The 243793-nt window shown below is 45.1% G+C and overlaps 3 protein-coding genes across 17 annotated transcripts; 2 read left to right on the top strand and 1 right to left on the bottom strand.

Moving 5' to 3' along the window:
- Window positions 1-27989: 27989 nt before the first annotated feature.
- Window positions 27990-209928, top strand: ATP2B4 (ATPase plasma membrane Ca2+ transporting 4). 9 transcript variants are annotated; one of them, XM_060277058.1, is made up of 22 exons: window positions 27991-28152; window positions 119602-120204; window positions 141902-142099; window positions 154501-154758; window positions 155558-155683; window positions 156460-156585; window positions 160604-160639; window positions 162821-162985; window positions 165174-165388; window positions 166341-166583; window positions 168728-168969; window positions 171562-171796; window positions 174961-175140; window positions 175835-175922; window positions 177282-177388; window positions 178649-178840; window positions 179860-180073; window positions 182185-182396; window positions 185170-185277; window positions 186241-186423; window positions 191078-191167; window positions 200276-209928. In XM_060277058.1, the coding sequence occupies exons 2-22, from the start codon at window positions 120009-120011 to the stop codon at window positions 200579-200581; spliced, it is 3720 nt and encodes a 1239-aa protein (XP_060133041.1). In that variant the 5' UTR covers window positions 27991-28152; window positions 119602-120008; the 3' UTR covers window positions 200582-209928. The 9 variants fall into 9 exon arrangements, with proteins under 9 accessions (XP_060133046.1, XP_060133049.1, XP_060133041.1 ...); XM_060277065.1 differs by having other exon boundaries at window positions 191078-191276; window positions 200276-200433; XM_060277059.1 differs by lacking the exon at window positions 27991-28152 and adding an exon at window positions 28207-28623.
- ZC3H11A (zinc finger CCCH-type containing 11A) lies at window positions 209485-237499 on the bottom strand. Of its 7 annotated transcripts, none has more exons than XM_035121403.2 (18): window positions 237295-237499; window positions 233498-233551; window positions 232454-232658; window positions 232058-232177; window positions 229931-230054; window positions 228818-229018; window positions 227892-228008; window positions 227156-227236; window positions 226386-226487; window positions 225201-225257; window positions 224649-224744; window positions 223537-223602; window positions 220417-220920; window positions 219536-219609; window positions 218798-219110; window positions 217348-217520; window positions 216864-216928; window positions 209485-215738 (listed from the first exon to the last, which is right to left on the bottom strand). In XM_035121403.2, exons 3-18 carry the CDS (start codon window positions 232505-232507, stop codon window positions 215480-215482), a joined length of 2406 nt encoding a protein of 801 aa, XP_034977294.2. In that variant the 5' UTR covers window positions 232508-232658; window positions 233498-233551; window positions 237295-237499; the 3' UTR covers window positions 209485-215479. The 7 variants fall into 7 exon arrangements, with proteins under 7 accessions (XP_034977294.2, XP_034977291.2, XP_034977297.2 ...); XM_035121400.2 differs by having other exon boundaries at window positions 233498-233677; XM_035121406.2 differs by having other exon boundaries at window positions 237360-237498.
- Window positions 237500-237630: 131 nt separating this feature from the next.
- Window positions 237631-242221, top strand: SNRPE (small nuclear ribonucleoprotein polypeptide E). Its single transcript, XM_035124132.2, has 5 exons — window positions 237631-237857; window positions 238526-238552; window positions 240072-240134; window positions 240876-240954; window positions 241953-242221. Exons 1-5 carry the CDS (start codon window positions 237804-237806, stop codon window positions 242006-242008), a joined length of 279 nt encoding a protein of 92 aa, XP_034980023.1. The 5' UTR covers window positions 237631-237803; the 3' UTR covers window positions 242009-242221.
- Window positions 242222-243793: the final 1572 nt, after the last annotated feature.

The raw sequence follows: 243793 nt of genomic DNA on the forward strand, positions 1-243793 counted from the left end.
CCCACGAGCCACTTGAAGAACAGGATGCTGGGCCAGATGACCACTGGCCTGTTCCAGCAGGATCTTCTTAGGTGCTTATGAAAGTAAAGGCAGCTTTCCTTTGTTAAGGGGAAAGCATTTATGCTGCGGGAACCACAGACAGGAAGATCTTTCTTGGGGCTGCATTGAAGTCTATGCTTCTCATATGTAAGAACAGCAGAATGCAAAGGAAAACTAGAACTAACAGTGGGATCTGGAAAAGAAAGGAGACTTGTGGGGCCATACAGTGGCGAAGCTACCTGCTCTGGCACCGGGAGCGGTGTACATCAGGGGGTGTGGCTGGTGCACATCCCAGGAGGCATAGCACGCCGCCTGCGGGGAGCGCGGCGAGCGTTGGGGGGTGCGCGGCAAGCGGTGCATGTCCCGGGGTGTGCGTGGCGAGTGGCGAATGTCCCGGGGGTGTGCAGCAAGCGGCGAGCGTCCCAGGGGTGCGTGGCAAGCGCCAAGCTTCCCAGGGATGCGCACCGAGCATCCTGGGGGGCCGCGATATCACACACACAAACACAGATGGCACCTGGGGCAGACCACCCCACCCCATCTTTTTCTGACAGTGGGCCCATGACCAAAGCTCACTACAGAGATAGAGAACCTTTTCTAGCCCGTGAATCACCTTCTGGCTGTTACAGGCTCCAATGGATCGGGGTCCCCATTTCTACCAGTGCCTACTCACCCATATCTAGCCACCATGCCTCAGTGTCTCTGACAGCAACCTGGAGCCAGTCCATTCTGAAGGCAGCTCAGCACCCATCCCAGAAAATTGTGAGAAGCCATGTCCACAGCAAGCACATCCTTCACTAAGGAGCTTCGCTGTGCTTTGTCATGTTATCCTCCAGTTTCCATAGGCCTGCTGCCAGAACACAGCCAAAAGAAAAAGTAATAAAACCCCAGCCCTAATCAGCATCGTAGGCAAGACTATTTCTTTCTTCAGTGCTTTGCAGACTCCAGCAGGTTCATCACACTCTGTCATGACTCGCCTCTTTCTTACTCACGCTTTAATTTTTAAAGAAGCAGGACAAAAAAGGGGTTTTAATACCTGTAGTGACTTCCAAGCAGTGCAATTAAATAACAAGTGACAGAATACAGTAGCTCTTCTCACCATGGGCTAAGAAGACAAGCATTCCGTTACCCATCCAGTGAAAGTGATTCACCCTGATTTATTTCAGGTTTATGAAGCTTTTCTTAATTCAAGTTTTATTACTGTGTTTTTGTGTGTCTGTACTGACACAAACAGCCTTGATTGTGTGTTGCTTTTGCACTATCATACTGAATCTAGGCAGAAATCCTGTGCACATTTGCCTGTGCATCCCACTGAACACAATGAAACTCATTTCAAAGTATAAGATCAGGTACATGAGAGGTTTGGGACATTATGTAATCATGCAAAGGAACAGGAAGCATACCAAAGCTTACATATCCCATCCTCCATGCTTCTTCTTTCCAACTGCTAGGCCAAAAATTGGGTTGTATCCAGTATAAAGTCATTTAGTGGTATTCTTCTTCCACTGGCATAATGCTTTATACCAGCAAAATGTTGTTGTGCAAGAGGAGATGACCAATAACTTTGTCACACAATAGATTGCACACTGTTGCACTAGATGCTTCTGTTATTCAACATTCAAACTCTCTTCTCTGCTAGTGCAAGAGCCCTTGCCCTAGCAGACAGAGAACACTAAGAATACACAAATAGCCCAATGAAAGCTACACAGCATTGTCATAATCTGCTAATGTCAGAGAACCCCTCAATCAACAGGGTAGCTAGTACAGAGCACTTTCTGTGATGCATCACAATTCCCACTAATGGAGATGTTCTCGGAGCTTATATGCTCTCGGGATTGCATAAATTACAGCTGGTATTTAAGAAATACATACTAAAATGAAAGACTTTTTCATACTTGGCAGGCAGCCAACATAAATACTTTTTAAGACTAGTGGATGTTCCGTACAGCATGTGTCATGTGGGACCTCAGTAGAAGCTTATCTAGAAGGTCACAGTTCCCACAAGCTGCTGTCTCAGCATAAATAGTTGTGACTAAGTGCTATTCTATGGAAAAGTCAGACTCAACCACTTTAAGGCCCAGGATTTTCAGCCATTATCTGGCCACAAGAGGGGTAATTGCTGGCCACCACCATATTCTCCTCGAGATAGCAATAATCTTATGCAATATTGAGATTCCACGTACAGAGCCTGTAAAGCAATCTCACTTCATCTCACAAACTGCTGAACTCTACCCTCTTTCCAACCATATTATGCATACTCCATTTCTCAGTTGTTGTTATTATTATTTATATACTGCACTTCAACTAAAGATCACAAGGTGGTTCACAATATAAAAATAAAAAATGAGAACACAAAATACATAATAAAACAGAAAGCAAAGCAATAACCCCCCCCCCCCATAAACAGAGAGTGCCTATAACATAGTAGAGCTTCCACTGTCTTTGCAAGATTCACCTTCAGTTTACTGGCCCATATTCAACCCATCACCACATCCAAGCAACATTCTAACATCTCAGCTGCCTCTCCTGATTCCATACCCTCCAACATTTCTCCAATGAAAATAGGAATATCCCATTCCATAATGATCATTTTACTATTTATACCCCACACACTTCTTATCGGGTTGCCCCAGCACTCTGGGCAGCTTCCAACATATATAAAAACATAATAAAACATTAAGCATTTAAAAAATCCTTCCCTACACAGGATTGCCTTCAGACAGCTCGGGGGTTGGATAACTCCGTTCCCTCCAACATTTCTCCAATGAAAATAGGGACATAAGGAAAATAAGGAAAAGCAGGACATTCCAGGACCAAAACAGAAACACCTTCTCTAAATCAGGTACGTCCCTGAAAAATAGGGACACTTGGAGGGTCTGTGATTCAGATAGTACAGCGAGACAGAGCTTGTCCACATCCTCAGGCCACAATAATCAAAATTAAACCAGTACAGATGGAACAAGCTCTGGGTGCCTCCATTGGAATTGTTCTAACTGGGCATCCAACTCTGTCCAAATCAGAGCAATGTTGTCCCTAAAGTGCCTCACAAAGTTGTTAGAGCAGGACTCCATGGAGGTCAGGGCAATAGTCTCTTGGACAGGTGTCAAAAGTTCGTTCCTTCAGGAGAAAAAGAAGACAAGATATAATATTTATTTATCTAATCCAGGGGTAGGCAACTAAGGCCCGTGGGCGAGATGCGGCCCAATCGCCTTCTCAATCCGGCCCGTGGACGGTCCAGGAATCAGCGTGTTTTTACATAAGCAGAATGTGTCCTTTTATTTAAATGCATCTCTGGGTTATTTGTGGGGCCTGCCTGGTGTTTTTACATGAGTAGAATGTGTGCTTTTATTTAAAATGCATCTCTGGGTTATTTTGGGGGCATATGAATTCATTCATTTTTTTTCTTCAAAATATAGACCAGCCCCCCACATGGTCTGAGGGACAGTGGACCGGCCCATGGCTATCTATCTGTACACCAACATGTTTGCTAAGGCATGTTTTGGCAAATATCTACCCTCATTGGGGTTTGTAGCATTTTTCTGGGTGGAAGCAAGTGCCATGTGTTTGCTCCCTGCTTCTGCTGAGAAAGCCTGGGTGCTGACACACAGAGTTTCCTCATTCAGATTCTGCTGTTAGAGGTGCCTGAATTCCTCTCCTCGTGCAAAAAGAAGGGGGGAAAGCACATGACATTCTCCTGTTAGGCTCTGTCTGTCTGTACTGCAAGGCTGGTAGCTCTCCTTTCTGACAGCTCCTCTTTCTGAGTCCATCTGTGCATGCCAACAGGGAGAGGACACTATGACCAACAGGAGATGCTCTCCTCACATTCCAGGAACTGTCAGGCAAGTGTCATTGAAAACATTTGGGTACCCCCTCTCTCTCCCTCTCCATATCTGATCTGCATGCATGCAGCACGGGTGCAAAGTGGCTAAGAAACGGCCAGCCGTCTTCTGCTCTATTTTTCCTTCCATGCTGAGAGTATGTATGGCCCTGCACTACAACAGAACTAGATGCAAACCCTCCTCGCTCCTCATCCTCCAAACAGCAGCTGCGTGCACAAGCAAATGTTAGCTGGGCTGCAGCAAAACCAGCAGCCTGTGGCATGTCTCCCTCTCAGCAGGTGTGGCTGCAGCAATCTGCTAGCTAGTGAAGGTGGCTCCACCCACCCACCCACACTTTCCAAGAGGACAGCCAACAATGAAAACATTACCAGGCATGAGCAGTGCAGGGACAAGAGGGAGGGGCGAGAGAAGCTTGATTTGGAGTCCTTGTTCTATTTGCCGTTGCTTTAATAGCGGTGCTGTGTGTTTACGCTGTAATAGCAGGGGTTAGCAGCTGCTATTTGCTCTCTGTGCTTGGCTTTAATGCATACTGTGGCGCACAGTGTAAATAGCTGTGTTGTTCTTCTCCTGGAGTGTGATATAATAAACACTATTGCGTGTGCCAATACAGAATACGCAACCTCCACCAAATTTGCCGCTTTCTTTTCAGAGGACACAATGGATGGTTTGTCATTTGCCACCCTGAAATAAGAGTTAACTGGGTCAGAAGGCTGGGTCCAGTGTAGCATTTGCTGGCAGCGAGGAGGCAGAATACTTTCTGTGCCCAAAATGCTGTTCAAATGAAACTCAATCCTTGCCGTGCACTCTTGCCCCTCCCCCTCCAACCCAGCAGGTAGAGATCCGCTGTGAGCACAACTCTCCTTTCTTACATGAAGCATCTGTGTGTGGCTAATTTGTTCCCACAAGAATAAATGGTGGGCACCAATTTTTTGATGTATTATTATTATTATTATTATTATTATTATTATTATTATTATTATTATTATCCCATCCATCTGGCTGGGTTACCCTAGCCACCCTGGGCAGCTTCCAACAAAATATTAAAAATACGTTAAAACATCAGTCATTAAAAACTTCCCTAAAAAGGTCTGCCTTCAGATGTCTTCTAAATGTCAGATAGTTGTTTATTTCTTTGACATCTGATGGGAGGGTGTTCCACAGGGCGGGCGCCACTACAGAGAAGGCCCACTGCCTGGAACCCTGTAACTTTCCTTCTCACAGTGAGGGAACCGCCAGAAGGCCCTCGGCGCTGGACCTCAGTGTCCGGGCTGAACGATGGGGATGGAGACGTTCCTTCAGGTATACTGGGCCGAGGCCATTTAAGGCTTTAAAGGTCAACACCAGGGGTCCCCAAACTAAGGCCCGGGGGCCGGGTGTGGCCCAATTGCCTTCTAAATCCGGCCCGCGGGCGGTCTGGGAATCAGCATGTTTTTACATGAGTAGAATGAGTTCTTTTATTTAAAATGCATCTCTGGGTTATTTGTGGGGCCTGCCTGGTGTTTTTAGATGAGTAGAATGTGTCCTTTTATTTACAATGCATCTCTGGGTTATTTGTGGGGCATATGAATTCATTCATATTTTTTTTCAAAATATAGTCCGGCCCCCCACAAGGTCTGAGGGACAGTGGACCGGCCCCCTGCTGAAAAAGTTTGCTGACCCCTGGTCAACACCAACACCTTGAATTCTGCTCGGAAACGTACTGGGAGGATTTGCGGAGGAGGAGGCTGTGAAAGACTACCAGCCACAACAACTATGTCAGAGGCAGTATGTCTCTGAATGCCAGTTGTTGGGAATCAGAAGTGAGGAGAGTGTTGTTATGCTCAGGTCTTGCTTGTGGGCTTCCTGTAGGCATCTGGTTGGCCAACATGAGAATAAGATGTTGGAATAGATGGGCCATTGGTCTGATCCAGCAGGCTCTACTTACCAGAGTCATGCAGCCCTTGAAAGGAGCTGGCGCCATGCTGGCTCCAGAATTTAGCAGGGAGAAGAGTGGGCTGCCACTGGGACAAGGAGGATGTCATATGGATGCTGTTAAAAATGAGAGAAAGGAATAGAAAAACAAGCAGCTTCAAATCCAGATTAAACTCCAGTGTGTGGACAACCCCTACACTACCCAGGTGTTTCTTTAAAGAGTCGCCTATCTCCTTCTCGGTAGTAGCACCCACCCATAGCTGCCAAGTCTCCTGTTTTTCGCGGGAAACCCCCGTATTTTAATCTGTTTCCCGCTGTTCTCCCGAATGGAAAAAAAATCCCGGAACCTGCCAGAGGCTCCATTTCGGGTGTCGCTGTGCCCATGTCTGGGCACCGGAAATTGGGCAGAGCGGCACCGGAAGTTGCTTCTACGCATGTCCAGACACACGTAGATGCGACTTCCGATGCTGCTGATCCCGCATTTTTCAGCGGGAGCCTTGGCGGCTATGCACACACCCTGTGGAACACCCTCCCACCATAGCTGCCAAGTCTCCCGCTGAAAAATGCGGGATTTGCAGCGGCGTGGCACCGCCTGATTTCCAGTGCCCATACAGGGGCAGAGCGGCACCCGAAATGGAGTCTCTGGCAGGTAGGAAATCTGGGGGATTTCTGGGATTTTATTCCATTCAGGAGAACAGCAGGAAATGGATTAAAATCCAGGGGTTTCCCATGAAAAACGGGAGACTTGGCAGCTATGCCTCCCACCAGATGTCAAAGAAATAAACAACTACTGTATCTGACTTTTAGAAGACATCTGAAGGCAGCCCTGTTTCGGGAAGCTTTTAATATTTGATGAATTATTGTATTTTAATATTTTGCTGGAAGCCACCCAGATAATTTGTTGTTGTTGTTGTTTGTTGTTGTTGTTGTTGTTGTTGTTGTTCCAGGTAACTGGAACTGGCCAGAAGTTTATTCATTGCAAACCTGTCAAAACTGAAGCACCTGCCCAGAAAACATTATTCCCCTTGTTGCTTTTACTAGTGACTGTGAGCAGTCATAGTATAGTAAGGTGCATACATGTACGCTAATGGTTCCACTTGTAGACTCCTGTGCTTGTATTTGGCATGTGTTGTGAATGCAAATGAGTGTGTGCTGCACCACCACACAGAGATCTCTGGATTAAGGAAGGGCTCAGGGAAGGTGGCCAATGCTTCGAGAACACTGTCCAACCATCTTGTCCTCTGTCGTCCCCTTCTCCTAGTGCCCTCAATCTTTCCCAACATCAGGGTCTTTTCCAAGGATTCTTCTCTTCTCATGAGGTGGCCAAAGTATTGGAGCCTCAGCTTCACGATCTGTCTTTCCAGGGAGCACTCAGGGCTGATTTCCTTCAGAATGGATAGGTTTGATCTTCTTGCAGTCCATGGGACTCTCAAGAGCCTCTTTCAGCACCATAATTCAAAAGCATCAATTCTTTGGTGACCAGCCTTCTTTATGGTCCAGCTCTCACTTCCATACATCACTACTGGGAAAACCATAGCTTTAACTATGTGGACAAGTATGAAGGGTAAGAAGAGACCAAGGGTCTAATGGTTGAGCATCTTTCTTCCCCCAGGGGCCAATCAGATGCCTTCTGGGAGCTAACAAGCAAGGCTTGGACACAATAGCCCTTTCCCTGTTGTTTTGATGGCATGCTGCCATGTTAAATGGTTTTGTGAATATGCCCTAAAATATAGAGTGGTAATTTTAATCTGCGAGAACAGAAATGTGAGGAGGCATGTATTATTAGTTAATGAACCTGGGGTTTAAAGAGGTAGGTTTTGAGAATGTTCCCCACTACCACCACCTTGGCATGATCTGACTACTTAGGTCTTGTGTTATTAACCTGCTGGGTAATTTTAGGAAGTCATTTCCTCTTTTCCCTAATTCAGTTCTTGTGACTACAAAGGGACAAAATGCTAAGTGTGACTGAAATTAAGCCGCCCACACATGCACAAATATATTTCCCCTCTAATTGCTTATTCTCTGTGTGACCTGACCCTGTTGCTTTAGCAAGGAGCAAACCCCCTTGCCATTTTCTAAAGACACTCCACTCCAGCCTATAAAAGAAACCTCTCTCATAAATCACCTATAGGCTAAAGAACAGCTGATGAACAAAGCAGTAATTTCTGAAAAAAATGAGTCTGCTCTGCCCATTGCAGATCTAGCCGGGAGTGTTCTCCTTGTTTTCAGTGTGGGTGCTATTCTTGGCGGATCCCTGTTGTGGAGAACTGCAGAGGAAATTAATAATGAATCGGTCTTACTTGTGAGAGAGACTGAGAAGCCAAAAACTCTATGGCCGTTACCTCATTCACATCACAGGCCTTACCTGCACACAGTGATAGCATTAATTGATTTGTACAGGGTGAGGGTTTGCTCTGTAGGGCATAAATCACCCAATTGCAGCTCAAGGTGAGGGAGACAAAGTCTGTTCAAGCCTTTAGCCTATTGCAGGGATATTGGTCCCCCACGTCTATCAGCCCCAGCCAGCGTGGTCAGGGATGATGGGAGTTGTAGTCCAACAGCAGGTTCCCCATCCCAGGCCTCTTGGCTTGGTGTGCTCAAGAGATCTAGGAATCTATCACAGAATCTGGTGGAACCAGCGGGCTCTTTGGACACTCAGTTGAAGGGGGTGCCTGATTCTAATAGTTCAATCTTATATGTGTCTACTCAGAAGTAAGCCTCATTGAATTTAATGGTGCTTGCTCCTAGGCCCACAGAAGATTGTAGTCTACCGGTATATTTCCATATATCCTAAGGGTCGGAGAAAGACTAAAAACCCGCTCAATTTAGGATTAGTCTTTTCCTTGGTATTTTGCAAGACCCCACCATACAGGATGGGCAAGGCTGGTGTGTGAAGGGTCACTTTGGCCTGCTGTACATCTTTAAATCCCCCAAGGAGCTTCCTGCATTTCCATAATTATGTCGCCATCCTTCCTGCGCAGTCACATTCACAAACACAAGTCTCCCCGTCCCTTCTGTGACATCAAACATTCATGATTCCCTACATTAAGTCTCTCTCTCCCTCTCCCTGTGCTCAGCTGATGTGCACGCAAGAAGACGCACTCTGATAGAATGTGGTGAGCAGTGAGGCTGTGAGGAATAATTTAGATTTCGCTGGGGGAGCATAATGCTTTCTTAATTGCCGTCAAGTGCCACATTGCAGGCATGCATTATTGATAGTGATTACCCCTATAAAGCACAGACTTTGGGGGGTATGTAGCTCTAGTATTTGATGTCTCACAGTGTCCTTAGTCTACTGAGTTTCTGGGTCCCATTTCTGTCCCCTGGGTCCCCATCATCCATGCTTCCCTCCCCCATCTTCTCATTATTTCTTCTTTGGCTTTCCTCCCTAATTGCACCATTTTATGTTCCTTGCTCATCTCTCCATTACAGCCCCTTTTCTTCCCTTTGCATCTCTACAGTGTCATTTCTCCAGCATTCTTTTTTCTTGATTTCTTCCTGTTAGAATCCTCTTTTCAAGCCATTTCCCCAGATCTGCAAACGTCCTCATGTTCTTTACAGTCCATGCCTAGTACATGTTCCACTATAAGCATTTTTGGCTTTGTCACACAGAGAAGTGTCACTTTTTTTCATAATAAAGGTTGCCAACTTTTTTTTCTGAATATGAAAATATGCAGATCCCTGTTTGGGAAGGACCACTAGCAGTAGGGCAGAATCTGCCACCACACCTGAGGACGGCAGACCAGCTTAAGGAGTGCACGGCAGGCCATAAGTCACACACAGTTCTGCTCTACGAACCCTACCCCCACTGCCCACCTCCTAGTATCTGCCACCTGAAGGGACTGACTCATGCTGCCAAATGGTGGCACCGGCCCCGATTCTGGACCTTTAAGAGCTGCACATGTGTAGCTTTTCCTAATGTGTAATGCAGAATTGCAATAAGTTGCCATCTGTGAAATTTCCCCTCCTGTGCAACTATCAAAGCACATTGGAGCCCAGTTGTGCATCTGGCAACCCTTGTGTCTTACATCTGGCCTCATTGACTGGCTTTACAGTCTAATATAGGTCAAGCCTCATGCTGCAAGCCTAACCACCTTTCCTTGGAAATAAATTCAGATGCAATAAGTTGCATTTACTTCTGAACAAAGGATCAAAGCGACAAGCCTCTTTCTTTGAATTGCTGAAACCCGTCTAAAAAAGAAACGTGACTGGAAAGAGTTCAGTGCTGCCATACTGAAAAGATCTGACCTACCAGACAATTGATCAGAGCTTCCCTTTCAAACCACAAGCGTGTCTTGGAGAAGGTGATGGGATGGTGGCTGAAGAGGAAGGGAGAGGTGAAAATGGAGGCCAGGAAGAAAGGAATATTGCAGCTACTTGCCTTCCTAGGCTTCAGCATTGGGTGAAACTATGTTTCCTGTTGCCAGAAGGAACAGTCTGGTATTTATGAGTCCGTCCGGTCAAATTGGGGTATAACATTTAGGTCTATTCCTTACAGATAGGGCTTGAGCTACTAATATTACTGAAAAGCATCTCCCCTTGAAGGACACCAAATACAATTTCTGTATATTAGCACAATGCTAAGCACTTGCTTAAAGCCTTGCTCAGAGTGCCCCCACCAAATGAGGTGAGCCAGGGTAAGTCCCAGGGGCAGGTCCTTTTTGATAGTGGCACCCCACTTATGGAACCGTCTTCCCAGAGAGTTTTACTTGTCGCCAGGGTTGTGGTCTTTTTGGCCTTCTTGTTCACCCAGGCTTTTTCAATAGCCTGTGTGACTTAATCTTGAAATCCAAGTTTTAATTGTGTTTTAAATTTTAACAGTTTCTACATTATTGCCATACCTGCCAAGTTTCCCGTTTTTTGCGGGAAACCCCCGTTTTTAAAGCCGTTTCCCGCTATTGTCCTGAATGGCGAAATATCCTGTAATTCCCCCGGATTTTCAAAAATCGGGCAGAGCGGCACCGGAAGTCGCTTCTATACATGGTCTGGACATGCGTAGAAGCGACTTCCGGTGCCGCGCCGCTGCTGATCCCAGATTTTTCAGTCCGGGAGTTGGAGGGTATGAGTATTGCTCCGTAATTGTTGCATTTGTTTTATGAGTCTTTCAGAGAGCCTATGGGGCAGCTATAACAGTTTAGTATGTCAACAAAGCCTAACAATACTTTGAGTGTTGTTTTTGGAAGGTTATAGCTGGGGGAGTCAGGGATTGGGTCTTGCAGATTTCACAAATAGTCCTCATATATTTCGCCCTATAATTTGAGCACTGGTGCATCTGCCACAAAAGGCTAGATCTGGCTTCCAGCATACTATAAGCATACTGTGGACCACTTCATGTGTGAAATGAAAGTACACGTGTCAGCGAACTGGGATTGACTACAGCTACCTGCTGAGGACACACTAAGGCTGTAATCCTATGCATGTTGGCTTAGTTGTAAGTCCCATTGAATTCAGTGGGACCAGATTACAAATAAACATGCACAGGATTGTGCTGCAAACCTGAACCCTAAATGTGTGAAACAAATGTAGCTCAGCAGACACACCAGCACATCAAAAACCAGGGGTAGGGAACCTTTGGCCCTCCAGATATTGTTGAACTTGAATTACAACTCTTGTGATCAACTGAACCCAATGCAATGCATGGTTGTGGGTGCTTACAGAAGCATTTCAAAAAGTCTGCAGAGACTAGGCTTTGTTAAAGTTGCCATGGATCGAAGTGATCATGAGACGAGACCCTGAATCTTAGGAGCAAACAAGGAAATGATATTAGCCCTTCAAACTTAGCATGGCTGACATTTCACAGCTTTAACCCTGAAGCATTTTCTTAGTAGTATCTACCTCTAGAGACCCAGCTGTGACACTGATTCCCTCTGTGCTGTATACGAAGCACACAGAAAAAGAAAATTCTTCCCTGCTTCAAAGCGATAACAGTTTGAATGTAGGACAAGAACAACACATGATAGATGGCAGAGCCCCGGGAAACAATGGGATGGTACTGGACTTGTATGATAAGTGGTGGTTTTCAATCCCTTTAAGTCATATGCATTTTTCAGATGCTAGTTCAGCTCTGTCAATTCCCATTGGTTGGGAAGCAGGAATAAATAGCAAGCTACTGGGTCGTGATTTAATTATACCATTTGGTGGTCTAACGGCAGCCTGGAAGTTGAAGCTTGGGTGATCTCAGCACTTGGAGGAGCAGCAGAATTCTTAAGTCTGGGCTTCATGTGGAGAGAGGCAGAGAAAATGATCATCTGCACTTCTTAATGATGCCTTTGGGTGGTGTAATGCTAGGCCCGCACCATATAATGAATGCCATCACCAAGAGGAACCTCTCCTTTGCTGCCAGGCGCATTTCTTCAAGGGCAATGGGGAAGATGGGTAACACAGAGCAAATGCATTGTTGTTGTACTTTGCTTTAATTACTATTGTATATTTCCAAGAGTCTCAGGAGTCTCTGGGTTTGTTTCTGTGCTTTTTAAAAAACCAGCAGCTGAATAAACTGAAGAATGGTAGCCATCCTGTTGGAGACCCTGGTAGGATGAATGCCAAAATAGTTTGGATGAGGTGGTGATACATCAGTGATCAGATCACCCAACTTGTACCCAACACATTCCTGAGAGTATGCACCATTCTGAGAAACTGGCACTGTTACAGTTTCCATATAATACTCACTCTGCATTTGTAAGGAACTGGTATTTTAGAGGGGCAGCGCCCAGACTGTGGAACTCCCTGACTATTGACATCAGGCAGGCACCTGTGTAGTGCTTGTTTTGTCGCCTCTTAAAAACATATTTGTTTAGGAAAGCCTATCCAGATACATGGAATGTTGACATGTGTTTTAATCTGATTTTTGGCTTATTGTTGATTTTACCTTTTTTAAAGGCTTTACATTGTTCTTTTAAATATTTTTTACTGATAATTTCATTGTTTTATCATTTATTTTCGTAAACTGCTTTGAGGGGTTTTAAAAAATAAAAACCAAGCAATATATAGAATCATAGAACTGCAGAGTTGGAAGGGACCCTGAGGATCATCTAGTCCAACCCATTGCATTACAGGAATATGCAGGTGTCCTTTTTTGGGGGGGGGTAAGCATTCGTTCTCATGTTAGCCCCCACCTGCAGTGCAGATACACTACAGCTTTACCAATTCAATGAGAACTAGGCCTTATCAGTGTTTCACAAACTTCGATATCCAGCTGTTTTTTGGACTACAACTCCCATCATCCCTAGGTAGCAGGAGCAGTGGTCGAGGATGATGGGAAGTGTAGTCCAGAAACAGCTAGAGACCAAAGTTTGGGAAACAATTAAGGCTGAAACAATGTATTACATGGGCACTTTATGTACCTAGGGCTTGTTCACAGTCCTGCTTTTCCCATGCCTAGAAAGCATGGGTCTACTGCACATGGTTTTCTGCTTGCCCTGTGCTTTCTAGGTCCAAGCAGTTATGCATTTCCCCCGCTGCTTTCTCCCAGAAAACCCACTCTTTGCCACTACAGCAAAACAAACAGCAATCCAAGGGAAACCCAATTGCCATTTGTTCCAATTCAGCGCTAAACCATGGGTGTTTCCAGGGGAAAGCAGAGAGGGGAAACGGAGGTGTGGATAAGCTCTGAAACCAGACAGCTCCTTCTTCCATTTCAGCCATCTGCTCTGACACAGTTTCCTTGTGTGACCTTGAGCAAATGATTACACTTCTCCGAGTTTCATCTGTGTACTGGGGATGGTAAAAGCTATCTGCGATGAGAATAAAATGCACTGATGGCTTCCTGATGGTGGCCATCTAAGCATATTAAGCGGGAGACAGATAATAATTCTGAAGGGAGACGAAAACAGCGGAGAAAATGCTTTGCTTCTTCACTTGATATATGCACATGTTTCTTTGTCTGATGTAGACTCTAGCAAAACACACTTGGCAAGTTTTTAAAACAGTGCAAAAGCTGCTTATCAGAGTTGAAAGTAAATAGGCATTAACATCAAGAGCAGAAATCCTTCCTTTCAACTCACTGTCTGCAACTTTAAGTAAAGGGTGATGTTTCATTCTCATGAATACTCAGGAAGGTGCGCACTTAACTTCCTTCCATTACGGATCCTACCTGAATATGAGGATGTTCTGGGAACTTCTTAGCGCAGCTTTGTTGGAGATATGAAAGGCTAAACTATCCAACCCTCACAAGTCGCAGCCAGGGATGTAAGGAGGCAGCGATTTCCAGCCCATCCTATGGATGTTGCAATCACCACTCTTTTTGATCTGCTGCAATTTGGCTTCTGATCAAACCTACACGGTTTGTCTCGCTATTTACTTTGGCTGAGCAGTGGCGTAGCATGGGGACCACAGGGGCGGTTGCCCCGGGTGCCAAATTGTTAGGAGCGCAAAATTCAATGCCTTGCTATGACATCCCTGCATTTCAGGATGTTGAACTAGATGTCACTTGAGGTCCCTTCCAACTCTTCAGTTTTATGATTCTATGATTGTTCTATCTGCGCAAGCATTTCAACTTGCCAGACAGAATGTTTCTCCTTCTCCTTCCACCCGTGCACTGTTCTGAGGGTTCCCTTGACATTCTCCCCCCCAAAGTCAATTTCAGGGATAACAGTAGGAGGGCAGAGCCCTGTTGTGCAAGCGGAAGTCTTTGTGCAGGAACGCGGCTGACAGGGCTCATTAGGAGAATCCTGCCCAGAGTTTAAAATGAGAGGATGCTGCTAGATCACGTAGAAAAAACCTACCTTCCTTACTTCATAAATTGTCACAGAGAAAGAGCAAGCAAGATTCAGCACTCCAATGTCAGAGGCCTCTCTGGTAATGTTGCTGCATTAGGTGATGCAAGGCATGTTTAAGATGCTGCTAGAGGGGCTGGGAATGTACCAGACAGAGGGCCTTCTCGGTGGTGGCACCCGCCCTGTGGAACGCCCTCCCAGCAGATGTCAGGGCAATAAGCAACTATTTTACCTTTAGAAGACAACTGAAGGCAGCCTTTTTTAGGGAAGTTTTTAATGTTTGATGCCATATTGTTTTTAATATCCAGTTGGAAGCCGCCCAGAGTGGCTGGGGAAACCCAGCCAGATGAGTGGGGTATAAATAATAAATTATTATTATTATTATTATTATTACTACTACTACTACTACTACTACTACTTTATGGGTGGACATGGATAAAAGTTGGGTTTTTAACTTTACCTGCCAATGTTTAATTATTTTATTTCATAAAACGTATGCACCGCTCAATTGTAAACATCAAACAAAACTTCAATGCGGTTTGCAAAAAGATAAAGCAAGCAAATAAATAATAATAATAATGCAACAGTACTTTAAAACAAACAAAAGTTAAAATGCTAAAACACATTAAAATTACTTAGACTTCCTAAGCATCTGGGTAGGCTGGTATAATAATTTTAAAAAATTAGTAGGCACCAACAAGAATACAGGGAAGGCACCTGCTTGGGCGTTCTAAAGTGCAGAGCCCATGTTACATTCAGTTCCAATGTTTTGCATTAGGACATTTACAAATGTACAGTATCCCATTTACAACTGTAGGCAATGGGGTGTAAGCAGCCTAGCTATCCTGGCAGCGAATGTCTGAGAACTGAATTGTTTCTATATAACAAAAAAATTATCTAAACTCCATCATTTCCTTTCCCTATTACCAGCATCCCCATAATAATGCATCAGTAATTGAAAATTAACAATGCTCTTAAAGTAATTGATTGCTGTGACATCTAGCACATTTATTATCTTACAATGGAATGGTAGAATAGAAGACAGTTCTTCCTCTAGGCTGAGAAGTGAGTCCACTTGCCTTTCTCAAAAATTCTCAGCTGAGGGGCATATGGCATCAGCTAAGCCTAGTGACCCAAGGAAGCCAGTAGGTAGTCACATATGACATGTTTAGCACAGCAAAAAGGCAGAAGCGTCATCTACCAGCATCAGAATTTGAAATCAGACCCCCACCCCCGCTTCCTAAAATTGCATTATTTTATACTTACCACTAGCAGGACATAAGCAGCTCCAGTTTGATACAAGGGTTGTTGTTACTCACTTTGGAGTTAGCTTCATGCTCCATTTTTTAAACTCTAGATATCTAGATCTCTTCAAGCATTTGAAGAATTTTGATGCAAAGGTTTTCTGGGGGTTGACCAAATGCAAAGAAAGCTCTATTTTATAGTTATTTCATTCATGGACCATCATAATGCATTCATGGACCATCTTTCCTCCAAGGAGATTCAGATTGCTCAACACACTTCTTCCATCTCCCACCCTTTTATTTTTATCTCCACAACAACCCTACAAGGCTGGTTGGTGACTGATCCAGAGTCCCCCCCAGTAACTTTCGTAACCAAATGAGGAATTTGAACCCAGATCTCACCAGTCCTGTTCTGACGCAGTGCACAATGCCACACTAGCTTTCATTTCCAAAGTACAGGATGTTGCTCCTGTTCCCTGAAAGGTTCCGCAGAATAATTTCAGCAGGTGCAACTTACCATGCAAAGGTGAAAAGAAGTTGAAGATGCTCTGCGCCATTTTCTGGTTGCTTGGCAAGGCCTCTCCGTCTTTATTATCCAGCAGCTTGAAACAACATTTCATCAGCACCTTTGCACTCATAGGATGTAAAGGCTGCATGGCAATGGCAATATATTTGCTAAGGTATTTGCTCATAGAGTAGCTTCTCTTCTCCCCAATCTGTAATCTGATGCTCTGATGCTGCCCTGTGCCAGGGATCAGGGTAGTCAGGCCCTGTGTACTTAGCACACATGCTTAGATTCCTAATTCATTCTTGGCTGATCAAAAGAAACAAGTAAATATCCAGCTGCCTTCCAGTACTTTCCAAGAGGCCAACAGGGCAAAGAGAAAGCTATGGAGGAATCCCATAGTGACTAGCTAGCTGGACAGAGAGGCTCTAAATCTTACTGTCTCCATCAAAATCCTGCTGTTAGGAAGTTACCAAGAACCAAAACGTGAGAAGCAAACAAAGTCACTTAAGAGTTGCATGTATGTAGTCAAAACAAAATTTAAAAAATTCCTTCCAGCAGCACCTTAGAGACCAACTAAGTTTGTCATTGGTATGAGCTTTCGTGTGCGTGCACACTTCTTTGGGTATTTTGTTTCGACTATGTCAGACCAACATGGCTACCTATCTGTAACTAGCATGTACCCGGTATGTAGGTAAGAGAGAATTTTCTCCAGATCCAACTTTTCCTATCACAGAGCTTCATTGAGGGGGAAAAACACATGTGCTGATGGATTCTTCCCCAAGTTTTTTGAAATCCCCGGTCCTGGGCCTTTAAAATAGACTTGATCTGCCAACATTAGCAAGTTGTAATGCTTATCTGTGTGCTGTGAAAAATTTCATCTGCTGACTTCTGCCCAGCAAATTGCTGTTAAAGACCTAAGCAGGCCACAACAGGTTTTTCTTCTTCCAACCAGGCAGCTGAGGGTCCTGTTCACAGTGTTTGCTAGGATGGGTCCCTGGGGCAATTTTCACCTTTTATCTCAACCATTTTACTTCTAACAGCTTCATGGCAGGCAGAAATCCAGAAGGTGCAACCTGTTGCCATGGGATAGTGATGATGTTCTGGCAAAGGCATCATCTGTTGAATTTCCATCTTAAGTTTATCATAATGCCTCTGTGCTGGGTTGGGTTGGGGAAAGAACCCCTTATTGTTTGAATTCTTCTCCAGCTGTCCCGCGGCACCTCCTTGTCCCACCCACTTTGGGGAACAAGACTTCAAATTCTGCCTCACTGCAGAAGGTGGGGGATGTGGACCATGGCTATGAGTGGAGCAACAGGGAAAGGTATTCCATGCCTCTACTGCATGGGTAGGCAAACTAAGGCCCGGGGCCGAATCCGGCCCAATCGCCTTCTAAATCCGGCCCATGGATGGTCCGGGAATCAGCATGTTTTTACATGAGTAGAATGTGTCCTATTATTTAAAATGCATCTCTGGGTTATTTGTGGGGCATAGGAATTCATTCATATATATTTTTCAAAATATAGTCCGGCCCCTCACAAGGTCTGAGGGACAGTGGACCTGCCCCTTGCTGAAAAAGATTGCTGACCCTTGCTCTACTGCTTAGTGGGAGCTCCCTCCTTGGTTTGTGAAATGGGCTTGCCTTTCTGGCCTAAAAACAATACCCATAACAGCACTCAAAGGGAATAGGAAGGCTTAAGACCTTTTTTTTTTGTGTATTCTCTGCATAGTTACTTGAGAATAAGATCTACTGTGTCCCACAGGATGGCTGCCAGAACCTTAGGGCCCTTTTGGTACAATCTAGCCAGTGATACTCCTGGCCACCCAGCAGTTTGAAACCACGTCAAGTGCAAGTAGATAAATAGGTACCGCTCCGGCGGGAAGGTAAGCGCTGCTCTGGTTTCGCCAGAAGCGGCTTAGTCATGCTGGCCACATGACTCGGAAGTTGTCTGCAGACAAATGCCGCCTCCCTCGGCCTATAGAGTGAGATGAGCACTGCAACCCCAGAGTCGGACACGACTGGACCTAACGGTCAGGGGTGCCTTTACCTTTAGCCAGTGATAAGTCCCACTGATTTTGATGACAAAGTTAAGCATGTGCTTAAATTTCTCCCAATGAAACAAAGGGCTTATCCACACTTTCACTTGAACTGTATTTTGATCATACAGTGGTACCTTGAGTTACAAATGCCTCAGGTTACAAATGCTTCAGGTTACAAACTCCGCTAACCTGGAAGAGTTACCTCAAGTTGAGAACTTTGCCCCAGGATGAGAATGAAAATCGTGTGTCGGTGGTGCAGCGGCAGCAAGAGGCCTCATTAGCGAAAGCTTGCCTCTAGTTAAGAACAGTTTCAGGTTAAGAACGGACTTCCGGAACAAATTAAGTTCGTAACTAGAGGTACCACTGTATTGTGTACACCCGAGAACTTGTGGATATCCACTCTACTGTTCTGTGCTGAGTCAGATCTTATCAGATGTGTGAAAAATCCAAGGAGATTTTGCCTCACCAAGCTTCAATTCAATGGGCCAGAGCAGATTTTCCCAAGGCATAGTCATGAAAAAATGAGAAAAGCTCTCAGACCTGGAGGAAATAATTAGCACACAGTACAATCAAAATATGTCTCAAGCAAAAATGTGGATGAGTCTTAAAATGATATAAAAAGTGCTTAATAGTCAGATCACGCCATCTCTCTTTCTTATTTTATTTAAAAGGATTCAGCCAGCATCCTCACAGAAAATACTCTGTGTCAATGCAAAAGTTGCCCTTTGAATCAAGTTAATACCTGAAAGACTCATCCCAGAAAAAGACTCCATTGTGCTGACTGCTATACAAGCGGACAGTCATTATTAGTAATAACAATAATAGCAGGTCCTGGCTCCAGGAAATTTCGGGGGGGGGGGTATCAAAGTCACAAAGGGACTTTTGAAAAGAAATGGGCCTCATTGTTGGAGATGGATAAATTTCTCCCTTCTAACATTAAAGAAGAGTGTGGATGACCAAGAAAGGAATGCAAACCTGTCCCTCCAAATGACCTTATATTATTTGCAGGAGAGCCTTTGAGGCTTCTGGTGGTGCCATACTTTGAAGATTAGAGACGAAGTCAGGGAGGAGGCTATTTAAACACCTGCTTTATTTATACACACAGCAGGTTTTTGGCAGAGGTCTTTCCCAGCCAGACTGTGTTAAGCATCCTAATACAGAGATTCCCAAACTGTGCCCCACTGATCACCAGTGGTTGACAATCTTCATTCAGGAGGTCCGCGGCTTGTCTGTGAAGGAAAGTTACCATCTGAATTCTATAAAATTCTGCAATAAGAAATCAAAGAAGCAATAAAATGCAAATAAAAACCACATGCTATATAGAACAGCACTTCACTACAACAGGCAGAAGGAAAAAAATTGAATAGTCCACTAAGATCCTCAGCTCAGCAGTTTTCAAGTGGTCTGGTGTGGGGACGGGTTTGGGACCTAGCAGAGGGTGCTCAGAATAGTCACTCTGGATGCCTGCCTCAGAAGCATCATCTGTCAATCAAAGCTGCCTGTGAAGGGAAAAGCTGGCTCAAACTGTGCCTCTGATCACTCAGCCTTACGCAATAGGACACAAGGCCACCCACTCTTTGCTAACTTGTGATCCCTCGGAACGCAAACTTCACACACCCAAGGCCTGAATGGAAACGGACATCATATGATGCCATTCTCATTCTGTGTGACCTGAACTTAGTCATCAGGAGAAGAAAGGACAAAGGAGTGTCTAGAAAGGACAAAGGAGTGTCTATGGAATGTGTGGGTCAGGGTGGCATATTCTGATTGCCAGGAGCATACATGCAATAAACAAGGGGACTGCATGTCTCTGATAGACTGGGAAAGTTTGATCAGCGCAAACTTTTCAGATAGTTTACCAGCAAGTCAGTACAGGCTGATGGATCAGCAAGGCTCCCCTGAGGCAGTACTTTTCATAAGCCACTGTGACCATCTTGAACTTAAAGGCAAAGTACCTCCTTGCCATTAGATTCTACTTTCACTGTTAGGGGCTGTAATGCTTCTGAATAGGAAGGGAGAGTAATGCCTGAATAGGAAGGGGCTGTAATGCTTCTGAACAGGAAGGGAGAGTGGTATTGCACTCAGCTCTTGCTTGGGGGCTTCCTGTAGGCATTTGGTTGGCCACTGTGAGGAAAGGATGGTAGACTAGATGGGCCTTTGTCTCTTTATACAGCAGAGCTCGCCTTATGTTCTGAAGATATACATTTAAAAAACACAAAGCAGAGGCAAATTTTGGGCAGGGCGACCAGTTCCATGGCACTGGGCACCAAACCTAGGGGGCACTGTAGGGCACCGCAACTGTGATGTAGTGAACTGAGTAGGATGGAAGGTGAGAAGCAGGGGGCGCCAAATTTTGGCTCACACAGGACACCACTGGAATTTGAAAGACCAAAGTCCATCCCTGTACAAAGGACCAGTTCCATGTTTTGGGGGCCCTCTAGCAAATTGGGCAAGATGGCCCCTTATCTTTCTGGAAGTGTCGGGTAACTTGGAGTAACTTTCTTGTTTTCAATTTCTTTTTGCTTTTAACATTTTTTTTTTTTGCTGTCATTGTTTGGTTTCGTGTTTTAATATTGTCGTAAACCACTGTGATATTATTTTTATAATGCAACTATGAATAAATAAATATTTAAATAAATAAATAAATAAATAAAATGAATGAAGTCCTGGGCAGTGATGGACAGAAAATGGGTGGTGTGCAAAACTGATGCCCCATTTGCACCATGCATTTAAACACTTTAAACAGTTCTGGCTTCCCCCAAAGAATTCTGGGAGCTGTAGCTTGTTAAGGGGATTAGAGAGTAGTTAGAAGACTGCTCTTCTCCTCACAGAGCTACTATTTCCACAGTTCCCCATGAAGAAGGGTTGATTGTTAAAACCACCCTGAGAACTGTACGGCCTTCCTAACAGTTCTCAGGATGCTTAGCAAACTACAGCTCCCACGATTCTTTGGGGGAAGCCATGACTGCTTGAAGCGGTATCACAGTGATTGTGGCCTAATACATAGCTGCCAAGTTTTCCGTTTTCTCGCGAGGAAGCCTATTCAGCATAAGGGAAAATCCCTGTAAAAAAGGGATAACTTGGCAGCTATGGCCTAATATCCCTGACTTCTCAAAGGCCTGTGGTGGATATAAGCATGGCATAGCATTAAGCAGAGTGAGGCAGGTGGATGATGGTTAGGTCAGGGAGTGATGGTGAGGCATTGCAGGACATAGTTGGGTATCCTAAGCTAACCTCCTGCTGCCTGTGTGGTGGAAGATGCTGTCCTATCACCGTTTCAGAAGTATGATTCAGCTGCAAGTCCAGCAGCTTCCTTGCCTCAGGCAGCAAAATGTTTTGGGCTGCTCCCAGAGGATAAAGCTGCCAATAGCTACTGGTCATGATGGCTGCACTGTCTCCAGGAACAGAGGCAGGATGCCTCTAAATACCAGTCCCTGGGGAACAACAGCAGTAGGTGATTACTGGCATCATGTGCTTCTTGATGTCTTCTCGGAGGCATTTGATTGGCCACTGTAGGAAACAAGAGGCTGGACTAGATCTGGCAAGGCTCATCTAAGGCCCTTGGAACGAACACCAACATTTCTAGGTCACATCTGAATAGAGAACATGTTTTTTCTTGTGTCTTTCAGAACATCCTCAAGGAAGTTTACAACAGGCAGGGCTTTTTTCAGGCAGAACTCAGTCCCAGCACTTCTCAGATGGATTCCAGCACCTCTCAGGTGGGGGACATTCCCATTCTAAGAGAACAAGGGAGGTGTTCGTGGTGAGTTCTGGCACCTCTTTTTCTAGAAAAATGGTACTGACAACAGGGGATGTTTTTTCAGCCCAAGGGCCATGTGCCAGAGGTGGGAAGGTTGAGAGGGCAAAAGTGTATGGAGCAACAAATGTTTTTGATAAGGAAGTTTTGAGGCAATTGGGAAGGGACCAGGCAAAAAGTTGACTTGAGGTATTTTGGGGTAAGTGGCAGCAGCAAGAAAAACATGGAGAATGAAAAAAGATATGTACAGAATCTCAGGTACAGGCTACCAGTCTTCTAAGCAAAAGCTGGATTTCAGGTGTCTTTCATAATATGCCCCCCCCCCAGTTACCCAAGTGCCCCAGCAGATGACGCCATTTCCCCTGGCACTCTGGCAGATGAAATTAAGAAGTTCACTTCTCACCTGCCCTAACCCCCCCTTCCTGCTCTACTTTGCCACTTATTCTACCTTTCCACCAAATGGTGCTCAAAATGGAATCTACTGACGCATATATTACAAATGTGGCCCATGTGTTGTGGGCGGAGCCATCCTCCCAACACCAGCATCACTGGAGCTAGTGGGGATGTGCAGGGCAGTGATGAGGTCAGGGCTGAGCAGAAGTAATCTGGCCCTCTCACTGAGGTGACCATGCAGCCCCGACCTTGCTACCACCATGCCTCCCCCCTCCTCCAGGCAAGCTACAATGATACCGGTGCCTGGAGGGCCCTACCTCATGGACCACTACTCGGGAAAGTAATATTTCCCAACGTTTCCCACTATTTCCCATGGAAATCTTCATCTTCAACTTTCAGGAAACACCGTATCTCAACTGGAAGTTCTAGTATGTTAAATATAGTGAACTAGCAGGTGACTGATCTAATGGAAATATACTCAGCTAATCCGGCTCTACTGTTAGGCAGAGTGAGGCAACAGTCTTGGGCATCTGACTTTAGGTGTCACGAAAGGGCAAATCCTTAACTACTGCAAGCTGTAACCCTGGCCAGCAGTGGTGGGGCTTGAGGGAGGACTGTAGCCACTGCCACTTGCACAGCACCACCTTTTGAACCAATCAGGGGGGAAGGAGCAAAACAATGCCTCTGTCCAGCACCAACTCCCAGCAAAGCAAGAGGCCAGGATCATGCCTATTGCTGTTATATGATGGCAGAATCATAGAACTATAGAGTTAGATGGGATCACCAAGGTCCTTGGACTCCTTGCAATGCAGGAATATTATGTCCAATGTGAGGCTCGGACCCATGACCCTCAGATGAAAAGTCTCCTGCTCTACTAACTGAGCTATCTCCCTCAGGTCTCCCCTCACCATGCCCTCAAAAAGTGCCATGGGGGGAGGGGGTTCACTGGCTGCTGTGGAGGTAACCCCCCTGTGTGGTTTCCCTTTCCAGCCAGTGGGGCTCCCCCATTGCTAGTGGAGCTCCTCTGCCAGTAGAAGCTCTTTTCTTCTTCTTTGGCGAAACCTCTTTTCTTCTTCGGCGATCACTCGTAGCCGAATAAGATTGTCTTCCATAAACACGGTTTTAACAATGAGTCCATGAGTGACTGTGGAGGCCAATTCTGGATCTACACGTCCTTCCACAGTGGGGATATTGGTTTCTGGGTGGGAGTTGATCACGATGTGGATTTGCCAAGCGTGCCTTCCTCTTAGCACGTTTCTCCCTTGCGTCCTGAGTTCGAGTGTCTTCAAAGCCCACGACACCTTTGGTAAAGGCTGTTCTCCAACTGGAGCACTCCAGGATTGTGGACAAGGATTTTAAATTGCTCTGTTAATGTAGCAGAAGGGGAGTGGAACATGTGGGATTTCCTGCCTGTCTCCAATTCCTGCTGGTTCTCCAGCTAAGGTGCCTTTAGGAGAGAGATGACTTGGCTACTGTATTCCATGCTCTGGTAACTTCTAGATTTCAAACTCACACGGCCCATTTTAAAAATAGGCATGCATACAGAGCGTGCTGGGTGTGCCCAGGCACACCCTAATGTCTCAGGCAAAAGTGGCTTTGAGAGTCCCTGATCTTGCTCAGCACAAGCTCCACCTTGGCAACCAGACTGTTGCTCTGGGCTTTCCTATGAGCTCTGCCCCTGAGACAGTGGTCATGGTACCCACCACCATCTGAGTCATGAATGCGTATTAGGCTGAGGAGGAACTGGACAGTTGTTGCTACAAGGGTGGTAGTGCATTTTAGTTGACTTGTAGAAGGCCTACCACTCACCCCCTTTTGTGGAGAGATATCTGCATGTGTGTATGAGAGAGAAGACAGGGCAGCAATGATGAGTGATCTGTGGGGGTCTCAGGCCACACTAGTTAGGAGGATAAGCAGGCAATTACTGGTAGCAGTTGTGCATTGTTTTTTGCGGTTCGAGGACCCGCCGCCCATGAGAAATAAAGACACGGTGACACATGGATTTGAGTTAATGGGTAAAATAAGGCCACAACTTTATTGGTTAGAGCAAGTGAGAGGTATTGGCTTAGGCACCCTAGCAAGCATGACTCCACCCCACTCAGCGGAGGGTCATATAAGGTTAACACCCTGAGGGAGGAGCCTGTTGATGCAAATACAACTGAAAGCTCCCCCTGGTGCCACCGGGGGTCGTGCCATGGCCCTAGCCCCAGCAGGGCATCGGACGGGATCCACGACCGCCGGATCCCTTAAGGGGATACCCCTATAAGAGGAGGGTTGGATGATAGCCACACCCAGTCCTCAAACTCACCAGACAACTCCATATTCCAATGCCTAACCGCCAAATACCGAAAGAAGTTGTGACGAATTGCTATGAGGTAGGCGAAAAAACCAAGAGGCCAGGGCCAATTAGCCAAATGGATTAAAAAAAACTCCTACCAGGCCCCTTGGGCAACCAAGGCAACCAACTGAAGTCCATAGCAAGGTCAAAGCACACACACAAAGGGAAGACCTAAAGGGAGGGTGGGCAGGAGATCCGTCGGGATGCAGCAGCAGAAAGGAGGATTCAGCTGCTGCCGCTCCGGTTTAAATGCCTGCTAACCCCGCCCCTGGCCCGGCCCTATTGGCCAGCCAGAGGCTTGTCGCGGCAGCAGGGACAGGCTGAAGCAGGGGGCCGATACACGCCCCCTTGCTTGCCGCCCCTCCTGAATGAGGAGAGATCTTAAGTAAATCCCTATCCCTATCAGGAGGACTAGGATGGGATATTTCCTTTGCCCCACCTTAAACCTGATATGGATTCTCCCTAACCCCATGGTTACAATATACTTCAGGAGAAGAGTGGCCATCTAAAGGAAATTTTAGGGGGCTAGACAAGGGAGAGGATAATAAGAAACTTAACATTTGTACAGTGCTTTCAAGTGTTCAAAGTGCTTCACATGCATTATCCAGCTGTAATCCTTACAAGAGTTAGTGTTGTGGCCCCATTGGAATGGAAATCCCACCTACAAGACAGATTCCATCCCTACTGAGTTTCAGGTGCCTAGTCAAGAGGGCTTTGCACCCTGAATGCTTCTCTCCCTTTTTTACATATTAATTCCATGAGATTTTAAATTTAGGAGGTTTAAGCAATGTTTTAAATTTTGTATATTTTACTGCTATAAGATGCTTTAAGAACTACTGTACATGAAAAGTAAGATCTAAATTTGTAAATAAAATAATTATTGCTATTATTACTGTTATTATTATTATTTTTAATTTATACTCCACATTTTCCCCTAACATGACTCATTAAATTAAATTAAATTAATGAACAACTTAGTTTAGTCAAATACTCCCATATTGCAGATGGGGACACTGTGGCTGAGAGAGCATGGCTTGCCCAAGGTCACCTAATGTGTTAATGGCATAGGCAAGATTCACACTGTGGACTTCCTGATTCACAACTCTGTCTCTTAGCAAGTACTGGTACAATGCACCTGAAGAATCAATGGCAATTGGGACTACCGGTATATGTTATTTGTGCATTGGAATGGTAGGCAGAAGTGGCCAAAAGTAGAAGGGGTTATAGAGGTAGTTGAAGCAATCTGTTAGTTGTACCTCTTGATCACGCCCCCCCCCCCCCCAGCAGGTTTTATTTAACAGCTTATTTGAATTTGTAGCCACCCCATTCTGGAAGCTCAGGGTAACAAAATCTCCACCTCCTATAATTGCTGTACTGTTATCAGACTTTTATTAATGGAGGTCAATTGCTCCAGGCCTCACACATGGAGTGGGACACACCAACACTTACAAGCAGTACATTTCAACTGAGCAAAAATTGACATTGACACTGGGTGCAGCAGTGAGAAGAAAGCTTGGGAATAGGCAAGCAGGGAGCAGAGCGGGAGGAACTCAAATGAATATTCAGTACTTGAGCCTCTCACAATCTTAAAAAAAAAAAAAGCCTGGGTATTCTGTTTTGCAGATCCTGGTCTTGCTAAGGATGTGTGCCCTTCCTGTCTGAATGTGGCTTAATAATAATAAGGATGTGGCCTGAGAAAGAATCCAAAAAGCCACATAGATAGGCCAGGGGGGGGCTGCATTTGTTTCCCAACCCCAAGTTCCCCACCCCGCCATAGGATCTGCTGTGGTGATCTCTCTACAAGTGAGTTGGGTGGGGCTAGCTGCCCGACAAGTGAATTGACTGGATGGAGGGGCAAGGTGGAGGGGAGTTAGCGTGGTGCAAGTGCACCAGCAGCAGTACCAGATTGGCTCTGCTAGTGCAGTTTCACTGTGCCAGCCTCCCCACTGCCTTCCGCTCTTCCCCTCTCCCTCCCAGTAAGCAACAGCAACCCACTTGCCTGGCAGCTATTATAGAAGCTCCACCTTAACCAGAGACCCACTTCTGCTTTTTTCACAGTAGCAGTTCTAGGTATCAGCCTAGGCAGGCAAAAATAATTACAGTGGCACCTTGGTTCCCAAATGGCTTACTGGTAGTTGTTGAACAAATTGCCATAAACCCGGAAGTAAGTGTTCCAGTTTGCGAACATTTTTCGGAAGTGGAACGTCCAACGTGGCTTCCGCAGCTTTCGATTGAGTGCCTTGGTTTTTGAACGGTTTCGGGAATCGAACAGACTCCCAGAATGGATTAAGTTTGAGAACCAAGGTATCACTGTAATTGTATCACTTTAAGAGGGAAGAATGCAGGGACCTCCTTTGCTCCCCCCCCCATTAATAGAAAGGACAAAAGTTTCTGTAACTTTCAAAGCATATAATCATTATTTAGAAGTGCAACCCAACTCAAATCTATTTGATTAGGATATTACATTTTTATACTATTCAACGATTTACAAAATTGTCTACAAAATGGAAACAAAAAACACGTCTCTGCCTCCTACTCAGATTAGGGCCATTAAAATTAATGGATATGAGCCAGTAAATGTCTATTAATTTCAATGGGTCTCTTCTAAGTAGGATCCACGGATATCGGGCTGATAGGTGCTCTATGGCAATTGGGTCAAAGTCTAGACGTCGCAGGTGGCTGATCTACTTTACGATGCAAGAGTAGTTCTAAGAACCCCGTCACTGTTTCCAAAGCCTTGCATAAATAACAACGTAGCTATGCACTTTTGTGTTATGTTATTGCGATCATTATATAGATATTTTGTTTACTGGTTAAGTTAGATGGTCTGGGAGAAAGGAACATGGTGGGCGGAAAGAAAGCAGCCGCAATCGAGAGATACTTTGTTCTAAAAGCTGCCTTTTCTTCCAAAGCAGCGGTGTTTAATAATTGCCTGCAGCAGCGTGCAATTAAAAGAGAAAGAAAAAGCAAACCAGCCCGGCATCTCCGATTCTCCCTATTCCTCCCTAGCCCTCCATTGATCCTGTTCAGAGTTTTATCTGTCTCCCTACATGCCGGGAGGGGTGGGGGGAGTCGCACGCGCGAGCAAAACCCCTCCGGCGATCTTCTGGGAGCTGCATCTCCCTTCCTCCCCCTTAAAAAGCTCCGAGGCGTCAGGGCTTTGCCTGCTCCACCTTAAGAGAGTCCCTCCTCCTTTGGAGAAGGGCGGGCGGGGGGTGCGAGTCTGGCCGGGCTAGGCAGTGGCGTTGCCATGACGAGCATTTTCTTAAGCTCGCGCTGCTCGGAGCAGGAGGGACTCGGCTCACAAAACGCTGGATTTTAAAAAGGGACGAAGAGGCAACGCGGAGACCGCGCCGAGGAGCCGCCTTCCCGCAGGTTCGTGTCTGCTCACTAAGCGCGCCGAGTTGTCAAGATCCCCGCAGTCTGGACTGGGGCCGTTTCCCGCCACTCCGGGGTGGATCCCGACTCGCTCCAAACTTCGGGAAGAGCGAGAGACCAGCAGGATCCGGAATCGAGTTTCCCAGGGCTCTCCCCCACCCCACCCCTTTCAGATCTCCTCCTCCCTCCCTCCCTCCTTTAGAAATCCAGGGGGTTTTCCCAGTCTGGGAAAGACGGGTTGGCTGGGGGCGGAGGAAAGGCAGCTGCGAAGCCGCTTTGGTCTGCGGCGCCGCGCAAAGCCGCTGCTGCTCTGCCCGTCGCGGATCCGGGTGCGGACGCTGCGAGCAAGCCGAAGCCGCCACGCTTGGAGTGGCTGGGTGGGTTCTCGGGGGCCGGAGCCCGCCGCTCTCGGAAAGGAACCCGGCACGGCAATCTCGCCGCCTGCTTGCTTACAGAGGGGCGCCCAAAGTAAGCCACATCCTACGGGTCTCTCCTTCTCCCGCTTTTCGCGTTCACCCCAGGGCCTGGCGAGGGGGACGCGCCCCCCCCCCCCGCAGCCTGACTGGGGGAACAGGCAGAGGATGGAAAAGTGTTGCAAACATATTTTCCATGCCCGCTCGTGGTGCGCTCGGTCCGCAGGAAGCAAACTTGGGAGGAGGGAGGAGATGGAGCAGGAAGGCAGATTTGGGTGGGGCGGAGCGGAGGAGCCGCCGCTTTGCATGGGAATCGCGAGGCGCCGGGAAGCGATCAGGCCCGGGAAGATCCTCTGTCTGGCCGGTTTTTCGCGCAGCCCCCAGGAAGCGGGGTGGGAGAGTATTTCAGAGTTGATTTTCATTTATCTATTGAATTTGTACGCCGCCCTTCATACGGAAATCACAGGGAGGTTCGTAATACAAACGTGCATAATAAAAGCAACAGTTTGTCCGCCTATAATTTAGCGATGGAAAATCCGGGGCGCTCCTTGAGGTCAATTGGTTGGTTTTGCTTTTTCTTTTAAGAGTGTGTTTTTGTGCGGAGCAACGGGGCGTTTGCGGAAATCCATTAACGATTATAGTCGGCGTCTTGTCTGTAGCTGTAATAAAGCTGCATCACATGCCTGTTGATGGTGGGGTTTTTTGTTTTGCTTACAACTGTAATATGGTTGCTCTGTGGGTTTGTTCATAGACTGCCTTAAAAAAAGAAGAGTGCAGAATATCTTGTTTCCCAGCCTTTTATCTCTTTCTTCCCCCGCGATGTTGAAACTGAACTTAAAAAAAGAGAAATCCTTCCACTACTACTCTGTTGCATGCAGAAATGTTGTCAGGCGGTGTAACCGCGCCTGACAGGCTTATCTTCCTGAATCGTCGTTTCAGGATTACACCCCCAACATTACAACACTCCTCTGTTAGCAAAGGTGGTGGTTAGAGGCCGGGCTGGGGGTGGGAGGCGCGGGAAGGAGGGCTGAATTCCTGAAGCAATTTCTCCCGTGTGAGGGGAGTGTGAGAGAAAGACTCATTCAGCGGATCGCGGGGGCGCGGAAGGGGTGTAAAAGAAAACTAAAGTCTCGACCTCTTGGCCGATCCGTAGTAAAAGGCGCGCGGGGTTGAGCGGGCGCGCAGCCAGAGCGCGCGCTCTCCCTGCGGGCGTCGGCGCTTCCCGGGCAGCGCCTTCCTTGCACATGGGGTCCCGATCCCGCTCTCTTGGGTGGTGTTCAGTATTTCTTTAAAAATAAAAAGCAGGGGAAGATGGCAAGCAAGTTGGAAAGCGCGAGAGGTCTGTGCAGTTCAGTATGCCAGATACGAACCTGTAGCCTTGTTTGCGTGGTGTGTGTGTGTGTTTGTGCAGCCTCCTGGGCTTTTAGCACAGTAACCTGATTATTTACCGGGTCTGGAGCACAATACTGGGTCTGTGTGTCACCGACGACGACCGTTTAGGCGTTTAAATTTGAAAACAGCGGCGTGGGGGGTGTTGGCTGGGTCCCTCCTCGCTGCTTGGCGGGGCGGGGGCGCCTGTTTGGCGCTGACAAATGGACTGCTGGAAGCCAGACGGACGGATGCAGGAGGAGGAGGAGGGAGAGCGGGGGAGCTCGAAAAATGCCAGCTAATCGGTCGCCTCCGAGGGGCGCGGCAGGACGAGGAGAGCGTGCCCGGCCGCCCCCTCCTTCCCACCGCAGGTCCTCTTCACGGCCCGCCCAGCCGAGGAGGTCTTTCTAAGTGTTTGGCAATGTGTGTTGCAAAGTGGGGCGCCTGGAGGAATGTTCTGCTGCTTGCCACTGCGGAGATCGGCCGAGGAGGAGGGGGGTGGGCTTCGTGCGGGGGAGCGGCGGAAGGAGACTCCCCGCCCTCGCTGCGTGGGTGGGTCAAGGTTCTGCAGGACCAGAGGCCGGGTGGTTCTGGCGAGTCGGGGAGGGCTTGCGTTAGTGGGCATGCCAGAAGGAAGGGAGAGGGGACAAGTTGGGGGCCATGGCCGCATAGCGCGCCAGCAGGTGAGGTTCGGTGGTGGTGCGAGAAAGTAGGAGAAAGGGCACGCTTGTGTAACTTGTTCCGCTGCTTCGATGCACCCGTGCATACAGCGGAATGTGTGCCTTCCACACCCATCCCATGCCCCAAACCACGCTGGGCTGTCTCTCCGCTCCCGCTGCTTGGGTTGCTAGTGTGGCGGACGCACACGCACAGAGAGAGGAGTTAACACTCACCTCTCCCCGCCGCACATTATTCAGAGTCGCATCGATTAGAAAATCTACGCCTCCCTTTAGCATGCGTTGTGTGTGTCTTTTGAGGCAATAAACAACGGAGGAAATGGAAGCAATGCTTTTTATTTCCAAGTGGCGTTCTTTTTTCTGTGTCCCCCAGGAAGCATGATGGAGTCAATGTCCCCCCCCCATGTTTCTTTATTCAAAGATTTGGGGAGGGGGCTTAGAGGCAGTAGCCACATCCTTAAGTAACTAAGAGAATTCCACACCCACCCCAAAAGGTTTAAGACTGCAATCCTTTACACATTTACCTGGAAGCAAATCTAATTAAACTCATTGGGATTACTTTGTAGTACTCTTGCATAGGATCCTGGTGTGTGTGTGTCTTTGAATGGTGTTTTCCACACTCCCCAGAGACCTCCCCTTTCTCTTCCTCTTCCCTCCCCCCTCTGAGCAGCTGACACCAGGGACTCCTCCTATGGGTAGCTGTGCAGAACCCCTGCAGTCTGACACAGTTGGTAATCAGGGCTGCCAAATGGCTGTAGCAGATGGAAGCACACCCTGTTCTCCCCCTCCCCATTAGCGTCAAGGCAATCCTGTCTTGAGTTTTTGCCAGTCTCCTGACAGGTGGGGGGAAAGCACAACCTCATTTGGGGGGAAACTCCCATCTGCTAGTGAATTGTTGCTGGGGTAAAATGGTTTTTGTTCCTCCTGTTGCCTCCCTTCCCATTTCCTTTCTGAGTGTGCCTTGTTCTTGAGGAACCTCCACTAGGTGTTGCTGGCTTTCAGCATCCACCATCCCTGTCCATTGGTCACGCCAGCTTCAGCTGATGGGTGTTAGATCTGGAGAGCTGCAGGTTCCCCATCTCTGATCTCAGACCTGTGTGCCGCATTTACCATGCCTTAGGAGTGCCTGCCTTTAATAGAGCCCAGGGAAGAGAAGTGTTACAGCTTGACTTTGTTCAGCAGCTAAAACAAATAAAATAAATCTCCGCTCCCTCTAAAAGTGCAGGAAGATTACTTTTTAGCTGTTTCTGTTGCCTGGTGTGACTTCAGGCTAACGGGCAGCCATGGTACTTTGCATGGCGTAGCTCAGCCCTACCTAACACCACTCCCTGTGCAGGGAGGATAGGGGAGGGAAAGCAGTAATGTGTGCACAATACAAAAAGATAACATGGAGCTGCCTTTTGAGAGCCTCGGTCCTATTGTTGGTGTGTCCAGCCTCCAGAGATCTTCCCCGCCCAGGCTCTCCTGTGCTCTTTTAACTGGAGTTTTCAGGGATTGAAGGAGCCTCTTGCAGGTTGCATTTCGCATCATGAAACCACAGCCCTCTCCCAAAGTGGGGCATTAATTCTGGTAAAGTTGGAGTGCAGTGGGGCAAGGCTGGAATAATGAAGGCTGTTGCAAGCCAGAGAGAGTGCAGATCTAGCCTTAGAATTAAATGAAGGCTATTACAAGTCAGAAAATCAGAATGGAGGTGCAGTGACAGAGCTGGGAGGAGAGCCAAGAAAGGGTTGATTAGCTGAGGATGTTGAATACTCGAGTGTAGGATGCTGGTTGCCTTAAAGGCTTGGAGGAAACTTGGGGTGCTGAAGCTATTCTGCAATATGAAGATCTAGTTGTGAAGTATGACTCAGGGCTGAATTGCAGCTCTCTATAGGGTAATGCTGCTTGAATTTCTTTTCAATGGGATTTTGATGTGTTTCATTAATTTTACTTCCCTGTTTGCACCAGCCTGTCATATTAAGGAAGGGAGGGAGGGAGGGGGCAGAAACCCACAACATCAGGTTGAATCATACTCTAAGCCCCATCATCCACACACCTATGAATGTTTGTGTTTGGGGAGGGAATGATCTCTTACTATCTCTGAAAGCGTTGGTCTGAGCATTGTTGAATATCTGGATTGAATCCCCACCACCTGCACAATATCTCCTAAATGTCATCTTGTTGTTTTCATTCACTATGCAAAACAGCAAAGCAAACCCCTTCCATGCAATGTTATTTTTAGACATAAGTAAAGGTGTGAAATAGTGAGCAGAAAGGATTTGAGCAGTCTTCTGCAAAGCCACTTGTCAGCAAGCCAAGGGCAAGGAATCCTCCCACTCCCTGCAAGTTAGAATGCTCAGAGTACAGATGATTCTGGCTGCATTCAGATGACAGTTTATTCCATTTCCCCAAAGCTTCCCCAAGTGTTAAATTCTGCATTATATTTCAACTTTCACATGGCATAAAAGCCACTTCCTGAAATCTAATGGAACATAGCACATGTTTTATGTAACATTTCCATGTTACTTGATTCGGGGGGGGGGGGGTCTGTTTGCAGCCTCCATAATCCTCGTAATTGCAGGATTAAAATGATAAAACCTGGGGCTCTATGTGAACTGTTCTTTCCTACTGTTATCATGCGGGAACGGAAGCACGCATGTGCAAGAAGAGTGGGGGAATTGTGCAATGTTGTTGTCGCACCACACTGACTGGTGTGAATGAAATCTAGCATTGTGGGTAAAGGTAAAGGGACCCCTGACCATTAGGTCCAGTCGTGACCGACTCTGGGGTTGCGCGCTCATCTCGCATTATTGGCCGAGGGAGTCGGCGTATAGCTTCCAGGTCATATGGCCAGCATGACAAAGCCGCTTCTGGCAAACCAGAGCAGCACATGGAAACACCGTTTACCTTCCCGCTGTAGCGGTTCCTATTTATCTACTTGCATTTTGATGTGCTTTCGAACTGCTAGGTTGGCAGGAGCTGGGACCCAGCAACGGGAGCTCACCCCGTCACAGGGATTCGAACCGCCAACCTTCTGATCACAGCGCCACCTGGGTCCCTAGCATTGTGGTTGTTATTATTTAAATTTGTATGCCACCCTTCATTTGTAGAGCCCAGGGTGGTTCACAACACAAAAATGCAAGATAAGAGACACACACAAATAATAAAAACCAGAACAGACCAAACAAATAACCCCTCTTCCCACAGCACATTTAAAAGTGTATTGGAAGTTAATCAGCCAAAGGCCTGGGTGAAGAGGAACATTTTTGACTAGCGTCTAAAGGTGCATAATGAAGGCGCCTGCTGAACCTCCCTAGAGGGAGCATTCCACAAACGGAGCCACTGCAGAAAAGGCCCACTCTTATCTCTAGAGTGATTTTGATAGTCAAGTTTTGTCTGGCTATAATCCATCATTTTATAACATTCTCCATCAGCAAGCTGCCAGCAGAAGACAGCCAGTCTGTTATGTTCCTCAGAAGGGCCTTGGATTATGATCTCAGGGTTCAGGTAGGTTCATATGGAGAGAGGCAGTCCTTCCTGGTACATTGGTCAGAAAGAACATTAGAAAATGGGACAAGAGCTCTGGCATCATAGCCAGGGAAACTAATGCAATATTCCCCACATCTGAATGTACTGTACCCTGTATGTTGCAGCCTGATCCCATGGATATTCATAGCCTAGCACAGTAGCAAAACTAGCAGGAGCTGCAGTTCCTCAGTAGAAATGGAAAGGCATCTGTACAAGTATATATTCTGCATCTAGTGCCTGCATGGAATATAACTTGTGGTTCCCTTGGTTTAGGTTTTATAGGTTGGGTTTGAAATACACCAGCAGCGCTATGGGTAGTGGGTCATTCTCTGAAGTATAAGATGGCTTTGAAGTTAGAACTCCTTAGTCCTCTGAAGAAAATACCGGTACAATAGCAAGCTGTGTTTCCAGGACTGTGGAGTGTTGGTGAGCTGGGATTAACATTTTTACTTCCCTCCATTTTACACTTGAGCTTTGAAATTCACCCAGATAGCCTACAGGGCAACGCAGATGCCCACTTTTTCTCTCTTCCAGGAGAGTGTGACATCCCTCCACAAAAGGGATTCCACCTCTGTTTGAAGAACTGTGGAAACTGCTCAGATCTCAAGTCTCTCACTACATTGTGGGAAATCTGAGTTAAGCCATCAAGGGGAGCCAAGAACAAACGTAGTGGTGCACTCTTTGCCTTGATCTGTGGCACAACAATAAGCTTCACTGTATGTTGCAATTCTATCTGTGTGAGAGAGATACCAAGCACGGCAGTTTGGAAAACCTTTCTGTGAACCTTCTGTGTGCTATTGGTGCAGCATTGAGTGTTTAGCTGGCCTCCTATTTCAAATGCCATGCATACATTCACTTGACAAAGTTGGTTGTAGGGTGTCTGTCACTATGACATCAATTCACACATTTTTGGGGATAGTTAACTGGCTGGCTGTGCGAGGGTTGTAGAACAGCAACTGGTGTATTTGTCTTGTTTGTATACAGTCTGATATTAGCAGGGAGAAGGCACAGTCCCTAATATGCCACTTTTTTCTGTTGAAGCATCAATTTTCCCACAGAAAAGCATGTGCCTCAATGAGATGCAAAATGGCACAGGTACCGTTTTAGTGACTGACTTGGGTGGAAGCCTTGCTTTATTCCTTATCCCATTCTTTCTCTTTAATTAGTGAAACATTTATTTTTAAAAATTGTAGAGAAATAGCACCTGTTCAACCTCAGGTTGCGCAGAAAGTTACTGGGTCCCACCTGAAAATAATAATGGTCTGAAAATGCCCCAAATGTCTTGTGGATTTTATGTTTTTGTTTTTTTGAAGTAAAAAATTAATGTGCACTGCTGAAGTTTGATCCTTCCCATCTCTTTTGTGGGGCAAGGTGTTCAGAAGAGTGCCTCAAATGCACCACTTATTTTTTTTTCTAAGTACAGTATCCTATCCTTCCTTCAAGGACCTCAGACACGCACTCCTCACCACAACCTTAAGATGCAATTGAGAGGGAACTATCTGTCTGACTTGCCTGAGGAGCATCATAGCTAAGGGGCATTTGAATGAGCTTTCCACTTTGAAGCCTTGCTTCTGTATTTTACTGAGGATGTGCAGTCAATAAAAAAGCTACTATTTTAGAAAACTGCTTCCATGGAGAACATAGAAAATAAGTCTTCTGCCAAGCCAGACCATTGATTCATCTAGCACAAATATGTTGTGAGAGTGACCGCCCAGGATTTCAGGCTGGGGTCTTTTGCTACCTTGTCAAATAGTACCAGAAATTGAACCTGAACTTCTGCACAGGGGCAAACTTTAGTGAGGAAAAAATGTGGCACACCTCTACATATTTTTTATTATTTTCACAATAATTCCTTTTGGAACAAAGTTTGTCAAAGAGCCCTCCCTTTCATTGTGCACATGCTCTCAATTTTGCACCCCCTCAGCTTGGTGCCCTGCGCGGGGGAACTGCCCATACCACCCTAAACCCAGCACTGCTCTGCATGCAAAGGATGCACTTTATCATGTGTCATGGAAGTGCATGATGATAAACAATGGAACAACAGCAAAGGGGAAAGTGATGTGTCAACAAGTGCTGGCCTGTGCATGCATCTTAGAGTCCTTTGACATGGCTATGAAACCTTTGGGTCATCTTTGTTACACCAATGTTACAAGCTAGATTTTGTTTATTTTAATTATAAGTTTATTTATAAACTATATACTGTATTTAAAAATATCCATCAAAATATCATGGTGATACAATTAAACAAAACATTATAAGATCATAAAATACAAAACAAATAACTAGCATTGAGTCAAGTCAATTGTCTAAAATGCTTAGTGAAGCAAAACATTTTCAGCAAGTGATGTAGTTTTCTTTCTTCCTGTTTTTGTTTTTGCCAAACACTGTTTGGTATCTAAAGGACATCCATGGTATCTAAAGGACCATGGTATCTAAAGGACATCCATGGTATCTAAAGGACATAAACATCCATGGTATCTAAAGGACCGGGGCAGGTGGTCTAACCAAAGGTTGAAAGGCATGGCTTTACTCCTATTGATAATAGTAGCTGTGAACCCTCTTCAGAGGAGGGGCTCTCACTGTCCTGCTTGCTGTCTTGTCTCACTAAGTCTGTTGTTGGGGTTCAAGGATTTATCCTCTTTGTCACTGCACTTTCACTTGCCCCTGTAATAAATTTGGTGCCACTAAATATATCACATGGCACTGTAACAAATTGGTTTTCTACCCTTCTAGCTGTGCTGGGTCAGAAGCTTTCAGATATTTGTTGCAGTTTGTAGATGAAATTTTCAAACAGAATGTAAATCATGACCCTACCTCACTGTTTCAGTAATAATAGCATACAGTTCATTATATAGTTGTTCTTCAAAAGATATATCGGTACTGCTTTGAAATGCAGAGGTCCTGGTTCTTTTTATTATGATTCATACATATTTGGCTTCCTTCCTTCGGCAGGTAAGTGCATGTTTTGAGAATTACTGTTCCCCTGTTGACATTTTCACAGATCCTTTGGGATGCTAGTGTACCTCCTCCCTGTCCCTGGGTCCTGCTCCAGCTTTTATGCTGTCTATAATTGCTGTGAAGCAGCCTTTAGTGAACTGCCCTGGGGCACTATAGGATGACAATGAGGCCATACAAAGTTTATCACCAATGCTGCTGCTGCTGCTAGGGAGGGCACTCAGATCAATTGGTCCACCCTCCTCCCTGCAGTTTGTTCTCATTTGCACTGAAGCTTCAGAATTGTTGCATGACACCATTTGTGTGTGCAGTGCCCAGTGCTGGATTTACGTATAAACTAAGCAAGCTATAGCTTAGGGTCCCACTCCCTAACCCTAACCCTCCCAAAAAATTAAAGGAAAAGAAACCTGGATGCACATTTCCAAAATATATGATAAAAAAACAAATAAAATAACACCTACATACAGGAACAGTGTTTTGTTTTGTTTTGTGTTGTGTTGTGTAGGCTCCTATGATGTAAGTCATGGGCCCCGCTTATTCATAGAATCATAGAATCATAGAGTTGGAAGAGACCACAAGGGCCATCCAGTCCAACCCCCTGCCAAGCAGGAAACACCATCAAAGCATTCCTCCAAAGAAGGAGACTCCACCACACTCCTTGGCAGCAAATTCCACTGCCGAACAGCTCTTACTGTCAGGAAGTTCTTCCTAATGTTTAGGTGGAATTTTCTTTCTTGTAGTTTGAATCCGTTGCTCCGTGTCCGCTTCTCTGGAGCAGCAGAAAACAACCTTTCTCCCTCCTCTATATGACATCCTTTTATATATTTGAACATGGTTATCATATCACCCCTTAACCTTCTCTTAACCTTATTAGCCTGCTCCCTAAAATATCACTGGTTTGTTCATTTTTATATATAGAGTGCCTTACTTCTGCATGTGCAAATGGCTTTAGATACCTATTAGGACCATACAGAATATATTAAACACAAAAAACAGTGACAATTTGTTCTTGGCAAAAGACAGCTGGACATTACCTTCAGTAGCTTAGGGCCTCATCAAACTTAAATCCGGCCCTGGCAGTACCAAATTCTGATATGGCCACTTATATGCGGTAGGGATAATTATTGGGGAGAGGCCAGGAAAGTGTGTGTTCAACTCACAGAATGGTGTTGGTTCTGGATATTATAACTGGGCTCCTCAAAAGGAGCCTTTGACCAAAGTTAAACCAGCTTTCTGGTCTAAGCCTAGGCTGCTTCCAGAGGGATGCTAGTGATTTCAAATGCAATTGGCATTCCACACTATGCAGAATATAGAACTTTTACTGTATGTTGATCCCACGAGATCGCCCCTCCCCCACCTTGTTGCTGTGGGTGAAGAAGGGGAAGTTCCAATGCCCCTGAACAGCCCTTTGGGATTTCAAAATGAAATGAAAACCAATTGTTTATTTCACACTAAGTGCTTATTAATTTAAGCTTGATTGCACCTTACTACACTCACACACACACACAACCTAGAATCCCAGCATGTTTAATGTTTGTTTTGAATTAGCAGTGTAGATTGGAACTGTTTAATTTGGTGGGGGGGGGGAACATGTTGCTGGTGCTGACTGGAAAGGTTTCTGTCTTTTTAAAATATGCATTATAGTGTTACAGTGCTATAACACTTTATAATTTAAGCAGGGTTTTGCTAATATTTTTATTTTTTAAAAAAATAACTGGAAAGTAATTTTAGTGCTAATTCAAAGATAATTTTTTAAAATGTTGGCAGGGATATACATGGTGCCCACTATAGCAAAGGCTACAGTGAATATGTGACAGGTTTACCTGTCTTTGAAAAGATGGAGCAGTATAGGGCATGGCGTGTCTCAACATTCTTCTCAAAGAAGTCGGATTTTCTGTTGCGGAGGGAGAGAAAAAGGAAGAAGCACTGGGAAAATACATGAGCGTTGAAAGTAAAAGAGTAGAGTACAATATCATGTGGAACCCCACCTCCCCCCCCCAAAAAAATTGTATGTCTTATCTATATCTATCTATGAATGAATGAACAAATGAAAAATACAAGGTGATGCCACACTAAATACCCAGTATGGAAGCAGCCCTAAACTGCTAAATTCTATACCCTAAATTCTATACCCTGGGGAGGAATTTGCCTGCTAAGGTTAGAATGATAAAGGGAGAGAGATAAGGTTTAGGAAGGGAGAGGCTTTGTCCAGCCTTAAGCTTCTTTTGAATTATGGTGCTGGAGGAGACTCTTGAGAGTCCCATGGACTGCTAGAAGATCAAACCTATCCATTCTTAAGGGAATCAGCCCTGAGTGCTCCCTGGAAGGACAGATCGTGAAGCTGAGGCTCCAATACTTTGGCCACCTCATGAGAAGAGAAGAATCCTTGGAAAAGACCCTGATGTTGGGAAAGATTGAGGGCACTAGGAGAAGGGGACGACAGAGGACAAGATGGTTGGACAGTGTTCTCGAAACTACGAACATGAGTTTGACCAAACTGCGGGAGGCAGTGCAAGACAGGAGTGCCTGGCGTGCTATGGTCCATGGGGTCACGAAGAGTCGGACACGACTAAACGACTAAACAACAACAAGCTTCAGAGAGTGAGCACTTGTATATAGTATACCAACCCTCCGCTGTGCTCTTTCTCTGCCCTGAGTAAATCTTGTGGCCATGAGCGAAGCCCTTAAATACTACATGAGCAAAACCTTTCTGGGATGAAGCGAGATAGGCTTCTGGGCCTTGCTGGCGATACTAAGGCCATTTTGGGCACAGGATCAATAATTAAATATAGAGCTCTTTGGTAAACCCTCAGAAAATACTACGATAACTTACTACAATGAGACACATCATTTCTTTGCCCTGGGGATGCTGGTCTGGCATAAAATCTCTCCACAGTTCCCTTACCCTGTTTTGTTAATAGTGTTCCACAGTTAGCAATATATATATATATATATATATATATATATATATATATATCTGGTACTAAGAAAAGAAATCCCAATTCTGATGGGAGTACAATCCCTGCCACACCACCTGCATGTGCCTGCCATTTCTTAAAAATGAAAGAGACATGTGAATTAGACATCTTGTATTGTCTAATTTGACATAGTGTCTGTCCACCATATAGACACAACCACTCTTCAGTACAGATGTTTATGTGACATTCTAGCCTATCAGATGATACAAACTTCCTTCTTCAGGCAGTTTATCTACTCAAAGGTTGGCCAAGCTGTGGGCTCCCGTCCTCTCGATCCAGCATGGCCAGGACTGTTGTCAGTTACAGTCCAACAACATGTGTAGGGGCCACTGGTTAGCCTCCCTGGCCTACTCCACCCAAAACTGCAGCAATGTAGTGTAGATCAGGCATCGGCAAACTCGGCCCTCCGGATGTTTTGGGACCACAACTCCCATCATCCCTAGCTAACAGGACCAGTTGTCAGGGATGGTGGGAGTTGTAGTCCCAAAACATCTGGAGGGCCGAGTTTGCTTATGCCTGGGGTAGGTGCTCAGAAGCACAGCATTACTACAGTGAAAAGGAATTTAGTTTTTTTTAATTGCTTTCACTCTGGTGGGTGTGGTGGTGAGGTGATACTCAGAACCATCTGCTTTGGTAACAGTGGTGTTCTGTATTCACCAAGGGGGGGGGCAGATGTTCTGACAAACTACACTCCCATTTTAAAATCAATGGTTGTTGTTTAGTCATTTAGTCGTGTCCGACTCTTCGTGACCCCATGGACCATAGCACACCAGGCACTCCTGTTTTTCACTGCCTCCCGCAGTTTGGTCAAACTCATGTTTGTAGCTTCGAGAACACTGTCCAACCATCTCGTCCTCTGTCGTCCCCTTTTCCTAGTGCCCTCAATCTTTCCCAACATCAGGGTCTTTTCCAGGGAGTCTTTTCTTCTCATGAGGTGGCCAAAGTATTGGAGCCTCAGCTTCAGGATCTGTCCTTCCAGTGAGCACTCAGGGCTGATTTCCTTCAGAATGGATAGGTTTGATCTTCTAGCAGTCCATGGGACTCTCGAGAGTCTCCTCCAGCATCATAATTCAAAAGCATCAATTCTTCGGCAATCAGCCTTCTTTATGGTCCAGCTCTCACTTCCATACATCACTACTGGGAAAACCATAGCTTTAACTATACGGACCTTTGTCAATATTAGGTGCTTAAAGCTCAGTTGATATAGATTGCTCATTCCTTTAAGGTGTCTGTGACCCGGTGCTGCAGTCATCCTTCCCACAGTTCTGCTGTGCACATCTACCAGTGGAATTTATTAGTGGTGCAATAAGGTTAGATGCCTCTAGTTTTCCCTCTGTGGGGTTAACAGCAGCTTCAAGAGGGGGATATTGGTAGGGGAAGAAGCAGAGACAAGGGTTAAACATCCCCTTCTGTTGCGCCGCTGCTGTGATCAAATTTGTAGCCCCATATGACTCTGTCAAAGTAAACCCCAAACCAACAGGAGATCCATTATATCGGATCTGCCACATCATGTATAATTTGACTCTTAGTGCACAAGCCTTACATTCTGAGGTTTTTTCTTTCAGGGAGTCTTGGCAAAGTTGATAACACTGCTTGCTGAGATGTTCCAGCTTTCGTCTATCTCTTGGCTATGATGGATATTTAATGGATGTGTCCCTGGAGAGTTACAGTAATACCTTATTGTTGTGTTACTTCTTTCTTTTTGACAACAGTAGTCTATTACGCATTGCCACCTGATTGGGGTTGTTTCCTGGGCAGCATTTTTTTTCCTCCTCTGAAGAAATACCTGTGAAAAATGTTAGGTATGCATATGTAGATTTCCGCATTCTAACTCAAATATTATTTTTGAATGGTTGGTGTTCTCTGGAAAGAAGATAATGTCTGGACTAGCCCTTTGACCCAAGCCTTTCTAGGGGTTGATTATGGATTGTCACAGATGAATATAGTATTCAGGTTGCAACTGCATTGGCTTTCAGAGCAATGGAGACCTATGCAGCTCAATGAAAGCTTTTGGTATCTCTGCTTTCGTTAGAACAGAACAGAGGGGATGTACAGGTACAGCGACGGTGCTGTTCAGGTAGCCATCTTGAGATGAAATGTCAAGCTGTTTCAGGCTGCAGAGGTGAGCAGAAGGAGGTTTTTTAGTGGATAGGAAGAATTTACAGACTGCCTGAGACTTTTGATCTGTTAAGTAGCATATCTCTGATGGTGGCTAAGCATCAGTGTCCCATAGGGAGGCAGAGGGCATATGTGAGATAATCTGCACCCATAATAGTTTCATCCTTAATACTGCCTAATAATTAAACGCTTGTTCAGACCCTAAAGCAGGAGATTATATCTCCTCCATCTTCAACAAAATTTATCAGGATTAACCACAGTGAGGCTGGACTGCTGTTGATTATTATCCCTGCAAGACTGCTGCCCCCCCCTTTTGCTGCTTTCTGAACATCCACAGGTGATGTTCTGATCAGGTAGAGATGCCGTGTTCCAGCTGGTCATGGGAGCTGACTTTGCCGCTGTCCCTTGCCAAGATTTTCCAAGGCTGAGCTAATAAAACATCTGACTTTGATGGTGGTTTAATTAGTTGCTTTTGGCTTTAATGTCAACGGATAACAAAGTTTCCATAGGCCTACAACTCTTCCCTATATTTTCCTTTTTAAAATCTTCTTTCCTCTCTCTTGTTTCTGCTTGGAGGGGAAAAAAGAGAGGCACCGTCTGGCCTCTCGCTGTGTGAAAAGAAGGTTCTGTGTGATGGCGGATTAAATTTTAATAATGTTGATGCTGCCTGAGGATGTCACAGCCCGTTGCTTCCACGAACCACACATTGTGACGGTGGGCAGCTGCATTATGACCTCCAGTTTGCAAGGAGGCCCACAAAGGCAAGAAAGGCAGTGTTGTTTGGCCAAGCTCTTCTGACAGATCAGCGGGTGAGCCAGAGATGGAACACCGGCTGACCTTGGCATATCAGAGGGGCAGCCAAAATGACCTCATGTGAATATTTCAAGTCCCCAAATTCTAACCGGTTGTTATGATGTAGGGCAGGTCCTCCATGTTACAGAGGGCTGACTGATTCCATGCCGTAGGACACTCTTCCCACAGAGATTCTGCAGGCATCCTCACGGCTGACTTTCGGACATCTCTTGAAGACCTTTTTATACCAACAGGCTTATGCAGTGTGTCATGGTGGCTAGGGTGTAAGGCCCTGGTTTGGGGAACCATGAAGCTCGCTGGGTGACTTTGGGCCAGTCCCAGTCTCCCAGCCCAACCCACTTCACAGGGTTCTTGCAAGGATTAAGTGGAACAGGGAGAGCTATATATGCCACAAGATAAGCCTGCCATTTTTTATTATTGCATTTGTGGTATGTTATGTTTTATTGTACTGGATTTTGTACACTGCCTTGATATTTTAAATAGGTTGGTATTAATAAAATTAAATGAGTGTTTCCCCATTGTCTTTGTTTCCCCACTATTGCCTTGGGAATTGAACTGATTCCAGGGGAAGAAAGGAAGTGCATGCCTGGTACTATACTTGGTTGCTTCAAAGGTGCATAGCCACAAAGCATTGCTTGCCTCCAACAAACTTGAAATGAGTGTTGGTACCAACAATGCACTTGCGGCATTCCTCTGGAGCTCAAGAGACATTTCTGTTCTTTCAGGTTAGGCATGAAGGCAGGCTTGCCTGGTGACCTTCAGCAAGAATCCCCTCCAGGTCAACTAGGAAAACAAGCACCCAGTGAAACAAACCAAATAACTAGGAAAAAGAGTCATTAAAAGAAAATTATTATGGCCTCATGTACCAGAAATGAATCACATAACTAGGCACTGGGAGGTGGGCCAGTAAAAATAACTTTTGTGGACTTCACTGGAAAGCTGTTTCGGGGAGATGTGATCGTGCTATCAGTGCATTTCTATCCCACCTTTCCATTTCTAGTTGGAACACCCCAAATAGTTTCCAAACAATCAAGTTTAAAATGGATTGGAAAATGCAGATCATAGGATCATAGAGTTGGAAGAGACCACAAGGGCCATCCAGTCCAACACCCTGCCAAGCAGGAAGATTGGGGGGGGGGCTGCAGATAAAATCAAAGGGAAGTGATACACAATACCCTGAGCAAAATGGTGAGTGATGTAGCAGTCAGATTGGTTATTTCTAAGAGAAATAACTTGGGGAAGAGAAATAACATGGGATGTAGAAGGCCTCAGGTTCAATCCCCAGTATCTCCAGGTAGGGCTTCCCATATCTGGAACTTTGGAGGGCCACTGCCAGTCAGTGTAGATATTGTTAAGTTGGCTGGACCAATGACCTGACTTTGTATAAGGTACCTTCCCAAGTTTGCAACCCTGGGGGCAAGTCCAGCAGTGAAATTCTATAGCCCCGTGTACTTGGTGGAACCCCCTTTATGTGAGTAATACAGGAAGGTGCCTCTCTCTCCCCCCCCTTATTTAAAAGCAACTCCACACCCACACTTGGATTCAGGCAGCAGTACTAAGGGGGATGGGTTAACCCAAATCTCTTGTATATCATATCCTTTATTGGCATTGATTAGCCCCGCCCAAAGCTTCCGTTAGGGATACTGGATGGTGAAACAACAGATACAACAATATTTGCCTTCCTGGGCCAAATGAAAACTTCAGGGGCTGATTTTAATCAGAAAATTGGTGCAGCGGGAGAGGTTAACCCTCCAATCCAAATCAGTAGGGCCCTTGAGTATTAAGACTTTTTTAAAAAGCATGAGAGATCCTGTTTGACAGATCTCCTGCCTTGCATGTCTGTTTTGGCCCTTATATAGGAAGGATGGAGGGCACTGACTGAAGCTGTAAGGTCCTTATATAGTCTGAGTGTGTCTTAAAGAATGAAGGCATCGGCTGCCAAGATTTCTGTCACCGCATAAATGCAGTCATTGAAGATTGTTTGAAGATTGTGGATCAGCAGCCTGGATCTCCTTGAAGTCTTGATATCTCAGTGTTTTTCCCTAGCTTTGAAGCTGAATTACTGCACTACAGTGAGCAAGTCGCTTACCCCTCTGTGCCCTCAAAACCCAGACTCCCCGCCCCACCTCGACCTTTATCTGTGTGCACTGAATAAATTCTTCAGAGCAGGGACTGCTTTTCAGCTGATGTATGCACAGTGCCATAAAACAAGTCATTAATTAGAAATTATGTATTTTGCAGCTGTGTACACTACCACATTGGGTTTAACAAATTGCTGCACTTCAGAATGGAGGCAAAGCGCTGTTTGTTCTGAGAATTAATCCCTGCTATTGTGAGAAATAATAGGGCAGTGTTGAATAAGAGCATCTTCTCAGGCTCACAGTTGGCCCCACATGCCTGCCGGGAGCAAGGGGGGCTAGCGGCTTGCCAGACCACCTCCTGAACTGCTCTAACGCAGGAGTACTGTGGATGGGAAGGCTGGTAGAAATGGGTTGTGGGCCTTTGAGGACTTCCACGCAAGTCTTGATGAACAAGGCAGGGCCCATTTTGACATGTTGCTGTGTGGCTTGCAAGCATGATGTCCTGGTCTGGTCGGATGCCGGATCCCATGGAGAAGGTGGCAAGGCAGGGCAAGAGCAAAGGCCGTTTATGCTTTTGTCACCAGATGACCTCTAAGCTCCACCCTCTCAAGGAGAACTTCAGAGCCTTCAAAGCCCAACCACCGGTCTGAAGACGGCACTCCTCCCTAATTCCATAACCTCCCTCCTGGTACACTCCCTGCGTTTCCATGCGTTCTGGTTTCTGCCACAGTGTTCCATTGCACCAGAAGCAGTTTAGTCATTCTGGCCACATGACACGTAAAGCTGTATGTGGACAAACACCGGCTCCCTCAGCCTTGAAAGCAAGATGAGCGCCGCACTCCACAGTCACCTTTGACTGGCACCCATGAGGGTCTGGGCTCTGGTCCTGGAGGGTACCTCGGGGTCTTCTGTTAGCCAGTCTCAGTCATAGTGGTCCCCTGATCTCCAGCTATCTGCTTAGAGGGCTGAACTTCATCTAGCTCCTCAGCTGATGCCTCGACAGCCTCCAACTTTGTGTCTAAATTGCTTCTGGATTTTTGATACCTGCTTGCGCTCATGTAAGATGTGAAGTGAGAGAGTCTTGGATTTCACCTTCTAGCAGCATGATGCCCACTTCTCCCATGGTGCAATTCCCCATTGCTGGGAAATACTGGTATGTGTGAATCCTGGCTGTTCAAGACCAGTTGGGACATAGGAGAGAACCTTTTCTGTGGCTGCACCTGAAAAGTGGAATTCAGGTGGCCTGTATTGACCTCATGTCTACTAATCAATATTTTTGTAAAAAAAAAATTCTGGCCTACCAGCTTGATGGGCTTTTAGCAGCACGTCTCTTTGTTTTAGGCTGCTTGTTTGTGTTGCTCCCAGTAGCAGACAAGGTGATGAGATAGCGACACTCTCCTGTTTACTGGGAAGGAGATGGGGGGCAAGGTAGTGGGAAGGTTGGTGCAGTGCAAACACACTGAAAGAGCTAACCTGGAGTTCCTGTCGGTGGGTTTGCACCATGCCAACCGCCCAGCTGCATCACCAGCCACCCACTCCTTCACAGTAGCGACCCAGCTGTGAGGAGGTCAGGTGAATGGTACTGCCATACCATGCTGGCTGGTACTGGGAGCAGCATATACAAATAGCCTAATATGCTCTGCTAAAATGTCACCAACCCAGCAGGCCAAATGCTTGCCAGGCGGTATAGAAATTAAATAAATAAATTTATTTATTTTTAAATGCCTTGCCTACTGCCTGCTCCTGTTTTCTTGCTTTTGTTGTATTGTTATTGTATTCTGAACAGCTCCTGTGGTTGTTGCTACCCCTTTCTTCATATTGCAAATATGCCAGAAGGGCAGGATATACAGTGGAACCCGGGTTATGTACCGTCCTCCTTACAAGCGCTTTGGGTAACGAGCTCCACTAACCCGGAAGTAGGTGCTCCTGGTAGCGAACTTTGCCCCAGGATGCGAGCAGAAGTCGTGCGGTGGCGGCAGGAGGCCCCATTAGCGAAAGTGCACCTCAGGTTAAGAATGGTTTCGGGTTAAGAATGGACCTCCGGAACAAATTAAGTTTGTAACTGAAGGTACCACTGTAATTCTGCTTTAACAGTGGCTGCTTAAGGGGTGACCCAGCTGGATGGGTGGGGTATAAATAATAAAATTATTCTTATTAAATACATAAAATAATAATAATAAGCCACATCTTCTCTGAGCATTCCTGCTGGAGTGACGGGTGGGGGGAAATCCCATGTGATTGGCCACACCCATGTGACTTCTTCATTCTCTCTTGCTCCAGCAGCTGTGGAGAATGATTTCTTAGCGAAGCAGTCCCTTGCCGTGTTGTGGGCTGTGCATGTGGAGGGAACCTAAATTCTGTGACACCCAAAGGTGACATCCTGACCAGTCCTTCCTTGTGACTAAGAATACCTTTTCTTAGTCTGAATGTTTAGGAAACAGTGCTGTCCCCTGTTCGCCTGTCTTCCCATCATCCTTTTTTTTTTTGTTATGCTTTTTAAGCTGGAGAGAGCAAAGGTGCATTTGCCCTTCCAGGCAGAGGACGAACATCCCACTTCAGCCCCAACAGTCTTATCAAAACGATCTTTCTGTGTGGCTGTATCTCGCCCCCACCCCGCCATCGCCCACCCGCCATCGCCGTCTGCCAGTTAGGCTTGGTTGTGGAAACTGTGACGTTCACAGTATGCTTATTAAAAGGCAGAATGATAGCAGCTGTCAGGAATGGTAAGGAGCTTTTTGAATTCTTAATCTATGAGATGCTTTTATATCCCCCCCCCCCAATCTTCTCTTCTAGGCTTGTCATCCTTTTAAAGAGAGACTAGGACAGGTTTTTTTTTACTGGTGTAAAAAAAAGAAAAAAAGCACTTCCAGCCTCCACTGATGTGATCTTGGTGATGTGATGTGCACAGTGTGTGTTCTCCTTGAAGTGCTCTTTGTAACTCAACCCAGGCTTGCTTTGCTGTTGTTGGTTATTTGTATTTATTATATAGACCAGAGGGCCTTGGTGCTGTGCAAAGTCATAGGGGAGGGAGGGAATTCTTGTCTGTCAGCGCAGATCTAAGTAGATAACCGGTGAGAAGGAAGGTGGCTTCTTGTCCCTGTTTTACATATGGTACATTTGTGAGAGAGAATTGTGAGGCAGGCAGGCAAAATGACCTTTCCAAAGTCTGATGGAATTGCTGATAGGGCAGGTACTGAATCGTAAGTATTTCAGTCATCCTGACGGATCATCGATGGAAGGCATTTCTTTCTTGTTTGCCTTTGTGGGTAGAAGAGCAACAGGATTCCACGAAGGTAGGCACAGAGGTCACAAGGATAGCTTGAGCACAGCCTAGGGATCTGCCCACATCAACATCCACCCTGAGAGTAAAATTGCAGGTCCCAGGGCAGGTGTGTCTGTGTGTCAAAAAATCTAATGGTTGTTGCAGGTCCTCTTTTCACATGGCCCCTCTTGAGTGGGAGGGGAATCTGTATGGGACACTGAGCAATGGCATAATAATGGTATTATTTTCATTACACTACTGTTCATGCTATTATTAGGCTCCATTGAAAAATGACAAAGAAGGGAGCAAAGTTTCCAGCTTGTCACTCCCTTCTGCTGGATTTAAATGCTCGCTCAACCCTTTGTGACTTTGCAATTGGTCCTAACGAATATATTAATTACGCTACTGATTTATGACCTCAGTTTCTGCTTGGTTTCTACATGTTGAGAAGATCATTTGGAGTCTGAAGAGAGTTGAAATGGAGTTCAGCAGGCCCTAGTTTGAACTCCCTTCCTCTCATGGCTTTCCCCCACCCCACCCCGAAACTCTGGGCCTTTTAGCCTTGTGAAGGCGCTGAAAAATCCTGAAATTCCACAGCCCCCTTCATAAAACTGCCATCCCCAGGATTCTGTGTGTGGCAAGCATTAACAGTTGAACAGGTCTGAAATGGGTTTGAATTTGCAAACTTCCAAGGATGAGACCAGAATACATCGGGGCTCCTTCAGCTTGCCAGTTCAAATCTTTCCCTTGTCATTGCTCACTTAGAGCCAGTTATCTTTTGGCAGGAGGAAAACTGAAGTGAAATGAGCCTGGTGGTTGTTCACCACTTGTCGGGGGAAATTCTGGCTTGTTGCAGAGGGCAAAAAGCCTTTGAAGAAGACAGAATTAACCTCTCACCATGGTGGGAGTCATCATACACTCTGCTGAGTGGGTGGTTTATTTGTTGATTAGGAGAGGGGATTTCAACAGGTGTAGCTGTTTGTTTCTTTTCTCCTGGCCATCCAAACTGGTACGGAGTCTCCAAATGGGCTGCGTAACCAACAGCTACTCAAGTCCGAACTGTTTCGTGTGAGTTGTAGTCTGCAGTCGCAGCAGAGTTCAGTCCACAATGCCATTTCCTCCCCAGCCACACCCCACAACTCATGTCACATGAGCTCAATAGGTAAATGTGTACAGGACTGCAGCCTAAAAGGCTTTCTATGGCTGCCCTGGACTAGCAGTCATGTTTGTGAGATCTGACAGCTAAAGATTGAAAATGTGATGTCAGGACAAGGGTGCTTAATAGCAACTACTTAGTTACAGTAGCTCCAAAGGAAGGTGCCACAAGAAAGGAAGTGTGTACAGAATGACACTGTTCTCAAACCTCTTTCTGTTTACTTTGTCTCCTGCAATATTTGCGATAAAGCCTGGATGGATTTTGATGGTATGGCAGGAGCAGAAGGAGGTCCTAAATGTGTTTAGGACTGCAGCCATTGGCTTAAATTCTCTGCAGACTTACCTTCTGGTAACCTTCACTGAGCATAGAGGAATTTATTCTTGAGTAAGCATACATGGGACGCAGGTGGCGCTGTGGGTTAAACCACTGAGCCTAGGGCTTGCTGATCAGAAGGTTGTCGGTTCAAATCCCCACGACGGGGTGAGCTCCCATTGTTCAGTCCCAGCTCCTGCCAACCTAGCAGTTCAAAAGCACGTCAAAGTGCAAGTAGATAAATAGGTACCGGCGGGAAGGTAAACCGCGTTTCCGTGCACTGCTCTGGTTCGCCAGAAGCGGCTTTGTCATGACCTGGAAGCTGTACGCCGGCTCTCTCGGCCAATAATGCGAGATGAGCGCGCAACCCCAGAGTCGGTCATGACTGGACCTAATGGTCAGGGGTCCCTTTACCTTTAAGCATACATAGTGTTATTGCCTATGCATAAGAGTTCTGCACAGAGCTGTAGTAGAGTTCATCATACTCTTAAGTTCTAAAACTAAAATTGAATTTTTTGAAGCTGGACAGTGATTTAAAACATTCCCTAGTGACAACGTACAGCATAGCTTGGAGAGGTCGCAGGAATGTGCTGTGTTCCACATTAGTCAGCTCTCCAGGGCAGTGGATGTGCAAAGTGAATTTGAGTGCAGTTCTATGATATACTGTACAAGCTTTTTGTTTTGGTTTTTATCACTTGAACTTTCCCTTTTGGGTTAGAAAACTGTTGTGTTGTACTGTAAGGTCTGCAAGAAGACGGCGACAAATGTTAGTTGAACAAATTTGTTCATATGCTGAATACAGTGCCCGCCCTTCTCTGGTTTTGTGGTACACTTCTGTGCATCTGTAGGCGAGCCATTTCCTCCTCCTTCCTAGTTGCCAGGACTAACACCACATGGGATTATTTTTTGATCCATTCATTTGTACTTGCCCATGCGGTGTGGGAAACCATTGAAGGACCGAAACAGATTGTTTGATACATACTCACAGAGAACACGGTTGCTGGTGATTAAGATGGGTTATATATTCTCTTGGAAATGTTATACTGTTTGCTGGTACTTTGAACTCAACGATGAATGAGCTCACTGACAAATGGAAGTGAAACATTTTGTTGGAATGTTTTGCCAGTATTCTATGCCTGCGTATTTTCATTACTGTTAGCTGCTTCCAAAATAAGGTGACAAAAGTGTGAGTCAACATGAAAAGAAAAGGACCCTATTGCCTTCAAGGGAAGAAATTATGTTTGGTTGCAGATGCTTAATGTTTTCCAAACAAAAATTCCTCGTTATCTCTTTGCCAAATCTCTTGCCAAAAAGTGGTCTACAAGATATTGCCTGGGGCGTTGGCACCTGCATAAGTCATTTCCATGGCCAGCCCAAAGGTGTTGATGGCCAATGTCTCCCTCTGGCATCCCTAAATGTAAGAAGTGAAACCCTGTGGCCCACAGGGTTTGGGTTTAGATTAAGTTTCTGAAAATGGGAGGCTGCAGTGGGCATCAAGGAGAGCAATAGTTCCCAGCTTTTATTTTTACTTAGGAGATTCTGGACTTGCCACACCTGACCCTCAAGTATGACCCATCCAGTATGTCTTTGTGCTGCTCTTTCCCCAGCATCTGGTGCCTGCAGATCTGAACTCACCCTTTAGGAGTTACGGTTCACAAGGTCCTCTGCAACACAGGACACTTGAAGATAGAAGGAGGAGGCCTTTTGGCTCACTTGTTGAAGGTCAGGTTTTTAAAAGCCACGTGCTACTGGACCTCCTGGGAACCTGTAATTACTGGGACATCTGCTGGATGACAAAAGGAATTCAATTCAATTCATCAGGGAAAGATGATTATTTGTGTAGCTGCTTCATGGAAGCATCATAACAATGGATAGCCTTTTAAAAACATTCCTGGAACAGCAATGTTGTTGTTGTTGTTGTTGTTGTTGTTGTTGTTGTTGTTGTTGTTGTTGTTGTTGTTGTTGTTTGTTTGTTTGTTTGTTGTTAAGAGCTGGGTTCTTTCTCAAGCTGAAGGTTCAGTGTTCAGTACATAAGCCAGTAGAGATCTTCATATGCTGCTCTGTACATTTGGTCCTCCTCTTGCACAGGTGAAGGGTGTTCTTCTTGCAGAACCATTTCCCCCTTTCCTTCCCCGTTCTTTTCACCATTGCATCCTCCCATCTGGTCAGCTCTGATGTTGCTCTTGCTCCTCTGCTTGCCTGCAAAGCTCAGCCTGGGAGGGGTGTCTGCTTGCGGCTGGCACTGTATTCATGCCTGGAGGCATTGGCTGTTGGGGTGGTGTGTAGGAACTTCCAGGCAGGTGGACAGGATTGCGGAGGCTGTGCAAGCTGGGTCCATGGGAGCAGATGCCTGGGCTTGTGGCCATGCAAGTGTTTGCACAAACGGACTTCTTTGTGGAAGAAAAAAAAAACTCCCAGAGAATATTGTGGCTCTTGTCTTGGCTCCTACCCTCCAATACTCAGACTCTCAGCTCGGGAAATCCCAAAGGTTTTGTTAAAGAAGCTAGCACATGGTCTCAACATGAGCTCAGGTTCCAAGGATCTCAGTTTAAAGGTGCAGTGGTAGAGTCTAGGATACATGGCTAGGCAAAGCATAGACATAGATACAACACCTGTCACGTCCCTCCTGCAAGGCTATCATTGGATAGCTCTTAACCTAAACAAGAAGACTGGACTCACAAACAAGCGCATGTATGGACATAGGGAGCTGGGACTGTTCATCCCTGTGCCAACCCATCCTTGGTGATGGGGCTTGCATCCAGCCTTTTCCCTCTCCCCTGCTTCCGACTCAGCTGGCTCAGGCTCCCCTGATTTGGTCAGCTGGCTCCTCTGCTCCCTTGGGGCATTCTCACCAGAGTCCCCCTCCCTTGCTGCGACGGCCAGTGGCTTGGGGACCAGAGAACTACGGTATATACCAAGTTGATCTTTTACCTCCCTCCAAATTCTTAAATCTCTTGCAAAGCATGTTGCATTGATCAGGTTGAGGTTGATCCTATTTCCCGAGTACTAACTTCAGTGCTTGTTTTTCTGACTTGCTTTCTGTGGTGCTTTTAAGTCTAAAGGAAAAGTCTAAAGGTTTTTACAAAGACCATGAAATCTGAAGGTTTCTCTGCCATCCCTGGTGCCCTCCAGATGTTCTGCTCCCCTCATCCCTGCATGGCTGGGGCTGATGGGCGTCTTGGGCAATGTTTCTTCAATGCATAAATATAGACTTAAACTGTAAATAATAGATGTTTTACAAATTGCAGAGGAAATGCAGTAAGGCCTGAAGAAAGTGTAAAGTGAAGAGAAGCTAGTGGGAGCCATTCTGCTAATTCTAAGGAACATTTGCCCAGTTCTTCCTAAAGGAAGGGATTTATCCCATTTCCAGCTGCTGTAAGCCCAGTCAGTCCCACCCTAGGAAGTGGTTTGGTGGAATTACAGTTTCATAATCATTTGGCAGTGCTTAAAATGGGAGAGAGAGGCTTTCTCTTAAAGCTGCGAAGTAATGCTTTATAGTTATAACTGACTAGTCATAAAGGGCAGGTATCAATCCAAACGTATATTGTAGAATTAAAGGACTGCAGCCATTTTTTTTAAAAAAAATTATTTTGCAATTTGAGGTCAAAATTAACACACGTTTTCAATTCTCCTTTAGCAGCCCTTCCTCTACTTTTGGAGGCCGTTAGTTTAAAAGTTGCACTTCCACTAAATACTCATGTTCTGCAGAAGCACAAGATAATTTCGACATCATTGTCATTTTGATTTCTCATCCAGAGTAGCTTTTTGTAAAAGTCTACAGGTCTTGTTTACTGTGGTCTCAGTGGAGTTGCTAGAAATTACTTTTCCTCGTCTAAACTTCTGGAGAGAGAATGTGGGAGCAAGAGAAAGCAGCACAAGATACCCATAGTTTGGGATGCTGGTGGGTTATTCATGATTCAGCAAGAGGTGTCTGGAGGCTGATAGTCCATATCCTACACTTAGAAAGCCCTTGCAAATTCAATCTCCACCTACAGTCAAAGCAGCCCAAATCTTGTCATATATGGGTAGGGCTGATATTGTGCAAATGATGGTTGGAATATTCTCCATGGATGTTCATGTCATCTGTTTAATCTTCCCATCACAAAGACTTAAGGTGCTCCCATTTGAATACATGATATCTATGTTTGCCATTGCCTGCAAAAACTATTTTCAGCCTAAGAAAACAGTTGTGTTAGCTTGTTTTTCTTCTTTTCCATCAGGTGCCTCCCCCACAAAAAAGAGCTCAAATTGAATTCAACAATAAATATTTGAGGATCTTTAAACTTCTGTCCTCCCTTCCTCTCTTCCCTCTCTTTCTGCTGTGGTCTCCTCTTTCCCTGAGATTTCATCTCAACCAGTAAACTATGGTTTGCACTTGTGCTGCAAATTAGGATTGGAAGCTGGGATCAAGCCATTGTTCCCAATCCTGGTTTTCAGGACAAGTAAAAACCATAGATTGCTTCTTTAGATGAAATGGCAAACTACGGTGTGCTTCAAACAGCAGAGGCAACAGGAAGAGGAAGTGTACAAGCCAAGGCTTCTTCATGTAATACCAAGCCATGGTTTAATGTTATATCAGAGTCAGACCATTTTGTACATTTTTTCATTCTGCGGTGAGATAATTTATGTGCAGGAGAGAAGTCATATGAAGACTGCGGGCCTGTGGAGAAACATCTGTATTTTGTTTCCTTTTTTCTAATCTTTTAAAATTAGGGCTGCCCTTGAAAGGCGGTTGTCTTCAGGTCCCAGCCGCCTCTTTCCTAGCACCAGCCCAATTAGCTTCATATGATTGTCTGTGCTTTAATTGGACCAGGGCTTGAAATATGCCTCAGATTCATTGTGCAAGAATCGATAATGGCAGAAGGAAGCACATCTTCACAAAAGATGCGAACTTGACTTGCGGAATTTGCTGACCCGTAGCCAGGTGGGCCTTTCCAAAGGTGTGGCTGCAAAAATGAAGGACTGGTCTATTGACAGCTATTGGCCATTATGGCTCTATGGAATCTACGTGTTCAGAAGCAATATACATGGGAGTGCTCCATGCTGGTGCAAGTTTGTGTTGCAGCCACTGTCTTGTGGGAGCTGGTGCGTGCAGTGCACTATTTGACATTGGTAATTGGGATGCTTTTCACTATCACACACACACACACACACAGTGGTTTCTGGCATAGTAGTGAGGATTGGCCAATTTTTGTAGTCATAACATGCCAGCAGTTTGTCATGATGTGCAGCGAACATAATGTGCAAGCCAGCCCTTGCCTTCCCTCCCATTCCTGCTCCTTCCACTTTCTATTCACTTCCATTCTTCTGCTGCCTGTTTGTTTTTTAATCATGAGTTTCCATCCTTCATTCTGACCTGCCATCTGCAGATGATCAGACTTGTGCAGGGTTGTTTCTTTGTGTGCTAGCTTGTTTCCTGTGTGGCTACATTGTGCTAAAGGATCACGTTTAGCAACACTGAGAGGCGCCATAAAGAAAGGGCCAGGAGCAGGTCATGGGGGCCTTCTGTTTCCAGGAATCCTACCCCACCCCCTGCTGCTTCTGTGTGTCTGCTCTGTCAGGACAGCCAGCTATGCAGTCCTGACGTCACTGCAGTGTGCTGCAGCTGAACGTGCAATGCATCCAATTGCTGCAGAATGCATTGAAATTATGCAGCGCGCAGCTTCACAGTGTAGAGTGCGGTGGTCTGCTGCAGTGCATAAGTTCCTGGCATAGCTCTGATCTGTGATGCAGTAAAAAAAGGGGGAGAGGGAGAGTTGGTAATGACCCATGAAAGCACAGACTTGGGAGATGCCTTTAGCATGCGATTGGAGAGGGACTGTTCTCTGTAAAGATACCAGATTGCTACCACAGGCACCCATGATCCTGTTTCATGTTGTAGCTCTGAAGACAGCAGCCTGATTTGTGGGAAACCTATGACTCACATCTCTCATTTCTGTTTCAGGATTGTGGCTGCTGTGGGAATGGGGAGGTCTGAGATAGCTACAGTGCTTTGGTGGTTGTCTTGAGACCTCCCTGCGCTGCTTCGAAAGCGCATTTGAAAATACATATTAGAATTTGGAATGTGGATTCCGCCAAGTGCTTTAGCGAAGGGAAAACACGTTCCCATCCCAGGAAGGTTCTATTCTCCTATCAGCTTCTGATCATCCTAATACCTGTCTGTGAGGGACAGGGGATATCGCGAAGTCCCTCCCCTCCTGAGTTCAAGCCCGTCCCCGAGCAAAGGGGAAAGCAGGGAGAGTTCCGATTCCAGTGGGGAAGCAGGAAGTCGTGTCCGAGGCTCAGGCAAGGTAGAGGAGCCAGGGTCCCAGGTGGGACAGGAAGGGGCAAGCAAGGGGGGAAGACCCATCCCTCCAACTCCAGAATTACGCAGGAAGAGGAGGGGCAAGAGGATGGGTCTGCCAAAGCTTTTGTGTTGGAGAAAGACGCGCCAAAAGCCATTAGGAGGTTCTGAAACCGACTGACAACATCGCTCCGTGTAAATAGCAATGACTTGAGCACTGTAAATACGCAGCACCAATAAAAGAATAAAATGCAGAGCTGCGTAGCGTCGTTACTCTGAAGTAGTCCACTCCGGCCACTGTGACAGCAACCTCCTAATCATTTTTGGGCTACTTCGGAGTTGCCGGGATGAGCGTGTCCGAGGCGGAGAAGTGGCGGCAGATCGCTGAGCAAGCCCAGCTAGAACTGCAACAGCTGTCGCTGCAGGCGCAGGGAGAATTGAAGGCAGCTAAAGAGGAGACTAAGAAGGTCCAGGACGACCGGCTACAACTTGCGGAACAGGTGAGAGAGCTCCAGGAAAAAGAGCAGCATTTAAGGGCGGTGGCGGTAGACCTCCAAAACAAGCTGGATGCAGAGAAAAACAAGGCGGGAGGGGCTCCCCAAGTCCAAGTGCTGCCAGGAAGGAGAGCAGGGACCCTTGTAAGCAAGTTCAATGGAGACCCGAAGGAGTTTCAGGGCTTTGAGACTGAGATCGTGTATGCTCTTGAGCTGCACCAGAATGAGTTCCCCGATGATGAGCACAGAGTAGCGTTTATTGTGGAACATCTCACCGGAGCAGCCAGGGAGTGGCTAAGACCATTAATCGCAACCAAGAATCCTTGCATGAAAAATGTCCAACAATTTCTAGAAGGTTTGAGGACGATGTATTCGTCCGATAGTCATTTGGACCAGACTAAGGAGGAACTGCATAATTTACGCCAAGGAAATATGACAGTTCGCGCATATTGGGCGAAATTCACCATGCTGGTGCACAGACTGGGGTGGGTTTTGGATTCGCCTCCCATGCAAGCTGCGTTTTACTTGGGTTTGAGCGAGGAGGTGAAGGATGAACTCTCGAGAGGTCCAAAGCCCAGTACTATGGATCAGCTGAGCAAAGCAGCTCTGGCGGTGGGGGTGAGGCAGGAATCCCGGTGGAACGACAAGCAAGCGACGCGCGCAAAGCGGGCTTGGTTCCCACGGTCGCAGGAGAAGCCACTCCCTCAACAACCCTTTCAGGCCACGCCTGGAGCCAGCCAGGACCAGGAGCCCATGCAGATTGATAGCGCGCGCGCGCGGGCTTTTCAAACCCCAGCGGCGCCAAGACGCAAGGAGGGAAGGGGCGGGAATTGCTTTCTCTGCAACTCACCCCAGCATCTCGTCAGAGACTGCCCACATCGCAGGGAGTGGCAAGGAAAGGCGGGAACGGTGGTGCCCTCCCCCACTGACGCAGCACCACAGCAGGGAAACGGGAAAGCCTGGCTGCAGGAGACAAGGGGCAGCAGCCAGGCACAGTCAGCAGACAACAGCCCCAGCCCGCCCACCCGCACAGAGAGGTGCAGAGCCAGCCCACCCCTCCCAGAGCAGGAGTGGTTCTAGAAGTGACGCTAACGCTCCCAAATGGCTATCCCCTGACGGTCCTCGCCTTAATTGACAGTGGGGCGTCCGCCAACTTCTTCTCGAGAAGCTTTGCAGAAGAGCACCAAATCCAGCTTTTGCAGTTGGATTTTCCTCTGCACGTAGCAACCATTGACGGCAGGGAGCTGCTGGGCGGGGCCATCACACATCAAACCCCCCCCATGAGAATGACGGTGGGAAGGCACTCAGAGACACTGGCGTTCAACGTCACCACCATCTCAGACCCCCCCATCGTCTTGGGCATGAGCTGGCTGGCGCGCCACGACCCCTCCATCAGTTGGCACCAGAGGTGCATCACGTTTGGGTCAGACTTTTGTCTGGAACATTGCATGCAGCACCAACCAGGGGAGGGGCCTCCGATAGCCACGGTGGCCACCATGCATATCAAAGGGGGTGAGGCAATACCCAAGCAGTACTGGGACCTGCAGGAGGTCTTCAGCGAAGCGGAGTCCGACCACCTACCCCCGCACAGGCCTTTTGACTGCCAGATCAACCTGGTGCCAGGGGCGACGATACCCCCAGCCAAGCTGTACGCCATGTCAGACCAGGAGCTGGAGGATCTGCGCGCTTTCATCGACAAGAACCTCAAGCGGGGGTTCATAAGGGAAAGCAAGGCAGCAGGGGGCAGCCCGGTCTTCTGGGTGGACAAGAAAGACACGCAACAGCGCCGTCTTGTGGTGGACTTTAGACGGCTGAATTCGGTGACAGAGCCCGTGGCTTTCCCCATGCCCAGAGTGGATGATCTCCTGACAGCGGCACGCAGGGGCAAGATTTTCACCAAGCTGGACCTAAGGGGGGCGTACAACTTGATCAGGATCCGGGAAGGAGATGAATGGAAAACCACGATGTTCACGCCTCTGGGCTCTTTTGAATATCTGGTGATGCCCTTCGGTTTGCAAGGGGGCTCAGCATGCTTCCAGGCCTTCATGCACCACGTCCTGGGGTCCCTCCTCTTCAGGAAATGCTTGGTCTTCCTAGATGACATCCTTATCTACTCGAATGACCCAGTGCAGCATGTGAAAGATGTCAGAGAGGTGTTGCAACGCCTGAAGGAGAACCACCTGTATGTGAAGCTGGAGAAGTGCAAGTTTCACACCAAAGAGGTGGACTTCCTGGGCTACAAGCTGTCAGACAAGGGGCTGGCGATGGACAAGGACAAGGTGCAGGCCATCCTGGACTGGCACAGCCCCAGGACGCGCAAAGATGCCCAACGCCTACTAGGCTTCGCTAACTTCTACAGGAAGTTCATCAAGAACTTCTCTCGCGTTACGGCTCCCATCACGGACTGCCTGAGAGGCAAGCAGAAGTTCAAGTGGACACCAGAGGCGCAAGCAGCGTTCGAAAGCCTCAAGAGAGTGTTCGCCTCAGACCAAAACCTGTTCCATGTGGTGCAGGACGCGCCCCTACGCATTGAGACAGATGCTTCTGAAAAAGCTGTGGGCGCAATTTTGTTGCAACTGGACGCCAACAGGGAGTGGAGACCCTGTGCCTTCTTCTCCAGGAAGCTGACACAGCCTGAACGCAACTACACAGTGTTTGATAGGGAACTTCTGGCGATCTACGCTGCGTTCCAGCACTGGCGACACTTCCTGGTGGGCGCGAAGCACCCCATCCAGGTGTGCACAGACCACAAGAACCTGGAGTTCTGGAGAACTGCCAGGGTGCTCAACCAGCGGCAGATACGGTGGGCAGAGTTCTTCTCGAACTTCAACTTCTCCATCCACTACATCCCGGGGGAGCAGAATGTCAGGGCGGATGCCCTCTCCCGCAAGCCAGAGTACATGGAGGAGGAGGCGCCACCAGCCCCAAGGCACATTTTCCCCCCGTCGGCATGGTCCTGCGGAGCAGCTGTGGTGAGCGAGGCAGAACTCACAGCACTGACGGCAGCGGATGAATTTGCCAACCGCATCTTCAGAGAACTGAGAGGGGGGAGGGAGCAGGCAAAAGACTTTGCAGAACGCAGAGGGCTGCTTTTCTACAAGGGTGCGCTGTACCTACCCACCACCCAGCTTCGACGTACGGTCCTCAAGCAGATGCACGACAACCCTACAGCGGGGCATTTTGGAAGGGACAAAACCGCTCACCTAGTCCTGAGACACTTCTGGTGGCCAGGGGTGCGGGAAGATGTTCGAGACTATGTAAGGGGCTGTACCACCTGCCAGCGGGCGAAGGTGGTCAGAGCAGCGCCACCAGGGTTGCTGGAGCCCTTAGCCACACCACACCGGCCGTGGGAAGTGGTGTCCATGGACTTCATCACAGATCTGCCTTCGTCCAGGGGTAAGACTGCAGTGTTGGTGGTGGTGGACCTTATGTCCAAAATGTGTCACTTTATACCGTGTGCCAGGGCAGTCTCGGCAGAAGAGACAGCCAAACTGTTTGTTGATCACATTTTCAGACTGCATGGATTACCTTTAAGGGTTATTTCGGATCGTGGCCGCCAATTTGTTTCCAGGTTCTGGCGGCGGCTCATGAACCTCCTGCAGGTGGAGGTCAGCTTGTCGACGGCTAGACACCCGCAGACCAACGGACAAGCGGAGAGGGTCAACGCCATTCTGCAGCAGTACCTGAGATGCTACGTCAGCCAGCGGCAAACGGACTGGGTGGATCGCTTGCCACTAGCAGAATTTGCCTACAACAATGCAGTGCACGTCTCCACAGGGGTGTCGCCCTTTAAGGCCAATTACGGGCGCGACCTCAGATCTTTCCCAGAGAGGGAGAGGGAGGAGGAGGAGGAGGAGGGCCCACAGGCTGAGGATTGGGCAGAGGAACTGGAGACGGTGCACCAGCAGCTCAGAGAACACTTGGAGAGGGCCAAGGAAGCGTACAAAAAGGGGGCAGATCGCCACAGGCGACAAGGGGAGGTCATCAGGGTGGGGGACAAGGTGTGGTTGTCCTCGGAGGGCCTTCCCACCAGAGGGAGGTGCAAAAAGCTGGCACCCAAAAGGCTGGGCCCCTTCACGGTCACGCAACAGGTAAACCCGGTGGCATACAGGCTGGCACTGCCAGAGGACATGAGGGTGCATCCAGTGTTTCATAGATCGCTGCTGTCGCCGTACAGGGAAAGCAGCAGGCTCCGAGACAGCGAACAAACCCCCGAGGGAGGGGGGGAGAGGGAAGGCAGGGAGCAACTCAATGAGGCCACGGCCATCCTGGATTCAAGGTGGGGGGTGGGGGGACTGGAGTACCTCATGGCATGGGAGGATGCTCCACCGTCCCAGAATGAATGGGTCCCAGCCACTCAGATACAGGAGGAATTCTTGGTGGAAGAATTTCACGCCCTCTTTCCCCACAGACCCAAGCCCTGGCACATGGAAAGGGAGGGGGAGGAGGAGGAGGCACGGGAGAGCAGCTCACCATGGCGCTGGGAAGCGGAGTTTGAGGAACCAGAGGATGAGGTATGGGTGTCACCGAGATCCACCCAGTCAGAGGAAGGAGCAGATTGGCAGAACGTTTTTACCCCCACCAGCTCTGACGCCACGGACTTTTTGGGATTCCCGTCCGCCCAGGCGGAAGGGGGGGGCTCGCAGGACTGGGGGGAGGTATTCACACCGACGGGCTCGGAGAGCACTGAGTTCTTAGGCTTCCAGTCGTCACCGACACATGGGGGGGGCCTGGGGAGGGGTGAAGGAGAGCTTGGAAGGGGGGTGGATGTGAGGGACAGGGGATATCGCGAAGTCCCTCCCCTCCTGAGTTCAAGCCCGTCCCCGAGCAAAGGGGAAAGCAGGGAGAGTTCCGATTCCAGTGGGGAAGCAGGAAGTCGTGTCCGAGGCTCAGGCAAGGTAGAGGAGCCAGGGTCCCAGGTGGGACAGGAAGGGGCAAGCAAGGGGGGAAGACCCATCCCTCCAACTCCAGAATTACGCAGGAAGAGGAGGGGCAAGAGGATGGGTCTGCCAAAGCTTTTGTGTTGGAGAAAGACGCGCCAAAAGCCATTAGGAGGTTCTGAAACCGACTGACAACATCGCTCCGTGTAAATAGCAATGACTTGAGCACTGTAAATACGCAGCACCAATAAAAGAATAAAATGCAGAGCTGCGTAGCGTCGTTACTCTGAAGTAGTCCACTCCGGCCACTGTGACACTGTCACTTGAGCTCCTTTTCCAAATTACATTTATTTAGCTTCTTCCTGAGCCACCTATGGGGGCTGAACCCTCAGAGGCTCCAGAATAGCTCCACATCACAGTCCTTCATTGTGTACATTGAATATAGATCCTGATTTGCTTCCGTTCACCATATGCTGGGAAGATGGCAAGGATGGAATGCAAATATGTTTAGGGAAGATGGGAGGAAGATGGTGAAGTGTGTGCAAAGCAGAACGGCCTTTCATCATCCTCAGATGCAGACTGACATGCTGTGTGGTTGACTCAATGCAGCTTTTGAAGTTCTATGATACTTAAGAAGTTGACAGACTCATCCCTGGCTGCTCATCCCTGGCTGCTGCCTTTTTAGATGAATAGGGCATCTATGTAAAAGTCTTTTCGTTGTGTAGATGAACTCAGGCAGACACTAACACTTGAGCTTTGGCTCTAGATATGTGTGTGTCTTGTTCATAGCTGCCAAGTATCCCGTTTTCGCCAGGAAACCCCCTTTTTTATCCTACCGTTTCCCAGCGGTCTCCCGTATAGGTTTTTATCCTGTTATTCTCCCTTAAATCCGCTTCTGCCGGCGGCCATTTTTCTGGTGCCACTTTGCCCTTCTATGGGCACCAGAAAATGGCGGTGCCGGAAGTCGCTTCTACGCGTGTCCAGAAACGCGTAGGCGCAACTTCCAGTGGCGCTTTGCCCTTCTATGGGCACCAGAAAATGGCAGCGCCGGCATCGGAAGTCACTTTTACGCATTTCCGGTCATGCGTAGAAGCAGCTTCCGGCGCTGGCGCTGCCATTTTCTGGTGCCCATAGAAGGGCAAAGCGCCACCGGAAGTTGCGTCTACGCAACTTCCGGTGTTGTGGGCTGCCGATCCCAGATTTTTCCATCCAGGACTTGGCAGGTATGGTCTTGCTCCCAGAGCTGAGCAATTTTGCCTCCGAGGGCAGTTTCATACCTTTCATTTTTTAGACATATACAGAAAAAAAATCTTATGAGTACCCCTAAGTTTTTGCTGCTCTTTGTCAAGTGTATGCTTGGTGGAAAATCAGAATTTGTTGTCATGCAGTGTGTGAAGCTGTTACCTGTAGATTGTTTGGCTGATAAAATGGAATAAATTTGCTAATTCTGTGTTGCTTGTGGGACCTGCCTGGAGGTCTTTCCAGACAACCTTGCTCATACACAGAGAATGCTGAGAAAAGGAGGCAACACGTCGACCAGTACTTGGGCAAAAAATAACTGTTTTAATCTGTAGTTAACCATAAATCAGACAGTGATCCAGGGTAATCATCTGTTTCGGTTAATGCTTCTTCAGTTTTATAACTAGTACTTGCGTGTACTCTGCGGAACAGGGGTCATACTCATACGTAACCCCTGCTCTAAACCCCTGTTTTATCAGCACACACAGAGAATGGCACAGTGGTTACTAATTCAGTAAACAGGTGCCTGATGACATTGCCCTAGCAAGTGCTTCTGTTTGTGGGGAGATGCTTGGTTTCTTAGCACCAAGAGCAATGGAAGTGAACTGCTGAGATGTCGTGTTCCCACCTTGTAAGTACAAAAGCATCCACCTCAAAATATGCACTCCTCCGTTCATTCTATAGGGACAGCAAATCTTACTGTTTTAAGTTACATATGTTGGGATGGATGCTTTTCTGCTTGTGTGTGTTTTAGTTTGGACAGGCACTTTTCACCTATTGTCATTACCCAGAGGACGTGTCTTATGCAGGTGATTTTTTGCATAGGAAATATCACTTTCTTTTTCTAGTTCTGCTTCATCTGTTCCATGATTATGTGCATACCAATATTAATACACCGACTTTTGAATTTTAAGTGCAGTATATTTATTTTATTAATTCTTACAACAACCCTATATGATCATTCAATTGTATTATTACCATCATTGATGAATATGGGGGCATCGAGAGATAGTCACCTAGTAATTTCACAGTTGAGTAAAGATTTAAGCTGACATCTTCTTGGGTTACAGTTTAGCCACACAGATGTGATGATGGCAACGTTGGTGGGAAATTCGCATTCAGAGATATATTGTTGCTGGATGTAGGCAGTGGCAGGGTTGACTGCTGCTACACTCCAATCTAGTTTTGACAGTCAGCTCTAGCATGTTGCAACTTGCATCATAAATGATGAGCAAGGCTTGAAAGAGTGAAGCATCATGCCTTACAAAGTAAGCTCTGGAGTGCCTCCAAATAAGAACAGGGAGGTAAGCAAGGGGCTCACGCAAGATGCATTAGGAATATCTAAGAATCCTGGCAAAGGAGACCACATCATCTCAGCAATCTCAACTCTGGCTCCGCCTGTCATTGCGGAGAGAATTGCTTACTGAGGTCACGGCGGTGGATAGACTGCATGTCCAATTTTCAGTAGAAGGCTTGGAGATACAATTTCATCCTACCAATGGAGCTTGAAACAGAAATTGTGAAAGGTTATGTCAAAATTCAATTGGGGGAGCTTAACTTACACTTGCAGGCTATGTTGACTTGGGAAACTGAAAATGACAGCTGGTGGAGAGGTTATCTGATTTTTGGTGGTAGGTTTATTAGATGGTAGGCCTCTGCCATCTAATAAAGCTAATAAACCTTCTGCCTTTGGGGGAGGGAAAATAATAATTCGTGGCACAGGTTAAAATAATACCCAATATACTCAATCATCTTTTAAATACACACACACACACACACACACACACACACACACACACACACACACACACACAAACCATATTGAGCTGTGGCAGATTTCTCCCTCTGTAGAGAGCCATTGTGATGTGGTGGTAGAGTGTTGGACTAGGACCTGGGAGACCAGGGTTCAAATCCCCATTCAGCTACGAAGCTCACTGGGTGACTTTGGGTCACTCACTGTCTCTTAGCCTAACCTGCCTCACAGGTTTGTTGTAAGGATAAAGTGGGGCAGAGGAAAACCAAGTATGCCGCCACCTTGAGCTCCTTGGAGGAAAGGTGGGTCAGAAATTGAATGAATTAATCAAAGAAGAAGACTTTGTCTTATGCAGCCATCAGATGTGTGCTTTCCGTCCTAAAGAAATAGTCGGTGGTGTTGTGCTGAGAACAATTTATTCCTAGAAATTCCCATGGAATATCTGAGAGCACAACTTCCACAGCATGTGTTGTTACGCTCTTTTTCCATCTATACTTCCGGCAGTTGAGAAGCTGTTCTGGAGTCCTTGCTGTGCTGTGCTAAAACTCTGGCCTTCCCACTCGATTAGCTGCAGCAATGGGGGGAATGTGTCAGAAAGGAGCATTCCATTTCCTGCAGCTGTTTGAATTGAGATCAGCATAGGAGCATTGCCAAACTCTGCAGATCTTTTCCCTCCTAAAGTGTTTCATATTTCTCCATTGTCACCTGCCTGCCATTTGGCGTCCCACAAAAATGACTTTTCATTTTCTGGTTTTATTTGTGTTTGCTACGAGTCTTCTGTCCACTAAGCTTTTAAAGAATCCATTCATTTTGGTCCACCTGTTCAGCTACAGACTCCTGTGACAGCCAAACCGTATGCTTCTCTTGTCTGCATGTGATGGTGAGTGATAAATGGGTTTGAACTTTTCTTCCTTGTTTTGTGCCAAGTATAAAACTCAGGAGTGAGCAGGCAGGTTGAGCAGCGGAGGCTGGTGCTTTTGTAGACTGATAGGGCAAAAGATACGGGATGCGGGTGGTGCTGTGGGACAAACCACAGAGCCTAGGGCTTGCCGATCAGAAGGTCGGTGGTTCAAATCCCCGTGACGGGGTGAGCTCCCATTGTTCGGTCCCTGCTCCTGCCAACCTAGCAGTTTGAAAGCACCTAAAAGTCCCAAGTAGATAAATAGGTACTACTCCAGCGGGAAGGTAAACGGTGTTTCTGTGTGCTGCTCTGGTTCACCAGAAATGAGTTAGGCATGCTGGCCACATGACCTGGAAGCTGTACACCAGCTCCCTCAGCCAATAAAGCGAGATGAGCACCGCAATCCCAGAGTCGTCTGCGACTGGACCTAATGGGCAAGGGTCCCTTTACCTTTACCTAGGGCAAAAGATATAGGGAGCCCAGCAGGATGTGGAGCTTCAGCCAGTGGCAGGCAGGGCTAGAACCAATGAGAGGCAGAGCTAACCAATTCTAGTATTATCCCCAACCTGGTGAATTATACAAGATCAACACTGGGACTAAGGAGCAGAAGAGGCTGGCAGCCAGAGCCATCCCCTGCTTAATACTTCTCAATTTTCCCAGGTAAAGAGGCAAGCAGTGGGTGGCATGGGGGCTGGCTGGGGGTGGGGGCAGTCCCCTATTTGCCCTAATAGACCAGCCTCCGTTGTGTGGAAGGGAACATAAGAAGAGCCTGCTGGATCAGGCCAGTGGCCCATCTAGTCCAGCAGACTGTTTTCTTTGTGGTCAGCCAGATACCTGCGGGAAACCTGCAAGCTGGTTTCAAGCACAATCCTGGTCTGTGGTGGTTCTCCGAGTTGGTCAAGCTCATTTGACAACGATGGGAAACCAAGCCTATAGCATCATTGGCTCTGTTCCTGTGGAACACCCTGCCAGTAGAGATTCAGTAGGCTCCTTCTGTGCCAACCTTTAAACACCTGCTGAAAACTTTTAGATTCCCCCAGACCTGTGCAGGCAATTAAGAGTACATCACCCACAATGGTCTGTTGATGTTTGTTTTTAATTCATTTGCTCTTAACTTGTTTGTAATATTTTATTATTTTACTGTATGGCTTTATGTTTTTATATAGTTGTAAACGGCTGTGATATATTTTATGATACAAGGCTATATCAATCTTTTTATAAATGAATAAGCAGGATTCCTGCACAAGAGCACTTTGCCCTCCTGTGATTTCCAGCAACTGGTACGGTATTCAGAAGCTGTACTTCCCCCAGATAGTGTTTCAAGGGGTTGGAAAATGTGCTATTCCTTCAGCAGAAGTGTAACCTTGAGGGAAGGTGTGTTGACTGTGCATGGTGTATGTGGAATTTGTTGCACAACAAAAGGTCTCTACCTCAGATTTCTGTTTCGTTTCCTCTAGTAACAAGGTCAGGAGAGCCAGCATCTATTCTGAGGGTTCCTCCTTAGCTGAGTAAAGGGAAATGAGGAAGGCAAAGATAGCCAAAGACAAAGAAAACGAGGAAGTCAAAGATTCTAAAGGGAAGCAAGCTCTGGTCCAGGAAAAATTCCAAGACATGACTGATGTACCTCTGTTTCCTCACCTTTAGGGTTCTTGAGGCATTGTAGCCATTCATTCAGTGTGGGAAGTAGAGCTGTTCAGGAAGGAGGAACTGGCCTCCCACTGACACTGTCACCCCACAAAGATGGGTGCATAAGTTCCAGGAAGACTCCCTAGCTCCTGTCTCAATGTCCTTTCTTGGCTGCAAACAGGACATGCAGCAGGAGTTGGGCCCTTCAGTTCCTTAGCATGCTGGATCTAAACATGCCCTAGATGAGAGTGCAGATTCTTTCAGGGAGCTCAAGTGCAAACTCTTTAACCTTGAGGTAAAGGTGAGGTTCAAGTCCCATCCTATACCTCACTACAAAACCTAATACCTCATTTTCTACTTCCACCAATTGGGGTTTGGCGGCGATGACTTATCTACAGCAAATTTGGATTCTCAGCTGAAGATGTTGGAAATTCCCCCTTTGGGTCATGGGGGACAAGGAATCTTTTCTCATTTTATGCGCACAAGGCATCAAAGTTAACTGTTTATCAGTGATAGGAACCCATTGGCACCTTCATCCAGGACCAAATCCAGGACTGCAGTTATTTTAACTAGTCTATATACTAGTCTATATACCGTACTAGCACCACTGTATATACTGGTTTCCCCCCCCAAAAAAAGGCAACCTGGGTTTCCATTGGTGAGCAACAGGCTAGAACTGGGGGTTGCTCTCACTTGTCTGTGCACCTTGTTTGACCCTGACTATTATATCTATGTTCTTTCCTTCTGGTGGCTAAGCGTGGCTGACAGCCACTGTTGGAAAGAGTGCTGCAGAAAGAGTATTGTGGGGCAGGATGAAAGGGGGAGGGTGGGTGGAGAGAAAGAAAGAAAGAAAGAAAGAAAGAAAGAAAGAAAGAAAGAAAGAAAGAAAGAAAGAAAGAAAGAAAGAAAGAAAGAGCCAGGTGCATGGCTAACATTTATTTGCAAATAATATACCCATCTCAAATGGTGCTGGTGTGCAGAAGTAAGCTGTGAATCGCCCCTCCCCATGCTTTCCCAGAGGAGGGAGCCAAAATATTTGTGCTTTTGCTTTTCATGTTGTCCCGAGTGGTTCAAGTGGATAATTCAGCAGAAGCTAGTGGCGAATGGGCTAGAGCAGGGGTTCCCAACAAAATTTTATCGAGGACCCCTCATCGAGCCGCTATTGTGACAAGGACCCCCATTAATTCCTAATCTTAAAATTAAAAAGTGAGAGCCAAATTAAGAGTCTTTTTATATTTATACGTTTTTTACAGTTACAACAGAGTACTCCATCAGTATACAGTTAGTTTTAATTTTCAGTTCTTAATGAGATGAGTTAAATCTGTCCTTTGAGTCCATTATTTCTGAAATATTAGGTTCCAAACTTGAAACTTTCACTCTGAAATCCGACCGCATGTCGAGCCGATTCCTATATTTGTTTTTCATGAAACACATGGAAGAAAATGCTTGCTCACACCGATATGTGGTTGCAAATGGAAGGATCTTTTTCATTGCCTTATCTCCAAGTTTCTTGTTTACAAACACTACTGTTTTGCAAAGAGGCAGCGCGCGCCAGGGAGGAGGGAGGGGAATGGAGAAGACAGGGTACCTGCAAATGAAGCCGACGCGCGCAAAGCATCTTGGGGAGGTGAGCGTTAGTAGAATGCACGCGCTGCCTCTTTACCTAGAATCATAGAATCCTAGAGTTGGAAGAGACCACAAGGGCCATCCAGTCCAACCCCCTGCCAAGCAGGAAACACCACCAAAGCATTCTTGACAGATGGCCGTCAGGCCGTCAAGCCTCTGCTTAAAGACCTCCAAAGAAGGAGATTCCACCACACTCCTTGGCAGCAAATTCCACTGTCAAACAGCTCTTACTGTCAGGAAGTTCTTCTTAATGTTGAGGTGGAATCTTCTTTCTTGTAGTTTGAATCCATTGCTCCGTGTCCGCTTCTCTGGAGCAGCAGAAAACAACCTTTCTCCCTCCTCTATATGACATCCTTTTCTATATTTGAACATGGCTATCATATCACCCCTTGACCTTCTCTTCCCCAGCCTAAACATACCCAGCCCCCTAAGCCGTTCCTCATAAGGCATCATTTCCATTTTGGTTGCCCTCTTCTGGACACGTTCCAGCTTGTCAGTATCCTTCTTGAACTGTGGTGCCCAGAACTGGACACAGTACTCCAGGTGAGGTCTGACCAGAGCAGAATAAAGGGATAAGATTACTTCCCATGATCTAGATGCTATACCCCTATTGATGCAGCAAAGAATTGCATTGGCTTTTTTAGCTGCTGCATCACACTGTTGACTCATGTCAAGTTTGTGGTCTACCAAGACTTCTAGATCCTTTTCACATGTACTGCTCTCAAGCCAGGTGTCTCCCATCCTGTATTTGCAAAACAGTAGTGTTTGTAAAGCGCCACCTAACGGCATACAGCAGAACTACTGCCTCTATCTAATTCTAGTTTTGCGCTAGACTCTGCTCATGCAGGAAGCGGCCAAAACAAAAAAAATCTGTTATCATACAAAATATATTTAATATATTTTTTATTCTAATAGCATCTTGCGGACCCCTCTGGCATAGCTCGCGGACCCCTGGGGGTCCCCGGACCACCTGTTGGGAACCACTGGGCTAGAGAGATAAGCCTTGTGTCTGGTGCAAAGCTGGCAACTACCCAGGAGTGAAGCTGATCTGCCTTGCCATAAGTGACAGGAAAGCATAAAGCATGCACACCCACCCTAAGATTAAAATTTCCTTCTCATCATTTATTTTTTAAATGCATGCACTCCTATTATTGCTTTTCTGTATAGTTTTGCAGCTGCTGACTATTGCCCCCCACCCACCCCCCGCCTGGGTCTGATCTTCCAGGGCTATCATAAGCACAGCTCCATAAGGTTCTAATTTAGCCCTCGTCCCAGGCACTATTCTTCTTATAACTATTGCCTTTCGGTCTTCTACATGTGTCTTTCTCTCCCGCCCTCCCTTTAATTAGCCTTCTTACTGCATGGAACAGTTTGCAGATATATATGGAAAGCAGCCTACACTTTCCCAGGAGCAGGGCTTGCTGGGAAGGGAAGCAGGACCAGCAGCAAGCTAGCTCTCTCTGGGAGAGGAGAACTCTTTTTCCTATTGCCTTCACGTTTTTTTTGTTGTTGGTATTTTGTTTAACCCTTAATGTGGCTTGGATGGAATGTGATTTGATTTTTTTTTTTTAAAAAAACAAGCTTCTCTTATATTGGTGATTTTCAGCAGATGCTGCAAGCTCAAACAGAGGTGAAGGATGAAAACCTTTCCTTGTTTAGGTAACCATTGGGGGTTTGCTAAGTAAAAGCTGAAGTTGCCCACATGTACTGTATTTAAACTTACTACCCTCTAGGGAATTTGGAGTGTCATGACTTTAGGATTTCAGATTTCAGTAGCACAGATGTTTCTTAGTTTTTAAAAATACACTGAAGCCCCAAAGTCACCCTCAACCGGGCTGTTGATTTGCACCTTTTAAAGCAATATTTTGGGGACATCCCGCGCAGAACTAAATGAGCTTTTCTTTTTCAGGCTATGTGGCATTTACCTTTTTGATCCAGAAAAGAGATCTGAGTGCTTCAAACTCCACCTGAGAGCCTGGCTGTCTAGAACAAGCCACAAAGATACTCCCTGCATCTGATCTAAAAGTCCCTGGTGCTGGCTGTCAGAGACATTGTTGTGCTAGCTGGTCCCTGGGGGTGGCGGCCTGATATTTGTGAAAACAGGGCTGTCTCTTGGTAGTAGATTGAAGGCTGCTTCTTTGGCTGCCTTTTCTTTCCTTCACTGAAAAGGCTTCTGTGGGAAGCATGAAACCCACATGAAGATAATGATGTGCGATGATCACCTTCATGTATTTCACTGCATGTACTGGGAAGCCCAAGTCAGTCGCCGTGTTTCAGTCCACATACTTTTGGAGAAAAAGACACGTGTGCAGTCGTGTCACCTGCAGATAGGTTTTGTGCTTTCGGTTACATACTGAAATGGTTGCTGTGTAGCCAGAGTGTGAAGTGTGAAGCCAAGGACCCTCACGCCTTCTTCAGACAGTAAAGGTAAAGGGACCCCTGACCATTAGGTCCAGTCATGACTGACTCTGGGGTTGCGGCGCTCATCTCGTGTTATTGGCCGAGGGAGCCGGCGTACAGCTTCCAGATCATGTGGCCAGTATGACAAAGCCACTTCTGGTGAACCAGAGCAGCACACGGAAACACCGTTTACCTTCCCGCTGTAGCGGTACCTATTTATCTACTTGCACTTTGTGCTTTCAAACTGCTAGGTGGGCAGAAGCTGGGACCGAGCAACGGGAGCTCACCCCATCGCGGGGATTCGAACTGCCAACCTTCTGATCGGCAAGCCCTAGGCTCTGTGGTTTAACCCACAGCGCCACCCGCATCCCTCTCTTCAGACAGTAGGTTAACCAAATAGAGGCAAAATATAAGATGGATCAGAATAGAAGCCAGAATACCACATCTTTAGTTAGTTCCTTTCCCACATTGGTCACTTCTACTGACAGCATGTGTAATGCCATCATCATAGAGCTGGAAGGGACCACAAAGATCCCTGCAATGCAGGAAATGTTTGCCCAACATAGGCTCGAACCCACAACCCTGAGATTAAGTATCTCATGCTCTGCCAACTGAGCTGTCTGAGCAGATCATCCATCCTACCCATCCTTGTTCAGGAAGTGGCTCAGGCTCATTGGGGTTCTAGTTGTTCCTCATCCTGACAGCCGGAACTGGAGCCATTTGCCAGCTACTCCCACCTTTCTAGTTAGAACACCATAGATTTTCACCTAGGTTGGCAGATATATTTAGTCTAGCAGGACAAGTAACACTGCGGCTTCTGTTTGACCACCAGGAACTCCTACAAAGACTTGAGCTCAGCTTCTATCTATCATCTATCTAGGTAAAGGTAAAGGGACCCCTGACCATTAGATCCAGTCATGACCGACTCTGGGGTTGCGCGCTCATCTCGCATTATTGGCCGAGGGAGCTGGCGTATAGCTTCCAGGTCATGTGGCCAGCATGACAAAGCTGCTTCTGGCAAACCAGAGCAGCACATGGAAACGCCATTTACCTTCCCGCTGTAGCGGTTCCTATTTATCTACTTGCATTTTTGACGTGCTTTCGAACTGCTAGGTTGGCAGGAGCTGGGAACAAGCAACGGGAGCTCACCCCGTCACAGGGATTCGAACCGCTGACCTTCTGATCAGCAAGTCCTAGGCTCAGTGGTTTAACCACAGCGCCACCTGGGTCCCTGGATCATCTATCTACCTATCTATAAAAAATAAAACTTAAGACCAAGAAAAGCCACAAAGCCTGGGGCAGAATTGCTCCATATTTATTTTTTGAACCAGTAAATGGTGTCTTGTGCAGATCATGTGAGACATAGGAGAGATCTCAGGCTACTTAGTTACTCCTAAGGTTTGGGTGGAGGACGACAAGGAGGACAGCAGAAGACTAGTCACATCCACACCATGCCTTTAAAGCACATTTAACTCACATGACTTCCCCCAAAGAATCCTGGGAACTGTAGTGTACTCCCATACAGAACTACAATTCCAGCTCCCTTAAACTACAGTTCCCACGATTCTTTGAGGGAAGACATGTGCTTTATACATATGGTGTGGATGTGACCTGTTTCACTCAGTGGGAATTTGGTTGGTGCGACTTGCCAACTGAATGTTTAAAAGGGTAATTGGACATTGATTACTTCTAGGAAGGAAAACATTTCAAGTTTATGAGAGCAATTGCCAGGGAAAACCTTTGATCAAGCAAAGCATTTCAGAGAAAGGGATATGGAGCGGGTGCATTTTCCCAAGCAGAGCAAGTAGATCAGAAGAGAACAAAGGGCTGTTTTCGTTTTGGGTGCAATCCAGCATGCCTTTGCATAAAGCAACAATGCATAAAGCTATTTTTGACCATCTCCTCCTTTAAAATGCTTAAGTTGACCTTTCTTTTGAAAGTTGTAGTCCAGCAGCATCCAGAGGGCTGCATGTTCCCCACCTGCTGGTTTAAGGGCTGCCTCGTGTTTTTTTGGTCACCTATACAGTGGTACAACAGTTGCTCTAAAACAAGAGGGCATGGTGTGTGATGTGCAGTAGCAGTCAACAGGGTGGGGCTGTGGACCTTACAATTGTTGCTGCAGCGTGCTGGAAGAGGCGAGGCAGTGGGGAGGTTGACATGGTGCAAACACAGTGGCGGAGCAAACCCAGCACTCCTGTTAGTGCAGTTGCACCACCCCAACCTCACTGCAATCTCCCTCCCAGTAAGCCACAGCACACTAGTGACAGGAGGTCAGGTAAGTTCTTCTTCTCCACCAGCCAATACTGGTGTGTGCTATATGTCATGGTTACATATACGATGTGTGCTAGGAAGCAAGATCAATGCATTGTTTGGTGGGGAATGTTGCATAGATGCCTCTTGGTCCCTACAAGCTCTTGGTAGCCTTTATTTAGTTCATGTTCATCCAAAAGCAGCTTTTAAAAGTTTGTTTGATAGCAGAGACCAGTTCATGGCTGAGAGCAAGGGCCTGCAGTTTGATAATACAGGGTCCAGACAGCTCTTGGCCACCACAGCAATTGCAGGGTCGCAGCTATTAGTGGGAGGAAATAACACTGCCTATTTTAAGCTCCTAAGAGAGTTTCAAGATAGGAATCCCCTCACTCTGCTGCCAAAAATAACGTAATTGCTTTGCAGGCTGGCAATAGGCCTTCTACCACTATCCCGGGTCTTTCCTGCTCTTTACAGCTGGCCTCTCTGACCATGTTTTTTCCTCTCGGTTTGCTCAGCTCTCTGTTTAAGCCTATGCTGTGGTTCAGAGCAGAGTGCAAGCAGGTATCTTTTGAATTCCCTTCAGGTTGAGTTGCCTTGAGAGAGCTCCTCCTGTAGCTTTAAGGTCAGGTGGAGAATCTGCAACCCTCCATGGAATCAATAGAGTTGAAGGATACCTCAAGGATCATTAGTCAAACCCCCAGATGTTGTCAGACTCCAATTCCCATCGGCTCCTGATGGGAGTTGTAGTCCAGCAGCATCCGGAGGGCTGCAGGTTCCCCACCTGCTGGTTTAAGGGCTGCCTCGTGTGTGTTTTTTGTCACCTATACAGTGGTACCTCAGGTTACAGACTCCGCTAACCCAGAAATAGTACCTCGGGTTAAGAACTTTGCTTCAGGATGAGAACAGAAATTGTGCGGTGGCCGCGGGAGGCCCCATTAGCTAAAGTGGTACCTCAGGTTAAGAACAGTTTCAGGTTAAGAACGAACCTCCAGAACGAATTAAGTTCTTAACCCGAGGTACCACTGTATATGTGAAAGGGAGTAGTACAATGGTACCTAGGGTTACTAACTTAATTCGTTCCGGAGGTCCATTCTTAACCCGAAACCGTTCTTAAGCCGAGGTGCACTTTAGCTAATGGGCCCTCCCACTGCCGCTGTGCCACCGGTGCGCAATTTCCGTTCTCATCCTGGAGCAAAGTTCTCAATCTGAGGTACTACTTCTGGGTTAGCGGAGTTTGCAACTCGAAGTGTTTGTAACCCAAGGTACCACTGTATGTTTTAAACGAGTAGTTGCCGTATCTCTCTGGCAAGTGTCTGCTGCATGTTTGGAGAGGCACAGCTCCTTTTTGTGTGTGTGTGTAAACAGTATCATGCAAGGTGTACAAAACAGATTCAGGCAGAAATCTTGTGTGCCCTTGCTTGGAAGGAAATTCTGTTGAACAAAATGGGACTTCCTTGTGAGTCAACATGCATTGGGGTCGAACTTGAAGGGCCAGAAGTAGTTCCAAGTATGTCAGGCAAAACTGCATTCAAAGGGTAATCTGGAATGTGGAGTGACTACTTAGGGTTTCTCCCCTGAAAATGGCTAGCTAGATAAGGATAATATTTTCTAGTTATTAAAAGGCAGTTTTCTGGTGTAAAGCATGCGCTGTGAGCGGACTGAGAGAAAGTGGCAGTAAAAAATCTTGACACTATTCTCCATAGAGATGCCGCCAAAGTAGTTTACACACTAAGGTTTCTACAGGAATAGAATCTAGACTGAGGGTGATTTGTGTGAACTGCAAAAATGAAGGAGCTGGTGGGAAGCTTGAAGTATGACTGTTTAAAGTGAGCTTTTTGGAGTTGCCATCTACTGAGAAAGATGGAGTTTCAGTTTTGGAGTTACTGTACAGTGAAACCCCATCCAAGAATTCATTCTCTTCCCCCTGGGATTCTTGTTCTTCTTTTCCTTCTATGAATGTTCTTCTGTGAATTAATTTCTTCACTTTGAGGGATGCCCTGCAGGGCGAGTTTGCTTGCCAGACGTTAGCTGAGAGGTGTGGAGAAGCTTGAGTGAGATAATTAAACTAAAATGTAATGTATTTGGGAGTGTAGTACCATTGCCAACTCAGATACAAACACCCATGTGAACCAGGTATAGAATCCATTGGATATGTACTGTAATGTATTGAACGGCCAGGCCCAGATACGTTCTGTGCTTCCATTACATCCTCATACAAGCATGGAAGTCTATGGAGCGTCACTATTTTTTCTTGTCTCTAGTTGTTATGATTGTGAAGATCAGTTTGAAAATATTTTGGGCAGTACCCAGTGAAATTTCAGAAGCCTGAGCAGGCTGAGCAGGATTCCAGTGATCACAAACTGAAGGTTCAGTTTTCTGCATAGTTCCTGCCCTCCCTCCCAAAGAACAGGAGCAAAATAAACGTGTTTGCGTGTGTTTCTGCACACGTGTGTGTATGCAGTTACAAATTTCCTTTAGGCTAGAGCTATGGTGTTACTGTCTTTTACCTTGGATTACCATAGACAGCTCTGTGAATACCTGATTGAGAGGGTGAGAAGTTTGGGTCGTGGCGGTTGGCATCAACTTTTCCATTTCCATTTCTTGCCAGTACATGTGCATATCTCTCAATTGGTTGGACGGGATGCCAGGACTGCTAGCATGCCAACGTTGAAGGGCAAAATGGTGGGATTAATAAGGGTGGAGCCTGACTGCAAGCAAAAGCCACCTGGCAGGAACTGGTTGTGGCCTGGGAAGGCAGAACTGCGTTGATTGTTTTTATCTGTGGCAGTACCGGTAGTGTTTTGTTTAAGCAATTGTTTGCTTGCCATGTAGCTGTTAGCTTTGATGAGAGCATTTATGCGGAAGCTTCCAGGATACAAACCCAACAGGAAATCTAATAAATAGCAAACCCTGAATCTGTGAGCGGAGTCGGGCTCCCAGAACCAATAATCCAGTTTCTTCTTCTGCTTGGATCTTACATGTAAGGAAGGACAAATCAGTTTTGTTTCTGGTACTGGACAGTTTTGCATGTCCCATTTCATAGAAGTCACTTCTATCTCGCTTCCTCACCATTCTGCAATTTATTTTTAAATTGGAATAAAAAGCCATGTTCTTATGTACCGGTATGTGTTTTTGAGCGTTTAATCTTAAAATTCACTTTTTTGGGTATCTGCTTTTACTTTATTCCTTCTGAGCCAAGAGCTGTGCTTGGAGAAGTACAAAAACTGGACAATTTAGCTCTTTCCCTTCAAGTAATCCAGGAAGTGCAAATCAGGTCGGTTAGTTTAAAAATGGTGACCAAACCTCAGGCATCCCTAGGCAGATTTATCAATGGAAAAAAACCCCATATAACATCTGCGATCTGCAGGCAGGGTTGAGGGAAACCCATCTGAAGCCCCGCAAAGCCAGTTCTGATCTAGGTTCCAGGCAGCTTGCTGCATTCCATGAATGTTGACGATTGTGCTTCCAAAAGCTCTCTAGGAATTATTACACTGTGTATATATGTCCTCTGGTCTGTTGAGAGTGGGTGGGGAATTCCTAGAAGCAGCAAGTGTCACCTTTGGATCTGTTATTTTCCCCTGGTGACTTTGGAAACCCAGGGAAGGGTTTACCTAACTCAAATTAATCCTGCCATGATGAGAGACCACAGGATGCATGGGTGAGGATTATTTTTTTCCCCAAGCTGAAAAACCGCTTCCCTGGGTTGTCAGTCCTCCCATGTATTTTTAATGTTTGTCCTCGCAGGCGTCCTTTCCTCTGATTCGCTTGTGATAACTGGCTGGCAGGCACCGTGTGCCAGAAATCTCTCTTTGCTGCATCACTTGCATCCCCAGAGGGCAGATCCTCAGGATCTAGCTTCAAAAGGAGGAGAGGCTGTCTTCAAAACAATCCCATCCTCCCACCCTGTGAGCCAGTAGCATGCAAATAGCCCCACATGGAGGATCAGCAGAAATTCTGTAAGGGACAACCCATCTGCCAAGCTGGGGGACTTTCTTAGCTTGCCGTGTGAGGATCCCTTTGGGAGAAGGAGGGAACACCTCTGTGTTTGACAGGATTCCATATTTCTGCTCTAAAAGGAAGTAAAGAAGTGTCCAGGCTGTGATTTCCCCCCACCTTCTCTCTCTGCATGTGCTGAGTATAGGACTAGGAGACAGGGATTTAATAACAAACAGTAATAATTTCAGGGCTTGTGTCCAAGCTTCTAAAGGCATTTCACAAAACTCTGGTGCAGGGCAGCTTCTGTTACTGGCAAAAATTGTTTCCTTTTGGTTATATGCTTCAAAGAGCCTGGCACCCAACACTGGGATTATGTTTTGCTATCAAGTGCTTGGTGGCCATGTAGGACCAAAAGACAGTGGCATGCCAGGGTCACTGCCAAATCCTGACACAAAGATGGCTGCTGTGCCTCTATGGTCAGAAGGTGTATTCTCCTGAATATCAGCTGCTGGAAGCTGCAAGAGGGGAGGGTGGGCGTCCCGTGGGCATCTGCTTCGCCACTAGGTGAATAGGGTCATGGACTAGATGGGCCATTGGCTTGATCTTCTTATGATTATCATGCAATACAACTCTGAGTGTGTGCAGGAGTTTAAAAGCAAAACATAAGTGAGTGGGAAGATACAGGAACAAATTCCTTGCCTATGTGTCCCTTCCCTTAGGCCCGATTCATTCCTGTGCAACTCTGTGACAGGAAGCATCCCCCATCAGGAAGGAAGTCTTATAACAATACAAGAAGTTTCAGGGAGGAAATGCGGGCGGGTAGGGATTTTCCCACCATGCAATTAAAACTCCCGTGCTGCATATGGATACATCACATCTAGTTTTCAGTTATGGATATCTATGAATAAGGAAACACTTAAAAGGTTCCAAAATCCATATTACGGTAGGTCGAAACACGGATCAGGGCAAACACTTGAGTTCTCCAGGATCCTCATCAGGGTAGATGGGTAAACAAAGCAAATGAGGTGCGGGGTGAGGAGATGAGAAGCAAAAATGCTGGCTGATGGTACAGCAGTGGAGTCTGCATCTGGTCACAGTGTCAGGATGGAATGTGGGAGGAGATGGCAGACATTCAAATAAGGCTCTGTTAGGTGCCATGCAGGCTTCAGATTCTACAAAGGGCTTCTCTAAAGGACGAGGAGAAGGCACATTCCATGGCCTCACATTGTGATTGCAGTTATGATCCTTGTGCAGCATATTGACACCTGTCTGCAGGAAAAATCTGTCGTGAGCCAATCTTTTAAAAACCTTTCAAGCCAGATTGCAAACCATTTTTCAAAATCTACTTGGTAACCTCCCCAAGCACACTGTAAATTGCAAGAGCTGGAGAACAACAGCCCCGTGCTGCCTTAACTAAAGGACTACCCTTCCCACCCCCATATTAAAGTTGCATAACTTTCCCTGAATCTCTGTGGCCTTGAACAGGTTTCTAAAAAAGATACCAACTTCAGAAGGGAGGAGATGGCACTTGGCTGCCTTCATTTACCTTCCTCAGTAACAAACCTTATACTTTACTTTTGAAAGGAAAGGAAAATTGTGCAAATGCTAATCTACCCACCACCTTTTTTGCACCTTGTTTGCTCTGGCACACCAAGCTGCATAGATGAGTTGGCACTTATGTGTTCCTTATAACCACGTGGTCTCCAGGGTCTGGGCAGCAAATGTTGCTAGTTTGTAAGGAAGAGGTACTTTCTTGGCTCCTGTGCATCTGAAAGACCCTTTGTGATAGATTTTAAATCGAGCATCTCTTGTGATTCATTCAACCACAACAGTCCGGTCTCCACTGCCAAATTGTTTCTGACTTGGACCCATTCTACAGAGTTGTATTGCGTGATAATAATAAAAAAGGTTATATGTCAAAGCCTTTTCAAGTGTGCAGTTCTTGTCAACACCACCAGTGTTTATCTGCTTTTATTGGGATTTTGTCTTGTAGAAAGATGAAAAGATCTTGCCAAGTGATTTTGGCTTTAGCTTTTTGTTCAATGGACAGTGATGTGTGCCTGTGTCGGAACTATAGTTCCTTTCTCTGTCTGCCATTCCAAACATTTCCAGAGCGGTAGCCATGTTAGCCTCTTTCAGCAAACACAACAAAGAGACTTGTGGGCTGGCACCTTAAAGACAAATTAATGGTGGCATAAGCTTTCATGGACTAAGAGCCCACTTTGTCGGACGCATTTCTACACACACACACACACCCCGTCAATTATGTGACTGTTGCATTTCTTTTTTGTTGTTGTTGCTCCTGCACTTTGGAATCCTGTTGTCTCCTTGAACTCTCACACACTCTTCATTCATTCATTCCAGTTATTTATTAATTTAGGGCCAGACCCTCACAAAGCACTGTACGGAGAAATAAAAACAATAGAACATCTGACACAGCATGAAGCACTGAAGGAGTACAGACAAACCAATGCATGAGAGGTGCTGAATTAGGTCACCAAATGAATTGTTAAGAAAGGCAATGGTGTGTTTTAAAGCTTTTTTTGAATGCAAGAAGAAAAGTTAACTGCAAGAGAGTGCCACAGTTACCAGCCAGAAGATTCATTATAGTGTGCTTTGCAACCTAATCAATTTCAACAATGGACACACAAGTAGGACCTCTGATGCATATCTTAAGATTATGGACAGGGTCGAATGGGGCAGGTGGTCCTTAAGGTAAATCAACTCACTAGTGTCTCAGAAGACTCTTGCTGTCAAGTAAGCAAATGATGAATTTTAACAGGGAGAAATGTAAAGTATTACACTTGGGCAAATAAAAAATGAAAGGCACAAAAACAGGATGAGCAGAACATTCCACAAGCAGGGAGCCACCATGGGAAAGGCCCATTCTTGTGTTGCTGCCCTATGGACCTCTCTGGCACACAAAGAAGGGCCTTAGATGATGATTGCTGGGTCCAGGTTGGTTCATATGATAAATACAGTGGAGTCTTTATCACGATGAGTTCCACCTTGAACTAACTAACCTGTAGGATGGCTCTACCTCTTGAGATAGACTTCCCTTTTCAATCACAGGCTCCACCCAGCCAATGGTCAACACAGCCAATGGTAATAGATAATGGATTTTTTGTCCAGAATATCTGGGGCGGGCACCAGGTTGGGGAAGGCAGGCCTAAAACCTTCACTGCATTGATTGCCAAGTCAAGAGTTGAACCAGGCGGGTACTACGTAGCTCAAAACTCAGCTCTAATCCCCATTCTCAACCATTCTTGGTGACCACCATAGAAAAATGACTTTTGTTCAGGATGCTAGGGCTAAATCATAGGTTGCCATGTGGTAAGACAGAAGAGAAGCATGTAGCTAAATTGCTCTTTTCCTCACAGTCACTTGCATGACTGCAGTCAACTCCTTGCAAAAGTACTGTCCCTCTCACCAATTAATTATGCATGCTTAGGAAAGGAATTGGCTAAGGGTGGGGCCAGGGATAGAGGAACTAAACTGCCACTTTAAGGTCAGTTGTTTTTAGAGTTGTTTTTAAGTGCGGGCAAGATGGGTGGGGTTCCTGATAATCTCAGGGCTGTGCCCAGTTCAGCCTTAGATGCACATGAAGTTTAGTCTGCTGAGATTGGAGTCAGGCCCTTAGGCTCACTGCAGCTTTTCTGCAGGAAGTAAAATTGTTAGGTTTACTCAACCTGCTGAGCTCTTTGTGTTCTGCCTTCAAGTGGAGCTGTGTGTGTGTGTGTGTGCTTGCTTGCTTGCAGTGGGTGGGAGGAGGACAGTATTATTAGCCTTACTTCAGGGCGATGGAAAGAGTGAGTGCGTCATACTTTTCCTCTGGGACACAGAGAAAACCAGGGAACCTCTTGCCTAGGGCTGCTGGGTGAAACTTTGGGGAGGAACAATAGCTTTGTGGCGTAGCCACATATATTGTTATATTTCCATGATTGAATCTCTAGCAGTTTCATATTTTCATTTTTTTTTGTATGCCACCCTTCATCCAAAGATATCAGTGTGGTTCACAGCATAAAAATACAAAATAAAAATATAACATACATAATAAAAACAAAAACAGAGCCAACAAATTACACCCCCACCTCATCCCACACGCATATTTGCATAAAGATACAAAATAAAAAATATAACATACATAATAAATACAGGAACAAAAACAGAGCAAACAAATCCCCCCCCCCCGCCACCTCATCCCACAAGCATATTTAAAAATATATGTAATAAGACCTAGGCAGCAGTTGCTGCTCTCCTGAGATCTTGGAGACCTACTTTCACTTAAGAGTAGATCAGTTTCTGCCAACCTGGTGCCTGCCAGATCTTTGGGGCTACAACTCCCTACAGCCTCACCCAGTTGAGATCTTGGAGAGTTGCTGCCAGTTAATAGTAGACCATGTTTTTCCAACCCAGCTGGGGCTGATGGGAGTTGTAGTCCATCTGGAGAGCACCAGGTTGGTGAAAATAGGAATAGACAGCTCTAGACTAATAGATCAATGGGTAATTTGGGGACCAAATGTCGTAACCCAGAAGATCCTGTTAGAAATTCAACAGTTTAGCTGCGCTGCAGAAAGTGTGCTGGGGAGACTACACGCTTAGGAAGTAATGAAAAAGGACGCAAAAAATCTCTTCCGCTTGGTTTTAATTACAAAAACAACAGAAATTACATTAATTCTACAAATACGACCCGTCCATTGACCCACCCACCAGGGTACTAACAGTGCTCTTTATATACTATACCGAATTGCTGACACAGCTTAATTAACACAAACTTAACAGCACCTGCTATACTGCCTCACAGCTCTAAAACTAGGTTATGATATTTACTCTGGCCTTTAAAGAGACACACATATTGTGAAACAATAATGAACCTTAAAACTTAAACCATTCAACAGATCTATGATAAGGTCTCCTGATGTCTCCCCCCAACTTTAGAAGCAGCTGTGGGGACTCCGATTTTTATCAGAGCAGCCACACTGGGTGTGGACTATGGGCTGTACCTTTTCCTCATCCTAAACAGGGAAACAGGACCTTGTACAGTGGTGGATTTAAATTGGAGAAATGGTTAACATTGCCATATATGTGTGTGTATTTATTTCCTATACTTTTTGATTCTCCTTTTCAGACAGTTGACTTTATTTTTATCCTGCTTTTCAGACAATTGCCTCCCAGAGCAGCTTACATCAATAATAATCATAATAAAAAGAGGCAGAGAGAGAGAGAGAGAGAGAGAGGAGATGCCCTGCCATCAGGCTTGCAAACTAAAAAGACAAGACACAGAACAGAAGGGGGGGAGGAGAGCAGGCGAAAGTTAAGAGGAGGGAGAACAGTTCTTCAAGGCCAGATTAAAGGAGGTGAGCTTATAAGAGAACATTATATCTGCTCCAGGCTAGGCCAATTTTACCTTGCAGGTGTTCTTGCTTGAATAGCAACTCTTGTTGGTGACTCTTGTATCTTTGCCCAAAGGAGATGATGGGACCAGGGTTTTTTCCCCACTGTGGTTCTGCAGCCTCCAGGGCAGCAGGCAGTTGGTGCAAAATTCCTTCCCCAAGAGACACCGCTCTGATAATAATTAGAGCCTGACACAGCTGCTTTTAAAGGAAAATAAAAACATCGGGAGACCCAGTCACGGAACATAGCTCAGTCAGTCGAGCATGATACTTAATCTCCAGGTTGTGGGTTCAAGCCCTGTGTTGGGCAAAAGATTCCTGCGTTGCAGGGGGTTGGGTTATATGGCCCCTGGGGTCCTTTCCAGCTCTGCAATTCTGTGGTTCTATGAGTAAAGCACCTGCAATTTTTAACCATTGTTTTTTTCAACTGTGGTTTAATGTGATGTATATACCAGAGTAGCATCTGCTGCTTGGTTCCACCTGCCACTAACCTATCATTCTACACTTTCTCCCCCACTGCACCAGTATTTTGACATCTATTGAAGATTGCTTACCTAGGTATTTGGAGAAGAGTGATTTGTTGTTTATAGCCCTGGGTTTCTTACCTGATATATATTTTATATATCAGGCATCCCCAAACTTCGGCCCTCCAGATGTTTTGGACTACAATTCCCATCATCCCTGACCACTGGTCCTCTTAGCTAGGGATCATGGGAGTTGTAGGCCAAAACATCTGGAGGGCCACAGTTTGGGGATGCCTGTTATATATAATTGTAAAATAAAAAAAATTCCTTCAGTAGCACCTTAAAGACCAACTAAGTTTTTATTTTGGTATGAGTTTTCGTGTGCATGCACACTTCTTCAGAACAGTGAAATAGGAGTCCCCAGGCACTTATGTAGAGAAGGGGTGGGGAGGGGAGGGGAGGGGGGATCACTCAGAAGGGTGGTGGAAGTGGGTGATTGACTGACTGATAGCTGTTGATGACTGAAAACGACTGCAAATGGTTTTGCATGAAAAAGCAAGGGTTGAGATGGCTGAAGATCGCTTATGTATAATGAGATAAGAATCCGATATCTCTGTTCAAACCAGGTCCCTTGGTGATAAGTTGTAATTCAGCAACTTCTCTTTCCAGTCTATTTCTGAAATTCTTTTGTAGTAAGACAGCTACTTTGAGATCTTGTATAGAATGTCCTGGGAGATTGAAGTGTTCTCCTACTGGTTTTTCTGTCTTCTGGTTCCTGATGTCAGATTTATGTCCATTTATCCTTTGGCGTAGGGTTTGGCCTGTTTGTCCAATATAGAGAGCTGAAGGGCACTGTTGGCATTTGATGGCATACACAATGTTAGAAGATGAGCAATTAAATAGTCCTGAGATGGTATGTTGGATGTTGTTGGGGCCAGTGATGGTGTTGTCCGGGTGTATGTGGCAGCAAAGTTGGCATCTGGGTTTATTGCAGGCTCTGGTACCAGTGTCCATGTTAAGTCTGGTGGTTGTATTATTGTGGGTGAGGAGTTGTTTAAGATTGAAGAAGTGTGCATGCACACGAAAGCTCATACCAAAATAAAAACTTAGTTGGTCTTTAAGGTGCTACTGAAGGAATTTTTTTTATTTTACTTCGACCCAGACCAACACAGCTACCTACCTGTAACCATATATAATTGTGTTTAAGTTTTTCATTTGTTTTAATGAACTGCATTTCTTATGCATTGATTTATCCCCTAAGCCTGCTGACCTAAAGCTCCTAGGTTAGTGTTGGTGCCTCCTTCTGATTATAATACACCCCCTATCCCCTTTACAGTTTAGGACCACTTGCCCCCCCCCCTAGATTTATCTCTTACATCAGGGATGGCTTGTGAGTGATGCAGCACGAAGAATGCTTGCCTGAGATACAGGTTAGACTAGCTCTGCTGCTTCTGCCATAAAGGGGTCTGTAACGTACCAAAATAGATCTTGGCTCCCTATCTGACCAGCCTCCTTGTAACTGATCTGTAGCAGGGTTTTTCATCTTAATTGTGGTTGGCTTCCTTACGATGAACATTGGGGGAAAACAGCCTCCAAAGGCAAGGCTGGGAAAACTCATTGGTGGCCATGGCCAGGAGACTCAGCAAGAATTTCAGCAGTTGAGCAAGCAAATGAATATTCTACTTTGTCTTCAAGGAGAACATTATAATGCATGATACGGATCTTGTTCCCTAAGAGCCTTTGCTTTGCTCTTTCCTCCATACACAGTAAGTATCCAGGTTATGCAGCTGTTATAGGTTAGGAGGCTAACAGAGCAATTCAAACTTTATGACTGCCCAATGTGTGGGTGGGAGACATGATTGCAGCTGCTTCACCACCAGAGCCCAGCAAAAAATCCTAACAGTGGGTGTTCGAAGGATGGGGAAGGGTTGTGGCTGAGCCAGCTTGAGATCCCCTGGATCCTAATCTGGTTGTGGAATGGTTTGGGGCCCAATCATCCTCCCCACTTTCCTCTGAAGCTGCTATAAGCTGTTGAAACTTTTAAGGGCTTCTATGCCTTTAATCAAAAGCTTCCTGTTGCAGGTTAACTTATTTCAGTGCTTTCTGTTCAGCCTAGCTGGTGGAGTCACGATGAATTAGTGTCTATTTAATTATTAATTTTATTTCATTATTGCTGCTTTTCCTTTTACAGCAAAATTAGGTTACTTCACCACAAAAGACAAGGATATTAAAACAAATCAGTAATTAGCCCTTCACTTTTGTGGGAAATAGAAGGTGAATAATTAAGGGGCAATTACTAATCCCCCAGCCAGTCCAAGGAAAGCAATAACATGAGCTTCACCTGCCGCCTGGAAACTTTTAATTAACTTTGGAAAAGACCTTTTTCTGAGCATGACTTACTAGGGAGTAAGCATTAGAGAACAATATTGGCCAAGGGGAAGGCATTTCTGGATAATAGCAGTATGTTACAGGCTCTTTAGACCCTCTCTTTTAATTCCTCTTCTAGCTAATTGCAGAAAAGCAGTGTTTCACCACTACCAACCAATGTAAATCCAATCTCCATAGGTAAGTTTAAAGCGAGAGAGAGAATTGTTATAATTATGTAATTATTAGGGGTTGTTGGAGTCTGTGTGTAACAAAATTCAGCTTTCTCTCTGCTGTGGAAATATTTTTTGGAGTTAAGTTACCTCCACCAGTAGGTGAGTTAGAGTGTGAGTGAGCTGTCCTCACCTTTGCACCTGTTCAGCTCTTCATGTGTATCTTGTCTCTGGGTGGAGGCATCTTTGAATAGCCACTGTGCTTGCAGAACACCTCCACTCCAGACTTGCTGGGCTGGGCTTCCAAATAGGAAAGCCTTTACTCACTGGTACTGTACCCCCTATAGTTTCTCTCTGTTTAGCTTCCCAACTGGTCTCAAAGGCTGATAAACGGAGGCAAGAATATGTGGATGAGCAGAACCATCTCCCTCATCTATCTGTTCACTCTCTCCACAAGGTCTACACCAGCCTCCTGCAACCTAGCCCCTTCCAGATGTCTTGGACTGAAACTCCCCTGGTGGCTGGGACCAAATACCTAGGCCGCACCAGGTTAGCAAAGGCTGCCCTACCTTGCCCATTCCCTGAGTGGGGAGGGGGAGGCCAGGCTGCATCTCCAAGTGAATTGTAGCAGAACAGCATCTCATAAACCTTGAAAAGAGAGACATTTGGCAGGGCCTTTCTGATTTCAGCACATTCTTTCATCTCTGTGTGTCGTGTTTTTCCAAAAGTAAGACACCGTCTTATATTTATTTTTCCTAAAAACAAAACAAAACACGGTGGCTTATTTTCACGGGATGTCTTATTTTATTTTTTATGAAGTATGGTACAGTTTAACCTACAAGGTTAAACTGCCTATCACTATGGCTTATTTTCAGAGTATGGCATATTTTGGGGGAATGGCTTATTTTCGGAGTATGGCATATTTTCGGGGTATGGCTTATTTTTCGGAGAAACACGGTATATATATATACTGATGCTCTGCCAAAGCATTGGGGGAGGGGCATTCCTCATAATTTTATCCTCCCTTTCCCACATAGGCCTCCCCTCCCCCTCCCCCAATGCTTTGGCAGAGCATCAGCCACTAATTCACACAGCTGAATGGCAAGTCTCAGCCTGCGTTATTTGTTTGTGTTGAATATATATCCTCCTGCCCCAATTCATGCTTTTCTGCATTACCTCATTCGGGAGGCTGAGAGGATTATTTTGAATGCAATAACCCTCCAAAGGGGCCCCAGAAATAAGCCATTGTACAAACACAGATGGGAGGGAGGTTTCCGTTTCAGAAAATGTGCTGGGTGAAGACACGTGTGTGTGTGTGTGTGTGTGTGTGTGTGTGTGTGTGTGTTTGTGTAAAAGGATAGGGAAGCGGTTTGCTTATGGCTGTGCAACAATGGCTTTGTCTTGGGTAATAGGGTTGGGAATGGAAACCAGCCCCCCTTCATCATCAAACCTCAGGTAGAATGGGAATGAATGTTGACTTGCTCTCAGACTTTGGTTTGCAAAATTAACCCTTTGGCCCTGCTTCCTTTGCAGTGCTGTCCCCAATCCGTCTCTTAGTCCCAGCAGTGCTGAAGTCTCGAGAGTGAGGCGTTGGGTGATTTATGGCAGATACTTAGAAAGACATACCAATGCCATAGATGGAAAAGTTTCCCCTCACAACTTACCAGAAGGCTTCCCCAACTCCCTTGCACATGTTAACACACACACACACACACACACACACACACACACACACACACACAATTCTTCCTCCTTCCCTACAGTGCAGCTGCCAAAGGCAGAATACCTTAAGAAAAAGACTCTTAAAAAGCTAGCAGTGATTCCCATAGAATAATCACCCAAGAGTTTGTTTTCTCTGCACCTGTATTTCAAATACAGCAGGTGGGATGCATTAGCATGCTTGCATTTTTATCTCTCTGTGTTGAAATAGATTGACTTGGAATTGGGGGACAATTTGTGAATGCTGGAAACTTATTACAGATGAATTGTTGTTTTCCCCCTGGTACAGGATCATTTGGATGGATGAGCAGAATGTGGATTTGCATGTGTCTGTCCAGAAAATACTTGCAAATTCTGCTAAGTAAAGCCACCAGATACTTGGTGGTTTATTTTTTTAAAAATAAAATCATGTTCTGTTGGGACATGAAGATGTGTTATGGAAAAATTATGTTTGAGAAATAAAATTCCAAAATAGTCCTCTTTCTCATTGTGCAACATCTTGGCACAATGCAATGTTTTTCTCCCTCTCTTTTGTATGCATATCTGTGCTCCTCAAGACGCTTTTAACAGGTATGATTCCAAGGGATTCATTATTTCTTCTTTTCTTTTCGTTCCACTTTCTCTAAATCCGAGAACATTACCTCCATAAAACCATAGTGTTGTTGGATGATGCATCAGGCTCCAATTTCTGCCTTGTTTTCCTCTCTCTCTTTTAAAGCTGCAAATATCCTTGTGGCTTTACTTAGCACTTTAGCTTAGCAATTGTTTCTTTAGCTCAGGAAACAGGAAACTGTTTATTAGGCCGGGGGGGGGGGGTTGATCTAAGTGTCCGTCTCTTTCTCCTGTTAGATGGGATCTTGTGGCTCTGTAAGTACCGGAACTTGTTTTTTACTAGAGATTACAACTATTGGAACATGATTTGAGGTAGAGATTGCATTACATGTTGAAGATAAGAATTAGCATCCGGAACTTAGGGCTTTCCCAGGCAATCCACTTACTGAGCAACAGATGTGCATTGGCTGCTCATTTGTTGTTTGGGAGCCTATGGGGACATCACATTTTCACAGCGCTCAACCCATAATATGGTAAGGAAAAAGCATAACTTTCCCCAGCTAGCTGGGCTTTTGTATCTCATATATGTCAACAGCACTCATTGTATAGTGCCCCCAGCATCACTGTTGATGAGTGTAGTTACAGGTAGGTAGCCGTGTTGGTCTGACGTAGTCGAAACAAAATAAAATAAAAAATAAAAAAATTCCTTCCAGCAGCATCTTAGAGACCAGTTAAGTTTGCCATTGGTATGAGCTTTTGTGTGCATGCACACTGGTATCTGAAGAAGTGTGCATGCACACGAAAGCTCATACCAATGACAAACTTAGTTGGTCTCTAAGGTGCTACTGGAAGGATTTTTTTATTTATTTTCATTTTGTTGATGAGTGGTGCAACTTTCCCCTGCATCATGTGACTAGTTTTTAGAAGTTTTTCTTCTCCAAATATTGAGGCTATTCTTGCTGTGCCACTTAAGTGCAGCAGTGCCCATGTGCCCCTTTACTACACAGGTGGCTTAGATGCTGTTGGATTCCAGTTGCCATGCCCCCTGGCCAGCATGGCAGAAGTTGTAGCCCAACAACATCTGGAAGTCTATAGGTTACTGCTTAGTGAAGGGCTTCAAATCCTGCAGACTGGAACAGTTAATATCACGCTTTCAACAAAAGGCGTTGGCCACTTCCATGCATCGTTTAGAGCAGGGGTTGCTAACCTAATGCCCCCCAGATGTTCTTGGACTACAGCTCATATAATCCCTGACCATCAGCTATGCTGGCAGGGGCTGATGAGTCCATCAATTTATGGAGGGTATTACAGTGGCTGCCCCGGTTTAGTGTGATGGGAATGAGACACAAAGAGTTGTAGCAAGCTTTTGCCTCTCCTCCACCTTGAAGTTGTTTTTCAAACAAGCCATTGTTTACGATGACACAACAAACTATGAGGAAGCAAAGCTAAGAGGCTCCTCCTCCCAGGGACATGGAATGAGAGGAGAGTGCACAAGCCTGAGGATCGCTGTGGTTTGTTCTTGTCGCAATAAACCATGTCTTATGTGTCTGAATGCATTTAGTGTGAATGGGACATTGTGTTGGTACTCCTGGTCTCTGTGAATGCAGCACTAGGCAGAAAACATGGTGTGTTTTGCCATCATCTGACACCACCCCATCAAATGCACTTCTGGGGATGCCCCAAACCCATGCCACTATTCTAAGTTTTGCATTGTTTGCAGCTTCAGCCTTGGGTTGCTAGTCTCCTGGCTGTTCTTGTTTTCTCCTTCCCATACAGCTAGCCTTGGCCGGCAGGTTCCCCTTTTTGCTTCCTCTCTGGGCATCCCAGTCATAGATTTTCCTTCTGCAAGAAGCAGAAATTGTATGAAAATGCAGTTACTTGATGACAGAGCCCCAATTGGTCAGCAGGCTTAGGAGCAAGTTCCACCTAGTACTTATTTTCTTCCTATTAGAAGACAAGGAGGCCATGTGGAAGAAGTGCTTAATGCAGCTTGGTATGTGTGAATACACACAGAGAGTGCAGGGGCTGCTCCTTCTTGCATCCTTCACTAACCAACCACCCTCAGCCTCGCCAAACCCCTAACCTATTGCCAACCCACCTCCCTTTACACCTCATCCCAACCCCTTCCTCTGTTTACACCTCTTAGAGCTCAGCAGAAAGAAACCTCTGCCCATAGCTCACCAACCAGCTCCCTGCATCCCCAAAGGCACATTTTCCTCAGGCAAGGCAGTGGTGGGGGTCACCAGCCCCATCATTGGAAGCCCTGTGCAAGGACTTCTGCTTGTGCAACAGGAATCCCCCCCTCTCCTTGCCCATGTGGCCCCCATCAGTTCTGGGGGTGTTTGGAGAATCTCCAAAACAGTTGTGTGTAGGAGACAGCAGGTATGATGTTGAATTGGACTCACTGTGTGTGTTTGTAAGTATTATGTAGCTAGAAACATGCAGCATGCAATTTCGGACTCATGCTAAGGGCTGGTAAAAGCATCTGGTGAGCTAAGTTACATTTGGTTTGCTGAGTAACTTAATTCAGTTACTGAAGTTGAGGGCAAGATGCAAGAGCACGGGCAGTGAGTTTGAACACAGATCCTGGAGGTCCATGTGTGGGGAAGGGGTGTGCCTACTTAATGGTAAAGGTAAAGGGATCCCTGACCATTAGGTCCAGTTGTGACCGACTCTGGGGTTGCGGTGCTCATCTCGCGTTATTGGCCAAGGGAGCCAGCGTACAGCTTCCGAGCAGCGCACAGAAATGCCATTTACCTTCCTGCTTGGAGCGGTCCCTATTTATCTACTTGCACTTTGACGTGCTTTCGAACTGCTAGGTTGGCAGGAGCTGGGACCAAGCAACGGGAGCTCACCCCGTCGCAGGGATTCGAACCGCTGACCTTCTGATCAGCAAGCCCTAGGCTCTGTGGTTTAACCCACAGCGCCACCTGCATCCCTTAATGCTAGTTTCCTCCATATGCATCGCTGTGCAACCCACCTAGTGTCCGGTGGTGAGGGATCAGGACTCTGCAGACAGCTTTTCAGCTAGTTAGCCAGGTTTGCTTGTCTTTCATACATGGTTGTCCATGTGTGTGTTTATGGAAGACAATCTTACTCGACTACGAGTGATCGCTGAAGAAGAAGAAGAAGAAGAAGAAGAAGAAGAAGAAGAAGAAGAAGAAGAAGAAGAAGAAGAAGAAGAAGAAGAAGAAGAAGATATGGTCCTTAAGAAGGGAGTCTCCTTTGTCTGTCCAGTTAGATAGCAAATGGTAGAAGCTGATTCACTGATAAGCAACAACAGGTGGCTTTCCCACTCCCTGAGGGAGTTTGACTGTGTGTGTGTGTCTGTGTCTGTGTCTGTGTCTGTTCCCCACGTTGTTCCAGCTACGCACTGAGAAATAAGCACGCTACAGCTGAACTATGGAGTACAGTATATCTGAGGTGGTACAAACCTGGAAGTCTTCTGTACAGTGTATTCAATGCTATGTGCTAGGCCTGACATGTGCATATGCTGATGTATTTGTAGCTGTGATTGTTCTTGTCTTGCTGCATTGTTTGCACCCAAAAAAAGGAGTGGGAATTGCATCCCATACCTCAGCTTTGTGAAGTCAGTACTGGATACTATCTATCTAATTAATGCATTTATACCCTACCTTTTTCTCCAAGGAGCTCCATGAAGCTTCACCCTTGAGTGGCCCAAAGTCGTCCCGTGACAGCTCATCCACACTTCCATTTGTCCCATGTTTTCTTCCATTTGTGCTGTGATTTCTGGTCATGGGCAGGTCTGAGATCTTCTTCTTCCTCTTCTTCTTCTTCTTCTTCTTCTTCTTCTTCTTCTTCTTCGTCTTCGTCTTCGTCTTCGTCTTCTTCTTCCCGCTGCTTTCCCCAGAAAAACCTGCTGTTTACTGCTGCATCAGAACAAACACCAATCTACTGAAAACCCGATTGGCGTTGGCTCTTATTCAGCAGTAAATGGCAGGTTTTCTCAGGGAAACTGCCAGGACAGGAAAAAAAGAACCTATTGGACCATTGGCCTAGTAGGGATTTGAACCCTGATCTCCCAGGTCTTAGTTTGGCATTCTAACCACTATGCCACACTGACTCTCTAACATGGGCCGTGCTAGAACTGATTCTGATGTGATTGTCCTCTTAGTGTGGAAAGACAGGGTTGTTGTTTTTTTAATGCTCTGGTAAGTTGGGTAAGAAAAAGCAAAGGCAAGTGTGCATTTTGTGCAAGAACTTTAAACCGTTTCAAGGAATACGCATTGCCACCTTAAAAACGGAGCAGATTTGTTGTAGGGCATCATCTTTGGCAAACTGGAGCCCACTTCATCCAAGGCAAATGTGTGTCCCCCTATTTGTGTAGAGCAGGGGTCACCAACCTAAGACCCATGGGCTGGAATTGGCCCACGGAGGTCGTTTGACTGGCCCCCGAGCCGCCCCCAAGTTGAGCTGCCCGCTCGCGCACTGCGCTAAACCAGTGCAGCGCGGCGACTCGCTTTTGCGGTGCCAGGAGTCACATCTGCGCAGATGCCGAATATTGCGGGGGCGCATCGTGGGACCAATCCGGCCCAGGCAAGATAAACCTTGCCGACCCCTGGTGTAGAGCAGCTGCAGACCCTGAATGCCGAGCAGACTTGCCCAAATGCTCCTGTTTAGGATCACAAGCCTTCATCAGTGCATTCCACAGAGGAGACCCAGTACGCATCCCTCCATCTTGGGCGATGGATACATATGAGTGTGGACTCGGCATGGGAGCAGCTGCACATGCACACAACCCCCTCCCAGCTCCAGAGGGCTCCTGGGAAAGAAGTGGTGGTTGCCTGCTGGTGGAGACCTTGGCAAGAGCGTCCGCAAAGGGTGGAGCATTGCACTGTTGCTTTTTCCATCTTTCCATCATCGCCAGTAAATGTTCTTAGAGGGAGCTAATGTTGCTCTTAAAGTGCGCTTCCTATGGTAACAGCTCACCCTTCCCGTTACCGCCTCTCAAGTTGCAGCTCGTCAGAGCAGCTTATGGCTGGCAGGGAGGGGTGTAGGAGTCAGCGCCTTGTGGGAGGCTGGGAATTTTAATTTGATCTGTTTCCTGGCTGCCTTTGTTCATCCCTCTCCCTTGCTTTCCATGGGTGGTGACAGGTCTGAGAGGCACTTGGGTTTGGAGGAAAAGAGAAAGGCCAAAGCGATGCTGCTTCCCATCTGGGGCGGGAGAGGGAGGCAGTGCCTGCGGACTGCAGCTTCTCTGCCTGAACCGCTCCGATATTATAAGTATTCTTATAAATAAACTGTGCTGATGAGGTTTTCCGTAGCTTGTGGGAAGTTAACCGAGAGACAGAAGACTGGATCCTAGAGAACGGACCAATAAAAAGGACAAGGAGTTCCCTAGCTTGACATGTGGCAAGTCACATCCCTCAGCTGATTGGCAAATGCTTCCTTTGGCTCCCCCCCCCACACACTTTGCAGGGCTTCCATGTTTTCAAGAGCTGCAGCTATCCACAAGGCAGAGTCTTTCTTATTGCTTTTGCCTGCATGCTAAGAATGATTGTGTCTGTTGTACTACAGTACTACCTCTCGTGCATCTATTTCCTGCTGGAAAAGAGGTGTCCCTGCTTTTATTTCTGCAGAAGGAAAGCAAGAGAGGGGATTTCTAAACTCTCCCCGACAAACCTGGAGGTTCTAGCTACTGGGAGACTGTTTCACATGAGGTAGTGTAACAGTTGGGATTGGTTTTGTAATACGGCATCTCTCCTTGTTGCCAGCATTGTGCGACTGTCTTTAGAAATGCTCCGTGCACTCCTACCGTCGTTGCTAGCACTGCAGCTCTCAGTGGTGTGCGCTTAAATCCTGAGAGTAGCAAAAAACAGCACCACTGTTACACATGACTGTACCTTGGCAGTGCAGTTCCTGCACTGAAACATGGGAAGCTGCTTTGTACCAAGTCAAACCAATGGTCCATTGAGCTCAGTGTTGCCTCTTCTGCTTGGAAGCAATTGTCCATTACAGTGGTACCTCGGTTTAATTGGTTCCGGAAGTCTGTACTTAACCTGAAGCGTACTTAACCTGAAGTGAACTTTCCCATTGAAAGTAATGGAAAGTGGATTAATCCGTTCCAGAAGGGTTGTGGAGTACTTAAACTGAAAGTACTCAAACCGAGGCGTACTTAAACCAAGGTATGACTGTATTCCGGACAGGGAATCTTTCTCAGCCCTGCCTGGAGGTGCTGGGATACCTCCATATTCAGTGCACAATACTCTACTGCCAAGTGATGGCTTGGGGTCCATGGGGTTTGAATGAGTTGGCCAGGAATAAGTAAAAAGACTGCAAAAAACTTTCCCAGCCATCTACTACAGCAGGAGTCCCCAAAGCAGCTGTTTAGGGCTGGGCACTATATCTGTATACTGTACAGTCGTACCTTGGTTTCTAGAACATCTTGGTACTCATAGGTTTTGGCTCCCGAACGCCGCAAACCCGTAAGTGAGTGCAGCCAATTGGAAGCCGTGCCTTGGTTTTCAAACGTTTTTGGAAATCAAACGGATTTCTGGAATGGTTTCCGCTTGAAAACCAAGGTGTTGTTGTTGTTGTTGTTTAGTCGTGACCGACTCTTCATGACCCCATGGATCAGAGCACGCCAGGCACTCCTGTCTTCCACTGCCTCCCACAGTTTGGTCAGACTCATGTTCGTAGCTTCGAGAACACTGTCCAACCATCTCATCCTCTGTCGTCCCCTTCTCCTTGTGCCCTTCATCTTTCCCAACATCAGGGTCTTTCTCAAGGATTCTTCTCTTCTCATGAGGTGGCCAAAGTATTGGAGCCTCAGCTTCATGATCTGTCCTTCCAGTGAGCACTCAGGGCTGATTTCCTTAAGAATGGATAGGTTTGATCTTCTTGCAGTCCATGGGACTCTCAAGAGTCTCCTCCAGCACCATAATTCAAAAGCATCAATTCTTCGGCAAAAACCAAGGTACGACTGTATAATCCAAAATGGATTCTGGTTGAGGGGGAAAGCCCTACATTTTGTCATATCGTTTTCATAATTTTTAACCTAGTAATAAATCCAAATCATGATTTTGTGTATGTGTGCTGTGCAAAAATCACAATGTGGGAAAATTCGGAAGTCACCCAATGGTTCTCTCGATTCCTGCAGCCCCTGTTAACTGCTAGATCGGCTCTCCCCTGCCTCCTGAATGGAGCAGCGAATCACAAGAGCAGTCGCTGACAAAATTCAAAACAAGGGGGAAACCATGAAGCCAGCCAGTGCCTCTACATAGCTTCATTCTTTTTTCACACATTGTGACATACCGGTATATCCCAATGTTTAGCGGGTGATATACCACGTATTGCCCAGCCCTACAGTTGATATTGCCCCCACAGTAGTTGATGGGATGGTTCCAAAAAGCAACAGTATCGTCAGACTATGCTGCTTTATTGCTAAAAAAGTAATAATTATACAGATGCAGAGTTTCACATTTTAAACAGTATTTTTTAGAGTGCTAAAAGAATAACTTTAACACCCCTCTTTCTCTCTGCAAAGATGTATAAAGCAAGCTGATTTCTGGAAAACTTCAATGAGCTTTTTTTAAAAAAAAAGTCTGAGCAATGCTTCAGAGGTGCATTTTCCACACACTTCTTCAGGGTTCTTCCTTGTTGCTCCATAACTCAATGTTTGAAACTCCCATTGTTCTAGACACATTTTTGCGACAGGGAATTTAATTAGTGCGAGCAATTTCTGAGCTCTGGGCACTGTACTGCGCCTAAGATTTCCAATTAAAACTGGTTACAGGTAGATTTCCAATTAAAACTGCCACTGCTGGAAGGAAAGGAGGACCCTTTTCTTCCACCCCACTTCCAGCTACTCTCTGAAGACTGGAGAAGAAGAGACCCTCTTAAGAATATTAGGGGGGTGGGCAGCGGAAGGACTAGACCATATGAAAAATGAACATAATATTTTAGCTGCAGTTCATTCATTTTCAGCTTTGTATTATTGTGATTTAAAAAGTGCACCTAGACATTCCGTTGTTGCACCCATAACCTAGGTTTAATGTGCCATTTAGCTCTTAGCTTTCATATTTCAATTTCTAACACTGTCACAACTCTGCCAATTTAAGAAGCTCTCTGCACCAGAATTTGGATTGGATCAATGACAACTTTATTTCGTTGGGAAACCCCGTACTATATACAGATCACTGTGATAATGGAGCAAACAGTGGGACTCTGTATAGGGTTTCCCCCATGTTTTATTTTCATTCTTCTGCTGAGCTCTGGGATTAGTCAGTATCTTTTTTTGTTGCTTATGAGTTATATTTGGCAGAATGCATCAATATCCTGTGCTGTGAAGGGCAGTATAAAAAGACGGACGTTTCTTCGGGCAAGAAAGGCGTGTGGAAGCAGGAGAACTTTCTTCTTCCCCTCAAGGACCAAGGGTGTGGTATTCTGCCCACTGGTCGAAAGGAGAAATAGATGAGTCACGAGGAAGGCAGAGGAGGGCAGAGTTCCTTTAGCACCAGATGCAGAGGAGAGGGAACTGTTTGGCCTTTCCAGATAGCAGCACAGAAACACCTCCTGCTTTCCTGAGTCTTGCAGTTAGGGTGAGAGGCCCCTTTCCGTGTGTGGAAAAGGAAACCCACAAATTTCCCAATAAGCTCCAGGTAGAGTAGATTTACCATGGTGTAAGCAGCAACCCACTGGAGGTATCAGAAGGACGTGTGTTTTCACACGTGTGTGTGAGAGAGAGAGAGAAAATGAGAGGTGGTGCTTCTACAGTGACCAATTTGCAGAAAAGAGGACAAAATTGTTTTGTCTTAAGCATGGATCTGGTCCAGTTGCCTTCTAAATCCAGCCCACGGACAGGTCTGAGGGGCAGTGGACCGGCCCCCTGCTTAAAAAGAGAGTTTGTTGACCCCTGGTCTTAAGTACAAGTGAAACTCAGAAAATTAAAATATCGTGCATTTATTTCAGTAATGCAACTTACTATTTTCCCTTTTTCTTTTAATTTAATGCTTTCTTTTGGAAATTCCACAGTAATAAAACAAATAGTTACAATAATACAAAAATAAACATCACTATTACATTTCATTAATTACATTCCATTTATAATTGACCTGCCTAACGACAAATAATTACAATTACAACAAATAAAGGCTTGACATACCTTGCTTTGTATGTCATGCACCTATCTCATATATTGGTTTCACCTTTTAAGTTGCGCTACTGAAATAAATGCACTTTTCGACGATATTCTAATTTTCCGTGTTTCACCTGTATAAGACTGTGGCTAACAGAGGCGCCATCTCACCCTTAGGATTGTGGGTGCCTGCCACTGTAACATGGATGTACGACATCGCATGCACATGCCTGTATATCGTGCGTGTGACGTCACATGGGCGTAACACTGTGTCACATTTTTGGAAGGGGGCTCCTCTTCTTCTTCCTCCTCTCCACAGCCAGTCAGGTACCCCTTTTCACCCCGCCCTGAAAAGGGTGACTTGGCTGGCTGCTTGCCTGCCAAGGACAGAGCTGAACTGCCCCTCCCTCAGGCAGTGCCACAGAGGCTGGCTGGCTGGCTGCCTACCTTTCTCCACCTTTGCTCATTGACTTTGTGGGTGCTCTGCCCCTACAATTATATTATTGTGGGTGTCCAAGCACCCATGGCCCCCTGGATTTGGCTCCTATGGTGGCTAAGTCCCCTGAGCCAAATCACATGTTATGCAGTAGATCCATGATAAGAAGTTCCTACTTTTTTGAGGGGGAAAACCAAAATGCCACCACACTGTGGGGTAGGGATAGCTCACAGCAACTGGCGGGGTGGGCGGTGTTAGACCAAACAGCATGCTGCTGCTGGGGGTGGGGTGTCTTGCCGTTTTCATTTGAAAAACAGCATGGAAGGAAAGCGCCAGAAAATCATGTTCTCCCTCCCCATTGCAATGGTCAGATTCTTCCCACAGCTCTATTTTAATAATCATTATCACCACCACCAATCAATCAGGAGACCCAATCCTGCCTCTACCATATAAAGAACACTTTGGCCCTTAGGCAAGCCATTATTGTCTCAGGCTCATCTCCACACAGGGTTGTTGTGAGAGATCCCAGAACAATTTATGTAAGCGCTTTGACCACTTTTAAAACCTTATAAAAATGCTAATCGTTGTTATCGTTGCCGCAGTTAACAGCAGACTTTATTACACTGCAAGTAGAGGAAAGGAAGCAATCAAAAGAGGTTAATGCAATTTCCATTAATTTCCCTGCTGTCACCCATGGTGAAACGTTTTAACACACCTGGCGGTTGCCATCCCTCCGAGAGTGATAGAGGATAAAGTTAGCAAAAGGGTTTAGGTTACTCTCTTCCCTGACGGTTTCCCATTTTTCTGATGAACCAGAAATACAGGAAGAACTAATGGGAGGGGGGGAGAACCAAGGTACAGAATGTTGTGTAGGGACCCCTGTACGTCCCCCTATTTCAGCTGCCTGCCTGTGCAGATCCCACTAAGCTCACAATTGCTCACCCTTAGACACACAAGGAACAGGACCCTCCCTACATAGCTTGTAGGTGTGAAGTTCACAGAAAGAGAGGGTGCCTTGTGGCATAGTGGAGAGGGAAAGCCACCGCCAGACTTCTTTCCAGCATAGGAGCTATTTATTTTATTTCATAAAATTTATAAGCCACTTGATATCACAAAACTCTGGCTGTGGTGTCATCTGCCAGAGTGCCAGGGTCCTGCAGCAAGTGAATGAGGTGACAACAGGACTTTCAGGGTTCACCATTGTTTGTGGTATACTGTATTAGCATAGAGGAAGTCAGATAATGAGGCTGGTTTACTGTCCTAGACCATCAGCTGACCCTAATGAATTGGGTATTATGCAATACAGTACACTGATGCTATCTGGTATGTGTGTGCATATGTCCATGCATAAAATGGATCAACATAGCTGTCTGCATTTTTTGGACTCTCCCAGGAGGGTGTGGTTGTGTGGTCTGTCACAATGAGCTCCTGCACCTCAAGATGTACCAGTACACTGCTGCCAAAATCCCCTCTGTCCATAGTCCTGTCTAAATATTCTTAATTATTAGAATGGGTTTGGACCCTGCAGGTTCCTTTGGTGTGTGATTTTTCAGAAACTGTAGCACCCCAGTCTCAGGAAAGGCGGCCCCTGGAAATGCCGCTTACCTTGTTGCAGGTAGTATTGTTGTGGCAGTGGGGTCGTGGATCAGTTGACATCGCCTGTGGCAGGGTTTTACTTCATTTCATTAGGAAACAACAGCTCTATGCCAGGTCAGGCGGTTTTGTTTACCTAGCCCAGTATTCTCCAGCCAGACTGGCAACAGCTCTTCAAGGGTCTGGGGCAGAGGTCTTCCCCACCACCTTCCACTTGATCCTTCAACTTGAGAGAGAAGGGACCTGGGGCCTTCATTATGCAATGTCCTGATGGTCCTCAAGGTCTGGGTCAAGATAGCCCTTTAAATTGGGCTTCTGAAGACCCCTGTGGGCAAAACAGGGGGGGGGGGAGTCACTGGATTTCATTGGGGTATCAAATGATTGACAGGTAGGTGGAGCTGCCTATTCTGGTCACATTCAGTTCCCCACCCCTGCTTTAAAATATCAGGCCAAACTATTTGCAGTCTGGAAAATTGGGGCACTTAACTCACAATGGGGAAATTGGAAAAGGCCCTGTCATCTCTTTCCTCTTGGTCCTAAGTTGCTTCCTCTGTCTGTTAATTCTGTGTCCAAATCTGTTGTTTCCAATATCCCTGCATCACTCCTTCCATGCTCCTTTTTTCCATTTTATTCTGGCTCTCCCTTCCTTCCCTTCCCATCAGTGCTCGGGCTTTGGGGCAATGGTCTCCTCCTTCAGCAATTCTACCAAGTTCCAGCTCTCTCCCAGTTTCTGAGTGTCTTGGGATCTCCCCACTCCAGTTCTTCCCTTCCTTTGGTCAGAAGAAAGCAAAGAGAAAAGATCTCCCCAGAATGAGAACTAGATGCACCACTCTCTGTTTCTTTTTTGAGATGAGGCACGATCAGTTCTCTCTGCTTCCTTGTCCAAGATGATCCACCTCGCCTCTTAGGAACCACCCCCCCAAGCAGGGCCCAGATGTTGCTCCACCCTCTGAATCTGTGGATGGAGCTGTGATGACTCACCTTCTCTGCGTCTTCCATTAGCATCTCTTGACAGGTTATAAATAACACAGATCTTGCTGTTCCTACTAATCGCCTTGTGCCAATGTTGGCCAGCTTAGCAGGGGTTAACTTTAGCGATGCACATGAGTTACAATCTGAACTGACACACTTGTCCTGGGAGTTTTTTGCACCAGCCTGTTTTTCTCATTTCAGTATGCAGTGGAAAGGGGAATTGCCTTTCCCTGTGCAGTGAGAAACTTTGGGAGGAGGTGTTCAAAACTTTTTTTTTTTCTTTCCCTCCCTCCAGAACCTCACCCACCGCTTCCCAGCTCTTGGGCAAACATCCCACTCACCTGCCTTGTTGTTCCATTTGAACAGGAAGTGCCTTTCCTTCCCAGCTGTGTCTCTTGTTCCCCTTCCCATTGTGATTCTTTTTGAGGAGGCTGGACCTCCTTGCTGTGCCTTGATTCCCTCACCTTTGTGCTCTGAAAACCTAATGTGACAGGCTGCTATTAAAATGAGCACACAGTGTGGTGTGAACAGGGAGGGCTGCCAGTCTAAAGTTTTGCAGGTGGGCAGTTTTAGCTTCAGTTGTGAAAGGGTTGGATAGTGTGTGTGTGCGCGCACATATACTGTATGTGTTTCTGTTTGTAACATTTCTCCCCCTCTTCTTCCCACAACAATCAGAAGTAGTTGGCGGCAGGAGGGATGCTGTTATGGCCAACGCACTGCCACTGGGCCACTTAAATAAATGAGGTTTTGCTCCCCACCCCCTATATATATTGTGGTGCAGAGGGCAGGGATCAGGAGAGGAAGGGCCTCTCTGTCCTTTTTTTTTCTCTCTCTCTTTTATAGCTCAGCCAGCTACTTCCCCCGCCTTTTCAATTATTCTGCCAAGATAAATGTCTGTCCAAAGCTGTAATCTCTGATATGCAGCTTTATAAACTAACTGCATATGTCAGGGCTTTGCTGGCCTCTTATTAAGCTGTAGGGAAAAGTGTGTCCAGAGCAGGAAAAGCATTGCCTTGCCATCTGCCCTTCCACCCTTTCCTAGAGCCGTTCCTGCTTTTGTGTCTGATTATTATTATTATTATTATTATTATTATATTTTTCATTTCATTTCTGTATGTATGTAGGCACCCCGACTATTGCAAGAGCCGTGTGCTACCGTGTTTCCCCTTTTTTAAGACACCGTCTTATATTTATTTTTCCTTAAAAAAACACACCATGGCTTATTTTCAGGGGATGTCTTATTTTTTAATTAAGTATGGTACAGCAATCTACATTTTTTCAATTATAATTGTGTGTTCGCTTATTCCCTAATTGGTAGCAGTCCTAAACATACCTTACTTACTTCAACTAAGACTCACTAAGCTCACAGTAAACATGCATAGGATCCATCTCAATTCTTGTCATCACAAGCATTCCCCCCTTCCATTCTTTGGGAAACAAATAGAGCCTCAGTGCCTTGTTCTGCCCACAGCAGGGATGAGATGCAAGCAAGCTACAGCCGACCCACTATTTTAGGAGGGACAGAAGACATTGAGATGGCATTATATATCTTGCCCAGAGAATCTAGGCGCTATGGCTAAACAAAGGGTTGAGGCTTCCACCACGTTCTAACCTTATTTAACAGAGGAAACTTTCCCAGGGTCCAACAAGGCAGCTCATCCTGAACTCTTCTGTTTAAAACAAGAGGGACAGAAGCCAGGAAAGCTCCCTCAGTTTTGAATCACACATCTTAGGAACCGATTTATTTTTTAAAAAACTCCCGGATCAGATGGCCCCAAAATATAAAGACGTGCCGCTTCTGCTGCTGCGTTTCCTTCTAAACGTGCAACAGAGGAGGCCGCAGAGTCCCAGCCAATTGCAGCGCGATCCTATGGCTCCTAACTCAGAAGAAAGCCCCGTGGAGTTCAGCGGGGCTCTGACGGCCAGGGACCAGCTTTCGGCAGCGATCCTGCTGCTGCTGCCACTGCCGCACACATTTCCCCTGGGGGTAAACGCGCCACTGAATGTGCAGGATGGCACCGTGCAGGAGCGAGGGGACGAAAAGTAACTGAACCAAACGGCAGATCCCCAAACCAAAGCGCACAGTCGGATCAAATGCCTGCACCTCCTTTTGCGCATCACTTCCTCCCTCCAGCCCTGCAAGAGCGTTAAGGCAATAGGGGCAGCCCGATCCAAGCGGAGTGAACCTCCATCAGCCCGCGCTTCAGCGTGCAGGACCCGGGAGACGCTGCAGCGAGGAGAAGAGGCGGCAGTGGCAAAGGGGGAGGAGGAGGAAGCGGTGGAGGTGGCTCCGGCTTCTCCTCCTTTCCTCCCTCGCAAGGCTCCTCGGCAGCCCCGGCGCAAGGCAGAACCTCAGGCGTGGGAGCCGCCGGCCGGCACTCACTGAAGGAAAAGGACCCAGCGTGCCAGTGACGTGCGCTCTGCACCAAGGCCACGATCCTCGCCCCCATCTCCTCCAGCCTCCCTACTCGCCCTTCCATGCCAGATGCCTTGCAGAAACCTCACTTTGCGCCCCAAATGACCGCCCTCCAATGATTATGTACTGTAGGTGCAGAGTTGCAGCCGGATACCGAGTGCCGCTTCCCGGCTCTCCCCCCCCCCCGAACAGTTTCCCTTCAGGTCTGCCTCGATCCGAGGCCAATCAGGCTCCCGCATTCTTTCCTCCGGCTTCGTTCGATTGCCTTGGGAAAAAAACAAAGCGGGGAAATGGCGTGAGCTGCTACCGCCGCTGCTATTGTGCTTTTTAGAGCAGAGTGGATCTGGCAGCCTGCCAGGTCGGCGCCGATCAACGCTGCGCTGAGCACCGGATCGAGGAAGTGGCCTGCAGGGTCGGCGCCCAGCAGCGCCGCACGGAACACCACCTCCTCAATCCAGCACGGCGCTGCTGAGCGCTGACTCTGCAGACCAGCTCCTTGATCCAGCACTCCGCGCGGCGCTGCTGGGCGCCGACCTATGGCTTATTTTCGGGGTATGTCTTAAATTTTACACAGTTTAAAAATCCTGCCCTGTCTTATATTATGACTACGGCTTAAAAAGGGGGAAACACGGTAGAATTCCAGCTCTGCCTTGCAAGTGACATTTGGGAGGCTGTGAGCTGAAGTGCTGAACTCAGGGAAGCTGTGCTGAAATAGGACTCTCGGTGGTTCCTGCACACTGAACACTGTGGAAGGGGATGCTCCCTTGCCTCTCTAGTTTCAGAGATGTGATTGGAGCTGGGGAGGGGAAACCTTTTTCCTCCAGAGCATGGGTAGGCAAACTAAGGCCCGGGGGCCGGATCTGGCCCAATCACCTTCCAAATCCGGCCCGCGGACAGTCCGGGAATCAGTGTGTTTTTACATGAGTAGACTGTGTCCTTTTATTTAAAATGCACCTCTGGGTTATTTGTGGGGCCTGCCTGGTGTTTTTACATGAGTAGAATGTGTGCTTTTATTTAAAATGCATCTCTGGGTTATTTGTGGGGCATAGGAATTCGTTCCAGCCCCACACAAGGTCTGAGGGACAGTAGACCGGCCCATGGCTGAAAAAGGTTGCTGACCCCTGCTCCAAAGTGTGCAGAGGAGTGAATGCCACATATCATAATGTTTTGTTGTCCTTAGAAGTCTCAGCAGCCTATTGTCAGCTAGAAAGGTAGTAGCAGGCAATGTTATTATTGTCTTTGCAGTCATACAGTACCTCGGTTTAAGTATGCTTCGGTTTGAGTACTTTCAGTTTAAGTACTCCGCGGACCCGGAAGTGTTTCCTTCTGGGTTCTGCCGCGCAAGCATGCACAGAAGTGATCTGCGCAGTTCGCACATGCGCAGAAGCGTTCTATCGGCGCTTCGTGCACGCGCGCTACCGCCGCTCGGTTTAAGTACTTTTCAGGGAGCGGATGGCACCCCGGAACCAATTGAGTACTTAAACTGAGGTACCACTGTATGCTGAACGAGGTACTTGGGGAGTTTGAAATGTGATGGCATTGAGCTAGGCTGCTAGGGCATCTCTCTCTCTCTCTCTCTCTCTCTCTCTCTCTCTCTCTCTCTCTCTCTCTCTCTCTCTCTCTCTGTCCCTCTTCTTTTTGCAAGGGGAATACTTAACCAGAAAACACTACAATGGACATTTAAGAACATGAGAAGAACTCTGCTGGGTCAAACCAAGGAGCTACCTAGCCCAGTATCCTATTTCCAACAGTGGCCAAGCAGATGCCTATAGGAAACCCATAAGCAGCTTGCTATTGTGCAGATAAAGAACTACTGCCACAGTTTTGGGCATGATGTGCCACTTACCTTGATTCATCTGACTGGATTAATAGGAATTGGTACCCTGGATATCTGCATAGTGACTGGCCTGTGCTCTGACTCCATAGTGCTGTGTGTGTGTGTGTGAGAGAGAGAGAGAGAGAGAGAGAGAGAGCGCAGGACCGGCTCTACGGTCAGGCTGGGTGGCGCAGGGCACCAGGGTGCCCGCTTACCAGGGGAGCGCTGCACAGCTGCGCCCACCCGCCCACTGCGAAGCTGCGCCCGCCCACCTGCCACGGAGCTGCAGCTCCTGGCAGCCACGCTGTGCGCTGCGCCCGCCCGCTGGCCCAGCCGCACAGCTCCGCCTGCCTGCCGCGCTGGGAAACGGGGTGGGGCGGGGGCGCCGGAGGGATCTGTCGCACCACGGCGCCAGGGCGTCAAATATACTTAAGACGGCCCTGAGACAGAGAGACAAAGATTGTTGGGGGGGGGAGGAGAGGGAAACCAGCAGTGTACTTGCTACTATAGATGTCAAAATGTTTGAAACGGACAGTAAATGAAGTTAGGAATACACAATGTGCATGCATGTAGGTTCAAACCAATGCTCTACCTGGCTCAATGTTCTGCCTTTGAATGGTGGCTAGATAGACAGAATTAGTAGAATCATAGAGTTGAAAGGTACCACAAGGGTCACCTAGTCCAACCCCCTGCAATGCAGGAATATTTCACCCAACGTGGGGTTTGAACCTGCAACCCTGGGATTCGGAGTCTCATGCTCTGAGCTAATGAGATGCCACAAGAGAGTTCACAAGCAGGTCATGACAGCATAACAGTTCTTGGACAAGCTGTGGCCCTTCCCCATTCCTCGATAGTTCTCCTAATCTAGTTGTCTCAGATTACCGTCTCTGAACAAGAAGGCGGCCACAACTACCATTGCTCAAGAAATCTGTATATGTCATGTGTTGATGTATTCCTTTTAAGAGCCATTGATGCTAGAAGGTATCGCCATATCCTGTGGCAATGAATAACACAGGCTAATTATGTCAAGAAATACTTCAGTTGGGTTGCTAACACTGGTTGCAGCCAAGAGCCTCCCTCCAGACTAAGTTTTCTTTATCCTAGAGGGATTGTAAAATTTCTGTCAGCGCCGCATTAAAATAATTAGATGAGTGCTAACTTCTTGTCATCATCATTATTCATGTCAGTTTTGTATTTGACACAGGCTTGGACGATTAGTCTCTGGAGTGAAATAGACATGAAATTAACCTGCATTTCAATATAGGGAAGCAACACTGGCACAGTTCTTCAAATTCCAAGGTTTAATATCTTGTGAAAAAATGCCTTGTGAAAAAATTATATTGGGAGCCTCCCTGATACTTTTCTGTTTCTGATTTACTGTATGGCCTTTGTAATTTTTGCTGTTGAAACCTTGTAAGGTTTGGTGAAAACCTGTCTCCATGAATCTGACATGCACGCATGCAAAGATCCCATCACAATTCCTTTGCTCATGGGTTTTGGTTTTTTTGGGGTTAGCCCAAAATGAATGCTCAAGGTTCTGTTTACTGCCAATGCTCCCAGGACAGGAACAAGGCTGTGTACCTGTTGCCATTTACTCTGTCTCCAGTGCAGTCCCAATTCTGGTATCCGTATTGTCACAGGGGCTGTAGCAGCTACTCTAGAGTAACGACTCCTCCAGGCGTTGTCTTTTCATTCTTTTATTTAGTGTTGATTATTTACAGTGCAGAACAGTACTATGTACATGTTGTCAGTTAGGGGTCAGAACCTCCGAATGGAGATTCGCGCGTTTTCTTCCAGCAAAGTAGTCTAGGCATACTGAATCTCTGCCCCCGTCGTTTCCTGCGCAATTCCGGGGTCGGCGGGGTCGGCCTTCTTCCCTTGCCTCCCATTTCCCTTCCCACACTGGGCATGGGCTCCGCTACCTTGCCTGAGCCTCGGTCACCACTTCCTGAGTCTCCGCTGGAGACCTCTCCCTCTCCACTAGCACTCGCACTGGGAGACGAGCTGCTACTTAAGATGGGAGGGACTTGCCTGTAACTTCTGTCCCTCACACGTATGCATCCTGTAATTTCCTGAGAAACACTTGTGTTTGGTTAGCTTTCCTTCAAACCAGCTTCCCTCTAATTTGAAAATGGGACACCACAGTTAATCTGAGGTGTGTACGTTTGAGACATTCATTGAGCATGTGCAGATGACAGGGCGTGATCAGATGATAGCTTCATTGAATAGGAGTTTGGGGCAGGGTTGCATCCAATGCCCTTTGGATGAAGACCCCCCTGCCTCTTCTCTGGTGTGTACAGCAACGTAAATTGCTGCCGTTTTAGGCCCTTAATGTGTACATAGCCTAATCCTGAGCCAAATAAACCTTGAGACCCTTGGCACCCCACTCCTTTTCAGCATGGGTGCAAGCCAAGAGAGGGTGAGAATTGGATGCCTTCTCCCAGAACAGCAGAGTCAACTCTGCTGTCTCCGCATGGTGTTTGCGTATCCATAAATAAACCCCAGAGGTAGCACTTAACACATCTCCTCTCCCTGCTTTCCTTCCCTCAGCAATGCCTTTGGTACTTGGCTTCTCATTCCTAACCACCCCCACCCCCAAATCATTTTTCCCTTCTACGACAAAATAACTTCTGCAGAGGTGAGTCAACCTTGCTTGGCACTCAAATATGCCCTGGTGCTGAGTGCTAATTAAAAGGTGTGATAGGAGCCTTGTAATCACTCCGAATAAAACACAATGATTTGCACCAGGGAGGAAAGTATCATTAACCCAGATTTTATTTTTTATTTTATTTTTTCTTAAGCCTGTCAGGAAGGTTTTCATGTTGTAGATTGTCTTTTAAAAAATTTTTAAAAAATAATAATGATGATAATGCAGCGCTCTGAGCTCCTTGAAGCACCATCTCTGTTTAAGCACGTCAACCACTCCCTTTTCAAACATTGTTTCATACTGGGGTTTCATACAGAGCGAGATTCAGTATCAGTAAGGAAAACGTTTTGCCAGGGGTTAACTGTAGTCTGGCCATGTGGTCTACTGAGCAATTGCCTGCAGTTCTGATGTGCTAAAGACTTAATTCAGGAACTGCTTTGCCTGTAGGCACACTCAAAACCCTTGCACTGCAACCTGGCATTCACTTGTGGATCCCTAAATTGAAATTGCCAGCACACAAACACTCTCAAGAGTGAACTAAGGAGGCTGTGAAACCCAGTAAGGCATAATCACCCCAGTATTGAGAGTGAACTCTTATTTGTGGAAGCAGAACTTCCTCATGCACAGCTGGTGCAGATGTGAAAGCACAGATGTGAAAGTATGATGATGCTTGTCCAGATTCGAGTCAGCTGGCTCTTTTGCATCCCCACCCAGAAGCGGTACTGCAACAGCTAGAGTCCTATTGGGTCCTGTGTCTTTTGGAGATAGTTGTCTTTCCACTGTGGTTGCTACTTATGTTATTTTAGACCAAGGTGGTCCAACACATGGCCTGAGGGCCGCATATGGCCTTGATGTCTTTTTTGGCAGATCTCAGCAACATTTCACACACACACACACACACACACACACACACACACACACACCAGCCCTCATGTTGCCTTCCCAAAGCCAGGTAAGCGAGGCACTTTGGGAAGGAGGTGTGAGGGCTCAGACAGAGTCCCTGAGTCCCCCAATCTCCTTCCCAATGCCCAGTTAGCACTTTATCAGTTCTAAGACCCCGCCAGAGCCTCACACCTCCTTCCTAAACCCCAGCACCTCTGTTATCCAGCTTTGGGAAGGCAGCATGAGGGCTGCAAAGGATGTCAGTTTTGTCCCTGTGCCCCCCCCCCGGCGCACGACAATACAATGTGCATGCAGCCTGTGGGTCCCATGTCAGAGTACCCTTGCAACCCACTTGGTGTGAAAGTTGGACCACCCTGTTCTAGACTGCTATGGGTGCGTGGTGTATACAGTTGCAGTATCATTTAAAGAGGGACAGCTGCTATCAATGGCTGTTCTGTTCTGTCTTCCCTGGCAGAGGCAGTGCACCTCTGAATACCATTTGCTAGCATTTGCTGGGAATTGCATGAGGCTAGAGCAGGCATCCCCAAACTCCGGCCCTCCAGATGTTTTGGACTACAATTCCCATCTTCCCCGACCACTGGTCCTGTTAGTTAGGGGTCATGGGAGTTGTAGGCCAAAACATCTGGAGGGCCGCAGTTTGGGGATGCCTGGGCTAGAGTGCTGTTCTGCTCATGTCCAGGTTGCAAGCTTCCTAAAGGAGTCTGGCTGGCTGCTGTGAGACCAGGATGTTGGACTAGATGGGCCGTTGGCCTGATCCAGCAGAGGTCTCCTTATGGGAGCCTTCTTCCCTGTGGCAATTTCCAGAGGGACAGCCAGCCACATTACTCCAGTGCAGCGGGAAGTCCTGTGGCACCTTTAAGGCTAACCTTTATTATGATAAAATAAAAAAAAATCCTTCAGTAGCACCTTAAAGACCAACTAAGTTTTTATTTTGGTATGAGCTTTCGTGTGCATGCACACTTCTTCAGATACAGATTCTTCAGATTCTTTATTATGATGTGGAATATTGCTCACAAGAAGGGTATCAGATACCCTTCTTGGTTCAGTTTTCCGACTTGCACGAGCAAAGGGGTTGAAAATGATCTCCCTCGCAGCCTTCTGGAATGCTCACTGGCCAAAGTAAGTTCAGGATAGGAACCCACCCCCTGTGGCCGTAGCCAGGATTTGTTTTAGGGGGGTAGAACTGAGTTACTCTGCAATGCAGTTGCTCAGTTAGTTAAGTATTTTTATTTATTTAGTTGATTGGGGGGGCAGCTGCTCCCTGCCCCCCCCAGCTACGCCCATGCCACTCCCTTGGGACAGCTGCCAAATCACAGCTTTCACTTATTTAAGCAGATAGGCGGTGGTTGGTGGTGAGGGGGGAGAGAAACATTTGGCTTAGAAGCTGGGTGGATTGAACTGCTGGCTGTTGGGGTGAAGGGAGAGGTGATGTCGGATTCCCACTCTCCTTGAATTTAGCCAACCAGAGCCAGAGAAGTGTGGTAGGCACGGCTAATGAATGACTCCAGACACATTTCCCTGTAAACTCCTTGCACATGCCAAAGTGAATAGAATAATCACCTGCGCTTGATCTCTGCTCTTTGATCTCTCTCGCAGGCTGTGCCTGCCCTAATGGCTTTCATCCCTCAGAAAAGATCATCCTTTGCAGTCTAATCAGTCTAAAGGTGTCTCTGCTACATGGCTTGCAGGAGCATTTCAGCACCTCTGGAAAGTGCTGTGATCTATTTGCTTAGGCTGAAGAATATTGCTTTTTCCCACGTGAACATCCCCAACCACAGGCCCAGTCCTGCTTTTCCAGGCTTCTTCAGTGAGAGACCTATTGCACTGATAAAACATTTTGCACCTTGGGAATTTTACCCAGGGCGGTTACTCCTGGGTTTTTATGGGATATGAGGCAGAATACCAGACTTTCATCTTGGGTCCCCCATTTTTTAAAAAAATTCAGCGGACCAAAACTAATCTAGTTCTTAATGTTTAGAAAAATATAGTGGTGGTTGGAGACATATCCCTGTAGAAAGCTACAGTATCCAATAGTAGAGGTTCGTGGTTATCTAATGCCCGTATGGCTCCTCCACTGCAGCTTCAGTTGAAAGGAGAGTTGTGGGAAGCAATTTCATGGTTATACGGTATTTCTTTTTTCCCCCAAGTCCATTGAAAAGGGCACAAACCCAAATGGTACTGAAGGAAAATAAGTTCAGTTTTTTTGCATCAGCATATTCTCCCACCCCCTCACTCTGAGATCTGTTTGCAGATCTATGTAGTGAGTTGCTGTGGATCATGGGTGGACCAGCAGGTCTCCCCAAACAAGGAGCTCCCCCCCCCACTACTGCTGAACTCCAGTCATTAACATATACAGTGATTTTTTTTTCTTTCAGACATCCTCACATGTAGAACACAATGTGCCTGCCTAGAAATATAGGTTGCCCCCCTCCCAAGTTCTTTTTTCCCAGTGTCTCCATTGCTGTGGATATGCCTTAAAAATGTCTGTTTCCCCCTTTCTGTTCTCTGCCATGACTCTCTCCAGAAGCACCGATCCCCTCCTGCTGTCTGTTGACTGACAAGTGATGGCCCCAAGGCGCTATCATTTGCGCTGCTGAATGCCTGGTGCTGCCCTGCCTATATTGCTAGAAAGGCCCTTTGCCTTGTTCCAACAAATGCATGATCTCCGCCTGGCAGGACAGAGGTGTAATGCAGCCGTTTATTATTCCGGGCAGGTTCGTCTGCAGCACTGCATCAGCCATCATTTTTCATCTGCTGCTCACTACCCCCTCCTCCTCCTCCACACCCCCTCCTTGCTTCCCCTCCTCTCGTTTCCCACTTGGTTAAACTCAGAAATTGTAAGGAGAAGAGTGTGCAATGTGAGTGGGTGAACGTGCTAGTTAGGGAGAGGCTTTGGCTACACTCTTGAGTATGCTGAGCAAGGCTGGATGGGACTTAGGAGAAGAAATGAGGAGGCTTTGGGTGAGCAGATGGAGAGGAGGGTGGGTTTTTTTTAGCGCGTGTGACTTTTTCAAGTTTCACCTTCCCCATCTTAACATGAACCCTGCAAAGCCTCTTTTGTGAGGTTCCCCTCTTGCAATTTTTCCTCCTTTGAAATGAATCCTGCAAAGAGCCCTAAAGCAACCATTCAGACTAGCTGGGCTTTAAAAGCTTTGCTTTTCCTTCCCTTTTGCCTGTTGCATCCTCTCTCCCTTTCAGTCCTGCTCTCCTTTGTTGTGTTTATCAGTAGACTGAGAGGCCTGCCGTAGTGCTTGGAGGTAAATGCCTTTACCTCTACAAAATGTTGCAGATGCAACTACAGTGGATATGAAACTTCCTCACCCTAGGGAAGCTGCTTCCACATCAATCTGTCCGGCACATTGGGGCCTCAGCTGCACAACTGGGAGTGGGGGGCCTTTTTCAGCCTGAGGGCCACATTCCTTTGTGGGGAATTCTGCAAGGGCCACAATGCCAGTAGTGAATCAAACAAAAGGTGTGGGCAAATCAGAACAAAAGGTGTGATCCTTGCCCTTGTGCCGTCAGAGGTGTAGGTACCAGGGCTTTTTTTTTCAACCGGAACTCAGTTCCAGCACCTCTTACATGGGTGCCACTGCCATTACAAGAGAAAAAGGGAGGCGTTCATCATGAGTTCTGGCACCTCTTCTAGAAAAAATAGCACTGGTGGGTACACACATACACTCCACAATCTCTGTCATCCATCCAGGCAAGCAAGAGGCATTAATGACAGTTCAAGGACACATTTCAGTCAGGCAAAAGCCCTCAAGGAGAACACAGGGGAGGGCCAGTGAGGCATGTGAGGAGAGAGCGTGGCTTGAGGAGAATCCCAGAGACCAGATGTGGAGGCCTGGGAGACTGCATTTGGCCTTCAGGCCTGGTGCTTCCCAACCCTGTTGTAGAATGGCAAGCTGCCTTAGGAGCACTACTAGCTGCCTTAGCCTGACCTTTCACCTTACCTGCCAACTGAACTATTTGGGGGGGGTTAGGGGGGTTGTGTCAGCCTGGAGATACCACGATTTGAACCTTGAACCTTCTTCATGCTTGTGATGCTTCTTGCTCCGTAACTAAGGCATGGGCACCTTTCGTTACCTTGCTAAGAACACAGTAGGGTTTTTATACAGTCATACCTCATGTTGCGTCCGCTGTGGGTTGCGTTTTTCCAGGTTACAAATGCGGTGGACCCGGAAGTGTTTACTTCCAGGTTTCATTCTGCTTGCATGTGCAGAAGCATTCTGCTCGCTTCGCGCATGCACAGAAGCGCTCTATCGCGCTTTTGCGCATGCGCAAAAGCGCTGCCCAGGTTGCGGACTTTTCGGGGTATGAGCGGCACCCCGGAACGAATCGGGTCCACAACCCGAGGTACCATTGTATTGAGCTTTGGCTTTCAAAACTGAGGCTTTTCTCTGAGCTAAAAGGAGCCTTTGGGGACCTTCAAAGTTAAGACTCGAGTGATGGCCCTTGACTCCTTGTATCCAGAATGCAGAAATGCTGCATTAATTACTCTGGCTTTTATGGAATAAGCCTCAAACCCTTAGGATCAGGGGAGTGCTGCTGATTTATCAGGTTCCATGTTAACAGCATCATGCTATCTTTCCTCTAATGAGCTTATAGTCTAAGGCACTGGCTCTTGAGTGCTCTGTGCCCTTTTAGGGACTGAAATAAGATAAAATGTAAGTACCATTCTGGGAGGCTTTTTAAAAACTGAAATATTATATCTGAAAGTGGGGCCATTTGATCCTCTTTTTTTTTTAAAAAAAACAAGTCCTAAATGGTGAGGACTCATGCCAAATCTGTGAAATTGCCATTATTTTTCCAGGTCACAAATTCTGTTCTTGCTATATTGTGACTTGGTATGTCTGGCAGTGGGGCTTGGGGCTGCTTGGGGCTGATGTAGTCCAAAATATCTGGAGGGCACCAGGTTGGGGAAGCCTGCAATATGGTGAGATGTGACTGGGAACATCCTTCTGGAATTCTCCATTTTCCGTTTCTGTCTCTTAGCATGCTTGACTTTGGACATCTGTGCAGAGGTCGTGAAGCGTATCCCTGAAAGGGAACAGGAGCAGGGAACCTCTCCTTCCTCCGTAAAGAGATTTTTGTTTTTATCTCCCTTCTCTCGACCTGTGGCAAGGAATCCCTGGAGCTCTAGCTCTGAGAAGGAAAGGAATCTTGCTGTTTGGAATGGGAAGATAATGATAGGTGCCCTGCAGGCTCCTCGAGGGGTAATTAGGGACTCTGCCATCACAATATTAATTAGTTGCTTTTTTCTTACCCTCTAAACTCTTTCCAGAATATGTTATTTGCTATTAAAGAATAAAAAATTAGCAAAAAATAATAATCGCCCACTGCCCCTCCCCAACATGCTATTAAACAGCAGGGGTTAGTTTAATTGGATCTTCCTTCTTAGCCTCCTTCCATGGGAAGCTTTAATGACTTTCAACATAGATGAGCAGTTGCTACCTGAATTTCTCAGTACCAGGTTTATGGGCAGTGAATCAGATGGACAAATAAATAACCATTTGCTGCTCCAGGTTAGATAGGATCCTGTTTTTATTAAGGATCTGTTTGAGAGGTTTTCTATCTTTCCCAAGCTACCAGTCTACTATGCTCCCCGCATACCTTAAAGAGATCTTCCCAAACCATTGCTTTTTCCAAGATTGCCTTTTTGGTTCAGGGTGAGCTGCAAGTTGGGCATCCCTTTTTGGATATGTACTGAAATTGTTCCAACAGGCCCAGAGACGGAGCTTTGTCTGAGATGAATTGAACAATTGTGATAACACATGTCAAAATTACCTTTTCAGGCTATCTAGAGAATTCTCAGCTGCTGCAACAGATTTTCCTGTGCTTGAGGTTTTCTGGTGTCCTCTCTCACCATACAAATTTTCTTAATTAACATGGTTGTATCTTAGGCAGAGACAGGCACAATCTACTTGGCCACCTCACACTGCCTCAGCGTCGCCTCCTCTAGTCATGAGCCCATGTCAACTGCAGGCAGCAGTTCAGCAGGTGAAGCTTTCTTCATCACAGCATTCCTGTGATTTGGAATTGCAGCACATGTTAATTCTGTGTCCAGGGCGGCTGTCTACCAGCTCCATCTAGTACACAGGCTGAGACCCTACCTGCCTGCAGACTGTCTCACCAGAGTGGTGCATGCTCTAGTTATCTCCCGCTTGGACTACTGCAATACGCTCTACATGGGGCTACCTTTGAAGGTGACCCGGAAACTGCAATTAATCCAGAATGCAGCAGCTAGACTGGTGACTGGGAGCGGCAGCCGAGACCACATAACACCGGTCCTAAGAGACCTACATTGGCTCCCAGTACGTTTCCGAGCACAATTCAAAGTGTTGGTGCTGACCTTTAAAGCCCTAAACGGCCTCGGTCCTGTATACCTGAAGGAGCGTCTCCACCCCCATCGTTTAGCCCGGACACTGAGATCCAGCGCTGAGGGCCTTCTGGCGGTTCCCTCACTGCGAGAAGCAAAGCTACAGGGAACCAGGCAGAGGGCCTTCTCAGTAGTGGCGCCCGCCCTGTGGAACGCCCTCCTATCGGAGGTCAAGGAGATAAACAACTACTTGACATTTAGAAAACACTTAAAGGCAGCCCCGTTTAGGGAAGTTTTTAATCTGTGATATTTTAATGTATTTTGGTATTTGTTGGAAGCCGCCCAGAGTGGCAGGGGAAACCCAGCCAGATGGATGGGGTATAAACAAACAAACAAACAAACAAACAAATAAATAAATAAATAATTGCAGCAGTTCAATTTCCACCTCTCAAACACCTCCTTGACAGCTGCTCCTGAAAGCGCCTGTTAAAAGCATAGGGGCCCTGCCAGAGAAAAAGGCAGCAAATCTATTAGTGAGTTTCACTATCTTTCCAACACAGTGTTGTTGCTGTTTCTCCTCTCTGTGTCTCCAGCTTCATATCACGATGCTGCAAGACCCACTGACTTTTTATCTGTCGGTACCAGAACCACATTGCCTCCTAAGCAGTATTTCTCCTCATCACTCAGAACCTTTTTTGATCTCTGCCTCTCTTAAGTTGCAGCTGAGACCCAATTTTAATAATAATAATAATAATAATAATAATAATAATAATAATATGCCACCCATCTGACTGGGTTGCCCCAGCCACTCTGAACAACTTGCAACAAACTATAAAACCACAGTAAGGAAAGCTAAAACTGCTTACCCGTGTAACATGCCATACAATCAGCTTTATGTTTAAATTGGAGCATAAACTACTATATACTCAGTGCAAGGGATTAATGGTCCTGCTGGCTGCTGCACTAGCATAATACTGTAGTTATTTATCTGTAACATTCCCCTCCCCCGCTCCAGGTTGCTCAGGGAGGCATGCATGGGTCTATCTCCCCACCCCACCCGCCACACACACCAATTTTATCTCTGCATAGCAAGCTTGTGAGCCAGTTTGAGTTGATAGCCCAAGGTCACCCTGTGATTTTCAGGGCTACCTGGAGATTTGAACTCTGAGCAATCCAGTCTTAGCTCAGCACTAGCCACTAGATCACACTGGCTCAGAGAATTAAAGGGGCTAGCATGCTACACACAATACTTACAACAAGCGTTTGGAATGCTGCTAGTGGGAAAAGCCACACGGGGAATGGAATTGGGAGCAAAGAAATGGCAAGTGGCAAAAGGTTTGTGTTGCCATGAGAAAGGAAAGATTGATGGGTGTACAGTTGTATCTCGGTTTAAGTGCACAATTGGTTCCAGAAGTCTGTACTTAACCTGAAGCGAACTTTCCCATTGAAAGTAATGGAATGTGGATTAATCCGTTCCAGACGGGTCCACGTACTTAAACTGAAAATACTCAAACCGAGGCGTACTTAAACCGAGGTATGACTGTAAATAGTTGTACTTTTTTTAATAAAAAGAAAGCAAAGTACAACAGTCACTTCTGTTTAAAATTTCTTTCTTCCAAAGGAAATGTTAGGGCTCAGGGGTGAACCAAACCAGATAACAAATGAATGCCTTTCTGCTTTGCAAATAGCAGTCACCAGCTAGAGGAAGCAATCCAGACTGCAGCTGTGGCACCTTTTCACCATGCCATTTGCCAGTTAAACTTTCCCCCTCAAAGCTGCTATTTGCCCTGTGGAGAAAAGCATACTTGTACACACACTTTTTTTTCCCCTAATGGTGCAAGTGGCAGCTGTGGTGGTGGTGGTGGTGGTTTGCATTGGGAAAACAGCATGGGGAAAGGGTTGAGCCTTCTTTGCCAGCACCAGGATCCTGAACTGGCTCACCTTCCTGCCACCGCCACCCCACCCCCCAGTTGCTGTTGCAAAAATTCAGAGAGCAGATCTGCATTCATTCAGTTTCATCACTCTTAGTTTGGCCCTTGGGTGCACATAGGTGCAATGTATAGTTAGTGTCACAGTGCGGTGGAGTCTTGGACTGAGAATACTGTAGTCACAACTTTACTTGGCGGCCTAGAAAAATGCTTTGGGGCTGAATAGCACTGCCAAATCCCCTTATATATATCGGCTGAGGAATTCACTCTTATTGAAGCTGGAGATTCTCAGCAAAGGATGCAACTTGCCCTCTTATCAAGGCTGAGGAGGATGTGACTAGGGAGTGTAACAGTTTGTCCTTTGAACACTTCCATATCCCCGCCTCAGTTCCTGCAATGTCCATCTGTTACAGTTTTCCTTTTTCTATCCGTATGCAACTGGCGATTTCCTCTAAGGCAGATTGTCATTTGCCAAGACTGGGTGCTCCGGTATGTGCTGGAAGCTGCTTATTAGCTCATGCAATGTCCCTGATGTCTAGTTCAGAATCACAAACTGTAAGGCTCTGGCTCTTGCCAAGATAACAGTACACGTTGCTTACTGGTAACTCAGATGGCTGTAGAAGTTGTTAGTTTTGGCCTTAATGTTATGTTGCTTGTTTTTTTCATGGAAAGGTCTGTTCTGTAGTAGATTATGCATACCCAGGAGATTTGCCAAACCTGAGCTAAGAAAACCAGATTCCCTCCCCAACCTCAGTTTGAACAGTGAGGGATGGTCAATGGGAAAGTGAGTTGGGAGGGACCAGTGAGACATAGGGTTGTATCCAATACTTATTCTTCTCAGAATAGACCCACTGAAGTGCCTCACTTAGGCTCATTAATTTCAATGGTTCTACTTTGGGTAGAACTAGCATTGGATACAACCAATAGGGAAGGGTTGTAACTCATTAGTAGATCATCTGCCAGCGTCTTCAGACAGGGCGGAGAAAAACCTATGTCTGAAACCCTGGAGAGCCATTGCCAGCCACTATACTGTAGATCAGGCATAGGCAACCTTGGCTCTCCAGATGTTTTGGAACTACAACTTCCATGATCCCTAGCTAACAGGGCCGGTGGTCAGGGATCTTGGGAGTTGTAGTTCCAAAACATCTGGAGAACCAAGGTTGCCTATGTCTGCTGTAGATGGTACTGAATTAGATGGATCAGTTTGGTCTCACTTGGTATAAGACAGCCTCCTACATAATTCATAAAATGTAAAGGGTTGCCACTCCCAGCCTGAGTGTCTGTTGCCACATTGAACATCAAGGCTCTGGTGTTGCATGGTCATTGTTGCCCATGGTACAGCTGTGAATCTGTGCAAGGCAAATTGATCATTAAGTTGATGGTAAACATTCAGAGTGGAAGAGAAGCCCATTACATGCAGTGAGAAACCAGAACACGCGTGCGCACACACACACCATGGCAATTTAGCTAAAAGTCAGACTTAGCTAGAGTGCAAAATGCAGTGCCAGGGCAAAGTCCTTATTTAAACAATTTCATGGAAAGCTGCTTCTCCATTAGGAGAAAATCAGTAAGTATGGTCAGAAAGTACAGCTACTTTCTCTTGCCCAAATTGTATGTGACAGCAGCAGACCCGTTTTTTTAAAAAAAACTTGGGTCTGCCAGAATCACTTATCAAGTAAGATTTTAGTGCAAAAGTGGCACACAGGTGCAATGGGCTCAATCCTGTCATCCCTCTCACTGCAGCCTCCATCTGGATGTCACATTTCCTTCAGCTGATGCTCCCAGCACCAGAATCAAATCATCCCCCTTTGCTCTGAAACCTGGACCCTCAACCCACTTCATATGCAGCTGAGGCCCAGTTTTAAAGAAATGGATCTAATACATTGAAGCCTTTTGAGGGGTAGTGTTCACTTGCATTTCTAAAGTGAAAGAAAGGCTTAGGGCTGGGTCCTTGTTTCTGTGAAAGGAGGGGAAATGTCCAATAGGCATTAACTGTTAAGTAATGTCTCCAATGGATGATGTTGGCTCACAGCAGACTTTTGTGTTGATTTCGTACAGTGTGTATGGAGAGGACACAAGCTAGTTGGGCCTGAGAGGCCAAACCCAGTGACCTTAAAGAGTTTTCCATTAAAATATAGCTCTGGGTCCAGAAAATACAGCCCCAAAGGAATTGCGGAATTAACAGAACGGCAAATTTTCCTTCCACTCTTGTCCATCATTTAGTATTGTGTCATTCATTAAAATGCAGTTCTGTTGCCTAGCACCTGTATATCAATATCTGTATGCACAGAGTAGGAAAGGTCATCTACAGATAGAAAATCTCTCTACTCTTGTAGCATATTATTGGGGGTCAAAACAGATCTATTACCCCCTGCCCAAACACATAAAATCTGATGGGAGTCTGGATGCACACTTCCATTTCAAGTCGAAGAGTATTGCTGGCAGCTATAGATTGGGCTCGTCCCTGCACACCAAAGCAAGATCAGAGAGTTAATCATAGCCCTAAGGAGGACCTCTAAGGCCATCAAGCCCAACCCCATGCTCATTGCAAGATCTGCAGTGTGGGATGAAGATGCAGCACCCCTGAAAAAGGTCCAGCCAACCTCTGCTTAAATGCATCCAGTGAAGGAGAGCCCACCGCTTCCTGAAACAGGGAACTGCTCATACTATTGGGAAGTTTCTCAAAATCTGGAGGGGGGCAGCAACATAGGAGCTGTGCATTCCTCCCTGCAAGAGTCGGATCAAGGGTGAAGGGAGGCCGAGTCCTTGGTTTTTCCTTCATAGTGGATGGGGGTGGGGCGGGGCGAGGGTGGGGAGAAACTTACTTTCCAAAGCAGTTTTTATTATATTTATTTAAAGCATCTTAACCTCACCCTTTAGCTGAAAAGGCCACCAGAGTGGCTTATAAAAGACATGACGCACTAGGAAAAAGGGATGTGGAGGAAGGAGAGGAAAAAGCAGCCCCAGGCACCAGTCCTTAAAGTTTGGTTCTTCTGCTCAGCTGCACTGCTGAGAAGCCACAACGGCTGAAGCCTTTGTGCTTTTGTGTCCTTAGGTGGTTGTTCTTTGTGGCATATGCATTTTTAAGGTTGGGGATTTCCCTGGAGGATCCAACTGCAGCCTTTTAATGTAAAAAGCTGGTAAAGTCAGTTAGAAACTCCATTCCTTTGTATCACTTCCCTGCCATTTTGTAACCTTTTCTTGGCTTCTTTGTATTTTCCTCTCTGGGGCCAAAAATTTACAAATCTGTTGGAATTGAGCACATTATCTTATGGGGCTTCAACAAACAAACAAAAAAGGCTAGCCTTGGTACATCTGATTTCCAAAAGGTTTTTTTTGCAGTACATTATTTATAATTGTGTATTATTAATTATTATTATTATTATTATTATTATTAGCCTTTAGGACTCTTGTAAGTGGAAAGGCAGCAAAAACATCATTAAATGCATTCAGAGCTGCTCTGAAGAGCAGCGCAATATCTGGGACAATCTTTAAACTTAGCTGCATCCCTTGCAATTTCATTCCCAGAATGGATACTTCCCATTGCCTCTGCTGCACCCATGTGTATATAAGCTGCCCTCTTGGGTCTCTTATTAACTTACCATTTTTGTTTCCTTGTCTTGCAGTTTCGGTTGAAGACAGTAACCAGGGAGCCCATCTCTTTCTCTGGGAGATGCACGCTGGCTGTTGCTAAGGTTGCTTCCACGGTAACATGTGCATCCTGTTTACACCTTCATCGGAAGAAGTTGGGCTTGGCTAGGCTCACCAGCTTTGCCTGGGGAACTGCAAAAGGAAGTGCTGGTATCCCCACCCCCTCGCCAGCCCTTCCCTCTAACCCAGGATCCTCCGTTTCCCCCAGAGGCATTGCTTCTGGTGCCATACAGGCCACAGAACTGGGCTGCTTTCTGCGTGGAGCTCATAAGTTTACATTACCTGCTCTGTTTCCGTTGAGGGAAGAGACACAGAAGTGAAAAAGTTGCAGACTACATTTCTCGTGCTGCTCTCTGCTTGAACCAACACTGCTTTTGTCAAGATGACAAACAACTCTGCCGATCACCACCCTGGGAACTCTGTGGTTGAGGGCAACCATGAGGGGGACTTTGGTTGCTCTGTTATGGATCTGCGGGAACTCATGGAACTTCGCAGTGGAGAGGCTGTGAACCGGATAAATGACACCTATGGGGGTGTACATAATATTTGCAAGAGATTGAAGACCTCACCAGTGGAAGGTAAGGAGATGTATTGCCCCAGTGGGGAAATAAATGTTCTCGTGGCCTCTGGAGGCCTGGAGAAAGCTGGTCTCTTGCTTGAAACTGTTCCTGGGTTTTGAGTGGCTGTGTCAGTTAATAAGGAGTTTAAGTTCAAATGTCTTGGATCTGCATGGTTAGACTCGCGTATATACAGTAAATCATCTGCCAGGGACCAATAATCTGCATACAAATTAGACAGCTTGGCAGCAAAGGCTACCCCCACCCCACCCCCCAGTTGCAAAGATAATTTGCTAGACAAATTCAGAAGAGACATACGGTTCACACTGTTGGGTAGAGAAGGGAAATCATCTGCTGGGCTCATGCATGTAAAATGATCTTGCATTGTGTGATGTCTGTCAAGTTAAAAAAAAGGTATATTTTATTTATTTTTTGATGTGGGTGTCAAAAGACCCTCTAAATACAGTACATCAAGATTCCAAACATGATAACAAAAAACAAGGCTGTTCCACACAAATGCCAAACTTGCAATGACTGCTTCACTCCCTTTCTCTTTGGTCCATGGCAGCCACTTCTTGTTTGAAGTTAAAAGGTTGCATGACTCATCGCCAAAATCATCAGTTCTCCTGTAGGGAGGAAATGTGGTCCTGTGTGGGATTGTCTCCTCCCATCTCTCCACGGGCAGGAAGCAAAATCTTTAAGAGAATACACCTTGGAGGCTTAAGAGAATACACCCCCTCCAGATCTACCAGCCACCTTGAGCAGGGAGCAGCAATAGGCCAAACTAATAAAGCAGCTGCTCTGAATCCAGTGTGAATTGGATCTCAGTCACTGACCTAAATTCCTTATTGGGATTATCCCACTATTTGAGATGTGGTGCACCGCTGCTGGCAATGTGGCACATCTCCCCTCGCTGGATTCTTTTACCTGCAGGGCCGGGTGGGTGGCGCAATGCACCAGGGCGCTGGGCTGCCAGGGGGCGCCACACTGTGCCCGCAGCAGCTGCGCAACGGAGGCCGGATGCGGCACCTCCCCGCATCAGCTTGCTGCCCTCGCCCGCCTCTGCCATACCGAGCGGCACCTGGAGCTTCCGTCCCATCGGAGTGCTGCCTGCCCGGAGGGGCCCTCAGGGCATGGTGGCAGGAGCTGCCAAAGCGCCAAAGCCCACCACGACGTGCACGCGCTTTGCCAAACCCTTGCAGCGTGTGAGGGCTGCCAGGAGGCGGCCGGCCGCTGAGGACGAGCCCTGGAGCCTCTGCCTCTTCCCCGCTATAAAAAGGTGAAAAGGTGTGTGTGTTTTTGCGCACGCATGACGGAGGGATCTTTGAATGTGGGGGGGGGCACCAGAGGGATTTTTGAACCACGGCGCCAGGGCGCCAGATATCCTTGAGACGGCCCTATTTACCTGCATACCTTTTGAGTTCTTTTGCTGGGCATTAAAACTTGGACATGCAAAATGCAATGGCCTTCCCCAACCTGGTTCCCTCCAGATGATGATGGACTACAACTCCCATTAGTCCCAGTCAGCATGGTCAATGGTACAGACTAATGGAAGGTCCAACAACATCTGGAGGGAACAAGGATGTGGAAGGCCAGGGTCCAGAAACATTAAAGAGTGGTGTGATTCCTATATCCAATCTGAATGATACCTCTGATGTTTTAAAATATTTCTGATGTTGATATAAAGGTAAAATACATAGAGTAGAGCAGGGGTCAGCAACCTAAGGCCCATGGGCCACAAGCAACCCATGGAGGTCGTTTAACCGGCCCAGGGACCCCCGCCACCCGCTCAGTCGGCTCCTTTGCGCCATGCTAAACTGGCATGGAGCAAAACAGGGACTGCCTTCCGTGATGCTGGTCGGCTTCCTATTGGCTGCAGGAAGCTCCTGCACACCACCTCCACGCTGGAAGGAGCGCCGGAAATAGTGTTTGCGCATGCATGTGTGTGTGCTCACACTCCGGCCCACCACGGCGTCTGCGGGACCGTGAACCACCCCAAGCCACAAAAAATTTGTCAACCCCTGGAGTAGAGGGTGCAAATTAAGAAGAGTTGGAGGTAAGGGTTATCTAACCTGCTCGCAGAATTTGAGTGCAGCTGGGACAGTCATAGTTTGCGCAAAGCACCTGTGCTTCATGCTTCCTCATTAATCAAGTTGCATGCAAGTCCTGGACCACACAGTCTCCAAGGGCAAACATGTTGTTGATATTGTTGTTGTTGTTTTATTTGTACCCCACCCACCTGGCTAGGTTGTACCAGCAGCTCTGGGTGGTAAAGGGTTCTAAGTTATCCATTCTGAGTTGGCAATCTAAATGTTGTTCTTGTTATTTTAGAAAAAGCAATGGAAGTTCCTACAGCTTCCATCTATCTCTTTGCTTTATATTCCAGAGGAAATCTGTACCTGGGGATCCTTAAAGGTCTTAAATGACCCTGTATGATCTCTGATTCACTGTATAGCAGGTGCAGCTTCAATGTAAAGGAATGTTTCCTATCCTCCTACCGTAATATATTACAGTAAAAATTTATAACTGCTGTAGTTGAGTCTTCCATTGATCCGTGCCTGACCTGAAGTTGACACAGATGTTGCAGCATGCAATGTACTGCAATTTGTACTAGTCTGAAAAATGATTCAATTCCTGCTCCAACTTACCGTGCTCAAAAAATTCTGATAAGAATTGTGTGAATCGGATATCGTGATTATGTTTTTTGGAGGAGCCTAATGAGCCTTTAGTGTGGGTACACATACACTCGGACACACGCTTTGGTTCTAAACATGAGCTTTGTAGAGCAGGTGGCAGCTTTTTGATGTTACTTTATACACTTGTGCAAATTCAAAATGATCACTAGGGTGAGACACAATAGAAAGTGCAATCTAAGATTATTTGCATGCAGGTGCTATCAGCGTAGTGAACATACAACTGCAAAACCCTCAAACGAACATGTTGAAAATTATGGGAAGAGGGAGAGAACCCACAAGAATGACCTGAGGCTTAACCATCGCACAAGTAGGTGATAACCATAAATGCACAGACTTGGCTGGTTCCTCCCTTGATCTAAAGCCCCTTCAGTAAAATGCCAGGTCTTTTCCTTACATGCAAAGAGTGATATTTTTTAAAGAGACCTCTAGATCAAGGAATGCAGTGCAGACAATAGAACTTCTTTTAAAACTTAACTATGGTTGAAATTGCTGAATACAAGCTTTTGAGTTCGACAGATTTTCACATATGGGGCCAGCCCTCCCATTAGACAAGGTGAGCCCTTTGCCTCATGCAGTGGATCGGGTTGAGTGGTTGGTTTTGTGAGAGCACCTGTTTAAACTTCCATAGTTTACAAGTGTTTAAACTTTAAACAATATTTGCCATTGCCAAGAGTAAAATGTGGACCCTTTGACACCACTGCAGAGCAGTGGCTCGGGCGCTCTCCAAGACTGTCTCACTCAAAGTGCCTCACTCTGAGAAAGGGCCCTTCCTCCAAGAGACATACAGTTGCACCTTGGTTTTCGAACAGAATGCGTTCTGGAAGTCCCTTCAACTTCCGAAACATTAAGAAACCAAGGTGCGGCTTCCGATTGGCTCACAAACCAGAGCACCCACTTCCAGGTTTGCGACATTCGAGTTCCAAGTTGTTCGTGAACTAAGCTGTTCGAAAACCAAGGTATGACTGTACTGTGGGGTGAGAAGGGCCCCAGAGTGCCTAGAGTTGTCTGAGTGGCCTCTGCTCACACAGCAGCAGCAACTAAAGAAGGGCAAGAGGAGACAGCAGTGGAAGTCAGTTCACTAGGAGAGGCAGCAGTGGCGATTCACCTGCTTTAGACAGCATAATCTCTTGTGCTGGCTGGCCCCATCCTCATCAAGCTGAAAATGATAATATGCAGGCATAGCATTACATTGAGAAATACTACGGTATGATGTACCTCAAAGGCAGAGAGTATTTTTTTTCTGCCCCCCCCCCATGATGTTTATCCCAAACAGCCTAACAAAGAGTTCTGTGTAACTTTAAAGGATCTGCATTTTTCCAACACCAGCTGCTCCAAAGAAGAGGGGCAGTCTCACTTGAGCTGTGTTTCTTGAAACAGAGAGTGGGCGCTTGTCATTCAAGCATTAAAGGATCCCTAGTAGGGGAGGCCATAGCGAGCACAAAGTAAACAGGCTGGGCCCAGCCACTTGTCACACAGCGCATGGGTGGGGTCAGCCAGTGTGGGGTGGCAGCTGCACTAGGAAGGGTGAGATGCTGAAAACTACTCTTTTCTGTGTGCGCGCTTTGAAAACTTGCAGGTTATTATTAGCTCTCTTGTTTCTCATGGTGTAAGCAGCGGATTAGCATATTTCACAGCTGCAATTGGGAACAGGAAGTGGCAAGGAAAAGACAATCTAAAGATGTAATTAGAGAAGGGGGGGCTGTCCTGGTGGAAATGCCAAATCTGGATCACTGAGGCATGTGTTTACTGTGCCAAGCGGTGAGCGCATACAGCTGGGGTGGCCCACTGGGTGAGCCATGGTCTCACAGGAGCAAACTAGGCACACCTTGATTGGGTTAAAATTAATAACCAACTTGCATCTGTCTGTCCCCCTCCTTATCCCAACTTCCAGGCTGGAGCCTGCAAGGGCATTCTGGCCATGTGTAGCCAGGGTATCTGCCAGGCAGCAAGTTGTCAGAACCACAGATAGCATTGGGGTGGGGGGGGTAGGGATGGATTAAATAACAGGTCAGATAAAGGGCTTGCTGCCAAGAATGGATCTGAGGGAGAAGCATTTGGGTACAGCACATGCTTGTCATGCAGAATGCCAGATCCAGCCCCTGACATCTCCAGATAGAGCTGAAAAGGAATCTCCTCCTTGAAACCCTGGAGAGCTGCTGTCAGTCAGTGTAGGCGGTACTGAGCTGGATGGATTCTGCACAAGGAAGTGTCCCTCTTCCTATGAGTAGCTTCCAACACTGATCTGTAGTTAGCTGGGACTGCATGAAACATTTGTCATGGGACAATCTAGCCCAGGCTTCCTTAACCTTGGCCCTCCAGATGTTTTGAGACTACAATTCCCATCATCCCTGACCACTGGTCCTGCTAGCTAGGGATCATGGGAGTTGTAGGCCAGAAACATCTGGAGGGCCGAGGTTGAGGAAGCCTGATCTAGCCTCTTGAAATATTAATCATGAGTTCCCCAGTATGGTTTCAGGTTGAACCTCTGACCTTCTGCATGCAAAAACAGATGCTCTACCCACTTTGCTATGGCCTTTCCCATTGCACAGTTGAGCACTGTGGAGAGGAAATCCTTAGGGGTACCTCTATGTATGATACTCGATGCCAGTATCTGCTGGGGAGCCACAGCAGATGAGGGTGGTTGCACTCATGTTCTGTCTGTGGGTTTTCCATAGGCATTTTGTTGAGCTTTGTGGGAAACAAGTTGCTAGACTAGGTCGGCCTTGAGTCTGATTCAGCAGGGCTCCTATGTTCCTAAGCTCTTTAGTGACCCCTCTACCATCTGGTTTCTGTTCTGTAGCTCCATTGTGGGTTGCTTTCTTCCAACATGGCCAGAAGGGCCCCCAATTTCTCCCAGAACTCTTCACACCAGCCTAGGGCCTCCCTTGGACTAGAGCAATGGGGAGAAAGGAGTTGCAATGTGTTTGCCACAGTCACTGCTTATGAATCCTCTCACTCAGTCCTGGGACCTACTGTGCCACAATGGATGTTGGGGGCATTCTGGCTGGGCAGGGTCATGGGGGGGGGGAGAGAGACTGGGCCTAGTCATTGCCCTGGCCATATCTTTACCAGTGTTCTGGCCCTCAACTCTGCCTCCTTCTCACACTTGTATTTTTCTCCATCCCTCACAGCCTATGAAATGATCTCACTTTGGTTTATTGCTGCTTGCTGCTCTCGGTGCATCTGAGGCTACTGCAAAACAACTCAGCAGTATACAATCGCACATGCCACAAGCCTTTTCTTGCTTCCTGCCCTCTGCCATTACCCTTCCACATGCCCCCTCTTTATTTGTCCTACTTTTTGACCTTGGCAGGCTGAGACGGTTTTGTTGCCTGTAATGAGACATTCCACATCATCAGTGGCCTGATGGGAGCAGGCTTTTTCCATGGGCTGGGCAAAGAATCTGTTACATCCCCCCCCCACACCAGTCTTATTTCCCCAGGCCTTCAGCTTTTGGCTTTGCCTCCAGGAGTCTTTTCTCTTCCTTTCGAAGGAGCGTACATTTGTAGGCAACCTGCGTGGAAGCCTGTGGAAGTGTGAGATTGCTCGATTTATCCAGATAATATACTCCTCCTGAGTTGCTTGAGAAATCATTGGCAGAGAGGGAAGGCTACAGGCCATGGAGGTGAGGGGGAGGAACTGGATTAGGTATAGACCCCTTTTGCAGTGTGGGAGCTGCTTTGCTGTGATGTATTCTCATGCACCTGGAAGGTATATGAATATCCCATTCCATGGTTCTCACCACCACACATCTTCCCAGCAGGCTACTGATCAGATGGGGAGGCCCAGGCAGTCTCCCAGGGGTTTGGCTGGCAGCAGAGCTGCTACAAATTGAGGCTTCAGGGTGGATGCAGGGTGGATGCAGGCTGGGAATGCATTCAGAAAGGGAGTTATAACACTGATGACATTTCTTTACTATTGCTAAGGATATAAGCTTCAACACCTCTCTTGTTGACAGACGTTATATAGACACTGGCACTGAAAATACACTGTGAAGCTGGGATATCTCTGTCTGGTTCAAAATTAAGCCCTGATTGCAGCCTTTGGGGTGCCAAGACAAAGTTTCCCCACTTTTTATTTTGTCCTTTAAAAACTTTATTGAAAAGAATAAAAACAATTACCAAACACAAAATGCTGTTTTCCATTTTGATTCTGCATGCAAATATGTAGACAACAATGGGGGAAAGTGGAGTCTCTCAGCCCAGGGCCTCCAGAGTACAACTTGGTGAGGAATGGGCTGGAAACGAGTATTTAGGTTTTCTTGAATGTCAACAGTCTTCAGGCCTGAGCAGGCTTCCTCAAACTTGGCCCTCCAGATGTTTTGAGACTACAATTCCCATAATCCCTGACCACTGGTCCTACTAGCTATGGATCATGGGAGTTGTAGGCCAAAAACATCTGGAGGGCCGAGATTGAGGAAGCCTGGGCCAATGTTGATAGTTTCCAACCTTTTCAGACTTGGGACCCACATTTAACCTCAACCAGCAACAAGGGTCATATGTCTAATTTTTAAACAAACAAACAAACCCTGTGTTGAGCTCTCTCTTCAGTGTTTTCTCTTTTCTCTGTAGATATTTCTCCCTCTCTCCCTCTCCTACTCTTCACCTTCTCTTCCCACATACCTCTGACATCCCTTTGTCTTTTTCTTAAGAACCATTTGAAAAGAGGCAATTGTGGTGTGACCCACCTTAGGTTGGATTACAATACCCAGTTGTGAGTCAAGACTTGCCACCTGTAAGATCAGTCTCCTACACAATGCTTTCCATTGTCCAGATGAAGACATGCTTCAGGCATAATGGGAAAACCATGGCTTTCTGCTACATAAATAAGCCAGTGGTTTGTTTAAAATCCAGCTTGTGAACAATCCAGGATCTGAAACCACAGTTCACGTTGGGTTTTGATATAACAAGGAACTGTGGTTTGTTTTAAAGGACATGCTTCTGATCTTTTTCTTATGTTCACCAAAGAGCTGGGGAGTGGAGACTGTGTGGTCCCATGTTACATCTGAAAAGGCTGAAGTCAATTAAAATACTGGGTTGACCGTATAGGTCTTAAAGCAAGGTGCACTGGCAAAACTCTGCGCATTTCCTGCCAAGATTCTTTTAAATATCAATGCACCTAAAATGTACATGTTACCTAGGAACTATGCCAGTCACACCCTCATGCAGTAGAACTTTAGCATTAAATCTGCCATGGGGGAGCTGCTTTCTGGACACAGCCCCAGAGTTTGGATAACTTGGGTACTGCATGCCAAATTTGGACACAGCTCAGCAGAGTTGCATGGCAGGCCCAGAAACTTTCCGGTGAGCAATGAAAAAAATATTGAATCCATTTTGCTGATTCAAGCTGTCTCTTGAGACTATCTGTCTTTCTCTATTAGAATATAGGAGTACTCTGTGGGCAACTAGTGCTGCTGAATCCCAGCCAAGCAGCACCTGCTGCCAGGAATGTGCATGCCCAGTTCCCATCAGTCCCAGTTTTGCTTCATCTGCCCTTCTCTACTTAGCAACAAGCCCTTTGGAGACCAGCGCAGTGCTCAGGATCAAAGGCAAAACATTTTAAGTGCCAGATTTAGCTGCGTTTAGTTGACGTAAAGGCCATTGTCACCAGCTTGAGGTTCTCCTCAGCTAATTGCAGAAGTGTAAAGGTGAGCAGCCTTCAGCCCTCAGCCTAATTTCCTAAGCCCTCTGCATGCAGACAGCTCAGACTCTGGCAAGAGCAATCGGGTCCTCCCCTCGCAGTTTGATGGGTGAGGAAGAAAGGGGAAATGTGGTGGCAGAAAGAGAAAGATTAAGAGGTGGCCAAGCCTATGTTTTGATTTGGCTCTACTCACTGCTGGCAAGGAGCCCCTGACAGATTACGTACCTCCAAGTAATGTCATTCTCAACAGGGGGAGAAGGAAATGTTCCTCATCCCTGCACTAGAAATTGAATGTGATGCATCTAAGAAAGGCAGTCTCATCAGTGTATTAGCTTTTGAAGCTGACATTTGTGCTTTTGAGTTTGTATCAGAAAAGAACCCAAATTAATCTCTTGTCTCCAGAAAACTCATTCAGGTTAAGGCAGCCCAGTGTGCGTTGTCTAATTATCACTATCAAGGAGAAACTCATGGCTCAGAATTGCTTCCAACTCAAGAGCCATCTGCAGGCCATTCTGTGATCACTGAATTCATTTTAAGGTTTGCTGAGACCCTATGTACTGGCTGGTAGTTGGGGGATGGAGAGAGTTTTGGTCTCAGCGCCCAGCATGTTGCTTAATATTCCTGAGCTCCCCCTTAATTTGAGTTGCCCTTATAATTTGAACATGGATACTTTCACAGAACAAAAAACAATGTGTGACAACTTTTGCCACTTTTCTTTTTGACGCTGAGACATGGGTCTCTGGGTTATAACCATCCTCTTTCCCCATTGAGCTTGCTGCACATGAGTTCTTCTCTGAATCTTCACAGTTTTTTTTTTGTTCTGTAAAAAAATTATAATAACTTTTTAAACCTCCTTCTCAAAGTAGTACTGAGACTTTTACATTTTACACAAGGGCGTAGCCAGGATCAAAACTAGGGGGGGGGCAAGCCATGATCATTCAGGGGCGGGGCCACAAAGTGGGAACGTGGGCGGGGCTACAGGGCCAGCTGGCCTGGCGACATCGTGGTGGCGGCAGCGGCGGCAGCGGCCACCTTGTGCTACTGGGGCTGGCAACGGCGGCGGCTACCCTGCTTGGCTGGAGAGGACGGGAGGGTCGGGCAGGCAAGAGGGGGTGACAGGGTGGGCGAGGGCAAGGCAAGGCACGGCCGCAGTCACAACGGCTCCGAGGCGTTGCTGCATATCAGCATAATATTTCAACCATGTTGTGGGTTCAAGCCCCACCTTAGGAAAAAATTCCTGCATTGCAGGGGGTTGGACTAGATGACCCTTGTGGTCCCTTCCGACTACAATTCTATGATTCTATTGATATATTGCCATAGCATATGCATCATTCTGCTTTCTTGAATTGTCCTACTCCTAGGCATAGCAGCCAACTCCTAGAGGCCTAGGTGCCTCCCCCCCCCAATTACTAGTAAATACCGTATGTGAAAGAGTCATCCCCCCCATGTTGATGGGCTTTCTGTGTGGGGCTTATCTGCCCCCCCCCATATTTTATTAAGAATGGAAGAGGGAGGGAAGGAAGGAAGAAATAGAGAGAGGGATAACTCATATTTGTGGGTGCCTCTGGGTGACGCTGTGATGCTGGAACTCTGCAGCAAGAGGACGGGAGGGTCGGGCAGGCGAGAGGGGGTGGCAGGGCGGGTGAGGGCGAGGGAAGGCACGACCGCAGTCACGACAGCTCCGAGGCGTTGCTGCATATCAGCATAATATTTCAACCATGTTGTGGGTTCAAGCCCCACCTTGGGGGGGAAAATCCTGCATTGCAGGGGGTTGGACTAGATGACCCTTGTGGTCCCTTCCGACTACAATTCCATGATTCTATTGATATATTACCATAGCATATGCATGATTCTGCTTTCTTGAATTGTCCTAGGCATAGCAGCCAACTCCTAGAGGCCTAGGTGCCTCCCCCCCCAAAAGAAATTACTGGTAAATACTGTATTTTAAAGAGTCATCCCCCCCCCATGTTGATGGGCTTTTTATGTGGGGCTTATCTGCCCCCCCCCAGTATTTTATTGAGGATGGAAGAGGGAGGAAAGGAAGGAAGAAATAGAGAGAGGGATAACTCACATTTGTGGGTGCCTCTGGGTGACGCTGTGATGCTAGAACTCTGCAGCAAGAGGAAGATACCGGTACACCTGTACAGGAGCCTTGTAAGCAGCTTTCTCTCTGCTTGATTTACAGCAGGCACGTCCAACAGGTAGATTGTGATCTACCAGTAGATCACTGGATGTCTGTGGTAGATCACTGCTAGATCACTGGCACCCCTAAAAAAAGCTCACCCAAATTTTTCCTCCTCCCTAAAAAAAGCTGAACTATGACCTGAAGCCCTAAACAAAAATGGGCCTCCCTCCCTCCTAAAAGAAGCTCAACAAGTTTGACCTAAACCCCCCAAAACAGGGCTTCCCTTCCTTAAAAAAACTCAACAGCTTTGACCTGAACCCCCCAAAAGCGGGTAGATCACTCCCAGTTTTTAACTCTGTGAGTAGATCAGAGTCTCTTGGGAGGTGGCCACCCCTGATTTACAGTATACAGATGCAGGAGGAGGGGCAGACTGGAACACCAATGCTTTTTATAAACATCACTGTGTCTATCAAAGCTACAGCCCCCCCCTTCTTATTCACTTCCTTTTAGCCTTGCAGGGCCACCTTAGTCAAATTGAATCCTCTGCACCCTCATTAAATCGCCAATAGAACTGTTAATGCGATCCCTGAATGCCCATTAACAACTCCCACTGAATAACAATAGGGTGAATAGGGTGGACCTTAAGTACTGGTAGCCACTTTGCTTTATTTATTTGATGTGTTTTTGTTACAGCTGTGTTCCCGCCCCCAGCAAGTGGAGAGCTGCTCTTGCTAAAGCAAAGCCCTTTCCACTTCAGTTTTTGGAGGGGCAAAGTATTGGTTATGGTCTGTAAAATACAATAATTTTTTGCTTCTAGGGGGGGGGGCAGCTGCCCCCTCCTGCCCCCCCTGTCTACACCCATGATTTTACATACATTTTGTTTAAATGTTACATTATTAGAAACCAAGAGGTTGGCAGTCGTCATGCATGTGGGAAATTGCCACTTGTCTTCCATCCAAGTTGGTGGCCATCGCTATGTTTTGTGAGAGTGAATTTCAAAGTTTAGCTATGTACCATGTGGAGAAATCCCTATCCTTAAAGAAATACACAACTAATCATTCATTTTCTTTTAGATCTCTTGCTTCCTCCCATAACCTTTAAACTTCATCTTTTGCCTCTCCCCCCAGGCTTCATTTATTTCTTGCACACGGGCTTCTCTCCTATCACTTATACGGTAGTTGACTTCCTTCTGCTCTTTTCTAGATAAAAAGAAAGTTCAAGGCCTGCTCATAGGAGCCAGACTAGCTACTGATAAAGGCTTCTTTTTAAATCACAAACCACAAACACACTTTGTCTTTCTAATAAACTTTAGCTTCCTTGTGATAATGTTTGTTTTATCAATGTTTCCATTGAGAGATCAACATACATAGTGCATGGACTTTGGAAACAGTGATTTCTGACCAAAGAAGGCTGACAAAGGATATAAGGGAATAGGACTTCTCCTTTCTTCTTGGCAAATTGAAACCACAGACAGACTTAAAATCTAGTTAGTGAACTAGTCAGAATTGGAAAATAAGGCTTCTCTGAGTTCAGATATAACAGGGAATGGTGGTTTGTCTTAAAGCAAATGCTTCTGACCTTCTCCTTATGGTCAGAAGAGACACTGCAGGATGAAATTTCCAAAAGCATCATAACTGAGTTCTCAAAATCTCCACTTTAAGGCTGTCTCTGCACTTGTTGGCATCCATCTGTCTCAAGAGGCAATGGAGTATGCATCAGGGGGTGAAGTCAGACTGTTGCATTAGCCTCTAGGCAGTGTGTACAGAGGTCCTGGGCTGCCCAGACAAGAAGACTCCCCTCTCAGCCTCAGAGCAGTATGTTGGAACCAGCTTGGCTGCAGGAGTTGCTGAAGGAGGCGTACAAGGCACCATCCAACCATCTTAGGGACCATGCAGATTTGTGAAGGGTTTACTCCTTAGCCTTTTCTTCTCCCAAAGATGTCCTGCAAGGCAGTGGAGATTTAGGATGAGAGTTTTCTTTCTCCCAAATGGGCTACCATCCCAGGTTGACCATCCCCATCTGCCCCTCCCTCCCCTCTACAGCAGGCACCCCCAAACTGCGGCCCTCCAGATGTTTTGGCCTACAACTCCCATGATCCCTAGCTAAGAGGACCAGTGGTCAGGGATGATGGGAATTGTAGTCCAAAACATCTGGAGGGCCGAAGTTTGGGGATGTCTGCTCTACAGCATGTGCAGAAAAAGCCTTATTGACCTTTAGACCCACTATTGATCTCATCTGCTCAATCTGCCAGAGCCTGTCTTCACATGCAGGGGGTTCAAGACCCAAGACTTCACTTACCGAGGGTTCAAGACCCATTGGCTACCCTGCACTAATGTCTTCATATACACCTATAGCCTGAAATTAGGGTAGCTAACTTGGATATTTCAGTAACTACACAAATGTGTGTGCATGCACACACACAGTGAATAAGAGCTAAATTTCAACGATCTTTCTCTTTCGGCCACTGCAGCTGGTGGTTGTACTGCCATTGTCAGCACGAGTCCTTTGCTATTAGGGTCTCTCACATGAGATACCCTGAACTGGCAGGCGGTGTTTATTTATTGCAATTCTATCCCACCTTTCTTCCAAGTAATTCATGGTTCTCCCCTTCCCCATTTTCATCTTCGCAACAACCCAGTGAGGCAGATTAGGCTGAGAAACAGTGAGCAGCCCAAGATCACCCAGTGAGCTTCATGGACAAGGGGGGGACTAGAACCCCAATTTCCCAGGTCTTAGTAGTCCACAAACCAATAGACCTTATATTGCATATTGCACTGCATATACCGGTATGACATCTAACTTGCCCGGTTGGCATGGGTAACAAGGAGTTCTGTGTAGGCAAGTAAGTGTGCTGGCAGCGGAGAGGCGGATGGCTCCTTCCCTCTTCTGCTAGCCTTCTTAGTTTCCATGCTGACCACAGAGGAAGAGGCTTCTGGCCAGCATGGAAAAACACAGCTCCATTTATTCTCTGCCAGCATGCTGGGCAGAAGGCAGTATAAAAACAGCAACTTGCTTGCTAAGTGGCTTGGAGCTTACATTTCCATGCTAGCTGCACAGGAAGAGGCTGCTCACCTTAGCAGGCTAGTAAAATAAAAGTGCTGACTAGTAGCTGTGATGGGCTTGTTTCTAAGGTTTATATATTACAACTGTATGTATTGGTGTTAAGGCTTATCCACTCTGGAGTTTACTTTGTGTTTGTGTTCTCATTTAAGCTGTACTCCACATGATGTTAACCATAAGCAACTCCAAACAAATAGTTTCCTCCCTGTAAATTTCAGGTTCACCGGGCTTTCTCTGTGGCAACTTCTAAGCTGTGGAATTCCTTCCCTTACAGAAGTGCATCTGCCACTTTCTTAATGTTGTTTTATTTGTATGCTGAAGACTCACCTCTTTGTCCTGGCCTTTGACCCCGATACATATATTCTCTTGACTGCAATTTGCTTTAAATTATTTTACTACTGGGTTGTTGTGTTTTTAAAGATGCAGGAATCTCAGTTAAAGCATCCATGACCATGGCAGATGACCACCCAACTTCTGCTTTAAAACCTCCAAGGAAGGAGAGTCCACAACCTTCTGAGGGGAGCCTGTTCCACTGTCTAACAGCTCTTACTGTCACAAGTTTTTCCATAGTTGGAATCTCCTTTCTTAAAACTTGAAGCCATTGGTTTGAGTCCTACCCTCCAGAGCAAGAGAAAACAAGCTTGTTCTCTCTTCCGTGTGACAGCCTTTGAGATATTTGAAGATGGCTATCACATCTCCTCTCATTCTCCTCTTTTCCAGGCTAAACATACCCAGCTCCTTCATAAGGCCTGGTCGTTGTCATTATTTTATCCACTGTACTTTTTATACAGCTACAGTCAGTGAAGCCCCATTTTCACACAGTGTACAGTTTATTTGTTTTCCTCTTAGTAGCTGGTTGCACAGCTGTGCACCCAAACAGCTGGTGGCTTTGTGGATGCAGGGTGCTTGCAAGAGATTAAAAGGGGGAAAAAAGCCAGAACTTGATTGAGGAGGGTGTCAGGCAAGCACACTCCAACCAAACAAGCCAATAGTCTGCAGACACAGTAGAAGAAAGGCAGCGTGCATGAAATACAGGAGCCTGGGAAGATGTGAATACTGTAGCTGGGAGAAAAGATGTGTTATCAATAAGACCAGCTATAGCACACCCAAGAAATAGCAGCTCATTGCACCAGATTGACTGTTCTGGTATGCTTGAAATACCCCAGCCTCACTCCTGCCCTGCCCCCTCAGCATCCTGGGACATGGTGGCAAGTCTACTGCTGGGAAGCCAGGCCCACAGTGGCACCTCTCACCATCAGTCCCCAGACTACTTTGGATAATGATAGATTGATTTGAGGCAAAGTGACCCAGAGCATGGAGCTTGCCAACTTCAATGGAGACACACCCAGTCTGGTCCATTGGGCCTCCTGTCCTCCTTTAGAGAAAACCAGGAATGAGCTTTCTGCGGTGAATTGTAATTCACTTACTTTGGGGGGAGGGTGCCAGTAAGGAGTGGATTTGTCTTCAGCCTCTGCTCTGCCTGGTGTGGATTTGGAAAAGACAAGATGAGGGACCTGGGATTAGAACGGGTGGGAGGTGGGGCAGTTTGAATGGAGTTGCATGAACAGTGACAGAGACTAGCTGCCTCTGTATACTGTAAGCATACATTAAACATTAACATAAGTTTCACAAGAGTGGGTGCTGAACAGGAGGTGATAGGGACTTGCTCCAAGGCCTTTGTAATAAAATTCACCTAGATTTCCACTTCCATGTGCAATTCCTCCAATAGGAATCTGTTGCAAGAAACCACTCCCAAGGATGAAGCTGTTATATTGGAGTAATTACTTAAAGAACACAATATCAGGGTTGTGTTTGTACAAAGTTATTTGAGTAGCACACCCTTATATTGTATTTGTTCTCACTTGGGGAAGAGTTAAAGGAAGGTGAGAACCTTGTTATGTTATGTTATGTTGCCAGAGTTGAGCCCTCTGTCTCTGGAAAGCAGAACAAAGGAGAGAGCTTGCAGAATAGTCCATAGTTCTTCACTAAGCACACCTCATCTTGTAGAGGAATGTACTCCTGTACATAAAATAGTGTGTAGGTAAATATGTAAATGTTAAGGTATACACCAAGCTTCTCCATGCCTAGTGCATGCCAGATGGCTTGGACTACAACTCCCATTAGCTCCAGCCGGCATTGTCAACGATCAGGGTTGTAGTTCCAAATACACAAAGGGTGCCCCATTGGGGAAGGCAATCCACCTTGGAGTAATGCTCATTAAATGGCATGCAGAGGTGGAGTTTGGAGGCAAAGAAATGGTAGCCTCTCTGGAATCTTTCCCCAGAATTTCATGATTCGGTCAGCAATAAAAAACACCAGTGTCCATGGGCATAGGCAGGGGGGCAACTGCCCCCCAATCAAGTAAATCCATAACAATACTTAACTTTCTGAGGTTCTGCCCCCCTAATATGAAGCCTGCTCCCCCTGACATAAATCCTGGCTACGCCCACGCTGGTATCGGTGAAGTTAATGCTTCATTCAAAGAAACCAAAACAGTGCAGTTCTAGTGATCCCAGCAACCCTTTCCAGTAGGTCTTGCCCCAATGAGGCAGTTGTGAGGAGTGAAGGTCCCCACCTTCCCACAGCTGTCTAAGGCTCCTTGCCTGGTTCCTTCTCTAGAATGGGGAGGAACCTCCCTCTTCCATTTCTCTGCACGTTCTGGGAGACCAGGGTGAAGGGGGGCTGGTCACAGCAGGGGGGGGGGAGACTCCTTGATTCTTCAGCAGTCTGTTTCATTTTTGTCTCCTGGTCCCCCTCCTCTCCTTCCTCCGAGTCCGAACCATGCTCTGCCATACCCTCTTCCTGCTCACTAGACCCTGTTGCCTCTTCAGTTCCCGACACCTCCTCATCCTCCCAGTCTGCCCCCCCTTCTCCCTCTGACCACTCATTGTCATCCCACCACCATTCCCCTAGCTCTGAGACTTCTTCACTTGGGGGTTCCCTTGGGGGCCTCCCACCAGTCCTCTGCATCCAGCCAGTTTATGACAAAGAGTAGACTTCATTGTCCTTGAACATTCCCAATCAGCCACTGCTCTCTGGAAATGTCTGAAAGTCCACTCAGGTCTCCTTTCTGGTCCAGCCAGAGATCCTAGCTCTAGAAAAATGGGCATGAGAAGTATCAGTGTAGGGACGGGTATCCTTCCCTCCCAAAGCTAGGAGGATGAAGCAGCTTGCATTGGCTGCTCTCTGATCTCCCCGCTTCCCTCTCTTGGAGCTGCACTTCCTTGTTTTCCAGCTGTTCTGATCTTCTTGCTTTTGGATAAAAGCAACATTGATTTCTCTCTTCACTCTGGACATTTGTTTAAGCCAGCAGACTCCAGTAAGCTCAAGTTTCTTCTTTCCATTTCCTCCCCCTTCATCTGCAGGGAGAGGAGGGAAGAGGTGTAAGTCACCAGTCAGACATCGTGGCAAGTTTTCCGGAGCTTATGTGCCTGCTGGGAACCCCTAGCAGCATCCCATATGTCAAAGAAAGCGCCATCCAGATTGTTACCACACAGGGACATTATTCTGTCCTTTCCTGCCCAAGCAAAGCATTGTGGGAGCTGCCAAGACTCTAAGCGTCTTAAGTGGCAGTCGGACATTTTGGCAACTATTACATTTGAGAAGACCTTAAAAGCCAGAGTGATAGTCCTTGAGAGAAGGAATCTTTATAGCTCTATGCCACAGAGGGCTTCATGGTTAGAGCTATGGGCAAGCAATGAAGATGTGCTCAATCACTCTCTGCCAAGGCTTTACTGTTTAAACCTGGTCATTTGCTGTATCAAGGCATCACATCCACCTGGCCATGCATGGCCATTCATTGGGTTTAGCCTACTTGGTGACATCATTGAAGAATAGCCAGCGTGGCATAGTGGTTCATGTGTCGGACTAGGGCCAGAGGAAGCAGAGTTCAAATCCTGACTCGCCTCCAGTGCTGATCTGGAGACAGTCACCATCTTTCAGCCTCACAGAGTTGTGAGAATAAAGTAGGGATGGAGGGGGGTCATGTACACCAACCTGAGATCTTGAAGGAAGCATGGGAGGAAAATGAAAATATTGTATTCAACCTCTGCAGCTGTTGCACGACCATGTTATCCCATTTCCTTCATAAATTCCATTCTCTCAAGGAAAATGCTGTCTCTTTGCAATATAAATTGAAGTAGTTTTGCCACTTGGTTCATATCTGCTATAACTACCCTGGTAAACACCTTTAGTCATAAAAGGAATTGGATGTTTCATGTTAGGCTCTATGGTAATAAAAATTATTATTATAAGGTGCTTAGCTCCAGCAGTGGGGTTCAGGTTTTTTCCTCCTGCAGTACAGATTGTTTGGTATCTGTGCTTGCAGGGCATGAATTATTTTGGGGATTTGAAAGTCCCACTGATGTATGAAGGGTTGTGGGGAAGGGGAGGGAACCTGCAGCTCAGAATTCCAATCTAGAAGGGGTACAACGGCATAGGTGCTGTTCATTTTGTAATAATAACACACACACACACACACACACACACACACACACACACACACACATATATATATATATATATATATATATATATATTCAAGGATATATTTATTAATGTGTCCAGTTTGATCCAGAAATAAACGTGTAAGCTGACTGTGTATGTGTGTGTCAGAGAGAGAGAGAGAGAGAGAAATAATGTGTCAGAAAGAATATTTTATTTTGAAATGTAGTAGGCACTTGTGAAAATAAATGCATTATCAGGTCACTTCTCTGTTTAAAAATGGCAAAATGTGCCTCTTCAAACGGAAAAATCCCTCCACACTTGTTGTATTTACATGATGCTCCCAATAGCCTTGTGATTCCTTTTAACCCCTAAAGCTGAGGCAGTGGCACAGCACTGGCAGCTGCCATCATAGCATCACAGAGCTGAAAGAGATCTCAGGGGCTGTCTATTCCATCCCACCCAGCCAGCTAATTCAGGAAATCCAGTCCTCCAGCAGGAAACACTACTGCTCCTGGTCCAGTTGCAGCAGAGCAGGGCCGTCCTACCCATAGGCGCTAGGGGTGCAGGGCTCCCGAGTGGTGGACTCTCAGGGGTGCCAGGCCAAGACTCCGGGGCCTGAGAGTTGAGTCCGGGGAACAGCCCACCCATCCGTCAGAGCGCTGCGGTGGGCTCTTCTGCTGCAGGCGGCACTGTGTTGTGTGTTCAGGGGCGACTGAGCCAGTGAGAAACTGAGGCAGCCAGCCTGCTCCGCCCTCCTGCGTGCCCGGGACTGGGCAACCGGGGAGGGCACCAGGCAGAACTTTGCACCCCAGCACCACATATGCTTAAGACAGCCCTGCAGCAGAGGGACTGCTCAATGCATAGTCAGCTCAGGTTTAATTTCTACTGTAATTTGCTGGTCCATGTAAAAGGTCTTCTTCTTTGGCGATCACTCATGGCCGAATAAGATTGTCTTCCATAAGCACAGTTTTAACAATGGGTCCGTAAGTGACTGTGGAGGCCAATTCTGGATCCACACGTCCTTCCACAGTGGGGACATTGGTTTCCAGGCGGGAGTTGATCACGGTGTGGATTTACCAAGCGTTCCTTCCTCTTAGCACGTTTCTCCCTTGCGTCCTGAGATTGAGTTTCCTTAAAGCCCCTGACACCTTTGGTAAAGGCTGTTCTCCAACTGGAGCGCTCGCAGGCCAGTGTTTCCCAGTTGTCAGTGTTTATACTACAGGAGCCAGACTCTTAAGAATCCATAAGATGGGGTGTTTGACCAACATGGTCATAGACTTGAAGCGGAGATGAGAGTCTTCCCATCCCTTCTTGAATTCCTCTTTCTTCTATTGTGTGCCAAGAATGTCTCCCCACCCCCCAATAGCCTGCCTTGGAATTGGCAACCATGAAATGAGTTCACATCACTTGCTGGCTTGCCACCTTTCCCCAGATCACCCTGGTAGATTGCAGAGTGAACCCTCCAACCTGATATTTGAGCAAAGCTAGTCATGCAAGATCACAGGGCTCCTTCTGCTCCCGTTTGGTATTTCACACCCCACTATCTGGGCTTCAGGAAAATCTGTGGGTGGGTGGTGGGAACGCCGGCATCCTCGACACCTTGCTCTCTTCAAGTGAGAGCTGCCGTGCAGCCTCAGCTGGCTTTCCTCCTTTGTTTCTGAGGAGCAGCAAGAGCTTGGGCAAAATAGTACGATCTGATTAGTGGGAATGATGTTTCAAGGCCTCTTCTTATTTTGCAGACATTTCTGTTCCTAGAATGCATGTGAAAATAAACTTCTATGATGAAAATCCTAATGTGGGATGGATGGGTTGTTGACCTGTGATGGTCAACATCTTTTGGATACTTGCCACAAGCGAGACAATAGCTAAGCCCCTTCCTATGTTGCTTCATTGATCAGCCGAATGCACATTGTTATCTGGGAAGTGGACCCTGGTTGGCTTGCATTTGAAATGGGAATCTGTACACTTAACATTTCAAAAATCCCAGTTATGTTATTTTCATTTTTGGCCTTGCCTAATTACTGATCCTCCTATTCCTAATTTATTCTGTGCAAAGTTTTCTTTTTAAAAAAATGTACGATAGATCTTCCTCTCCCTCTCCTGAACTTAAGTGGCTGTGGAGCAGGATGTGGTTTTAAACAGCTGTAAGAAAGACACCCAAAAGACAGGTGTAGAGATCACTACCAATCTGTGCAGCTGTCTTTTTCTTTTTCGATGGGGGTGGGTGTGTTAAGTACACTGTCAGTTAAAGTGAGCAGATGAGGGGATGTGTGTGGAGGTACCCCAGATTTCCACAGAAATTATTTGATTCCATGCCTGCGTGATAACAAATGCAAAGTATTCTATTCTTGGGATGCCAAAGTTCTCCAAGGCTGTAACATGTCTAGAGCAGGGGTGGGGAGGTGAAATGTCCGAGGCCTTTGATCCTCAGAATTCTGCCTAGGCCAGACCCCTCATTGGTCCTGCTTTGCACCCTGAAAGTTTTTGCCTGGCTGGAATGTGTTCTTGAACTTTGCAGCTGTAAGAAATCAGTCTTCTAGGGTGGCAGCACTTCGGAACTCCTTGCCTGTTGACACCAGGCAGATACCTTCACTGTCCTCTTTCCTGTACCTGCTCAAAACATTTTTGTTTAGGCAAGCCTATCGCGATATATAGATGTTGACATGTGTTGATCTTTTCCTGTTAATTGTAATTATCTCTTAAATATTTTTCATTACTTGTTTTTAGCTGTTCTTTGTTGACAAGGTTAATATTTCTTGTAAGCAGCTTAGAGGTTTTATTTAGGTCAAGTGGTAAGTTAATTTTGTTAAATAAAGTAGTGCCTCATAGTCTGGATGGAGTACAGAGAGGGGTGTGAGAGTGGAAACTCACCTATGATAAAAAGGTAACATTTACATTTGTTGCTCCACCTACTTTTGCCTCTGGCTCCACCCACTGCTAGCTTGAGTCCTCCAGAAGGGAATCCTGCCCTTGGGCTGCAATTGGTTCTCCACCTCTCATTCATTCTCTTTGACATAGCAACTTCGTGTTTGCAATATTTATTTGCAAACAGCATCTACCGCAGCAGAGCTCTACTACAGTGGTACCTTGGGTCTCAAACTTAATCCGTTCCGGAAGTCCATTCCAAAACCAAAGCATTCCAAAACCAAGGCACGTTTTTCCATAGAAAGTAATGCAAAATGGATTAACCCATTCCAGACTTTTAAAAAAATCCCTAAAACAGCAGTTTAACTTGAATTTTACTATCTAACGAGACCATTGATCTATATAATGAAAGCAATAAACAGTGTACTGATTGAGAGTTAAAACACACAATCAATCAATCAGTAGCTGAACTGGGTTCCACACAGTCACAAAAACAATGAAAAAGAGCCGCAAAAAAACAAACAAACACAAAATAAATAGCAAAATCAGACAGACCTCAGCATAACACTCACAACAGAAGTGTGGCACTCAAATCAGAAGCATAACACTCAAAACGGAGCATGTTTGACTTCCGAAAAAGGTTCGCAAACCGGAAGACACACCTCCGGGTTTGCAGTGTTTGGGTTCCAAGTTGTTTGAGTACTAACGCGTTTGAGAACCAAGGTACCACTGTATTCACAGGGTGGGAAGTACTTTGTAATATGCATAATGGAAGCTGTGGAAGATGAAGGAAAGTGGGCATAAAGAGTGGGTTCAAAGTAATCATGCTTTTTTTATATTCCCCCCTTTAATTTGTTCTCTCTTCCATACACCGTCTTTCTCGTAGGCCTCTCTGGGAACCCTGCAGATCTGGAAAAAAGAAGGCAAGCATTTGGCCAGAACTTCATCCCACCCAAAAAGGCCAAAACTTTCCTGCAGTTAGTCTGGGAAGCACTTCAGGATGTCACGTTAATCATCTTGGAAATTGCAGCCATAATCTCCCTGGGCTTGTCTTTCTATCACCCTCCTGGTGGCGATAATGAAAGTAAGTACAGTGACCTGCACTTTCTCTGTTTATGTAGGTTGGCTCCCAGGGCAGCAGCAGAGAGACCCTGTGGGAAAATGACAGACCTTTGGGGAGGGAGGGCTGTTGTGGGGAGAGGTAGTATATATTTTAATGAATGGTTGGTGGGGTGTGTGTGTAATGCTATAATGAATCTACAGGTGAAACTCGGAAAATTAGAATATCGTTGAAAAGCGAATTTATTTCAGTAACGCAATTCAAAATGTGAAACCAATATATGAGATAGATGCATGACATGCAAAGCAAGGTATGTCAAGCCTTCATTTGTTGTAATTGTAATTATTTGTCGTTAGGCGGGTCAATTATAAATGGGATGTAATTAATGAAATGTAATAGCGATGTTTATTTTTGTATTATTGTAACTATTTGTTTTATTACTGTGGAATTTCCAAAAGAAAGCATTTGTAAAAATTAAAATTAAAATAATAAATAATAAGTTGCATTACTGAAATAAATGCACTTTTCGACAATATCCTAATTTTCCAAGTTTCACCTGTATGTTTAGGTTTCGAAATGTGTTTTAGTTGCTTTGAGACCTTTTGCATAACTAAGAAGTCTAATACAGGTAATAGATGCTTCTTGCCCTTCTGCTCCATTGTGTAAGATTCCAGGAGGTAGGGGAAAGCCAAATCTGTGTTGCCCTAGAGTTGCAAACTAGGCACCTTCCCAAGTGGGATGTATTTTCCCACCACGTGGGCCATTGCTTTAGAACAGAGAACCTGTGGTCTTTTGGATGTGGTTGGGCTCCCAACTCCCATCATCCACAGCACAGCCGAAAATCAGGGATAATGGGAGCTGGGTGACAGATTCCTCATCTCTGATTTAGAATGAATGGCTCACCTTGTAACATAAAGTAGATCCTTCATATTTCTTAGAATAACAAGTGACTTGCCTTGTAAGATAAACCAAATCCTTCTCATTTCATAGACTTAATCATTTGTGCTCTCGAGAAATTACTGTTTTGGGTGTTGCTGGGTCCAGACCTTCACTGAGTGTAAATCTATGTTAACTGTTAATCTGTGCTGAATTTTCCCAAGCTGAACATTTAATTTTATATTCTCCCTTCTTTGTTCCCTTACCTGATTGAGAGTTAAAACACAATATATTCTCTCCCCTGGCTGTGTTTTCCTGCCCACTTTCTCACCCTCTCACAAGTCTTGGCTCCCTAGGCCTTCCCCTCTTAACAATGCTAACTGCAATGAACAAATAACATACAGCTTGATCCAAAAACTTCTGTCAATTAAAGGAGCTACTCCTAATGACTTCAAAACAATCTCAAAGGAAAGCTACATCCTTTGGCCTGGCCAAGTCCCAGCAACTGAATAATTCAATTTTACCAATGAAATTCAGTGTAGTTGGCTTTAGATGCAGGATCCTGCCCCCCGCTGCCGCCACCCTAAAATTTCCTGTCTATAATATTGTGCAGTATTTCAGAATCCTAGTAAACATGCTAGATGGTATTTCAGTGATGCTATAGCAATTTCTGCATAGAAACAGAAGATGGAATCCTGTTCGTAAGTTCTTTCTGTCATGCTGGTATCCAAATAATTTTATGGACTTGGGTAGAGATCAGTGGCTGAGAAATGGAAACTGTAGTGGAGAAAATGGGGCTGAAATACCACCCCCCACCAAATTCTCTCATAAAGGAAAGGAGATATCACTTGTTTCTGTCTTTATTGTTGTCTGTATTGCTGCTGTAAGCTGACAGTTCAAATTGAACCACTTCCCTGACAGTAAGGAGGCTGTGATGGTTGACAGTATTGAACAAGAAAGGAGGGCAGCTGAGTTGAAACACTTGAAAGAACGTAAGAGGAGCGTGCTGGATCAGGCCAGTGGCTCATCTAGCCTGGCATCTTCTTCTCACAGTGGCCGACCAGAAGCCTGTGGAAAGCCTACAAGCTTCTCTGTCCATTCTCAGCAGCTGGTATTCAAAAGCATACTGCCTCCGAGAGTGGAGGTAGAGCATTGCCATCCTGGCTAGGAGCTGTTGGTGGACTTGCCCTCCATGAATTTATCTCATCTCAGACCTTCCCTCCCTCCGAGGAGATACAGCCCAAGAATAGTTTCGAGCACAATCTGATATGTAATTAAGTCAATTCTCTAGCAGAGTATTTCTCATTCACAGAGATAAGGGAAGGTGGGAAGAAAGCCATTAAATGTACTTGTTGGTGTTCACTCATACTGTGTCCAAAATTAAGAGCGTGTAAGAAAAAAACCAAATTATTCTTACTTGAAATGATTTAGTAACAGCATTAGCAAAGCTGGCAGCAGCAGATGTTTTAAAAGCACAGGGTGGGTGATAAATACATTGGGATTAGGTGGGTGCTGACCACTGACTCTAAAACATCCTTCACCAGCCTGGGGCTCTCCAGATATTTTAGACCACAACTCCCAAGAACCCCAGCCCTAAACTATGCCTTAGTAACCTATGGTTAGGAAATAGCTGAGCCATGACTTACTGATTTTGGCTAGCTTGTGATGACTCTTCTTGCTAACCTGTGGGTTAGTACCATTATCCAATGGTATTTACTTCACTATCAGCGGGGTGTCTTGACTTAGCCTTCCTCACAGTGGCTGTTTCCTACAAAACCCATCAGTTAAGAATTCCACGTTGAGTAAGACCAGTGATTAATTCAATCCAGTGTCCTGTGACTGACAGAGACTAGACGGAATGCAGGAAAGAGCTTGAGGTTTAAGGGAGTGGGGAGTTTGTATACTCTTACTGTCATGGTAGCAGTCAACAATCTTCTTTTCATGCACTTGTTCTGCTTCTCCTGTCTGGATCTTATCTAGCCCTTGAATGATATTCCTAGTCTGGAACTTTTATCTTTGGAGATACTCTAAAGCTTTGATGATCACCTTGGCATTTCAGGAGTCCTTTATTTTTATTTTTCACCTGTTTCATCTTTTTCAACTGTTGTTCTAAAAGCCTCCACAAATCCTGTGAACAAGAGTTTTATAGATTAACAGGGCATTATGTAAAAACAACTTTTCATGAAACTTGGCGGTGGCTGATTTCACGGAGTTGCTCCCTACTGTACTTGTTTTCTAGGGAAATCTAATGATGGCATCTCCATCTGTGCAAAATACCATCATAGAGACCAGACAAAAATTCAAGTTCCTCATTCACTTTTTCTGCCCTTTCCTTGTGGATTTTACATAGTCTTACTTTCATCTGTGATGCCATCCCTCAAAGGACAAGTACTGTTAAGACTTTAAGGGATTTCCTCATAATGGAAATTATCCTTGCTGTTGATATTTTTTGTTCCCTGTTCTCAACAGTTTGCTCCCCTCCAGTTCTATTCTGTCTTCTTTTTGTGTTTGATATAATAGAACAGCTCATGGAATCAAGTTGTGCACACAGCAGCAATGAATTTTGATTGTTAGCTTTTTCTTGTGTTGTTCTCTCCCCACCCCCTTTCTTTCCCCCTAATAGTTTCTAACCTTTCGGCTTACCTTTATAGATACAGTGGTGCATTGTTTATTTCAGCAGTGAAAAATGACTCCACAATCTGTTTTCTGAGTGGTGATTTAGAGCTCAATATTCTATGCTTACATTAAATAGTCGTTTCCAGTTAGCATTACTTTGCACTCATTGCACTGAATTTCATTTGGCATTTCACTGCCAAGTCATTTTGGTTTTTTGTAAGATCGTTCCATTCAGTCTATCCTATCTACAGCATCATTTACAATGCCTGCAATGCTAGAAATGTGTTCCCCTCAGTTGCCAGGTGAGTGTCACAGTTTGTGACATGACTAGACATGGAGTAGGTGGTCATCCTGTTGTCAGGGCTGGGCCGTGGGCAGACATCTGGAGCGAGTCAGGAACTGGGAGTCCAGACTGAAGAGCAATTGGGATGAGAGAGGGCAAACCAGAAGGCAGGACTGAAGGCCAGAAACTCATAACACACCAGAGCAAAGTTGCACTGAAACAGGAAGCTCTCTTGCACTCTTTCCTGTCCAGTGACCACCCTGGGAGGAGTCAGTCCAGAAAGTTTTTTCACTAAGAAGCTGTAGTAACAGAGATGGGCACAATGCCTCTTCCCTAGAATTTATCCTGCTGCCCATGTTGCTGTTTCTTATTGCCGTGTTCCAGGCCATGTCCCGGGTCATAATATTTTGAGGTGGTCATCTTGCTTGTCTTGAGTGCAGCAACATCCACAGGGCCATCACATCAGTAAGCAGGATATTTACTGTAGACACACACCCCGTAGTGGACAAGAACTGTCAAGCAGCTGATCTAACCATTTGTCGTTGGTAGTTGCTTAGCAACATAAATTAAGCTGCCCTCTCTCAGCCTAGAAAAATGGCTGTTCCAGGAGGGAATAAGACAAGAGGGAAGGGCAGTGATGAGGAAGTATTAGGAGTTGGGTAATAGCATGGGGTGATTCCAGAGGATCCATGGTGTTTCCAGGTCCAAAGCTCAGTCCTGGAGAGCTTCCATTTATGCTTGGCTATCCCAGAATGGTTAGGAGGCAGTGAGAGATTTTACTTTCTTGGGCTCCTTGATCACTGCAGATGGTGACAGCAGCCACGAAATTAAAAGACGCCTGCTTCTTGGGAGAAAAGCAATGACAAACCTAGACAGCATCTTAAAAAGCAGAGACATCACCTTGCCGACAAAGGTCCGTACAGTGGTGCCTCGCAAGACGAATTTAATTCATTCTGTGAGTCAATTCATTTTGTGAAAAATTCGTTTAGCGAATCCCATAGGAATGCATTGGATTTTATTTTATTTTTTGCCCATAGGAACACATTAATTGAATTTCAATGCATTCCTATGGGAAACCGCAATTCGCTAGACGAATTTTTCACAAAACGAATTCGTCTAACGAGGCAATCTCCACTCGAAAAATCTCTTCGTTAAGTGAAAAATTCGTCTTACAGGGCATTCTTCTAGCGAGGCACCACTGTATAGTTAAAGCTATGGTTTTCCCAGTAGTGATGTATGGAAGTGAGAGCTGGACCATAAAGAAGGCTGATCGCCGAACAATTGATGCTTTTGAATTATGGTGCTGGAGGAGACTCTTGAGAGTCCCGTGGACTGCAAGAAAATCAAACCTATCCATTCTGAAGGAAATCAGCCCTGAGTGCTCGCTGGAAGGACAGATCGTGAAGATGAGGCTCCAATACTTTGGCCACCTCATGAGAAGAGAAGACTCCCTGGAAAAGACCCTGATGCTGGGAAAGATGGAGGGCACAAGGAGAAGGGGATGACAGAGGACGAGATGGTTGGACAGTGTTCTCGAAGCTACCAACATGAGTTTGACCAAACTGCGGGAGGCAGTGGAAGACAGGAGTGCCTGGCGTGCTCTGGTCCATGGGGTCACAAAGAGTTGGACACGACTAAACAACAACAACAACATCCCAGAATATAGCCTGATTCACTAAGACAGACAGACACCGCATATATCTCTCGCTATTATTTTCTGTGGATCCAGATTATTTCTCCTGCCCTCAGTTCTTCGTCTTTTCATGTGCTGTCTTCCTTCTCCTGTCTTAACCTTATCTAGCTCCAGGAAGCTGTGCCTTGAAGGATATTCCTACTTGTCCTTCCTTGAAAACCATTTTTCTTTGGAGCTGCTCAAAAGCTTTGGTGTTCACCTGGGCACTTGAGGAGTCTTCCAGTGATTCCCATCTTGTCTTAGTTTTTCCTTGAGTCTTTTATCTCTTGGAGCCTGAGTGCTGGCTTAAGTTCCTCTCTGGGCCCGTATCCTGTTCAGCACTTGGTTGGTGTTCCCTTTGACAACTGGTCCTGTGTCCGTTTCTATCCTGACCCTGTTGTCAGCCTGAATCCTGGCCCCTGTGTGTTTTTCAAGGCCTTAGTCCTTGCTTAAGGCATATCTTGAGTCTTGATCTTCAATGTGCTTTTAGCAGGGCTGTGCAAGAACTGTTTTTAATGTGGCTGCTTTATAAGGTCATCCCGTGGGTGGACTATACCAATTCTCTTCTGACTACTACAATTTTCACTGATTTTTCTGGGACTAAAGTGACTCACTCTCCTACAGTTCCACAAACAACTTTAGAGCCTTTAAGACAGGCATCCCCAAACTGCGGCCCTCCAGATGTTTTGGCCTACAACTTCCATGATCCCTAGTTAACAGTACCAGTGGTCAGGGATGATGGGGATTGTAGTCCAAAACATCTGGAGGGCCGAAGTTTGGGGGTGCCTGCTTTAAGACATACACATACACACATAGAATGCGGCATTACAATGGCTGCCTTCTATACCTCTGCCACATAAGCTGATATTATACAGTTAGCAGTTTTTGTAATTTCATTCTGGTACTTTTGAGTGAATACCATCTGTTCTGTGTGACTTATTGCTGTCTAGCTTATCAATTTGCTCTTAAATGTCTCTTATTGAAAGATCAATTTGTGACAGCGTTTTAGATTTATTGCCGAAAATGTGCCACTTTTTTGGCTGTACTTCTTAATTTAGGGCCTTCTATCCAGTGATCTCTGAGCCCTAAGGCATTCCAAAGCCCCTCAGTAAAGTAGCTGATTGTGCCCTGTTATTAAAATGGAATTAGGGAAATGTTAAATTATATGTTAACATATCTTATATAGGATCTAAAAATTAATTCCAGAGAGAATAAAGAGGCATATTTTATTGGCATATGGATATAGGGGAAGGGAAGGGAAATGCTTTTTCTATGAAGTCTCTCATAAGTTGTTAAATCCCTTATATCCCTGCGTGATCACTGAGGACTTCAGGTGAGTCTGTGTTAGTGGTCCCCGTAGCTCAGGTACATGACTGGTACCCACTAGGAGCCATGCATTTAGTAATGTGGGCTGTATTTTATGGAACTGCCTTCCAGTTGAGGTCAAACAGGTCCATTTCTGCTTATCTTCCAGAGCCTAATGGTTTTTAAATCATCATCATCATCCAGCAGGCATTTTTAATTGATGCCTGATTTTTATTTTTTGCATTGCATCTTTGTAAGCCACTTAGAGACTATTGCCATTAAGGGATATATAAATTGTTTGAATAAATGAATGTATATTAAATTCACAGGACCTACATTAACTCATTCTTCTCCAACTTGGAACCCGCCAGATGTTATTTGTCATGTTCGCATGTCTTGGTCTTAACCTGCCTGCAGCCTCCCACCATTCTTGGCCATGCAGACTGGGGTTGATGGGAGTGGTAGCTTAAATACCTAAAGGGCACCAGCTGACAGAAGTCTACTCTAGATTGCTCCCACAAATCGCTCCCATGACTTCATGTGGGAGGGGATTGTACAGTCCATCTGTTTGCCACTCTCAAATTCATGGGATAACCAATGCACCAGAAGATTTGAGTATGATCATTTCTCCCACAATGCTTTTAGACATGAGATTTGCTATGGGAGAGGTTGCTGTGTATTCCTTGCTTCAGCACATGCACAGAATTTGGTACTGGACCTAGAATTCATTTTTTAAAAAGCTTGATTTTTTTAGATTTTATGACTGTGCAAATAGGCTTGAATGAAAGTATGAGGGCAGTGCTTAATGAAACTTCAGATGAGTATGATTTGAATGAGAAAGTGGCAGGGCTTCAGTGAACTGCAGATTTCTTTGCCGCTAAATGACCAGCACAAGAAGATCAAATTCCGTAACACAAAGAAGTAACTATGTGCATATTTGTTGAACTTACATATCTACACCCATATGAAGAGGTCGTACCATTCTGCTCCTCTGGATACAAAATTTAGCACAGGATTTTCTCTCTCTGAAGATTTACCTATTTTTTACTTTCTTTAATATGTCTGTCGTGCCCTTCAGCAATATACTCTCAGGGCAGCGAACGATCTATAAAAGTAATTAAAACTCTATCAAAACAACATACTAAACATATTAAGATAGCAGAGGCATGGTTAAAACACACGGGAGTATCACGGAGGCAGAATAAAACCAATTTGGATTGCAATTTGATGGAATTTATCTTTACCTGGCACCATGAAGACATAGGAGTGGTTGCCAAGTGAGTCTCCCTGGGGTGGGGAGGGCTAGGTGCTTCAGCCAAGAAGGCTTCCTCCTAATTTCCACCAAGACATCCACCTAATTTCAGAGACTAGAAGCACCTTGTCCCTGGTCCCTGATGATGGCTTCAGTATATGGGCAGGTACACAAGGAAGAAGGTTCCTCATCACTACTGCTGTGAAAGGGCCACTGGGCTTAGTTAGCATCCATTTAGACTCACCTGGAAGTAAGTTTCTCTGAATGCAATGGAGATTTCTCCTAAATAGGTGTGTATGGAACCACACCGATAAGCTCTAGTTGAATTGCTGCTTTCCTCAACTGTACTAATACGGTTGATCAATTACTACTGATGTGAAGTGGCATGTAAGTGGCCTGCATGTAAGTTCTAACAGAATTTTCACAGGCCATCTGCTGTTGCATTCTGTTCTGTTTAACTCCACCATTTACATTACTTGAGCCATTCATGAGTGCTTATACCACAATGAAATTTGTTCATCTTTAACGTGCAACAGACATCTACACTCCTGTGGAAATTTTCATGTAATATGCCCACTAAGTGGGATGGGACCAAGACCCCCACGATTTTAAGTGCCTCTTCTGCTGCAAGATTATGACCACCATTCACATTCCACACAAATAAAATCTGAAAGCTAGATGTAGCCCACGGCTCACGGCAAATTTCCAGTGTGGCCCTTGCTGCCCAGCAAGCTGCTCTTTTTATGGAGCTTACCTTTACCAGCTAATGTGTTTATAATTGCGTCAGCTACTGCCTGCTGTGTGGATGAACCTCCACGGACATTTCAAAAAGCTTTACGCTAAGCCTTTAGCAACATCCATCAGGCTCATGGATGAAAGCAAGTTGATCAGAGGATGTCTTTTTGTTGTCTAGAAAGATATTATCTCTGCAGTTTAGGGAATATAGTAATAATTCTCTCCTCTTCTGCATGCTGCATGGTTTACAGTAATGATTGGTCCAATTTTCCTCCTTACATAACAATGGAGAAGCAAAAGGGCTGCACATCAACAGAGCTCTGATGAACAAAGGTTTTCAGATGGTGGCCTGTGAGCTCCATTCAGGTGGCCTGCAGAAAGGTCACAGAACAGTGACAGATATTTGGATTTGCTCTCACGTGATTTTTTTGTTCGTTTGTTTCCTGAAAACTGAGATCAATGCCATTTTGATGTAGATGTTTCTAACAGGCTAACAAGACCCTGGCCAAGGTCCTACTATTTTTACAATACAGTGTGGTCTATATAAATAATTTTATAAATAAATAAAATTCACCGTAAATATTTCCCCTAAAAATTTGCTAGCTAAAGCAGGCTGTTCTTAGCAGCCCGGACTAAGTCCTGTGATTTTTAAAGTGCAGTGCTGGTTTTGATCATGCCAGCACTAAAGAAAACAGTGAGATCAGAAGCAGTGTGTGTGTGTGTGTGTGTACGTACGTACATACGTACACGTACATGAAATACTGCTGTGGGCCATTTTGTGATGGTGCCAGATTGCAGGAGTAGAGGCTTCATACGTTTCACAGTATTCTTCCTTAACCATCCCCCTGAAAGTTGTCAAGATTCCAAATTCTGTGCTACTTTCCACGTTCTGTTCTTGCATGTTGAACTTGCAGGGAGTCAAATTTCACACAACCATGATTATAGTCAGGCTCTTTTCTCAGATGGCATTATTTTTAGGTGGCTCCTGTGCGCAATAAACACACTCAAAATTAATTCTGTTTAATTAGCGAAAGCCATCGTAAACAGTGCCACCTGAAAGTAGTTTTGGATAGTGACGCTCCAGAGGTGCAATTCCCTTCCCAGACAAATCCACCTGTCGCCATCATCAATTTCTTTTATATGTCAGCAAACACTGTCCTTTTCACCCATTTTTGTTATCATCTGGTGTTGCAGCTGTTGCATTTGAGTTGAGCTGGGTTAGACTATTGCTTTTATATAGTTTGAAGGGGTTTATATTGCAATTTTAAGTGTAAGCTGCTATGAATGCTACTTTAAGTGGAAAGGAGTTAAAAAAAAACCAACTAAAAAAATAAAATATTCCCAGATTTTTCCAGTGTAGTTGCAGACGTATGCACAGTATATAGTGGTGCCTCGGCTTACGAATTTAATCCGTTCCAAAGGCACCTTCGTAAGTCGAAAAATTTGTAAGTCGAAAAACGCCATTGGAAACGCGATTTCCCATAGGAATGCATTGGAAACGGAAAAATTTGTAAGTCGAAGCAACCCTATCTAAAAATTCGTAAGTCGGAAAATCCCTATCTAAAACTGCTGCAGTTTTTTTCCGGATGTCGAGACATTCGTAAGCGTGCAGCCATTACCCCCATTCGTAAGTCGGAAAATTCAGTTGTTGAGTCGTTCATAAGTCGAGGGACCACTGTAATTGCTGTGAACCATATTTGGGCTTGGGGAAAAAATATTTCCCAAACTGGATTAGCTGGTGGCCCTGGGGAGGTGGTGGCCCTGGGGAGGTTTCTGCCCCACCCTATAACATCTGGGCACTTGCTTGAATTATCTGGAGCCATCCACTTTGCAGGCACCTGCTGTCATCTTTTGGCACTGCTTCTGACATATGGGTAACTTGATTTTATTTTTATTTGTATCTCAGCCATCTTAAAATCAGGGTGGCTTCCAACATTGTAGAATACACATAAAACAGTAATGAACATAATTAAAATATAGCAACCTCAAAAGTATTAGATAAACCAGCTAAAATCTGAGTCCTAAGGGATATTAAAACCTTGTCTAAACAAGAATGGCTCTCAGCCTGCATCCCAAAACAAGCAGGGTGGATTGCTAGCAAGTATCTTAGGGAGCTTCAAAGAACCACAACCACTTCTGGTTCTGCCTTGCAGGCAGATGCTAAACCTGATAGCTCAGTAGTCCCTTCCAACCATAAGATCTCAGGGGCTGGCTCATGCTTGCATTTTCATTACTTGGTGATAGCAACATCAAGTGATCTGCTGCTACAAACAAGCAATCATTAATGTTATATCACAGATAGAGCCTTCACATCTGAAGTCATTGCAAACGCAGAGGGCTGGGTTTAAGCAATATGATGGGCTAGTGGAAGCCAGCACAGAGATTCCTGAACCACAAGAGGGTGTCCCTCCCAGACAGCCTACCTACGCCTCTCCCAAATCTGCTGTAAGGGGGTCAGGAGAACCCCTAGAACAGTGTGGGTGAGTGTGGGAAGGGGAAATCAGCGCACCGGCCAAGCAGAAATGCTTGTGCTAGTGGCACAATTGTATCAACACAACACTGAATGCCACCCAGAGGTTTTAATCTGAGACCCTTCACATGTTTTCAGCTGCATGGAAATTACAGACTTCATGATCTAGGATACTAGGTACAGTTGTTTACTGCTTCCCTAAGATGGGAAGGATGGAGAGGAGAGAAGTTTAAGGTGTGTGTTGGGGCTGGCTTTTGGGTTTTGGGGGACAGAGAGAACCATTGTTGTACCTTCTGGCAGCTTGCTTTGGCTTGTGGACTTTTCCTTGTTTCCCCTGAATTTGGGGGTGGGACAGCTTTGTGGGGTAACAAGTCAAACCAAGAGAGGAAACCATTTTTCCTAATAGTTTGTATGGGTATGACCTTTCAGAGACAGAGTAATGTTGAACCTGTGAGCCAAGGTGGTTTGGAACAGCTGAGTAAAGGGCAATAAATAGGGCCAGTATGACAATGGAAAAAGAGCAAGTGGTACTTTTGTTATTTTATTTTTCTTAAATGTCCTTGGTCGGCGTCATCAAGACATTTAATGCCTTGTGAATGGGCTGTCCATGAGCATGTCTCCTTCAATGAATAGGAGTTTTCCATCAACTGTGCACAGACTTTCCTTGCCACTGTCCAGCTACAAGGCTCCGGGCCCAATCTTAACACATTTATCCTCAGAAGTAAGTCCTGCTGTGTCCAGCAGAATTCACTTTTGGTCAGTGTGTGTGTGGGGGGGGGTTAGACTTATGGTTTTGAAAATGTGTTAATATGCTACCTTTATTATGTGGATAAAAATAATTCCTTCCTTTTCGACCCGTTGTCATTCTGAGCTTCTAGTGCAATGTGCCTTCCTCCACTTTCAAAGGGACTCACCAAGGGCACTCATTACAACAAACAAACAAACCCCAGACTAGTTCCTTCCTTATTTTGTATTAATGGTTTGGAGAGCATTATTACTTCCCTCGTCTCACTACCTGCTCATCATAACATGGGCAGGTAGCAAGTATTATGCTAGTGTCACAAACAATAATTCTGTTTTATGGTTTTTTTGTGAAGGGCAACTGGCAGAGAGTGGCTGTAAAAGTAAGTTTGTTACTGAAAACATTCTCTCTCTCTCTCTCTCTCTCTCTCTCTCTCTCTCTCTCTCTCTCTCTCTCTCTGTCATCCCATGGCAGTGTGTGGGCAAGCAGCAGCTGGTGCAGAAGATGAAGGTGAGGCTCAAGCTGGATGGATTGAAGGGGCAGCCATCCTCTTCTCGGTCTTTATTGTGGTGTTGGTCACGGCCTTCAATGACTGGAGCAAAGAGAAGCAGTTCCGGGGCCTCCAGAGTCGGATCGAACAGGAACAGAAGTTCACGGTCATCCGGAAGGGGCAGGTTATCCAAATCCCCGTGGCTGAGATTGTGGTGGGGGATATTGCTCAGATCAAGTATGGTGAGTGAAATATGGTAACTGGCTGGACAATCTGCTCCTTCTCTCCGTATGTCACGGTGTTTTTTGTCATTTGTTATTATCCCTGAGCTATATGTGAATGTTCCGCACTGGCAGTGGAACTGTCTCTTATCCATCAGAGAACTTCATTCCCGAGGATAGAGGTGGGTGTGGTAGGCCTGAAAGTTATGAGAGCAGCTGGGGCAGTGTTGTGATGGTATGGTGTAGGAGGTGAAAAATGATGTGGGAAGATATTCTGGGCAAACAGCAGGGATGGGGATCTAACAGTAAGTTACGGAGAAAGAGGGCTAATGGATTTTTGGTGTATTGTAGACTACAGGTTGGTCAGAAATAGGAGGGAGAGTTGGAAGATGGGCATTTCTAATAAAAAGGAGTGAGATGGGGAACGGCTGTGCAGGATCAAGAACCCAGCACAGAGGTCACTGTAGTAGTTGTGCAAATAAGTAGTTGTGCATTCAGTAGTTGTGCAAATAAGATTTCTGAGCCAAAAAATGAGGTTGAAGATGAAAACATCAGATTCCTTCAGGTTCATAATAACGCATCCCAGTTATTAGCCTGCCTGAAAACCCGCATACTGTCTATATCTGTTCTGAACTTTTATTTCTTTCCTGCAAGCATCGCACCAACCCCATAATCTGAGTTTCTGTAGAAATGCAAGTTTGGTGTGTCTCCCCTTTCAAGATTCTAAATGGATCTCAGAAATTAGTGAAAATGGAGTCGCTTCAGGTTTGGTGGAGAATAGCTGAAAACTTGAGAGTATGTTGATTTTTGCTTCTTCCAGGTGATTTGTTGCCAACAGACGGGATCCTGATTCAAGGCAATGATCTGAAAATTGATGAGAGCTCTCTGACTGGGGAGTCAGACCAGGTGAAGAAATCTCTGGAGAAAGACCCCATGCTGCTTTCTGGTAAGTCTGTCATGATTGCCAACTCTGATCCTGGTATACATTAGGGACAATGTTGAACTCCAGCCCATTTGGTGTTGTGTTCGAGTTCTTTTGATCCTGGGGGCATCTGCTTGTAATTATAGCCATGCCCTGCTGGCCATCCTTAGTGGAGATTCCATAAGCTTTTCTGTGGTAGAGAAGTTACGTTGTGATGCTCTAGGACGTTATAGACAGGGTTATCCTCTTTCACTCTGAGCAATGAGGTGCTATGTTGACAGGCCTAAAGATTTATCCTCTGCTGGAGGAGCGTGCACACTTTGAACTGCCAGCATAACAGGCTTCTTCCTCCTGTTTCATTCTCAGTAAGCACATGGTGATGTGTGCTGGAGTATCACACACCATTCGTAGCCCAACAAAATCATTCATTCTGCATAACATCCCTGATGCCTTTCTTCTGCATGGGGATCTATGGAAGGAAAAGGCAAGGGTAGCTCAAGCACTGAGTTGCCCTAATCCAGCTATTTGTTGTGGGCATGTGGGCTCTCGTTCGCTCATGGAGTTCACATCTGTAAGAGCTTTCCCATTCCTCCTTAGCAGAGAGGCCAACTGGGCATGCACTTATTTCCATATGCTTTGCTGCCCCTTTCATTGAAATGAAGCTCTGGAAATCACAAGTGAGCCTAGAAATGAGGCTCCATCTTCTATTTTTTCTCTGCACTTTCTCGCAGAATTCATTGTGCTTTCTCCATTCCTCCTGATTGCCCCTCTCTCCACATTTTACCTGCTCCTTTCAACAGGGACTCATGTGATGGAGGGCTCTGGTCGAATGCTGGTCTCGGCTGTGGGTGTCAACTCACAAACTGGAATCATTTTTACTCTACTGGGTGCTGGAGAAGGGGAAGAGGAGAAGAAGGTCAAGAAAGGTAAGAAGATTCTGGAGCCAGGCTTTTGTGGGAAGCATCATCTGAGAGTTCCTTAGGTGCATTGACACTTGGTGGCTGGAGTGGAACACAGGCTCCCTTTTGTGTGAGTGTCTGAACTGAACCCCTGCGAGTTTGAGGAGATGTTGGGAGTTCTGCGTCCAACTCAAGATGTAGCCGGTACAGGCATTGCCAATGAAAGAGGCTAGTGAATTTCCAGAAACTTCTTCTTGTTTCCTATTCAGCTGCCGCTCAGTAAAGTTGAAAAGGTTGGGTGGGGTGGGGTTGGTGGGGACAGGATTCCTTGGGGCCTACTATCCATAACTACTTTTAGAAACAATACACGGATTTGCTCCACTGAGCTATCTTCTTAAGCTGGCAGAGTTAGCTTTCTTAAAAGGGACACGTGGGAATTGCAACAAAGTGTTGCAGCATGGAGTGGAACAAATAGGGCAGCAACCAGCCAGCCATGACATTCTCTCCAATATCCAGTTCCATCCTCCCACCCCAGCAGTCAGTATTCCATGGGAATTGAGAATGCACAGTTTGCGCTGGGCTATTTATTTATAAGAAATATTTATATACCACTTTATCGTAAAAATAGCAAAGCAATTTACAGAATAGAAACATGAAATATAATATCATAGAATAAAAACATTAACATGTTAAAAACAGGTATCTATAACCGTTGTGGAAATACTCTTAATTGCCTTGATAGGCCTGGCAGAAAAGAAAAGAAAAGTTTTCAGCAGGTGCTTAAAAGTTGGAAGATGCCTGCTGAATCTCTGTTGGGAGAGCATTCCACAGGACTGGTCAGATAACATCTAAAAACCTCCAAGTCTGCTGATACCTCACTGTTGTGTGTGGATGGTGTTGTTTTGGCTGTTTAAGGATAGGCACTTGGAGAATGAGTTTACTTAGGATAAAGACAAGTCAATAAACCAGCCAGCCATGACATTCTCTCCAATACAATGGCTTTTTAGTCATGATAGCATTACACCTCTGAATACCCAGTGCTGGAGTTAAGCAATGGGATGGAGGATTGTTGCTTCTGAGCTTCCCAAAAAACATGTGTCTGAGTTCTCTTTTAGAACTCTTAGTGTGATCAAGTAGAATTTTCCTCATGTTCTCTAAACCCTGAAAGGGAAGTTGACACATCATTAGAATGTTCTAAATCCTCTCCAAACTCCTTGTCCCTAAGACGTTGCAACCAAGTACAGATTTCTCTTCTGTTTTTTGTTGTAATCTGAAATCATGAAGCTCCTGCCTTGCTGAGGTTGGAATAGAGGGGAACAATAGGATGCCTATGCCCTGCCATCATTCATGGATAACTTGACTGGGAGAGGTGTCTTGTGAAAGAATTCTGCACTTTCAACCAGCTACCTGTGCAGGCTGGTGCCCATGGTCCACTAGAGCAGTATTTTCCAACCGTGGGTCCCTAAACATTATTGGACTACAGTGCTAATTGTCCCTAACCATTGGCTAAGAGTCCAACAGCATCTAGTGGGGAGCCAGAGATGGAAGAACACTGCTTAGAGCATGTTATCACTGAAATTAGTAATAAGCAATACATTATGTAGCATTTTACAAATACATTTGTTAACTTGTTCATCCCCAGAAAGATCAAGGGATAGCTCAGTTGGCAGAATATGAGACTCTTAATCTCAGAGTTGTGGGTTCGAGCCCCATGTTGGGCAAAAGATTCCTGCATTGCAGGGGGTTAGACTAGATAACTGTGGGGTATGTCATTCTTAGTCTAATTTTTCAGAGGAATATACTGTAACTGGACCATAGTAGCTTGGGTCCAGACAGTCCTAACTACGGTAACTATTGATTTCATAATCTTAAGCATAATAAGGGCTGGCTCTACACCAGTACTTGAAATGCTAAGCATGATCAGAGGGGATTTATAGCAAAGCAGTCAATTTGAATCAGAGCAGGTCAGTGTGCATTTGACTATGCTGGCACATAAGCCAGTCTAATTCACACCCAGTTCTTCACAGTCGGTTTGGTTTCCAAATAAGGCTTTGATGCTTTCTCACTTTCCACCCAAACACATTGGCATGTCATTGAAACGAACAGAATCCTGCCCACAGGTCTGACTTGCTCGCTGCAGTTAGCAGAAGTGGCACCTGTACTTTTAACCCATCGCCAGCATCCTCCCCACTGAAACAATACTAATGGACAGCCAATGTTGGACGCATTAAACAGACTGGGACATAGTGAAGCAGAGAAGAGACTGTTGTTCTTCCAGTAGCCAGATGGGAGTCAACACTGTCTCTCCAGGGAATTTTGTTTTGTTGTCTTGAACTAAAAATAAAATATATTGATGAAGCTGGGTTGGAGAGTCAGGTGTGTGTGTGCATTCGTACACACAAGAGTTGCCTCTTCCTCCTAACCTTTTGGAAATTTGGAACTGGAGGAAATTGAAATACCTGCAGTAGTAGCCACTGGCTTCACCCAAAAACATTATTTAGTACCTGGAGGATGCAAAATCTATTGAGCTGCACCCCCAAGGCTTAGTAGAGCTTCTACATCCACAGAGCTCTGCAGAGGTTGTAGCTGCTGAATCAAGCAGACCAGTTAATCGGCCATAGTAAAAACAGACCCCCTTCCCCCGCCTAGCCCACCCCAAAATACTGAGCAATATTATTCAGTATGTGCCCTAGTTGCATAAAGAAAGTACTCATGTTGGCAGAGGTGGGGTTCTTTCTCTCTTCTGGAAAAAAATACAAATGAAGAATCCTGAACATTTAAAAATCAAAACATTACCATCAGGATAACCATTCCACTCCTCACTCAGTCTGGCTGCATAATTATGTATGTGCAAATCTCATCAAATTCCATGGAACCTATGCATGAATGTGTGTGTGTGTGTGTGTAGGTGTAGGGTTCTGTGCTGTTAGTCACTTAATGCAGATTTATTGCCCCAACACACTTCCCCCCCCCCTTTTCCTTTTTTGAACTGCTGTTCCATACTTACAAACTGGGGCAGTGAATAAGTGGTAAAAGGATGGATTTTTCCTATTCTTTTAAGTTCATAAATTGACCAGACTGACTGGTTGGTACGAAATCAGGGCGTGGTAGTTATTCTGGATTAATTAATCTCAACTAAAAGGGCTGCATCTGGCAAAACCTGCATGCCAAACTTGGTTCAGGTCTGCTGAGGTCAGACTGAAACACATAAGAAAATGATGCCAAGCTGCTTTGCTGGAGGGGATGCGCTCTCTGATCTTTGCAGGTTTATATCACACTGTGGGCCATGGACTTATATGGCTGTGGCATATTATGAATTCTAATTGCCTGCTTCTGTTAGCGCTGTTTATGAACTGTCCTGTAGAGAGGATTGGAGTCAATCTGCAACTCTCCCAATATGATTCATTCCTCAGTAGGAACAGTTCTGGGCAAGCTCTGTACTGCTCTTCCATTATACAAGAAGAAAGTGGTGTAGCGAAGAATTTTATTTAGCATTTGGTAGCTGCTCTGGAATGTAACCTGAGCAGCTGAAGAGGTTTCATGTATTAATGCTTTTGAAGATGTTTTATTTGGGTTTGGGAGGCAGGGAGGGTGCGATGCACCAGAGTTTGGGAGTCTCTAGATTAGAACTTCCACATGGAATGGAAGTCCAAGGATAAGCTTCCCCATTTGTTGCTGCAGGGAGCTGAACCAAACCCCACCGTCATTCCCCCGATATCCACTAGTCCCAAGGCTAGTTCCATTGACTTGAAGCGATGCTTGTTTCTGCAGCTGCTTGCTGCTTCCATTAGAGCGAAGGCGAAAGCTGGAAGGTGGGGATTTGCAGTGGCCTTTTTAGTTGGGAGGAACGTTGGACTTCTCCAGCCCTGTTGCGATGGAGGTGCTCAGCCCAGGTGGCAGCTGTGTCATGCATAGCTTTCCTCCCGCGTCCGACAGCCTCCCCAAGAGAGCACTGAGCCCCCGCATACGGGTGTCCACCAACAGGGACATCGATGTCACAAACCGTGTGCTCAGTGCTCCACCCTTTCTCTCTTTGTCTGAACAGGTAAAAAACCCGGAGCCCCCGAAAATCGCAACAAAGGTAACCAGCCTCTCCATCCTTTGAACCAGCACCACACTAACTACTGAGCATTCCTCCTTCCTTCTTCCCATGAGTCTGTGCTCTTTGTTGCTACGGCGGGATCTCGCCTTGTTGTTCTAGAAGAGGGTGTAATGATTAACATAGTGCTAACCACCCACCACTTCCGTCCTTGCTGGGCAGCTTCCCATATCTGGTGTTGCAACACCCCCTGCTAGCTGAGCGTTGCATTCAGGACTGACAGGGTTTATTGAGATGTATTTTTCTCCAGTCCCTAAGTTTCAAAAACTGTGCATTTCTTCATGAAGAAAGGACAGGCTGCTGTATGCAAGATGTAAACAAAAATGCAAAAAGTGTCAAGGAACATAAGAAAGCACTTTTTTTTTTAACCCACAGTTAAATCTGTGAGGTTGTGCTGAAAATGAAATTGCAGCTTCTTATCCTGTGGGATCCCACAATATTTTAGCTTGGTGTAATTGCGCTAAGCTGCATAAATGCCCAGGATCACCCCAATTATTATCTCGTCCTGCTCCAAACCCCTAAATCTGTACTTTTAAAGCAGGGCCCTAAGGTGGGTCCAGCACATCTGGTCATTACACTCTGTTCTTCTCATGGCCTTTTGAATCAAAGTGAGTGTCTATTCTCTGATATGTTTCACCCCCTGTTCTTTCCAGGCTATGGTGAAGAAGCCCATTTCTGCACCTGTCTGTTCTCCCTCTTCCTATACCTTCTCCTTTCTCTTTCTCTTCCTTTTTTCTCAACAGTTTTGAGTTTTTCCCTCCTTCTGATCTGAACTCTTGGGTTATTTTGGGATTGGCCCCCACTCCCCCATCATGTCCTTCAATCCTAACTGTGCAGATCAGTTACAAAGCAGTTACAAATTCATCTGAGCCCGCCTCACTTTGGGAAGAGATGACACCTTGTGTTTAGAGCACACTTCTCAGTTCTTACAAACTAATGTCCAAGTGATCAATAAACAAGAGATGAGGAGGAGCACGTAGCATTAAAGCTTGCAGCATTTGGCTTTGTGTCTTTTTTTAAAAAAAAAAGGTTGGGGGAACTGTTTTGTTTATTTCAGGGATTTTAGGGATTGAATCCTTGCCTCTGGAAGGTGACACAGATTGCTGCAGTTGTGCTGATATGCACCAGTTGAGGATCTGCCTCTTGTATTTTGGAGAGGTTCCAAAGACATTGTGGTCTAGACCACAAAAGTGACAGGTGGGAAACAAACTAACAGATCCCCTTCCTATTAGTTGACACAGTCCTTGCTCCCTCATAATTAACCTTCCTCTTCCCCTCACCACCCAACAACTCCACAAATTGTTGTGTTATGTACAGTGAAAAAGACTAGCTCCCAGAGGCCTTAAAATGATCTAATGCAAGGGATCTGACCAGAGGAAAGATTTTCCAGCTAAAAACAATTCTAGTTTTGTATCATTTATTCAGGTGATGATTTAAAGTAAGAGCTAATCTCATCTGCTGTTCTATAAGGAGAACCTTCTGCAAATGTTAACTGTCAAGCAGCTCGGATCGCTTGCTGAACTCTCTTGAGTTCTTTAGCTGTAAACCATCCCAGAGCCTGGACAGAGGTTCCTTGCACTTTGTCCATCTGAGCTCCTGGATGCTTGCACTTGCCTCTAAAATAGCCAGTACCAGCCTCTGCTGAGGAGCAGAGGACTTTAGTCATGCCATGGGAGTCTGAGTATAATAGCTGTTCACAGGTTAGGTTTTACACCGCTTCCACCTTGCTACCTCAGTGAGGTAAGTACCAATAACTCCATCTTGCAGAAATGCTCATGGAGGAGATGCCTTGCACAGGGACATGCAGCAAATCAGCAAGCCGATCTGGGAAATAGATCCCCAGAGTTGTGCCTCCTGTGCCTTCCTAGCAAGGCTGTCCTTCCTTCCAGGTGTAGTCATCTGAGATGTTGAAATGTATTGGCCTTTGGGAGGGGGGATTTTTTTTTGCCACCTGCTTCAGTCATCTGTTCCGGAGGGATGTGGAACAGGGCTCCCTGGATGTCTAGGTTTACCAAGTGTCCGTGTCTGTTTTTGGGGTTCCTGTGCACTGGGATTCTCTCTCCCTCTCTGTGCCGTCCTTCCTTCTCTTTCTGTTGCACCTGAAGCGTTTCTCAGCTGTTCTTCCCACTCATTTGGACACTGTTTGTTTCGCCCTGGGTCCAGCAAAAACTCAAGATGGTGTGGCCCTGGAGATCCAGCCACTGAAAAGCCAAGAAGGGGTGGAAAACGAGGAGAAGGAGGAGAAGAAGAAGGTGAAAGTCCCAAAGAAGGAGAAGTCAGTGTTGCAGGGGAAACTCACCCGTTTGGCAGTTCAGATTGGAAAAGCAGGTGAGCATGTCAATAGAGGCAGGATTTGGCTGTCTTGCAAGGGTTTCTCCCTAGTTGGTTCGTTGTGCATGGGCAAGGAAGGCAGATCCAAACCAAGCATGACAGAAGTCAAGTGCAATTCCACCCAAGTGTTCAAAATCTGACTTAGGCTGCAATCCTGTGCATATTTAGGGCTTATCCATACTTCCCCTTGTCCCACTGCTTTCCCCTGGGGAAAACTGCTCTTTATGGCTCAGTTGGAGCAAACGGCAATTCAGGTTTTCTCTGAATTGCCATTTGCTCCGATTTAGCACTAAAGAGTAGGTTTTCCCTATAAAAGGAGCAGGACAGGGGAAAATCCACTTTGACCATGCCTAAAAAGTGTGGGCCGGGCAGAAAACCGCTCAGACTCATGTTTTCTAGGCACGGGACAAGTGTGGGCAAGCCCTTAAATAGGATCATAGCAGAATGAAATCAGCAGAACTTACTTATGAGTAGGTATAAATAGGATTGCTCTGTCAACCCAGCCCCATGCTCAGTATTTATTCTGAGTGGCAACACCTCCCCATGGTCTTTTCTGTCCTTGCTACCTGCAATCCTTTTAACTGGAAAACCAGGGATTAAATCTGAAAACATCTGCATCTGTTGCTTCCTCACTGGTAAGGTGAACACATTGTACATGGGATGTTCCCAATTCAGCCCTACCATTTCTAGCTGAAGGGTCTCAGGTAGCTGCCTGGGGATTCGAAGAACTGTTGACTGTCAGAGGAAATAATATTGGGCCAGATGAACTAGAGTTCTGGCTGGGTGTAATTTGCCTTGTTCTTTTAAAGTGTGGTGGCCTCCTTCCCACTGTAACTGTACAAAGATCCATTTCAGAATGATGTCAATATGGCTCTTGATTAAATTTGTTGCCTTAGGGCCTAAGTACAAACATGCAGAACACTCCAAAGACCTTTATCAGAAATTGTTTTGAGGAAAGTTGGTTTTAGGAGCAACCATTTATGGCAGAGAAACAGGAGCAGCCTCTACCGTATGTTCCAAATTTCCAACTCCCAAAGCAGCTTTTCTGTAAAGGAAGAAAATACATATGGTTTGGTTTTTGTCAAAAATCATTTGCATGTAATGCTTAAGGGAGCATGCAAAGCTTAGTGGTAGAGCATGCAAAAGGTCACAGGTTCAATCCCCAGCTTCTGCAGATAAGACTTTGCTCCCAGCCTCTGCTGGGAGACTCTTGCCCTAAAACCCTGGAGTGTCACTTCTAGTCAGTGTAGACTGTGCTATGCTAGAAGTTTACCGATGGTCTGACTCAGTAGAAGGCAGCTTCCTATGTTCCTACGTCCAGTTGAGATTCCAGTTGACACTATACCCCAATTGGCCAAAATAACCAAGACTCCCCCCCCCAGCCCTGCCAACCCAAGCATTTTGAAAAATCCTGATTCATGACTTTTTAAAAGAGGGGTGGGGAATAAGAAGATCAAATGAATAAAATTCACTAGAGAGACTGTTCCTTTTTGTTTGCCTTTGAGCAAATCGCTCTCAGAGCAGATGCAGGCACAAGCAATGTCAACCATTTCTCTGCAGCTATGAGGCCGAGAAAATAAGCTTCATCCTGAGTAATGAGCTCAAAGACAGGGCAAAGTTGTTTCATTGGTAAGATAATGCAGTGACTGACGGGGGTGACTCTGCATGCGCTCCTGGCTTCCTGATACTGGCTGCTGCTGCTGCTTACTGAGAGGGGAAAGTGCAAGGTGTAGGGAGCTCAGCCTGGTGCTGAGGCGGCGGCAGAAGGGTCAGATTGGTTTTGCTGCTGCTCGTGCTCCTACACTGAGCTCCCTGTACCTCTCCCTCTTGCTAAGTGACAGTGGTGCTTGACACATTGGGAACCAAGCACCCCACACTGACCTCTATTGTAGTCTCCACACCTCTTGGAGAGAGAGAGAGAGAGAGAGAGAGAGAGAGAGAGAGAGAGAGAGAGAGAGAGAGAGAGAGAGAGAGATGACACTGCGAGAGGGGGTGCTCTTGTGGAAGTTAACTGGTACATTGCAGTTCTCTCCAATTTGAGACCTGAAATCGGTAAGCTTTGATTAGTACCCCTCAGTCCAGGTTGGCAACTATAAAATTATCACTGTGGTGCAGCCAACCCTATGATCTTCTGGTGTTCTGCCCTCACCTGCCTTCTCTTTCTGTTCCTCCTCCTCCTCCTCAGGACTGATTATGTCAGCCATCACAGTCATTATCCTGGTGCTGTATTTTGTGATTGACACTTTTGGGATTCAAGGAAGGAAATGGCTGGCCGACTGCACCCCCATCTACATCCAGTATTTTGTCAAGTTCTTCATCATTGGCGTCACTGTGCTCGTGGTAGCTGTGCCTGAAGGCTTGCCTCTGGCTGTCACCATCTCTTTGGCCTACTCTGTCAAGGTGAGAGGCTGGGAGCAGAAGAGATTTTGGACCTGATATTGGCTGCCAGGTTGGGGGAGGCAGGGAGGGGGTGAATCTGGAGGTTGGGTTGTTTTCTTCCGTTTTAGGAGGAAAGGCTAGATTTGGATTTGCCACAACAGATTTATTGTGCAAGGGAGTGGAGAATAAAGTGCCTTTTTCTTTGGTGTGCATGAAAGGAGGGGCTAGAAGCACTTGGAGTCAGTTTTGAAGTGTTAAAATAAGAAGCACATTTGTTCGAGCCGGCCTCCACTTCTTACACCAAATGCTTAGTTAGAAACTAAGATAGATGTGAGGTCTGTTTGTCTCTCTCTCATTTTTACTCTAGTGTAGCATTTAAGAATAATATTGTTTGGCACATCACTAAGGACTAGGCTGCGGGGTTTTTTAGTTACAACTATTTCCCAAAGAGGCAGATTTGCAATATGTGTGTCCCCTCCGCTGCTTTGATTTCTTTCATGCTCAATAATAATAATAATAATTTCATTTATACCCCGCCCTCCCTGGCCAGGACCGGGCTCAGGGCAGCTAACATCAAAGTATGATACATTAAAAACATAAATCAAACAATCGATTAAAATACAGCTTAAAATCAAATTTGGAGCAGAATAAAATCAGATGGCAACCCACAGATTATAATTATAACTATAACTATAGGGGATGCGAGCATTGAGTGCTCACCAGGCCCAACTGTTTGTGCTGGTCTTAGATGAGCTGGTGGAAAGGGTTAGGGAGGCTACTTACATACTGGGTCTTATAACAAAAAAAGAGGGGGGTCAGACTGGGCCCCGACCAAAGGCCTGTTGGAACAGCTCCGTCTTGCAGGCCCTGCGGAAAGAGGCTAGCATTTTGCATTAGTTCAATGGCCAGTCTGCCTCATTGCCATTGAGTCTCCGTAACCCTTCTTAGTGATTCCTGTCTTTCCCTTGCACAGAAAATGATGAAAGATAACAATCTGGTTAGGCACTTGGATGCTTGCGAGACAATGGGCAACGCCACTGCTATCTGCTCAGACAAGACAGGTACTCTCACCATGAACCGTATGACTGTGGTCCAAGCTTATGTGGGGGACACCCACTACAGACAGGTCCCTGACCCAGAAGCCATCCTGCCCAAGATTCTGGACCTCATCATCAATGGCGTTGCAATAAATTCTGCTTACACCTCTAAAATCTTGGTAAGTCCTGGGCTCTGTGAAGAAGCTAGCATAGCCACTCTTCATCTAGTTCACCAAAGAGAGGAGTTTAGTAGGACCTTTCATCCACCTGAAGACTGCCATTCTGTGATGGAAGGATTGGTGCGCACACACTTCTTCCCCACATGTATAAAGCATAGTGTGCACCAGGCACTCCATGCACAAGCCCAGGCACTTGTGGACTTCATTGGTGTTATCTTTTCCTTTCCATTTGTGCCTGTGTGCAACACACATGCAGAGATGCACACATGCTCTCTCCTTCCACCACAGAACCAAAAGATGGACACGCATCCTTGTGCTCGTCCCACAATTAAACCTGTTCTCTTCAAGCATATCTTTAGTGTTCACAAGAATGCTTGAAAATGCCCCGTTCTTTCTGCTGCCTACAGCCCTGTTTCTGGGGTGAGGTGGGGAATCTCTTTTGGGAACCAGGATTGGGGCCACAGATGTAGAAAGCAGCTCCCTCAAAGTCAGGAGAGCCTAAGTGAGCTTCTTCTCCTTCCTTTGGTGTCTGAAAAGTGAAGGTGCTTTCTGTGTAATGATGCCACCAGTGCCATTTTTCTCCTGAAAATCCCAGAGGTTCAACTGCAATCCCTCTGATCCACAGTGGGAAAAGATGCTGTGAGCTTCACCATGCTGGCATCGTCTTACGAGAGAGCTTAGAGAGCTGTTTTATTAATCTTCCTAAATAAAATAAACATCTTCACTTTATAAACAGTCAGGGAAAGGAGTGAGGCAGGCAGGGCTCTCCCATCTTTGAGGGAGCCCTCTGTTACCTGCTGCCCCAAAGTGTGTTCTTTACTCTTTGAGTGGCAGATGGACAGAGGGGGAGGAGCTTGAACAAGCTGCATCAAGCTCACAGTGGACTGTGCCTGCTTTTTAATTTGATGGAGGGATGCAACAGCCTCTGCTGCAAATGCTCTCCCCATCAATGTTCTTTTACCTGGGTGAATCTGTGAACCAACACTATGAGCTGTCACACGAATCTGCAGCATATTTACCAAGGAACAGAAGAGCCTCAATAGCTTTGTAGGGAGGAGAGCGGGACATTTGTCACTAACACCCATGGTCGGCCAGTCTCACTTCCAACAGGATTAATCTCTGTGTGGGGAAAAGCTGGGATCTCTGTTCTCAGGCTTGGATCCCTGCTACATGTATTGGCTGCTTGCAGCAGAAAAACACATCATACCTTTCATGTGTTAACAAAATGCACTTTTTCCCTCAAACATAAAAGTAATCTTCGTGTCTGAAAAGAAATAGCATATGAAGCTCTTTTTGAAATGTCTAATATACATAAACCTTCCAAACTCTCCAGTGAGGTAGGGAAGTGCTGTGCAGTTGGCCGTCTCTGATCTGGGACTGACAAGGAGAAATCTGAATACCCACCAGTCAGTCTGAGATCAGAAGAGGTCTCTGCTTCACAAATCTGACAGGTAAGGAAATTCTGCTAATATCCCTTTCTCACAGATAGAAACTGAAGCCTAAAGAGATTAAGGCTTTGACTTCTGAAAGGTAAAAATAACAGCCATCTAGCTAACTCATTTTGGATTTTTGTCGTTTTTACCTCCGAAATTCTCTTCTAGTGACAGGAACCCACCATGGACAAATCCAAATGTTTTTCATTGCATATTGTTGCCTCTTTGCTCCTAGGAGCTCAGAGTTAGGGCCAAACCAGACAGAAAGTTAAACTCCTCTTTGCATTAGCATGCATGGTTTTTTGTTTGTTTGTTTGTTTAATGCAAATAACATGAGCTAAAGGGGCTGATAATTACCTGGATCACAGCCAGGCTCTGGAGAGGGAATTCTGATCCAAAAGGGTTCTTCATATGATAGCTGCGTATATCTCCCCCAATCCCCACATTGCAATTTTATTCTCCCTCTGAGGTGGTTGGGCTCAGTGACAGCGACTAGATCAGGTTCACCCAGGGAGCTTCATGACTGAGTAGGGATTTGAACCCACAGCTCCCTGGTCCAAGTCCAGTGCTCTACCCACTAAGCCTCACTGGCTTTCCCTTCCTGTTCTGTGCTTACCAGTCACCTGATTCGGCTAGGGTGCAAGTGGCCATGGCTGTTTAGATGTGATTTGCCATCAGTTTATCACCTGACACTCATTTTGGGAAATCTAGCCACCAGAGAAAGAAGGGGGCCTCCCACGTCAAGTTGGAAACAAGACGGAATGTTCGCTTCTGGGCTTTGTGCTGGACCTGAAGCAGGATTATCAAGCCGTCCGCAATGAGGTGCCAGAGGAAAAACTCTACAAGGTGTACACCTTCAATTCGGCCCGCAAATCCATGAGTACAGTGCTGAAGAACCCAGATGGGAGTTTCCGCATGTACAGCAAAGGAGCCTCTGAGATCATCCTGCGCAAGTAACTAACTTCTCTCCTAATGGCTCTGTTGGGGTCTCTGGTCATTCTTTCTGACATATTCCAGAAGAGTAACTGTTAATTTGTGTGTGCAAAAAACCAGCAAAGAGTCCGTTGTCCAGGAAAGCTTGTGCTGTAATAGATTTGTTAGGCTTTAAGCTTCTACAAGACTCTTTCTTCTTGTTGTTTTCCATTTCCCTTCTTTACCACTGTTCCCAGAGTTTCCACTGGCAATGGAATATCTAGGCAGAAAGCTGGACAAAATAGGCATGATTTCATTCGCACAATTAGCAGTTACAGGAATGGGTTTCAACAAAGTAAATCGCAAGAGCAGGGGACCCAATCCAGATTAGAGTTCAGAAGGTAACCCTCCTCTCCCCCACTACAGTCCCAGAAAAGAGTTGGGGCCTCTTTGCATTGGAAACTGTAGGAAGTCTCGGTTCAGATTAGGACTACAGTAGGACCCCAGGCTTAAAGCCACTACATACATATACACCAGCATCCGGATTCACATTAGCCCCCCTACACCTGCTACTTACTTGATTTAAAAAAAAACAACACTCACACATTAACAGAACTGATAATTGCGTGAGTGGCATCATGTCTGGTTTGAGCTTCGAAGAAAAGCTTGAGTCAACTATCTATGTTGCTGTTTTCCCTCCTTATGTTCAGCCCATCTTAACAAACAAGAAAGGGGGAGGATGAAAAAAAGTTGGCAGTGATGGAGGTTCTCCCAGATGCTAGGTGTTGGTGAGCTTCACAGAATCATAGGGATGGTCTACTGTTTTCCAATCATTCTCTTTTTCTGAAAAAGCTTGGAAAAACCCAGCCCAGTCCAAACTGAGATGGGCAGATTTCACCCATCTTGACTACTCTTGTGTGAAATGTTGGCCGGTGTCACAAACACTGGTAAGGATAAAGCAGGCACCAAACTCACACTCAAAACTGAGCATCCCTGTCGTAATGGTTAATTCGGTGCTGCAGTCTGAAATAATAAAAAGAACATGTATATCTGTATTCATTTTCATCAAAGGAACATCAGAATCAAGGTTGACTTAGGATCAAACAAACTCATGGGTTTTGAAGTATGAGATATCTTCTCTGTGCTACACATTAATTACTTGGATTTCAATACAGTGTATAGGTGCCTTATTTTTTATAGTTCCGTGTTTTTTGGAACAGAGGTACTCTCTTAATTTTACTTCCTCATGCCACTGCAAGGAGTCATAGAATTGTAGAGTTGGGAGGGACCATGAGAGTCATCTATTCCAACCCAGTTGCATAATTTTGCAGCCTTTTCCTTTTTGCTGTTTATGTCAGCCTAGCAGTATGCCATAAGTGGAGTCCTTGACCATTGAATTTCCTCTGGGTTTTTGAAGTGGCAAAATACTAACGACACAAGTAATTTCATGGGTTAGGGAATATTCAGTGGTGCATGCTAGTTATAAAAGAAGCTGCTTTCCAACAGTTCGTCACTCCCTCCTATTGTGCCCACAAAATGGTATTTCCTTCCCATGTTTTTACCGTTGAAGATCATACCCGCTGCCCATTCGTAGCCTGTCAAAGTCACTGTATTCAAAAAGAGGATAGGCATGCATGGAGGGGCAGAATGAGGCCTGTGTTCTATTCTATTTATTTATTTGATTTCTATCCCACCTTTCCTCCAAGGAGCTCAAGATAGCAGCATACATGGTTTTCCCTTCCTCATTTTTTCCTCACAACAACCCTGTGAGGTAGGCTAAGAGACAGTGTCTGGTGCAAGTTCAAACAGTGACTGAGTGGGGATTCGAATCCTGGTCTCCCAGGTCCTGGTCCAACACACACTACACCACATTGCCCTGTAGCCATGGATGAGGTGCTGGAAACTCCATAGGTCCCCAAAGCATGCCTAAAAATGACCTACTCAGTTCCCTTCTATTTATCCCAACTTGTCAGCATTCAGTCCACTGGTGGGCGGCTTTCTCCAAGAGAAAGACTCCGCTCTGCTCTAGACATGAGGCACCTCTCACTTTCTTGTCTACATCTGTACTGGGATTGTTTTATTTATTGTTTTATCGCTTGCTGTTTGCTACCCTAGGCTTCTTTGGGAGGAAGGGTGGGGATATAAATTTAATTAATAAATAAAATAATAAAAGCAATAGAGCCGTCTTCCCCCCCCAACCTTGACAGCAAATGGATGTAGACCTCTTGGTCTGCTCCAGGTGGCTATGAATGTGTCCTATTACGCAATCAAAATATGCATCACAGTGTATTTGGTATCTCTGTCCCATTAATATAGTTGCTGAAGTTCAACAGGCCCTTCATCTGTGGGCAGCCTTGTAAGTTAAAGCCTAAGTTAAGGCTCAAGTTAGGAATGAGCAGCAGTACAGACTTTCCATTAAAGAGGGCAGCACAGCCCTTCTCATTGTCATTCTGGGAAGGAGAAAGTAGACAATGTATCCCTGTGTGTAAAATAGTGTGTAATCCATGCATCACTAAGGCACGATCTCTTTGGACCACGTTCCTAAAGCTCTTTGCCTTTGCTTGCATGAATACAGCTTCTGGAATACATGCTTATTCTTCCTTCTGTTTCTCCCCATTCTACTTTTGATGCAGATGCACAAAGATCTTGGACAAGAATGGGGAACCCAGAATATTTAAGATGAAGGATCGGGATGAGATGGTGAAGAAAGTGATTGAGCCAATGGCTTGTCAGGGGCTGCGTACCATTTGCCTGGCCTATCGAGATTTCCCTGCTGGAGTTGAGCCTGACTGGGATACTGAAAACGAGATCCTGTCTGACCTTACCTGCATCGCTGTGGTTGGCATTGAGGACCCTGTTCGGCCAGAGGTACCAGCATAGCTCTCTTTGATTTTTGCCTAGCGCAAGGGGGAGACAAATCACTTCTTCCCTCTGAATCATATTCTTTCGTCATGTTGACTCTCATTTGGTCCCAGCTGTTTTCAAGATTCATTTCCTTCAGAGCCAGCTTTGTTTCCTCTCCTGATGCTTGTGCAAACCAGTGACTTTTACACTAGGCCTCTTCTCTAACGTCCACCTTGCCACTTTTCCTCATTTTCCACTGCTACTTTAATCACCAATTGCAACTTTCAGTATATTGGACTCCTTTGCTCTTTCCGCCCCCTCTTCTTTCCTGCTGTCACTTCCTATCTTTGCCATGGCTCTGCTTTTTCTTGACTCCTGTGCACTGCTTTCTCATGGGTCCATCTGATTTACTGATCTTCAGACCTGGCTTATTATTTCTCTGCTCCTGCTCACCTGCTTTTGAATGCCTTAGTCCCATAAACTTTCTGACTGCTGCCATCACGGTCCTGCCTCACTGTCTGCCAGAGTTTGAAGATAACTGTATTTCCCATTTACAGTCAATGAGTTGAATCCAATGCAGCGCTAAATTAAACTCACTTAGTGGCATGCATTTTCCACTGGCAGAATATTTTGATCCAGCGGAATGTTCTTCTGCAACAGGCTGGATAACCAGTTTACTGGTAACTTTGTGGAACAATAATTGCATAGTTTGTTATGCAGCACATTTCTGCTAGCACAGCTGTATTCCTCTGTTGCTCAACATCAAAACTTGCCCGTCCTCTGTTGTGCCAGTGCACAGAGAATTTCTAGATACTGCCCAGAATCCGCTGGGATGCTGTGTTTTCAGTAAGGCTGGTAGTGTGAAGAAAAGGCCCATGTGAGATTCTGGCAGCCACAGAGCAGTGAGAAAGTCATGAGGTACAGCTTCGTCCTTCATGGAGTCACATTAATGGAGGGGAAAGCTGCGCCTGTTGAATGCTACCCTACTGTGCAGTTGTTGCAGGAGTTGACAGCTGTGTTAGGAATTGCCTGGAAGAGGGAATTTTGGCACACCCTGCTTTTCCAGTCACGGTGCTGCGGGAGGTGTGGCAAATATCTTAATTCTTTCTTCCAAGCAATTACAGAAGGGCCCAGGAACCCTGCCTCATACTGAATGAGGCAATTTTAATTTACAAATTCCACACAGAAGCAACTGCAGGGATTCTGACAGGGAACGAAGGCTGCTGAGGGAAGGGACACGTTTTTGAGCATCCGCCTCCTCGGCCTGCTTCTCCCCACCTCCCACACACTGTTTTCTCTCACAGCTTACTATGGTGGTGACAAGCAGACAACTGACCTAACAGAATCAACCATCCCAGGCCTACCTCTTGATTACATTTCAGCGCTGGCCCCCTGCACACGTCTTTCCTTAATTAGATGTTGAATTATCTGGGGTTGGAAATGGCTTTGCAGATGCCCTGCATGCAGTAGCTCTGGAGGCGGTGATTCAATTTGCTGGTGCCTTAGTAATGTCTTCCCTCCCTCCCTCCCTGCTCAGGCTTGTTCGGTACAAGATAAAGCCTATTAGAGCAGGGATGCAGCAATGAAATCAGTGGTGCAGGGCAAGGCGGGAGGCTGGCCTGCCACTACTTTGCTGTCCCATAGTGGGAGAGTGGTAAAAAAAATCCCTCTCGCCCACATCGTGGCGCCAGAGGTTCCCACGCGGTGCTGCATCATTTTTGGGGGGGGGGGGGTAACAAGTTTATGTCTCCCTAGAGGCTAGAAATTGTTCCTATTCCAGAAAATGCTCAGAAAAAAACTTGTTGCCTGGCTACGAACTATGCATTTCCTGAGAAGCCACAATTGGTTCCAACCCTGAGCACACATACTAGATTTGTACCTACATACAGCGAAATGCATGTTCGTGTGTGAGAGAGGTCATCATGCATGGACCACCCTGGGCTCCTTTGGGAGGAAGGTTGTGATCTAAATTTAATCAAGTAACAAATAAATGACAGCTTGCGTTTAGGTTTTGTACAGTTCCAGCAGTAGGGGATCTGCCATATACGAAGACAACCCTTTATCAGAGCACTTTTAACTTGCAGTTCGTGGCAATTTCCTCTTAGTTCCTTTTATTTTGGACTAAGTGGAAGGCAATCTCTTATTTTTAGTCACCCAAAGAAGGGCCTCGGATGATGATCACAGGGTCCAGGTTGGTTCCTATGGAGAGAGGTGGTCCTTGAGGCATTGCGGCCCTGAGCTGTTTAGAGCTTATAGGTCAAAACCAGCACTTTGAATTGGGTCTGGAAACTAATTGGAAGCCTCACCATCTATAATCAGATCGTTTAAAGTTAAATTAAAGTTAAAACCATTTTAAATTGTTTTTTAAAAAAGTTGAAACAATTTTAAATAATTGGGGTAATAATAACAAGAAGACCCACTAAGCAATACCCCAGCCCAAGACTCCATTCAAGTGCCCTGCCCTCCTAGGCCAGGTGGAGGAGGCCTGTAAGGCAGGGAGCAGGTTCCCCAAGACTCGCAGCCAAAAGGAGCTACTATTTAGAGACAAAATCTGAAGATAACTCCATAACTTTTTTTTGTTACTGTGTTGAAAGTCCAGTGGGAATAACTTAAACAGAATATACATCTTTAAACAAATATGTATTGCTTTTTTTAATGACCTATGTTTGGAGCAGTTGCATTGCAGTGTTGTCTGGAATGTATGGACATAAATACACAAGTGAAACTTGGAACAAAATGTTGCAGAGTGAAGTGTTCCTGTTCAGGGTTCCAGTCAACCCACTACCTCATCTTTCAGGATACTCCATTCCAATCTCCTCCCTCCCTCCCTCCTCTGGTTTTCCATTCCCCCTCACTGTCTGCATTCTGTGGTCACTGCGCCTGCTTAAAACAATTACTGTGTTGTTGAGGTGGTGGGGCTTCCACAGTTAAGGTTTATATTCCTAAGTATTTTTTTTCTACTTCTGCAAATCTGGGTTTCCCCCCCTGAGCCTGCTAATTCCCTCCTGAGCACAGATGTATCATTTTGACTACATAAGGATCTAGACTCAGGTAATGAGTTTCCTGTAAGTTTATAGTTGCTGTTCCCCCTTCCCCGCTCCCTCTTCAGGCTTTATCCATGATTTCCCCCTGCCTCATGCGTGCGCAGCTCAGCTTCCTGACTCTGTTATCTCATGGCTTTCCAACAGGTGCCTGATGCAATCTTGAAGTGCCAGCGCGCTGGTATTACCGTTCGGATGGTTACAGGTGACAACATCAACACAGCCCGTGCCATTGCAACCAAGTGTGGCATCTTGCTACCTGGGGAGGACTTCCTGTGCATGGAAGGGAAGGAATTCAACCGGCTGATCCGCAATGAGAAAGGAGAGGTGAGGAGATGAATAAGGGATTGAGGGAGCAGGATGGGGTGGAAGCCGCTCAGGGGGGCCTGGTCAGTTTATTTAGAGGAGCACTCCCTGCTTGATGGCTTCTGAAATGTGCCTTATTCTGTGTAGCACATTCATTCTGTGATCTCTGGGGAATAATGAGCTTTTTCAAGCTCCTGAGAAGGAAACTCTTAGCTCTGAAGTGCAGGCTTGGTAAGGCTAGAATGCAGCTATAGAGAGGGCTTTTCTCTGCCCATGCTTGTTTTAAATACTACAGGTATTTTCTACGGCCTCCTGCTTTGAATCTGAGCTGACTCCAGCCACTGATAAATACAGAAAGCCGGCTGGTTTTGCCCAGCATAGAATCAGAGAATTGTAGAGTTGGAAAAGACTTTGGGGGTCATCTAGTCCAACCCCTGCAACGCAAGAATCTCAACTGAAGCATCCATGATAGGTGGCCATCCAACCTCAGCCTTCTTATGCTTTATATGAGATCCATGTTAGCATGGACAGAATGGGTTTTTACCCACATGAATGGCTGACACAACCCCTTGGATTGTGAAATTATATTAGTTTGCCTTTAGATAAGCATGTGTCACTTGTGAGTTCTCAGAACTTCCAGGTAGGAGGAAAGAGGAAAGCGGTTCTCAAGCTCCTGTTCCAGGCCAATTGGTGAGTTTATGGTTTTGTCTTGCAGGTGGAACAAGAGCAACTGGATAAGGTTTGGCCCAAGCTACGAGTCCTGGCACGATCTTCACCCACTGATAAACACACGCTTGTGAAAGGTAAGGATTTCTGAGGTGACAGAACTTGCCCTCCAAAAAAATGCCCTCCAGAAAGTGGGAGGAGGAAGAGAATAGAGGGGACAGAGCCCAGCATTTGCAGCTCCCTATAGCAGCATTCTGTGCATTCGCCTTTAACCTGCATGTGTGAAACAGACCTTTGCTTGGAAAATTATATCCTGCCATTCCAATGCTGGAAGGGAATACTCAAGGCAACTTTCACAACCAAAAGTAGTTAAATAACAATAGAAAACAACAATTAAGAAAAATAGAATCCTGGAATTGTAGAGTTGGAAGGGACCCTGAGGGTCGTCTAGTCCAGCCCCCTGCAATATGCAGCTGTCCCACACAGGGCTCAAACCTGCAACCTTGGCATTATCAACACAACGCTCTAACCCAGACTTTTCAAAACTTCTCATGACACACTTTTAAGGCATGTGTCATTTTGCGACACAGTAATTCAGTTTTACTAGCAAGTCAGAGGTTAAACTAACCCCTTTCCAGGAGTGCGGGGAATGTTCACACAACACACCTACACACTGCAGCCGACACACTAACGTGTCGGGACACACAGTTTGGAAAGCTCTGCTCTAACCAACTGAGTTTAGAAAAACCCTTTTTCTTCATCAGCAGGCAGACTGAATGCTTGCCGAAACAGTAAAGGAGCGTCTCCACTCCCATTGTTCTGCCCGGACACTGAGGTCCAGCTCCAAGGGCCTTCTGGCGGTTCCCTCGTTGCGAGAAGCCAAGTTGCAGGGAACCGGGCAGAGGGCCTTCTCAGTAGTGGCACCCGCCCTGTGGAACGCCCTCCCATCAGATGTCAAAGAGAAAAGCAGCTACCAGATTGTTAGAAGACATCTGAAGGCAGCCCTGTTTAGGGATGCTTTTTAATGTTTAATCGATTATTTTATTCTTCTGTTGGAAGCTGCCCAGAGTGGCTGGGGAAACCCAACCAGATGGGCAGGGTATAAATAATAAATTATTATTACCGGTATTATTATTATTATTATTATTATTATTATTATTATTATTAAGTCTTCAGCTAACAGTGAAACATTGGCAAAGGGGAAGCCACACAAAGCTTCTGGAGGCAGAGAGTTCCACAGTCTAGGTGCCCCAAAAGAAAATGTATCCTCACCAACTATCCTTAGTGGCATGTGTGAAAGGGTCTCCCCTGGTGATCTTTGGTGGATAGCTTCATATGGGAAGAGGCTGCCCTTTTGGTATCATTGGCCCTAAGCTGTAACCACCACAGCCTGAATTGCTTTTGGGAAATGACCTGTTGCGTTGCAGCTGGATGTTTTGCTGCCAGTCTGGGTCTCTCTGTGCCTGCCCTCTACTGACATTCCTCCCATCTTTCAGGAATTATTGACAGTACCATTGGAGAACGGAGGGAGGTGGTGGCTGTGACTGGGGATGGCACCAATGACGGCCCAGCCTTGAAGAAAGCAGACGTGGGATTTGCTATGGTATGGACTAATTGGTGTGTTGGAAACCAAATGCAGCAGCATGCGGGGTTAGTGATTTGCTTGTGTGTGCCTTGGCATAATGGAGCTGATAAGCCGTGTGTGTTAAAGCTCTGTTTTTATTCTGCTCTATTTTCTGTTTCAGTTTTTGCACTTTGCAGAAGTCAGGAATGTTACAGCTCAGGACAGAATCTCACAATCCCTGGGCTCAGTAGGACACAGCAGGCAAGCATTAGGAAAAATTGGTCACCACAGGATACCTGCTTAATACTTCTGAAGCTTGCTGGGATTGTTCTGGCAGCGGCAGATTCTGTAGTAACTGACTGCCACCGTGTGTCTGGAATGGAGTTTTGCAATAAGCCTAATTTCTGCCTTGATCTGCTGCCATGGTTCTTCACTGAGGTGCAGGAGGAGTCTGAGCAGAGACTTACTGCCTAGGTTTCCATCACACTTTTGGTGTTGCAAAGGGGGACAATCAAAATCACCAGTGGGATCTGCAGCAAAAATGTTCCATACCCTCCTGTATGATCCACCATTTCCCCCCTGCCACCCAGTTTTGTGTGCCTCCCTGCCTGTAATAGAATTATATACCCATTGCTCAGTCCTCAATGGGCTATTTCAAGCCTTCCCTCCCTTAAACTCAACTCTGGCACTCAACTCTGAACTTCAGAAAGAGAGGGAGTATTTTATGTCTCAAAGGGCCTTGTCTTTCCTTTACGCTAATCAGTTAACTCAGCCATCGGCAACGTTTTCCGGCCGTGGACCGGATCATTCCCACGGACGATTGTCCGTGGGCCGGACATGCGCCGGACATGCGCCGAAGCGATTTCCGGTGCCACGCTGCCCATGTCCAAGGCTCCAGAAATCGCTCCTGCGCATGTCCGGAAGCCGAAAATCACATCTGGGCATGCACAGAAGCGATTTCAGGCACCACTCGGTGAGTCCCTGTGCCGCGCTGCGCCGGTTTAGCGCAGCGGGTGGGGGACTTGCTGAGCGGGCGGCTCGATGACCGAGCGGCTTGTGGGCCGGATAAATGGCCTCCATGGGCCGGACGTTGCCAACCTATGAGTTAACTCATCCATGGTTTTTTTGGGGGGGGATTATGGGATTAGCCATCTAATTCCTCCTGCAATCTCGTGGTCCTCATCTGAAACTGGAAGGTGCCTGCCATTTTGAGCGCAAGCCTATCTCTGTGGAGAACCAATCGTAGCAGCAGAACAACGACCTATTGCCAGCTTGATCTCCTCATTTTCTCTCCCTCAGGGCATTGCTGGCACAGATGTGGCTAAAGAGGCCTCGGATATCATCTTGACAGATGACAACTTTACAAGCATAGTCAAGGCGGTGATGTGGGGCCGCAATGTGTATGACAGCATCTCCAAATTTCTGCAGTTCCAACTTACGGTCAACGTGGTGGCTGTGATTGTGGCTTTCACGGGCGCTTGTATCACTCAGGTAACATCAGTCAAATGGGGAGGAGTTTTATCTATAGCTTATTGTTTGGAACAATTGAGGTGTCTTGGAACTAGCCATTCTGAATGCCATTCCTAGCTTTGCTGGGCCTCTATGTCTGGTCTTGATGCAGGGCAGTGTGTAAAGACATGTGTTACGGAGATGGTTGGGTTGGATTTCAAAGGTAGCCATTTCCTTATTGGATCCAGCCCAAAGATCCATCTAGCATTTCCAGCAGTGGCCAACTGGATGCTCCTGGCAGGTCTCAAAGCTGTTGAAGAGAGCAATCCCTTGTTTGTCATCAGCATCTGGTAATCAGAGGTATAATGACCCTTAAAGGTGGCTATTGCAGCTAATAGCTAGCAATGACCTGTCCTCGGTACCAAGGGATGGAGAAACTGCAGCCTACAAATGTTGCTGGACTACAACTCCCATCATCCCTGAACATTGGCCATGCTGCTTGGGACTAATGGCAGTTGGAGTCCTGCAACATCTGGAGGACCAAAAGTTTGCCATCCCCAGCTCCATACATTTGTAGAGATTATTGCAGCATGGAAGCACTTGGAAAATTTGCTGTCACTGCCTATTGAAACATCTCTGCAACAATGAAGACTGCATAGATATTATTTTTATTAATTAAATGCAAGTTGGTGTTCTGAAAATAGTTAGGAGTTGGAGCCTTAAGGCTGCACAAAAGTTATTCGGGAGAAGATTATAGATCATAGAATTGTAGAGTTGGAAAGGGACCACAAGGGTCATCAAGTCCAACCCCCTGCAAGATGCATGTGCTCTCTAAGCTAACCTCCCACCCGGCACTAAATATTTAGTAGTTTAATACTACAGTTGTAGCATTAGTGTTGCTGGGCTTCCAACTTGACCATCCCTGGATGATTATACTACTGGGTTAAGAGTTAGAACTGTTGCATGTCAGCTCCAGGTGAGCAGCTGAGAGAGTGGGAAGGCATAGTCTTGGACCAGAAATGAAATGCACTCCCTTCTGATGGATGCTTCTCCCTTTGCAGGACTCTCCTCTGAAGGCTGTCCAGATGTTGTGGGTCAACTTGATCATGGATACCTTTGCTTCATTAGCCCTTGCCACAGAACCCCCAACCGAATCCTTGCTCTTGCGCAAGCCATATGGCCGCAACAAGCCACTCATTTCCCGCACCATGATGAAGAACATCCTGGGGCATGCTGTGTACCAGCTCACCATTATTTTCACACTGCTCTTTGCTGGTGAGAGTCAAAGATGGAAATTGCAGTCTTTAGCAAGACATGAAACCATTAGGTTGGGTCTTGGAAAATCTAGGTTCTCCTTTCCCTATATCTACCCTGCCATACTTTCCTTCTTCCCTCCACAAAAAAACTGTGGGCCTTCAATTTAGCAGGCAGTAATCATTTATAATAATTCTATGGTAGTTGTTGGTTGAGTGATTTAGCATACAGGAAAGTTTTCAAACAAGGCTTCTTTTTCAATAAAATGAAACTGTTCATGCAGCTGATTCTGATACCTGGCTATTTCCCCATCTATGATGTAGACTGCCAGGAACAACTTCTATGCATGATCTTGCAGGGTTCAGAGGCAGAAATTCCATGCATGTGCTGAATTTCTGACTGTTGTGCAGCTTTGAAAACTACACAGTCTGTCAGGAAAAGAGAGTCTCTACGGAGACTATATGACCAATACATTCAATCCTTGGCCAAGGGAAGAGCTTTAATCTAGGAAATTATGCCTTTTATCAACACAATTTAGCTTTTCTTTTGCCTTTTAAAAGCTGTTTTACACTGGGTTTTCCTTCAAGTGATGTATTTAAATTTGGACAGGTTCAAGTACATGTTAATTGGCCTTCTTTTGGCTTCAGTCTCATAAAGGGAGCTGTCTATTTTTCCAGCAACTCCTTATCTTGGACTGACAATCCTCATTCCAAATACAACCCTAATTCTGCCCTGAGAAGACATTAATGCAAATTGCACCGTCCTTTTTGTGTGCATGGGTCTGGTTTGTATCATCCGGTTGCCAATATCTGAGACTTCGCAGAATGCAGACTTTGGCAAGTACAAGTAATATGGAAAGTCGGGGAATCAAGACAAGGATAGATGTGTTACTTTCTGGATTCACTGGCCTGATATGCACCTCATCTCAAACCATAGTTTAAAAGAAACTATTCCCACCATGCTCATTCCCTCGCTCCTGCTGTGCCATGGAAAAAACAAGCCAGAGTCTGGGTTGTCATGTCATCTAAACCTATGCTCATGGTTTGAGCAGCAAGCCCTTGCACATTGAACCATAGTTTGTTCTGAACTATGGTTTAATGCGTTTTCTTATTTCCATGGTTAGTGTCTACGTTCCAGTTGGCTGGTGGAGTTTAAGAAGGCTGAAGAGCATGTCCCTTGGGATACAGTAGTGAGCTACTGTGTTGCCTCTGTGCACTTCCTTTGTAACTGCAGGGAGCAGATCTCTGCAAGGTGTTTACAGAATTGCAGCAGGCTCTCTCAGAATGGTGCCACCCCACATGGTTGCTTCTACAGAGGGGCAGTCCCTATCTCTTGATACCCTGTTTTCCTGGAGACACTATTGTCACATTATATTTGTCCTACACTCATGAGGGCTGGAAGCCTAGCTTGGATTTTGGACTTGTTTTTTTAATGAAAAGTGAAATTCTCAGGGATACAGAAATACACAAGCAACAGAAAGTCCCCAAATACGAAAATGTACCAAACAAGCCTATAGAGAAGGAAGTGAAAATGGATACACACAAGACAATAAGCAATACACATTCTTGATGGAACACTTGTTAATAGCCTGCTTTGACAAATGAGTCTTTTTCAAACCTATCCAAGCAATGCTGAGTCCTTGGGAAGAAATATTTCCAACAGACTTCTTAGGGAATGAATCCAAATTCTTCATATGCACCAACAAGATCCTTTATTGGCCATTAAAACCATCTAATATTAGGCAAAACAGTGTTCCATTGGGTGTGTATATTGCTTTTTGTCCTATGTGTATCAGTGTTTATTCCCTTCTGTATATGGTTCTTCAGTACAGTATAGCATATTTTCATATTTTGGGTCTTTCTCTTGCTTGTGTATTTCTACCTAGGGAGCCTTGCTGCAAGTTGTGCATTATCCTTGAATTCTCAGGAAGCTACTTTGTGTGCTGGAAGAACAAGCCTGTGCTGTTCAGAGAATGAGTTGCTTAATGGCACGCAAGATACGTTTGCAGTTAACCCTGGTTTGGGGATTGTGTTCTACACTGTGTTGTCTGTGTGTAAACTCTGGTGTCTGTGTGTAGGGGAAAGAATGTTGTTATTCTTAGCATTTTTCTCTTCAAACTCTTCTTCTGCTAGGTGAGAAATTTTTTGATATTGACAGTGGCCGGAACGTCCCCCTCCACTCCCCACCCACTGAACACTACACCATCGTCTTCAACACTTTTGTCATGATGCAACTTTTCAATGAGATCAATGCTCGCAAGATCCACGGTGAGCGGAATGTCTTTGAGGCCATTTTCCGGAACCCCATCTTCTGCACAGTGGTGCTAGGAACCTTTGTTGCCCAGGTAAATTATATTGGCTAAGAGGCAGGCGGGAAGGGGGTCATGAGGAAATGGAGAGATAAAACTGGAGGCGGAGGGGAGAGACTATGAAAGGGAACACTGTCAGAGGTTGTTGTCTGAAGCATGCTCCTTGGCCAAACACCATATAGCTCTTTGTGAGGCTGACCACAGTAAGGCATTTTATGGGCAATCTATCCAGAAGATAAATTGTATGTCGAGGAGTTAGTGATCTGACAAGACAGGCGTGCCTTGCAAGTGTGTGTGAAAACAGAAATAAGATGATTGGATACGAGAGTTCTCTACTTGTGGGAAGCAGGACAGCTAGCGTGGAGAAAGATCTCTTCTCTGGAACCAGAAAGACAGTCTCCAGGTCATCTCCAGAGGCGCAAGGTCTGCAGCCAGGCAGACTTGGAGGTTTTCACCTTTCTAAGAACCCAAGGGGTGGAGGAGGAGGCAGCATCAGTAGGCAAAGCAGAGAAAAAGAGTAAGAGCCCTGGCAGCTCAGGCCATCCTGTTCTCACAGTGACCAATCAGATAGCTGTGGGAAAGCCCATGAGCCGTATTGGAGTGCAGTAGCATTCTCCCTACTTGTGATTCTCATAGACTAGCTCCCTTGTGAGTGGAGAGGAATTGCTTCCCTAAGGATGCCTCTGCTTTATTCCCACAGAGCAGACAGTTATATTTTAGCGTGTTCAACCCACATAGACATCACCCCCTGAATGCACTAGCCAGCAGGAATGTTGCTTCAGCCCAGACACTGGGAGCAGGGGGGTCCCTCTGAGTTGTCAGAGGTCTTTCCCCCAGGGCACCCCTTCAAAGGTTTCATACGGTTATGTCAGGGAGGACAGGGAGCCCTGCTACCACATATTAGCAAATGCTGCCTGGGGCTAGCGTGAGACTGCCCCACAGCTGAAGCATTGCCCTGTGTGCATCCCTGGCTGCCGGTTAGAGCAGACCAGTGGCACGGTGAAGAACAACACACACAGATAATAAAGAGCCATAAAGCAGATCTAAAACTACTCTATTGTGGGCTATATACAAAGTCCATTCTCTGCTACCCAGCTCAGAAACTCAGAGCTGTGCATGTTGCTTCCAGTTCGCCTGAGACCAGAAGCGAAAGTAAAGTACAATGAAAAACATCACATGGGAGAAAGGAGATAAACACAGCTTCCTTTCTCATGGTAAAGTCAGACACACAAACCATACCCCTCCTCACTGCTGGAGAAGCTTGGTGTACAAATATCCCAACATCCCCAAGGGTTAGAGTCAAGGGAAGTCCAGCCCAGTGCAGAAATCCCTCAGGGCAGTTTCCCTACCAAAGGCTGTGGGGGCCCTTCGTCTCTCTCTCCTTTCCACATAGAGACCAGTCCACTACAGGAGCTGAGCCACATGGTATTAGCTCAGCTTTTCCTGCAGCTCCACCCTCCGCTCAGGCAGTTCCATTTCCCGCAAACTTGTGTGACATCATTCACAGGGAATAGGCCAAACCATCCAAGCCAAAATCTCGTCATCATTTTTGCAACAAGTTCTGCCATGTATCAGCTGATTTAATGCATGACTTGGCTGCACCCAAGGCAGATGCCCCACTTACACCTCTCATATCTGAGGAACTCCTGATTTCAGACTTAGATGAGTTTCTGAAATGGACTGAAGTGGCTGGGGACCCCCAATGCAGATGCTTCAAGGCACATTTCGCGGCTCTTGAGCCCACAGCTACATCCTCTAGCAGCCTTCACCTCTCTGAACCAATCCGATTGAGAAGTACCTGGACACATGGTACAGATGTCTTCCCTTCCGATTCCTTATAGTGGAATCTCACTGAAGAAAACTCTCACAACTCTCATGGCTAGTCTGCTGGCTTTCGTGGAGCACATCAGGGCAATAATACACATTGAAGCTTGGATCTGATTGTGTGGGTCCATGCTATGGCGCTCTGGTAACATGCCACTCAAACCAGTGATGAGGCTAATTTTTGTGGTACTTAACAAACTATATTGATGCATTCAGGCAGGACTCTCATTGGAACGGGCATAGAAATGGCCCCATGCTGTAGACGTGGTATTTACACAGAAGAGCTCACCTCTTGAGAGTCCCATGGACTGCAAGAAGATCAAACCTATCCATTCTTAAGGAAATCAGCCCTGAGTGCTCCCTGGAAGGACAGATCGTGAAGCTGAGGCTCCAATACTTTGGCCACCTCATGAGAAGAGAAGAATCCTTGGAAAAGACCCTGATGTTGGGAAAGATTGAGGGCACTAGGAGAAGGGGACGACAGAGGACAAGATGGTTGGACAGTGTTCTCGAAGCTACGAACATGAGTTTGACCAAACTACAGGAGGCAGTGCAAGACAGGAGTGCCTGGCGTGCTATGGTCCATGGGGTCACGAAGAGTCGGACACGACTAAACGACTAAACAACAACAACAACACATCACCAATGCACTGCCGAAAGTTCCTTTTTCAGTTTTATGATGTGAATAAGCACTTTCTTATATGATGCAAGAATGGGAGGAATGGGAGGGTCCCTTGAGTGGTCTGAAAAATGACTTGGAGCCACCTTCTGTCCTTTTTCCAGAGCACACCCTGCACAAATGTAGCTAACTAGAACATGGCATGCAAGTTGTTGTATGTTTTTGTCTAGTAACATGCCATGAGTTAGAAAATGTAAAGTGTACTGCTTTGGAAGGTAACAATTCTTTCTGTACCTCCATAGTTTTTTGTTTTGTTTTTTTAACCAAAGCTGATCTGACTGTGCCCTTTTTCCTCTTATGCCACAGATCATCATTGTAGAATTTGGTGGGAAGCCCTTCAGCTGTTCTGGACTCACCTTGAGCCAATGGTTCTGGTGTGTTTTCATTGGTGTTGGAGAGCTGCTTTGGGGACAGGTGAGCCCAAACAAGATATGGCCATATTGTTAAAGGAAGGCTAAGCACCCACCATACCTCTGAGTTATGGTACACACACATACACACTTTGCAGCTATGTGGGTGCAAAATTTGGTGATGCTGTTAATAGTCCAAAGTGCTTTATGAAGTCAATACTCAACTCCAAAAAGCATAGCAGTCTTTAAGCCTAGATCAAGGATGGGGAACCTGTGGCTTTCCGGATGTTGTTAAGTGTGCCTCTTTCATTGACGATTGAACATTCTGGCTGGGACTGATGGGAGTTGGAGTCCAACAACAAGTAGAGAGCCACAGGTTTTCCCAGTCCTGACTTTAGATGTCTAAATTCAAGACCCAGGCTTTAAAGCAGAGAATGGTCAGTTCTGTACTGCCACAGAACTGAGTGAATTAAGGAGGCATGATTGTCAATTCTATTGCCATGGGGAGTTTTCATTGAGAATAATTCATCTACATTAGTAACTCTAATTCTGTCATTGGGAAGGAATTCCTTCCTTGGGAAGGAAATGTTGTCTACTCCTTTTTACAACCAGCTTTACATCCTCACCCTCTGTTTCTCTCAAGCAAACTGTTGTTGTTCTTCCTTTCTCCCTGGTTTCCTTCCCATGAAAGTGAAGTCCTTTCAGATGCAATTGCACACATGTGAAGAGTCATTTTGTCAATTGCACAGGCTATATGAAAAATGTTGTTTATTCTGTGAGCCAGGCTGAGGTCCTGAAGCAGTCCAAAAGGTTACACATAAATTAATTAAATAAAGCAATAGATTTTTATTTTTTTTAAATGCCATGATGGTGCTTAGCACTGCTTGGGATGGCATGACCCAGTTGCATGGAAATATTGTCCAGAGTTATGGTGCTGACCAGATAAGCGTCTGTGTTTTTTGGGGGGGGGACCCAAAATTGTACAAAGCAGGGAGGAATTAACCTTGAGTGTCCTGTATATCTCTAGTTGATCAGCAGCATTCCAACCAATCAGTTGAAGTTCCTGAAGGAGGCAGGCCATGGCATTAACAAGGACGATATGAATGATGAGGAGTACACTGAGGGTATGGATGAAATCGACCATGCTGAAATGGAGCTGCGGCGAGGACAGATTCTCTGGTTCCGGGGTCTCAACAGAATACAGACTCAGGTACAGTTTTCATTTCTCCTCTGCTAGGGACTTTTGACTGCCTCCATTGGCGACTCGTAGCTGTGTCCTCTCCTGCCTTAATCAGAGCCCATCTCAGTGAAATCAGGGCTGCATGCCATGGAAAGGGATGTGCATTCACACTGTTGGAAGAGTTGGGAATCAATGGCCTGAGCTAGTAGTGTTGATGTACATGCAGCTAAGCAGATGCACTCACCTGGGCTTTTTCTAAGCATCGGTGCTTGCATCCAAGGCAAGTCTCTGCATGCACAGGAAAAGTTGGAGCATTTGATGCCAACCTTCTCTCCCTGCCTCTGAGATGCAATTCTTTGCAAACAAAAATAGCAGTCCTGCTGAGCTATGATGTGGTCATTGCTCAGGGTCCCACAGTTGGCCTCCAGATTTTTGCAGCCCCACTAAACATTTGAAAAAGGACAATCCCTCTTGCTGTTGATTTACACTAAATCCTTTGCCGCGTTTGCCATGGCCCTTGAAAGTGAACCTGGATAAAGCCATTACTTTTGGAGGATTCCACAAAAGGGAAGAACAAGCCCTTGTGAAATCAAGGGGAATGTGTTCCCTACTGTTCATGGGCTTAGGCTAACAGCACAGCAGAGAGTTTCCTCTTTCTGGAGGAACAAACACAGACCAGGCTGCAGATATTTCCGATGGTACAAATAAATTCAGCCACTTCATTCAGGGGCACGTCACCCTGAAGATTCCAGATGAAGATGAAGCTAACATTAACCATTCCTTGCAGATATACACACAGAGAGACCATGGTATTGCAAGAACTTCCATTGGCTTTCCAAGTTCCAGAACCTTTTCTTCATAAGTAATAAAATGTGTTTTGACAACTATTCACCGAAAACAAGGTTACAATAGTTGTGCAGACACTGTGACTCCAAGCACATTCTTAGACTCTGGATTCTTCTCAAGGAAGTGGCATTCACAGAACGAAAGTCAGCTGCAGTTTCATGTCTAGCGAAGGTTGCATCCACAATACATCAACTTTCATAAAGTGTAAGGACTGGCTGATTATTTTTAAAAAAAATACCAGCAGCAACATCCATCTTCTTGAGATTGTGTAACCCTAGATTGTTGCTTTAAGATATTCTTTTAAGAAGAATATAAGAAAGGTTTGACTTGTTCTTTTCCTTTCACTGTACCCCCTTATCCAGTAGTGGTTGGTGGGGCAGCTCAGACAGGGTGGGGTTGCTTACCTGCATTCTCAGTACTGAACATCACTACTGGTTCCTGGGAGACGGGCAAGGCACAGGAGCCAATAAAATGCTTCTGCTGCAACACTCACACTGTGCTGAGCTCCCTCCACCACCCTGCCAACCACTACTGTCTTTCAAATGAAATGGCTCTGAACTCACTTTTTGAGCTGTTTTTGCATATTGGGGTAATTAGTCATCTCAAGGCCTTGCACTATCTTAATGCAGCAACCTCATGCAAGCAGCAATCATCACCGGTCTTAGACCCCACCTGCATTTAAATCAGTGTCATTCCACTTTAAACAGCCATGGCCTTCCCCAAAGAATTCTGGGAACTGTGTTTCGTTAAGGGTGCCGAGAGTTGTTCGGAGACCCTTATTCTCCGCAGAGAGAGCTACAGTTTGCAGAATTCCATGGGATAATGGATTGGCTGTAATACCTCTCTGAATATTGTAGCTCTGTTGAGGTAATAGGAGTCTCCTAACAATGCTCACACCCTTCACAAACCACAGTTGCAATATAAAAACACAAAATACATACCATAAAAACAAACAAAAACAATAACCCCCCCATACACACAGTATTATTATTATTTAAACCGTATGATATTGCTTTAAATATATAGGGCAGATGGGATTTTTATTGTCATTACTCTGAGTTCAGTGAAGAGTCTTTATTTCTGGGGGCTTCCTAACCACTGGTGACAACTCACTGTTGCGTGATAGTTATTACCATTATTTTCCTGGCCGGACAGAAATTCATCCAAAGGGAAGGAGAAGCATACTAGAGATGCTGATATAGTGTCACATAATTTTTTATAAATCACTACCCTGGGCTCCTTTGGGAGGAAGAGTGGGATATATATTTAATAAATACAGATGAGACGGCAGTAATTTCACTGTTTTCTTCCTTCTGCCTGCCAGGGGATGCACTAGAATTTAAAAGCCATGTCTAGTATATGGTGCATCCCAGAAAGCAGGAGAGATTGATGGGGAAGATAGAACCAAAGCAGGAAGGGACCGAGGGCAAGTTGAGGATTGAGCTTCGTGGGATGGAGGTCCTACGTTGATGCTCAGTCCTTTCCTTTTCATTGTATGCCTTGGGTAGTCACAGAAATTTGCTATTTGTCCAGATGCTTGCCTCCATGATAGGAAACCAAGCCCTTTAAGGAAGCAAAATGATCTTGGGTGAATGTCTGCATGAGACCTGGATATGAGCTATATTTTACATGTATTTTACCATTGTGATCTGTGCCCACCTGGAATGTAATTCTTTGTACTGTGCATTGTTTTAAAAATATTGTTTTGATCCACACACCCAAGTCACATGCAAAGGATGAAATGAAGACCGAACCTACTGAGTTTGCCAAAGGTTGCATGTGGGCATACAGTTTGATGCAGCATCTGGTTGTTTAAAGTTCTGATGCTGTCTTGTATCAGACGGGCAAGGTCACTGTTGCATGTCACTCACTGCCTAGGATGTTTCACTGTGAAGGCACGCAAAGACCCTTCCTGGGTCAGAGTTGCGCATCACTGGAGGAGAAGTGTCTGTGTTTAGTTGCCTATGCTGGTCCACAACAAAGTCTTCAGAGGGAGAGCCGTTCAGTATCAGAAGTGCTCCTCTCTTTACTCTAGACATGGCAGATGATGGTAGGTACAACCAGGCATAATACGGTGTTGCAAAGTTTCCTGAACTGTAAGAAACCCTCATCGAGCCAATAAGGAGGAAGTGACCAGGTCCAGTGTGTGAAAGAGCTGTTTCACTGATGGAGCTTTGCATGTTCACTGAATGGACAACGCTGCCTGCTACAGCCAGCACTATGCAAATGTGAGACACCTTGAGTGGTTGTGGGATTTTTAATTTTTTAAAAAGTGTGATATGTAATGTAGATCTAAGCAAACAAGCCTTGAACCTGGAAACCAAAGCTCCTGGTAATGCAGATTCTCCTATATCTGTGTTCCTTCGGGAAAACAGTGGGGATTCTTTTTTACTGCTTGCATGATTAACCACCGAAACAGTCTGCATCCAGGATACAATAGCCACAGTCCTTCCCTTCTGAGCAAAAGGCATTTCCAGCTTTAGACAGAATGACTTGCCAGTGCTTAGAGGAACCGGAAGTTGTACCAGTGCAGCAGCTTTTTCTGCCCCTCCCTTTCTTAAACCAGGAATGATACAGAGAACACTTTCTGCTCTTGTGATACCTCTGCATGCTGCTGTGCCCTTTCTGCTTTGGGATGAATGGACAAGCTGCTGCTGCAATTAATTCCAGCTTGGTTGTTATGTGACTTGTTTCCTAATGTTGGCCAAACGAAATGACCCACTCTGATTCAGGGCCTGGACCTTGGCAATAAGCCTGGCTGGCACACACCACTCCTGGTTAGAGTTTTCTGCCACTTGTCCTTAGTGTCCCTTGGTGACATTTTGAACCCACCACACATCCACCACACATGTCAATGTGCAGGCTGCACTTTTGGGTCATTCAGACTTCGGCCTTCATGCTCCTTCTTCCCACTGCCTTTATATAAGATTCCCACCACCTGGCATATCACCCACACATTTAAAATCAGAAGTGGTTTGACTACACCAGAGGTGGTAAACCTGTGGTCTTGCAGATGTTATTGGACTTCAACTCCCATCAGCCCCAGCCAATATGGCCAGTGGTCAGAGTCATGGGAGTTGTAGTTCATCAGAGGTGCCCCATACCTGTTATAGTCAAATGCATGTGATGAAACTCGGGCAACACCTAGGAATAGTGATTTGTAGCAGAGTTGTGGTGTGGTGTGCATATAAATATGCTTAATAAATTTGTCTCTCCCCTGCCGCTTCAGTTACTCTGCAGATGCACATTTATCCTTTGCAAAATGTGCATCTGGAGCTCATTGAGGCAGGACAGTAAGAGGCCAGGGAATAGGTTTACCAATACTTTATCTAACAAATTTATACCCTGCCCATCCATGTAAATAATAACAATTCCAGGGCAGGCTACAGGAACCAGACTTTAAAAACAACAACAAAACCAACAGATGGAAGATAAACACCAGAATAAAACAAGGAGTTAGGCTCCCCTCCTGCAGTTTCTCCACTACAAAGTGCCCCATCTTGACACTCCACGGCAACCAAGACATAGACCTGCAAAGTTTCATTATATGCATTTGCACATAGCACGTACTTGGACCCTAAAATACTGCACCTGCTGCAAACACAGGAATAATTGGGGAAGAGAAAGGAGCTCTTTGCTGAGGGGCTCTACGTTTTGGATGAACTGCTGAAACTGTTTACAGGGGTGTCTTGGGTTTTTCCTCTTTTCCCTTCCACTTTGGTTCCTTACTGTTTGTATCTGTATCCTTTGTCTGCCCGGTTTCCCCTTCCAACTCTCCCAGTTCCTTTTCCTCTTTTGAATGTGGGACAAAGCTATCTTACTCTCTGATTCTTTGCAGATGGACGTAGTTTACACATTCCAGACCGGCGCCTCCTCTTTACAGGGAGCCCTCAGGAGACAGCCTTCCATCGTGAGCCAACACCACGATGTAAAAAATGTTTCTAGCCCAACCCATGTAGCTCTTTCCTCCGTCAATTCCACTCCCACCACTTCTGCTGCTGCTGCTGCTGTTGCTGCTGCATCTCCTCCTGCGGGCAGTGAGTGATAGTCTATTCAATGCATGACTTCCTAATAACCACCAAAGGGCACTCGCACAGACCTAACCAAACCTGTTCTCTTTCCCTTTTCTTTTAACCCATAACTTGATTCATGGTTTCTTGTCTTGAGAATTGGGAGGAAGTGCGGGAAAAAGCCATTCTGTTTATATATTATATACAACTTTTTTTTAAGCTCTTGCATCTTTTAACTTTTAGTTCTTTCTGGTTCTTTTTTCTGTTTGTTTTTTTTCTCCTACTCTATTGCAACTTTTTTGTCTTCCTCCTCCTTGCAGGACTGAATTATGACTCCCATATTTGGGTACCCAAAAAGTTTGGTGCTCTTTTTAGTGGGACAGCAGAGGGGAGGGATAGTTTAGTTATCAGCCACAGCTAAATATAGAGATGGGCAAATGTCTCTGTCTTGCTTTCAACAGGAAGTGCTCCTGCTGATATTATTTTCCTCCTACTCTAATCGTAATTTCATAGAATTCATAGAATCGTAGAGTTGGAAGGGACCACGTGGGTCATCTAGTCCAATGCCCTGCAATGCAGGAATCTTTCACCCAACATAGGGCTTGAAGCCATGACCCTGAAATTAAGAGTCTCATGCTCTATCAACAGAGCTATTCAGGGATTAATTGAAAGCAGTATTTGCCCTTGAAGGGTTCTGGAAGGCTTAGGCTACAATCTTGTGCACCTTTACTTGGTAAAAAGCCTCAATGGAAATTACTGTGGAATAAACATGCTTCAGATTAGGCAGTTAGCACCTGGCTCTTATTCAGATCAGGAGAAGGTCTCAGGGTAGCAGGTTTAGCATTATCAGTTTCAAGATTTTGTTTGGTTCTGCATCAAGGCTAACATTATCAGGTAGGACTGATAAAGTCTGGTGGTGCTGTTGAGTCCTTAAGCATTTCTAAGAATGATAGATCAGCCCTTCTCTTCTATGCAAACATCTCATTCCTTTTTTAAAAAATAAAACAGGGATGCAAATATAATATGGTCTGTCACCATACAGATGAAGCATAGCATAGATGCTTTTGATTTGGAGGAATCTCTTGTAATCAACACTGAGCTATTATTGGGGGTGGGATCTCAGTCATCTAAAACCAGGAGCTTGTATTAGCATTCTATAGCATATCATGTAATCTGTGTAAAATCCACAGCCTTTTAGTTTATGTCGGTGTGCTGCTGGCTTACAGAGACTTCTGTGGGTCTTCTGTTTAAGTTAGACTTCCAAGCCAGACTTAAGTCCTTTATTAAACTTTGTGTTCTGCTTCTACACTGGAGTAGACTTTGCCTGTGTGCACAAAATTGGGTGGCTTAGTTGTTCAGAAATTGGATTTCTGCAAATGCAGGCATTCGTCCAGTTCACATATTGCAGCAACCCATAAATGATTTCCTATGAATGCACCTTTTGGACATGAACCCTGGCTTAGCATTATGTCCAAACCAGGGATTTTGGTTTCTTACAAAATATATATATATAGTTGATACAAGAACAAATGTTAGTCTCCCATGGTTTGTTGGGAGTGAAAGAAACCACAATTCCTTGTTCAAATGTAACTCTTAAACCAAGGGATCATAGCTTTTTTCCTCCAAGTGAAAGCAAGGAAGAGCAAAGTGACCCAGATTGGTGTGTTTATGGTAAACCATTAATGTGGTGTGTGAAAGAGCACATTAGCTTTTCCTGCGCAAAGAGATGGCAGATGTGAAAAGATGGTATACAAAATAATATTTACATAAAACATCAGTTACTAATTTTTCTCATTCATCTGGGGCAGTCAATTGTGTGCTTTGCTGTACAATAAATAATATACATATATTGTCCAGAAAGGTTATCTTTAAAACACACACACGCACACACACAGTCTATGCTTCTAGAGTAGCCTTCCCCAATCTGCTGTTCTCCAAATGCTTTGAACTACAACTCCCATCACACCTGACTGTTGGCCATGCTACCTGAGGCTGATGGGAGCCAGAGTCCCGAACTAAAGTCTGGAGGGCACCAGGTTGGGGAAAGCTGATTTAGAATAATACATTTTTTGTTTCTCTATGTTAAGAGGTGCTGTCCAATATTTATGTTTCAAGGAGGAGAATTTTCCTAATCATTTGCATTTTGCACATAGCATTGACATTTTTATTTTTATGCATACACCAGACTTTCTGAAGAAGTGCAGCTGTTGCCATTTACTTATCTATATGTGCATCCATGTAATAGTTTATTAAAAAGAGTATGCTCAGGTTATATGCATCACACTCAGCAAAAGAAGCTGCCAACAGTGGGGTTTCCCCCCTTAGCGCACAAAATATTACTTCTTAATTTTTATCTGATTGAAGAGGGCTTGATAGGAAAAAGAAAATGTATCATCTGAGTGGACAGCATGGTTTCTTGTTCTGTAACAACTGCATCAAAAACTATCCTTTTCCTTTTTGGACTACCTATGCAGTTTCCTACTTGATTTCTGCTACTCTTGAAAGCTACATCTCTCTCTCTCTCTCTCTCTCTCTCTCTCTCTCTCTCTCTCTCTCTCTCTCTCTCTCTTTCTCTCCTTCTTTCTCTTAATACCTGGTGGAAAGTTCTACAGTGTTTAAAGTCACCAGTCCCAAAATGCTGTGTTCGTGAAGGCTGATTGGTTTAGAAAAGGAAGAGCTCATGAGTACATAGAAAGGGGTGGGTGGTGTGGCCATATCTCTATGGTTTGCTTATTGTAGACCATGTGAAAGGATTCCTGGTTCATTTCAAGAAAGACGAGGTAAGATTTTAAAGGAACTATGGCTTCCCATGTGCTCAGAAGGTAGCTAAAGAGCATATGTTCTATTTCATTCCACTTGGAAGAAAGCGGGAAATGCCTCTGTTTTCACCCTGTTTATTAATAACCCAGCCCTGAGCAGACAGCTGCAGAACTGAATCAATTAGTATAGATTGTGCTAATTGATTGTTCTCTTGATGATGGATCTGATTATTACATGTGTTACAAGATACAAAACAAAACTTCTTTTCAGGAAACTTTGCCATTAGCCTTTTTCAGTGCTTTTTTCTAGGGGGGATGCAGGGGTACGCATACCCCTAAACATTTTGTGAATCCAAGTTTGGCCTCATCGAGGGACAGCATTTCAATATGAGTAGGAAAATGAGAGTACCCCTAAACATTTTTTTAGAAAAAAGCACTGACCTTTTTAGAGGTTCTTATTAGGACCAAAAGGAAGGAAATAAATAATTTGATACATCTTTGGCATAGGTGAAGTAAAGTACTTTTCCCTCTGACATGTACTAGGCCAGTGGTAAAAGATGCTTTATTTTAAATATGGAACCCATGGAGGGAAGGAAGGAGAGCCAAGGTTTGGAAGAACCTTTTATTTTAATGTTTGAAATGGTTAAAGTTAAAATGTATAAAACTATGTAAAACCAATTTAAAATTAAAAAAAATAAAAATAAGAGGTACTAGGCCAGTATCCCAACTTTTTCTATATCAGTCTGCTGAGGACCCCCTATGCAGTTGCCATGTCACTCTACATGAACTGACTGGGCAGCCTAATGAAGCTGTGTGAGGATATTTGGTGTGTGTTTTAAAAAAAATAAAAATAAAAATTGAAAGGCAGTCTGAAGTGAAAACCCTTGTCCTTGAGGAGGAACTTTTCCTTTCTACTATTATAGAACTACTCAAGTAGATGGAGTCAAATTAGTAAGTAAGTAAAAGTAAAAAGTAAAGGACCCCTGGACGATTAAGTCCAGTCAAAGGCAACTGGGGGGTTGCAGCGCTCATCTCGCTTTCAGACCAAGGGAGCCGGCGTTTGTCCACAGACAGCTTTCTGGGTCATGTGGCCAGCATGACTAAACCGCTTCTGGTGCGCGGAGGAACGTGACAAGTGCCAGAGCGCACAGAAATGCCGTTTAGCTTCCCACCGCAGTGGTGCCTATTTATCTACTTGCATTGGCATGCTTTTGAACTGCTAGGTTGGCAGGAGCTGCAACAGAGCAATGGGAGCTCACCCTGTTGCTGGGATTTGAACCACCAACCATCCAATCGGCAAGCCCAAGGGGCTCAGTGGTTTAGACCACAGTGCTACCCGCATCCCCTTAGGTGGAGTCAAATAGACAGCATGTAAAGACAAACAAATAAAGAGGTCCCGATGGCTGTGGAGCCTGAATTTATATAAGTTACTGTAATGTTGGTTAAAGTCAGGGCTTTTTTTCAGCCAGAACTCAGTTCCGGCACCTGTCAGGTGAGTGCCATTGCCATTATAAGAGAACAAGGGAGGTGTTCATGGTGAGTTCCAGCACTCCTTTGTCTAGAAAAATAGCACTGGCTAAAGTTAACTTTATGATCATTCATTCAAGTTCTTGGATAGAAATGGGTTGTTTTTTCAACCACTTCTAAAAGGTCATTGTGTCCTCCACCACCCCAGAATATTAAAAAGAAGAGGAGCCTGCATGCAAAATGCATGGGAGTGTGGAGATGAAGTCTTGGTTACAATAACCTATTCTCAAAAAGTAATGGAAGTGCAACTGAAGCTACAGGAACAAACAGCTTCAAGATTCCTGGTTCTGAATGATCTAATAACTAAAGGCACCATTGACTTTAATTATTCTGGTACTACTGATCAAGCTCTGTGTCCTTTTGCTTGTAATAGTTTTGGTGCCCCACCCCTTTTAAGCATCAAGAGAGTTTGTTGTTGCTGTCGTTTAGTCGTGTCCGACTCTTCGTGACCCTATGGACCATAGCACGCCAGGCACTCCTGTCTTCCACTGCCTCCCGCAGTTTGGTCAAACTCATGTTCGTAGCTTCGAGAACACTGTCCAACCATCTCGTCCTCTGTCGTCCCCTTCTCCTTGTGCCCTCCATCTTTCCCAACATCAGGGTCTTTTCTAGAGTTAGAGTCCTATTTTTGAGTTCAGCTGCTTGATCTTTGCTATGAGCATGAACATACAAAGAGTCTCCTGGATCAGGCCAATGGCCTGTCTAGTCCAACATCCTGTTTTCGCAGTGGCCAACCAGATGCCTGTGGGAAGCCTGCAAGCTGGACACGAGCACAACAGCTCTCTGCCCCCCTGCAGTTTCCAGCAACTGGTATTCCAAGGCATCATGCCTCTGACAGAAGATGTGGAACATAGCCATCAGTGGCCTTGCCCTCCATGAATGCCCTCTCATCCATCCAAGTTGGTGGTCGTCACTGCTTCCTGTGGGCACAAGTTCCATAGTTCAGCTCTGCACAGCGCAAGGAAGTGCTTTCTTTAACTGCCTTCAGTCTTCCAACATTCAGCTTCAACAAATGTCCATGAGTTAGGAAGACAGTCTTCTCCACTATTGTGAGATGTACTATATTTCTTTTTACATGTCAGAATTTTGTTATATATTTATAGCCTTTTGCCTATGAAACTGACCCAGGTCTGCTTCAGGTGGCAGAGGAGGATAAAAGGCAAGTGTTCCCATAGTGAGCAACTGGAATCAAAGCCAATTCAAGGAGAAGAGGAGCCAAATGCAGCTGGTCTCTCAGCTGAACCAGTGGAGTAGCCCTGCTAACCTTCTGTTCCTCCCTCTTCTACAAACTGATATATAATGGCTACTGCCAGGTGGTGATGGGCCTGCCTCCTTTTTCTCCCCCCTTAGTAGCCAAATGGAATGGCTGCTGTCAGGTGACCAAAGAACAAAGTCGACTTACTTTTTAATAGTGTGGTTGTGATTGTGAGCCATGAGAGCAGAATATGTCTCTGGCTGTGTGATCTTGAGAACAGTCAACAGGTGATGTTTGGCACAGACTACGCCATGCTGCTCTAGCGGAGACTGAATGCTGGATCAGGACTGATTCTACGAGGCAGTTCTTAAAATCAGTTTATACTCAGAGTAGCAATCCTGAGGCCATGACCTTGCAAGTGCCATTCAGTGGACAGTCTGTCCTTGCTGGTCATTTATTTCCCACAGGGGTTTATGTGCTCACTTTGCACAACAGACAGCATGATTCAGAGTTACTTGTTGCAGTTACTGCGACATTTTGTTATGATAAACATAACATTCAGCCACAAAGCACAGAGAACCATTCTGGTAAGATGCAGAACTTTGCAAGGAATACAAAATGGAAGTTGGCAGCATGAGCAAACACGAGCAGACTCAACTTTAGTTCCTTTTAGTTCAGAAATAATGGTAGGGAAACCTGATCCTGGCTGAATAAGGAGGCCAGTCTGAGGAATCTTAACATTCCTCTACCTGCATAGAACATCTCTAGTATTTGAACTCAGTGCAGACCAAACTGCTTTTGATTTTGTCAGGAGTCATTCAGTTCGTTAAAATAAAATAAAAAGATTGGAGTATCACCTTCCATTCGTTGGCAGCAGCAAAATTCAGGAAGGTCAACAAATGCCTCTTCAGGTGTTCAAAGTAATATGTGATAGGTCAAACTGGATGAGGGCGCAGAGAACCCAGACCACTCCCAACACCTCTGTGTACCAGCCCTGCCCTGCCCTGCCCTCTCCTCTCCTCTCTTCTGCATAGTTAGTGCATAGGTCTGAAGGGGTTGAGCTGAAGGCAGTTAGACTTCTCCCCATGACTGGGCATCCTGTACAGTGGGAGTTCCATCTCAGAGAGAGGATTTCCACTGCATTCAGCTCAACTCTGTTAGAACTGCCCTTTAGACCTTTGGCACCAAACACATGATCAAGAGAAGAGGGGGTATGAGGGGCGCATGCACACCTCCTATTTGAAACGCCTAAAGAGGGACTAGCATCTTGAGACGAACCGGGACATAGGAAACATCTTGGTTCAAAGGTGCCATGTAGCTAGGCTCAGGGCAGCATATTTCCTGGCCATATCTTGTGTGCTGGTGCCTCCTTCCCTTCAGCAAAGTGCAATAGAGAAATAGCAATATGCAATGGTGAAGCATCATAGGGGAGGACCGTGTTCCTGCAAATGCCTTCCCCCACCGCAGCTATATCTCCCCCAAGCCCCAATCAGGTATTTCATTAAGCAGGGGTCCAGAACCCTGGCTGTGGAGCAGGGTGAGTTCTACCTGTTGTACCTCCATTAGAACCTGCCCCTTCCTGGCACCAGTTAGGAGAGGAGAAGCGCCAAGCAGTAGTATTTCAGTACACAAAGCATTCAGGTATGCATAGCTCCAACCAGAGTTCAAGTTGCATTACCTGCTGTGTAATGTAAGATGTGTTAATTCAGTGGTCTACTACAAATGTTTGAGAGCACTCTACAAAGCCTTTTCCCCCCTTCGTAGTGTAAAAACTTCCTTTATTTAGAGATCCGATGGTGAGAACTGGAAGCATGACCTACATGTTAATAGCAGATAAATGTTGCTTCCATTGCATTCAAAGTTACAAACAACTGTATTTAAAAGAGGGGGTGGGGATTCTTCCCCCCGGTCAATAAATAGGTAGTTATTTGGACCTGTTACTAATTAGAATGTTTTTTTTAAGGTACTAATTATGAGCCATCTCTGCATAAAATACAAATTACATTGTGATATATTATACTGTTGGGATGTGTTTTATGCATTATGCTTGGTGGAAAGTAATATACTTATTCATATTTCATACCTATATGATTAGACTGGGGAACAGCAAGTTCTGATCATCGCACTTCCATGTTTGTGTTGGTTTGTCTGGGTAAGCGTGACTTTCACAAAAAATATGCTTCATCCTGTAAAGGGAAGATGTCTCAACTCCATTGTTCTGGAAATGTGATTTGCACTTTACTCATGTGACCGAGCAAACTGTGATTGAAATGGGAATTGGAGGGATAGGAATGCCCTGAGTTTGAGTCTGAGATTTTCTAAGCAGCCAAAGGAAATTAGCATTGATGTTTCGCTACCAAATGTGCTTAGAGCTACAGACGTTGCTGTTAAAGAGCCATCTGTGTAGAAGCCTAGTTTCTTAGCTATGTTCGGGAGTCGAAAGCTCAGTTTTTCTTTCTTACCAAGACACTCTGCATCAGAAAAGTGAGCTGGAGAAGAGATAGTCTAGTCTGTGATCAGCCAAAATTGCCCATATGGCTACACGCTGAATGTCCTTTCCTTGGGCTTTTTTGGGGGGGGGGCGGTTTCCACAAGCCAAGAACACTGAACCGGCTCCTGTACTGAGCAGCTAGATGCTAGCAAAGCAAGGGCAGGGAAACTGTGGCCCTCCAGCAGTTGCTGAATTCATAACTCTCATGAGCCCCAGCAGAGCCAATAGTTAGGAATGATGGGAGTTGTAGTCCAAGAGCATTTGGAGAGCCACAGTTCCCCGCGCCTTCAGAGCTAGGTCTGCAGTTAGTAATGGCTGCCAACTGCAAAGCACACTGACTCGTAAGATGGTTCTGGACCTCCTGCAGTTTAGCAGCCATCACCAGGTTAACTCTTGCATGCACACTGGTACATTCATCATTATCGGCATTCTGCTTGGATTTGCTGCAGTACACGGTCTCGATCAATTTTTTTGTGTTTGTGTGTGTGAGAGAGACACACATTCAGCTAATTAATCTTTATAGGTTTGGAAATTTAAAAGTGACACCATCGCTTCCCTGCCTAATTTCACCTTGAAGCAAATCACACTTTGCAAGAGTACATGTCTTGACTTGCCACTTTGAAGCTGTTTTATTGGGGGTATTTGTTGCTGCTGCTGCTGAACACGTAGACACACATTTGAGAATGGTTGTGCTTTGAATGTCCATGCATTTCAAAGCTATTGTCTTAGAAATGTTACATGTCTTTTCTTGCAGCTCCTGAAGCGTCCTCATAGTTGGTTGCCCCATCACACGCATAGTGCCTGACCTTTGACCCATGTGGCCATTCTGGTTCTCCATAGGTCCTCTTTTTAAGATTGATTTTAGCTCTCTTTTTTTTTTTTGGTTGAAAACTACTATTGTTGTTGTTGCTGCTGCCGCTGCTGTTCTTGTTTTTCATTATACCTGTTGAGTTCTTCTTCCCCCTGAAGTCCTGAAGAGCTCTCTCTGGCCACCGCTCACTTTTGTGTTTTTGCTTGTTTGTCTGTTTTACTCCCCAATCCCTCTTTGGTACAGATCAAAGTGGTGAATGCGTTCCGTAGCTCCTTGTATGAAGGCCTCGAGAAACCCGAATCTAGAAGCTCCATTCATAACTTCATGACTCACCCAGAGTTCATCCTGGAGGAAGACGAGCCTTCGACCCCATTCCTTGATGGCACCGACGAAGACCCAGAAGCTGAAGAACTCAAAAAGCAAAGTGAGGAGAGCCCAGACGAGTCCTCACCCCTCAACAAAAATAACAATGCAGTGGACAGCGATACAGCTGAGGACACTATTCCGGAGCCAGAAAGCCCTTTACACAGCTTGGAAACATCAGTTTGACCTCTGAACTTTGATCCTCCTCCTTCTCCCCACCCTCCGCCCCCTCCATGCAACTTAGGCACCAACACAACATCTGACCATACACTGCAGCCACTTCCTGTTAAGTGCTAATACGTATATGCCTATTTCCTCCCTCCCTCCCTCCTCCGCCCCCATTTATTATTATTTAGCCACAGGAACCACAGTACCACATGGCTAGAGATTTGCTTCTCAACCATTATTTGAGAGGGTTTCTCAGGAGAGAAACTGCCAGCTTTGATACGCCTTGTTCCTTCAAGTTGGGTTCTGTGTGTCTGTAACAGTGTACAGCTGTGTATACAACATCAGATGGTGCAGTTGTGGGGATAGCTCTATTTTATGTGCAGAATCTGAATCTTAGATGTCTCCCTGTGCCCTCGGGGAGAAGGCATGAGCACTAAGATGATGCCATTATTAGAGGGGGAACCGAATCAAATAATGGACATGAAAGTGAACCCAGTCTTCCATTGGGGGGAGGGGAGAGGGAATGGTACCTGATTTTTACCATTTTTCTGTTTGTGTATTCTCTCTCTCTGTTTCCATGGTGGTATTAATCACCAGAGATAAGAGCGACTTTTAAAGTCTTAAAAATGTCTTCTAAACAATGTGGCTTGAAGAAGGCCAAGCAACAAGGAGTTATGAGAGCACCATGTTCTCTGAGAGAATGAAACATGGCCTCTGATGGAAATGAGTTGCATATGAATTAAGAGCAGATCACATAGGCACTCTGTGTTAGCTGAGGTTATTTCTGTTCAATTTGACTTTGGGGTTTTACTATTTTGACTCTCAGAGTAATGAAGTCATTGGCCCTATAAGGTCAACATCCCAATTCCACGCCTGATGATGATGATGATGATGATAATAAATGATCCCAAATAACGTTGCATAAATCCAGGCCATGGTCCCTGTGTACTTTCAGAAGGCTTATTATGGGAAGAAGGGTAGCTCCTCAGACAGCGCAAAATGTAAAGAAGTTGGGCCAGGCCAGCTCTAGTAATGAGCTATTACTACAACTTCTCTTGCGTTTTGCGTGCTGAAGAGTTAACATTGTAACAGGAACGCAAACGCCTTTGTGAAATTGCAAATGACTTGGCACTATGGAGTTGGGCCTAGTTACGTCACAAAGCACCTTCCTCAGTTTTAATTTGAATGAGGCATAGCAATACGTCTTCTCCACATTTCTCATTAGGAGTGCCTTCCCTTCTCATTTCACCGAAACTGGCCTGCATCCTTTCTCCAAAATTGATGTTGCCACTTAAGCTGCCTAAAAATAAAAATAATTTTTTTAAAAAAAAAAATTGCTAGAGAAGGTAAATCAGCTCTTGCATTGAACGAGGGTGGCATCATCCTCATCTTAGCACACATCTCCTAGTATTAAGATGTTGGCCGGGCCACAGCCTTGCAGTGCGTAGCCATATGGGGAACTTGCTGTTGAAACTCTTCAGAGCATATCTCAGTGAGGGCCAGTTTGTACGAGAGAGAGAGAATGTAAAACTTGGTGTGATGGGTCACCACAGAATGCTTAACCTGGGAAGTGCTGCCTGGAAGCAAAGAGAGAGCCTAGTTGCTTGTAGCTGTATCTCCTTTCTGGCCATCATCCCAACGTTCAAAAGTGTACATCTTTCCTTTGGAAGAACGCACAGCAGAAACTCCTGTGCCTTGTCTAAGCACTGCCCAGAGCACCGCCTGCCACGTGGGGAGACGGTACTTTGCCAAGAGATAAGTGTTCCTTAAAGAAACAAGCAAAATGAAACTTAATTGAGTGTTTTGGTTTCATTTTTAAACTCAAAACCCCTTCGCCTTGCAGGTTGATTTCTGAATTCCATTGCAAGTTTGAGGTAGACCTGTGAAAACCCCTTCTCAGTAGATCTTCTGTTCCAATGCTGGTGTAAAGAGGACTTCAGTGCTAGGCGCAAGGAGCTGCTAATATCTCGGGGGGGGGGGAGAAATAATCATCAGTGACCATCTTAATTGCAAATAAGGCACCCTTCCATCCCCACAACCCTTGTTTTCCTTCCAGATAAATTCACTTCCATTCATCTGAACACCGGGAGGAATTTAAAGAGGGAAAGTGTCATCTCTTGCTGGGTGGCCTATCAAACAAGACTAAGAAAAACTTTTGTTTAGTTACATTCTAAAGATTACATTGCTTCAAAGGTCATTTTTCTATTTTAAAAACTTGCAAAAAAATAATAATGAAGTGGTGTTATGCGCTTGCATAAATATTTGTGGGAGGGGATACTGATAATTTTTTTGCTGTTGTTTCTTTGATATTTTTCCTTACCTCAAACATGTTTTGGAAGAAGAAAAGGTGGCTCTCACAAAGTCACTCCCAGAGATCTGTAATTGACCGGTGTGGTGAGGGGGGTCTGGCCTACATTTTAGTCCATTGTTTTTCTTTTTGTGTGTCTAGCTTCCTCGGGAGGGAGGGGCAGGTGGGGAAATAACTATATAAATATTATGCAAAAAATATATAGTTTTCTTTAGATCAGAAACAGATATTTTTAAGTCAGCCATATGTATTTTGTTTAAAGGAAACAGAACTGCTGAGTTATGTCACTGCAGCGGAATGTAGTCCCATGGCTGGCGGTTGGAATTTAGTGATGGGCCAGACTCCAGTCGGCTTCCTTTTCTCTGAACAGCCATCTTTGTACTTTTAAAAAAAGAAAAAGAAATCAGTTGTGTTATACAGAAATGTTTTTTTATATATAAATTATGTTGATATGGCTGGTTGCTTAAAGTATAAGTGTTTATTGTGCATAACATTCTTAATGTAAAATAGGTTGGGTTTTAGTTTCTTTCTTTCTTTCCTGTTTTAGTTTCATTGATATAACTGGCAGCAGTTGGCTGGCTTAAGTTATTCAGGAACTTTAAAACACACACAGACATGTGGCCGAGAAAGAGTGCTGAAGATATGAAGCACGGGCCCCAATCCACAGTCATGTAGGAATACACAACACACACACACACACACACACACACACACACACACACACACACACCCCAAAATGAATGGCCAGCATTTTGGGCTTCCACGGCACTGATCACCTGCTTGGGGGAAGAGGGGGCAAGGACGACCTCAGTTAAGTCACTACTACCACCACCTCCCCAAACAGTTGAACTGCACTGCCAAAGGTTGACTGCACCAGCAGAAAGATAAGCAAAACCAGTTCAACAAACATCAGCACCTGGTAGGGTGCAGGGCTGCTGTTGTTTTAAGTCCATGAGGCATCCTTTTATGTGCATTTAGATAGCATCCATGTAAGGCAATCCAAGCACCGAAGCCTAGTTCTGTGCATGATCTGCCTTTCGGGGATGGGGATAGATCGCAATTTCTGTGAAACATACCATGAAGGGCAGGAAGATATTTGCTGCCAATCGAGTGATCCCGGGGGGGGGGGGGATAATTCAAGGCTGTGCCATGCCAGACAGGAAATGAGGTAATATCCTGTGATGTGTGTTACTTTGCCTTGGAATGCTGTGTTGTTGTTGTTTTATAAGAGAGAGGAAAGAAACCCTGGACATAATTTTGCATCCAGTTCTTAATCGTAGGAATTTATTCTCTTTTTGTTAAATAAATTGGCAGATTGGTACCAAAGACATTACATCACTTCCTGTGTGCAATGAAGACTATCCATTTTTAGGAGTTAGGATTATGTAATTGGTTATTTTTATTGAGTTGCACAGGGATCTGACTTAATTTTTTCAAAGGTTTTGTGCAATAAGTTTTAAGATAATATTATTTTAGAACACAAAAAGACAACTACAGAAGGAAAACAAATCGAATTGTAATTTTAGCCATGGGCAATCATAAGCAGACATCAGTCTTGCTGAAGGGCAAATTCTGAATTGTCACTAGAATTCTCTGCCTGTGTTTTCACTTGCCTCTTCTCTTCGAAATCAACACAAGGCTCCATCATGATGGGGCTGAAGTCCACTGAAGACTCCTAATGCCTTGAATTTTAAATGGGCCACATCTCAAGATCCCCTTCAGCCATCCAGAGGATCTGTGTCTGCTTCACAGCATTTCCCCATCCCCGTCCTAGTCTACTCCTCCTTTTGGTTGAGGTTAAGGCAAATGCTTGAGGTGGCGGCAAGCCTGATCGCAGCCACAGTTTTAAAGAGGAGCAGGGAGGTCTTGGAAGCCTAATGCCAACCATCATCATCTCTTCACACCTGCTCGAGAGGTCAAGGTCAGCTCTGGACAAGGGCTCTTCTTCCTCAGCAGAGCACCTTGATGAAAGAAGGACAATGAGGAGAGAATATGGCTACGATGAGAACTCTCTCTCCCTCTCTGTCTTGTCCACTCTGCCTTTAGAACACCTTCACTCATATATTAGAAAGCAATGTAGCTTCCACGTCGGTCCTTCTCACACTCTCTGCCATCATGGTAATAACCCTGCTAACCCAAAGGGGCAAAATCTGCAAATTCATGTGTCCTTTGATGAACCCATGGCTAAGACTACTTGTTTGTTTGTTTTTCTGCCCATGAATAAATATATATACAGTATATTGGAATAGATATTTGTGTATATATTTATTTGAATGAAAAGGCTTTTCTAAAGAAGCATGCAGATTAGAATTTACGTTCCCCCCCCCCTTTTTTTCCAGTAACTAGTATAATAAGCACTGGTATTTTTGTATAAAAAATGAAAAAAAAGATAAAACAAAAGACTGAATATTATGTGGTATGCATGACATAAACAAATGGTGGTTTCAAAGCAATATGTACCCTGATGTGTTTGCCATATTCTAGAGTCCAGCTTAAAGTGCACCTGATCTGTAATTGCATTTTGATATTATTTAATCTCTATGTACAATGTTTTGCATGTATTTATATGGTTCTTGGGAAGAATTTTTTTGTTTTGTTTGGGGGGAGGGGTAAGGAGGGAGGGATTGGAATGACTGACAATGAGCTTCTTCCAGAACATTTGAAACTCCAAGCGGAGGTAATGCTGATTGGAACCATGATTGGGAAAGCAAGCCAATTTTTTTTTTTAAGGTGCAACAGGCGGGGAAAGGGATAAAAGTTTTGAACTAATAAAGCATTTTTTGCTGTTGAGCAAAAACAGTGTGTGAGTGCGTTGAGAGAATAAACTGTGCCCACTTGTAACCGTGATGTCTTCAATATATGTCCCACCAGTTTTTGAAGTCACTGATCATCTACTGAAGCTGAGATGAAGGAGAACCTGAACCGGAAGGAATGTAAAAGTTTGGCTTGGAACAAAATTGTAGTGCGAAAACAGTTTTTAAAATGCATGTGTAACTAAAATTGAAGTGACGTTTTCAATATCCAGTGTGCACAGCTGCACAAAGCCTCTGCCACTTCTGTCACCTCTCTGCAAGGTCCAGAAAGAGCCATCAAATACTAGCCAAGGCTGAAGGCAGCATGCCAGCACAGATAGAAATCCAAATGATCATTTATTTCAATGGGCGAAAGGCAGCCTGCAGTGCTTTTCAAAAACAAATGGTGGATTTTTAATCACAAGCCCACAAAGGCTGAGGAAACAACATGGATAATAAATGTTCTTTACACAAGGCAGCAACTTCCTCCAGTTACAGCAGTAACAAATAATAAATCAATGTTATTTCTAGCATTTCTTATCCTTTCCAAGAAAGTACCACAGGAGCAAAAAATATAATGCTCCATTTCAGTAGGTTTGTTGAGTGTAAGATGAAAAGATCAGTTCATATATTACACTTGTGGTTTGAGCATGTTCTTGAATCAGGCATTGAATGAGCTGGATACATGCACTTATCACACCCTATGTTTCATCCGAAAAAACCTGGCAAAAAGTGTTCTGATTATTCAGCCTTGAGCCACAATATGTTTTCATGATGCACATATGGTGAAATAAATGTATGTCCTTCAACTTCCATGGGATACCTGCTAAAAGTGGGGTGTCTGAAACAATCCGCACCGTTCAGCAAACGGAGATGCAAAATGTCTTCATTCTATGAAGGGTATTGTGCTCTACCACATTTCTTTAATAGGAAGACTAAAAAAATATCTATTACAGCAAACGTTTGCAACTTTAACATCTTGCTTTTCTTCCCTTCTGTACATGACAGCTGAGTAGTAACTCCCATTCTGCCATTAAATTCATTGGGACTTGCTTCCAGCTAAGTGATTATGGGATTGCAGCTGTACTCCCCTTCAGTGTAAGCAGGATTACTTCATAGTGCAGTGCAATGGTTCAACAATGCAGCTAATCCTTATAGGATAGTAGCAAAAGAAGCCCCCACATTTACAAACATACCTAGTGAGACAGGATAGAAATGTTTTAAGAATCCAGTCTGCCCCCTGCTCATGCTGGAAGAGGGTTAAGCAGGAGTTAATTCTGCGTCCAGGAGAATTGTGCACTGAAAGGGCAAGATTCAGTGGATCAGACAAGCTAGAAAACTTGTCTGTTTCACTTAATTTGTATTTTATGAGCAAATGTTTTTCATCCCAAAAATATTGTTGCAAGCAAATCCCCCAGTTTATTCCAAAACACATTTCTTAAGTCGACATTCTGTGTAGGTAACGGAGGGGGCTTTGATCAAAAGCTCTCCATTTGGATAAGGAACAACTGCAAAAAGTTTATTTTGTTTCTAATAGTGACCTAGAAGTGAAAGTTGAGCAGGTGTTTCTGCTTTAATCACCTTACTGTGACAGGAGGCAGCACTTGCTCAAATTCAGTTTCTTGAATTAGGGAACTGAAGCCTTGCTCCTATATTAAGTCTGGGAAATTATAATAATCCTGCTACTTTCCAATTTGTTGGTGGTTCCTGCTTACCAAGCCCCATTCTTGAGGTTTCTCTGCAGTGTGATTTAAATGAGACTCTGGATGTGTGAAAAGCCCTTGCCCTATGCAGGGTTCCGCATAGCTTGTTGGCCTATTGAAAGCAGTTCTCTGCTAGGGTGGTCAATTGTGGAAACAAGGCCAGTCTCCTGCACCTTTTAGAGCAGGAATATCAGCAGGTGTTGCTTGCATTGTAAGTTACACCTGATGAGCTTAGCTCATCAACACCACTATTAAAAATGATGGAGCCTGGCTCTTTAGATTTAGCCACTGGATTCTCAGCCCATGCAACAGATTCAGCAAGGGTAGCATTCACACAACAACACGGACTGCTGGCATGCACAGGTAGGCTCATGGTTTTAAATGTGCTGAGCACCATAAAATCCTGTCCAGGGTTGTTTTGCTTTTGTGCACACACGGTCTCGTTTAAATCAGGCTAGGATAATGCTAAAATGAATGGTTAAGTAAATGCTCGTGGAGAAGTTTGCTGTTTTGGAGAGTAGGGAAATGTGTTAGTGTGATCTCAGGCTGGGGAGGGAAGCAAGCAGGCCTGTGAATCTCCAAAGGGCCATGATTTTCTTTGTATGTAATTCTTTGTAATGATATCCCTTTCTGATTAAAAACCTGAGCCAAATAAGTACTTGGCAGAGAGCAGGATGATTGCAGGGTCACAGCAAGGTCATTGTTGCTTCCAAAATTGCAAGTGAGATACAGATGTTATAGCTGAGCAGTTTCCTATTACGGTTGTTTTTCCTATGCTGCCATACAATGATGCCAAATTACTTGTGGTTATTGGTCTTTCCTTTAAAAGAGCAGATCAATTATTTACCTGAGCATTGTCTGAATCCTGTGGCCTGTGTGGTTCTTGTTAGCGTGTGACCTGTGCTCCTTTTGTGCCATAACCTGGTAGATGTGAAAGCTGCCATTTTTGTGCCTTTCAACCAGCCCACCACTGCCCACGCTCCCTGTTCCATCATCTGCCGATGATTTGCAGCTGCTGTTTCTTGACAAATGAGTGATAGAGGAACTTTGGGAGATTTCAGGTTACAGCCACTCCCAAGTAATACTTCATTGGCAATCCTGGGACCAAGATCTATTAGAGACCAAAAAGGAAGCCCTGTTCAGGCATTCGGTTTATTATGCACATGAGTCTTAATGCTGCCTCTCTGTCATGTCGCTGTTTCCATGCATGCTGCTTTCCATGAGCTGAAGAGCAAACACATGCAGCGGGGAGTCTCCTGCACTTGTGAAGCTTCTGCATGGGATTTAGGACCCTGAACAATCATGCACACAGGGTGGTCTTCACTGCAGAAATTCACTTTCCAACCTTTTCAGCATTCTTGGGAATGATGACATGACTGCAGGAGCAGGCTTGGCCGGCAGGTCCCTGCCTTTTTCACACAAGATCAGCCTAAACAAGGCTGCAGTAAAGGCCACAGCATCAGTAGTTGGGTATATGCTAAGGGCCTCATCAAACAGTAGCAAGTGCAGTGCAAGTTACAGATACATGTGTCCCTGCTAGTGTTGCAACATAGGTGTGCATGCATATAGGTATAACAGCTGGAGGACTCAATGGCTCATGCTTTCTCAAACAGCCAATTGATGACAGCCTGAAATTAGATGGAAATTTCAGGTGGAAGAAGCCATCAAGCTGGAATTCTTGGCAGACTATCCATCTTAATGGGGTCAGCCCGGAAGTTCCTTTTGGAGGTTACACAGCAGCCTGCATAGAGGACTTTGGATTCTTTGTAGAAACTCAAATATTACAGGTTTTGATGGGATAAATCTCTTGTTAGTTCAAGTGCACAGGTTTGTGAGGAATAGCCATAAGAGAACAGGAAGAGTGAGAATGAAGGTAAGAGTCCCCAGTCTGAACAGAAAAGTAGTTGGGCTTTTTTGGGGGGGGGTCTAGATCAGTTTCAAAGTAAACATCTGGCATCCATAAGCAGGCAGGAGTACATCCAGCTCAAAGTTTCACAGTGAATCCCCAGTACAAGTTGCTGCCTTTTGTGTCGCCAATTTGCGTGAAGTCGATGTTACTTCCCTTGGCCTTGAACCCTATCATTCATTTTGGCCACAATACTTTTTTGTCTGAGCGGGTGTGGAATCAGACTCCCTCCACCATTCCAAAATCTTTAGGGAGGCTAGTTTTTTGTTGGCTGTTTTTGGGCCTTGCCCACTTTCTGAACAAGTCTGTTGGCTTCATGATTTCTAGAAAACTGGATTGGGATTGTTTACTCAGGCTATTTGCTGCTTGTAAACAGAGAAATTGGACCCAGCAGATCACTGCCTCACTCTATTGGCAAAAAAAAAAAGAGGAAAAAGAAAAATACAGTAAAACAATTAAAAAGCGTAAACCAAGCAAAGCCTCAATAGATATCAGTGCCGAATATTTACTGCCTCTTGTCTTCTGTGTCTGTCGCCGTCATGTGGTCCTCCACAGTCTGTCGCTGACAAATCCAGGCTGCGTGTGTGAGGCCATCCGTTGTCCATGGGCAAGCATTTTTTTTAAATCAATTGTAAATAAAAAGAAACAAAAATGTGGCCCATTTCTTCTGCTTCTTGGTATGTTTTGCGTCTCCAGCTGTGTCAACTTGTCAGCTTTGAGGAGAGGGTGGAAAGGAGTGAAACGAAGAGATCGTTCGCATTTGGTTAGTTTCTGGTGTTGAATCTCACAGTCCTAAAGAACTGAACCATGTTTGGGAAACCTGAGGCCTTGCTTGTGGGCTCTTAAATAGTGCCCCACTTGTGCCCCCTCTTAACTCACCCAATGGTGGTGGTGCATTTGCAAATGTGAACACATCCAACTGTTTGGACTATCATATGAAATTCGCTCAAGTTTGTAGTAAATTGCTTGAGATGTTCTGCCCATTTGACCCTCATACAACCAATGCTGCAGCCAAACACTTGGTAGTAAGGTAGAGTAGGGGTGGGAGAGGTAATGATTGCAGAATAGCCAGATGAGAAATCTAGGTAGCCTGATGGGTAATACAATTACGGTAAGTAAATAGGGGGTGCATGGTTTCCTTTAAATATCCACAAGTAAAAGGATTGAAGTTATGTGGCACCATCCCAGAGTTGTCCATTGAACCTAATTGTACTTCCTCCAAGGTAAATGTGCTTAAGTTTTAATGAAAGCTTGCACCTTCTGGGGAAAGGGCTGCACCATCCCGAAGGATTCAAGAGCCCCACAGTCGCACTGCACTGTCATTACAATCCTAGTTTTGTAGTTTTGTGTTCCTGGAGCAACGGTGGCCAGCTGTCATGGACTGGTTGGACGTGGAGGAATGGTGGGAGAAACCATCTGGAGAATCGGCAAGGGAAGAAGACTCAGAACCCAGGGACATAAAAAATAGCCCCTACTTGAGGTCTTGAACTTCCCACTGAAATTTTCCAGAGTGTCCATAATGTGATCAGCGGTGGGGCATTGTGAGAATTTACAGTGGCCACTCTGTCAGAGCACTTGCTGCTGCAAGGATCACGGGAAGACATTTTGCCAAGGACCCCTTCAAACCTTGAATGGGCGTTGCCTGGTAATATGAGGGGGATACACGAGATCATGAAGGACATGTTGGACCAATATTTATCCTGCTAAAAGGCAAGTGTTCATTTCCTGACTGGGCTTATTAGTGAAGCATTCAAGGTCAGGTGCTAGACAGTCTCAAAACCTAGTACAGTGGTACCTCTGGTTAAGAACTTAATTCGTTCCGGAGGTCCGTTCTTAACCTGAAACTGTTCTTAACCTGAGGCACCACTTTAGCTAATGGGGCCTCCTGCTGCCGCTGCACCGCCAGAGCACGATTTCTGTTCTCATCCTGAAGCAAAGTTCTTAACCCAAGGTACTATTTCTAGGTTAGTGGAGTCTGTAACCTGAAGCGTTTGTAACCCGAGGTACCACTGTAATAATTTGGCCTCCTTTAATCCAATCATAAATGTAGAAGACGCAGTCTAATGCTGCCTGTTTGGAGCCTCCCTTTTTGGGAGTAGGACAATCACATGTTCCCTTTACTTCAAGCAGCTCCAGCATGCATCATATGCCCAAGGCTACTGCCAGTGCTGTTCCATCAGCCCACTGTGCTAATAGCAGTTATTTGCAATCACAGTAATGGATGGTGACTTTATCTGCCTGGGTAAATTGCAGAAGTGATTATATTGCCTAGTGCAGCTTTTGCCAAGCTGGTGCCCTCCAGAGGCTTTGAACTATAACTTCCATCAGTCCCAGATAGCAAGTTGACACGTGTTGACAGGAGTTGTAGTCCAGAATCTGGAGGGCAGCAGGTTAGCTGAAGTGCAAGCAGCACTTACTTAATTATGGACATGATCCAACCCAAATTAAGATTGTAAGGGGAGAGTAAAATTAGGATTGCTATACATCTGGAATTTCCAGGACATAACCGGAATACTGCAGTCCATAAGCAGTGTCCAGGTGGAAATTGGCTAAATGTCTGGGAAAATCCAGACATATGTGCCCCCCCCCAATCTTGGCAGTGTTGTTTTTGCCAATTTTCCATAAAGTTAGCTCAAAAACATCCTTTTTTAAAGATTTTGCCAAAAAAAGCACAAGTCTTGTGTCCGGATTTCCCCTTTTTGAAATATGGCAACCCTAGTAAAATGTGTGCCAAAAGTGTCTTCTTTAGACTGGGTTGTGTCCGTGAATTGTGCAAGAGACATTTATGTATCCTGGAGAAATATTCTTGTCTGCTCGCCCCCTGCAACAACATGAGCTAAGTTGGAAGCCCTGAAACAGCATTTCCAGAGTCCGAATGTAAAGCAATCTAGATGTTTTCAAACTGTTGGTGTTCAAATGAACCTAAATGACAAAGGAGGTCAAAGTCATTTTCACTGGTGGCATTATGAACACCTTTCTTCCCTGTTAGAAGACTTAGCTACATGTAAATGACTTACAAGTATATCACATGCTGGACACCAATTTTAAATTTCAGGGCACAACTCAAAAGGAGAGTTTATGTTTGATGCAGGATTTCATTCCCCATGTAAACAAACCCAGATGGTCTTATCCTAATCCAGTTATTTTCTGCATCCAAATAAGTCACTTTAAGACTGCAGACTTAATCAGTGTTGCCGATGGGGGATTTCTCTCCAAAGAAAATACTGGTTTAAAACAGATTTTCCTCAGGATCACAGGAAAGGATTAAAGTATCCCTCTGCCTGCTGTAAGCCCAATAATTATTAGCATCCCCCCCATTAAAGAAATGCAATTTGCCTACAAAACCATAGGTAAAGGTAAAGGGACCCCTGATCATTAGGACTCGGGTTGCGGCACTCATCTCGCTTTATTGGCCGAGGGAGCCGGCATACAGCTTCTGGGTCATGTGGCCAGCATGACTAAGCCACTTCTGGTGAACCAGAGCAGCACACGGAAACGCAGTTTACCTTCCTGCTGTAGCGGTACCTATTTATCTACTTGCACTTTGGAGTGCTTTCTAACTGCTAGGTTGGCAGGAGCAGGGACCGAGCAATGGGAGCTTACCCAGTCGCGGGGATTCGAACCGCCGACCTTCTGATCGGCAAGCCCTAGGCACAGTGGTTTAACCCACAGCGCCACATCTGTATCTCACTTGCAATTTTGGAAGCAAAATGCCATGGGTGCACCCACATCAGCAAAAATGCAGTCGCTTTATACTATTTCATTTGCATTGAGACTTGCCTGAACATCAGTGGTCTCTTTTCATTGAGCTGGCTTTCAGATGATAGATCAGTAGAACCGTTCACTATTTATATAGTATTTACTTTTAACATTCAATTTAACTTAATTCCAAGCTTCCTGGGGGACATATTATTCTTAATGTCCAGAGTTCTAAGGAGAATCCTATTTATAGAAACAGCAAATTTATTATGACCGTGCATCCTACATGATTATCTGGCAGCTTGGACCTTTGCCCTACCCTATCTTGCCTAAGCACATATACCTGAAATAATGTTCAAGTATTACTCTCCATTTCCTATTTTCCATGTGTTAAGATTCTGGAATGTAAACTTGAGAGACCTCTTGTACTCTGTAAAGCATCAGTCATACTGATGATGATGCATTAATAATCTAGAACATGAAACACTAGGGAGCCTGGCAGTTTCTGAATAGTTTATTAACACTGAAATGTTACTCATGCAAATATACATGTTTTTTTTATTGAACTATGTACAAGCGCCTCAGAGGAGCAGACTACCCCAATTTTATGAAAGGTGAAAACTGTCACAAGTATGTAAAAAGAGCTATGATGAAACTGTGCAGATAAAAAAATGTAAAGGACAGTGAGAACCTCCCACCATCAGACTTAACCTCAGAATTTGATTCTATTATCTTTGATAATCCAATGACCTATTTTTAGTGCAAGACTTTTTTTAAAAAAGAAATCTGGCTCCTCAGTCCTTTTATATTGCTATCTCAGTTTGGGGCTAGTGAAAGCTGAGAAGCCATGACAGGTGGCAAATTCCTTTTCTATTCTGCACAACTTAATGGAAATAAAACATTGAAACACATTTCCGACATTAGCTTTATTTAAAACACAAATACTTCTCTCTCCTGCAGACTGTTTAAAGTAATAGCAAACATATCTGATTCAGATACAGTGATTTAAATAGAAAGCAAAAAGATGTACAGAAAGCAACGGAGTCTGTAGGTAAAGAGGAATCTCTTGCATGGAAAAAAAAATGAAGAAAAATGTCAATAAACAGAAGGTTCTGCATAAGCAGACACAAACTATTGCAAACTATTCACAGTCTCAAATGTCTGTTGTTTTTGTTTACCACCCACCAGAAGTTCTCTGGTTTTCCACTTTTTTGGAGCAATGTGTCAACTAGCAATTAATGCAGGGCAGCTTTTAACATAAAGTTTTTTGCACAGGCAAAATTTCAATGTGAACTTGCAAAGCACAGGGTTTTTTCCAAGTTAACATGAATATATTTACAACAGAATCAAGCAAATTTTTATACTTGCTAGGAACGCAAACAGAAAGATCCTGCAGGTAACAATAATAATAGTCAAAAGGTAATCATATGAAATATGGATGTAAGAATGATAGGGTATACAATACACCCAAGTCTCCACAGCCACGCTGCAGAGTCCATGGAACACTGCCAAATAAAGATCATTGGTGGGGCTTCAAGCGCTGAACATGGGTACCAAGGAAAGTTTGCAGGTGGGCAGTTTCAGAGCCACAGCTGAGAACTCTGTGGATTTGGCAGGGAAGAGTGCATATATATGGTTTACCTGGTTTACCTGCCAAAAGGCAGCATTCCAAAGCTTTGTTTTAAATGACGGGTGCAATGTCAGCAAAAAAAGGCCATCAGTTCAGGAAAAAAGAACAAAACCTGAGAATAACCTCATCACATGCCCTTGTAGGACATGTTTTAAAAACAATTATTTTTAATGAATACAGGTACACACACAAAAAGTCTTAGCCATTGCCTCATGGAGTTTATGCTTGCTAGTGGAAACTTCTAAATGGTACAGAATGACAGTGAGGAAGATTTAAAAAAGAAAACCAAATGTTCAATATTCTTTCCTTCTTCCTAAAGCCACACTTGTCATGTGGCAGCAAGTTCGGATGGAGATTACAACATTTCTGCTCCTCCACATTTTAAACTGTACTCCTGGCTCTAGAATCAAATTTGAAAAAATAATTGCATGACTCAAAGAGCTGCCACAGTAACTCGGGAATACGGAAATTACCCTAAAAAATCACAAAGCAAGAAAAATGCGTGAAACAAATAGACATTGAGGTTGCCACATCGCTGGAAAACAAAATGTGACGGTTAAGTAAAAAAAAAATATACAGGAAGGTTGTTGAGTCAACAAGTGGACCCTATGTGGGATTATCAGATTTTCCCTAGTTGAAATGTTCGTGGTTTTCTCAAAGTATTTCGGGTGGGCAGGATAGTAACAAGACAGTCATATAGGAACATCTCTCTGACCAGCAGGGCAATACAGGACAATCAAGTGCAGCCATTTCTTTCCTCAGTTCAAGTGTGCTTTAAGACTTGCCAAAACTTCTCACCAAGAAATGGGTAATCTTGGTTATCCAACAAAATATACAACATTTATTTTCTCTCAGAAATAAACCATATGGGGATGAAATCAGCTGTCAATCATTTCAGAAAGTTCAAGCAGGAGCTCGTCCTCATCTTTTCCTGTGTCCAGATCAATCTCTGCTTCCAGTTTGCCTCCTGAGATTTCCAAAATCAGCTTTTCAAAGTCGTCGTCTACTGAGGTGGGTGTCTTCCCAGGTCCTGTTGAGCTCAGTCTGCGTGTCTTTACTGCTCCATGGGAAGAGGTTGCGCTTGCTGTCTCTGCTTGCAACGTGGAGGCTGCCTGGTTCTCCGTATGCAGTTCGGAGCTTCACAAAGAGGGAAAACAGAACAATCTGATACATCTCCAAGGGGGGAACAGATATCCTGTCTGGACATGGGGAACCCTTAGCCCCAGCAGAATGGAGTGATATTAATAAGCTGCGCAGGAAGTTTCTCCTCTAGCAGCAGACAGGTCATAAGTTAGTTACAAATCTGAAACTTAAGTAGGCAGGATGCAGGTACATAAAGAGTAGAAAAAATATCCTTATATGGGCATTTGGGAGGTGGGGGGTGTTGTATAGGGCAACACGTATAGTTGGTGTGCACCAGCCCAACTTTGCTGCTGCGTTCCCACCAATATGCAATTATAGGAAGGTCCGAATAAGCATCTTGCATGATCAGAACGGACAGGGAATTTTGCACTATCACTAGAGGCTTCTAACTGCATTCAGCTAAGCATGGTTAGAAACCTCTTTTATGTATGGCCTGCTCTCCTCTTCACACACTAAAATGCCTAAGAAGCCTTATGTTGAAGTGACATCTAGGTCACATTATGATATGGTCAGGAAGCAGTTGGTTAGCAGAAAGAAATAGCTGGATTACTGCTATGCCACTAAAGTATCTTCTTTAGCTATGCCTGTTTACACTATGTAGCCTTACGTTTTGCTTTTAAGACAGCTAAGTTCAAAGTAAACTGAGCAGCATGAAAAAACGCAAGACTGAAGAAACTAGTTTATGGGAAATATTGGGTATGATAAACAGCATAAGGTCTTGAACAACTTATTGCAGCATAAGCTTTGATGAGCAAGATTCTACTTCAGATGCAGAAATAAAGTCCTAGCCATTTATTTATTTTATAGCATTTATATACCATTTAATTGCAAATACGTATATCACAGCATTACCTACAAAAGGTTATGTCAGAATAAATGTGTTGTTGGTACCCATGTTAAAAACCTATGGCATTAAATTGAGTCTATTCCCAGTGCCTGTCTGTTACCTGGACCTCCATTTGCAAACCTACATGGAAAGAAAGCTGAAGGACCTTATCCTAATTTTCACATGAGCGCATTTGAACAATGGCTAGTAAACATTCAAAGTCAGCTTGCACAACTGTTCCAAGAGACAATCTCAGTGACATATAATAGGGTTACAGATAGATAAATAATTACCTGTTAGGCTGCACTCTCTCAGGAACAGCGGCTTCTGTGACTTCTGGAAGAGCAGGAGCACTTGCCTAAGAGAGGGGGGGGGAGTTTGCAACAGGTTTTTCTCTCTCCATCATCATTATGCTGTTTTAATTCTTACTCTTATTCAGTGCTGTCAACTTTCCCTTTTTTGCGGGAAATTCCCTTATCCAGCGCCCTTACTTTCATATCCGGGAGTTGACAGCACAATAGGATTTCCTTATCTTCAAATCCAGAGGTTGACAGCTATGATTTTATTACTCTCCTCTTATTCAAAATAAGAAATCAGACTCCCTCAAGTTAATCTTTGGTACTTTCCAAAAGATGATTGGTCACTTAGCACTGTAAATGTACCCCCCTCCAAAAAAAACCCCCACCCCTGCTACTTATCTCAAAGTGCAAAGTTACAGCACAGGCTAAAACTTTCAGCTATCAGGTAGTCTACAACATCATGAATCAATCTTCTTACCAGGACTGTGTTTTCAGATGGGTGCTCCTTTGTGTTTGCGCTTGGAATGAGACTCAGAGGCTTCACTGCAGCAATAACAGAAGGATGACTCTCCGACGCTTTGCGCTTCAGTGCCTGCTTTGCTCGAGACACAGGCTTCACCCCAGATGGCTTCACATTCACTTTTGGTTTGGCTAGAATATGAAAAAGCAAATAAAGGTTAGTCTGTGAACACAGAATGGCTATGTTACTCTTCTCTCTCCCTTTTTTCCAGAATAGCATATTTTAAAACCAAAAACAGCACTTCTCTTCCTCCGACATCAGACCTGCAATTATGAAAAGATTCAGTGCTCTTTGCATACGGCAGTTCTTTATCTACATAAAAAATGCAGCATCCTGCAAAGGGCTTTTTGACCTATTGCAGACCCTCCAAGTGTCCCTATTTTCCAGAGACGTCCGTGATTTGGAGAAGCTATCCTGGTTTCTGATTTGATCCTGGTGTTATACACTGGAATGCCCTGCTTTTCCTTAGAATGTCCCTATTTTCACTGGAGAGATGTTGGAGGGTAGATCTGACCCCTGAGCCGTCGGAAGGCAATCCTGTATAGGGAAATTTTAAAAAAATATTTAATGCTTTATTATGTTTTTATATATGTTGGAAGCTACCCAGCATGGCTGGGCCAACCCAGTAAGATGTGGGGGGTATAAATAGTAAAAATATCTTTATGGAATGGGACGTCCCTATTTTCATCAGAGAAATGTTGGAGGGTATGCTATTGCAACTAGGACTAAGAATGTGTCTTTGCAACAAGTGCAGAAGCATAAAATTGGGACGTGTTGGACAGTGCCCAGATATAATGCTATCAAATCTCTCACATCCAGAGATTGTCTAGCAGTAAGTGAGAGAGAGCAAGTGCAGCTTCATGCCATATACCAAGAGGGGTCCAGTTACCTGGCAAAGCAGAGTCGCCAGGACTTCCCAGAGGAACTCTGAGGTTTGGATTTGTCCCTCTTGTGCCTTTGTCTCAGGAGTGATGCAGTGGATATTTGTGACTCACAGCTTAAATGAACATGGCAGTTTGATAGTATGAGATAGAAAAGGCTCCGATTTCCATAGGCATTAAAATAGTTACAGCTGTTGCCCAGATTACATTTTGAAGCAACTGGGAACACACATGCTATCTCAGAGATAGATGAAAGCTCAATGTTTTGCCAATTCCAGAGTGTGTGTATCAGTATTATGCAAGAATATTCATCCCGTCCCTTTGCGCCTGAGACATGTAAGAGGAATGTAGGAGTATGCTTAAGAATACACACCTTGTTACTTAACTCATGGGGCAATGCTGAAACTTAAAACAAGGAGGAATTATCTTGATGGCAGAAATTTAATAGCCTCTTGTTCTACCTCTTATGAGCAGCTTAAGGAGGCCTTTCTTTGACTCTTGATTACCATCAAGGTGTTGCTGTTTACCTTTAATCTTTCGTTCTACAGGCTGAGCAGAAAGTCTCGACTCCTCTGACCCCACGTTCTCTGGCACTGCCTCCTGGGATCTCACCAACAACCTCTTTGTATGTGGACGGCTTTTCCCTGTTGTCACTACAGGATTTTTCGCCCCTGGGGTCTTCCCTTCTGCAGTTTCTTCCCCAGCAGATGACACGGTCACTTGCTCCTCCTGGGGCTTCCTCTCTTGCTGCTGTTTTAACCGTTGCTTCTCCTTCCTTATCTCCTCCAAGCTCTTCACTTGGACTTTAGAATGTGAATTGCTCATGCTATCATTCAAAGGCTGAGTAGACAATGAGAAATAAAGGGGTTAGAAAACAGGTGCTTCCTAGGGAAAGCCCCCCCCCCAAGAGAGAGATTTCAGTATCTTGACATGCTTCCTTGGGTGGCCTGGCTCTGGATAGTGCTGAGGGTTTAGATCAGGATTTCCCAGGATTGCCCCACTGTGTTTCTTGGTGGCGTGATGTGCCCTTCATAATAGGCTGTCAAAATATATTTTGCTGAACTTTGGCCCAGAGCTGATTAGCTAATGGGATCTAAATGGGGCTAGAAGGGTGAGAAAGCAGGGTTTGTATATCATGTGACAGCCAGTCCTGACATAGATATCTAATGGCAGTTTCCAAAGATGCTAGATGATAATGAGCATGCATCAGTATCAAGGCCTGTTTTTCAACATACAATGTATTGCATACCAAAATGAAGACTTACCTTCACGGTGGCATCTGATATAAAAGTTCTTGGAGAGGACTTCAGCTCTGGTTGTTTCTTTTCTCTTCCAGGAGCTGTTAAAACACCACATTGATCATTCTAAAAGGAGAATTAACTCTCCTGAGGCACAGCTATTTCCCACATTAGGTAAATTAGGTGGGTGAACACCACACTCAGCAGTCTTCTATCTTGCTTGAAATGCTTGCTACCTTCCAACACCAAGGTCCATGAAGCACTACAAGCAAGGTAATTGATCTCAATTCCTCAATTTTTGAGGAACACATCCTGCCCAGACACATCCTACCCCATCGTGAACTAGGAAATGTGCATAATGGTGACATGCCAACAGACTGAATTATCCAATGCCCTGACGAATGATCCAATGCCCTAGAAGTAATTCCAGCTGAAAATACTTGTTTTTTCCCCAGAAATATTTGTTCTGGCATTAGATACAGGCTCCTACAAAGTGAACTGGAAAGAGTACCCCCACTGCTACTTGAATTTATGGTCAAATTAAAATGTGCAATCCCATTTGCTGAAATACTGAGAAATGCAGGAAGGACACTTGCAGGGCAGGAGAAAGAATGCTTAACATTGCCAATACTCTCCTCCTATGAATACCGTACCCTACTCATGCTTTTCCCCTTCCCTTACTCTGAGCTCATTTCAGAGTCGTGTGTGGCAATGGGGGGACATCAGCACACTACAGTATGTTCTGCAGCTGAAGTTCCTGATATTGCTCTACCCTACGTTCCAGCAGTCAAATTGATTACAAGTATTTATACCAATTTCATCATTTATAAAAAAATCTGCTTTGACGTGCCTTCTGAATATGAGTATTTAGAAGTAAAATGGTGCTACAAACAAGACATGCATAGTACCTGTTGGCTTTGTAATGCATAACTGTCTCCTCCCAACTGGAGTTCGCTCAGGTTGCACCTGCGTCTTTGAGGTGTTTTCCCCACTTTGCTGCATTCGGAGGGCTTTTTCCTGCTTGATTTCCTCTAGAGTTTTGATGCGCACCTCCCTAAAGTCCTTAGCTTTGTCAGAAGGCTCCTCCAGCTTTCTTCTGCTGGAAACAGCTGAAACCAAGGAGCTTTGCTTCTGGGGCTCACCCTCATGCTTTGGTCTGGCAAGGCTCTCTTTTTCAGCTTTTATCCGCTCCTCTTCCATTTGCCTCTGCTTCTTCTCAGCCAGGACCTCTGAAAAGGTTTTGATCCTGATGGCAGGAGACGGTTTTGCTACTGCATTGGGATCATCAATGGTAAAGGTTACTTCAACCTTGGGTTTGGGATGAATTTCTCCCTTTCTTTGGCTAGCCTTCTCCAAACGGATTTCTTCTAGTGTTTTCACACGAATTTCGCCTGCTGGTTGGGCAGCATTCTCTACACCACAAACAGAAAGCACAATGAAAAAATACCCCATAAAATTAGTTTGCATTTTTATGTTAGTCAAAATGTCAACTGTTCTAGGCTCCATATACTTTTGCTCCCAAAATATGCAGTATCACTCTGAGAGTTTAACAATCTGCTTCTTATCCACCAACCTCATTCTAAATGGGCTTCCCTCAAGATGTACATGTCGTATTTCAACCCTTGCCAGTTTTTTGCATACTGAAGTAGATTATCCAAGTCAAAAAGTGAGCAGTATGTAAAACATTGCTGAAGAACTAATGCTGAGAGCAAGATCTCATTCCATAAAGGAGCTCTAAAATCAGGAGGTAAGAAAAAGAACAGTTGCAGGCTGATCTTTTTGTGACTTGGGGCTTTTATAGATTTTAGCCTTTTATATATTATTATCACATTAAACTCTGAGGTTTACTTCTGAGTACCGTATATGCTGGCGTATAAGGCGACTGGGCGTATAAGACGGCCCCTTACTTTTCAAGTTAAAATATAGAATTTGGGATGTACTCCAGCCCTTTTTTGGCGGGGAGGGGAGGGGAGGCTGTCTTCTCCAGCACTCAAGTCTGCAGCCGGGGAAATGGTGGTTTGTTTGTTTGCTTACCGTGTTTCTCATATTATAAGACATGTCTTATATTAATTTTTTCCTCAAAAAAACACGACATGGCTTATTTTCAAGGGATGTCTTATTTTTTAATAAAGTGCACGCGGGCGCTGTTTGCCGGGCTTGTCAAGCCCAGCAAACAGCGCCCGCCGATCTTCGGTGACAGGCGGGGGTGGGGGGATAGCGGAGAACGATCTCCGCTTCTCCCCCACCCCCGCCTGTCACACAGCACAGGGCCGAAGATCGGCGGGCGCTGTTTGCCGGGCTTGTCAAGCCCAGCAAACAGCGCCCGCCGATCTTTGGTGACAGGCGGGGGTGGGGGGAGAGCGGAGAACGATCTCCGCTTTCCCCCCCACCCCCGCCCATCACACAGCACAGGGCCGAAGATCGGCGGGCGCTGTTTGCCGGGCTTGTCAAGCCCAGCAAACAGCGCCCGCCGATCTTCGGTGACAGGCGGGGGTGGGGGGAGAGCGGAGAACGATCTCCGCTTCCCCCCCACCCCCGCCCGTCACACAGCACAGGGCCGAAGATCGGCGGGCGCTGTTTGCCGGGCTTGTCAAGCCCAGCAAACAGCGCCTGCCGATCTTCGGTGACAGGCGGGGGTGGGGGGAGAGCGGAGAACGATCTCCGCTTTCCCCCCCACCCCCGCCCATCACACAGCACAGGGCCGAAGATCGGCGGGCGCTGTTTGCCGGGCTTGTCAAGCCCAGCAAACAGCGCCCGCCGATCTTCGGTGACAGGCGGGGGTGGGGGGAGAGCGGAGAACGATCTCCGCTTCCCCCCCACCCCCGCCCGTCACACAGCACAGGGCCGAAGATCGGCGGGCGCTGTTTGCCGGGCTTGTCAAGCCCAGCAAACAGCGCCTGCCGATCTTCGGTGACAGGCGGGGGTGGGGGGAGAGCGGAGAACGATCTCCGCTTTCCCCCCCACCCCGCCCGTCACACAGCACAGGGCCGAAGATCGGCGGGCGCTGTTTGCCGGGCTTGTCAAGCCCAGCAAGGAGCGCCCGCCGATCTTCGGCTCTGTCCCCCGATGCGCTACGGCTCGGGGAAGCAGGCAGGGAGCTCCTGCTGAGTCCCGCGCCTTCGCCTCTCGCTCGGTCGGGGCTTCGCGATAGTGCTTATTTTCGGGGTATGTCTTATTTTTCACCAACCCTTTGAAATCCTGTCATGGCTTATTTTTTGGGGATGCCTTAAAATATGAGAAACACGGTAGTTATTGAGAGGGGGAAAGAAGCCAGAGAGAGGAGAGATAGAGAAGCAGAGACATCGAGCAAAAGGGGGGAAAGAAACCATAGAGAGGATAGCGATAGAGAGGCAGACATCGGAGGCTCACACAGCCAGCGAAAGACGCTGAGCAGCAGTGAAAGAGAGAGCGGAGAGAGAGACAACGAGGCTGGCTCAGTGAGCAAAAGGGGAATAGAAGCCAGGGAGAGGGAGAGGGAGAGAGGCAGAGACATCGATCAAAAGGGGGGAAAGAAACCATAGAGAGGATAGCGATAGAGAGGCAGAGACATCGGAGGCTCACACAGCCAGCAAAAGACGCTGAGCAGAGCAGTGAAAGAGAGAGCGGAGAGAGAGAGACAGAGAGATCCCTTTGCTTTGCGCTGACAAAAAGAGAAGAGGCAGCAGCTTGACACCAATGAAATACACAAAACTGTATCTCTGCGCTGATCCAGGTCACAAAGCCATGAGGGAGCCATTCTCCCTGGCGGGGAGCAGCCCCCTCCCGAGCGCGCTTCTTTGCGTTCATATGGTCACTGCATACAGTGGGGATGCAGCCGTTTTTGAGCTCCCCCCACCGTCTGCGGTGACCGCAGATTCTTGGACCCGGCGTATAAGACGGGCCCCCAACTTTTGAAAAAATTTTCCTGGGTTCAAAAGCCGTCTTATACGCCAGTATATACGGTAGCTTGGATTGCACTAAGGCAAAGATCCACCTGCAATAAATAGGGAGAGGATATCCCAAGGTACTCCAATAAAACCAATTGTTACCTGTTTCCATATTGTTCTGCTCAGATGGTAATCCTAGTCTCTCTTTAAGTGACAAGGGAACTTGTACTGCAGAAAGAAAGAATAAAATGTGAAGGAAGTTACACAGAAGTCTCCTGTTTTGTTCTCCTACAGCAATCTTCCTAGTGCCTTGGACTACAACTCCCATCATTCCTGACAATTGGCCATGCTGGCTGGAGCTGAAGGGCACTAGGTTGAGGAAGCTGATCTATGGCTTCACACAGAAAATTGTTTCATATGGCTTGCTTCACCCACCAGCCCAAGGAGTCTTCATAAGAGAGATGTTTCCAGATGAAGAAATGTGATGGGAGAAAGACTTTACACTGGCCATCCGGCAATGGCTTTTTCTACCTGCCTTGCCCCACCCTCCAGCCCTAGGAGCCTTTCCCACACCATGACTTTGAGAACAGCAGAAGCACCTGGGAAGAGAGGAGTTCCAGGGTATTTTTAAAATTAATTTTATAATTTGACAGACCTTGTTTCTCAATTTGATCCTTTTACATGGTTTTGTATGTTTTGTAGCATTTTAAGCATTGTGACTTGCCTTTATTTAATTGATTACAGTTTAGTAATTCTTAAATTTGATAGTAGTTGTTTATTTTAAAGTTGTGTTGTTATTATGACTTTTTTGTATTGGATCAGATTGTTATTAGGTGTATGATCTTTGCTGTCTATTTTGTTGTTTATTCAGCTTGTAAACTGCCTTCTGTATAGTAAAATAGAAAGGTGGTATACAAATTAAAAGATACTGCATGTTTCCTGCAATTCAACAAGAACCACAAATGAACTGCAAATAGATCTACTATTCTTCAAAAAAAATGGAAAAAATCTAACAAAGCATTACATTGTATGTGCTGTGCACAGATCACATTGACTATGGAATTTGGACTACTTTGTGTACATTACTGTATGGAGACAGCAAACAAGATTTTTGATACAAACAACTGTTAATATGGCCTTTACATTATATGCATTTGATTCCTCATCCCTGATAAAAAGAGGAGTTTCATTGACATTTTAGAACAATTTCACTTAAACAGGCTTGTTGCACTACAAAAGAAGTATAACACATTTTACTATTTAAACAAACCTACCTCTCTTTGGTATTTTGTCTGCATTCTCCAAGGAATCTATTTTCTTTCCCAGTCTTTCAGCAAGGCTACGTTTTAGGGGGAGGCCACCCTCAGAAACTAACAAGAAAAAGATTATTGTCAGGCTTTTGTTTTTTTAGTTTTCAGCTATGCTTGCTGCTTTTAGTGGCAATTACATCCGCATCAGTATTATGATACTGAAAGATACCTTTAGTGAACATTTTGCCTAGAAAGATAGGGACACACACACACACACACTGTGACAGCACAAGAAGCAGATGAGTGGGATAAGAACTGATACCGGTCTAGTTTTTACACAGCTCTCCACTGAAATGTCAAGAAAAATGAAAATCCTCCTTGCCACAGATTCTATGCTGTGCCATAAATGGCATATACTTTAATACAGTCATTTAATAAGTCATCAAGGTTCAAAAACAGAAAATAAAAAATGTACCCATAATCAGAACTTTTGTGCACGTATGCACATATGATGGAAAAGAATGGATAAGGCTGATAGAGGAGCAGGGTTTTTAAATTATACATGCTGGTTCTCACCATTTTTCCGTTTTCCCAATCTCTCTGCAACAGTCAATCGAATCTGAGGCTGTTCACCTGACAAAAATTAAGAGCAAGCAACTTTAACAGATGTCTGAAGTAAACCAATTGCTTTAATATGTGTATTATTATGTAGAGGTTTTTCCATGAAAAACTGTTATACAACAGTTTATTTACTTGCAGTAGAACCATCATTTGACCAGAAGATTAACACATGCAAATTTAGTTGTTAAGTACGTTCAGGATACTCAACTCCTCAATGGGATCCACCCACACAATGGTAAAGCAGATTGCAAGCTAAAATGCCTAGATTCAGATTATCCAGATAAGATTCAGAAAAAGATTCAGATAATAATCAGATTCAGATAATTGCTCACTATCACATGTCTTTCACCTTTTGTCAAACAAACAGGACAGGGTGAGCAAAGGTGAAAGAGGCAGGAAGATCACACATGGCAAGTCTTTCACCCTCTTATTAAACAAACAAATGGGATGGCCAGTTTATCCCATTTCTCACTATTCTTAAAATGGTTATAGAAATTGTAAGAATCACTAATTTCACAGCCCCTCCCCTCTCAATTACAATGCATTGGCAAAAAAAGGATATAAAACGACCATTAGATGAAAAGGTTAGCTAGCTCTCCCAGCTCCAATACAACAGAACTTACCCAGCACTTCCTAGGACTCTGCACCCTACTGCTTTGCTTTAAGGACAGGTATACTTTCCTTTTCCCTTTCCCTTCTTGTGTGGGTTTATGGCAAAATTGTCACCTTGCTTATGTAGGTGTTAGAATAGTTAGGGTCTTTTCTGCTCTTTAATTAAAGTGTGTTTGTATTGTGATTTGCTACCCACTTAGACTGTAGCTTTGCTGTCTAAAGCAGCATTGTATATAAATTCTGCAACTCCTGATTTATAAAATAAACCAAGCTTCCTTTATTTCTTTGCGAGGGCTTCTTATAGGAATAAGATTAAAGATTAACACACATCCATAATAAGTGCACGTCATAACTCCAGCAAAAGATCCTAAACCTCTCAGCAGTGTGTATATGAACCTACATGAGTGCTATGTGAGTCCAGATACACACATTGTAACATTGATGCTAATCAATAAAGAGGAAGGACATTTCCAGAAATGCCACAGGTACCAGAGCTGATGAACTGAATACAAACAGAATTACGCTTACCTGGCTTTGTAGATAAAGTTACAGTTCTGACCACAGTCCGTACATTTTCTTTTTCTGGGCCTGGATGGGTCTGAATCTGAGCAGAAACCTCAGAGGGGTTGTCTGAGAAGAGCAAGACAAAGCTATATTAAGCTGCAATGGTACCACTATTTGGCATTTCATGAATTTGTGGTTGAGATGCAATTTGAATATGAGGCTTCTAAGTTCACACTCTTAGCTACTACACAATGCCCACTGTAATACATTGGTGCCTTGGGAAAAGTCCAATCCAAAATTCTTTTTTTCTTTGAACAATCATCGAACAACCTCCATTAGCCGCCACCCCAACATTTAATTGCTGTGATTAAATTGTAGGGCACAAAACTGCTGACTCAATGATCACTGGGACATCCAAGGCTACACATAGGATAGTGCTGAAAGTATATAATAAATGGAAATTCATGAGATGACTAATGAAAAAACTTGTAAAAGAAAATGAAGCTACACTGTGGAATGTGTTGCAAAACAGATACTTTGGACAGTTTTCTACTTTATTATAAATACTTTGCAACTAAGGTGCCTAAAAGCAGACATCTTTCCAGCTAGTGTTATATACAATTCCTACTTGTATATAAGAACAATATATAAGAACAAACTATGAGAACAAAACATTTGCATTTGCAAGACTCTAAACAAAAGCAAGCAACAGCCCACCCTGGACTTCTAATAATAGACAAATATCCTCCCAATGAGGGTGTGGAATATCCTCACAATTACAAAGGTCAACTCACCACCTTGCTGCTTTGATTTTTCCTTCATTTTTTTTGACTTGATCTCATCAAGGGTTTTGATTCCAAAATTCAAATGATCAACTGCAAAATGTGAAAATCTGAGTAAGCAGATAAGTTTCTCTCAAATATGAAAGGGCAGAAAACAAGCTCAAAGTTAAGATAACCTGTGGAAATTTATTCCAGGGGTGAGAACCTGTGGCCTTCCAGAAGTTACTGAGCTATGTTGCCCATCACATCTGAGGTGCCACAAGCAAAGTTTTTAGCTGTGTTTACTCTATAAAAGTATAATCAATATGCTAAATTAGATCACTCTCTGGGGCACCAGCAAATTTTCCAGTGCAAACTGAACATTTTCTGGTGCACATTCCTTTAAATATGCATAGGAAATACTTCCAGAAAACTTTCCAAACACTTCCTGTGGACAAAAAATGTTTGTTTTTTTTTGTTCCCATCTTTCTGCATAGCTCCTATATCCTTTCCAGTCTCTATACCCCATCTACCTTCCTGCACCAGCACACTACAATGTCCTTCCCTCCAACACTTGATTTTTTAAAATAAAAAAACAGCATTTATGAAAACATACTCTGAAAATCTTCAATTGCAATAACTGAAATATAAACACACACTGAAGCAAATAAACAATCCAACCCAAATGCTGAATGCGAATATCCTTGGCCCAAATCCCTTGCTAAGGGTCCACTCAGTTGCTTTTGAGCATATTAGTTCCTACCGTTACCTTGTTTTGTGCTACTTGCTGATTTCCGAGTAGAAATTACCCGCAATCCATTAGAAACCTCCGCAGAGGGTTGTTGAACAGGCATTTTAGATTCATCACCTTCTTCCGATAATTGATCTGAAAGAAGTAACATTGCTACTTTGAGTCCATTCCTATTTATTCAGAAGCCCACTATGTTCAGTGAGATAGATTCCCAAATGTGCATAAGTCTTAGACTGCTTTGATTTATACCCATATACCTGGAAGCAAGCTCCACTGAAATATGCCAGACTTAATTCTGAGTAGGCATGTATAAATTAGAACTGTGAGTCAAGTAAAACTTCATTTGGATTGTCAAGTAAGATCAGTACAACATGCAATTAATTAATAGGTAGATAAAGGATCTATGATTTGCCAATTGCTACTCTCAGATGCTATAGGGTGGAAACCTCCCCACTCCATATGCTCCAGAGGATTGGAAGAAGCACCAGTGAAATGTTTCAAGGTGCTGGGATAATGCTAGGGTTGCCATATTTCAATAAGTGATAATCCGGAGGGGGGGGGGGGAGTTGTTGAGCTTGGAAGTTTTTGAGCTATTTCTGAAGAACATATGCAAAAACAACACTGCTGGTTGTCAGCAGACATACGTCTGGATTTCCCCGGACATTTTGCCAATTTCTGCCCAGACACTGCTTGTAGCTGCAGTTTTGGGGGTGTGTTCTGGAAATTCCAGACATATGGCCACCCTAGATAATATCCAATACCATCACCTGCTTTGACTTATTTGTTGTTTTCATCTTGATTTTTTAATTTACTTTAATTTTTATGTAAGTTGTTAGGCATTCTGAGAATCTTCAGGATGAGAAGTGGGGTATACACTGAAGCAATGACTGCATTAATGATACAACAGAGAAGCATCATGCTTTAAGGAACTATATTTTGCTCACCATCATCATCTTCATCATCATCCGCAGCATTGATAACAACTGGTGGATGAGTGGGGCTTGGTACATTTTCAGAACTTTCCACCTTCATTACCCCACGCAGCTGAGGAGATGGATTGGACTGAACAGAAAGTTTATTCTGTTGCAATGAAATCTGTATAGCCTTCATCTCCTCTTCCGTAGGTTCAGGCATGTTTAGAACAGCTTTAAACAAAAATGCACAAGAACATATAAACTACGTTGAAAACCATTATTAATAATATATAGGTACTGTATCTGATCCATCGTGTGTAAAATCCCTCCAGTAATATCAAAATCATTCTGCAAAGGATTGTGACCAATATTAATATAATAATTTTATTGATACTTAATGGCTACCCTAGCCTCATACTATTTCTATTTGGAAAAAAACTCCAGTAAGTGGTGGCCTTATTCCATCTTGCTTACACACACATCTACACTAAAGACCATTCTTATGGATCAGATCTAGCATTCTGAAACACTGGTCATCTAATGCTTCTAGGAAGTTAACCATGAAGAAAGGATGGTGAAAGAAATTGCCCTGTTGTATGTTAAATACAAACAAGTCAGCTATTTGTCTGAACGAGTTTCCTAAATGGTTATAACAATTTAAAAATGGAGAGGAAGGGCTGCAGGGTTTGTGGTTAAAGTTATGTAATCACTTTTCAGAGTGCTATGTTCACACATATGTCTTCAAGCTGCTAGCAGGACAAGTGTGGGGAACCTTTGGCCCTCCAGATGTTGTTGAACTACAATTCCCATCAGCCCCAGCAGGTGTAGCTAAAGGCCAGGGAAGTGAGTTTCATTCCAGCAACATATGGAGGGTCAAAGGTTCCTCACACCTTCGGTTAACAACAACAAAAACAATGTTGTGAAGCATCCACCTGTGTGCAATAAAGAACATGGCCCTGCATAACCTGTATCTACTGTATTGCTGCTGGATTTTTTTGATGCACTGCTGGGGGTGGGGTGGGGGGGAGTCAGGCAAGTATGGCTTTCCTTACAGCACCTACAGAAACGTGGAAGTCTGAAGAAAGAATGCAAGATCTTTTGTAGATAGGTAGGGACATGCCAAAAGGTGAAATTACAACTCACTCTTGCTTGGAGGTAAGAAAAGCCCATCCACAAAACGTCCCTTGTTGTGGTGGAATGCACAGTTCATCTTCTGACAGCCCACTGGCTGATTCTCCCAAAAGCATGGGATCTCACTGCGTTTTTTCTGAAGACAAAACATAGGCTGTAAGTGTACACTAGGAACAACCTGCAAGTCCACAACATAAGTTAGTAACACACTGAGATGGTATCAGCAACATGACTCGACATCCGTAGGTTTCGACTTACGAACGGGACAAATGGCCGTACGCTAACAAAGTTTTCTACATCCGAACGGAAACCGTTGGCGGCTTTTAATGCTGTTTCCTCAACTTACGAATTTTTTAACGTGGTTTCCTCGACTTACGAATTTTTCCGAATATTTTTTTTCCCTATGGGAAGCCGCGTTTCGACTTACGAGCTTTTCGACCTACAAATGTGTATTCGGAACGAATTAAGTTTGTAAGTTGAGGGACCACTGTACTTAATTACAATGGCCAGGATCCCAAGGGATGCAGTGTTTGAAACTCCCATTGTTCTAGGCGCATTTTGCAACAGGGAATTTCATTAGCACGAGCAGTTTCTGAGCTCTGGGCGCAGATTTCAGATTAAAACTGCACAGTGGAAGGAAAGGGGGATCCTTTTCTGCCTCCCCACTTCCAGCCACTTTCTGAAGACTGGAGAAGAGACTGACTTAAGAATATTAGGGGGGTGGGCAGGGGAAGCATGGCTTTGTTTTTTGCAGTCTTCAGGTGAGGACTAGAACATGTGAAAAATGAACAAAAGATTTTAGCTGCAGTTCATTCATTTTCAACTTTGTATTCTTGTTATTAAAAAAGCATTCCTAGACGTTCCGTTGTTGTGCCCATAACCTAGGTTTAAGGTGCCATTTAGCTCCTAGCTTTCATATCTCAGTTTCTAACACTGGCTCCATGTGGAGTTCCACTCATGTACACAAGCTGTGCCAGCAACCTCTCTCTCACCCCTTGAAAAGCAGCCCTTCTGAGAAATACATACCATCCAGATGCATGCAATGTAGCATAAGAGATTCAGAAGAGGGGAGACTGAGCAACACACATACAATGCATATGTGAAACTGCTTTCACTCACCCATAGGCTTTTTGGATCCTAGCCCATTATTATATTTCAATTTTGCCTTCCTATATCCTACATGATATCCTCTTTTCCTTCCAAATCCTACTGCCTGTCACACCTTTTGATAAGATAGACTAATTTTATGTTTACTCCACTATTGTTTAAGAATAGGGAATTATAGACCCTTTTGGTATTCACTGTTAAAAACAATCATTGTTAAAAACCATATATATTCCGTATAATCCAGCGTATAAGACGACTGGGCGTATAAGACGACCTCAACTTTTCCAGTTAAAATATAGTTTGGGATATACTCGCTGTATAAGAAATACGATCCAGCGTATAAGACGACCCCCAACTTTTGAGAAGATTTTCCTGGGTTAAAAAGTGGTCTTATAGGATAGGTCCTGATATCACATTTATTGTCCACACAGGTCACCCTGTTTCTTTCCAAGTACATTCTCATGTGTGCATAGTATGCAAACCAGCTAATGGGTTACTGGCAGAAATGACTGTGGGACACTAATTGTGGCCACAATTCATGCATTACATTTCTACAAGCTACCTCATACTCTGAAAAAGGTAGGACATGGTGGACAAGGGAAAAATATCTAAAACAGAGTTCACATGTTTCTTCCCTCATTTTTGTAGCTTTAATGTAAAAAAACACATTAGTCACCATATAATAAACCAATCCAAATAATAGCACCCCAAATTCGAATCAAGCTGGAAAGGTGCTTAGAGACTAAGAAACCCATGCTGGTTGTCTAAACATTTGAATCTCAAACTACTATGAACAGTTTCTTCATTTATAAGTGTGTGTGTGTGTTTGTAAATATTTTTCCGAAGCAAGGCAGGAGTTACCAAAATAACCTTGCAAACTTTAACAAACTAACAACTTGATAGCTCTAAATCATGCCTATGTCTTTATAGTTTTTAGGAAAACGTTCTATGCAAAAAACACTACACTTCAACAATGCACACAGATATCAAGAGTAATCACACTGCTAGACTATATATTGAGACAATACTTACATCAATCTCCATGTGTCTAAATCGGCAGACGCTTCTGAAACATCGCTGCTCTTGCCAGAGCGCACAGACCGTTTCATTCCCCAGGGCAGCTTCACAGTGACGGAAGGGGCAACTGTCACCCTATGGAGAATGCAATATGGTCTTGGTAAGCAATACATACATTAAAAATCTGGCTAATATAACCAAGGTTTCATTGAACTGCATTTCCTTTGCACAAAAGCAACTTTAAAGGTTTTACTACAACTTAGTAAATATTAGCAAATTTGGCTACCAATAAAGTCACTAAAGGGAGGGAAGGATGCCTTGACTGCAGTCTATTGGGTGTATCAGGTTACATTATACTTATAATACTGCGAGCATGAATAAAGAAGACTAGAGGACAGGGGAAATACAAACCTTGGTACATGTGGAGTAGAAATAAAAGTAACAATCATCTCCTTGGTTAGACATATTCGGCTGAATCTTTATTGGGAGCTTATGTCGGAGAGACTGGTGGCTGAACAGAGGTTTACTATTCTCTCAGTGATGGCTGATCAGTTTGGTTTAACTGGCAAAACCTTCTATAGGCTGGATTTACTGGTATCTTCTTTAAAATATAATCCTGGAAAGAGGAGATGAAGGAAAATAAAAAGAAACCACCATGTTACTCTTTTTTATTTCAATGTGACATAATAAGTTCCAAACCCCAGTAGGTTAGGTAAACACATTCCACATTTATATATGTTATGAAAACTGGTTCCCAACTTAAAAACAAACCACATAAATCTACCCTCCAGTTTCCTGACATCCAATTTCTTTACATCATAGTAAGAAATATTAAAGCGGGGGTAGCCAACATGGTACCTTGCAGATGTTGGACTACAACTCCCATCAACCTCTGGTCAGCATGACCAATGGTGAGGGACAAGAAGAGCTGTTGTCCAGCAATATCATGAGGGCAAAATCCAGAAATATAGAAGTTTCATATTTGGCAACAAGCAGACAACACACATTTAATATTTTGGGAAGCTCAATTCCTATACCACCACCACTTTTTTGCTGACTGCTTAAAACAGATGGATGAGGTGAACTAAAAAGAGGGGATGCTGAGATTGGGACATGAGTCAAGTTGAATAATCAGAACATCATTTGCATATGCTATTGCAGAAACCTTGGCCACTGGGTGAAAACTGCTGCCAGCTAGTCATTTGATAACCCTTCAAATTTTAGCAACTGCTAAGATATATCTTAAGCACCTGTTGAATTACAGTTCACACACTAAACCAGGCATCCCCAAACTTCGGCCCTCCAGATGTTTTGGACTACAATTCCCATCTTCCCCAACCATTGGTCCTGTTAGCTAGGGATCACGGGAGTTGTAGGCCAAAACATCTGGAGGGCCGCAGTTTGGGGATGCCTGCACTAAACCTTCCCAAATGAATACACTTTTCACTGAGATACCTTGGTAGGTTCAGCATGTAACTCTGTCTTCAAAGACTTCCAGTTATTTTTCTCCTGTAGGTCGAATCAACACTCAATCGATGAATTGATAATAACGGGATAGAAAGACTTTTCTTCCTCACATTTCCAAGGAACACATCTCATTCTCATTCAAAATTCAGACAGGGTGAATTACAACTACTGGAGAAAGCAAGTCCATTTGAATGGTCAGGAAGACTGGAGATAGTGAAGATTAATTGCCTCTTCAAAATAAATAGTTCATTTAAAGATGAACTTGTGTTTCAAACTGGCTGCAAAGAACATCCATCTTCCACAGCCGAAAAAAATTAACTTTTTAAAAATTAAAACACATTTTTCAATTTCTGGTCTTCAAGATTTCTTCCACCTATTGGAAAAAAGGAAAAATCTTCCCCGATCTTTATTAAACTGTATAGTTAAAAAAAATACTTCTATGTATAAACACAGATATGTATATACACATAAGTATTCTTAAATACATTTGTGTTTATACATGCAACAATGTATACACAAGCATGGTAGGTAAGTTTAAAGATTGAAATTTTGCAACAGAATGTTTCAAATTCCGGGAACTAAAAATAAATTTCCATACAAATTTCAGGCCAATAGTTTCCCACATAAGCATGAACACAAATAAGTACATAGACATGGGGTGTACACATGATGTATAGAGCACTAAGAATGATTTTCAGACAAATTGGGATTCAATTAATTTTTATGCAGAAACTAACTGCATGATGCAGTTTAAAAAGCAACAGGCTTAGTATACAAAATCAAGGCAATTGTTTGATTTTGCTGCCTAAATGTTAAATTTGTTTTGTTTTTTCTATACCTAATTTTGCTCAGTCCCCTAAACATCACTGCAAAGATACACCATAAGTCACTGCTTTTCAGTGATAAGGTTGAAAGGATGCAGCAGGTCCAACATCCTAGCAACCAACAGTCACATAGTCTTCAGTCACATAGTGACCAAAAAGAAAATAAAGAAATTGTTGATCCCTCTTTCAGAAATGCAATTTTGAGTATGGTATATATTCCGTCTTTCAAATTGAAGAGTGAAAGGTTGGAAAATGCTAACATATTTTGGGGGGTAATTTTTGGCATGGTATTTCACCCAACTCTAAAATAGAGGGGGGAAAGTATTTTTTAAAGGGAAAAAAATAGTAGTCCATGATGAATTTTACACAAGCGGAAATTATATATATATATATAACTACAATTAATTTTCATTATTAGATTCTCACCCAGTTTATTTATTTATTTATTCAAACTTGATTTGCTTGCACTAAATGATATTGGTGCTTCACATTATCAAATTCTGCAATAAGGAGAAAGATTCTGTCAAATGCACAATACCTCTCTTTGCCATAATCAGCCCACATTTAGTGACAACCAAACTATCCTCTTGGGGGGAAATTGTGCAAATACACCCATTATAAGTAGCAAATTAACTTTAGGTTATTTCCTTTCTGTAGCCTTTTTTTATAAAAAAAAAAACACTCCCTGAATACAAAGTTCATTCCTGTACATACTACCTTAAGGCACACAAAAATTTGGTTAATTAAACTGCCTATCCCAATTTAAGTACATGTTATAAAGCAGTTTGTATATTATCTGCCATTAGCTGCACATCCAGCTCTGAGAACAATTATTAACTTCATTCATTATTTCACTGTTTTAATATATAGGTGAAATCCAAGAACTGTTGGTGTCTTTCACCAAAATATAAAAACCAGCAATTTTTAAAAAGCAATTAAGAAAAGGCGGTTGTTTTTCCATTCCCCCCACCCCTCAGTAAAAATAATGTGCATAGCTCTGATAGTAGGAATAGTAATTGAAAACCAGATTCTCATGATGATGCTGACACCCTTGATAAAGCTGAGCAGTTTTGTGTTCAAATCGTACAAAAGCTTTTCAAAAGTCAACTGATGGTGGGCTAACTTTTGAGCTTATGTGAGGGGAAAATGCAGTAGAATCACAGAACTGTAGAGCTGGATCACCCCCTGCAATACTCCCTTCTAGGAATGTAAACTGAAAGGTTTAGGCACAGGAACAGAAACTTTCATACTGTATTCTAATTCCTGTTCATACAGTGTCACATTATCTCCCTCGCTCTGATTATCAAGCATACAGTTACCATCCCTGTATCATTGCAGACATTGAGAGTATATGTTCACAAGACACTTTGAAGGTCAAAAACCAGCTAGTGCTAATGATGGATAGTAAAGAGCAGCGTTTTCATATGCACTTCACATTATCTTGAAGCACAGAACAGAGATTTTATTCACTGTTCTCTTAAGCACCTCTCCATTTCATTGCAATGAGTAAGCACCATGCATGCCAAAGCCAAATGCCTGAATGAACATAAGTATATAAAGGAGCCATTTCCATACTGTCATTGTCAAATTCTGAAATGAGCTTATGTTCAGAGGCCAAGAAATTTGTTGTTCATTCTGACAGCAAGGTAGAAGAATGGCAGTTGAGGTAATTTATGACCACTTGGGCCAATGCCCACCAATTTCTCAGCTTCCCCTATCAACATATGGGTTTCTGTTAACTAAACCACCTAAATCCTGTCCTTCCATACTATGATCTTTTTGCATGTTTTGAAAGGCACATGAATAGGATAAGCACCTCTAACTACAATAGCTTTAGGAAGTGCTGTCCATCTTTACTGCCATCTGTGCCAGACTCTGCACTGGGAGAAAACAATGTACTGTACTCTTCGGTATTAAAACTGCTGCATCTTCTTGTATCAGAAAGACGGGGGAAATTAACAGACAAAATTAGTAGGTGCTCAATGCACAGAAAAACTTTATTACAATTATTATAGCTAATTCAAGTTTCAAAGGGTCTGCAGTGGGAAGAACAATTACCTAGTTTCAAACTGGAAATACTGCAGATATTTTGATTATAAAAGGTATTTTATGTCCTCTGCAACCATTGATCACCCCCATCTTCATTAAAGTAGTCGTCTCTATGCTGCCTAGCAATAGCATGCAATGGCAGTTATATTTTTCATTGTGTTTAAATGGATTATCTCATGACATTATATTCCTAAAACATACTAGATGCACAGCTCAATCTTGGAGTGCAGCATGCACCAATGACAACAATCTGTTTTGGAAAAGAACCTCAAATGCCACCAGCTAAATGCCATGATAATCAGAGACTCTTTTTTGTCAACCAGAATTACTGTACTTCCTGGTTTTGCTATTTTTCAGCGTACTACTGAATTGCAATGCCAGAGAGTTCTGTCACATCAATAGCACTAGAAATGGCAGATCTTGGCTTTATTTTATTTCATTAATTAAAAAACCCACTATTATTGAAAATCCCGCACTGTGGGATTTCCTTTGCCCTAGTTTTCTCATCTTTGGGATTAGGCCAGTTAATCCTAATGCCCTTTCCTAGATGGCCGCAAGGATCTGGAAGAATGGGAGGGAAAACCGAATTATCTAAACAAATCTTGAAGAGCAGAAAAACAATCGCTGTGGGAGGGCCGGGAAATAAATAAATAAATAATGCGGGGGCGTACGGACGCCATTTATATGAAACGCAAAAGGAAGCAGAAAATGGAGTTAATTTAGGGGCAACCATAGGTAAAATAAAATAATCATAACGAAGCTGCCGCAGTCTCGGATAGGGACTGGCAACGGGCCGTTTAACAAAAGGAAGAACGAAAATTTGAAAACAAAGAGGCCCTAGGCGGCGGCCTAGGAAAGCCGCCTCGGCCAGGGGAACCTAGGGAATCCTATGCGAGGAGGCGGCCTTTATACCTATATAAGGCTGAGGGAAGGGGACTCCGGGCCCTTGTCACCCGCGCGCAGGAACTTTACCGAACCCCGAGAAGGAGTCGCTGTCGAAGTCCTCGAGCCACCGAGCTCCCTTCTCTCTCTATCTCTCTCTTTTCTGGACGGCAGACAGAGTCTACTTCAACGAAACCGCTGCCCTCCTCGAAGATGGCGCCTCTCACCAGGATCGGCCGACCCTGCCCTCAAGCGTCATGGCGGACGGGGCGGAAGAGGGCGGGGCGCTTGCGCGATTGGCCCTTTTCGGATCACGCGGGCGCCGCTCTCTCAGTCTCGCCATTGTGATGCAAAAACAAACGGCTGCCGCGCAGCTTCCTGCCTTGCGCCGGAAGTCCTTTCAGCTACGTCGGTGGAGCGTCGGCCCGCGCGCGTGCGAGGGATAAAGCGAGAAGGGAGAGGAGTTGACCGTTGGCTGCCCCGTCCCGCCTAAGTAGGGCTCATCCTGTCGGAGGTCGTTCTCAGCCCAGCTGCCGGCCATGGCGTACCGTGGGCAAGGCCAGAAGGTGCAGAAAGTGATGGTGCAGCCCATCGTATCCTCCTGTGGCTTTCGGGAAGCGAAGTAGGCCAGGCGTGGGAAGGGGGTTGTAACGGGGGAGGGGGAGCAATGGCGCCCAAGAGAGGTGTCCTGAGATTCGTAGGGCGGTGGGTCGTCAAGGGGGCCCTAAAGGGAGCAGAGAGAGCGGCAGCCGCTTGGTTTCCATTTGTGTCGCGTAGAGTTGCAGGTCGTTGGCCCGGGAGATTTGGGTTCAAATCCCCAGTTACCAGTCAGCAGTAAAAATGGACCGGTTCCACGCTGCCAAGCTAACCCGCCTCACAGTGCTTTTGGGAGTGGCGTTGAAAAATGTGGGTAGCCTTGAAATTCACTTGAGTAATAATAATAATATTTTTATTATTTATACCCCCGCTCATCTGGAAAGCGTGAGGGGGGAGGGCAGACTATAAATGCTGGCAAACAGATTAGACGTGTGGGGAGTAGATAAAATGCGGCTGAAATTCGACCCAGAAAGCAGCCAAATGTTCACAAGGATCTTCCAAAGTAAATTGGGATGGTTTTGATTAGAAACGGCAAGGCATACTAATTCGTGGTGGCTAGCCTGTTGAAAGTGGACGTGGCGGTTCTAATGCCACTGTCAAAATTGGCTCGCTTGGTGCTGCTTTATGTATATGTATGTGTTTTTCCTTAAGCCACTTCTTGCAGAACCTCATCTTCAGATACCTACAGAATGTAAGTAAACACAACTTGGGATTTTTTCTCCTTAATAATGAATTTGAACAAGTAGTGATATTCAGTATAACTTGTGGGTGACGAGCAAATGGCTAGGAGATCTGGAAATTTTTATTGTTATAAAATAGTCAGGGTGTGCTATTTTGCTTTATTATTATTATTATTATTATTTTATTTATATCCTGCCCATCTGGCTGGGTTTCCCCCGCCACTCTCGGCGGCTTCCAACAAGTAACAAAATGCATTAAAATATCACAGATTAAAAACTTCCCTAAACAGGGCTGCCTTCAGATGTCTTCTAAAAGTCTGGTAGTTGTTTTTCTTTTTGACATCTGGTGAGAAGGCGTTCCACAGGGTGGGTGCCACTACCGAGAAGGCTCTCTGCCTGGTTCCCTGTAACTTGGCTTCTCGCAGTGAGGGAACCGGCAGAAGGCCCTCGGCGCTGGATCCCAGTGTCCGGGCTGAACAATGGGGGTGGAGACGCTCCTTCAGGTATACCGGACCAAGGCCGTTTAGGGCTTTAAAGGTCAGCACCAACACTTTGAATTGTGCTCGGAAACGTACTGGGAGCCAATGTAGGTCTCTTAGGACCGGTGTTATGTGGTCTCGGCAGCCGCTCCCAGTCACCAGTTTAGCTGCCGCCTTCTGGATTAATTGCAGTTTCCGGGTCACCTTCAAAGGTAGCCCCACGTAGAGCGCGTATATAGTCTGTATTACAAGGTCCTGGTGTGAACTTTTAAAAGGAATGTGGCAGGCAAACTTTTACCTCACTTTCCTGCTGTTCAGTGAAAGCTAGGAGCTAAATGGCACCTTAAAACCTAGGTTATGTCCTAATTTGAACACTGCCCATCCATTTCCATGGCCTCTGTTTATGGCATTTTAACTACGCTGTAGGATTGAGTAGCTTTTAAAAAGACCAGTGCAAATGTAATTGGGTCTTTAAAAATTGATGTTTCGTTACTATGCCTAGAAATGCTGCAACATGTATAAAGTATTACCTAGGCTCTAGGAAGGTTATGCCGTATTATTAAATGTCTTGAGAAACTTTTTGTCTTGAATAAACCATAAACATTTCAGACAAATATAATGTTATGTACCGGGTAGTGCTTCAGTGCTTCAAAAAACATGGTTTGGAATAAGACATCCATACATTTTGGATTGGCTTGGTACGAATCCATGATTCAGGCTCACACTTTCTGAATATGCACAGGATGTGTGTCTAATGTCATGCTGGGTTTTGGAATTTCTACCTTTTCTAAAGCCAAGTATGATTTGGCAGCCCTTTGTTCTTCATGTTTACCAGAGGACACTAGACTTTGGAGCAGGTGGAAGGTTCTTCAAAGCTTAGTGTTGTGTTAGATGTATCCTCCCTCAATTTCTCTGAAATTTTGGAAGGTGATTTATATACTGTTGGGTGCCTACCTTGCTAGAAAGCCTTGGATATCTTCAATAGGCAACTAAATTTGTGGAAGCCTGTTTGGAACCATTACCAATACTTCCTTTACTATTTACTTTGCAGAGGTCCAGAATTCAGGTGTGGCTGTATGAACAGGTGAACATGAGGATAGAAGGCTGTATTATTGTGAGTATTGTCATCACTTTTCTCTCTTTTCTTTCTTTCTTCACACCCACCCACACTATCAGAATCAAACCACCCACATCCTAAAATCATTTCTTTGAAAATGATTCCTACTTATTTAATTTTCAAGTAACTTTAGCTTCTTCACCTACTAACATGAAACATGTTGTATTGTAAATGATCATGCCTTTGCATGATTCACAAGGTTGTATAATTGTGCTTGCCTCTCTTGCCATGGCAGATTCATTTGGTACCAACTTTAAATGCCAAGTTAAAGCTACTTTATGTGGGTATCGGCAGTTTATAAATTCAGTTAATAATAATGAAAACAACTGAAAACTGTTTTGCATTTTTAATGCTGCTTCTGAGTTATTTAGTTTATTGAGTTTACACTGCTCATTTTATGATTTTAAATTTTTTACTTTATATTTGTAACAGCATCTTTATGCCCTCATTACATTATCTGAGAGCACAATTAATTCCTGACATTAAGTCAGAAAAGTCTTGCATGTCCAGCTTTGAACTTTTATTTTAGTTTAATTGTGTCTTGTTTTGGAGGTTTGTGTTATAGTTTTGGCAAATTGGGTTATGCACTTTTTTACATAAAATCAGGCAACATGTGATGATGTTAACAAGCTGTCTGAATTCACCACTGGGATATATTGCTTTATTTCCTACCTGCTCACGTGTTCTGCTTTCCTTAAAACAACGTGAAGTCATAGGCAACTGTTTTCACTTACGCAGGGATTTGATGAATATATGAACTTGGTTCTGGATGATGCTGAGGAGATTCACTCCAAGACAAAATCAAGGAAACAGCTGGGTGAGTGTTGAGGACACTATTCCCTTTTGTCATTAGCAAATGCAATTGTACTTTCCATGTTTTCCATGAAAAACTTATTTGAAGGTTACATCTAGTACAGATGTTCCCTTCCAGATGGGTTTTAGCCACTGGGCTTTCACTGCCCTTCTATGCCTGGATTTTTACTGTCTTTCTGCAAATTTCCTAGTGGGCTGGGTTTCAACCACCAAGTATGAAAAAGAGCTGACTGTTGCCTGTCAAATGGGCATGTTCTTTCTCCAGTGTCCTATTATGATCTTAACAAGTGGTAAAGAATTACGTTTTAATACTACTGTGAAACTATTATGAAATTTTTATTAAAGGGTAGTAGAAAAATAACATGAAAAGGAAGAGTGACTGCTTTTTATCTGTAAATATTACCTACTTTATTTACAGTTCATCTTATCCTAGGGTGTTATTTGAATGTTTTTGGATAGCAAATTAATGCTGTAATTGAGGGCATGGAAGAGTTAGGCCATAGAAAGGGAAAAAAGAAAGGATTGATGCTGTACAGTACTGTATGTTGCCACCCTTGCCAATATTTTTAGTACTGATTATGCAGTTTAGATCAGTCTCTCTCAACCTTTGGTCCCCAGGTGTTGTTGGAATACAACTCCCATCATCCCTGACAGTGGTCAATGCTTGCTAGGAATGGTGGGAGTTGTAGTCCAGAAACATTGGGGGGACCCAAGGTTGAGAGAGACTGTGTAGATATATGACAAATGTAACTGAAGTGGGTCAGCTGGTAAAGCGTGTCACTCTTAATCTCAGGGTCGCGAGTTCGAGCTCCACATTGTGCAGCCTGCATTGCAGGGGATTGGACTAGATGGCCATTGTGGCCCCTTCCAGTGCTACAATTCTATGAATCTATGAACTGAAAACTGGATTTAAGATGTTAGTAGAAAAGGGGTATGATGTTATCAGAAAAAGGGCATCTTTTTTACTCCCATAGATCTAATGGCACTTTTTTTTCATTCCAGGTCGAATCATGTTAAAAGGAGACAATATTACTCTTCTACAGAGTGTTTCTAGCTAGAAATAGCTATTGAGTCTGTTTTGCTTATTATTTTACTCTTTAAACCTATAGAAGAAAATATGCAGTGGTTTAATGGTATCACTCCCAATTCTACCATTGGTGTCTGAAGAGTGAAGAATGAAGCCAGTTACTTAATTTGTGCTTGCATAATTTTCAATAACTTTTCTACATTGGTGTTGAATTGTTCTTTATAAATAAAACTTTTTGTTAGTACATCTTTCTTACTTATTATCCATAGCACCTGTTATAGAAATCTTGAAAGTTCTATAATGATACAGGAGAAAACAAACTGTTCAGCCCAAATTACAATGTTACCTTAGCAATAAACTTTTAATTAGAAGATACTGACAACTTTCCCATCAACATTTGGGAGTGTCTTTTCTGATTGGCTCCCTTAATTTAGTCTACTTCCCCTGGTGAAAATATCTTATCCTGCTGTTGCTTCATTTCTCAGGCAACTATAGAGTATACCCCACTCTGTTTCCCTTTTTTAAAAAAAATATGTCTTGTTCTTGTGGGTAGGTAGTGTTACGAGTTTGGCCTGTTAGGTGCTGTGCCAAGATCCTTCTAGTTCCTGGATCTAGCAGGGATTCACATTGCTGAATTAGTCAGACAAGGGCCATAAAGGCCCTAAGTATAGATCCTTAAGGCAACAGAGGAAGTCGCTCTGTGCCAGAGGTTAAATGGGTAGGCCGGCCACCCTCAGCTGTCTGGTGGTTAGAAAGACAAAGGGCAGAGTTGAGGTGTGTGAGCTAAAAGCATACAGATGCCAGAGAGAGATACAGATGCCTGATTTCTGCTGGAATCCAAGCCTGTGGCCATGGGAGAAGCAAGATCCTCTTAGTATTAATGCTGTGAACCCCTCCATCGTAGGTTCAGGTTGCATATATGTGTAAATAAACCATATACCATAAAGACACCAGAGTCTCCACTGTGCATCATTCCAAAGGAAACAAACCCTGGGCAAGCACCTAGAACCCCTGGAAACTTGCACTGCTCAGAGATTGGGATGGTGTGCAACTATCAATATGAAGCCACTGAGCAATTCATTTAGAACTGTGATTCCCAATTAGTGGTCTGAAGACCTCAGGAGTAACCCATCCAGGGGTTCCATGGCACCATTCACAAAGCAAAAACTACCATAAAAAGTAAAGGACCCCTGAAAGTTAAGTTCAGTCACAAACGACTGGGGTTGCGGCACTCATCTCGCTTTACTGCCCGAGGGAGCCAACGTTTGTCTGCAGAGAGTTTTTCAGGGTCATGTGGCCAGCATGACTAAGCCGCTTCTGGCGAAACCAGAGCAGCACACTGAAACGCCATTTACCTTCCCGCTGTAGTGGTACCTATTTACTTGCACTATGACGTGCTTTCAAACTGCTAGGTTGGCAGGAGCTGGGACCAAACCGGGAGCTCACCCCATTGCGGGGATTTGAACCCCCAACCTTCCAATTGGCAAGCCCAAGGCACAGTGGTTTACACCACAGTGCCACCCACATCCCCTAAAAATACCATTATTGTTTAGTCGTGTATGACTCCATGACCCCATGGACCAGAGCACGCCAGGCACTCCTGTCTTCCACTGCCTCCCGCAGTTTGGTCAGACTCATGTCGGTGGCTTCAAGAACACTGTCCAACCATCTCGTCCTCTGTCGTCCCCTTCTCCTTGTGCCTTCAATCTTTCCCAACATTAGGGTCTTTTCCAGGGAGTCTTCTCTTCTCATGAGGTGGCCAGAGTATTAGAGCCTCAGCTTCACAATCTGTCCTTCCAGTGAGCACCCAGGGCTG

Source organism: Zootoca vivipara, chromosome 7, assembly GCF_963506605.1.
Source record: "Zootoca vivipara chromosome 7, rZooViv1.1, whole genome shotgun sequence".
Taxonomy (NCBI): Eukaryota; Metazoa; Chordata; class Lepidosauria; order Squamata; family Lacertidae; genus Zootoca; species Zootoca vivipara.

What these genes read in the sequence shown, in the direction of transcription:
- ATP2B4 (XM_060277058.1), top strand. Translation starts at nt 120,009, where the DNA reads ATGACAAACAACTCTGCCGATCACCACCCTGGGAACTCTGTGGTTGAG. An exon ending in AGACCCCATGCTGCTTTCTG is followed by an intron (nt 155,684 to 156,459) that starts GTAAGTCTGTCA and finishes TCCTTTCAACAG; the next exon opens with GGACTCATGTGATGGAGGGC. An exon ending in CTTACACCTCTAAAATCTTG is followed by an intron (nt 166,584 to 168,727) that starts GTAAGTCCTGGG and finishes TGGGAAATCTAG; the next exon opens with CCACCAGAGAAAGAAGGGGG.
- ZC3H11A (XM_035121403.2), bottom strand. Translation starts at nt 232,507, where the DNA reads ATGTCTAACCAAGGAGATGATTGTTACTTTTATTTCTACTCCACATGT. An exon ending in AAAATCAAAGCAGCAAGGTG is followed by an intron (nt 226,488 to 227,155) that starts GTGAGTTGACCT and finishes TGCTCTTCTCAG; the next exon opens with ACAACCCCTCTGAGGTTTCT. An exon ending in GCAGAACAATATGGAAACAG is followed by an intron (nt 220,921 to 223,536) that starts GTAACAATTGGT and finishes TTTGTGGTGTAG; the next exon opens with AGAATGCTGCCCAACCAGCA.
- SNRPE (XM_035124132.2), top strand. Translation starts at nt 237,804, where the DNA reads ATGGCGTACCGTGGGCAAGGCCAGAAGGTGCAGAAAGTGATGGTGCAG. An exon ending in AAGTGATGGTGCAGCCCATC is followed by an intron (nt 237,858 to 238,525) that starts GTATCCTCCTGT and finishes CACTTCTTGCAG; the next exon opens with AACCTCATCTTCAGATACCT. An exon ending in GGATAGAAGGCTGTATTATT is followed by an intron (nt 240,135 to 240,875) that starts GTGAGTATTGTC and finishes TCACTTACGCAG; the next exon opens with GGATTTGATGAATATATGAA.